At 29.6% G+C, this 249,509-nt stretch overlaps 16 protein-coding genes across 17 annotated transcripts; 7 read left to right on the top strand and 9 right to left on the bottom strand.

Annotated features, from left to right (window-relative positions):
- Positions 1–7,945: 7,945 nt before the first annotated feature.
- Nuak1 (Nuak family kinase 1) lies at positions 7,946–54,009 on the bottom strand. 2 transcript variants are annotated; one of them, XM_065498201.1, is made up of 15 exons: positions 53,675–54,009; positions 39,106–39,282; positions 37,414–37,613; positions 37,118–37,335; positions 36,228–36,816; positions 34,701–35,924; positions 32,853–33,201; positions 32,511–32,771; positions 32,122–32,235; positions 31,403–31,526; positions 31,203–31,330; positions 30,669–30,716; positions 26,385–26,515; positions 9,443–13,454; positions 7,946–9,317 (listed from the first exon to the last, which is right to left on the bottom strand). In XM_065498201.1, the coding sequence occupies exons 2-15, from the start codon at positions 39,252–39,254 to the stop codon at positions 9,263–9,265; spliced, it is 7,602 nt and encodes a 2,533-aa protein (XP_065354273.1). In that variant the 5' UTR covers positions 39,255–39,282; positions 53,675–54,009; the 3' UTR covers positions 7,946–9,262. The 2 variants fall into 2 exon arrangements, with proteins under 2 accessions (XP_065354273.1, XP_065354272.1); XM_065498200.1 differs by lacking the exons at positions 7,946–9,317; positions 9,443–13,454; positions 30,669–30,716 and adding an exon at positions 19,018–21,469 and having other exon boundaries at positions 53,675–54,006.
- A 2,190-nt stretch (positions 54,010–56,199) lies between these two features.
- On the bottom strand, positions 56,200–57,758 carry pont (pontin). Its single transcript, XM_065498202.1, has 2 exons — positions 56,666–57,758; positions 56,200–56,603 (listed from the first exon to the last, which is right to left on the bottom strand). Exons 1-2 carry the CDS (start codon positions 57,679–57,681, stop codon positions 56,249–56,251), a joined length of 1,371 nt encoding a protein of 456 aa, XP_065354274.1. The 5' UTR covers positions 57,682–57,758; the 3' UTR covers positions 56,200–56,248.
- A 4,071-nt stretch (positions 57,759–61,829) lies between these two features.
- On the bottom strand, positions 61,830–66,549 carry LOC135948765 (glycine dehydrogenase (decarboxylating), mitochondrial). Its single transcript, XM_065498203.1, has 6 exons — positions 66,228–66,549; positions 66,072–66,150; positions 64,453–64,753; positions 64,153–64,378; positions 62,013–64,073; positions 61,830–61,942 (listed from the first exon to the last, which is right to left on the bottom strand). Exons 1-6 carry the CDS (start codon positions 66,444–66,446, stop codon positions 61,832–61,834), a joined length of 2,997 nt encoding a protein of 998 aa, XP_065354275.1. The 5' UTR covers positions 66,447–66,549; the 3' UTR covers positions 61,830–61,831.
- A 10,209-nt stretch (positions 66,550–76,758) lies between these two features.
- Positions 76,759–173,314, top strand: LOC135948770 (uncharacterized). The gene is made up of 2 exons (XM_065498209.1): positions 76,759–76,792; positions 168,908–173,314. The coding sequence occupies exon 2, from the start codon at positions 168,996–168,998 to the stop codon at positions 169,689–169,691; it is 696 nt and encodes a 231-aa protein (XP_065354281.1). The 5' UTR covers positions 76,759–76,792; positions 168,908–168,995; the 3' UTR covers positions 169,692–173,314.
- LOC135954251 (extracellular matrix-binding protein ebh) lies at positions 84,287–95,583 on the bottom strand. The gene is made up of 8 exons (XM_065504335.1): positions 95,281–95,583; positions 93,653–93,778; positions 92,822–92,941; positions 92,343–92,734; positions 92,072–92,272; positions 85,591–92,002; positions 85,432–85,527; positions 84,287–85,360 (listed from the first exon to the last, which is right to left on the bottom strand). Exons 1-8 carry the CDS (start codon positions 95,581–95,583, stop codon positions 84,287–84,289), a joined length of 8,724 nt encoding a protein of 2,907 aa, XP_065360407.1.
- LOC135960944 (piercer of microtubule wall 1 protein) lies at positions 102,588–103,107 on the bottom strand. Its single transcript, XM_065512374.1, has 2 exons — positions 102,923–103,107; positions 102,588–102,853 (listed from the first exon to the last, which is right to left on the bottom strand). Exons 1-2 carry the CDS (start codon positions 103,059–103,061, stop codon positions 102,648–102,650), a joined length of 345 nt encoding a protein of 114 aa, XP_065368446.1. The 5' UTR covers positions 103,062–103,107; the 3' UTR covers positions 102,588–102,647.
- Positions 107,774–110,158, top strand: LOC135960975 (multiple coagulation factor deficiency protein 2 homolog). Its single transcript, XM_065512411.1, has 4 exons — positions 107,774–107,942; positions 108,047–108,134; positions 109,609–109,747; positions 109,995–110,158. The coding sequence occupies exons 1-4, from the start codon at positions 107,782–107,784 to the stop codon at positions 110,114–110,116; spliced, it is 510 nt and encodes a 169-aa protein (XP_065368483.1). The 5' UTR covers positions 107,774–107,781; the 3' UTR covers positions 110,117–110,158.
- On the bottom strand, positions 112,095–114,508 carry LOC135960987 (uncharacterized). Its single transcript, XM_065512421.1, has 4 exons — positions 114,290–114,508; positions 114,057–114,180; positions 112,497–112,668; positions 112,095–112,228 (listed from the first exon to the last, which is right to left on the bottom strand). Exons 1-4 carry the CDS (start codon positions 114,506–114,508, stop codon positions 112,111–112,113), a joined length of 633 nt encoding a protein of 210 aa, XP_065368493.1. The 3' UTR covers positions 112,095–112,110.
- On the top strand, positions 116,310–121,522 carry LOC135948766 (solute carrier family 25 member 44). Its single transcript, XM_065498205.1, has 4 exons — positions 116,310–116,444; positions 116,976–117,833; positions 117,917–118,044; positions 120,411–121,522. The coding sequence occupies exons 2-4, from the start codon at positions 117,146–117,148 to the stop codon at positions 120,600–120,602; spliced, it is 1,008 nt and encodes a 335-aa protein (XP_065354277.1). The 5' UTR covers positions 116,310–116,444; positions 116,976–117,145; the 3' UTR covers positions 120,603–121,522.
- On the bottom strand, positions 127,976–137,254 carry LOC135948767 (cytoplasmic aconitate hydratase-like). The gene is made up of 11 exons (XM_065498206.1): positions 137,102–137,254; positions 136,930–137,022; positions 133,186–133,355; positions 132,912–133,127; positions 132,638–132,845; positions 132,280–132,582; positions 131,991–132,208; positions 129,139–129,793; positions 128,645–129,077; positions 128,287–128,572; positions 127,976–128,223 (listed from the first exon to the last, which is right to left on the bottom strand). The coding sequence occupies exons 1-11, from the start codon at positions 137,106–137,108 to the stop codon at positions 128,113–128,115; spliced, it is 2,700 nt and encodes an 899-aa protein (XP_065354278.1). The 5' UTR covers positions 137,109–137,254; the 3' UTR covers positions 127,976–128,112.
- On the top strand, positions 139,874–166,309 carry LOC135948768 (broad-complex core protein isoforms 1/2/3/4/5-like). Its single transcript, XM_065498207.1, has 3 exons — positions 139,874–140,684; positions 162,035–162,970; positions 164,988–166,309. Exons 1-3 carry the CDS (start codon positions 140,480–140,482, stop codon positions 165,977–165,979), a joined length of 2,133 nt encoding a protein of 710 aa, XP_065354279.1. The 5' UTR covers positions 139,874–140,479; the 3' UTR covers positions 165,980–166,309.
- Positions 173,300–174,667, bottom strand: Rpn7 (regulatory particle non-ATPase 7). The gene has a single exon (XM_065498208.1). The coding sequence runs from the start codon at positions 174,592–174,594 to the stop codon at positions 173,425–173,427; it is 1,170 nt and encodes a 389-aa protein (XP_065354280.1). The 5' UTR covers positions 174,595–174,667; the 3' UTR covers positions 173,300–173,424.
- A 1,183-nt stretch (positions 174,668–175,850) lies between these two features.
- Positions 175,851–178,930, top strand: AP-2mu (adaptor protein complex 2, mu subunit). The gene is made up of 4 exons (XM_065498210.1): positions 175,851–176,175; positions 176,268–176,546; positions 177,060–177,219; positions 177,296–178,930. The coding sequence occupies exons 1-4, from the start codon at positions 175,999–176,001 to the stop codon at positions 177,991–177,993; spliced, it is 1,314 nt and encodes a 437-aa protein (XP_065354282.1). The 5' UTR covers positions 175,851–175,998; the 3' UTR covers positions 177,994–178,930.
- A 3,799-nt stretch (positions 178,931–182,729) lies between these two features.
- Positions 182,730–183,413, top strand: LOC135948774 (protein D2-like). Its single transcript, XM_065498212.1, has 2 exons — positions 182,730–183,136; positions 183,202–183,413. Exons 1-2 carry the CDS (start codon positions 182,745–182,747, stop codon positions 183,338–183,340), a joined length of 531 nt encoding a protein of 176 aa, XP_065354284.1. The 5' UTR covers positions 182,730–182,744; the 3' UTR covers positions 183,341–183,413.
- On the bottom strand, positions 183,363–185,183 carry LOC135948772 (valacyclovir hydrolase). Its single transcript, XM_065498211.1, has 2 exons — positions 184,364–185,183; positions 183,363–183,656 (listed from the first exon to the last, which is right to left on the bottom strand). Exons 1-2 carry the CDS (start codon positions 185,116–185,118, stop codon positions 183,560–183,562), a joined length of 852 nt encoding a protein of 283 aa, XP_065354283.1. The 5' UTR covers positions 185,119–185,183; the 3' UTR covers positions 183,363–183,559.
- Positions 185,184–194,442: 9,259 nt separating this feature from the next.
- Nrx-1 (Neurexin 1) lies at positions 194,443–230,315 on the top strand. The gene is made up of 15 exons (XM_065504346.1): positions 194,443–194,922; positions 197,540–198,161; positions 198,225–198,412; positions 198,483–198,641; positions 198,717–198,869; positions 198,932–199,048; positions 199,138–199,522; positions 199,582–199,952; positions 200,023–200,143; positions 209,010–209,157; positions 209,232–209,989; positions 213,094–213,444; positions 213,519–213,754; positions 216,742–217,039; positions 229,296–230,315. Exons 1-15 carry the CDS (start codon positions 194,443–194,445, stop codon positions 230,228–230,230), a joined length of 5,322 nt encoding a protein of 1,773 aa, XP_065360418.1. The 3' UTR covers positions 230,231–230,315.
- Positions 230,316–249,509: the final 19,194 nt, after the last annotated feature.

A 249,509-nucleotide genomic window follows, 5' to 3' on the forward strand; every position in this document is an offset into this window, starting at 1 on the left:
AAACTAAAATAACTCGCATGTACTCAATTTTGCACCCCACAATAACTTTAGGGAAGAATTGCATTTTTTAAAAAAATTTTCAAAATCCTTTATTACTTAAATAAAATTTTACACGCATTGGCATATTTTCTATAAATTTTTCATTAACTTTTTTTGGAATACTCTCTCTCTCTCGTGCTCAATCCGCTGTTAAAGCTCGTACACATTGGTAGGAGTTAATCGGTATTGTTTCAACCGCCAATTCACGATTCACTAAAAAATCTCAATAGGATTGAACTCAGGACATTTAGCTAATAACAGCATTAATAAGACATTTTTCTAGGAACACCATTCTTTACGATTTTTGACGTGTGCATTGGGTCACCATCCTATTGAAAAATTTATAGACTTGCCATTCCGCTTTAACAGCGGATTGAGCACGAGAGAGAGAGAGTATTCCAAAAAAAGTTAATGAAAAATGTATAGAAAATATGCCAATGCGTGTAAAATTTTATTTACGTAATAAAGGATTTTGAAAATTTTTTTAAAAAATGCAATTCTTCCCTAAAGTTATTGTGGGGTGCAAAATTGAGTACATGCGAGTTATTTTAGTTTTGTCTGTTTTTTTATTTAGAACTGTATGTTTTTTGTTTTGAATTGTAATTCATTTTGTTACATATTAAACATAAAATAAATGACAGAAAAAATTTTTGGATTTGCTTTATTAGTTTTATTTTTATTCCATAAGAAGTGCACTAAATAGAAACATGTACTCATTTGAGCTCCCCACTGTATGTCCCATAAAGTATACAAAGCTTTAAAATTTTTAGTTGTCAGGACACTGGGTTTTTCAATTTGCCGGTTAATACATATAGCAAATTTAAATAAATACACATATGTAGACCGGAAACTCTTCTGTCAAAGACCTAACTCAGTTTTCAAAAGCCTAAGCGATCAGAATGTATTAGTAAAAAATCTATGTGAAAACAAAAACAACACTCGTATGTATGTGCAGCGGAAACTAGAAAAAACTCAAACAACTTGCCCTACATATGAATTAACGTTAAGACAATTGTTAAAAATATCCAATATTCGCAACTAAAAAAACATTTTGATTTGATTTAAATTATAAAGAACAAATATCGTTCAATTTTTTATTCCAAAAAAGATTAATTAGTTTTTAGAAAGCAGTGAAAAGTAGCAGTTGTGTTTTTTTAAATCCAAACTCATGCAGACTTGCAAACTTTAATAAACTACTCACCTGCATTTAGAGAAATAATCAAAAATTATTTTAAAATTTTTTCTAGAGTTTTATTATTTTTTTTATTATGTATTTATTGTTTATTTATGTATGTATTACATATTTTTTAATTTGTTTTACTGAAAAATGCATTTGATGATAAAAACTTTTTAAAATATGTAGTATAAATACATAAGTAGGTAGGTAGGTATTAAATAAATACCAATTATGTATATGAAATCGTATATGTTTTAGTAAATATGTATGTGCGTACCTAAATAAACTTGTAAGATAACCCCAAAGATTAGGAAAATATCTATAAATCAAAAATGAATTAATATGGATTTTTCATTATATGTATGTATGTATTTACATAAGTATGTTTGTATGTTTTTGTATGAACTATGTATGTACATTAGGGTATAACTATTTTTTAAACTCAAAATAGCAAATTATTTGGGTAATATTGTCTTTACAACAATAACCGATTTTTTATGTCAACTTGGTGAAAAAGTTTCATGTACTGAAGTATTTGGATTTAAAAGTTATAACTAAGTAATAATTTTCAATTAAAACAGACTGAAGATATCGAATCGCGATATCGTAAAATATTGGCAAGAATATTTATAAGAGTATGTTCAAAAATTATTTATATGATAAAATCGAATTTCGGCAAAAAATGTGTGTGAAATTCGTGGTAAATGATCTTACTTGAGAGAATATAAATTGATTATTCATATACATACATTAGCGAGCATAAAAAATGCAACGATATGCTATGTGATTTTCAACAGCACTGATTTTGCTCAAAAAGGTATCCAATTGTCCACATCTGCTGTTTTTATATTCTTATTGATCATAGGCAATTATTGTCAATAATGACATTTTGTCCAATATTTTTTTACGTAAGGATAATTATAAAATTTTTAGTAAAAACTGTGGTAAAATTGTGCGAGCAAAAAAAATGCAACTCTAAGAAAATTGACTTGATTTTTAAAATTTTGAAAAAAATAATTATAAAAAACTCCTAAAAACTATAACAAAACTATGTATGTCGGTAAGGTTGTCTGTATTCGGACACACCCTTGCTTGTCTAGTAATTTTCATAAACGAGCTGCAAAGCTGCATTTAATATTTTCAAAATATTGTACTTTTTTGCACTTTTTACCAATTCTTAATTTTTCAGAAAAACTAAGCATGCCGTCACTAATAGCAAAAACTAAAACGTTACCAAACCTTACACTTACATATTTAAGTACAATCAAAGTTATAAACCTAATTTTCTTTCGAAATATTTTTTAATTTAACTAATTTATCCAAAATATGTAATATCTAATAATAATAATATAATTTGAAAGTAAATTTTTAATTTGGCTCAAGTTCATTTATTATAATTACTCTGTTATTGAATAATACATAAATATAAAATAAAAAGTTCAAATAATAAGCAAAAATCTCTAAAAATTATATAATAATATCATGTTCTGAAAGGCCTTGTTATGGTATTTTGAGCATAGAGAAACATAGAGCGGAAACTAGAAAAAAACTCAAACAAAAATTTTACTGAAAATAATCACACATACGAGTGTTGTTTTTTTTGTTTTCACATGTTTTTTTTACTAATACATTCTCACCACTTAGGTTTTTGACAACTAAGTTAGGTCTTTGACAGGAGAGTTTCCGCTCAATGTCTATTCTCTATGATTTTGAGTAACTTATCGATTTGCTATTATAAATGATAAACATTTATTGAATATCGAATAACTGTATTTTTATTTTTCAAAACGAATGAAAAAAAAAAACAATTTTCAATCCGTTGTCCACCATACACCATCAAGCATTAAAAATTCTTAAATTTGAATTGTGCCGATGACGTAAAGCTTTTTATTAGCTTCAGCAACTCTAAGCTACATACATATATGACTTACGTACTTCAATAGGATCTGAATAATTGTAATCGATGGAGAAACATTAATTAATTGTGAATTATTAAAAACTCGAAAACGGCATAAACAATTGGAAAATGTTGCCTAAAAAATTTATATTTCTAAAACTACTGCGCTGATTAAGTAAAATTACTGTAAATTTTATTGCGGAATTTCGGGTTTTTTTATAGTTTATTCAATAAGCTAAACCTAAACCACATTTTTATTATTACATATTTTGCATAATTAGAAAACTACCCAGCGAAAACGTTCATTGCAAAGTAATGAGTTAAAATACTGAATTTTACACAATAGCATAATATAACTCGTTATTTTAATATCACTAAAACTAGTTTCAATTAATGACTTAAATAACACATTTATAGGTTGGTCTCACCAGAAGACGTTATCGGTAGCAGTTTTTGAACAAATCATAAATATGTATGTACATATCGCACTTGATCAACAAGAGGGTATTAACTCAAAATTTTAAAATTTTCAGTAGAGGTTAAAAACTGTTTGTTGTTACATTTTAAGAGAATTTGAAAATCTGAATACATAATAGTATATAAATTCCATTTAAAAATATAATTACATTGTTTTTCTTTTAAATTTTTCCAATTATTGCAAAAAAAATCTGTTTTTTGAGTTAATACCTTTTTTCTGAAAAAATGTGAACAATTTTATTATAAAAAGAGTCACATTTCGAATTAAAATCATAAAGTAAAACAAATTTTATCAACAAAACAGTATCAACTCAAAATACAACCAAATATAAATAAAACAATTTGATTATTTTTAACTGGAATAAAGGCTCAACTCAAAATAATACCTTTTTTATGAAAATATACGATGCATTTCTATTTCAACTTTTGTATTAACTCAAAATAATACCTTTTTGTTGTATAAAAGTAGTCACTACATTATCATGAAAATGGTCTCAAATGTTGTTTTCGAGATGAAAGAGTAATCGGAATACGTTGAAATGTTTACAGTAGATAGATATTGATGTTGTTAGTTGATTTCTTGAAAAAAGTGAAATTTTCAAAATTTTGAGTTAATACCCTCTTGTTGATCAAGTGCGATATGTAAGTCATTGTACGACTACATACTACAATTTTTTTTAGCACAAATTTGTTTGACATTTTTACTCTTACAAGTGTTTTGTAAGATCAAACAGCATCAAATAAAAAAAAATATTTGTTCTGAATTGTCTTAAGTAAAAGGAGTTTTTGACAATAAATTAAAGAATTAAAATATACATATATGTATACATATATATTTTATTTAGCGGTTATGTCATTTTCGTCAAATATTTGCCATGTGTGACCCTACCTTAAGTAATGTAGACGATATGTAGTAGTCATTGAACCAAGTTTTTGCAGAGCAATTATACCTACTAACGAAATAAATTTTTGTCCCATATTACAATAAATGAAAGTCTGCAACGAAATGCGGTTTTGAAAATGAAATCATAAAAATGCACAATATACATCATCTGTATGTAAGTATATACTAACATACATGTTTTTATTTTTGTATACATATGTATTTTAATTAATTTACGATTGCTAAAAATTGCTATTAATTTGTTACGGGCTAGTGAAATTTTATTTATTTGGTATCTGACAAAAATCAACTTTCAACTTTCGTACGTACTTTGCTGCCATTTGGCTCATGCTAGTAATATAATAACGGAGTTCATTCACCATTAAGTCTTGCATCATTGGAAATGCAAAATTGTATAGGTTTTTGTGTGTATTTTGTTATTGGATTAATGTAAAATTTTGCATTTGCAATGCTGCTAGACCATTCGCACTTCATAGTGAACTACGCTAATATATTCCAATGCTGAATTACATACATACATATATGTATTACCACAATGTGTATCAATGTCAATATACATACATACAATATATCATGAACTTTGGTCTTCCGATTTTAATCATATTCGGTAAACAGATAAGCGGAGTTCACAATCTTGTGCAAATGGCCTTGCATCATTGTACATATATGCATTGAATTTTTACTTTAGACCAGTGATGTTCAAAAATAAAAATGAAGATGTATTGGTGAGAGAGCTACCCAGCAAACATAATGTCAAACACTTAAAATAAGAACAAAATAAAGAATGTTTAGATTTAGAATTTTTGCTAGATATAACCAATTTATTAAATGAATGTAATTTAAATTTTAAGGAAATAATACACATTATACGAAATTCTCTAAAAATTTTTATTTATTTCTGACTTTGTTGTTTTGTGTTTAATTGTAATTGAAACGCGTGTGTTTGCTATGCTTCGTCCAAAAATCAACCAACAACAATGCTTAATGAATTTCTGAAAAAATGAGACATTTGTTACGCTCTTTTAAAGAGAATAAAAATATGTGTGTTTTTACTCAGCGCGAAAGCACAATGAAATGAACATCATTGCTTTAGACTAACAAAATATACAGAAAACGCAAAATGCACAAGAATGTGAATATCGCTATAGTCTTTGCGATATTCAGCCCAATTATGAATTCAATGGGAAAAAACTCCCGGGGAATATTTTATTCATAATTGGGCTGATTGTGTTTTTTTTTAATTATTTGCTTCTTATGGAGCTGATGTTGGATTTACTTGATTTAAGATGCAATTATGCCTTTTTAGACTGGATAATTTATTATACATACATATACATACACTGAGAGAAAAACGACGTTGCAAAATCGACAACGGTTGGTGTCATTTTGACGGTGACACTTTTTTTGACACCGTACGTTTACAATTTGTAAACAAACGGGTACGAATCGAAAACGCAATGTTATTAAATTAAACACCGACGCATTTCAACGTGAGTTGCTCTGCTTTGTTTTCATAAGTGAGTTTTAATTTTATTTATATTAAAAAATTTTAATAAATATAATGATAAAAGTGAAGCAAATAAATGGTTTAAAAACCAAAATATAAAAGAAAAAGTAATTGTGTTTAATAGCGAATTTGTGTTGATGCAGATGAAGATTGATGCAGTGAGAATATCATCAAATCCAGTGACGACATACAACTTCAAAAAATCCTGGAAACAATAAATAATCCTTCAGTTTTTCTACATTAAAAAGGTACGTAGAGCTATATACACATCTGCTCAAAATAATAGATACACCTAATTGGAAAAAATTTAAATGGCGGTAACATTGAAAATTTCCTCGCAAGCGTTAAGAATACATCATATTATTAAAATTTCTATCTGGCAATGTCATGTCAGTCAAAAATCTGGCAACTATTTGCTTTCAGTTTGATTTTTAAAAACGAATTTATTTGAATTACAAAAAATTATTTGCTCATAAAAATAGATACACATCAGTAATTTGTAATTTGTTTATATACAATTTTTTTTTTGTGCAATTTTTTGTTCCTATTTACGTGAAACAGTAAGTATAATTTAAATTTTAGCAACAATTTTATAAAAAATAGGACTCTTGAAGAAAATGGGACGAAATCATCATTGTACCGAAGATGAGAAAAAATTGTTCAAACGATGAGAAATCAAGGAAAATCATTACGGGAAATAGCAAAGAGCATAGGAAGATCTTTACATTTTGTCCAAAATGCTTTATCTAAAAAACAAAAAAGAGAAACTCGCGGTAGACCAAAGAAAACCAGTCCAGAAACAGATAGGCGGATCGTCCTTAAAAAAGACCCTTTCATATCATCGAAAGCTATTTCTGCGGAGCTATGTAACGAAATCAGTCCACAAACAGTTCGTCGTCGTCTTTTACAAGCTAAATTGCCAGGAAGAATTGCCAGAAAAGTGCCACTAATGCGCCAAAAAAATATCAAGACAAGATTAGAATTTGCTAAAGAGCACTTACAATGGTCCGGGTGTGAAGGCGAAAAAAAATGGAGAAATATTTTATGGAGCGACGAAACAAAAATAAATTTGTCTGGAAACGACTGCCAAAGAAATGTACGCCGACCAAAAGGAAAAGAATTCCACGTTAAATTTACAAAAAAGACGGTAAAACATGGCGGGGGAAACATAATGGTTTGGGGTTGCTTTTCATGGAATGGTGTTGGTCCGATATTCCGAATAGAAGATACCATGAATGCTAGTGGGTATAGAGACATATTGGAAAACGTAATGCTTCCATATGCATCGGAAAATATGCCATTAATATGGACATTCCAGCAGGACAACGACCCAAAACATAGTTCAAGATTAGTTAAAAACTGGTTCTTGGAGAATAACGTACCTGTTTTAAGCTGGCCCAGCCAATCCCCTGATTTAAACCCAATAGAAAACTTGTGGAGTGAATTAAAGATAAGGCTTTCGAAGGAAGTTTTCAAAAATAAAGACGATTTATGGGAGAAAACGCAAAAAATATGGTACGAGATTCCATTGGAGAAGTGTCAGAACTTGATATCCAGTATGCCCAGAAGAGTGGAGAAAGTTTTACAAAACAAAGGTGGATATACTGGATACTAGCTTTACTTTAATAATAAACTAATTTGTTTAAGATAAAATTTATTAGCTTTTGTTTAATAAGAATTTTTAAAAATGTATCTATTATTATGAGCACCAAATTTTTCGAAATTTAAGAAATTTAATTTACTTTATAATATTTATTATTAATTATGAAATATTTTGTTTTTGTTTTTTACTCTCCTTTTAACTATAAATAAAAATCGACTGAATTTTTTTTATAATTTTACAATATACCATTATTTTTTTTCGTTTTTAAAAAATAAATTTTGGTGTATCTATTATTTTGAGCAGATGTGTATATAATTAACAGCGATGTAGAACATAATAAGTATTTGTTTTATTTTTTAAAAAGGGGACATAAGGAAGCAGTGCCACCTTAGGGATGCTATTTGAAATTTCACACACAGGAATTCCGACAATGAACACCAATGTTTTGCCACATTTAAACATAGAATTTTTTATAAGTATGTATGTAGTATGTACATATTTTATATTTAATTATTTATTCTTATTGTATTTAAAAATACGTGTAAAAAATAAATAAATTATTATTTATTTTAATTACCGAATAGTACACGAGCGGTATCAAATCGACAACGTATGGTGTCAAATTGACAACAGTGCGGTATTAAATTGACAACGGTCTGGTGTCAAATCGTACACGAACGGTGCCAAATTGTCAACGGTCTGTTATAAAATCGTACACGGATGGTGTCAATTCTGCAACGGAATGGTGTAATTTGTTCGTTGTCAAATTGATACCGTTCGTGTACAATTTGTACACCCCAGCAAAAAATTCGCTTACAAAGCTGCAAGTAATGTCTTTTTTAATAACTTACTTTTTAAGTAGCGACTTATTTTTTTTTTTATTTTTTGATTACAAATACAAAATTCTATAAATAACTCTACTAACAAAGGATTACTTTTGGGACGTCGCGAACAAAAATCGTCAAATTCCCCTTATTTTTCGGCTCATTTGTAAGTAAAGTTTTTGCTGGGACATACCGAATGGTGCCAAATCGTACACGGATGTGTTCATTTTTTCGCTATGTGTATGTACATATGTATATGTTTTTTAAATAAATCGCTTTTGGTATGAAGAAAAGTGTTGGTGTTAAATATATAAAAAAAATAGTAGAACTTCCCGTCACATAACGATTTTATGATTATTTAAATTTTTCGTGGATAACATTTCATAAAGTGCATGTAAAAATTGCATTTGCATCAGGAATGCATTTTTTGAAAACAAATATTTTGTTTATTTATGTATGTATGTAGTCTAAAGAGGACACAATTATCTTTCAAATGCATATTAAATCAATAAAATGTGACGGATGTACATACATACATATGTATTCAGTATCAGCCAAATAACAATATACAAATGTATCTACTATGTAAAATGTACATATTTTTTGGGGTATATGCATGTAAATTAATAATATTTATGTATGTAAGTAAGTTCTTAAATATATATAAACTTAGAATCTACGAGTACGTTGTCTGATTTCATTTGAGCATAAAGCTTGATTGCGTTTTTTACCTATACTACTTTTGGATGAAGTCGATGATGAGCCAGGATACATGCGTCGCTTTTCTTGGGCGTAGTAGCAGAATATACAAAATCCATTTTGTGGTGTCGTGCATCAAATGTTTGTAGGGCTGCGCGGTGTGGATGATTTACGGTAACGGGAATTTGATCTACAAAAGATTTTAAGGTTAGATTGAGTATTGTGAAATTTAAGGAGTAGCAGCAGTAATGCTTATAAATACATATGTATGTAAGAAAGGACATACTTATGCATGTAGATAGGATTATTTATTACCTGGATAAGCTTGATGTATAGTCACGTACAGACGACGATGTGTTGGTATCATGTCGGTATGTTGAATTCGTGTTGGGTGGATCTAAAAGTGACAATGTTCGATGTTCATAGGCACGAATTGGTCTCCTTCCCATAGTTGCATATCCATCTACTTGAGGACTGGCATGGGAACCAATTCCACTTGATGATATACCGGTATGGGTGGTAAATGAGAAACGACGTTTTGGATTATAGGTGTTGTAGTAAGTATTGGAAGCACCACCTCCCGATCTGGAGGCTTCATCATAGGTGCTTCCTTTATATCGCGATGGGAAGACGGAGGAAGTGTTAGTAAGTAATTCGTTGGCTTCTGGATTGGCGTAGGAAGCGTATCGTCGTTCAGATAGGCAAGAAGGAGAAGTGGGCGTTCGTATATCATTTAGACTTTTTCGTGGTCGTCCAGTGGTTGAGGAGTAGTCATGAGTGCCACTAAATGATGATCTGTAGACAGGTGGCTTAAGTTCGGTTCCGATTGGACTTAGTTTAAGGGGGCGGAAAAATTCCTGTGTTATATCCGGAGAGTGTTCGCGTTCTCCAGTACTTGTTGCAATTTTAGTTGATGATCGCGTTTTGGACGCTGAACTTTGTTCTCGGTAGTATTCACGTACAGCATTGGGGCCCACGATACTGCTAGTTCGTTTAGGTTTTTTCTCATTGAATCTGCAGTAGAAGCTACGTCGCTTAATGCGATCTACAACACTTTCACCAGCCTCGGAACTATCTCCTCCTCTTCGAGTCGGAGATGAGGCTTGCGAAGCTCTTGACAGATGGGATACAGTAGGAGATGGTGTTGCCCTTTGTCCCCGATAATTGTCTTCGGAGCATACAGACCAGGTGTCAAAGCATAATTCTGCCTCCTCAGTGGGAGACAGAAAGGTCGATGTAGAGGCGCAGTCCTCTTGATAGCTGCGAGAGTCAGATGAACAGTTTCCAATATTTTCAAAAGAGGGCGACAGTAAATTATTGTTTTGATTCATTTCGTGCGTCGACGACGTTCGATATCCGGAGGTTTGAGACGTATGCAGTGAAGAACAGTGATTGTTATTGTTGTTGTTGTTGTTACTATTGCTTTTTTTAATTATAGAGGAAATATTGTTATTGGAGGAATTTTCTGCAGACAGAATATTAGAACCATTGCCAGATGAACTGTGAACAGACTTAGTGTATGGTGAAATGTTGGAATAGACTTCGCTATCATTGAAATAGGAGTATTTTTTTGATGAACGGTTGTTGTTGTTGTGTATTGTATTAATTTGAAGTGGTTTTTCGGGTTTTATCAGTTCAAGCATTAAACCCTTCCGTTTCTCCTGATTACCTTCTGCAGATGCTAAGTTGCGTCTTGTTTCACACGATTTTTTACAACAGTCTGGACATGCTGGATTTGCAGATGCAGAAATGTCCACAGGTGCTGAAGGCATCATTATGTGACAATTGCATGCACCTCCACCCTTACAACTTTTAATAATATTATTTGAATCACTGTTAATACCGCCACTGCTGCTGGTGGATTTTTTAATATTTTCGTTTAGTTTAAGAATTGCATCGGCATTTTGATAAATAGGTGATGAATCACAAATATCGCTTTTGATATTGCTACTAGAACGCACACTACGTACCCGGTTTTCTGGAGCGGCATCTTTTTCATAACGTTTAAATAGGCCCAATACTTTATTAACGGACTTTTTGTTAAAAGTACCCGGCATCTCTTCGACACTGACTGCACGCTGAATATAATTCGACTCTGATGAGGCTGATGGTTGAAATCGCGGAACTGAACGTTCTCGTAAATTACGAATCATTGCATCGATACGTGAACGCTTTTCATTCTTAACAGGTTTGGGCGCACTCTCGGATTCCGCACTACAATTATCTGGACACGTTCCAGTATTAACTACGCCTTTACTGCCTGATTGTGTTACTTTAATGCTAGAATCTCCACCCAACGACTTTGTTTTCTTCACTTCTGACATTTTATTTGTGAGTTTTTCTGGCGATGATTTTTTATCAGTTGGTATGTTGGCACAGGAATTACTTGTTGCGGAAGCCCGAAGCTTTTCGAATTTTTGGCCAATGGCGTAAAGCAAACCTTTATTGGTTTTTTTCTCCCCCGTTTTTCCTTTTAGCTGAACGGTAGAGACAGGACTAGACTCTTTCGACTCCTCTCCAGTACTTGAAGTCGCATTTGGAGTTGTTGTAGTCGTCGTGCTTATACTACTAGATTGAGAAAATTTATTTTTTTTTGTAACTTTTACAACCTTTTTTCCAACTAAAGATGTTGTATCGACAACCGGAGAAGTATTGGGTTGGTTCTTTTCAATTTTGGTACCCAGAGAAAGGGGTTCGGGTTTTTGGCATGCTGTGGGCGTTGAGTTTTCTTCTATTGTGTTAATTTTTTTACGTATAGTAGTTTTAGTTTCTTTCGGTGCTATCAGTTTGGAAGTGGGATAACTTTTGGGTCGCAATAATCGACTTTCACGTGCTGCAATACAGGCCGCACTGTTTATTTCCGTCACGCTTGAATTTCCAGTTGTGAGCGAATGTTCCGTTGTCGCAGGACTATTGGTGTCCAATGCTGCACTGGTGGCGGTTATTTCTGAGGTATTACCATTAGAAATGGACTCCTTCATTGGATATGACTTTGGTCTTTTAAGTTTTGACACCTTCTTAGGAGACGGAATATCAGAGATTATTGCGGACTTGTCGTGATTGTTTTCGACAAATACGCTATTCGATATTTCTTTAGACACTGGAGTAGTTAATGCTTCTGATTTCTTGACAATTTTTTTCACCTTTTTTATGACGACGCTTGTGTTTTTGGAATCGACATCAGTAGATGATTCTGTAGACTTTTCTTTGGTCTTAACCTTTTTAATTTTCTTAATGGTAGATATTGGTTTTTCGTTGATAACATCATCATTAGTACTAGTATCATGAATCTCATCCTCCTCATGAGATCGTATTGTTGATAGTATTTGAAGTTCTTGCAATATTTTATCGGCCAACTGGTTTTTATCAACTTTGTTCTTTTCATCCAAGTCTCTTGATCGCGATAGACTTCTACGGTTATATTTTAAAGCTTCCTGATTTGAAGTATTACTATTAGTATATTCTGAAAGTAGTTCAACGCTCTTATTGCGGACGTGCCGGGATATCTTTAATTTCAACGGAGCGTCGGTAACAACTGTTTCACTCTCTCCGGAGTTTGGTATTTGATTAAGGTCCACCGGTAGCTCCTCAAGTGGAATCTCAAAGAAATCTGGACGTACTAAGCGTGATATACGGCGTTGTGTTGGTCGTCTAATGGTAGAATCTGTGGATGGTGGTGGCGAGAGTCTGCCGCTAGGAGGACGTCCAAGAGTAGCACAACCAGATGCTATTTCACTAGGACATATTTTCGTACCGCTTTTTTGAGATGTATCCTTAGATATTTTATTTACATATGGAGAATAGTATCTGTACTTATCATTTATATCACTATTGTACAATGATGAGAAGTCTTTGGAGGTTTCGTCGTTGCTTTTACTCTTGCTGTGAATTTTTTGCGTGGAAGAGGAAGCGGCGATTTTATCTTTTGTAATGTCAGTACATTTATCAGTATTTGTTGTTTTGGTATAATCAATTTCTTTCAATTCTTCTAGCTCAACCGGTTCATTAGCTGGCTCGATATTCCGGCCACTGCTTTGACTGCGTTTGTATACTTTAACCGATGAATAATTTTGATTTGTTTGTACACTTAGTGTTCGTGACAATTTGCGGGCCTGAGTAGGCGGAAGCTTTGCTAATAATTGCTCTTGAAAGCATTTTGGAAGTCCAGGTGCAATATTTGATAAGGTTTCAAGATCTTTCTTACTTAACCGTAGTCGCGATAAATCCAAATCAGCCAAGTCGAGAGGTTCTTCCATATCATCGCCAGCACTTCCAGTGGAGGAAGCATTGGATTTTTTGTTTATCTTTATTTCTGAAGATTTATTGCCTGAAAATAAGAGTGTCAACTTTGAATTAGCGTACAATCAAACTGAATGGCTAAATGCACACCTGTAAATAGCTATAATCCTATTAAATTTTGCCGCATATTTTATTCTTTTTATTTTAGTAGTTTTAAAGAATACTATTGAAAGACTTTGCAGATTGCTGATTAAATTTCGATTCTTGAAAAATATTACAATTTCGAAATTATCCATTAACCACGCATATTTATTACAATCTTAATCGTAGTATTAGGTTGTTTAAAAGATGAGGATACTTTAATCAAAAATTAATAATCTGAAGGCAAGTTTGAATTAAAGAAAAAATTTTGGCATTTATTCTCAAATTAAACTTAAAAGCAAGGTCGGCTATGGTTAGCGGTTAACGTTACAGTTTCCTTTTTACTGTTTTAAATCGGTGGGCTACAAATATTTGGTCCATTTAATTATAAGATTAATTATATACACATGTTGGCCAGAAACTTTTAGAGTTATAGTGCTTCACAACTCAAACTATCGTTTGATAAGATGCGATATGGTGTAGGTACAACAGGTATATGGTCAAAAACCGATCGAATTCAAAAGGTGTGATCAATTTCGATCGATTCAAAAATAAACAATTGCTTAACCAAAGAAAGCCTGAAATTGTAGCACATTTATACATCATATCAAAATGGATTCCATCACATACCTGTAGGCAAAGTTTCAAATTCGTTCATTATAATCATTTCTACACATAAATATATGTACATCGAAGATATTTGAATTTGAAAATAATTAAATCTAAGAAAAAAATGTTATGTGCAATTTATGTTCCACACTAAGAATAAGTTTTAAGAATATAGGCATTTCAGAAATAGAGAAAAAATTCACATAATTGTGGAGAAAGATTTATTTCCTAGATCTATAGATTATAAACGGAGCAGAGATAACTGAGCGTAGAACTATATGTATGTATGTATTTCTCAAATTGTACCTAAAATGTAAATTTATCATGTTTATGTTGATCATATACGACGGTAAACAAATCATGATGCCATCTTGAAGTCCTACTAACACCTTTTTTTAGATCCAATTCACATTCTAACTTTCCTTATTTGGAAAGCCTCTGCTCTCCCTTCTAAAAGGTCGTTCACAATGACAACGAAAAGACCCTGAAAACATTTTGTTATAGCTAGTGAGAGCAAAGGGCGCGCCCTAATGTTAAAATTAATCAATCTTTTTTAAATGAGTGGATTTGTTGGGTTGTTTTTTGCGATAGAAATATTTAAGTACAATGTGCATTTAATCCAAACAGAGATTTTATTTTATTGATTTGTTTATAATTCGGTTATGGTTTTGAAAAACTGTATATTCTATAAGATAAATTAAAACAAAACAATTATGGGTATGTATATCGTTTTTAGAATTCTAAAAATATATGTATGTATTTATGTATAATTATTTTAACTACTTACCTTCTACATTTAAAATTTCATTGAACAACTAAAAGAATTGTGAATGAGTTTGAAAGAGACACTTGATCATCTCTCCGAGTGATATAAAGCCAATCGTCGATGAATGATATTAAAACATAGCAAACATTATTAGCAAAACAGAAAGGAACATTTTAAAAAATAATTCATGCAAACAACAATACAAAATTCTATTGGAATTAGATATAATTTTCTTTATTTATTAAATTTTTTTTTTTATTCTGGAAGACAACATAACAATAAATAAATATGTATGTAGTTTTTTAAAATATTTGTTTTTTTGTAATTCGTTAAGATATTAGTGAAATTGACATAAGTATTTACTAATAATTATATAACATATATAAAAAGAAAACATTTTAATGTGTTTTATATAAAAATAGTTAATGAATGTTATGAATATTTAATAAAAATGTAATATGTAATAATTAAATTGAACAATTTTCTATAATATTTAAAATACAAACGTACATACATACATACATACATACATACATACACACATGTACTTATGTATATACAGAAGACCTGATCTTCAGAAATAGATTAGCTTTGAATGGATTTTATTTTGTTCGTTTGAAGCTAAAACTAAATTTATTAAATGTTGTGAAATCGGGTATACTTGGTGGTTGGTTCTCGTTTTACGATTGGCCTCAAATTTTGCATCAGTTAGTTTTAGCTACTAAAGAAGAAAATAAGATCCATACAAAACAAATCTATTTTTACGTACATACATACATATGTAAAGAAATTGTTGTCCGTCGAATTATAAATACATACATACATATGTATGTACATAAAACAATGTATATGTAGTATGTACATACTTATGTATATGAATTTCTACATACGTATGTACATAATTTGTAATAGAGCAAACACAAACTCTAATGTGTGAAAAAATTAAAATTTTTCTTAATATGTTTGCAAATTTATTGCCAAATTTTATATAACATGCATCTTTGAATCCCAAGTTCGGTTCACTTTACAAATTGATAAAACGAATAATTTTAATATACAAATATGTTTGATAAATTTTGAACTAAAAAAATATGTTTGTCTGTATAAAATTTGTTAATATCGCTAAATGTTAAAAGCTTATATAATTTTCTTAGTACCTACGAAGAAACAGGTTCCAAAGAAATCTTTAATTTCGAAATATGTATGTATAAAAGTAAACCAATTTATTCTAATTTGACATGTTCAATTAATGTTTTTTTGGTATTTTTTTTTTAATTTTACGTCAACGAAATCTAATGATATCATATGGTTGGAATACATATCAGAAATCTGTTTTTATTGAAAATTGTTTTTCTTTTGAATCTAATTACGCAGTCAGTAGTTTTTGTTTTGAAGAAATAAAGACTTGAATGAATAATTTGCTGTATAAAAATGTCTTTATACCACTCTCTCAAGGAACTTAGTATATATTAATTGTATGAAATTGTAATGTGGATTTTAAAATACGTGTGTATGTATTCTTGAGTGGCATTTTTAGAATATTGTATTGTGGAATATATATTTTTTTACCACCACATAGATTTCTGAGAACCGATTAAGGATATGCCTAACACTTATGCGGTGCAAGTTTTAACTCTTTCAGCACGGTTTTTTGTGTATAAGTTTAAAATCAAAACAATTTCATTTTTACTTTAATCAAGGTTAGTTTATTATAAAAAGTAAGAAAAAATTAATCAAAACATGAAAAAACCATCCCATTCCAAGGTTTTTTTGTGGATTGAAGTGGTTAGTTACCAACCACCGTGGCGGTTGGCATTAAAAATAACTATGATCAAAATTTTTGTTTCGTATAAATTTTTTTGGAAATTGAATATTTTTGACAAAACAACCGAAATATCAAAGTAACACTGAATTCGATGATCAATAAACACTGTGCTTTTCTTTATTGAATGCGTGAAAGTCTCTTAAAAACACTGATTTTTACAATATTTTCAAACGGCAAAGTTTTGCAAAAAAAACATAAACGATGACTTCAAACAATATAATTGTTAAGTTAAATGGCAATAGATGCCAATAAACTATGTTTTAAAGACTATAGAAAATGTGGTTAGTATACTAACCACCAAACCGCAAAGAATTGACCCAAATTAAAAAAAAAAATCTCGGTTTCAAAAGGTTTTATTGTTTAAAACTACACCATTTCCAATTGTATTTCAGAAATATCTAATTGAATTTCAGAAATTTCTAATTATATTTCAGAATATTCCAATTAAATATAATTATACTTTCCATTTTATTTCAGAATTTTGCAATTGTCTTTCAGAAATTTCCATTTGTATTTCAGAAAATTCCATTGGTATTTCTATAAGAATATTCTGAAATACAAATGGAAATTTCTGAAATACAATTGGAAAATTCTGAAATACAATAATTGTATTTCTAATTATTAGAAAGTTGTTAAATTTATTAAATGGAAAATTCTGAAATTCAATAAGAAATTTCTTAAATATAATTGGAAATTTCTGAAATTCAATGGGAATTTTCGGAAATATAATTAGAAATGTCTGAAATACAATTGGAAATGCTGTAGTACAATCTGAACGTACCTTTAGAGTTTTTTAATATGGCTTAAACTTGCACTACATCTATTGAAATAATAATTCGAATTGGAAACCGCCAGACAAAAGTTATTCTATCTACATAACGTCCCTAAATAACAAAGAAATCAAAATTGATTTTTTGTTCTGATACAGTATATCAAATTACAAGAAGCAAAAAAGCAGGAAGACCAAACTAATCGGTAGTATTAGAGTTTCCAAAAAACCGAAATAAAAAGATGACACGGTTTCAGTTTAAAAAAAATTAATTCCTCCTCGTAAAGGAGGGATTTTGTTAATTGACAGAAAATGGGATCAATATTTGTAAATGAATTGGTAATATTCTTTATTTCAAGGTTTAAAAATATGAATAGTTCTTTGCATCAAATTAATTTAATACAATTATTATGACAAATGAATCTTTTCAATGACATTTTTACTATTAATATTTCTTCTTGTACACCTAGCGTATTTTCACCATTTAAATTTAAAAAAAAGAAATAACTAAAACCGAAGAATAATTGTTGGTTTTCGATTTGAAGCCATTAAAAACTGCCAACACACGGATATCGTTATATGGACTTCTTCTCTACATAGGTTCGCAAATTAAAATTAAAATAATGGTTAATTTTTGATCATTCATGCAATGAATTGTCATTTTTTGAATACCATTCATTTTGCACAAAATATGTATGGAATTAAAATTTTAATGAATTAAAATTTATTGAATGCATTAATTTTACTAAAACAATGATTTGAAATCATCATGTATTGAATATTCTTGAATGCATTCATTCACTTTACTTAAAATATGAATGGAATTAAAATTTTAATGAATGATGAATTTATGATTGAAATAAAGAATTAATTAATTAATTCAAATTTCAATTCAATGCATATTTTGGCAAACTGAATGCATTATATGATTTTAATTCAATTCATTGTTTTGCATTTTTTAAACTTTTTAAATTTTTAAAATACATATGGGCAAATCCTGCGTGACGAACGTTTCATTCGTACACGTTTTCATATTTAAATATGAACATTTTTTGGTTTTTCAAATAAGATATCTCCAACATATACTATACGCTATATTGATATTTAAGTGCAATTCCAAATGGCATAAGATATTACCTTTTAATTGCCATTTCTTGCGAAATAATTGATCGCAGTTTTGTGACGCACGTTACAAAAAAAGTAACACTAAAAGTTGAAGTGTTTTTTTTTTTCGTAATTTTATCGAATTTTGCACAATAAAGCACACAAAATCTTATTCCTAAAAGAAAGATGAATGAAAGAGAATTCTAATATAACTTATTTGCAAAAAATTTTGTGACGCACGTTACGTGACGCTCGTTACAAATTATCCAGATGCTTGAAAATTATCTCGTTTTCCGTGAGAAGTTGTGAAAAATTCCATTCAAAGTGAAATTACTCAGAATTAATCTGTATTTAAATTGAATGGTCAAAAATATAGCTGTTAACACTTAAGAAATGATAAAAACACATTTTTTTGTATAAAATTAAGAAATCTGAGCTAGTGTTGGATTTGGTAATAATTTTTGTATGAATGACCATCGAAATACATTTTGTTTATATTTAAAATATAATATACATATCTAATCTAATATTACAATGAAAAAATTACAAGTTTGATTCATTTAAAAATTTTTTTGTTGGTAGACTGTTTCTGGGACTTGCCCATATGTATGTATCTTAAATTTGTTTTCAGATAAAAGTTAAATTCGTGATAAAAATTATTATATTTTTTTCATTTAAAACATTTCGAAAATGTTAGTTAAGATAGGTTGGTTTGTATTTTAGGTGTGTATATGTATGTATATAGGACGATATACATATATATATATAAAAAAACTTACATACATATGTGTATCGGGGGTTTATATTGAATAAGTGCTAGCAGTATGTATGGATAGACGTTTTTGAATATAAGCCCCCGATGTATTTACATACAGTGACAACATAAATAACAACAAAAACAAAAAAACTTCAATGATTCACACTTCATTAATATTCGGTTTTTTTTGCACATATATCATTATTGTTTAAATACAAATTTAAAAAAATAATTGAATATCTGGTTGTATAGCCCTTATTTATTATGACCTCAGAAGGACAATTTGGAATATTTTAAAAAACATTTTGCAATTAATCAACACAGATTTTATCCCATTCTTCCGCAGCCTTTTTTTTGAGTTAGTTTTTAAAAGAAACGGGATTTCCGCGGACTCGACGGTCTAAATAGTCCCATAAATTTCCTATGGGATTCATGTCTGGGGACTGAGCAGGCGTATTGTATTAATCACTTTTGGACAATTATAAAGCAACCATTCACGAACAACGTGGGTTTTATGCTTAGGGTCGTTGTCCTGATACAATTCAAAAGTTCTTGCAATTCCCATTTTTTTATGCCGATTGTAATTATCTCTCAAAATGTTCAAATAAACATCCTTGTTTATTTGAACATTTTGAGAGTTTCCCTACCCCTTTCGCTGAAATGCAGCCCCAACCATTACAACCATGCTTAACTATTGGAGTAATATTTTTTACCTTTTAACTCCTAATTCGGTTTCCCCCACACCATAGGTTTTCCATTACTTCAAAAATAAAAAGTACTTTTATCCCAAAAAACTAGCGAAAAATTACCTATTTTCTATTTTTCAAATTGAAATGCATATAACTTTGGACTCGGTAATGAGTTTTAAAAAATTCTTTTTTTGTTTGTCATATACATTTGTTGTTAATCCAATAAAAATGGAGAAAATCGGGAAATATTTGGTCCCGCTGTTATCAAAAAACAGGAGTAGGGTGGGTAAAAATTTTGAAAATTTAATTTTTAAATGCGAAGATCTCTTAAGCTATAAGAGTTAATTGATAGCTAAGACAAGGTTTTTTGTAGTGGTCGACGAGGAGATTCTATACATGTATTTTTCTTTTAAATCAGAGAGCAAACGAAAAAATAGTATTGTATTAAATATTTAACATACCAAGGTGTCCTACTTTGGGAACCCCTGCCCGCGCCCTTGGTGGGCTCATGAGGTCCTAGTTCAAAACTTCAATTCGTCAATATTTCCTCTTTTCGCATGTCAAATTTCAATAAAATCGGACCAACCGTTTAGAAGTTACAGATTTATTTCGCTCTTTATTTTTCTACACCACTGTGCAGCGCCCTCTAGCGTGAGTTTTATGTAAAAATAAATATCAAAAATTGATTCCCCGACCCCAAAAATAGTAAGATACCACAACTTTCCGGGATAATAAAAATAAATAAGCATTGTTTTATCAAATTTTTAATGATTTTTTCATGTTAGCCAGCGTTCCAAAATCACTAACTTCAAATGCGTGTAAACAAAATCTAGCGCTGAACTAGAAAAAAGCCTTGAGGGTTTTGTTATGGAAAACGTAAGCTTTCATTTGCTTTTGGTTTCATCCCATTCCGATTCGAAAAGTTCGATTTTGTGTCACAGTGATATTAATGAAGCATGCGTTTATTTCTGTAGTATTTTAGTAACTTATTATTTTAAAATAGATTCACTCAATATTAATTAAAACCAATTAGTGAAAAGTTAGCTCTAAATATATACCTTTAAGTAAAAAAATAAACATTAACAAGATGTCATTATATTCATTGAGAATTTTCGGATTTCAGAAACTGATATATAAAAACCGAATATTAATGAGAGTCACTGTACGTATGTATGTAATTTGATGTCTAAGTATATTTTAGTAGTAAAATAATATGTATGTATGTATGTATAAGTAGTAGTAGTAATACGTAGTATAAAATAATAATAATAATTTAAAAATTTGTATTTAACGATTTAATCGAATTTGTTGTTTGAAGACTTGTTATTATTTTGGGTTTAGTCGTTGTTGTTGTGGTAGTAGTAGTGGTAGTAGTACAACAAGAAGAGGAACTTCGTAAGCTATTAGGGACATGCGTTTTTGAAGGAACGATGAATAAATTGGCTGCAAAAAGCATAAACAATAAAATTATATTGAGCAAAATTAATAAAGAAAAGTAATAAAAACAAAATAGAAATAAAAATAAAAACAAAAACAAAATAACACAAACAATTGTAAGCATTTTGGGAGAGATACATGACTGATGTTTCGTTCGTTTTAATACGACATTGAGACATTTGATCATTTTTAATTTCATTTATTTTGTTAATAAGTAGCGTTTTTAATATTATTATTATTATTAATTAATTATTAATAATTTTTGAGTTTTCTTGCATCGTATTCAAAGTTTTGGACATTTTTTATTCACTTCCATAATTTTCATAGTTTGTAAGTACATACATAAAAATATGTATGCTTGTAAGTATGTTTGTATGTATGTATGTAGTATGTATAAAATATTATAAACAACTTAATGCATACATTTTATAATATTAATAGAAATGTGTAATAACAAACATTGCAAAATTGCAATAGCAATCAAAATTCACAAATAAACTTTTGTAAACAATATAATATAATTATCAATTCATATACATATACATATTTATATGTATGTATATATTTATTTATTTATGTAAAACTATACATTTAAAAAAAAGCCCAGAACTCAGAAATTTGTTTTTGTTTCCAGTGTTAGTTTAATGAACATATTCAAATATTGATTAGATCTGCCGCCTGTTGCATTCTAAATTGCAAATTACAAACATCTAAAGTGAATATTGAATACGTTAATGATCCTGCAGATCTAATCAATAATATTTTTTTATTTAATTTTAAGTGGGCTGCAACAATTAGTAGTAATTTTAATCTCAAATATTTTTGTTATAATTTTTCATTAAAAAATATATAAAATAAACAATAAATAAAAAGGTTTTAGTTTAAAATAAAGTGGTACGAGATAACGCCAACAAAAACAACAAATATATTGTTTATTAAACTAAAGTAGTATGTAGTAGTAAGTAGTAGGAGTAGTATAAAAAGGTATACAATTTGAATAAGTTAATAAAAAAAATATACATTGTGTTAGATTTAAAAAAAAAAATTAAAATATTTTTTAATAAAAACAAATTTAAGATAGCAGGGCCGTTATTGCAATGTACGGAGCACGATTCGCGTGAAATGGTTGTGGATGATTGATTGCCATATACAAATTTCAATATATTTACATTTCCTTTATTCAATAAATAATACAAAATAAAACATAAAACTTTTGATTTAAAAAATATTACAATTTCATATTTATTATTTCATTAATGTTTCAAAATATGTTTATACACACACATATCTAGGTATATTAATATTCTAGAAATTATTTTTAAATTCTTAAATATTCAAAAATAAGAAAATCAACCATTATCATTAAAATTACATAATTATATATTTTAGCCATACACATCCATACAAACACACCCACACATATGTATATACATATATGTTTACATATGTATGTGTGACCGTTAAAATAAAAATCCGATAGATTTACGGCTGTGTATATGGTATGAACAGTAGAGTGCTCAAAAAAATTAAATTGTAAAAACCCGTTCTGTAAAATATTAGGATAACGTCGCACAACGGCTCTGAATTTTTCACATGCAATTACAATTTTTGTAATTTACATCTCATTAGACCACATTTTGATTATCTTACATTAAAAACAAAATAATTATTTAATGGAAAAATTTTTGCAAAAACTGAAAAAACAAATATATATTTTACGCCTTGTAATTGCATCTCCAAACTTCAGAGACGTTGCGCCACCAGTTAACGTGGTACGGAACGTGTTTCTACAATCCATAGAACAATTCTAGATGGCGGGTGGCCTGTACCTTGATATTTCATCGGCCATACAATCTTGAAGCACTCGAATGTACAATACAATATACATTAGGGTGGGCCGATTTGTAAGGACAAAAATTTGCCGATATTGTGTCATCGATTTTTCGATAGCTTTGACATGAAGAAAAAAAAATTTATTGATTTATTTTTTTAAAAATATTTACGGTAATATTTAAAAAAAAACCTAAAAATAAAAGTTGAGGAAAAGTAATTTTTTTAACATTTCTGAAATTTGATTTTTTTGATATGTCGTTGTGGAATTTTTTTCCTCATGCCAAATGCTATCGAAAAATCGATGGCACAGTATCGACCCACCCTCATATACATAAAAGTTATAATTTTAATTAATTATTGCTGTCATTCAGGTAAAATTAAGTTTTATATTTAAAATACATACGCACATATTGTTTGCATACTGGTCTCAAATGTGTAGAATTAATGTCCTTGCAATAATGCTTATACTTATAATTTTGTTATTTTAACTCTAATTTACTAGAGCCTCTTTACACGATCCATACGTATCTTATATCAACATTTTACTGCGACTACTGTTGCATAAATCTTATCGTGTAAACAGAACGTTAGTAGTAGTGTTGAAGGATTCGGCAATTGAAATGTTACAAAATGATATCTTTATAAATTGAAAATTTAAGTCAAAATTGGCAAAAAAAAAGCTAAGCATTATGGTTATTTTATTCTAGAGAAAATAACGTACAAGTTCCTTTGCCCTTTTAAACTCTAGTATTTTCAAATAATTGGCATTGTTGCAATCGATATTATCAGATAAAATGGTGTAACACTTCAATTGGTGCGCCCTATACATATGTTGATATACATACAGTGGTGGCCAGCTAATTAGGGACAAAATTGTTTGTTAATTCCATGTGGTTCTTAATTAATTTTTAAAATATATATGCAAAATACACAAGTGTGTTTTATTTAGCTGTGTCAATTCATACACATACGATTTTTCTACAACTTGACCAAATTAATTTTTTTAAATGAACTTGTTTATTAACTTTTATATGATTACATTTTGATTATTAGAAAATATTCAGACCAAATATCGTATATTTAGTTATGTACATTTGTTTCGGCCATATCATGTTATTAAAAGCGAATGTTCGTTGAGGATGGTCTACATACATATTTCCACATATCGTTGTCCATATATGTTGTACTGATTTTTACAAACATTTTTTAGAAACTCGATATATTAACACCAATTTTCATAACCAAGGTCCTTTTGTTTTGGCACTATCGCATTTAAAATTCAAGTATTTGTCCCTAAATAGCTGGCCGCCACTGTATATCGATGTATTTGTGTCCACAACACAAAAATGATTTCTTTAATAAATCAATTAAACGTGTGTTCAAAAAATAAATTGGATCATTGAAATAAATTGAAATTTAATTATTAACTTGTTTCACACGCTTGTATAATTTTTAATTCTATTTGTCACATAATTTAATATTTTCTTAAGGATTCTTAAGATTGAGTTGATACGTTTTGATATTGAGAACGTAATACTGAAAAACTCAATATTTTTACAAATCTATAACAATAATAGAAAATAATAATAAAACAACGAATTAAAACTATATTTCGTTTACAGAAATGTTCACACAATAGAATAGCAGTTTGATCATTTTAAATTAATAATACGAATATTTGATTAGTTAAACAGATCCAAACAGGATTGGCCTTTTGTCTTTGCATTAAATGTATATAAAGAAATTAGTATGCCAACAATAGCTTTGTTCCAATACTTGTCAGATTTGCAGCTTTTACTGGAAACCGTACTAAAATTTTCAATATATTTTCATGTTTTTTTATACTAATTCTGACTAAAACCTGTAATTCTGTGTAGTGCTGGAACATACCAAATGTAATTTAGAAATAAATTGCTATTGAAATTAAATTATAACTTTAAGAAAGTGTATGAAAAATAAACTTTGAATACGAACGTTTTTAGCAAGTATGTACTCGTCGTATTAAACCGATTATTGTATTGCACTTATCTTATATGATTAGCTGATAACAAAAATATGGATGTTAGATTCAATTAAAAAGCTGATTTTATTCTTTTATGTGATATCAAGAATCACTTTGTAATACAATACTACGATTCTGTAAGTCAAAATAATAGAACTCATAATGAATAATTGTATATTGATTTCTATTCAATTAACCAGGCTCAACATTTTGAAAAGAAAAAAAAATAAAACATTAGACATACATATAGTTCATTAACTACATGTTTCTGTAATACGAACGAATGAAATGTATATTAAAATTACTCCAAATTTTTTTTTAAAACTGAAAATGTTTTGAAATATGCATGTATACATAATAAGGTAATTCAATTCAAAAAAGGGAAAATTACACTCTGATTCTTTTCCACTTTTAAACAACAATATAACATGAACAAAATTCCACAAAAAAAATATAACTTTTTTTTTTAATTTTTTTTCTTGTGTTTGGTTTTTAAAATGTAAAAAAATCAGAGTGTAATTTTCCATTTATTTGAAATGAATACCCTCAATTATATTGAAACTATTTGCGAAACAATTTTTAAAACCGCCTACGTGAATTATTAAACGATTAGTTTGTATATATGTATATGTTCATATCAACAACAACAACAACAAAAATATACAATAAGAAAAATATATGTTTGTAAATTTAGGAATTGATTTTGCAGCTGAGCCGGTAATAGGAGGATCTATTAATTTGTCTTGTGTTTCTGTGTTCTTTTTTAAATTCTTTTGTTTGTTTTAACCATTACAAAAGAGAATAAAAAATAATAAAATTTTAACGAACAGCATTTAAAAATTACAAGTACTTTTGTATGTGTAAATAACATTGGTTGTTATTTATAATTAATAGATCCTCCGGTAATAGGAGGATCTATTAATTTGTCTTGTGTTTCTGTGTTCTTTTTTAAATTCTTTTGTTTGTTTTAACCATTACAAAAGAGAATAAAAAATAATAAAATTTTAACGAACAGCATTTAAAAATTACAAGTACTTTTGTATGTGTAAATAACATTGGTTGTGTTTTAGTGATCTAGAAATTTACTCTTTAATCTGTGATATTCACCTCTTGGCAGTGTTGCGCCAGTACGTGAAAACATGGAATCCATGTCACTGCCTAAATCACGAGACATACTGTGGCGCCATGGTGCATTCATTGCAGTGCTGTTAAGTCTGCTGAAATCAAAAGTAAAATAACAGATGTATTAATTAAATTGTGGTTATTAACTAAATAATAGACAATAATAACAATAATTAGATTTAAGCAGCCAAGTGGATATACATACATATACAAATTAAATTAGTCAAATGTTATGTAATTAAATCTAACAAAAGACCTGCAATTCATCGAAAGTTAGTTACAAAACGATTAGGCAAAGTGTTATATGTATGTTAAAAAACCAAACGTTAAACATTGTTACGTGTTATTTTACATCAAATTCTACTTGCGATTTACAATAAACACAGCTACATATATCTTAAATTTTATCAATTTTGTCCCTGAGAATGTTTCGCGTAAAACGCTTTGAATTTTGGTACAATTTTTTTTGTGCCAATTTTTACAAAAATAAAACAAAATCCGGTCAATATTACTTTTGGAAATAATAGGGCAAGGAAGTTAAACTCACAAAAACTATATAAACAATTTTGATAGTTTTAAAAAATGGCAGGAATGTTTTGTTTCAAAATTAACTGAATAAACTATTTTCGTTACATCAATACTGGCTACCTACACACATGCATAAATATGTAGCTAATGTCTAATACCTGCCCTTTAAAATTTAGATTGGCTTTTGATGGTTCTTATTTTGTTCTTTAGTAGCTAAAACCCGTGCTGGAAATCGATTGAATGTTGTAAAATCGGTTAAAAATATTGGTATTTACATAACACTTGCTCTCAAAAGTCAAAATTTTTGGTATCAGTAGTCGAGATTTTCTTGCTCTCAAAAGGCATCGGAGCTAGTTCAGTGGCTAAATTTTAAAATACATACATACATATACCTCCATATTCATAATCAATTTGTTTTTTATAAAACAAAATTTCCATACAAAATTTGTTTTATAAACCTTTGATAAATTTATAAACTGTTTATGCATATGGGGATAGCCTATAATATTAAAAATCCTAATTGTCGTTTTTTATTTTATAAAAAAAACGTGCAAATGTATAGTACATGTATTATATTAATTAATTTAAATGCAAAATTCAAAATTATTTTCAAATTAAAAAAATTAAATACAATCATGTTTGCAAACACTTTTGGTGTGAAAACCTTGTATTATATTCTTTTACAAGAAACAGATAGGTTACAGATAAGACTTATCGATAATTGTTCACTTACTAGCAGCAACACTGTGTAATAATACCAATTATATTGCTACTTAATCGATAGAAGAACCGAATAAAATACTTATCCCATAAATTCTGCCTCAAACTAAAAAACGTACAAGCATAATAAGGTTATGTTTAAATATTTCTGCATACTATACATATGTTTCAGTGTGATTAATGATTAACAAATAGTTGCTGTATTAAATAATACCTACATACGGTAAGCCTCCATTTACGCGGTACTTTATTTACGCGAATTCGATATAACGTGAACTCAAATTAGCAACCTTTTTTTTTGAAATACGCGACTTTTTTTTTACAAGATTTTTATATAACGCGGCAACAAACAAGAAACGAAAAAACACAACCGAATATAAGATTTTTTTTGAAAACTTCGTTAATTTTTATGAATTTTTTGTTATGTTTTGATCTCTTTTATGTATTAGAATATTTTGTTTTTTTAATTGACATTTTTTCCTTAATTTTCAATAAGAAATAATTTTTTTAGTTGAGTTTTTTTACATAACTTTTGTTTTAAGTAAGTTTTTAAAAGTACAAATAAAATAAGTTTACTTAAAGTATATATCGTCGCCTTAAATGCAAACGGACGTAACCAAGGTGTATTCAATAAGGTGAAGTTACTAGCACAGCTGATTTATTGTTCGTTTATTTATATTGAGTTTGAAAGTGTCAAATAGTTGTTTACTCTTTGTGGTTGACATTTATAATATTTAAATTGAAAAAATAAAAAACGAAAAATTATTCAAATAAATTTATGAAAATCAATTAAATTAAATAAGTATTTTGGATTTGCGAGTATTTTACATATACAGCTTAATGCTTAGAACTCCTTTCGCGAATTAGGTTGTGTATTTTGGACTTGTGAGTATTTTAAACAGACAAAGCTAAATGCTGATTTTCATTACAAACTCCTTACAAGAATTAGTTTGTGTATTTTGGACTTGCTACAGTTTTACACAAACAGATGGACACTGTTAAATGGATAGTTTAAAAGTTATATTGTAATCACTAAGCTTTTTATTCACGTTCGACGCATTTATAAATTTTACCAGTAATTTATTTATTTATTTCTTAATTTTTCTGTTTTGACATTCTCAATCTCTTGACAAATAAAAAATATTGTCTTTGTTGTGTTTGTTGCCGAGACGCTCTCACCTGATTAATACGCCTTGGACGTAACCACATTTTTATTGTTTTTTACAGGATACGTTATAAAATTAATAATAATAGAGTATTCTTGACAATTGTTCAATCAATCAAAAACTCGATTTTGAATTTTTGTGTAGTTACGTCCGCTTTCATTTAAGGTGACGATATGTATGTATGTACATTAGGGTGGCCCCAAAATTTAAGTTGCGGATGTTCCCACCTAAAATGAAAATTTGATTCATTCTAAGACTACGTTTTGAATTTTTTTCGTCCTGGGGTCAATATTTGGCGAGCTGGATCGAAGGATAAAAAGGTCCTTTTTTGAAGTTTTTTACATTTTTTCCATATTTCTTCCAAAGGAAGTATATGTAAATTTGGTATCATATGAAAGGTCTTTGAGAGACGCATTCAATTGGTTAAAAGAAATTTAAAAAAAAAAAATTTTAATTAAAAAATTTTAAAAAATTTCGACAAAATTTTAGTTTTTTTTAATTTTTTCATAGAATTTATTCAAATACATAGATGAAATTTCTTGATCATAAACATCATGTAATTTCACCGAAATGGTTTTTCTCGTTTTTTAAAATTCGGTCCAGTTCAATGTTTATTCAAATTTGTTTAAACCCAATTTCATCCCTATCTGTTAAGCAGTTTTTCACATGTTACTTAAAATTAACAACAACATTCCAAAGGAATAACATTAAAATAATCATTATAGCGCTATGTATAGCAAATATTTTAGCTTAAATTTAAATATTCGCAGTGTAACAAAAGAAAAGTATAAGAATTTATACATCGATGGAAAGCTTATAAAATTTGAGTTATTTTGATGCCCATACATATACTATGAAATGAGTACAGAGATTGTCAGATAGGGATGAAATTAGGTTTAAACAAATTTGAATAAACATTGAACTGGATTGAATTTTAAGAAAACGAGAAAAACCATTTCGGTGAAATTACATGATTTTTATGATCAAGAAATTTCATCTATGTATTTGAATAAATTCTATGAAAAAATTAAAAAAAAACTAAAATTTTGTCGAAAATTTTTAAAATTTTTTAATTAAAATTTTTTTTTTTTAAATTTCTTTTAACCAATTGAATGCGTCTCTCAAAGACCTTTCATATGATACCAAATTTACATATACTTCCTTTGGAAGAAATATGGAAAAAATGTAAAAAACCTCAAAAAAGGACCTTTTTATCCTTTGATCCAGCTCGCCAAATATTGACCCCAGGACGAAAAAATTTCAAAACGTAGTCTTAGAATGAATCAAATTTTCATTTTAGGCGGGAACATCGATACCTTATTTTTTCTCCATACAAACGGGGCCACCCTAATGTACATATGTGTTTTCTATTTAACGCGATTTTTAGCTCCCAATTTCTTTTCTATTATGTGACTGAAATAAAACCGCGTAAATGGATGCCTACCTGTACATACATATGTATGTATGTAAGTACATATATGACTTAAAAATAAAATTAATATGTACAACAAAAAATTATAGTAGTAACAAATATAAACATCGCCAATTTGCGACAATAGCGTCATAACCCAAAATTTACAATTCTGGACATGAGCATGATAAAATGTTTAGGTCTCAATAAATATAATTAATTATTTAGAGTGTAATTGAAAACAAAAAAAAAAAGACTTTAAATCCATATGACGATATTATTGCAAATGAGCGACGCATTTAAAGAAAGGAAAACAAAATAGTGATTTAGATAAAATATGTAGGGAATGTACGCGTGCTATTAGGGTACTTAGAAATAGGTCCACGAAGGGAGGAGACAATGAAAATGCATCATTATACTTACACTTGTCTTTTCTCAATTGTTTCACTGTACGTGTAACTCACTTTAGATCTATTTTGTTTTAATGTTTGTATTAAAATTGTTATGTTTTTTTTTTGATATTATTGGAGCAATTTGTATTTGTTCCAGTGTCGTATAAGTATTATAGAGAAATGTAGTCGACACATACACCACAATGTTTACAATGGCGTTACAATAGCAACAATGACAACAAAAATTTATCCATGATTTAAGTATGTGTCATGTCATTAGAACGTGTGCAAATTGGATATGATTCATTTGGTTTTTGGTTTATCGTAATTATTTTTCATTTTGAACAGTTTTAACAATTATTATTTATTGTTTGTATTTGTATTTGTTAAAAAGCGCAGCATGTAAATAAAATGTAAAAAATATATTAGCATTTAACGTTAATGCAGTTAGTAGCATTAAAAATGAATTCAAAAAATATGCAGAAATACATATATGTATAGGAAAATATAACAAAACAATGAGCAAAGAAAGCAACAACATTAAATACAAATAAAATCTGCTTACCTGCCAAATGGCTCTTGATTCCAAAAAGGACTTTGTGTCTGCCTCATATTGCTTAGAAGACGACTTGAACTGGGAAAAGCAGTAGTAATATCATTGTTTACGTTCATGCGATTGGTGAGGGCCCGGACCTGTTTTTTTTTTTTAGAACAATTATATTTTGGGAACAATTATTAATTAATGAATTAAGACAGGCTACTTACACGCTGCAAAAGTGTTGAGAAAAGATTTTCCGCAGTTAAAATTTCAAAACCATCATCGTCATCTTCCTCTCCGGAACTTTGAGAATCATTTTCTTGGCTTATTTTCTTTACTGGCCTTGAGCTCCTGCAAATAAGTAAATAAACAATTATATATAGTGAAAGCTTACATTCTAAATAGTTTATAGATTTATTCTACTATTGATTCTCTTATTGAAATTAGTACGAAATGTATTGCCAACTGATCTCGAATCAGAAAAAACATTAAAATTACATAAGAGTGTTGTTTTTGTTTTCATGTTATTTTATAAATACATTTGCACACTTAAAATCTTCTATATATTACTTAAAATTCTACCGAAACCGAAACCAAAATCGAATATTCGCCCTTATCCTAAACTTGTGTATGTTTCCTCACATTTTTCAGTCCGCTTAGTTTGGCGCACTTTTTTTCGATGCCATTGTTGTATCAATAACATATTGCATAGACTTTTTATTAACTACAAGTTTCTGTTTTCAACCGATATTAAGTTGATTTCGAGATTCGAATCTTGTAAAATTAAAACTTGAACTAAAACACATAAGTCGCGAACTAAAATATATACTTATACTTATAATTTAGTAACTGCAGTTTTTGCTGGTTTATTTCAAGATTGGAAAACAAATGTTTTCTTTGTTGCTTTGTCATTGGGGCTTGAAATTGTAGAGGTGATAAAACTTACCTAAGTTTGTGTAGAGTAAAACGTGTATCATCATCACCATCGCGAATAGAAGACGACGTGCGCAATTTTTGGAATGGCGAAACATCATCGACTCCACTTTCGCTAAGCAGTGATCTGAATGAAAAAGAAATAAAATTTTAAAACGTTTCATTCTTAGCACAATAATTCTAAAACAACTTAAGAAGAAAATCATAGATTTAAAATATTAATGCTATTTTTTAAGTAAATTAAGTAAAAAGTAAATGCAATTAGTTTATATCAAATTCAAACAAAACAAATTTAAACATCTTTGTCAGTTTTGTTGAAATCTGTATTTGATATACAGAAATAATTAATTTTGCCTATGAAGACTTATGGTGTTTTGCGATATTGGGAAATTATTTTCTTACCCTATACGACGAGTTGGGCGCAAGCGTGCAAATGTTGACCGACTTGATGTGGTAGCTGTTGTATGGCTGGATTCTGATGGTTCTATGCTACCTTCACGGGGCGTAATAAATCCGCCGCCCTCTACAGCAATGGGTATTATGAACTCTCGGGGACTCTTTTTAATGGGCTGTGAGGAACCAGTTATTGTCGCCTGAGACATATTTGTGGTAGTTGTGTCTGACTCAGAATCATTGGTAGACTGGCGAGACAAAGAGCCAGATCTATGTGAAAATAATTTTAAGTTTGAATTACATATTTTATTGTTACATTATAGTTAATTAATTCGTTTTTTACGATCTTACCTATTTGTGGTATTTGAAATTGTCCGGGCGTAGGTTGAAGGTGGTCTCTGAATAGGTATAACATGTTCTTTGGGTTCTAAGCTTGAAGCTCTTTGACTTGTCATTGTCTTAATGGGACTATAAGGAACTGGACCTTCTCGTGGAGGAGCGCTGCGTAGATCAGCAACAGGGTGCTGCATCTCTGTTGTAAAACGCATTGATGGCTGTTCGGCTATAGGTGGTTTAATATCCAACTGAATTTCCGTTTTAGCGGTTTTCCGACGCGGCAAAGTTGCCGACTTGAGTGTTATAGATGCTGTTGATGTTTTCATTGTACCCGCCGATGGAGAATCGCCTGGCCCTTGAGAAACTGATGACAAATTTTTATTTAAATGAAATTTAAATTTCGTTAAAAGAATAACATTTTATAAGATACATTATTGATTGATTTATAATTCCATGTGGTTGTTTGTATCTACATACATACATACATACATTAAAAGCATATTTTAGGATTTGTTAATACATGAAGTTTTTGATGTTTGAAAGAGGGATAAATAATTAGAAAGACAAGCATGAGATTTTACAACAATTTCTTATGTGGAAAAACATTGTTTTTTTTTAAAAAACTCTACTCAAATTCGATTTTCGCATTTTTTTTTTGTACCAAATAGTCATTTAAATGTTAGGAGAATACAAAATAACTTAATTTATTCTTTGTTTTTAATTGTTGGCCACCTCTTGAACTTGAAAGCTAAAGAAAAGTATTCGATTTTCGAAGCTTTAGAACTTGTTTACGATGGTTTAACCAAAACTTATTATGTACTTATAATTTTAACCTGAGAACAAACTTTGGAAACAAGTAAAAGTATGGAAAAGTATATTGAGCAAGTGTGCGGTATGTGTATCTACAATAAGTAATAAGTCTACAGTCAAACAACAGTTGTTATTTGTAATGAACGAACGAAAGAACGAAAGAACTAACGACAGCTAAACTTACATTTCCACAATGGCGATTGAGATGCATTATAGAACGGTTTTGGCGTACTGTTAATGTTTATGACATTGCAAGAGTTGGTGAGTTTGGTAGCGCCTAGTGCTTTTGCATTGGCGTTGGTGGCGGTGTTGGTAGCTGTGGAACCAAATGGCTGTGTCGGCAGTGGGTGTTGTGGCTGTGTGAAGGACGACGAAAATGATGTTGATGGCATAGGTGAACTCGATGACGACGATACAGAGGATGGAAAGTACATATTATGGGGTGATTTGAATTGTTCTTTTCCTGTGCGTTTGGATGGCGAATTTGGTTGGACAGAACTACCAATACCACCAGCAGCTAAACGTCCCATTAATGTGTGCCGAGCAGCGGCGAGGGCAACGTTTGCATTTGGTGGCTGTGTTGAAGTGTTAGACATTGACGGATATTTTCGACAGCCCATAGGCATATCGTGACTGTAGTTTATGGCATGACTACCAGTAGTTGAGGCACTACTTGTTCCCAAAAAACTCCCACTAACCGCACGCATTTGAGCATAGCCCCCGGAACCGCCCCCGCCGCCGTTGCCGAAAAACGGTGAAGATGTTAATGGTGGTAGTGGTTGTGGCCTGTGTAAAACTAAAATATATAGATGATGAGCCAATGATGAGATGAATCTACAATACGTTATACTTATATTGTATGAATATACTTAATACATACATACATATATATGTTTGTATATATGTATATACATATATACTATATACATATATGTATATACATATACCTACATACAATTTACTAACACACTCAGTTAGTCAACCCATAATTCCCTAATGGAAATGGAATTATACATACATACAAGAAGATACATTTGAGGATTACAGACATACCTGGTTGAATTGCATTTCCAATAATCGCACGAGCATTCATCAGCTTTCGCTCCCGATCGGTTGCTGTTTTGGGAGTCTGAGAGTCACTGACATGTATATTTTCCGTTTTGGCACATAGTTGGTTGACATCTTTGGAGGACTCGGTTTGAGCTTGACGCAACAATGCAATTGAGTTTTCCATCGAACGTCGGGCTTCCTCCAACGAAAAGGATGTTACAGATGCTTTTGAGTCACTGGGTTCTACAGCAACTGCATCAGAGCTTTCATATGGAGTGCTTTCATCATCCTCAGTGGTAGTTGCGACAGCAGCTGCAGCAGCAACTTGTTCAAGAGCACGGCGTTCTCCAGCCGTGAGCTGTTGTCCAAGATTTGCAGTACCAGAAGAAGCTTTACGTTCGTACTCCTTTTTAAAATTACCAACGCTAACACCCGGAATAATTAATTTCTTACCCTTTTCTCCTGTATTCGCGTTAGAGGCATTCATTTGTTGAAATTTTTCAGCTGTCTCGAGAATACGAGATTTTCTGCGTTCAGCGTTGAATTTATTCAGTGGAGATTCATCTTGTAAACTACACTTACGAACGAATTGGTGACCTCCAGTTGCCACTTTAGAAACAATACTTTCGGGAGTAATTTGATTTTTCAATGATTTCGGCTCGTCTGGATCAATTTGTCCAATGACGTTGACTAGATCCGCCGTTTTATGTTTATTCACAAATTTCTTTATCACTTTTGTTGCACCCTTTGTCTTTTCGGGAGAATCATCCATAGAATCAATATTATTATCTGCTACCTTTTCCATAACATTAACCTTTTCTTTGCCAATATTGGTATCTGCCCTCGATTTATCTTTTATTAACTGTTCGCACAAGACATCAACCAATTCCATGTCCTTCGTTGAAAAATTTTGCGATGTATTCGACTTAATACTTGAAATAGCTGCTCCTCCTTCCCTTACCGACATCTCATCCGTTTCCATAGGTATTGTTTCTTCAACTAAAGAAGTCGTTGCTCTTGACCCGGAGTTTGCAGTTGCTCCCGATACTGATTCATCCGCCAACAAGTTCGAAGCACTCTCTTCGGTCTTATCTTTCTTTTTTAAAGCTACGCCTATTGCATTGTCTGTTGATATGGTGTTTTCGAGTTTTCGTTTGGTCTGAAGTGGACTTTGTGCAGGAGTGATGGTGCGTGTGGGAGAAGGCATAAGAGCTGCTTCGCCGCCAGCTTTAAAATATGAAAGAAAAAGGGGGACAGATGAGTTTATGTTAAAATAGATACTGTTCAAGTTTAGTTCACTATGCGTGCGTTTCAATAATTTTCATATTAAATTGTTATAATATTAAACGGAAAGGGGAACATGTGGGAAAAGGATATTTGGAAAGGAGACAATGGTGTGATACAAATGTAAAATATTAAATATCAAGACAACAACTGATATTTTGAATTTTTCTATTTCTTGATTAGTTAGTTTTTATTGGGAGCTATTTATGTGTGTGTGCGTGTGAGTGTGTCTGTTTGATAACTTACCTGCAACCATATCCAATATTCTACGTTCAGCTTCCGTATTAGGAACTACATCGCGTATTGAACCGACCGAATGGCTACGTGGAATGACAGCAGTTTTTCCCACTGAATTTCCACCATCAGCTGAAGGTACCACCAACTGTTCCGCTGTTATAGCCACGGGCGTCAACGACAAGAGAACATCTAGACGCACTGGTGTTTGATTAGCTAGATCCTCAGCTAATTCCAAGCAAGATACATTATCATTCTCATTGACCCACCAATGAGAACATATCTGTTCAATTGTAGCACGTTTTCGGGGACATACCGTAAGCATCTCACGGATTAAGGAAGATGCTCGGGAGGGTTTCTTTGGTTCATAATAGTCCCCTTGGCTAATTTGTTTAACAAGTCTTTTAAAGTTCGATCCATCAAATGGCATTGATCCATAGACTAGAGTATAAAGAAGGACACCTAGAGACCAACAATCGACTTCAGGTCCATGGTATGGAGTGCCTTCAACAATTTCAGGTGAAGCGTAGAGTGGAGAACCACAAAATGTCGCCAGCAAACATTGCTCATCGAATACATTCGATAGACCAAAATCAGCAATCTACATATATAATAAATTCCGAATCATTAACGATTATAAACATAACAAAATAACAGAATAACAGAATATCACAAAAACATAAGTTACACGAGGCAAATTTTTACTTGACCAACAAGTGCTAACACAATTTGAAAACGTTTTGTAAGAGTAAAAAGCGTCAAATAAATTTATTCTAAATTAATAATAATAGCGTAACTTTTTTAAAATAAATTTTCGTACAAAAGGAATTACATAATATATAATTTAAGCTTTTTTGGTAAAATATTTGCCTAGTGTAGACAAAGCGTTAGAATCATCTCACCTTCGCATTACCATGCTCGTCTAACAGAATATTTTCCAGTTTCAAATCTCGATGACAGATTTTATGTTTATGACAATAATAAACAGCTGTAGCTACTTGCCGAAATATTCGACGGGCCTCCTCTTCATTCAAAACTTTGCGCTCGGAAAGATAATCATACAGTTCACCGCCAGCAGCGAACTCCATAACTAGAACCATTTTTTCACGATTTTCAAATACTATATTCAAATTAGATATTTAAACAGTTAAGATACAATTGTCCAATGCATGCAGCAAATGCCACTATTTATACATACCTTCATAGATGTGTATAATGTTTGGATGCTGTACAGAACTCATAATCTGTACTTCTCTTCGTATACGTACTAGATCGGACTCTGCTTCAATTTTACATTTCTTTATGGTTTTTATAGCAACCTCTTGTCCAGTCTCTTTATTAATACCTAACTGTACTTTACCATACGTTCCTTGTCCTAGTTTCTTTATTATATCGAATCTAAAATCATACATCACAGACAATTCGATCATTATTCAAATTACACACATTATGCTGTTTTTTCTTCAACGCTGAAAATTTTTATCAAAGTCGAATTTTTTAAAGCTAAACATTTCCCAAAACAAGTACAAAATTACATATCGTGTTCGATACATATGTAGATATACAATTCAGAATAATAAAATGTGATGGTTGAGTTTATAATTAATTCAGAGTTCGTGAAAACTTTAAAATTTAAAGATATACCCCTCAATTAATTTCAACGACAAAATTAATTGAGGGGTATAGACGCAATGGTTGCAATATCCATTTGTTTCGTGAACTTATCTAATAATACCATTTAATTATACATATTTAATGAATGCTTGTTGTTAGTCAATATGCTAATATCTAAGCCGCTTTTAACTTTTTCGACCACGCTTTTTTGTGTATCAACAATTACATTTTTACTTTAATCAAGGTTAGTTTATTATAAAAAGTAAAAAAACCACCCCATTCCAAAGGTTTTTTTGGAGTGAGGTGGTTAGTTCACTAACCACCGTGGCGGTTGGCATTAAAAATAATTACGATAAAAATTTTCGTTTTGTATACATTTTTGGTAAATTGAATATTTTTGACTATATTTTCTGACCAAACAAACGAAATAGCAAAGTAACAGTGAATTCGATGAACAATAAGCACTTTGTGCTTTTTTTTATTAAATGTGTCAAAGTCTCTTAAAAAAAGCAGTTTTTTTACAATACTTTCAAATTAATTGGTCAATTCACAAGGTCTCTTATCATGTCAGCCTGTATATAAAATCTGGTAGTGAATTTAGCCAAAGTGAAACATGTTTAACTATTTATGAAAAAATTAAATGATTAATATTTGTTTTTATATTTTGTCCAAGTTAGAATTAAATGTCGTTAAGTAAACTTAAAGTAAAACTAAAATTTTGTTTGTATTATTACTTTTTAAGATAGCCAAACTATCTCAAACGGAGCAATGTCTATTTGGTTAAATCAAACTCTATATGAACATGATTCAAACAAAACATATAATATAATAAATATTAGAATCTATAGAGATGCAAGTTTTTCTCATTTATTACAGAAACTAAACAAGTCAATATGTAACATTAAAAGGGGTTGATAAGATGGTAGAAATTAGATTCATATAAATCTTAATTATTATAAGAACATTTTTTTGATGGTAGGTATCAAAATTGTAGATTTCAGACACTGCTTATATACGTCTCAATTGTGATAATTAGATATAAAAATAAGTTTTCAGATCTCAATTTGAATCAAATTGTCCGCGATATTTGAAAAATAAAATTCATACCAAAAATGCCATGACACATATCTATGACACATACAAGTTTTCTTTTTAAAAAAAATCACGCTAAAAATTCAGTTTAAGCTATATATGTCTAAGTACTTCGCTTTAGGAAAATGTTTTCTTGGTGAAATGCTATACATATTCATATGTATGTATGTTTAAATATATTTACCTTTGTCTTAACTTTTTTCTGTGATTGTTCATCTTTACATCTCCTGTATTGGCAATACCACTCATTATATTATCGATTTGGTCCTGTGGAATACCTGATGGATGGGACCCATTGTTAGTCCCACCAGTATCTTGATTTCCTATTACCATTGTGTGTCGTTTATTTTAAATGCTGAAACTGTAAATAACCAAAAAAAAAAAATAATAAATATTAAGAGAAACTCACTTTTTGTAGTATATTTTAAGAGTAGGTTATGTGCCATGTTCATTGCGGAGTTCAGTCTTAAATGCTAAAGGAATTGCAACATTGCAAATCCAAATCGCATAGTTTTTTCTGTGTATGTTGATATTGTATTGTTATGAAATTTTACACCAGATTAGGAAAAGTCAGTTGTTGTCAGCACGTGCATACAGATTTCAAAGAGAAGCTTATTTTTTGTGTGATTTTGGTTTATGATTTAATTGTCATACTTTTTAATTATTATAAAGCTTTATTGCAGGGAAATGTATATATACAATTGTAAGTATGTATTAAAAATTGCAAAAAATTTAATATTTAATTTTTTCAAGTAGAGTTAAAGCTGTTTATTCCGGATAGTTTCGATGTAAAACTATATTTCGGTTAATCTTTCAACTGTTTACTTTATGGTAAATCAAAAACATCTTGCGCATTTTTGCGGCCGCCATAGTTTTTTTTCAGTTCTTCAGCGAAAGAAAATTTTTGAAGAATGGATAAAAACTCCCAAAATACATCGCAAAAAATTTTGATTTTTTATAATCATTTACATATATATTTGAACTCATTTTTTATTTAATTCATAATTTTGTTTGATTTGCGATCACACTGTGCACTGGCAAAGAATTCCATTCAGATCGATAGTGGAGTTAATATATTTTGTTTCTTAACACTTTCAGTTTATTGCTATTTCTTTTTCTCAAATTTTTAAACAATTTCCTTTTGAAATACTAAATATTTAATATTTTTAATTAGTAAAGTTTTCGGAATTGACCAAATTAAACGTAATCTGAATGTTGTAAATGAAGTAAATACTACCCAAAATGCTGTTATAAACAAGTTTGGCAAATTTATCGTAAATATCTCTTAAAATAATTATTCGACCACAAAAGGATTGATCATTTAATTTATAATCTGAAATACTATTGATGGTAAAAATCGCTGATGTTATGGACAATATCAAAGCATAAAGGCAGAGAATGACATAATTTAACCTAAAAATTAAACAAAAGTATGAGGAAATTTATCTCAATTTAAACTGTTTCATATATAAGATTTAAGCAAAATTACAAGTTTTCAAAAATTATTTTTGAACTTTTAAAATACATTATTTATTATTATAAGAATAATCTTATTTTGAATATCAAACTAAAATCAGTAACACGATGCTATGATGGAAAAAAAAACTTGGAAAACGACCTAGCGTGGATTATAGGGCTTGCTTAGTACATTATAAATACAGCCAAATAATGAATAAAAAATGCCCATGTTTTTAACAAAACATGGTTTTAATTATTTAAATCAGATAAAAATTGTAAAAGTTATTCAACTTTTCATTTACACCAACAGAAACAGAACAGAAAACGAAAAAAAAAATAGTTGTACAATATTTTCGAACTTTTTTCTAAAAAGTTCAATAACTTTTGCAAATATAAACCGATTTTAACAATTAATGTTTCATTTTTGTCTATATAAAATAGTCTTTAAAACACTGTGCAAAAAAAAAATAGATTTCATAGAAAAAAATTAAAATAACTATTGTTGAATTTGAAAAATTACTAAAAAAAAATTAAAATTAAAGCGAAACTTTTTATAAAAACTTTGACAATTTGTTGGAATACATTTTGTGAAAGCTCAATTCTTTGCCTATCCATAAGTGTTTAAAATTTTGAAATTGATATAAAAATGTGTTAGTTAGGGGTCTAAAGAACTACGACCTACCCTAAAACAGTTTTTTTTTAAATAACTCAAACTTATTATTATTACCGATTCCAGGCAAGTTGAAAATTCAAGGAAATCACTTTAATCACTTATTTAATTAACTTTGATGTTTGTATGTTTTTCGATTGATTTCATACTAATAAAATGTTATCAATAAAATAACCGTTTAGTATTGACGTTTATGACAACAATTCTCTCTTACTCCGAAAATAATGGACATTTAATAAAAGAGGCGATAAATAAATAAATATGTGCCCCTATTTTGTTGGTCGTTAATTCAAAGATGTATCATAATATTATTTTATAGACAACTTATTAAGATTACGATATTTTTTTTACTTGTTAATATATTATAGTCATTAACACTTTTTTTTAGTATCTTATCCTGTGAAATAATTTTAACGACAAATTGTAAATAAATTCACAATACAAGTTCACAGTATGCATACATATGTACACATATGCATGTACATACGTAGTATATATTATATACATACATACATATAATTATATATATATATATTACATATTTATATGTACGTGTGCAGTCACTTAAAAGTTCAATTACTTTATACATATGTATGTATGTATGTAGGTATGTACATATATGTATATAGAGATCAGTCTGTTCTAGCATGAATGTACATAAGTAGATACATACAGATGTAAATAAACTTAAATATTCAAATATAATTTTTTGTTTTTATTTTATTTTATTAATTTGATTTGTTTTAGTGCAACACTTGGTATTTTTTTCTTTCTTGTTTATTTCATTTAGTTTTTATTGGACATTTCTTATTCTCTTATTTAATATTTTTCTTTTTATTTTATTTTTGATTTAAAAATAGCTTTTAGCTGAACACGCAACAAGAATTTTTATAAAAATCTTCTTCTTTTTTGGGCGAATGGACCAACAAGAAAAAAAATCAATGAGAACAAATAAAAAAAAAATATAATAAAAGTTAAAAAGATCTAATGAAAGAAGCTATAAGCGAAAAATCTATTATAGATACACAATTTTTCACAAAATTATTGTGAATTGATTAATAAAATTATTTAATTTTTTAAGATCGTTATACTTATGTACTACATAAATAAATATTTACTTTAAGTATATTGATTTTTTGCGTTATTGTTTTTTTTCACTTTTCACTTTTTATTTTTTAATTTATCAGATATTTAAATGTAAAACAAAATTTTCGCCGTTTTGTAAAAACATTATTGTTTCTTATTTGATTTTGTATTACGAATTTAAAACCGAAATATAAAATATACATATAAAAATATGTATTTCAACGCGAAGGTATGTGTGTATATTGTATATATTTCAATGGGATTTCAGTTGGTTCAGTCTGCTTCAAATGAATAGTGTCGAGTTGTGCCGCAATTCTACTTGTGCGTGAACGAACGAACGAAAGAAAATGTGAAAATCGACTAAAGTTTTGAATAGCATCTGCAGACAAATATCCTAAAAATAAATTAGAATGGGAGAAAGAGATTCGACATTTTTGAAATGAAAATGAAATAATGTATTTGAAAAATGGGGAAAGATGCACGGCACCCTGAAAGAAAATTGTGTTTTTAATTCTGATCAACTTTGTATTGCCTAGGACTAAATATTTTATTTATATTATTACATACATACATATGTACATATGTACTATGTATATACCAAACTTAACATGAAAATATTAAGATATTATAATAATATTAATTATTATTTTGAATATGAAAATCGATTGCATTAAATATTAAATCTTTTTTTGCCATGTTTTTAATTTGAAAAAATATACATACTTATACTATGTATTTATGTTAGTACGTACTCTCACAATATTATAATATGTCTCAGCTGTTATATTTATTTTCTTCTCTTAAATGTTTGATGCTAATATATCATCGATCAATGTGTTTCTTATTTCAAATTTTTTTAAATACATATTGATATATGGGTGGTGAGATCAATACAAAATTTCATATTCAACACATACTACGTCCATATGTATGTACATTAAAGTGTTCCAAACATTTTTTTTTGGAATTTTGGAACGCATACCATCTATTTTTTTACTATAGTTAAATATGAAATTTTCTCTTTCTATCATGGTTGCAAACCCAAAAGACAAAAATTGGTTAAAAAATATTAAAGTTATTAAAAAATCGCTAGGCCATTAACGTGCCTCAGGCCACTAGAACAAGAAATGTAGGAACAAAATTAACATATTTTGAGAAATGTTAAAATAAAAGCTTATTTTTACTTAAAATATACCCATATTTACTTGTATATGAGTTTTTGTCTTCGTAGGATACCGTTAACCTAATCTACGTTTCCGATACTGTAAAATTTCTACACGATTGAATGTCCGATAAAAATTTGGTAGAAAATACAAATATTTTTAAAGAACTCACGAACGGTTATTACTAGAACCAACATTTTTCTTGGGAGATATACCAAGGTTTATTTTGAGATGGTAACCAAATCACCATTTTTTGCGAGTCGGTTTTGTAATTATATATTCAAACATCCTGATTAATAAATTCTTCTATTGATGATTGTGATTGCATATTCCAAAAAATTAGTTAAGTTTTTATAAACAGTTTCGCATTTTTTTTCGTAATTTTTCAAATTCAACAATAGTTATTTTAATTTTTTTCTATAAAAAGTATCTTGTAAATTAAAAACTGTACAAATATTTTTTTTGTTTGTATATAAAATTGTTAAAAGTTGAATAACTTTTACAATTTTCATTCGATTTGAAAAATTAAAACCATTTTTTTATCATTTGAATTGTGTTATGTTTCAAATGGATTTTGGAGCAATTTTGATAGAATTATCAAAAGGCCTTACAATAGTGAAATAATTTGTTCTATTAAGGACTGCGGCAATAAAAAAGGACCTTTTTGTGTCAGTTTTATAATTGGGACTCAAAATTTGCGACTGATCGAGAACTATCGATTTTTGTCGCTTACGTCTTTTTGGCTGTTATGGCTCGATATTTATGAAAAACTTTGATACCATTTTTAAAAATATTGATTTATTTTATAGAAAATTATAGCATTTGACAATATTTCGTAAAAGATATAAATTGTTTTATATCTTAAATAAATAAATTTCCGAAGATTTAGTACACAATTTTTAATACATTTCCTATTAGCGTCCTCAAATAAAAATAAATTTAAGGAGACTTTTTTCATATTAAATAAAAATTTAATACAATAATCGATCGATCGATAAATATTTTGATGTTCAAATACAGTGTTTGGCCAGAAAAGCATGTAAGTGACTGAAATTTAGTCCAAAAATAAAGAATAAAATATGTGATCGAAAAAAAAAATTGGTCATTCAAATTTCGGATTACATATACAGGGTTTGGTCAAACAATCATGGACGTTTTAAAAGTTTCGAAAAAAATTATGTTATTCATGTAAATGCCTGAAATTTAGTCCAAAAATGAAGAATAGCAAGTGATTGAAAAAAATGGTCGTACAAATTTCGGAATACATATACAGGGTATGACCAAACAATCATGGACGTTTTGAAATTATCGGAAAATTAGGTTATTACATGAATAACCTAAATTTGCCTGAAATTTGGTGTACATTTAAGAAAAACACACTTGATCCATCGCAAAAAATATTAGAAATTGCATACAGCGGTTGGCCATATAAACATTTACGTTATATAAGGTACACTCATTAGTCTGCAAAACTGGGTCTTCCTACTAGATAACGACCCCAAACATATAGTGGCCATTGTAAACGAATGACTGATGTACAATGTACCAAAACAGCTGCATTGTCCACCTGAGTGGACTGACTTGAACCCAATTTAAAATTCGTTGGATGAATTCGACTGTAGAGTAAGAAAAACAACGATTAAGAGCAAACAGGACCTAAAAAAATATTCTAATCAGAGAATGGTCGAAAATTTCTTCTTGGTTAAATGCTATGTTAGAGAGAAAAGAGGCTCAACAAAATATTCAGCCCAATTATGAATAAAAAATTCCCCGGGAGTTTTGAATTTGAATAGGAAAAATGGGAAAAGGGAAAAAGGAAAAAAACTCCTGGGGAATTTTTATTCATAATTGGGCTGTTTAATAAATCTTTTTTTATGAAATATGATTTTAATGTATAGAGTATGTATTAGAGTGATCGATTCTTCGACATTTTTTAGAAACCTGTTTTCGGTATCTTCGAAAAATTGCAATTTAATATAAACCGGTTTCGGTTTCGGTTTTTTATAATAACCGGGTTTGAAATTAAAATTGAATTTTTTCTAAAAGTTAGTGGTCGATATTTTATAAATTTTATTTTATTTCAAATGACAACAACTAAGTTAGGTATTTAAAAAAAATTGGCAAACAAATATGCATTTTCTAATTGTGTTAAATTTAACCCGAAGATCGTTAACGTCAGTGAAGACCATATGAATGTTAAAATAATCTCTTAGGAATAAAACAGATTTTAAATGGTTTGGTGTATATCTTTTTTTGAGAAGTCAAAAAATTATTAAGCAGTTGAATTAGGATTTAGCCACTACCCTGTTGATTTAGATTTCAACCAGAGACCGAAAATAACGGGTTCACTTTCATTTCAATGGTAAATTCTCATTCGCAGCAATTTAAAAATAATTGTTTGTGATATATCACTGAGAGAGTGATTTATTTGAGAACATTTTAAGTTTAGGGTTGAGAGAAACAGAAAAAAAACAAACACAAATAATCTGGATGAGTGATTTATAATTTATTTTTTTCGTAAAGGTCAGCCTGTGACTTTTATTTGAGAACATGAAAAATAAATCGCAAAAACGCATTTGATGCAAATCAACGCTTAAATATATACAATTTATATAAAAAATTAATACAAATTAAAAAAAATTCTCATTTCTGTTACTCAGACTTCATTACTTCATACTTATCATATTATTTCCATTATTTGTTAAAAATTACTAATAATATGTCAAATAATATGCCAAACCTCCTAGGTTATGCAGAACTTTTCTTTTTACGCGATCTACTGGAAATTCCCAAATATATTTACCAAGAATCTTTTCTTGAAAAATCTTTTATTTCAAGACTCTGGAACTTTTTGCCTATTACGATACGTATTTTTTTTGTTCTAACAACTTCTTTCGTTTACAAATTTTAGACGTTTTAAATACTCACGAATAAATATAATTATGATATTTATTAATACATATTTTTTTAATGTGATAATTTCTTTTTGTTTTTATTGAATTTATTAATTGAAAATAGTTATAAGAATCTCAGGTATTATTTACTTGTAATATTGTTATTTTGGCCTATAAGGCTTGATATTACATAAATGAATAAATAAATAAATAAAATAAATAAATATGTTATTGTATGTAAATAAAGGAAAAAGTAACAGTTAATAAAAACAAAAACAAATGAAATTGCTCATCTCACACCAAACCATTAAAAAAACAACAAAAACGAATAAAGGTCATACCAAACCATTTAAATAAAAATCATTTTATAACTGTTGTTGTTGTTGTTGTTGTAGCAGCATGATCAATTTACAATAATCAATCTGGATGTTCTGGTGGTTCTGCATGTTGTTCAAGTCCAAGAAATTGAGCTACTTCAACAGGATGAGTCCATAAATCCATTGGACTGAGTGAAGTAGGGTTGGCTGAACAGTTAAATATGTGGAGGGTGTCATGAGGACCCTGACCACATGCTGGGCATAAGTTAAGGACGGCACGGTCTATGCGAGACCAAAAGGCATTAAGCCTGTTGCTCCATCCTGATCTAAGTTGTGCCAGAACGACTCTTGTTCCACGCGGCAGAACCTTCTCGGCGTCTGCTATCGGTGGTGGGCGACCTCCAAGTACGACATTCATACGGTATCCTGCTACCGCGGAATTGATGGCGTCTCTGTGAATGTCGTTCAAAGCTGTCATATACGAGCGGCGATCAAATGGATCCTGCACATACCTCTGTATGTTCTCCTCGTATTTCCGAAGGTCCTGTCTGACATGCCTCGGGGGAGATTCCAACTGTGTGATGTTGAAGTTTGGATGACTCCTCCGATGACATCCCAGAAGGAACTGTTGCGTCAACATGACGTTGTGTTCCTTGACCGGTAGAACCTTGGTTTCCTCGTGAAGGTGGTGTTCGGAGGTTATTTGAAGGCAGCCTGTGACGGTCCTTAAGGCTGCGTTTTGACAGCTTTGAATATTTCTCCACTGGGTATCACTCAACGAAGGTGACCACACTGGAGCAGCATAGTTGACCACTGACCGGCCAATCGTTTTGTAGGTAGCAAGCAAGGTTTCTTTGTCCATACCCCAAGTACTGCCGGCTAGTGCTTTGAGGACCTTGTTCCTATTTCGCAGTTTATGCGTGATTGCAGTGGCGTGTGCTGAGGAGGTAAAAAGGCTATCAAAAGTGACACCCAAGATTTTCGGGTGGTTCACTGTCGGAATTTGTACGCCGTCGACCATGATGCCTAAATTCAGTTTTACCTCCTTCGTCCAGGTGGTGAAGAGTGTTGCTGATGACTTCGTTGGTGATAACTGCAGGTTACGTGCAGTGAAGAAATTGTGGATTTCATTGAGATAACCATTTACCATACCGCAAAGCTCATCAACGTTGTGACCTGTTGCCAATATAGTACAGTCGTCCGCATACGAGATTATCTCTACGCCCTGTGGGGGCACTGGGAGTTTAGAGAGGTAGAAGTTAAACAGGAGCGGCGACAGGACCCCGCCCTGAGGGACTCCTTGTTTAACTCTACGGGGTTTTGAGCATTTGTCTCTAAACTCCACGAACGACTGCCTGCCACTCAGATAGTTCACTATCCATCTCTTCGTGTTGTTGGGCATTGTGGACTGCAGGATGTCCTGGAAGAGTGTGGCGTGACTGACAGTGTCGAAGGCTTTCGACAGGTCAAGTGCCACTAGGATAGTTCGTTCACAAGGCCTCTGCTGGTTTAAGCCCTGTGAGATCTGAGTGACTATGGCGGATAATGCTGTGGTGGTACTGTGCATTTTACGGAATCCATGCTGGTGACGAGCAGCTGGTAGTTGACGGGTTAGCTGGGGGAGGAGAAGAGACCGAACTGTGGACCACAACTTGCCAACTCCAGAACTTAAGTTGCAGTTCTTCAAATGATCCAACCATTTGTTTCGCTTGTCCTCATTTACCAACCTGCTGATATCGCGGTTCAGCTGGGCGATCCTAGGGTCGTCAGGGTTGGTACTTCGGATGTCATCACGCTCATCTGCGAGTCCCGCTGCTTCTGCTGGGAAGTGCGGTCGCACTACGGATATTCTACCAGCGGGAATGAAGCGAGCGGCTGCTGCTGTGATGGTTTCGCGAAACTTCCTCTCTGCTTTGTGTACGTTGGAGGGAATCGGTAGACCATTGAAGATGCGGTCGGTAAATTCTCTGAAGCCGTGCCAGTCTGCTTTCTTTTGGTTGATGTAAGTTCGGCATTCAGAGACGATGAAATCGTTGGGTCTATCCAGACAAACGATTATGGGTAAATGGTCTGATCCTAGAGAAATAACTGCACGCCAGGTTGTGCAGTTAATCAGACCAGGACTCGCTATGGTGATGTCTGGCGAACTTGCGCAATTACCCATAATCCGTGTGGGGCATCATCATTTAGTGTGCAGAAGGTGGATTCGTCAATCTGTTCCGCCAGTGACGCTCCTCTCTGGTCTTCCCCAAGACTTGAGTGCCAGAGCTGATGGTGAGCGTTAAAATCCCCTAGGACCAAACGAGTATCACCATCTAGTAAGGTCCTAATGTCGGGATGGTAGCCTGTTGGACAACTGGCTACTGGCGGAATGTAGACATTATAGAGCTCCAACTCCGTATCTCCCGATCTGACCGCAATACCCTGAACTTCAAGATATTGGTCTCTAGAATTCAGATCGAGAGAAAGAGCCCTATACTGCACGGTATTGTGTATAATAAACGCGATGCCTCCACCGTTGCCTCTGGTGCGGTCTTTTCGGAGAACGTTGTATCCGTTGCAACTTTGCAGACTGGAATTACTCGTAAGTTTTGTCTCCTGGACCGCAGCGACCACGATGTTGTGTTGGCGCATAAATCTGGTTATCTCAGTTATTTTCCCTTGGAGGCCATTGCAGTTGAACTGCAATATGGATATCACCCCAGGTCTACGGACTGCAATCGATGGTGTGAGCGGCGATGGTTGTTGCTGCTGCTGTTGTTGTATTTGCTGCTGTTGTTGTGATTGCGGTGGGGAGGGTGGAGTTGTGGCGTAGGATGACGACGATGATGCCGAAGACGCCGATGAACTACGTCCCTGGCAGCATGGGGCAACGTAATTCTCCGACCACTCCCTTTCATGATTTAGTCCGGAACAATTCCTAAGGTGACACCAGCCCAAACAAGAGTTGCACCTTAATTGTGTTGACATGTGGTGCAGTCGGTTCTGGCAAACCGTGCAGAACCATGGTCCGGGATTTACTTCAATTCCGGCACGGACCAGTAGGATGCGGAGCAGCAATGCCGGAAGGTGCAGCTCCGTGATTAAAAATTGTAAAGTTGTTGTTGCTGGGTTGACAGCCCTTGGCCGATTGAGCTCGGGTCATTCCGGTGCGTAGAACCGGCTGTCGTGGGAATGATTTTATAACTGTTATTTTCACTGATTTATTTTTATCACAAAAATATAAATTACAATTTGGGTTTTTTGGTATATGGACGAGTTATTTTCGATCTCTGATTTCAACTCTGTGTAGATAGATAAAATATGTAAAAAAAAACAAATATAAGCTGTTCATATTTTAAAAAGCTTTAAAACATTGGCAGGCAAAAAGAGGCATTTAATTTGTGTGCTCTGTTGGGTAAAAAATAAAATATCCACAACAACATCAAGAAACTGAATGAATTGTGTGTATTTTTACGCTCTTTTGTTCACATTCGGGTTGTTTGACGAAAATCATCGTAACCTGAACAATATGAACGCCTACCATGGCTTTAAAATATGAACAGCTTAGTTCACTATGTTTATATTTTAGAGTACCCTAAGGAAGTAAAAAGTTTTCATATTTTCGGGTGTTCATATTATCGCGAGTGCACTGTATATTATTATTTATTTATTTTCAACAACCTAGCATATTGGCCATAATCGGTTATAAATTTCTACTTAAAAAAATAGTTTACATTAAAAAATTTAAATATAAAATAAATTAAATAATTATGATATAAATTAAATAAATATTATAAATAAAATTGAACAAAGTCAAAACTTAAACTCAAACATATTACATTATAAAACATCATTGTTAGATAATGATTCTTTAATTGATGTCAGTAAATTAGCAACTTGATAAGAAAAACTAGTTTCCACTAGGAAAAAAGAATTTGATAAGTATATGTGTAACAGAAATAATCAACCATATAAAAGAGAAAGCATGGTACTCAGTACAACCTAGAAACTATAAGGGCCAAATATATGTATATATAAATATTAGTCACTGAATGTCTGTTAGTTGATACCACCTTCAGAGATATAAACAGTAGAGGAACCAACCTATATGACAAACAATGTCATCAAAAGGGTGTATATCTAATAATCAATTACAATACTCAAATCCTAATATCATAAGTGATTCAAACAATAATCAAAACAAGTTCGAATAAGTTCATGAGAGAATGATAAATTCACCGGAAAGGTACCTATCACAGTCCACAAATCAATGTCTACACACTATCCGCAAATTAAACTTCAAACATATATTTTTTTTAATAAAATTTAAATCAGTGAAGTCATTACGTCATTACTCATAACTCAATATTTTGGGGGTATATGCATAATTTTAATGGTATTATGCCAGTAATTTCAATAAAAAGATTTCTTTCAGAAATATTTGATAATTTTTACCCATCGATATTGATTTGAAATTTTGTCATGTTACCTTATAGGCAAATTTAACTCATTCAATTTAAGTTGCTTTTATTAAAAAAATAATTATGTTCGTTTGGCGCCAACGTCTTTGTTAGGATGTCAGCTATTTACATTGAGTCTACGTTTGTGAGGTTTAACCCCTTTATTCGAGTTATTAAGTCAACAAAATTAATACAAAATAATAAAAAAACAGTGATATTATTTTTTTATTCATAAGACATATTAAGAGATCAAAAAAAATCTAATTTCAAAATTCTGAATATTGAATAAACAACATAAATAAAATCAACAAAAAAAAATTAATAATTCACACTTCATTAATATTCGGGTTTTTTTGTTGGTTGGTTGGATAGCTCTTATTTTTTTCGATAGCTTTGGCATCACTACCTTAAGTAACAAAGTGTACTGATGAGGTCCATATGTAGTCGGTTGGGTTTTCATAGCTTTTGGAATGAGGAAAAAAAATTCCACTAAGAACATACATACATTTAAAAAAATCATTTTCCAGGCGTCTAAATTTCAGAAAAAGTCAAACAAGTAAGTTTTTACGGTTATGGTTACATTCCATCAACGGTCAGCTAACCCAGCCTTAAGACATAATTCAACATCATGGAATTGGTAAAATTTATTACATATTTACATTATTAACACTTCAAAAAATAGTTTTTTTTAATAAATGAAAAGCGAATGTTAATATTCCAACATATATGTATATATGTACATACGCATATGGGCAATTCGATATCATCGTACGTGACATTTGTACGCCTATAGAGTGGAATAGATTTTGCAAAAATAAAAGTATCTGAAAAATAATTTGGTCTTTATGTTCCATTCAGAGGGTACTATACTTGTAAATAATAAAAAGTTCTTTCGAAATATTGTTGTCCAAAATATTGAGCGAAATAAGGGTATATCGTACGTGACATAAAACGGAACTCATTTTGAGGAACATGTAGAAATATGCGAAAATATTCGAATCGTGAGAGGCGTTATGTTTTCTTTTAATTTCTTACACTAAACGAAATATTTTTCCTTTACAATCCGTCATAGTTAAATAAAAACAATCATTGGATCCTAAAACATTAACAGCCGTATTTATAACCAAAATTTAGCATGGATTTAACATACAAGTTATTTATAATGTATTCCTTATCCACTCGCTAAACGCATGTTAACGAACGATCAAAGACTTGCTAAGTCTTTAATCAACATCTGTTTTGTGTCAAAGTAAATTTGTATATAAACATATTATAAAAGTTTTGTGTGGGAAAAAAATAAATTATTTATTATATTATTATTATTTATTAAATTATATTTATTTATACTTCTTGAAACATTTCAAAATTTGAGGGAAACAAGTTAAATATAAATGTCAAGAAATACATCAGAGTTGATTTTTTTCATTTTTTTTTAAATAGTTGGCAATACATCACACTTTTCAGAGTTGATTTTCATATAAATTATTGACAGAAAAAAGTGCATTATAAATAAACTCTTTGCTAACTTTCTGCTAAGCTTAATCGGTCTGCTAGTTAGCAGATCGTTGTGTGCGATGTATACACAGTGGCTAATTTTTCGTTATAGATACGGCCGTAAAAAATTAAATATAATCAGTTTAAACCATTCTTTTTGTCTTTAAAATGTTGTAATATGATCTAAATACTTTCACATAGTTGGTAACATTTTATTATTTTCTTCTATTCAAATCATTTTGAAAAAAAGTTTCAAGGGTTTTTGTTTTTTCAGTGTGGTAGCGATTCTCGTGGAATTGCCCATATGTAAGAACCCAGCTGATCACATCTAATGGTTTTTTATATACTGAATCAAGGCGAATTTATTCAAGGTGGAGTCAGTCAAACAGCTGATAATTTTTTTTTCGCTTTTTGGTTCTAACAACTGTCAAAGCTTGTTTTTATATTTAAATATCTACATATTCTAAGCTTATTAACAAAATATTTATTGTTTACATAAATTAGTAAAGCCCTCACTATTCAATTATCTATACTATATTAAGTTTAAATACTTATTTGTTTAATTTTTCATTTTGGTTTTTTGACATTTGTAAAGACCAATCGTTGTTTTTGTAGAACTGACACCACCTTGTATGAATTTTGTGTATGGATGCAATCAAATACAAACTTCTTTGGAATGCAACAACCTTGTTTATTGTTCCCTGCAACCTACACACTTGATGAGTTAATTAATTTTATTTGTATCAACATTTTTATTATAGTAGATATTTACGAGTCGATTTTACCTTATTTCTTTTTTTTCGACACTTATCATAAGACTGATTTAAAATGTTCCTTTTTCTTTATCTTGCAAAGATTTCTTTAGCTTTTTTTACAAATCCTTGACCCCTATACTCTTTTACTGAAGAAATAAACCACAATTTAGCGTTTTTCTTTTTTTTTAATTGTGATGGATGGCATCTCTTCTCGTTTGGTTGCAATGTCATTCTCTCAAACATAACAAAAAACACATAAACACAAACGTCGCTGCCGTGTCGCTGCCATGACAGTTGCAGCTGCTGCAAATGTTGTCTCCCTTGACAAGAATACAACGTGTGGGTGGGTATCAGCGCCGCCGGCAGCCGCAAAAGAAAGAAATGAACACACATTTATAAGTTTGCTTTTTTCTTAATTCATTCATTAGGTCGGAGGCGGGTGCGGCGCTTTTTAGGAAATTAATACTCACTCACTTCGAATATTTTCGGCGTAGTTGTCGTCACCGTTGCCTTTGTCTCTGCTGTGGCCTCTACTCAACACAAAAAAAAGACCAAAAATTCTTTGTGAAATTACACAATCCTGTTTTGTCTGCACACTTGCATCTTAATTCACATAAATTTCAACACACCTATTTATGTAGTCAATTTATTTACAATTTGTGTGCATATATTATTAATCTTTGCCACATTTATTGAATTATTTTTTGGAAATATTCTGAAATTTTTTGTCAATATAGTAGTTTAAAAGTAAGTTAGCGCACCATACACCGTCTTCGACACTTAAACCAATCCGTACGAAGCGAGCATAAAAAATCAACTAAAAACTCAATTTCCAAGAAGAAAATGAGTAGCCAACAAACAATGCCACCTTCAATTGAATAAACTTTATTAGCGATTTTTCAAATCACTTACATTTATTAAAAATTTTAGAATATGGTAATACTTTTTTTAGTTGCTTTTCTCTCAACAAATAATTCAAAAAGCTCTGTCCCAGTGTTGGCAATTCATGTGTTATTGCACATATTGTGTGTAATTTGTAATCAAGGTTGGCTACTGTTACCGCAAAGCTACCGTTATCCCTAAAATAACCATTTAGCTCATTTATCATTACCGTTATCAAATTAACTGCAATTACCTTTACCGATATAATCGTAAATACCGTTACTATATATAATTTGAATTGTAAAAATACTACGAAATGCAGTAAATTTGTGCATCACTGATGCCACTACAGATAACTAAATGATGCATTGGTTGCAACAGATAACTAAATGATGGATTGGTTACACAAATTTGAGGCATCAATGACAACAATTTGAGTTCAAAAACGTCTGACGTAAAGGCTTTAATCTTTTAATTTGCTGCAGTGATGCAATATTACTGCTGTTACGAACGCATTCTTATTTTTAAAGTTTGTAAATTTTATTATTGTTTATAATTAATTATAATAATTTCATTCGTGGTAAAATTACTGAAATAATCCAATTTAGCGATACTGTTGCCTTTAAACCGTTTTAAATCGGTATCAACCTTGGTAATTTAAACTTATATGTGCAATTTATAGGTACTTAACCAAAAATTGTTAACTTTCTCGTCAACTATGTTTAGCGGAGGACGAAATGATATTTTATATGCAAATTGATTGTCTTGATGCAATAACCTATGCTGTATTCCATAGCATGTTAGCCATCATATGAATCGTTAAATAGAAACTAGAATATCTAATAATCTTCGACACAAATTGAGAGTCGGACTACTTGGTATACTTTGGTTTGAAACATGAAAAATATGGCTTGAATTTATGCATAATTTTTACTGGATAATGGACTCAAGGCTGGAATTAAACTTGTTTTCAACTTGAATTCCAACAAAAATTATTATTATAATTTGAAAGTAAATTTTTTTAATTAGGCTTAAGTTCATTTTTATTATAATTTATTTGTAATAATTCAAAGAATATCACTGAATACTAAAATTTTTAGACAATTGGCAAATTGGAATGCATTTTCTACCCTGCCAAGGGCGTCATCAACAATCTTCATTGTCAAGGTCTATTTGTAAATATCATCTATTTAACTTACTATTATTAGGAATTAGAATATGGGAAGCCTAATTCATAGCTAAATTGTTAACCAAAGGTTGACTACAGCAACACTAATATAATGATAAATTTGTAATAATAAGAATACACATATATAATAAAAATATTTGAAAATTCGTCTAATTTACAAATAATATAAATATGAATTAGGCTTCCCATATTCTAATTCCTAATAATAGTAAGTTAAATAGATGATATTTACAAATAGACCTTGACAATGAAGATTGTTGATGACGCCCTTGGCAGGGTAGAAAATGCATTCCAATTTGCCAATTGTCTAAAAATTTTAGTATTCAGTTCTTTGAATTATTACAAATAAATTATAATAAAAATGAACTTAAGCCTAATTAAAAAAATTTACTAACAAATTATATATATAAAAAGTTCGAATAATTACCAAAAATCTATAAAATAAAAATTATTATTGGTATGTTAAAAAATTATAAACAATATCTGGAATTTTTCTTATGATGTTATTTTTGGAATCAGTCATGTGTAATTTAATATTATTTTGTTGCATGAAATACAGCCTTTAAGGAATTTCTCAGAAGCCCCCAAAAGCTATTAAACCATGTTATTTATAAAAACACATCAAAAGCAGTTTCAAATGAGTTATTTTTGAACAAATGTATGCTTCAGAAATGAATTTAGGAAAGCATTTAGAATGAATCGAAATGCTCAACACTTTTTAGAATTTAGAATTCGTGAACATTATTCTCTTACTTTTTGCCATTAGTTATTTTAGATGTAAATTTTTTTTTACTGCTCTCTAATATTTTAGAAGATATAGGCTTTTAGAAATATATTTTTCATATCAAACCCATATTGTCTGTAAACAACTTCGAACGAAAGCCTAAGGCTATTAATTATAAAATAGTTAATTAATTATACAACAATATTTCAAATCTTGGGTTTTGTATTTTATTTGAAATTATGAAGAAACTAATTTACATCATAAATTTATTATTTTTTTCTGATAGATGTTTTGATGAACGCTTGGCATCTAAAAATAGTGCGTGTACATCATCAATATCTTCTTTCGTAATCTGTGTGCGACCATTAACCTTACACATTTGATGAGCGGGTGTTAATAGTTGTACTGCATAACGCAGAGTTGAAGCACTGCCTATTTCACTTAGCCGCCCAAATGCAGTATCTTCTAATTGGAGTCCTTCAGTCTGGGCACGCAACTTTATAATTTGTTCAATTTCACTAGAATGATAGGGTAGTGTCCTAATGATTAGGAGACGGTCCAAGAGATCTAGTGGTATGCCATGTGGAGAAACAATGTCTGTGGTGCCTCTGGAAGTAAAGATGGAAAGTTAATGGCAGTAAACAATTAAATATGTTTTCTTATAAATTACCTTATTACGCAGCGTCCTCGATTTGTAGCGAATATAACAATTGGTGCAATGGGAGATTCTAAAGACTTGTGTAAATAAGTAAACGTCTCCAGGTCAAGCATATGTATTTCATCTATGAACAGAACTCCAGGAACTAATTCGGCAATACCTTGATCTATGTACTTATTGACCACTTTGTTGATTTCCATTCGCAACTTGTCGGTAATCTCAGTTTTTTTTGGCTTCATGAGTTGACCCATCATGGACAAAACGTCTTGCCCTCCCTGAGGTCTAGCATTAGCCACGTCGAGATCGTGTAGAGTCACGTCCTGTATAACTTCTTTCTTTTTGTGGACATCGCCTTTAGGCAACGGAACATATTCCTCAGTTTCTAAATCAAATTCCGTAGCAAAAGTGTCACTTCGCCCTTGCCGTTTTACAGCACCACTATTGGCTTCTATATAAATAACATCTCCAACTTCCACTTTTTCCTTTTGCAAAGCTTCGAAAATGCTGGGGTCAAGTTTTAGTTGTTTGGTCCCCTTAGCAGTTTTCAAGCCAATGACAACGTTGCTAATAGTCTTTCCGTAACCACCCATTGGATTTTCAGTTTCGACCGGCGTTAATTCCGTAACTTCACCCTCATATACTTCTTTTGTTTCTCTTATTCGAAGTCCGATTGAACGCCGAAAATTTTCCATAAGCACTTCTGTCTTTTTAATTTCACTGCTGAAAACCTCAGAACCGACCATTGGACAAAAAGGCACTTTATTGCCCAACTCCTGTGCAATAGCTAAGGCAATTGCTGTTTTTCCAGTGCCAGGAGGACCAGCCAGCAACAAAGCACGACCTGCCATTTTTTTCGACTTGATTAAATCGACTACTATTCCGGCTGCTTCACGTGCAGTCTTCTGTCCCACGAGACCTGCGGCCATCGGTAATGGCACGCCGTCCGAATTGAGTCCTAAACCCTTCACATGACTGTGGGCAGCAATGCGCTGTGTGCGTACTGTACTTTTAACTTCTTCAATTTTCATTTTCTTTCTATTTTTGACTTATCGCTCTTTATTTGTTTAAATAAACCAAATGTTTTTTCCTCCTTTGAATTGAAATTGTTTTAAATATTTATTGCTACAGCAACCACAATCACCACACTTCTATAATCAAATTACCTTGTTTTCATATGTCACTATAGAGATGCCAATGCTTCTAACTTATTTTAATCCCGAATTATGTGTAAAATATCTAATTTATCAAAATGTATTACTGTAGAATATAGTGAACTTTTGCACATATCTATAAGGTTCCAGTCCCAAAAAAAGAAAACATCAAAACCATAATATCACAGGCCATGTATTAAATAAAACTGCAAATAATTGAGTTTTTCACCACGGTGTTTAAAAAACTTTGTATTCTTAAAATGAAAATTTTACAGCATTGGCATCCCTAGGAATCGAGCTGCCACACTAACAAAAAAAATGTAGCATTGTCAACTAAGTGCTTTTAGTACTGTTTTAGTGCTTCATATGTACTAACCCCCATATTCATAAAAAATCAATTTTAAAGGTAGGATCACATGATTGCCGCAATGCACCAATTATTGGTCTATTTTATACGTCAATCGTGTGATTTCACAACTCATTGGCTCATATGTCAAACCACAACAATATTGTGCTTATTTGGCCCAATCAAATGCAACACTGGTGCGGCAATCATGTGAATGCTTGATAGGCAACATGCACCAATAAAAAAGTTAAAAATACAACAATATTTATTGTGTTCTAGTGCGGCAATCAAAGAAGACAATTAGCGCCAATATTCATTTTTGTAAAAGAAATATTCTTTTTGTGAGCCACTCTTTGACCCATACATCTTTTAACATTTCTTTATTAATTTTTTTATACGATAATTAAGGCCGACGCAATTTTCTTTTTTTATTTAACAAATAATTTTTTCACAATTAGATTTTTTTACATTTATGTAAACAAAACAAAATTTAACATCTAGACAACAGCTGTTTCTCTGAGTTGCCGCAAACTAGAACAATCGTGTGACTGGAATGCGACAATTATTGCCACTATATCGCTTTGCCCCAATTAACGACAATCAAATTTATATAAAATGAGGCAATCATGTGACTGCAGAGAATTTGATTGGGACAATTTCTTTATTGGGCCCCAATTCAGCACAATAAAAATTGTATTAAATTGGTGCATTGCGGCAATCGTGTGATCCTACCTTAAGGTTTAAAATACAATTTAGTTAAAACACATTTTAAGCCTAAAATAGCTTTGTTAAAAATTCGTATTTATAATCAGCATTTTAAGTAAACAGTGTTTTAATATAGGTTGCTATTTACATCCGACAAAAACGGCCTACGGCTGAGATATACATACATACATATATTAACCGCTTTTTTTTCACAAAACTTTTTTTCTCTAAAATTTTTTTCCACCAAATTTGTTTTTCGTTTTTTTCACAAAATCAACCAATTTTTTCCACCAAAAATTGTTTTTAATATCGATGGCTTAATATAAAAAGGCGTAACTAATTTTTTATTCTCAAAAATTTCAATGAAAAACGAATTATATTAAATATAACTTCATTAAAATAAAAAAAATAAATTTTAAATAGGAAATAAAATGTGAGTCTCTTCTTATTAAAAATAGCATTTAAACTTTTTTGTGTCTAAAATTTGATGGATTTTATTAATTTTTTTCCTTCTCCTGTAAAGTAACAAAAAATCGAGTTACGCCTTTTTTATATTAAGCCATCGATATGTATCTTAATGTATACTTTGGTGAAGGGTATATAAGATTCGGAACAACCGAACACGCTGTTATCAACATTGTATCCAGAAATCTCCTCTAATAGTTTGATAGGTTGATAAACAACTAACCCCAGTATCCATAATGAAATTTATCATGAATACGGAGGTTAGTGATAATAGGTGTGTTCGCGTACTTTCCAGTAAGAAATATCCAGTAACCAGTGCTGCCAACTTTATTTTGGAAAAATCGTCAATTTTAAAAAAAAATCGTCAAAATCCTCAAGTTAAAAAGAAAAATATCGTCAAGAAATCGTCAAGACAAAAATACGTTAAAAATAACAAAAACATTTTTTTATTAACTTTTTAAATATTTTTATTATATTTACATGTAAATAAAGTTATTATTTAATAAAATTTAATTTTGGTAGTCATTTTTAATTGCTATATTAAAACACTGAGAATTATGTAACTTAAGATAATCTTTTGAAAACAATATTCCTTGTAATCTTGAAGAATCCAAAGCATTTCTGATTTTTGTTTTATTTAAATTTACAATATTAAAAATTCTTTCAACGTTGGCCCACGAATGTGGTAGTGCCATTAAACTCGAAATAAATTGTGTTAAAATTGGGAAGGCCTTTGCATTATTGACTCTCTTTAAAATAGAAATATTTTTCCAATCTTTGCAGTTCCGTGAATTTCATATTACGTAATTCTCGAACTTCATTATCATGTTCTTTTCCATTTAATAAATTTGGAATAAGTTTGGGCACTTGGAAAATTGAATAATTTTTTGTTCAATGGAGTTAAATCCTTCTAAAAGTTTATCGCCAAAATGAAAACGTTTTAAAATGTGAAACCAATTCAGTATAAAATTGGACGCTGTCTGCCTTTCAATTTCTACATTGCAAGAGGGGACTTACAATATTTTAATTTTAGGAAAAAAGGTTACCATATGTTTTGCTTTTAAAAAATCGTAATTTTTGTTCCCAGAAAAAAAAAAATCGTCAATCGTCATTTCTATAAATTTTACTTAAAAATCGTCAAAATGACGATAAATCGTCCCGGGAACAAACGCCTAGAACAAATTAAATTATTCAATTTTAAGAATGTAGACTTCGTTAAAAACCTAAAAAATGCTCTTTAAAACGTAATTGGATACAAATAAAAAAATCCAACATAAATTTAATATAAAGAGATAAACAGACTCGATATCTAATTTTGGTTATATACAAACATGTCACCAATTGTATCAAAATGGTTTTTCTAGCTGCAATCCGTTAAATTTAAATTGATGAATGTTATTAAATTTTATTAAATAGTATCGGTCACCCAAGGTGACTAATTTTATTTAAATATTTTTTATTTAAAAATATCTAATGCTAAGATGCTGTCGAATTATTTCCAATATAAATAAAACGTTTCTAAAGCACCGTGTATTGTTGAAATGCTACGTAAATGTGCATATTTTAATACCAGTATTTATTTACTATTTTAATATATAACAAGTTACAGTGCTATAAATAAAAATCTTTCACGTTACTATACTTTTAAAGAAAAATTAAAAATGTGTTTTTTTTTTGATAATCGTGTTTTTAGTGAAAAACCTTTATTTACTACACTTTAAAAGAAAAATTAAAAATCAGTAGTTTTTTATACCCTTCACCTTCGTGAGAAGAGTATACATAAGTTTATCATTCCGTTTGTAATTTCTACATTTTTCATTTTGGATCATTATAGATAGCGGAGTCGATTAAGTCATGTCCGTCTGTCTGTAGAAATCAATTTTCTGAAGACCCCAGACAAGCTTTCGAGATGTTTCCTATTTAAAAATCGGTCGACAAATGGCTCGATTTTTTACCTATATCTGGATTACTAAGTCATTAATATAGACAATATGGATATCTAATGATAGATATTTCAAAGACCTTTGCAACGACGTATATAAGACCAAAAATAAAATTTAAAAAACAAAATTTTAAATAACAATTCGTTTAAAAATTTTCTAAAAAATTAAAAAACAACTTTGGAAAAAAAAAAAAATTTTGTTTACATAAAAATATTTAAAATTTGTATTTTGAAGTATAATTTGGTGAAGGGCATGATACAATAATTGTAGAAGGTAGAATCACTAGGGAGAGTTTTCAATTTTGATTTTTTTCATATTTTCTTTTGTTTGACGTTACAAGAAATGTATAATTGAGAATTTATGTTTTACTGAGTGTACCTGATGTTGTATCATGGTGAAGGGTATATAAGATTCGGCTCAGCCGAAAACTTGTTTTTAGCTAATCCGGTTTTTGGTGAAAAACTGTTTTGTTCTTTAATTCAGCTCACCAAAGACTATGTAGAAATAATAAAACAATAAAAACAATTTTTTTGTTTTGCATACATACGCATGCATTTGTATTTAAATTTTAAAGATCAGGTAAAATTGGTGGGCATGTACAGACGAGATGTTTGTCACCATATGCATCATCAATGCGTCCAACTGTAGGCCAAATTTTTGATTCAGGTTTAACAAACAACTGAAAGGGAAATTTTTATGTTATTAATGAATGGTTAAGAAATATTTTGATAAAATGTATGTATACTTACAGCTGGAAATGCTGCCAACTCTCGGCTGTATGGTCTATTCCATTTCTCCGAAATGACCTGGGATTGTGTGTGCGGCGCCATTTTTAACGGATTAATATTTTTATCCATTCTACCAGCTTCAATTTCAGCGATTTCGCCACGTATTGAAATCATTGCCTCGCAAAAGCGATCCAGTTCTTCCTTATCTTCCGATTCTGTAGGTTCGATCATGAGAGTACCTGCGACGGGCCACGACATTGTGGGAGCATGGAATCCATAGTCCATTAAACGTTTCGCCACATCTACGGCTTCGATATTTGCGCTCTTTTTAAGATCTCTTATATCTAATATGAACTCATGAGCTACAAGATCATTTTTGGTATCTTTGTAAAGTGTTTTGTAATGTTGCTCCAGCCTTTTGGACATATAGTTAGCGTTCAAGATGGCAACTTGAGTGGCCCTTTTTAGACCTCGACTTCCCATAAGTTTAATGTAAGACCATGAAATTGGCAAAATGGCAGAGCTGCCAAAAGGTGCAGCAGACACAACGCCAAAACTGTCGTCATCACTTTCGAGAGGGCTAATTACAGGGTGGCCGGGTAAATAGGGCGCCAGATGTGACTTAACGCCAATTGGACCCATACCGGGACCGCCACCACCATGAGGAATACAGAAAGTTTTGTGCAGATTTAAATGGGACACATCACTGCCATAGTCACCTGGACGACACAGACCGACCTGAGCATTCATATTGGCGCCATCTAGATACACTTGACCACCATGCCTATGAATCAGATCGCAAATTTCGGCCACAGTTTCTTCGAATACACCCATGGTAGAGGGATATGTGATCATTAAGCACGACAAATTACGAGCGTGTTCTGATGCCTTATCACGTAAGTGGGCCATATCAATGCTTCCATCGGGAAGTATGCGAATTGGTTCAACTTTCATACCTGCCATCTGAGCTGATGCAGGATTGGTTCCATGGGCAGAAATAGGAATTAGACAAATGTTGCGGTGACCTTCATTGCGGTGTTCATGGTAGCTGCGAATAGCTCTCAGACCTGCGTACTCTCCCTGAGCACCAGAATTCGGTTGGAATGAAATTTTATCATATCCTGTGATCTCACACAAGTCCCGCTCCAACTCTTCAAACAAACGGTGGTAGCCTTGAGCTTGTTCTACCGGAGCGAAAGGATGAATATCGGTAAAATGACGGAAAGAACATGGCATCATTTCCGTAGTCGCATTTAACTTCATTGTGCACGATCCCAATGGTATCATCGAATGAACCAAAGATATATCTTTGTTTTCAAGCTTCTTCATGTAACGTACCATTCGAGACTCACTGTGGTACGAACTAAATATTGGGTGGGTCAAAAACGGAGACGTTCTGTAGTACTTAGACTTTTCAATTGAATTCTTAAGAATGTCACTTTGCGATAAAACCTCATCAAGGCTTTTGCAGTTGAAGATCCAAAGTATATCGTCTATATCGTTCGGTCCAACGGTTTCATCAAGAGCCACACCGATTGAGCCATCTGCAAAGTACCGGAAATTTATTTGTTTTGTTTCGGCTCGAGATTTCACATCTTCAAGTGTAAGTCCATTGCAGGGCTGTATGTGTAAAGTATCGAAGAAATGTTTGTTGTTAATCACATGTCCTGCGTCAGACAACCCCGATTGCAGGGCTAATGCAAAGTGATGAATTCGGTTAGCAATAGCTTTAAGACCTTCTGGGCCATGGTAAATTGCGTACATCGCAGACATATTAGCGAGTAAAGCTTGTGCAGTACAAATATTACTTGTGGCCTTATCTCTACGAATATGTTGTTCACGAGTTTGCAATGCGAGACGATATGCATCATTGCCGTCCATATCTCTCGTTACACCTATCATTCGACCAGGCATCAGACGCACTAAACTTTGCTTGCAGGCGAAAAAGCCAGCGTGAGGTCCTCCATAACCAAGAGGAACACCGAGACGTTGTGAAGTGCCTACTGCCATATCAGCACCGAACTCTGCAGGTGGCCTCAACAGTGTGAGTGCTAATAAATCGGTAGCAACAACAACTAAAGTCTGAAAAGATATTCCAATGATTTACGTATGTATGTTTGTATATCAATCTTATGACAAATGTACGTATAATGATACTTACGCCATTTTTACGAGCCAGAGTAGCAGTATCTTCAAAATCATTGACATCGCCATATGTGTCAGGATACTGTATAAGAATGCCCGAATATTCCCTGCTTGCAAGATTTATTTCGCTAATAGACCCAACTTCAATTTCTAGTTCCAGAGCATCGGCTCTTGTTTTTACCACAGACACTGTTTGTGGATGAATTTTATTCGATAGGAAAAGCTTTTTGCGCTTATTATGCCTATCAAACATATGTATGTCCAAACCATAAATATTAGATGGATACAAATTAATTTTAATGGATAATTAACCTACCGGGTACATAAGCACATGGCTTCAGCAGCAGCAGTTCCCTCATCCAAGAGCGAAGCATTTGCTACATCGAGACCAGTCATCTCAGATACCAGTGTTTGATAATTTAACAACGATTCTAGACGACCCTGTGCTATTTCCGGTTGATATGGTGTATACTGGGTTGTCCAGCCGGGATTCTCAAAAATATTTCTTAATATTGTGTGCGGCACATGACAATTATGGTAACCCATTCCAATATATGAACGCCAAATCTTATTCATTTTTGCTATATTCCGGATGCGAACAATCAGCTCATGTTCATCTAAAATTTAATAGAATAGAATATTTCCAATTGTATTTCAGAAAATTTATATTTGTATTTCAGAACTTTCTAATTATATTTCATAAAATTCCAATTGAATTTTAGAAATTTCCAAGTACATACATACATACATATCTAATAGAATTTCAGAAATTTCCAATTATAATTTTGGCGAAACTTTTGGCATACCACCACGTGATGGCCAATGTTGTATAAGTAATGAAAATCATTTTTTTAGATCATTTGGAATCAAAAACATCACGCACCAACACCAATTTCTAAAATAAACCAAACTTATTTTTCTCTGAAAAATTATATAAATTATTTCATATTTTTTTTGCAAGTGTGAGGGATACTTCCCTTATTTAAAAATTATCTTTTGAAGTATGTCCGCAGTTATTATTGAAGTAAAATACATATATTGTTTTTCAAAATAATTGAAAATCTTGAATAAAAACTTTATTGCGTTTGGTGCGTGAACTTTTTAACAACTGCGAAGAAATAATACCGGGTTTTTTCATATTTTTTAATGCTCTATTCGACTATGCTATGCCAATTTGCATATTTGCAAAAAATGTCAAAAGTTATGTCCCTAATGTACATACATAGATATGCACACAAGTTTCTACACAAATATGTAAGTGTAGGAAATCACATTTAAAAGTTTTTTGCGGATCAATCCAATATAAGGCCCACTTCCGAAAATCACTTTAACAATCATACATCTCACAGGCAAGAGTTGCAATAAGGGTAGAAACAATACTCGATGTAAAGAATGTTCTTTTATTATGAAATTTTGTAAGAATCATTAAACGCCCATCATATTATCTAAAAAGAATACTTCAATACTTCAATCATGTTACAAACACAGTCGATATGGGTATCAGAATGTTTGTTTTGACATTTAAATAGCCGTTGAAACTTTTAACGTCTTGAGTTGATAGATTAAAAAGGAGAAATAATAATAATATGTAATATATGTATATGTACATAAATATTATCCAGCAACACTTTTGCAACAAATCGTAACTTTCCATGCCTGTTTTAGAACAACACAGAGTTATTTTAATCACATGTTTTTTCGTAGCGCCTCGATTGGCGATAACATAATAATGGTCCATTGGTATGACATTCGACCCTGAATATTATACATGTGCATGTGTGTATTATCACATCCACTTCGTAATAACAAAAATATGATAATAATAACCAGGGGGTCTTGATAACACAAGTGCCTTCTGTACGTATATATCAATATATTATTATTATATATATAGTATGTATGTATATATATATGTATTTTGTACTTTATACTCACTTAAAGGTTTGTCTAAATTCAAATCTCGATTTAATTGTATTGCTTTTGGTACGGCCCGTTCGGTGAGCTCTCCCAGTGACTAAAAAAGAAAAATACATTATTAAAATGTGTTACAGGTACTTGCACAATATACACTAGGCTGTCTCAACTACTCACCTTATATCCTAAAGTATCCAGCATCGATACAACATCAGTCTTTCGTGGACCAATATGGCGGCTTGGAAAATCTGATTTAGTTGGAAATAGCACATCTCCAACAGATGTTGTAGCCAAACAACGTGTTAGTTGATTGAAATCACTATTTTTAAATAAACGATTCGAATCTTTGGCAATGGACACAATGCCTTGTGAGATATTTTTCGGTATTCGATACATTTTTTATTCGATCTTTTGTCACTATATATATGTATGTACAATATGTAAAACACTGTATAAGATGAATAGACGAATAAAAACAAAAGTGACTTAATCAGACGAAAGTCTAAATCTGACTAAATTCGTTTATACTTAGACTTACCAGAAAATCGATCGATGCCTTTATTATCACGACGATTGACTTTCTTATCATTGTCTGACTTTATTACACACACAATACGAGTACATATTCATACTATAAGTATAATAGAAATGTATATACATACATATGTACATAAATACACGTATGTATGTATAAACAATATTGATGAGGAGTTTACTCAGAGATGAGGGAAAAAGAATTAATTTGTGTACCAGCTCAATTGAAAATGTACCTTTTGAATCTTAATTGTTTCAACAACATCTATCGAACATACATAAGTTTAACCCCTTGTGGACCAAAGCTTTAAATCGTTGAAAAAGTTGAATTTTTTTTATTAAATACATATTGAATATAAGGACTTCAGGAAATTATTTATAAAATTTTTACTTTGTGGAGGACCTGCAAGGAACCTGGTACCGTTAGGTCAGCATCAGTCAAAAGATAAAAAACTAATCGATTTTTTTTTAAATTTTTATAACATTTTCTATTTTACAAGTCGATTTTACGGTATTTTACGAAACAGTATTTTTTCCCATTACAACATAAATGAACACCACAATGAGAACATGAAATAATTCACCGTTATTCTGGGTAAACGAGTTTGCCAATAGGCAAAAAATAATATATTATTCCAAAGATGATAATAGTGTACTTCAAAGTACTTTTGGGTAAAAATGGTCAATATATGTATGTTTTGTTTCCATTTTGTAAGCTTATTTATTATTGTTATGTTAACATAAACTACCAATTAGTATTTCGGGCATACATACATACTACTCTTGATTCAATTTAGCAACACATTTGTATCCTACATTTTCATACTTTACATACTTATAAGCTAGTCCTTAAATATAGTATAACTTTTAACGACTTTTAATATAACTGCATATTGATCTAACAAGGCAGCATTATATTTATAGTGATTAAAATGGCATATCCCTATATTGGAATGAAAATAAAACATTAAAAACAAACATTTTTTATATTGTGCCATCGATTTATCGATTCAAGACCCAAACACATACAATACTTTAGCTTCGACTCAGACTACGCAATGCTGAAACAAATATGTATGTATGTACAACTCAATCAGTCCGTTAGCAACACATGTTTATCAAACCCCTCTTTTGTACTTTGCGCTGAAGTTTATTGATGGGACTACTCTGAAAATACATACGTCTATAAGTCGCAGTTGAAGGGAAAATATTAGGCCTTCAAGATTCACAGTGAATGTTCTTGCAACAACTATTTATACACCAGCGACATCTTCTAGCTAATTATCTAGCGGAAACACTACAATGTTTTATTTCCACAATTATAACCCAGTGTTTTTAATGCTGATTCATAGTTAATGTTCTTATTTCCGGTAGGAAACTAAAAGATCTTTTCATTCCCGAGAATTCCCGGGAATTTTTTGATACTAAATTAAACTAAAATCCCGTAAATTTGTTCGAATAAATTATCTTAGGGCCATTATTACAACTTGCCGTTATAGTTAAAGTTACATTTAAGGGTACATTTTTCTATTGCTTAAAGTTAAGAACATAAAACTTAAATTACATTCGTTCTGAATAACCGAATTTTTCTACTTGGCTTGAGATGAGTGAAAAAATTCGTTCAACCGTAATGCTTCTTTGTCAACTGACTATCTGTTGATAGAACCGAAAAAATATATGGATAAAATAGAATAATTCAATTAGAACTAGTTTGGCCATCGCAGCGATTCTGAATATTGCAACTTTAAGAAGAAAAAAATTTAAATTTAAAAAAAAAAATTTTTTTAAAAAATTTTGTTTTTCACTAATAATTTTAAAAAACTTGAAAAAAAACAATTTAGAAAATTTTTTTTTTAAATTTTAAAAAACAATTTTGATTTTTTTTTTTTAATTTTGTATACCTAAAAATATTTAAAATTTGTATTTTAAAGTACAATTTGGTGAAAGGTATATAAGATTCGGCACGGTGTATGTTTGAAACGCCCAAAAATAATAGTCTAACACCAAGGACGAAGTCTATTGAAAGTAGCTGAAATCGGTAGGGTATATCGGTAGGTGTAGGGTATTAAATGGTTGGGCTTGACCGACCATTTTTTCCTACTTGTTTTAATACATGTCATTGAACAATTTGACAGAAATGGTTAAACTGTACATTTTATAAGGACTCAGAGCTTTTTCTTGTGATAAATTGGACTAAGCGCTTTTGCTCATCACTACAAAACAACAACAAAAAGTGAGGTAACTCCAATTTTTTTCTGTGTAATCAATGTATTTTTACACAGAAAATTTATGGTACATTACTGCATTAAAATCTCAATTTCTAAAAAAAGTGGACTTAGATTTATTCAGTTAATTTAAAATTATTCGATTAACCGAATAATATTTATTTTATTTTAAATTGAAATACAACCACGAATTTTGTGTACAAAAACATAAAAAAACAAACAAAAAGGTATGTTCTGCAAATCACATTTTATAAAAGTGGTTTGAAATCACATAAATGGTGTTCTGAGCACATAATTTTGTGATTTTAAAACGTTCAACAAAGTCACTAATGTTTTCAAATCACTTGGTTATTTCTGCGGCTATTGAATGGAAAATATTAAAATAAATTATTTAAATAAATTAAACAATATGTCCTTTATTAATTTTCTTATAGAATTACTTGTTTTATTAAAAAAACACCTACAATTTAATAAAAATCTAGAGACACCTTTTCTGCTGTAATAAGTTTATTTGCTTTTGTGGTTTCAGGTTTGTTTTCAGTTGTCAGCTGTTTATGATTTTCGAAAATACATGGAAGCTTGCCGGACTAAAATTTGTTAATGTTTGTCTAAAATATGTTCAATATCTTTAAATTAATTATAGAATTCGTCATAAAATTTATAATATTTGTTAGATTATATTATAAGTTATCAATATGCGTTAAGTTTTTTGCGCAAATTGGAAAAAAAATGCAACAAAGTTGAAGCAAGTGGTAACCAAGTTTTTGCAAAATTTTTATAAAATGTAGTTCCATTCTTTTTAATTCCATTAAAGATATAACAGAAGCTCCAGGCATTTTTTTATTTTCACTTTAATATTTCTACAAAATTATTAGCAAAACAAAACATTTAAAATAAACGAATCAGCTGTTTTCTTGTGCTTTCGAAAATTTAAAATCACACCGAAAAATATAATAACAGTGTGATTTACAGAACAGGCACAAATCACATGTGTGATTTTAAAACGGTATGTGATTTGAAATCACGTGGATTACAGAACATACCTGAAAGTATAACAATTCAACCAAAAAATAATAGCAAATATTGTATTTGAAATCCTTTTTGTATACACTTTTGAGTTTTTTTAGGATTTTAGTGAGATCTTCTGAAATAATCTTTTATAAAAAGAATATAATTTAATTTTTTTCCTTTTAAACGATTTTTTCTTTAGATTTCATAAAACTCTTTCGCTGGTTGTAGATGTTGGAGAAATAGAAAACATGATGAAGAATATTCAATATCTCAATTTTTTCAGTTTTTTCTAAGCATATCATTGGTGTCCTTTTTGGATTGTTTTAGATATTGAAGTACTGTACATTTAAATGCAAACAAAGTTTTAAATAAATTAAATTTAATTAAATATGGTGCCTATTATGAACTAAATTCGATTTTCGTAGTAGTCGAAATAGCTGATCAAACGAATTGTCATTTGGTATTATGTAGGGATGCCAATCCAAATCCCGAAAATTCCGGGATTTTTCGGGATCGGGATTTCCCGAATCCCGGGATTTGTGAAAAACAATCCCGCGATTTTTCGGGATTAACAAATCCCGAAAATTACGAGATTTTTTAATATTTTAGGATGAAACCTAGAAAGCTACTTTTATACCCACCATCAATATGTAGTTTTGGTCTTCTATGGGGACTTGAATTACCTCAGTAAAAAAATTATATGTGCAAAATTTCTTTTTGTCCTCAGAACTGAAAACTAGTGATAATTTAATTTTGACTGTGATCAATTTTTTTGTTTTTTTGTACACTCTCTTTGTTATGTACTTACATGATCTTTGGACTTTATTTGTGATACCGTTATCTGAGATTACCACTTTAAGTTAAAATTTTAATAGAAAATAATTATATGTGCATAGTCAATCATTCTCGTTCTTTAGCTTAAAGAGTAAATATATCAATTCTTAATTTGTGTTTGATATATATAATTTTATATCGACGGTGAGTATTATTTTTTTATTAAAATCTGAAGTTATCTGTTATCTACAATTTTTTTACGTTCAAAATGCCACGTGGTTGTGAACTTTCCGATGAGGAGCGTGGAAAAATTGAAGGCATGAGACATGCAGGTATGCGAATATGTGACATTGCAGCTGCAACAAATCGTCATCGCAATACGATCTCAAATTTTTTAAAAGACCCAAGAAACTACGGCTTCATAAAGCGCAGTGGACGAATCCCTACCGTGAACCAAAGGACAAAGAGACGTATTCGACATTTAGCTGCCGAAGAAAATATGAGCTGCCGTCAAATAAAAGTGGAATTAGATTTAAATGTCACGAGACAGCGTATCCAGCAACTAATAAAGGCAGATTTAGGTCTTCGGTATGAAAATAAGATTCCAAAACCAAGACTTACCCAACGTTATAAAAATGCCCGGATTGCATTTGTTGAAAAATATAAATTTTGGGAGGAGGAATTTGAAAATGTAATATTTAGCGACGAGAAAAAGTTTAATTTGGACGGACCTGATGGTCTCCATAAGTATTGGAGAGATCTGCGTCATCCTCGAAAAATGTGCTACAATCGAAACCACGGTGGTGGGAGTCTAATGGTTTGGGCTGCATTCGGAGCTCTTGGAAAGTCCCAAATATGCTTTGTACCAACAAGAATGAACTCAGAGAAATACGTTGAATTGTTGGAAACAATTTAATTGATTTTGCAGCTGAATTATACGGTGATAATTGGACTTTTCAACAGGACAACGCTCCAATACATGTCGCTCGACACACAAAAAGTTTTTTTGAAAGCCATAATATACCATTATTGGATTGGCCAGCACTAAGTCCAGACTTAAACCCAATAGAGGATCTATGGGGGATACTTTCCGCTAAAATATTTTCAAAATCAAAACAGTACATGACACTAAAGGAGTTAAAAGAATCAATAATGACAGAGTGGGAAAAAATTGATGTATCAACGTTAAAAAATCTGGCCAATTCCATGCCACGCAGGTTACAGCAGGTCATCATAAATAAAGGAAACACAATATGTTATTAATATCATAATTTAAATTTTTTAGAATAATAATTAATAATAGATTTTGTTTTTGCACATATAATTATTTACTATGGAGTAATAAGAAAAAAGTATTTTTTGTTCATGAATTATGAAGTTGAAAGATTTTTTTTTTTAGTTTTTTTAAGTGTATATATATACAAAATAAAATTTAAAATAAACATTAAAAAAAAGTTTGTTTTCTTAGCAGTAGCGCAGAATAATACCATGCACATATAATTTTTTTACTGAGGTAGTATTTATGAATGAATGATATTTATGTTAATATCATTATATATAAATTATTTATTGACAATAAAATATTTTCTGATATAGAGGTTATATTATTATGGACTGGTCTTCACAAGATTTGGTAGAAAGATTAATTTTCATATACAACTTGTCCCGAAAAATCCCGGGATCCCGGGATGTAACGTGCATAAATCGCTTAAAAATGTTGCTCTATACACAATATTCAACATAGTTAACTTTAATATAGACATAAAGCACATGACCTAATTTCATGGTGATCATATCCCCCATATAAGGCCCACTTCCGAAAATCACTCAAAAATATAAATTATTGAAATTTTAAAAGAAAAATGTTTTTGCTCTTTTACTTAGTGTAGGGTATTATATGGCCGATCATACTTTCTTACTTGTTTTAATTTTATTTGCAGTGTCGAAAACAAAATTGTGTTCGTTGAAAAATTCGATGCACAACGAAATTTTCGACAGCGATGCCAACTTATAATACGAATTTTACATTCGATAGTCGATATTCGATAGCCAACGAATATCGTTTGTCGAATGCAACTCATAATAAGGGCCTATGTCAGTTGTTATTCTCATTAAACATTTTTCTTGGATGTTCGAAAAATATATAATTTTAATTTGAAATTTATAATTGAATTGAATTGGAAAAATAAATACAAAAAAATATGTTAAAGTGCAAAAAAAAAGGAATTTCGGTTAATCGAAACAAATTAATCGGTTTATTTGTTATTTAAAAATCGCCAACCGATTAACGATTCCCTATTATGTTGTAAATAAATCCCCATGTGATGATCAAAAAATTCTGAAATTTGTTTAACAAAATTTTCAAAAAATTGAAATTGGAGTTTTGAAACTGCCGTTAAAAAATATTTTTTTTTTGGTTGTACCTGCGAATAGGTTAACTGTATCCTATGAAGATAAAAACTCATATACAAGTAAATATGGATATATTTTAAGTAAGAATAAACTTTTGTTTAATATTTCTCAAAATATGTTAATTTTGTTCCTACATTTCTTGTTCTGGTGGCCTGAGACACGTTAATGGCCTGGCGATTTTTTAATAACTTTAAAATTTTTTAACCAATTTGTGTCTTTTATATCTCATTAGAACGATAATTACGTACAAATTTCGATTATTTTAAATTATATTGCAAAAGTAATTACTTAATAGCTAAATTTTTTAAAAAAACTGAAAAAAATGCATTTTTCCCCTTGTAAATGCACCTTACCCTTTTTACGAAAGGTCATTACGAAAGTTTTCAGGGGGTACCGTGTCAACATTTCAAAAAATTTAATTCTAAGGGACACTCTAGTGTTCATATATTGGGGTGTTCATATTATCGCGAGAGTACTGTACTATCCAATCGGTCTAATTGGTGTCTAGTTGGTTCACTTGACATGAAATCCCCCATATGTATAAACAGTGTTGCCATTTTAGAAATGAAGAAAAGCGTCAAGTGTATAGTGTATAGTAAAAACGGGTAAAAAGGGTATAAAAATTACGAAAAAGGGGGTAAGAGCATTATAAGAAGAAAACTAAAATTTGAAAACGTATCTTTTCGCTTTGCAAATAACACATTCAAAACGGGTAAAAAGTGTAAAATTGAATGCCAAAACAGGGATAAAAAGCAAAAAACTTCAAATATATAAAGCAGGTTAAAATTATTATTAATTTTATTATTAATTAGTTTAACTTAAAATAAAATAACAATACAAACAAATCAAAATATGGATAACTTTTTATAGAAAAACAATTCCATTTTTAAATACATCGGTGTTGGCAGATTTTTGCACTCGTAATCGAAATAAATAGATGAAATCATGGGCCGATATTTCCCATTTGCAATATCAAACAAACCTTATCAACAGAGAGTATTTGTGAACTATTTCAGGCAGCTAGCTCTTTTCGTTTGGGCCATATGTTATGTTATATCAATGTTAATTGCCGATCTAATCTCTTTTAAATGACAAAATACACTTGTGGTCTATGAATTACTTTACAAAGTGATCTGTGTACTTACTGATTGGGCCTCGAATATATTGCCTACAGACTCAACTTCCAAATAAAACAATTTTAGAAAAATCAGTTTCCAAAATATTGCGCCATTTGCTTGCAGACCAGTCGGCATCTGACGAACTGCAAACCAGTACCAACCACTATGTATTTTTGTTAATAGTGGCATTTTCCTTCGACTTCGGGCAGCCAACTAAAACAGGAATTATCGAAAAACACAACAGAACTTAATTTAATATTAAATATACATACATACATATGTACAATAAATATTAAATATTCGACTTCATTAATTAAATTTTAAAAAATTAATTGAATAATCTGCTCAATGTTGTTTCATGTCAGTTTTTTCTTCCAAAAAATATTACCTCAACATTCGTTCAAACGTTTTCCGTTTCATTTTATAAAATGAGCCAAGCCACTAAAACAATTTTAATTATGATTTTCCAGTAATATTTAAATGTAAAAACTTTGTAATAAAAGCAAGTTTATAGTTTTTTTTTTTTATTTATTTATTTTAATAATTATAACCGTTTTCCAAACAATCCTTTTCTCAATGTGTATTTTTGTTTATTATTTAAACCTAAAAACGTAAAGCACTCTTTCAGCAAATGCATGTATTTTTAAACATTGTTAAAACTAAAATCGATTTTCATATTTGGATTTTGTGGCTTATCAAGTTATTGCACTAATCGCTTCATTTATTAATTCATATATGCAAAAATATGCCATTGTTAATTTTTAAATTTCAGAATTTTATTTTTGATTATAAATATCTAATAAATACAATATAGCACAAAATTATAATTTTATTTATTTATTTATTAATTTTTTTAATTTTCCATTATAAGTATAATACATAATAAATACAATAATTCATACATAGCAAGTACATACATATATACATATGTAGTTAATATAATTAATTAATTAATAATTTAACAAATACATTAGAATCAAACTTAAAAGACAACAAATTGGGAATAATTGTATACATATGTATGTAGGTACATTTGTACATACATATACTATGTATATGTATGTGTGTACTTATGTACGCGTACATGCATATATAGTACATATCTAAAACTAATTGCAAATATATATGTATATATTTTTAAGTTTATCAAAGTAACTGTAATTAGAGATATTTCAATTTTAAAATTTGAAACTGTAACAATTTAACACCAAAATAAACAATGTTGTTTCTTGTCTTATTAATTTACATATTTGATTTGATTTAATTTAATTTAGTTTTTATTTAACTATTTATTTTAAAATAATATTCGTTTCTATTAATTATTCTAGTTTTAATTTCATATTGGCATTTATTAATTTTAATTAATTTAAGAAGCAAACAATCGATCGATCAGTTCAGTCATTATTTTTTTTTTTTATTTTTTTACAATACCATTAATGTTTTTATGGGACTAAAGGCAAATTTAACTATTTATTTCTTCATATACATGTTTATGTGCTAGATTTTCATTGGATGAGTATTATTTTGTCATTTGGTATCTAAAACAAACTCAGTTGTAAAATCTTTCAAACTATGGCAGTTTTTCCCAATTAAAATAATATTTTTTAAATGTTTAAATTAATTTGTATGTGTATTTTCTGCAAATTTAACTTTCAACATACATACATGTCTCATTTGCTCTAAAGTTTTCTTCGTATAATATTTTTAGCTTTGCTAAAGCTTTTGGGCAGAATCCCTTTCATAATAAATTTTTTGGGGAAATCAGAATATTTCAGACAGAAATGAAATGTTTGAATAAATGACATAGCAAAGCTATATACATACATATCGCTCATTTGCTGCAACAACATCATAACTCAAAATCCGGGTGTTTTGAACTGAGTAATACAAAATATGCGCCGTTCTTTAGTCTTTCATATACACAGAAAAAAGTTTCAACTTAAATATTATGATTTGATTTCATTGATTTCAATTCATAACATATGCGCGAAATTGACACATTTTTTTAACAGGATGCTATGCTTTAATGTTTATGAATGTTTTATCATGTTTAATGATATTTTTAAAATTTTAGATATTGTTGATTCATCTTGAAATATTGGCCAATATATGGCTATTATGCAAACATTTTTGAAGTAATTCAAAGTTTGGGAACAAAAAAGTCATGTTCGATTAATAACATCATGTTCGATTTATTACAAAATTCATTCCAATTATGAATTTATTTTTTCTGTGTAGTTTTAACAGTTTAAAAAAAAGTCAATTATTTTGTGTATGAGAGTGTTATTTTGTTGTAAACGAAATGAAATGAAAATTCATGTTTTCTCGTATATTTGACAAGTAAAAATTTGGGTTAAATACAGATTAGAAAGATAATAGTATCTACTATTTAAATCAGGTTTTATTTCAGAAATCGCATGATTTGTTGAAAATTTATTTAAGAAAAAGTAAAATGTCATAAAACATTCAAAGTAATTTTTCTCGAAACGACTTTTTTTTAATTATGACGTTGTTGCAGGAAATAAGCGATTGATAGTACCTTTATCTCCATTAACACGAAGCCTGGTTATGGGCTAACTAATAGTTATACTGTCGGTTAAAAATATTAACTGTCAGTTTAACTATTAGTTAATACATAACCAGACTTCCTGTTACTGGGGGTTAGTATGTAAGGAATAATAACACTCTGCTACAAAATTACACAGAACTTGAAAAGTCACCTAGTGGAGGTTGTAGGCCTAGGTGAGGACATACTAAAACCGTTTTCAAAGATTTTGAAACACCCTCAAAATTTTTAGTTATTTTGAAAAAACTGTTTTAGGGTAGGTCGTAGTACTTTAGTACCTCTAACTCACACATTTTTAGACCGATTTCAATATTTTAAACAATTATAGTTAGGTAAAGAATTAAGCTTTCATAAAATGTATGTATAACATCTATATTCCTAGAAAGTTTTTAAGTTTTTAAAAATAGTTTGGCTTTCTTTTTTATTTTTTCCTAATTTTTCAAATTCAACAATAGTTATTTTAATTTTTGTCTATGAAACCCTATTTTTTTATATAGACAAAAACGAAATATTATTTGTTAAAATCGGTTTATACTTGCAAAAGTTATTAAACTTTTTCAAAAAAGTTCCACAAAATTTACCTTGTAAATTGAAAATTGTAGAACAATTTTTTTGATAGTTTTTTGTTTTTTTTATTCATATGGGCTGGGGGCGAAAATACTAAAAAAAGGTGTTAATGAAAAGTTGAATAACTTTTACAATTTTCATCCGATTTGAATTATTAAAATAATGGTTTGTTAAGAACTAAATTTCCTTAATACATTGGTATAAATTTGTATAAGCTTCCGTATCAAAATAAGCAATGAAAAGCGATTAAAATCAAAACTGTTGATAAATTTTGTTTTTCTTTTAGATATTCTCAACAAAAACAAACTAACAAATGTATCAAAAGATGCACGTCATTTTAAAGCGTAATCAGTTTTCTTTTTAACCCCGTTAAAAAATTTAAAGTCGGACAGAGACAGAGTTACAAATCGATAAATCGACACAATTTCTAATGTACTCAGCAAGACCTATAACCTACGCTAGGTCGTTTTCCAAGTTTTTTCCATCGTATGATGAACTAAAGAATATGTAAAAAGGCTTCCGATGATTTGTACTAAGCTACCAGTGAAATGCAAACTATCTTATCAACCAACAATAAATGTCAGTGAATTCATCTAATAAAATGTAAAACAGGGAAGAAAAATCACGTTGTTGAATAACAAAAATTTAATAAGAGATATTTTGTTAAGTTTTTACCTTCACAACCCGTTTGGGTATCTTGCTACACTATTTATACTAAATTTACGCATTTTTAGCTACATTTTTGTGTAGAAAATATTAAATTGTTTACATAATGTTTGTATGTAAACAACTAGGTAAACACTGAACAATTTTAGTTTTTGCAGTAAGAAAATGCTAATAACAAGAATAACAAAAATTCGATAAAATTGTTTATCGATTTCCGGCAAGAATTCTTCTCTTTATCCTCTTCCATTTTAGTTTTACATAGATACAAAAGCTCAAAATAAGACCCATCCAAAGCAAATCATAACTATTAAATTTTAAAGTGTAAGGACAGAATATTCTAGCACAGTATCTAAAACTTTTGTCATGATAATTTTAGCCAATTTAGTCAAACTTTGAATTTTAAAGTACTAGTTGTGAAAAGAACCAAGATACATGCTAATCTTTTTTGTATGTTTAAAATATTTTCATTACGATTCATCAATATGTTTCTATACTAGTTTGAGTTTTTCCAACATTTTTATTTTTTAATTTTTATTCAAAAATTTATATGAAATTCTTTTTAAACTAAAAAACCGTAAACTGCTATTATAAAGATTTATAGCTGACATTGTCCAAATCTAATGGCAGAATATTCCGATCCGCACTTCTCATGCTCACTCTCTAATATTTATATTATGAGTTTTAAATTAAATGTAAGTAAGACGTTTTAAAAACGTTGTAGACAAACAATCTAATATATATATAGTTCGTATGTATGTGGATAATTTCAAAGAACATGGACATCTTGCAACTCTAAGCAAATTGATTAAAATGGAAGGGAAGTTTTGTGTTGACTAAAATATGTTGGCCTCTAACATTAAAGAAAATAGAGACAACATTTTAAAATGATTCTAAATCAGCGAAATGCAAACTCACACCACTACAGTTTTTAGATATTGTAGTTGTATGAGTTGAGAATTATTCTCTGGCAAAAACAAAAACAAATAGCTGAAATAATGAAATAAACAAGCATAAAAGCGTAACACAACCTGCTTCTATCAATGCTCATGCGAGACTGACTGTTTTTATACAATGTGTGTGCTTGCGTACATGTGAAAATAAAAACAAGAGAGCTCATTTGAGAGCTCATTGCATTTCGCTGTTCTAAATACACGATTTATATGTATTCAAATCTATTTATTTAAACACATAGGGAAGAAAAGAACTAGGCTTGAGTTATGGTTTTTGCCAGTTTTTTCGTAAACATCAAATACAAGGCGAATTTATACAAAGTGGAGTCAGTCAAACAGCTTATTACTTATTTTTTCACTTTTTGGTTCTAGTAGCTGTCAAAGCTGGTTTTTATATATAAATAGGTGGTTCTGGACAAAAAATGTCGAGTAAAAAATATCTACGAACTGTCACTTTTAACACTCTCTTGCTCTCTCGTTACAAGTTTTTAAAAGTAAACGAACGGAATCCCGTAACTTCCAGTGACAATTTGTACAAATTATCAAGTACGCGAACACTACTAATATCTAGTATATATTCTAAAGGCCTTATTATACCCTTCACCTTCGTGAGAAGGGTATATATAAGTTTGTCATTCCGTTTGTAATTTCTATATTTTTCATTTCCGACCCTATAAAGTATATATATTCTGGATCCTTATAGATAGCGGAGTCGATTAAGCCATGTCCGTCTGTCTGTCTGTCCGTCTGTCTGTCTGTCTGTTGAAATCAGTTTTCTGAAGACCCCAGATATCTTCGGGATCCAAATCTTCAATAATTCTGTCAGACATGCTTTCGAGAATTTTGCTATTTAAAATCAGCAAAATCGGTCCACAAATGGCTGAGATATGAGGAAAAAACCAAGACAACCTCGATTTTTGACCTATTGTTTTACCTATATCTGGATTACTAAGACATTAATATAGACAATATGGATATCTAATGATAGATATTTCAAAGACATTTGCAACGACGTATATAAGACCATAGAAAGTTGGACCTACAATGGGTCAAAATCGGGAAACAAATTTTGAACCAGATTTTTTTTTTTTTTTAAAAAATTAAAAAACAAGAAAAAAATTTTTTAAAAATTTAAAAAAAAAAAATTTTAAAATTTAAAAAAAAAAAAAATTTTAATTTAAAAAAAAAAAAAATTTAAATAACAAACAAAAAAAATTTTTTTTTTCCAAAAAATTCAAAAAACAACTGTAAAAAAAATTAAATTTTGTTTACCTAAAAATATTTAAAATTTTGAAGTATAATTTGGTGAAGGGTATTTAAGATTCGGCACAGCCGAATATAGCACTATTACTTGTTCATAATCAATTTTTAAATTTATTACAGGTTAATAAAACAAATTTTGTTTTATAAACCTTTTATAAAATTAAAAATTGATTATGAATAAGGGGGTAAGATTTTTAACAAAATATTTATTTTTTTACATAAATAAGTAAAGCCAATTATGTATGTTTTAATACATATTTGTTTAATTTTTCATTTTTGTTTTTTGACATTTGTTAAGACCACCTTGTATGAATTCGCCTTGATCAACGCGTTTCATTCAGATCACATTCACAAAATTGCAATTATTTCAAATAAAGCGTTCAAAAATGTAGAATTTAATATCGTTCCCTTAATAAAACAATAGTGTATAATTTGTTTGCCATTTCGAAATAATTGAGTTTAAAATTTTTGTGTTAGTAGACATCTGGAACAAAAGTAATATTTCAATTGATCTTTTGACCCACTTTGTGGAAGTAGAATTTAACCAAATTTTGACCACATATAGAATCAGTTATGTAGATTCTTATTATGCTGGTGTATATGCTCATACACTATTGTTTTATTGAGGGCACGATATGACGGTCGTCTCTACGATATGTCCTCAAGCCATTTATAATAAATAGCAAACATTTCTGACACTCGCACTATGGTCGCATTCATGCATTTACACGGTAAAAGTACTTTGTAATCAAGCCTATCGTCCAACCAATTTGATCGTCTAATGGTCCTTTTAATATACATACATACATAGTACATACTTTTATTTATATAAAAATTCATACTTTTCTGTTCGTATATGAACTGTAATATTAAAAATAATAATGTAATTATCTGCCGTCTTGACGTTTAATTTTAACTATCCCAATTGTACACAAAATTTTTGTCAGATCTTCATACAGTTTTAACATCAACCAACCAACCAACCATTCATACGTAGTATCCATTTAATAAACAGGCGAGGTTTTAAAGCAATTACAATTATATTCTTCCATGGAGCTTTTTTTAGTTTTAAACTTGAGTTTTTAATTACATGATTTATAATTAAGAAAGATACATATGTACATATGTGACACGCAATACTGTTTTTTATTATTTTTTAATATTACACATACATTCGTTTTTCGCCATTACAATCACCATCATGATCCTTGCCACCGTCAATAAAAGGAGACAAAATGCATTATTATTGTATTAAAAAAAAAACTGTGGTTTTATTAGGTATTAATTATATATTTTGAAAACATAAATTAATTAATACATACTTATTTATGTACGTACTACCAATTGTTTGTGAGTTTTGCAGAATATTAAAACAAATGTGTATTAATGATTTGACCACTGAATAGATGTCGTTTAAAAATCAGAATTAGTTCAAACGTAATTATTTATATATGTATGTTACATAAAAGTCTAATCGAAATAGAAACATATTTATTGGGGTTGTATAGAATCCAATCATTGTCAGAATCGGTTTTGAAAACGACAGAAAAAGTACTTTGGCCTTGTGAAATCGAGAGTTATTGGTTTTATATGCGATCTAGAATTAAATTCTTTATCGATTAAACAAAAAAATACATAGAAATTTATAAGATAAATGTGCCATTTTTGTCGTTTTCAAAACCGATTCCGACAATGATTGGATTCTATGACAACCAAGTATATTTATGCTTTGTTGAACAAAAAATAGATAGTTTCCGTGCCTAAAAACCGTAATTTTGAGCGACTTTCGATTCTACACTTTGTGAATTCACCAAGAATCCATTAGGGTGAGCGATTTTAAAAAATAGTTTATATGAATATTTGAAAAATCCCAAACCATTAATTAATATTGATAAATACAGATGTAGGTCATTGGAAATTTCATTAGAAATTAACATCTACATTTAGGATCACAACAAACTGATGGGTAAATTCAGATTTGAACAAACGTACATACATACATACATATGTCTTTAGCTGTTTTAGTTTTATATAAAATATTGCTCAAAATCACAGTTTTTATAAAACTGGGGAAGGAGTTTGAATTTTAAATAAATAATAGTTTTTATGTATATGTAATTTAATATTCAATTCTGATCAAATATTCAACTCATTAACGGCTAATAATTTTAAGTACATTTTTCTCGTATTCTTTATTTTTTTGATCACGGGTGGCACGTACTAATTAGGCCTTAATATTTCACTGCAGTTACTTAACGCTTTGCAATTTTTAATTATTAAATTATTAATGATTATTATAAAACTGAATTATCTTTCATGTCAGGTAGTAAAATAATAATGTATGTAAAATGCTTTGAAGGTGATAAAAATAATGGGAACAAAGTATGTACTTTCTTTAACAAATTAGATAAATGGTGGCATTTTTGATAAGGTGAACACAGTTAAAGCATACACGAATTACACTGTGTTACAAAAGTGAATGAAAATAATATGCAGGTGTTACCATATAGCAATTATGTTTTGTTGGAGTCCTATGGTACGGAAATACTTATAGCTTTTCTTTACAAAAATTAAAGGTTTGTTGTTTTACTTTCTCATGAATTAGATTTTTGACAATAGACTTAGGTTTTTGGCTCTCAGTTACCTATCTAGTGGTCATCTATGCTATGTAGTATTCGAGAGTGAAAATATCAAAAAAAAAAACTGGTTTCATTACTTTGATGTTTAAATAACAACTGAATTTTTATTTTTTCCAAAATGGAAGCTATTTTGTACATAGTTTAAGAAAAATTACCCAAGCCTAGGTTAGGTCATGGCACACTGTGGTAAATCACAAATCTAGCTGGACAAAATTAAAAAAAAAGAAATGTCGGAAAACATTCCATCTGATCGTTTAATGAGCCGGATAGTTCCGGTGTAAAACTATATTTGAGTTAATCTTCCAAGTATTCACTTTAAGTTAAATCAAAAACATCTTGCACATTCTTGCGACCGCCATACATTTTTTCACTTCTTCAGTATGACCTCCACTCTTTCACGATTTTGAAGAATGGGTAAAAACTCCCAAAAAAAGTGGTTTTTTATAATCGTTTATATATTTGAAAGAGTAATCAGAATACGTTGAAATTTTTACAGTAGATAGATATTGATGTTGTTAGTTGATTTCTTGCAAAAAGTGAATGTTTAAAAATTTTGAGTTAATACAGTATTGTTGAACGAGTGCGATATAATTCATAAATGAGAAGTGAACCCAACGTGATTTATTAATTTTGTCCAGTTAGATTTGCGATGTACCACAAAATAATATTTTATAGGGACAACCAGAATAAATCGTCAACAACTTTGCCCAGTTGGCCACGTTTTCAAGATATCCTCAATGATAGGTGCAAGACAATGTACATATATATGTAGACGACATATGAGGGTCAGCAAGGACAAATCGCCAAAGGCTTTTTCAAACAAATGTAGCGAAAATCGTGGACGACTAAAAGAATGACAATGTCGCTCAGTTTGTCGTTTACACAATAACAATGAAAAGTTCTGCTAAAATTTGACAGAAGACCATATTCAAGACAATGTCGCTCATCTTGTCGAGTAACAGTGTTAGATATATGACAACATTCAAGACTTTTGTCGCTCATCAATTGTGTTTGATATAAAACATGCATTGCATAAATAAGCCAATTGGGACTGGCGCGATATTTATAAAAACATACAAAAAACTTATGATTTTGCGAAGTTGTAACCTAATAATTGAATTACTATATGAGAAACCCTGCATAATTTGTGTGTAGCACATTTAAAAACAATATCCCGGATTACTCCATGTAAGTAAATGTTAAATTAATGCATATGTAATTAAAAACTGTTGAATATTTTTTGAATGTAATGAATAAAATATAAAATGAAACAAATTACCTTGAAAGCTCGAAAATAAAGAATTCTAAGTGAAGTTTGAAATACATTTAAGCTAATGCTATTTTTGGAAAATCATTCATTCCTGTTGCATGTTTTTTTTATGTTACATTTACATGTAAACATGTAGTATGGATCGATATCATGGTAAATCATGGCCTTTAAATACATGATTTAGCGAAGAGACATACAATTTGAGTTGTTTGAATGTAAAATTAATGAATTGATTGAACGTTTAGCCGAGATTATTGGCCTGAATGTGCGTTTGATAGGTTCGATGATAATTACCTGTTGTAGCATCAGTATGTAAGAGTTTTGGTGGTGATTTGTTTGGTTGTTGTTGGAATGATGGTTTTACGTGCTTCTCAAACAATGGGGATATCATTGGGGATTGACTGTTAGTCGAAACAGAGTGGTGATGTTGTTTTTCCAACTGTTTTTCGGTAAGAACACGATCGTAGAAGGTCGATGTTACAGTTGTATGTCGAATTTCTAATTTGGCTGGTGTGTAGACAGGTGTGTTTGTGGTTGGGAGAATAGTTTGTCGGAATGGTGATATAGGCCTGTCCAAATGATGACTCTTAAATGGTTCGGGAGTTGTTGCATCTGCGGTAAGAGTGCGTTGTGGTGTTGTGTTGACGTTGTTTGAGGTATTTGAGTTGTCATGAGATATTAAGTTGTCGATTGAGCTGAATGTCGGATGTCGTAAGGTTTCTTCTAATTCGTGTTCAACATCGTTTGGAATTAGTTGGCTATCTACTTTATGAAACTTAGTTAAACTACTATGACTAGTGTGGCTTAATATGCTATGACTATAATTATTATTATTTGGCAATAGATTATCACGTCTTACCCTACTTTCATGCTCTTCTCGATCTTCGTCGCGTCGACGTCTAGGAGAAGGCTCACGCCGGAGGTCCCTGTTGGAACGGTACTGGAGTGGGCTTGACGACCGCAAGGGGCTTGATGATCGTATTGAATCTGCTGATCCCATTGAACGTGAGAAGGCCGGGCTATGATCTGAGATTCGTATGGATGGTCCAATCTCACGTGATCGCGATGTTGATCGGCCCAGATTGCGCGATGTGAGATCTTCGAGGGAAGATTTTTTGTGAGCAAAATATGTGGAATCCGAGAAAAGAGCATCAATATACTGCTGACACCTTTCTTTTCGATAAGGCTTTTCCTCACACAGGCTGTCGATAGACTTGATAGTGTTTTGAATAGATGTTAGTTGATCATTTATATTTTCTCCAGTACGCAGTGGTACTCCAGTGTGTGTTCCCTTTCGTCGAAGAGGCGATGTTTCCTAAAACAATGCAATATTAATATTATTTTTTTTAATTATGAAGTTTGGTTAACTAAGTAAGAGTGTGTTACCCTCATTAAACGAATTCCCATGACACCTAGGCCCTCTTGAACTGTTGCCGTCTGCTGATATCCTTTACTAGTGCTTTGGGAATCTGCAATAGTCTTCTTAAGAATATGATAAATTATTTTAGAATTTTCTTCCAATATTTGTGCTACATCATTGCTAACCATGGATTCATTATCCTTTTTAGCCAAAGATTGCGATTGTTCTTCCTTACGAAAGCGGATAGTTTTGGGAGCAACTGAATTAACACTAGAGATTTGTTTGGTGGCTAAACTTTGTACTTTAGTATGTTCAGATTCACAGGATTTCGTTGACGATTTAAATTCGTCAAAAGACAGTGATGGAGAGACAACATCTTTAAGTTTCTGATTGAATTGCTGAAAGTTTTTCTGCATTTTGAAATTAAAACACTGTTCTTTTTCCAATGCTTCTAAACGTGCCTCCAGTTCTTCAGCCGTTGGAAGTTCTCGTTCTGTAGGACTTGCTGTCATTGCTTCCAGAATATGTGTGTTTGGTTTGGACTTATTTTGTTGACTTTTAGCTGGAGGAGATTGTGAACGCGATTTGCGTGATGGTGGCGAGGGTGAGTATCGATTTTCTTCCATCATACGGATACGGTGTTCCAACTCACCAGTTGTAGGTATGTCACTGTCATCTGGGCTTGGATCAAGAAGCATTTCCAAAGGATGTATTGGTTGCTTTTTGTTAAGATTTTGTTTTGACTTTGATCGCTTTAAATCAAGAGAACGATAACGGTATTCAAGATTACCTGTAGAAGGTATTGGTTCTGTAAGCCTATTCGGAGAAGTGTGCTTAATCACACATTTCTGATCGACATGTACTTCGTTGGAGCACTCCCTTCGGTCTTGAAGTTTTTCGAATGGCATTTCATCTACATCTTTTCCTTCGCACAACTCTAGAAACCTGTTCAAATCTTTTTCATGGGATAACGAGTATTGTAATTTTATTTTGCGCTCAATTTCTATTAGGCGCTGCTCTACATCGATCTTTTCAACGTCTTCAAGAAGCTTTATTTGACGCTCTAATGACCGAAACCTTGCTTCAAGTTCCTTAGTCGATGGCAAATAAACTGTTCTTTTCTTTAAGTGGTATTTTATGGGATCGTTTCCCCAATCGAATTCCTCCTCCTTCTTGCTGCTTTGTGTTGTTGTTTGTGTGAGCTTATCATTTTGTCCAATTTGATTTGGTTCACATTTCGAAAATGCCTCTATTTCTTTTGCTAAATCTGACATTGCTTTTGTTGTCTCTATTACCTGATGGCTTGCTTCGTCTAATTTGGCCTTTGCTTTTTTTTCATCAGTTTTCTCTTGGCCTCGATCGTTAAGCTGCTTTTCAAGAGCTTGGAAAAGGTCCTCTAGTTCTTCAGTATTTGCCCGAGTAAGCCGACGCACTTTTACTGCTTTCGGCTCATTGTCTAATAATAAAACTAACGTCTTTTTGTTCACTTCTACCGGTACAAATTGTGTGGAAATGTTAACATTTGATGAATCAGTTAAACAATTAATTTTTCCACTTTCAGACGTCTTTGTGTTTTTTGAATTATCATAATTTTCAATGCTTTCACTCTTATTTAGCTCGCATGGCTTAGTTTCAGTATCTTTGTTCGATTGCGCCTCAGAGGGCGAATTGTATTGAACTGGATCATCGCTATCATTTCTTTCATTATCTTGAGATTTAGTTTCTAGAGCCTTTTCTTTTAAATTATTTTGTGTTACATCTGTTACATTGCCTATTTTGACAGATTGATCTTCGGATTCAGTTACATGTTTATTTTCTTTATTATTTTGATTTTCAACGGTGTCTTTTTCTGTAAGCACGTCTCCTTGTGGCAACGGAGACTGATTTTGAGAAATTGTATCTTCATCATCATCAGATATTTTTGATGTTACAGACTTAATTTGTTCTTTATGTTCATTTGTAGTATTGACTTGGCACAAATGATTCTCTTTATCTCTACGTTCGACGGTTTGGATATCGGATTCCACCCATTTTGATCCTTCTATGTTATTTTCTTTCTGAATATTCTCAGTAGTATTCGTGATAAGTCTAGATTGACCATCAGTTAAAGGTACTACACTATTTATATTGGATTGAGAAATTTCTTGTACAACTTTTTGTGGAGTTTCATCTTGATCAGTAATTTCATGTTTCTCTTCAAGATGATCACCCTTTTTTACAATTACATCGGTCTTGTCAGTCACACTGAATCCTGTGTGATCTTTTTCTTTAACATTTTCCTTAACATCAACTGCAACGTTCTCAAAGGATTCGGGCTCTTGCGACGATTTCAGTTGTTGTTCTAAGTATTGCAGTCGTCTGTCTAGATCATCAGTCTTGATAATATCTGAACTTTTTTTATTGCCAATATCATCTTTATTGAGAGTCATTTGAATATTTATGCTAATATTGATTGGATTTTGGTGATCAATATCTCCAACTTCGCCATAAGAAGAATATCGAACCAATTCCTTTCCCGTTACAGCAACCGTATCCGTGGCCATCTCTATTTGCGAAACATCAACGTTAGGTTCACTTGTGTTTTTCTCTTTGACATTTGTACACTCGATATCCATCGAGAGTGTTCTATTGTCGTTTAAACGTTTTTCTAATTCTTGCACACGGTACTCGAGGCTGTCACTTAATGGTACATGAATGAGTGGTGTTTTATGCTTATTATTATTACCTTTCGATGCTACTTCGGAATCACTTGAACGACGTTGCATGCACACCGTTTTGCTTAGTTGTTCTTCCAAGAACTGCAAACGATTCTCAAGGTCGGCTCTTGAGGGTAAATCGGAAAAACGACGAACCATTTTTCGATTAGCTGTGTTCATAGGTTCGTATTTTCCCGACCTGCGATAAGCGGAGGTCGCATGTGATTCCAAGGTTTCATCGTTGAAACTTTGACTTGGTAAAAGGGAGCTTTGAGCAGGCGGACGCCGACTAGAAGAAATTTGAGTTGGCTTCACAATCTCATCTGGCATGGGTTTAATTTTAATTTTAAGCTCTTCAATAACAGCCATCTTTTTTTGAACACTGCTATCTATATCAGTGCTTGCAGAATGCTCTTTTATTTTGGCTTGTAATTCCTCAATAAGTCGAACTTTTATTTGATTCGCATTCTTGGCTAAACTACTATTCGTTTCTTTTTCCCCTGAAATTTCCTCTACTTTTTTAGAAGTTGTCGGATGTTTTACATCTGTCTCATTTTCATCAGATGTTTGAGTTTCATTTTCGATGGTGTTAGCATTGTTTGTAGTTGTATCAATCACAGCTTCTTTAACCAATGACTTTTCATTTTCATTTTCTATTTCGTAATTTGTATCTGAGTGTACTTCAGTGTTATTTTCATTATTTTCCTCAGATTCATGTTGTTCTTTTTCCGGTGATGAAGTTGGTTTTGTTGCTTCATTGGTTGACTTGTTTAAGTCCAACTGATCGTTTTTATTTTGAAGTTTTTCAAATCGTTTTTCTAAGGTTTCCGTTGATGGAGGAGAGTGTTTAATAAATGAGCTTTTTGTTTCATTTTGATTTTGTAGTTTTTCAAAACGTTCTTCTAGATTTTCTATTGATGGTGGCGAGTGCTTGCTTGGTGACTGTAAAGAAGTATCTTTTTTATTTAAATTAGTAGGAGATTCTGTTACTGGTACGATTTTTTGCGACTGTGGTTCCTCGGAATGCCCATCCTTATGTAATGTTCTAGTCTCAAAATGTCTAGAGCTCATCCGTCGTTTCAAAACTTCATATCTTTTCTCCAGGTCTTCAGTAGAAGGAGGCTCGGATAATCGTCGTTTTATATTCTTCTCAGATAATAGTTTGAATTTAGTTAAATCCGTCTTAAGATCTGTGTTACTAGGAGCAATTACACTTTCACTTAATGTTTCATTAGCTACTTGTTTATTAGTCTCTTCACCTTGAGCATTAGTTCGTGCTTCACATGATTCATTCTTTGCTGAGCTCATTTGTTCTTCCAAAGCAGAAAATCGTTTTTCTAATTCCTCCGTAGTGGGGGGAGATGTCCGATTTGGTTTACTTTTAAGACCTTCGTGCGTATCTTTAATTGGTTCTGGATCCTTTTCTGAATTAGGTATTCGAATATTTTCCTTAGCTTCATCTTCGATTTCTTCAGAAACATTTGCAGTTTTGTTTGTGTTTGTTTCAATTTCATCAATAGACTTTTTAGGAGACGTTTCTACTGGTGTGTTGGTAGCATCTTTAATGATAATATCATTCGTATCTAAATCTACATTGTCGTCAGGTGGTTCTTTTTTACTTTGTAATGAGTTTTTCTTTGTGGTTGTACCATTGGAACTATGCTCGATAGTAGTTTGTTTGGCATTAATGTCGCAGCCTGTATCAACCCCTTCAATATCAATTGATGCTGGAGATTTTTTTTCAAAATCTGAATTTTCGTCCAATATATTTTCTGCTTCTGTTTTGTCGCTGTCATCATTGTGATCATTCTGTTTTCTTTTATGCCCAGCTGTTTTATCATTGGGGGAAGTCCGTTTAATATTATCATTATCAGAGGAAGTTTTCATATTTGATTGTTTGTCTGTATTTTCAGAGTCACATGGCGACTTCATAGTTTCATTTCGATCTCTAAGTAACTGTTGATGTATGTTTTTAAAACGTTCTTCCAAATCAGCAGTTGACGGTATTTTTCTGTCTGTACAAGTTTCGTTTTCCTGCGGTAGTGTTTCATTATTAACAAAGTAATTAAATGGATCATTGCTGGGTTTTATAATATAACTTTGATTAGATTGTTTATAACTATCTACATGCAACTCATTACCGGTTGACAACCGTTTGTATTTTGAACAGACTTCCATGCTGAGTCGTTTTTCAAGCGCCTGATATCTCTTTTCAATATCCATTGTTGATGATCGCGTTAAAGTAAGTCGCCTGGGATCTCTTCTTTTCTCAGCGCTTCCTTTTGGTTTTTTAAATAAATGTTCATTTGTGATATCGATATATTCCTTTTTTAATGGAATGGAATCCCTGATGTCACATGAGTGAAACGTTGTTGATATTTCACTTTTTGCTTCTTCAATACAAGCGGCGGACGATTTTTCTGAATAGTCAACAAGAAGATCCATACACCTGATATTTTTGGAGCTGTTTAAACTTTTGTCATTTGCATAAAGATGTGATCCTGATTCTTCATTTGATTCATTATCCTCAATTTTAAAAGCTTCTCGTACGTTTTCGTCCTCATTGAGTGAATATAAGAGATCAAGTTTTGTTGGTCGCTCTGATGAGCTATTGACTCTTTCAAAATATTCGTTAGTAACACCTTCATTACTAATGTCGAAAGTTTTAATTTGATCTTCTTTGTCGACATTACTACCCAGCAAATTTGTTGACTCCATAAATGTATTTTTTTCTTCAGAACTTGTGGTCTTCGGCTTTACGAACGAGTTTGCATCATTTATGTTTGGTATTGTTTTAGAAACGGGTTGAGCAGAATGTTCTATGTTCGCCACAACTAAGTCACCAACAATGGGTGAATAGATCTCAGATTTCCAATTTAAATGTATGATTTGGTTTGGATTTGTTTGTTTTCTTTCTGTTGAACTGTCATTCTCCGTCTTCAATATAGTGTCGTCTGTTCCTTTTTGATAGTCTTGTTCAGGATTTTCATCTGCACTATTATTTGGAGAGTCTATGGTCATTAATACAAATGGAATCTCGCTATTAGAAGGTGCCCACGATTTAGGTCTTGCCTTTTGGGAGCTCTCTTTAAGATGTGCCGACTGGTTTCGTGCATTCTTAAGTGCATTCTTTTTTGGTTTTAATAGGGATTTGCTAGAAGATTTTTGATTAATTTCAATATGTAATTGCTGTTTTATACCATTTGCTACTGGTTGCAATTCTTCATCACAAAGGCTCGTGTCTGTACTAGAAGCATCTCCCCCTACTTCGGCTTCGTTTTCATCACTCTCCTCGCTGTAAGATGATGAATCGCTTTTTCCTAATTTACCTGTGCGAATTTTTTGTGATTTTAAGCCATCTATGCTTCCAGAAGTAATCATTGCTGCTCGTTCAGCCTTAATTTCTTTCCAACTTAAGCTATCTCGCCTGTGTTTTGTATCTTTTGTATCCCGCCAATGTAATGTTTCTCCTCTTCGAAGCTGTTTTTCTAGCGGTTTTTCATTAAGAACTGCAGGCAGTGAAGGTTTTCTTGCCGGTGGTATTGCACCTGTAGGCGGTCCACTACGTCGTCCCTTATTTGTAAGTATGGCTGGGCGACCAGACAGAAGTTGATTAACTGGCAACGGTACAGTCGGTGCAGCACTCTGTCGGGCAGCTGTCGAACAAGCTGTGGTTAATATAATATGTGCTTGTTTCTGTCTTTCGCGTAGTCTATCGTACTGCTTCTTTAAAAGTGAAATATCAAGCGCAATTCTATCCTTATTTTCGATGGTTTGTTTTGCAACAATATTATTTGTTTGGCCTTGTGAACCTCTACGACCCCAAGGAATTCCCCAAACAGTAGCAACCGCCAAACGTGAATCTTCATCTATATCGGGCTCGTCATCGTCATAGTATAGTCTAGAATAAAGCACCAATTTCATTTGAAAATTAAATACATACTTACATACATGATTGGTCTATACTCACTGCAATCCTTGTTGATTTTGGATAGGGGCAATGTTATACAGATGCTTATCACGCAACTTCTGTATATCTGCGATAGGTCCCAACTGAACAACCTTCTCGATCAGACCGTTTGAGTCAATCAAATGTCCGTTCAAAAGTTCACTTGAAAACGAACCCATTTTCCCATAGAAGTCGTCTGCACTGCGAGCGCTAAGAACTCTCCTAAAATTTTATAAAAAAATATTTCATGTATAACCATGAGTAGTACACTCATCCCGTTTTATACTCTTACTCTTCGAGTAAACTCCAAAGTGCAAGGGCAGTCCGTAGAAGCACGTCACTTCCTTCAATTAGAACCAAGTCCCAAACCCGAAGAACGCAACTCATTGGCAAGCATGTACAGAACATTGTCAAAAACCATTGCATCGTGAAGACATTCGTTAATGGCGGTTCGTAGGCATTTTCGATAGGACCCTGTAATTTCTGGAGATGCTTGGCCAAACGGGGAAGTTTGGTTTGCATAAGCTCCCGAAATACAGCCATGTCTGCCTGTAGGCCACCCATGGACCCACAAAAATAACCAGCAGGTAATATACCCTCGACTAGATAGATCATAACCTTGATTGATTCTGATTCGTCTTTGTCCATAACTTGTAGAATAAGAGCACCCAACATGTTAAAACCCTGCATTAAACAAAAAACAAATTGATATTCAATAATAATGATTGGGCAGTTAAACGTATAATGAATTAAATCCAATTAATATTCAACCTGACAATATCCAACTTCAGGATTGTATCGTGCATAACCCAAAAGTATTTTCTTAAGTTTGGCTTGATTTAAATCTCCAGCTGGTCCAGTGCACAAAGTAGATCCGGTGCGATGTAGATCCTAAAATCATTTAAATAAGATGTCGTAACATTTGTGAAGAAATTCCGCATACATATTTCAATACAATATACATATTTCAGTACATTTAATAAAACTGTGTTACAAAATTGCACATTTTCTATACACTTGAAAATCGACTTTATGTAGTAGTGCTGGCAAACATATTTTTGGATATTCGACAAAATTTCTCTTTTAACCAATAAATAAAACAATATAATCCAGGTAATATACACACATACATAAATTATCATAGGTATGTGAAAATAATTTTTCAATTTAAGTTGAAAGTATTTATTTCGTTGCATCGCGATTCTTGTCCTGTGGTTCATTCCAAGAAACTTTGAAGAATGAAACTATAGCTCAGGAATTTAGTACCCAAATGAAAATTATTGAATAGTATCGATTAATCAAAAATCGTAACAGCACTTTTATATACATACATATGTAGGTTGTAGGCCTTGTTGAGGACCATGAGAGTTTTTAAAAGTTCTAAGGTTAGTTCGTGCACGACAGATTTATAGACGATTTATAATTTTCAAACTGGTTTATAAAGAAGAACAGTTATAAAAAAAAAATAATTCATTGAAAATTAATATTTTTGGTTTGTTTTAATAACTTTTTTGAATAGTCGACTTTGAAGTGTATATATTTTCGCTGTGACACAGTGATTCCATTGGATAATTATTTCAATGAAGATATTGTAATACATACCTTAACAATTTGAATTCCCAATTCTTCGTCATCCTCCCGCCATTTTTCGCAAAAACATTTTTCTTCCTCTTTAGTCCAATCGACATTTTTAGATTTCAAATATTTATCCGCCAGTGAGAGCCACAACTTTAGAATATTATCATGGTTAATTCTATATACATACAATGTATTATGTACATTAGGATGGCCCAAACAAATGTTGTGAATGTTCCCAACTAAAATAAAAGTTAAATTCATTCTAAGATTTGAGCTGAGTTCAGGATTTGGTGAACTGGATCAAAGGATAAAAAAGTCCTTTTTAAGGTTTTTATGATTTTTTTTCACATTTCTCGCAAATGAAATATTAAATATTGGTATCATGTGAAAGGCCTTTGAAATGCGCTTTCAATGTCGTATCTGATGTTATCGTATAAGCCCAAAAATATTTTAACTTTTGTAATTTGTTGCAAAAATTTTAAGTTTGTAAAATTTTTAAATATACATATTTAAAATAGTTAATTAGTTTAACCCTCGCTTTACCAAATGTTCTTTATGTACATGGTTTACCAATACCCACCCGGGTGGTACTGCACTTCTACATATGTAAAATCGAAAAAACCTTATAAAAAGTTTCAAATGTTTTTATTAAATTATATAGAACTCTAAACTTTGTTCAGTGAGTCTAAATTTTATTTAAATCGAAACAAAATGAAAAAATTATTAAACTAATAAAAACCAAAAGGTCACCGGGTGGGTATTGGTAAAGCGAAGGTTAAATTACTTTATTTGAATTTTAATTACGCAATGACATCGCAACAACATAAATAAATAAATGACAACATTTAACTAACATCAGATTGGGGAGAAAATAAGTTTTGAAAATTTCAATTAAAATTTCAACTATATACGAGGAGCAGCAGAACGAAAGGTACTTTTTCGCATCTTATCAAAAATTGTTTTTTTGGTATTTTTATAATATTTGGAATGAAATCTTCTAGAAATTTCAATGTGTAATTTGTTTATATATTAGATCAAGATTAAAAACATTCATTTAAAATATTGTCGTTAAAAAAACGCATAAAAAACATACTTTTTAATTTTGTTTTGATCAAAATGTACAAAAGGTTATTTTTCCAATATTAAATTGGTTTTATATCAAACATCCTTAACATTTAATGTGATGACTTATGGCAGTTAAATGTATCTATTGAAAAGCAAGAAACTTGTTACCATTTCCAGGTTCATGCAGTTTTTTAAGGGGGCGAAATAAATAAAACTCAATTTCCCAAAAATTTTAAATGTGCGAAAAAGTACCTTTTGTTCTGCGGCTCCTCATACGATTTATAAGGTTTCTATAAGTTTATAAGGTATTAAACTAATTCTAATTACTTTATAAAAAATTACAATACTTTGAATATTTTTAGATTTGGACGAGAATTCAGATATGGCATTGAAAACGGCTATCAAAGATTTGAATATGAAAAAATAACATAAAAACCTTAAACAAAGAACCCTTTTCTTCTTAGATCCAGCTCAAACAAATTAATTTTGAGTAATGGTCTCCTTCTCTGGTAACATCGTCACTTTATTTATCATCCATACAAACGGGGCCACCCTAATGTACATATGTATGTAAGTATGTATATTACCTTACGACGAAATTCAGGTGGAATCCCACCTGGTAACCTCGCCACTAATTTCATAGCATGCAGCCATTGTTTGTAATCAGATGATGTTTCTTCGTCAGTTTGGGAGTCGTTGACATTTTTGATATCTTCTTGTCGTTGCATATTGTCCTGTTCTCTATAAACGATATTGTTGTTGTAATTTTGACAATGGTACTCGGTATTGAGGACGCAGGGTTGGTTACTACTACATTCGTAACCCAAAGTTAAGTTAGATGAAAATATGGCTTTTGGTGGTGGTGGCGGTGGTGAAAGACTAAAACACATTTTTGGACGAGCATCATCTGAATTCGAGCAAATAATTGAGATCAATGACAAGAAGACCAAAAATAAATCGATTATAGAAACAACGATACACAATCGAACATATGTATGTATGATATTTCAGATGTACTGATTACAAATGCCTAAATTCTCTCAGAGACGATATGTTAAAAATTGACATTGCCGTCAATGATTCATTTTAAGAAGCCATTTCGGAAATGTTTGTTTAATTACAAATCATTAATTGGCTAAGCCAGGAGGCGAGTAGGCCATTTCTTTCATATTAGCTCCGAAAAACGCGAAATAAACGAAATAATAATAACACTGTGCATGAAATTGACACTTTTTTTGTCAATTGGGTCGCCCAGCGGCTTAAACTAATTCGGGTACGCTGAATTCAGTGGTGCTAACTGTTTTTTAGGTTAGCTCGTATTTTCGAGATATATACATTTTTTTTGGCTGTATTTTACAATTTGTTATGCCGTTTTAAAAACAAAAAATTCGAAATTATTCTAAAAAATTATTTTTGTTTGTCAATTTATATTTCTAAAACCACTGCGCAGATTAAAACAAGTTTAAGACTTACCTTAAGGTAATTCTCTTGCGGAATTTCGGTTTTTTTAGTTTATTCAATAAGCTAAACCATTTTTGAGTTACTCGAATATATATTGTGAAACCTCCTCCATTTTCGAAATAACTGTACATATGTATATCTCGAAAATACGAGCTAACTTAAAAAAACGGTTGGCACCACTGAATTCAGCATACCCGAATTAGTTTCACTCACCGGCTGCCCCGCTTGACAGTTTTTTCAACTACATTTTGATACCCAACAAAAGGAATAATTTTAGTGACATTTGATTAGGGCCAATTAATATTTCGATCATAGTAAAAAATACCCCAACTCTAAGATCAGATTTCAGATTTTCTTTCTAGGATTAATTAATGATTTGTTAATGACTATTTCAAACATGCAATAACCCGATTTGAAGCATCGTAAAGTATCGCATATCGCTGATAATGGCTTGACAATAGTTCACATACACACAGCCTCAAAAGTGAGTAAAACCATCGATAAATATTGAAAAGTTTCAGTTTAAATCGGACCATAATGATTTTCATGATCTCACTTTTGAGGCTGTGTGTATGCACATATTATTGTCATTTAGTATTCAAAATCGAATTTAATTTATTTCGATGATCATATCGTCTCTGACAATAAAGAGATTTTTGTAATGAAATCAACGTCTTTAAGTAAAATTAATTATTAAATTAAAAAAAAACTTACAGTATCCGTGCAGTATGCAAACTTCATATGTATATAAAATGTTTATTTGTATAATAGAAATTTAAATTTAAAATAGAGAAGAGAAATAATAGAGAACATAAAAAGTAACATATTCAGACGCAATTATAATTAATCCTTTAAAAATCATTTAATTATGTATTAATTATTTACAATAACATACAATATTTACATGAAACCTGACATTAACAAATAGATTTGCTTTGGATGGATCTTATTTGTACCATATTAGCTAAAACTAAATAATTAATTAAAAAAATTAAATTCAATTAAGGCCAATTGGATAACTATAATCCGTGCCGGAAATCGAATAAATGTTGTGAAACTGTGTAAACAATTTAGTTGTAGATACTAAAGAACAAACAAAGATTCATCCAAACCAAATCTACTATTATACAAAATAAAATGTTTGTGAAGGGCTCCTCGTACACCTTTTCTATATAATTTTGACACGCTGATTTTTAACTAAAATCTCCGTTTTCAGCAGATTGGGTAAGGAATTGCAAAATTCATATTTTTCAATTTAATATTTTGTTGTATAATGTTGGTAAAAAATTAATTAGTTCTTAAAAATACATTAACCAACATGAATTTTATGACTGACCCACATCCGATAATAATTTTATAACGGCGGGGCCTAGAGTGACGGACTTATAAAATATTATTTGTTGATCAGAAAAGTTTGGTGTTAAAAATGGGCAAAATCAGTACAACCACAAAAAAATTTCAAAACAAAAAGTCCGTCCGACGTTTGAAATACGAAGAGACCTAGAAAACAGATATTTGTCATAAATACATAGTTATTGCTAATAGCTAACTTATGTATCCAAAAAAGTTTTGGATCAAAATATGTATGTATATGAAAAACTATACATACATATTTCATGAATCTTAGAAGTTGAAATTTATCACTAATATTTTCTAGCAATAGAAAATATAAAACTAATAAAATCTGGTTAACCAGATAAATATTTTATAAAAAATCCACAACAGTCGGTGCCCGAATTATGTAATTATGTTATGGGTAGGTAATACCTACTACATATTTGTATACTATTCGCCACAATTAAAAAACACATTATTTATTACAAAAATATTGAAATATTAACAAAATTTATTCACAATCAATCAAGGTTGGCTATCGTTACCGCTAATCTAGCATTACCGAAATAACTGCAATTATCGTTACCGATATAATCGTGAATATCGTTACCGAATTAATCCAAATTAACCAATTCGATTTTTGTTTAAAACACAACAACAACTATTATAATAGATTAGGACATTATGACAATATTATGACTAATAGCAGACCATGTGAATACCCCAATTGACTTACGATAAAATCGGACATTATGACAATATGACTAATAGCAGACCATGTGAATACCCCAATTGACTTACGATAAAATCGCAAACCCTAGATTTTTAAAGTTAGTAGCAAAAGTAGCCAAAAATAACGATAGGATTGCTAATTTAATTTATTATTCGGTTATATTTGGGACTTGTGTATGTTTTCGTAAGTAACGAATTATTTGAAATGAGTCATAAATTTGTCAAACTTAAACAAAAATCAATCGCAAATTTGGCAATCTAATGGACTTGTCATTTTCGAAAATCATAATCAATATTAAGCAATCGAAAGATATTTGTGTAAGTTAATGTTCAATTAAATCTTATACGAGTATATTTTGTTGTATTTTATTTTATGGATATGTAGTATTTTAAAATAGGTAATAAAATACACAGGTATAAATAAATCTTTGTATAGTTTATAAAAAATCTTAATGAAAACTCTTAAACTTATATCTAAGTAGGTACATGGATTATTATTTATTTATTTATTTATGTATTGTATATTTACCCATATTCCATCTGCTAAACTTTCAAGTGTTAGATCGTGTGAACACTGTTTTATTAGTTTTAATTAGTAATGTGAAATTTGTTTGAAAGTTGACATTTTATTGAATTATATGAACATTTCTTTTATCTTTTTTAAATGAATAACGAATTGTATAGATTTGTAAACAAATTAGTGAGAATAATAAAATCCTTACTTACTATGTACCTATATGTACATATGTATGTATGTATACATACATATGTATGTACGTATGAATTGTATGTATGTACAATGTAATGCAATGTACTATGTATGTTTATAATTGCATGTGTACAAAAAGTATGTCTTTTTATAAAAGCAACCTTGACCCTATTTACATACATACATACGCAATTAAATACATATATATACATATGTATGTATATAGCATATGCATGTATGTATGTATATATTTATTTATTTATATACTGTCATTGATTTATATATGAACAGGTATATATTACTTGTGTACTATATATGTATGTATGTATGTACATACGTATGTATGAATGGTATTTTAATGAACATAAATAATTCATTTTATATAACTCATTTATAAAATAACTTTATTTACGTATGTACGTACATATGTATGTATGTATTTATGTATTTCTTTTATTATTTGTTAACAATTATTTAAGAATTTACAATAAATTCACTTAAAGCGATTTTAATGCCATCGATTTTTACCGTTTACCACAAGCAATTTTTCTGTAAAACTTTATATTTTGATGATTATTTGACTTTTTTTTTTTTTTGCTTCTTAAATAAATAATTTTACATACAAATGTATTTATTTACACATGTATGTATGTATGCATGCATGGTATATCTTTGTATCTGTAGTTATTTTTCACTTGTTCTTATCACTTTACAACAATTTCAAAGGTATTTTAAGTTTTATCGTTTTTGATTTGCATAAAATATCAAGGTTAAACTTGAAAATAAAGTATGACTTGCGATTAATGCAAAAGTTCACTACTATATATTATGTACATATGTATACTATGCATATTTAGTTATATATTATGTAGAATGAACATAATAAATAATATTTATTGTGCGAATATGTATATAATGATTATTGTATGTATGCAAAGAAAAAGGACCTTTAACTATATGTAGTATTTGGTATTTAATATTATTTTACAACGAATTTTATGTTAGCTACCCAAAGAATTAAACTCAACTGAGGAATTTTCACAATTCCACCACACGACCAAGTTTTGACACATTTGACATTTGCGCATTACATCTTGTATATGTTTTTTTAGTAGTCTTGTAATAGACAAAGTCAGCTGTTTAAAGGTGCCATGAAATGTAACAGGAGTGGACAGCTGTATGTAACAATTTGACGGTGAAATTTTAATTAAAAGCTTTTTATTATCAAAAGTGTCTCATCTCTATGTGTCCAAAGAGGTAATATAGAGACGAAACCTAATTGTCAAAAACTTAAGTGGTGAGAATGTATAGTTGCGTCATAAAAATATGGGTGCCCTCAATTAAGTACCAGCTAATAAATTTGTAACTATAAGGGCCATTATTACAACTTGCCTTTATAGTTAAAGTTGCTTAAGCATACCCAAGGCACTCATCGCAAAAATGACAATAAATGCAAATATAACTGATTTTTCATTGCAAAAACTCATATAACATTTGCTAAAAAACTCACATAAATTATTTTAAAAAGCTTTCAAAGTTTTCGTAATGAAATCTCAGTTATATTTGCATTTATTGGCATTTTGCGATGAGTGCCTTGAGGCATGCTTAGTCATTTGAGGGTTAAGGGTACCTTTTTCTATTGCTTAAAGTTACCTTTTACTATAAAGACAAGTTGTAATAATGGCCCTAAATATGATAAATTCCATTTTTTTGTAACATAATTTTATAACGTACTGGAAAAGCATTAGTGCGTCATGATATATTAGCGCAGTTCACTATCAAGTGCGAATGGTCTAGCATCATTGCAAATTCAAAATTTTACAGTAATCCCATAACAAAATACATACACATAAAAACCTATACAATTTTGCATTTGCAATGATGAAAGAACATTCGCACTTAATAGTGAATTCCGCTATTGTTTTTTGAGTTGGAAATATATAAGCAGTTACTGACCATCTGTGGAAATCCAAGGTATATTTTGAAAGCCGTAAGAATGTTTTCAAAAATCAGGTAATACGAGTACCAAAGACTTTCATAACAAGTTACCTATATAGATGATTTGTAGAATTTAAATAGTCTTAGATAATAATTGTAAAAGTAAAGCCATACCATACGAATACGGTTTTTATTGATTGATCCGTCCCACTTAACAGTATTACCCCCATTTTCTCAATATCTGGTTATAGTTTTTCGTAACGATAAACCTCCAATTAACATTTTTTGTATGAGAACTGTCAGTTTATCGTCACGATAAAAAATAACCAGAGATTGAGAAAATGGGGGTAACTCTTATTTTTATTCCTCTTATTTTGAACAAACCTGTACTAAACATATTTCTGTATTTTGTTTTTGTAACTCCCCTATGTGTAAATAAAAGCTTTTTTTAATAAAAAGTTTCTAGTATCTGTGTTTACTCGTATCTACCAAATTGTATGCAAGTCAATGATAAATTTTTACATCAGGATAAAAACTACACACACAAAGCTTTACCAACCATTATTAGACAAAATTGCAGATACATATGTTGCTTTTGAACAATATGCAACCAGTTTCGCAAATCGATCTAATTGAAGTGGTGTAATGAAATTCTATAAATGTTAAGAATGTACATACAATTGTTTATCTATGCCTCTTTTATGTCCTGCCTGAATCGTTATTTCGATACTAGTAGTGTTCGCGTACTTGATAATTTCTAATAATTTGTACAAATTATCATTGGAAGTTACGGGATGCCGTTCGTTTATTTTTAAAAATTTGTAACGAGAAAGCAAGAGAGTGTTAAAAGTGACAGTTCGTAGATAAATATCAACAGTAAAAAATATCAACATAAAAATATGCTTAAAACAAATTGTTGCAAATGTAAACAAAACAAAAAAGTTTAAAATTAACACAATTTACAAGCTTGCAAAGAAAATATGTAAAATAACACAAAACTAACGTTTTGAATTGATTTATAATAAAATACAACTTATTTTTACAAATTGTCGTTCGCGTATTTTTTTTTGTAATTTTTCAAATTGAGAGTAATTTATTTTTACTCTCTAAACTAAAGTTACTGGTTTTTTTTAATGGAAAGTACGCGAACACACCTACTATTTCATTGCAAATCATATGTTTTCATATACATATCGCTCATTTGCTGCAACAACGTCATGAACAACGGGTGTTTTGGACTGAATAATACAAAATATGCGCTGTTCTTTAGTCTTTCATATAGTTTTATCAGTTTTAAAAAAAGTAAATTATTTTTAGTAAGATAGTGTTTTTTCGTTGTAAATGTCAAAATTTAAATTCATGTTTTCTCGTATATTTGACAAGTAAAAATATGGGTTAAATGCATATTAGAAAGATATTAATACCTATTTTTTGAATTATGACGTTGTTGCAGCAATTGAGCGATATGTACATTAGGAATATAACTATTGACATTTTTTGCAAATATTCAAATTGGCATAGCATAGTCGAATAGAGCATTAAAAAATATGAAAAAACACGGTATTATTATTATTATTATTACATATGTATGTATGTATTTCCATAATAGTTTTACAATTTTTCAGGATATCCAAAATCCATAGACATTTCCAAACATAGATTCTGAATCAATAGATATTGCAAATTTTAGTTACAAAACAAAAAAAACTTTTAAATGAATCTGTGTTTTGATTTTTAATTTTATTGTTCATTGTATTGACAAATTAAAACTGAAGAAATCTAATAGTATGTTCGATCTATATGAGTATTTAGAGAAAAATTCCGATACATGCCACAACGATGAAGTTCATTTGAAAACGTCTGCGAAAGAGGATAATAACGTGAGGGTATTGTCAAGGCGTTTGGAGCGTAGTATCCATATTCCGAATTATATGTTCTGTACATTGTATTGTCAACTTTCTCCACCCCATAACCTTTGAAATTATCTGCAAATAATGAAGTTCGAACATTTATTTTATTTTGTTTTTATTTAATTTAATTTTTTTCATACTTACATGGACAATTGATTTTCTCTCGCGCTTTCAAATGATCATACAATTGCTTCGTTTGAATAATTGGCTTGCGCTTTAAAAACTTTTGAAATTCAACTTCGGGATTAAAGGTTTCCAGGGAATTACAAATATGTTCGCACATGTTCCTTATCTAATTGATAACAAGAAGAGTAAGAATATTTGTGTAATTAGATTTCTTCATGTGATTCATATGATTGATAAAACAATATTGTTAGAAATTGTCGTTTTGGTAACAATATTGTGCAGTAGCAACCTGAATACACTTGAGTTCGTTTATAACGAACTTTTAAGATAAACGTAAGCTAAAGTAATACGTAGATACAAGCAGAATTCGTTTTTAAGTACCGTAATATGATTTGTTTATCTATAAATTATTTTTGTTTCTCCAGACACAAATTTTAAAAAATTAATAAAATAGAAAAAAAGTAACTGAAACATAAAACAAGTCCAAGGCGAATTAACAAGGTGAGTGCGTCCCGGCAACAAATACAACAAGGCAAAAACAACAGGCATTTTGTTTTTGTTCAAATGTAGACAATATGTCAAAATCAAGGCGAATTAAAATATAAACAAAATAAAAGCGAATTAAAATTTTAGTTTGAAGTCGTTTGTTTTGATTCGGTACAATTGGTTCTGCATTGGGCAGAAGATAACGATTGCGGCCCGACGTTATAATTTGCTTGGATGAAAAATGGTCAATGCAAATCCGTGCATTTGGTGTGAATTGCATTTTACAAATTTCACCCCATTTTGACCGCCTCTTCTCATCCTTTGGAACATTAAAAAATGTCCCATTTCCCCGTTCCACTTTTTTTTTACATAGCCAGCAGCTGCGCATTTTTTATTTAAATTGTTAAATTGCACTTTTAAATATTAAATTTATTTATTTTCACAAAATTTCACAAATTATTTTTTTATTTTTAATTTTCACAGCAATTTTTTAAATGTTAAATATCAGAAAATATTTGTTTATTTTTTTAAATTACAATACTCGCTTGCTTTTTTTAAAATAAAAAATGTAAACATAAACAAAGTTTGACATATAGTCTACATTAAATTACGGCGAATTTAGAATCAGCTGATTTTATGCACTCACCTTGTTAATACGCCTTGAACAAGTCATTGTGCTATATTCGACTATGCCGAATCTTATATTCCCTTCACCTCAGTACAAAGACGATATTGTTTTTAGGCAACCCCTATTATATGATCTACATATGTATGTATATTAGTTGGCCAGTCTCAACCCGAGTGCACTGTATATGAGTTTTTGGCTTCGTAGGATACCGTTAACCTATTCGCAGGTATGACCATTTTTTAACGTCAGTTTCCAAACTCCATTTTCAAACTTTTAAAAATTTTGTTAAACAAATTTAAGAATTTTTTGATCTTCTCATTTGGGATTTATTGAGAATATTGTTACGTTTTAACTTTTTCAAAACGTTGGTTTATTTCTTTTAAATAAACCGGATACTTTTGATTGCAAATAAAAGCCGTTTAGTAGTTTAAAAATTGTAACAACTATTTATTCAATTAAAATGTACAACAACCACAGAATTAAATAGTCACTCAATGTTTTTTATACACGTTTATAAATTCGCAGAAATACAGACACACTTTATAATGTACACGAATTCACTTGAAAATACAGCCCACTTTAAAGCACTCAGTTTATGTTTATTCGAATAGCCTCTCTGATAAACTCACTAACGACTGCAACCTCTGCCACTATTTATATCACTGCCATCTGCACTCTAGATTGTTCTTAAAGCTCGTATATTCGAAGCCTAGAGTTTTCGAATACACACGCCATCTTTGGTGAACTTTCTACAATGTTCTCCAACTGTCAAAACTCGAATATTCGAGTTCGAATATACGAGACGCAGCAAACATTCAGCGTTGCCATACTTACGATCAATGATCAACTCAAAGCTTTTATTTAATGTTAATATTGCCCACAAAAGGCACTGCTTTCAAATAGCATTATGCAACTTTTAATCAGCCGTTAAAATCGTTATATTTGGAATAAAATAAGGAATAAAAATATGAAAAAATTTAAATTTTGCAATTTTCGAGAAAACCAAATTATTTGGCATTATTTTGGCGAATGAACTCAATTCCCTTACTGTTATGAATTTCATGTAGAATCTATTCAGAATATTATAGTCCAGATAATTTTAAATATACTCTGAAAGTTTTATTAAAATTGAAAAACGTTAAACCAAAAGGTCAAATTTTTCAATATTTGGAATTTCCAATGGAAAGATTGCGAAATGTTATATATTTTTGGGCCCATATTGATGAAACAAAACTCAATATTAATATTTGTCAAAAACTCAAGTATCATAATACAATTTCATCGTCTAAACAAAATTTGTATTAGATTTTCCAAAAATACAAATGTTTAAAACAATTCAAAAACTTTTTATTTTCATACATATGCATCGGGTATGTATTTATACAAAAATGGAAATTAACCCTTAATGGCACTTGGGGTTAAAATGACCCCAAACTTTTTTATGTATATAGATTCTATATACATTTCGACATTCTATATTATTATACATACATATGTATGTACTTAAAATGGTAAATTTTAACTACTTTAGGGGATTTCGTATGTGTGGATTTATTGCTACTTTTTCGTATACAAGCAAGGTTGGCTACCGATTCGAAACGTTTAAAAATTAACGGTAACGCTAAATTAGATTATTTTAATGATAATGGTAATTTCATCCTGAATTAAATTAAATATTAATACAATTTACCAAATATAAAACTAAGTTTTATTACATTTTTACATTCAATGTGTTAGTAAAATACACCTACATATGTTGTACATTAGACATGCCCTTAAAAAATAGATTTGCTTTGGATGGGTCTTATTTTGTTCATTAGCAGCTAAAACTAACTATGTACCAAGATGTATTAACAAGGTGGCAGCGTAACTACAACAATTACAACAATACAAGAACAATAATCATTTTTGTTTGTGCAAAACCGTGCAAAGTGTCAAAAAAAAAAAATTCACAAAAACGCACTTTTATAAATGAAATAGTTTTTTTTAACACTTTTAAATATTTTATACACATAAAGCGGTGACAAATACTCACTTTTTTAAATATAAAATAATCTTTTTAATCTTATAACAAATTTAAAAATTTTTGTAAACAAGCTTTTGACATTTCACAAGGCAAAACAAGAGTAGAGCAAAAAATAGTCAGCTGGCGTTACGCTGCCACCTGGTTAAATATGCCTTGCTATGTACTGCAAAATTTAAGTGCAATCGGATAACTAGAACACGTGCCGGAAATCGATTGAAAGTTGTAAAATTTGGTAAATAATGGTACTTATTACGTTACGTTATTTGATTTCACTTAAATTTTGCAGTAGTTAGTTTTAGCTACTAACGAACAAAATAAGACCCATCCAAAGCAAATCTATTTTTTAAGGGCATGTACATATGTATATGTATGTGTTAAGTAAAAATTACTTTTGCGTATAAACAAAAATATTGAAGTAAATAAAATTAAACAAAAATCTAATTAAATTTATAACAAAAACGCATTTAAAATTAAAAAAAACAAGTAAGAGTGCTATATTCGGCTGTGCCGAATCTTATATACCCTTCACCAAATTATACTTCAAAATTTTAAATATTTTTAGGTAAACAAAATTTATTTTTTTTTCCAGTTTTTTGAATTTTTTGAAAAAAAAATTTTTTCGATTGTTATTTTAAATTTAATTATTTTTTTTTTTTAAATTTAAAATTTTTTTTTTTTAAATTTTAAAATTTTTTTTTTTTTTAAATTTAAAAATTTTTTTTTTTTAAATTTTAAAATTTTTTTTTTTGTTTTTTCAATTTTTTTTTTTTTTTTAATAAAATTCGGGTTCAAAATTTTTTTTCCCGATTTTGACCCATTGTAGGTCCAACTTACTATAGTCTTATATACGTCGTTGCAAATGTCTTTGAAATATCCATCATTAGATATCCATATTGTCTATATTAATGTCTTAGTAATCCAGATATAGGTAAAAAATAGGTAAAAAATAGAGGTTGTCTTGGTTTTTTCCTCATATCTCAGCCATTTGTGGACCGATTTTGCTGATTTTAAATAGCAAAATTCTCGAAAGCATGTCTGACCGATTTATTGAAGATTTGGATCCCGAAGATATCTGGGGTCTTCAGAAAACTGATTTCAACAGACAGACAGACAGACAGACAGACGGACAGACAGACAGACAGACAGACGGACATGGCTTAATCGACTCCGCTATCTATAAGGATCCAGAATATATATACTTTATAGGGTCGGAAATGAAAAATGTAGAAATTACAAACGGAATGACAAACTTATATATACCCTTCTCACGAAGCTGAAGGGTATAAAAATGAAAAACTGTTTAGTGATGCATTGAACAAATATAACAGTATTTGATTTGCTGGCAATTCAGTTTTCAAAGCATATCTTTAAAAATTATAAAAACGGTAAGATTTTGTTCTACACGAAATCTCATTCAAGCGTTATTTCAAGTTGGGTTTAAATGTTATAAAATGTTATTTTTTAAATTTAAAATTTTAAATAACAGTAGTTGAGCTGAAAGGGTATTTTAATGGTAACGGTAGCATAACGGTAACGGCATTCAACCTTGTATACAAGTACATAATTTAACTTACATGCGCACTGTGACATTAAAGATATTTCCACCACTATACTTAAATAATGCACCACCACTGTGCAAAACAAACATACCAAATGTATGTTTGCAGTTGAAATATTAGAAATAAGAAAATAAAAGGAACTAAAATAAAAAAAAAATAATTACAATTAAATTAAGTTATGATGTGTAAAATGTTAAATGTAGTTAATTTTATAATATGTGTTGCAACTTTTAGTCAAACAATTGCTTCGAGTCTAGCTATAAAACGGGGTCCACATCATCCGCGAAGTGAACAATCAAAGACTCGAAAAGTTGACCAGCATTTAACTCATGAAGAACAGTAAGTGTTGCAATATTATATGTATGTCAATGTATTATGTACATACATATGTACATATGTATGCAAACAAACACAGTCAATAATAATTTGAAATAATGTTTTAGTCACATCGAGGATGATTTAAAAGAAATGGGAATCAGTGCAAATTTGGATGAGATGTCGGAAGAGGAAAAAAACTTTTATTATTTCAAGGTAAATAAATATGTTTATACAAACAGTAAAAAATTAACAAAATTACACATGTGTTGGTACCTTACGTTTTAATAATATTTTTCTCAAATAAAAAAAAATATATGTATTAATTATTCATTTTTGAAATACAATTTTAAGACAATTTTATAACATTCTGTAGGTCTACATTTTTGTTACTAACACATACATATATATTTAGAGTTAGGCCCCGGCATTTAAGAAAGTAGTCAATGTATCCCTTAAAGACAGTAATTGTCGCAAATGTCTTATCACTTGGCTGACTCCAATTTATATATTTTGGTCATTTGACACGTATATGCTCTCTGTAGTGCAGAGAGAAGTCAATTGGTTACTTTATACATCTTAACTAATCTAGAGTGTAGACACTTTAAACGTTTTGTGAGTAATTCGTACAAACTGGTTTTATAACAAATTGTGTTGATATAATTCTCATACAGTTTATTTTTATTTTTGCTTAAGTATCTGGTATCCCATCCCAGCAGTTCGAGGAGACAGTACCGAACTAGTGATTTTACCCATCCTTTAGTGTGGGAGCTAGTTACTTCGATAGCCACGTGACTAGTCGTTTTAACACGGGCATGTCCTAGGCAGGGGGTCAATTGTCTCTTTTTGATTACAATGGGACTGTCTAATAGTATGTATAAAGTAACCAATTGTCTTCTCTCTACACTACAAAGTGCACACACGTGTCAAATGACCAAAATATATAAATTGGAGTTAGGCAAGTGATAAGACATTTGTGACAATTACTGTCTTTAAGGGATACATTGACTACTTGCTTAACTGCTGGGATGTAACATAGCATGAAATCAATAGTCACTTTAGTGTCTCTTAGTAACCTATGGTGAAGCCACTTCAAACTTTTTTTTGTACTGCACTTTATTTTACCCACCAGAAGCGTTGACAACTTTCGATCAGCTGTCAGACAGTCTCATTGTAATCAAAAAGGGTCAATTGAACCTCTGCTTAGGACATGCACGTGTTGAAATAACTAGTCACGTAGCTGATCAAGTAACCAGTTACAAAGCTGGTAAGGTAACTGACGCTATGTAACTAGTATGTGAATCCAATGCGTTGCCTACTTTGGACCTGCTATTAGACAGTCCCATTGTAATCAAAAATTGTCAATTGACCCCCTGCTTAGGGCATACACGTGTTAAAATAACTAGTCACGTAGCTATGAAAGTAACTAGTTCCCACCCTAAAATAATGGGTAAAATCACTAGGTCGGTACTGTCTCCTAGAACTACTGGGGTACTTTTCCACTAACACATGTTTAGAGTTAGGTACTGTTGTCAAAAAGTCTATTAAAATATATTTTTGATAATTTTTGTCATACGTGCATACATATGTATGTATGTACATCATGCCCGGTATGCAAAAGCTAATTTTTCAGGAAGGTTCTACCTTAAAATTAATGAATTAATCCAAAGCTGTCTTAAATATACCTTAGGTACACGACAGTGACAATAACAATGCATTAGATGGCTTAGAAATGCTACAAGCTGCAATACATCAAGATGAAAATTTTAAAAAACTCGATCGTGACAATTACATTCAAAACGCCAATGAAGAACTTGATCATATCATAGGTAAGATAGAACCTACACATGTATATATCGTTACCTTAATATAGAAAGGCCCTAACTCGTGTTTTTTTTTGTGTAAGCCCACATTTTCGTTTATTTCGATAAATGGTCCGCTCATTATCATATTTAGCCAATAAATCTCGACTTAAAAAAACACGAGTTAGGGCCTTTCTATATTAAGGTGACGCTATGTAATTAGTATTAAACTCTAGTATTACTTCATACTTACGCACTTATTTTTTCGTTGCAGCGGTTATAGATGAATTTCTTCAACTTGCTGACGCTAACAAGGACGGACTGCTACATTATCCAGAATATGTGAAAGCTGTGACTGGTGTCGCGGAAGAAGAAACACCATTAAATAACGTGTAATTTTAAATGTTAAGACGCCATATTTGGAAAGTTAAAGATCAAAATGTTGGTCATTATATGTATCATAAGTTTTATAAGCTCTTTTACGCACAATATTGTGCGTAAATATATTCATTAAAAACGAATGCGGTGATGAGAAATGTTAATTCATAAATAAAAATGTGTCTCATTTGTAATTAAACTTTAATTTTTACCAGAGACATAACAGTTATAAGAAATATTTAAAAAAAAAACATTGACTCATAATAGTTATATTGTAGAAATAAAATTTGATTTCCTTAAATAATAGTTATTTTCAATGAAAATAAGTTTTGATTTTTTATAAGTGTAAAATATTTTTTTTCCGTAGCTCGTAACTTTTATTTTCGATTTATATGTTTTTACGTTGCCTAATAACAGTTATTCATAAGTCCCCTTTTACAATGCAGAAATTGAAAGGCAGACATTTTTCTCATTCTCTTTTGAACTAACCTAAACCTGTGTAATACACACTCTACCTCCTCAACTCCTCGCCCACAAACTTCGTCTGTCTGCCTTTCAATTTCTGCATTGTAAAAGGGGACTAATATATATTTTTTTTACGTTGCTCATAACTAGGGGGCGGATTTATATGCAAATGCATGTTTTTTCTCGAACGTCTAAATACAATGTAAACGTATCACATATTTTGTTGTAAAATGGCATCGATTTGTTAGAGCATATTTTTGCATATTTTATTGATAATGAATGTTTCATATTTTATTGATAATGAATGTTTCGTTATATTTAACTTCAAAATACATAGTTATATGCATATTATCCAAGTTTTTAATAAAAACATAATTTGTTGTCGTCAATGGGAAACATATTGTACGGAGTAACTTTTTTTCCAGTTTCTCTTTCGACATCGAGAAACTGGCATTAAGTCTTCTTCATTTCTCTATCAGCAATTGAAATTCATCATTTCAAAACATATTGCTTCAAACTATTTTCGTTTTTTTAAGTATCAAAAATTCATTAAATCGATACATTTAATGAATTTCATATTAGTTTTCATTGCAATTTCGATTTATAAGAGATCGAAAGATTCATTTACCAGCAGTTTTAGGAGACTATCCTGAACTAGTAATTTTACCTATCATTTAGGGTGACAACTAGTTACACAACTAGGCACGTGATTATTTTTTACACGTCCTAATCAGAGGGTCAATTAACCCTTTTGGATTACTGATGAATTTAAAAGGCAAGCCGCAAGATAGAAGCTCTAAAGATAATGGCTTTAAACAAAACTTTAACTATTTAATTCCTGGTATAAATTAAAGATTTCTAACTGTTGTGAATACTGTTGTGTATTTTTTGCACAAAAATATAAGTGCATATTTTTTAAACTTTTAGGTCATATTTTGATTTTTTTGAAGCATATTTTAGGCGCATATTTTCCAATAATAAATGCATGAAAATCCGACCCCTACTCATAACTTTTATTTTCGATTTATATGTTTGTACATTGATAAATAAGAGTTGTTCTAAAGAATATTTTTCATCGATTTATTTTATAATTTATTTTGTTTTGATTTGTTCCTATTATCTTAACCTTACAGGACATAGAATAGGCGCATAGAACGGAAGGAGACAGAAATATCAGTGGAAAAAATGTCTCTCTTTTCACACGTACGGATGATACAATAACAAAATGCATGGCAATACATTATCATGAATTAGGTTTTTGACAACAGACTTAGGTTTTTGGCTCTCAGTTTCCTATCTATATAGTTGTCATCTATCAAATTCATAATTGCGAACGTACTATACCTATTGTTTGTTCTGAAATGTGTATACATATATGTATGTACATATAAACAATTTTTTATTAAGTACAACATAAATATTAAATTTTCAGTCATATTTTTTATTTATGTATATTATAACCAATTTAATCCAATACATTTTAAAATAAAAAAAAGGAACAATTTCGATCACATATTATGTAGATATTTATTAAAGTATGTAGTAAATTAAAATAAACCATCGCATGTTATCGTTGTGTTACAGGGAATTCCGCGATATCCATTGTGAGCTGCTTCTTCAACCAGAATGATTAACTCTATATATCGTGTGTTTGTAAATTCAACTCTGAAAATATTTAAAAATAAAGAATAACAAACACAAAGTCAAATGTTTAAACAATTATATCATTTGCATTTATGAATTACATGCATTGAATAAATATATGTACATGTAATTCGCAAAAGTTTAGGTTTTCAATTCTCTTTGTTCAATGAAGTTCATTATTTTGGACGATAATAAATTATAGAACATGGCGTTTTCCTGAATAGGGCTGTTGTACTTTTCGTTCTTGAATTAATTACCCAATTATGTTTGATTTGACATATAAACTCACCCATCATATTTTGATATACTGTCCATTAAAGCTTTAGCGGCTTTTGCATATTCATAAGCCACATTAGGCGCTGCACATGCTGCTGCATACAAACAATCATCAAAACCACTTTGCGCCGCTAAGAATCCGGTAATTAAGTAGGCTTCGCCATCATTAAGGAAAAATGAAAATCCTTAATAAAATAAAGTTACAATTAGTTATGTGTGTAATTTATATGTCACTACTTCATACAAATTAAACAATGAAAAAACCTTCACATATGTTTATTTTAAGATATACTTTGTTAGCGATACTTTTTTATGGAAAACTATTTTACGATCCTTAAAATGCTTAAATAGGTTTCGAAAAATTCAAATACATTTTGAAAAACATTATCAGTGATATTATATGAGGTTAATTTAAACAAATTATTTTAAAAAATACTAAAAAAAAGTTCGAATATTAATTAAAGCTCCTTTAATTTCATTCGTTTGGGAGAAATAAGAAAAAAAGAAAAAAAATAAAACCCTTAAAAAGGTCCTTTTTAACCGTTGATCCTGCTCACTAAGTATTGAAATGGTATCTGAGAATGAATTAAACTTTTATTTTAGTTGAAAACAACCAACCATTTTTGTTTGTTCTTAGTACCTAAACCGGAATATTATGGAAAGTTAGAATATTGGATTGAATCGATGTGTTTGGGTTAATCCCTGAATTTAATGAAACGTAAGAAAATTCGGTTTTTTGGAGTTTAAAATTTAGAAACCAATTAAACGAGAAGCTAATAATTGCTTTTATAGCCGGCAATACTGTGTATTTTTAAAAATGATTTCTTCACAAACTGAACGATTTTAATAATACATATTATAAATTTTAAAAGTATTAATGCTCAGTATTGCCGTCTATAAAAGCCTTAAATATTGCACAAATTATAAATGGAACGACCATTTTTTTTAATACCATAAATAATATTTTATATTATGAAATGTGTAGAACAAATATCGTCACCTAAAATGCAAAACAACGTACATATCATCAAAAAATTCGAAATTGATTTTATTATTGTTTACTATTTATTCACTACATCATATTGCACTGTATGTGTACAAAATTTTAAACTTTTACTATCAAAAATAACCAAGTGCACAATTTTCTTAAACAAAATAACTTACGTTTTGAGTAATTAATAATAATTCTTTTACAGTCTTTATGTAAATTTAATGAAGTACCTTTTTCAGTTTAAAAAAGTAGTTGTTAGTAATTAAAATATAAAAAAACACATGCAAAATATAAAAATATCTATAACTGCTAAAAAAAAAACATATTTATATGTATGTTTTAGAAAACAACAAATTCAAAATAACGTAGAACATAGAACAAAGTGTACCTACTTTGAAAAAAAAAAAAAATTTTCTCACTTCAATATCTCAAGTAGTTTTCATTCTATATAGTTTGTTGCTTCTCCTATCTCCTGTCGATATACAATTTCGAGTTTTTTGTCGAATTTTGTAAAGCTTAACGAAATACTTCTTTGAAGATTTCCGTATATCGATAAACGAAAATAAAAATAAAATAACTTACCATTATCTCTTGAACGAGCATAGCCATAATTGCTCCAATGACCAGCTCCCAGCAAACCGGCAGAAAATATTAGAACTTTAAGAAGTAGTATAATCAACAAATTCGTCAAATTAAGACTTAAAACCTTAAAAGAAAACGAGAGCACAAAAAATTTCAAGTATTTTACATATGAACCAAGCAACAATGTTGTCCAAATCATAAAAGGAAACGATATGAACATCTTGTTTTTTTACCTGGCTATTTCCGGCCGATCGATTTATTAGTTCTTTTGCGACTTGGACAACAACATGACCCGTGGGGCTAGTAAACACATCCTGGGCTCCTTTTAGCCACTTCAGAGGCCTAGACTCCTCAAGTTCGTTTGAATCTGGACTACGGTCCTCAATAACTGCACAACTAGCAATGTGTAGAGTACAGCATAGAAGTATACAAATCAAAAAAGACTGAGACATAACGTTGTTTAATCTATATTTAAATTAAATATTACTTTTACTGCACTTATAAATTGTTAACAAATGCAACTGAATCATCTCATAGAGCAACATGCGTTTTTATCGCAAATCTTTCTTAAATCTAGGAAGAAACAGCAGTACCTGTATCTATGTAAGAAAATTACAACGTTTACCTGAGTTCACATGCACATGTGTTTCTGCGAATTTTTTACATTCGTACATAAGAAGTAATTGCATTTTTACAAGCATCGTTAGTTAAAACTTAAAGTACATACATACATAAGTATGCATTTACTTCGGAAGCGTCGTCACACCATTGAACTTGTCATAAATGTCATTAGCCTACAATTGTTTTTGCAAATACATACATATGTATGTATGTACCTGCGGATATAAATATATGTAGATATGTATATATCAGTGTATAATATCCAAAAATAGCAACGCACTGTGGGCAAGATACCATTAAAGTTGTCAACAGATTTTGACAACTTCTTTTATACTATTACTGTCTACTGTTCGATAAAAAAAGATCTAGAATATATGGATATTTTTACATTAGGATCATTGCCTCACTTTTATCAATAAATACTGTATGCTACACCAAAAATATACAGGAGTTCTCATATAGCAATTTTGTGTTATCCATTGAGTTCGTTTAGTACTTATTTTTTATTATCAAATGAAGTTGTTTTGGGATTGATTTTAAAATTGTTTATTTTATTTAAAACATCTACCTATAACTATAAGTTTAACCTTTCGAACAGAAGAGTCAAGTCGGTTGGAAAGTGGCTGTGTTACGGTCGTTTAATAATTATTCTGCAAACTTCCATTTCCTTCACTAAACAAAGTTGTTGGTGGCAGTAACATATTTTTTTATTTTAATGAAAAACCATACGCTTCCAAAACAATTAAATAAATAAAAATCAATTAAAAATTTAATGAGTTTTACAAAAAAAAAACATAGCTGACAGTATTTTGCTTTAGTTGGAGAGTATCCTGACTTTTAACTACCGTAACACAATCATTTTCCAACCGATATTTTGCTGTTTAAAAGGTTATGCTCATATATTTCATACATTTATTCCACTGAAACTAACTGATCGAGAAAAACTAAAAGTACATTCGTACTCTATGGAATCCAACAAATCATAATTGCTACATGATAACCCCTGCATATTTTCTTCGTTCACTGTGTTATTAATTGCTTAACAAGGTTATTAATTGATTATAATTGATATTAAATAATTATAATTTAAATAATTTTTCGTATTTGTTCATAAGAAGAAAAAAAGGAAAACTAAGGAACATATCAATATCCAAGTAACAGTTTATATTTTTATAATTTCTTTCTGTTAATATTCATATTTTATGTATTATCATATTATACATATATCATATTAAAGGTATTTTCAAGCACTATCAATGATAGAGCTGGAAAACATTCTAACGTTTTTTTTGCTTATAATTATGAGAGCTATCAACACCAAAAAAAAAATTATTAAAATTCAAGCTGTTTCTATGATCTTGATTTATGCCAAAACTAATATTTTTACTTAAAAATATAAAGGTCGAAAATTCAACATATCAAACATTTTAAAAAGTCAACCTTCCGCATCCTTTGAATGGTATTCGTATAAAATGTTGTCCTACGGGACACTCTAATATACGTCCATATTTCATGCTCGCATGAATGAATTGCAAATTAATTTTGTTTGTGTATCCAGTGCTGTATTTCGATTAATCACGTAACTATATCGCTCTGGCAACTTCGATTGTGTCGTAAAGCATATGATAGATGTCAGAAAATTAGCAATTTTGTTCTTGTGTTTTCTTCTTATTTTTCACTCGAGTAATACATTTTATATTGTTGTGGAATATTTTTAATAGCGATTTCTTGTAAGATCATATACATATATTTAATATAAATAACGATGTAAGTATGAATGTCTGTTTTATGTTGAGTGTGAGAATATGATTTTGAAAAGGGAAATAAATGCGAATTACGTATGTAGATTGTAAAATCTATTCAGTCAGCTAATGTTTAGAATAACAGGCGACAGAAAAACAATTCCGTGAGTATATGTATGTGAGGTGTTAGATAGGGCTGATGCAAAAATCAGCAAAAGATACTTAACTATTTTTTTTGACAATAAATGTCTTCATTGATTGAAATGAAAGAGACAAAAAAAAATTATATAATGAGTATAAACATTGTAAACATTATTTCTAATTTTCTATAAATTTTATGAAAAATATGCAAACTGCGTAAAGGACATAAAAAATGGTGTAATAAATATATGCTTATTATAAAAAACTGAGGGCAAAGTCCGAGGTCTTCTATTTATCTTGACGAGACTCAGGGCCTTTATTTCACTTTTCAATGTTGAAGTTCAATTTGCATTTTTTTAATATCAACATGTATGTATTTAATATATACATGTATGTACGTTTGTGTTTATTTTAGATTTTTCCGACGGATAAAGATACATACAGATATTTTGATAAATAATTGGTTTTCACATATGAACTCATGACCTAAGTTATTGCTACCACTGTGTGTGAGGGAGTGTTTTTGTTACTTAAAAAAGAAAAAGTTTTGAAAACACTTGGAAAAGGTCGAAAAGAAAATAAGAAATGAACCGCACAGCTATTACTGTTGCATCCGGTGTTACCAGCGGTTCCAGCAACACCTTAGATGCACCATACATACGAACAATCGAATGGGACATGATGGACAAAACAAAATTCTTTCCATTGTCGATGTTAAGTTCGTTTTCAGTACGTTGTTGTCTGTTTCCCTTAACAGTGATAAAAACCCAACTGCAAGTCCAGCACAGAAGTGATGTATACAAAGGAATGTTTGACTGTGCCTACAAGATTTATCGCTCCGAAGGAATTCCAGGTTTATATAGAGGGTTTTGGATATCGTCGGTGCAAATAGTGTCTGGAGTATTTTATATAAGCACATATGAAGGAGTACGCCATCTACTAACCGATATGGGTGCTGGTCACCAAGTAAAAGCTCTTATAGGTGGAGGCTGTGCTTCGCTAGTTGGTCAGACAATTATAGTTCCTTTCGATGTTATATCACAACATGCAATGGTACTAGGGATGGCTCATCATGCTGGCGCCAAAGGTGATATAAATCCTCTCGGAATTCAAACAGGACCAGGCAGAAGCCGTCTAAACATTTCGCTTGACATAGCAAAGGAGATTTTGCGAAGAGATGGCTTTCGAGGTTTTTATCGCGGCTACACCGCCAGTCTTATGGCCTATGTTCCAAATTCTGCAATGTGGTGGGCATTTTATCATCTATACCAAGGTACATTTATTTTGATAAAAAATTTGCTAAATACATAAATATATATTCAATATTTACATGTATTTTTTTATCATTCTTGACAGATGAACTTTGTCGAGTTTGTCCACCATGGTTTTCTCATTTGCTTATACAATGCATTGCTGGAAGTTTGGGAGGATTTACAACTACGATACTTACCAATCCTTTGGACATTGTTAGAGCCAGACTACAGGTAACTACAAATTATATTTTATTTTTTTCAGAATTTCCTTTGTAATTTAGTCTAACACTAAAAAACTAGCCAACATTTTTATATATTTAATGCAAAGTAAATAACTATCTAATAGATATTTTTATCCTGATCTGTTCTGCTTAAAAAATGTTTGAATTGTTTTATAAATGGACGAAAATAAATACTATATTTGATCTCCGGAAAAGTTTACAAAATAAACACATGCAGTCGTATCATGAATAAAAAATCCGAGGGAGTTTTTTTTCCCTTTTTACATGTTTACCTATTCAAGTTCAGTGTTAACAAGTAAGAGTGCTATATTCGGCTATACCGAATCTTATATACCCTTCACCTTTGTTGTGGATGCATTATTATTTTTTATAATTAGTATATAGGTATGTATGTACATTGCCCACTTTCAGCGTACAGCATCCTAAATTTATCAAGAACACAAAAAACAACAACAACGCCAAACGAAACAAAACACCAAAAGAAAAAACAAAATACGCAAGGCAATGAAACCAACACACATCCAAACATACGTTTAATTGTATAAAAAACAACAACAACGCCAAAAGAAACAAAATACGCAAAGCATGCACATTCAAACATACGATTTGTTGATTTTTTGTAAAAAAAACCAACACACAACCAAACAAAAGTTTAGTTGTATAAAAAACAACAACAACGCCAAAAGAAACAAAACACAAAAAAAAACAAAATACGCAAAGCATGCTCATTCAAACAGACGATTTGTTGATTTTTTGTCAAAAAAACCAACACACAACCAAACAAAAGTTTAGTTGTATAAAAAACAACAACAACGCCAAAAGAAACAAAACACAAAAAAACAAAATACGCAAAGCTTGCCTATCCAACCATACGTTTTGTTGTTTTTTTGTCAAAGCATGCAATACATTGTGTTTTTTGATGAAATTTTCAGAGGTTGTCGCGGATTTTTGCTCATATCTCCGTTATTTATGGACGGATTTTGCTGATTTTAAATAGCAAAATTCTCGAAAGTATGTCTGACAGAATTGTTGAAGATTTGGATCCCGGAGATATCTGGGGCCTTCAGAAAATTGATTTCAACAGACAGACAGACAGACGGACAGACAGACAGACAGACGGACATGGCTTAATCGACTCCGCTATCTATAAGGATCCAGAATATATATACTTTATAGGGTCGGAAATGAAAAATGTAGAAATTACAAACGGAATGACAAACTTATATATACCCTTCTCACGAAGCTGAAGGGTATAAAAATGGGAAAAGGAGAAAAACTCCCGCGGATTTTTTATTCATGATTGGTCTGATAGTTGCTCTTTTTGTATGCGCGGCAACGATATATATTTCTGTAATCCAAAATTATACTTTCGACATTTACAGCCAATGAATTAATAATAATAAATAAACTTAAGCCTAATTAAAAATTTACTTTCAAATTATAAACAAAAATCAAATTGATAGCGTAATGTGCAAACGGTTTATTTGTTGCCAAGTGATTAATGGGTTTGCTAACTAAACATGGGATGTAGTTCATTATAAAACAATTCTCTGAAGCAACTCTTGAGAAAGTTAGGAAGGGTAATGTACAGCACTCTGGGGCACTTAGAGTCCATTGTGATTATCTTCAAAAAAATATATTAAAAATATGAAGAGAAGTATATAAGAAAATAAATTAGCCTATCGTAGAATCATCAGACACCTATGCTTATATCATTGACTTGGTCAATATTATATTATAAAACATCATTATTATAAAACATAATGATGTCAGTTAATTAGCAATTTGATAAGAAAAACTAGTTTCCACTATAAGAACAAAATTTGGTAAAGTATATGTGTAACAGGAATAATCAACCAAGTAAAAGAGAAAGCAAGGTACTCAGTACAACCTAGAAACTATAAGGGTCAAATATATGTAATAGTCACTGAGTGTCTTTTAGTTGATAACACCTTCAGAGATATAAACAATAGATGTACCAACCTATATGACAAACAATTCCATCAAAATGGTGAATATCTAATAATCAATTTCAATACTCAAACACTAATATCAATGATTCCAACAATAATCAAAACAAGTACGAATAAGTTTATGAGAGAATGATAAATTCACCGGTAGGTTACTTATCTCAGTCAACAAATCAATGTCTACACACTATCCGCAATTTAAGCTTCAACGTATTTATTATTTTGGTGCCCAACCAAATGCACTAGTGCAACATGTAACTCAAAACACAACGACAGCTTACTAAACAAAACTTTATGAATTCACAAACATGACTGTCACACAACATTGATTTTTTTTTTTATTTTTTGATATTTGTTATTTAAATACAATCTTTTTTTCTTTTAGGTCCATCGACTTGAGAGTATGAAAATAGCTTTTCAACAACTGTGGCGGGAGGAGAAACTTAACTGTTTCTTTAAAGGATTATCGGCGCGTTTGGTACAATCGGCTGCCTTCTCATTTAGTATAATTTTAGGTTATGAAACTATTAAGCGTATAGCAGTGGATGAACAATATAAACATCAAATACGCTGGTAATTAAACATCAATAATAAAGAGCCCACCGTACGTCAGAGGCGGGAATGCACAAATTCAATTGAATTGAAAGTCCTGAAATACAAATGCATTTACATAAAATTTATTCAAACAAAAATGCTTCAAACACTGAACGCCACAAAAGAGTAATTAATTTAATAAACACTCATTTCAATAGTTAAAATACATTAAACATGTAAGAGTTATCGATGCATATGTAAGTATGTATAAATATATGCGTATGTATATCAAGGAAATGCGTAGCAAGATTTCACCAAAGATATCTTATTTATGACCGAATAGAGTCCGTTGTTGTTTTTTGTGAAATTATTTATATAACTTACTATAGATTTAAGAGTATGTACACACAATTAAACTCCTCATGGATTTGTAAATAAGTGTTGTCGGTTACTAAACACCTTCACTCACCAATTGCGGTAAAGATAATATACAATATATAAATTCATTTCGTTTTTTTTTTTTTATTTTGTACAAACAAATCTTTAGTTTTGTTTTTTAGCAAATTATATAGTTAATAGATTTCAATATAATATAAATATTTATTTAAAATGAAAATAAACACAGTTTGTAGTGTGTTTATTTATTACTACTATTATTTGTTATAATTGTTAAGTTTTAAACTATTCTTTCTCTTTTTTTTTACCAAATAGAGATGCTTTCATTGTTTTTCCTACTCTATTACATTCTTTATTTACACTAATTTAAACGCACTAGAACTAAAAATACAATTGTGTTAGGCAGTTGCAACAAAAGATCATTTTGTAAATGTTTGTTACATGTATTTTTAATCTTAAGCCATTGTACAATTAAAAGTTACAAATAAACATGTATGTAAGTTTAGAAAAATGTAAAAGATTTTAAAGAAAATAATAAACATTTTGAAATCAAGAAGTACAAATAAACATTTTTCGAAAAATTATATGTGTAGTATCTGATAAGTACAAGAACAGATCAAAATCGGCGATTAATAGGTTGAGAAGTGAGTAAAAGACCCAGGTGTCTAATTAATATACATATATAAAATTATTCCAATTTTCTGTTGGCGCCCAATCTGACAGATTGTACTATATTTGGAATCCTATTGATTATCTATTATATTTTACGAGATAATTACATTTTAATATTAAAATTTAATGTTTTTACCTAACTAGAGCTTTCTAATAGCATATACAAATCTTTCAAGATTTTTTTTGTGAATTAACAAATTTATAAGTTTTTGTACCCGTCGTCATGAGTGGTGAAGGGTATATGTATGTATATAAGTTTGGCATTCTGTTTATAAATTCTACATTTCATTTTCGGCCCCATAAAGTATAGATAGCGGTGTCGATATAGACATGTCCGTCTGTATGTTGAAATCAATTTTCGAAGCCGCCAAATAGCTTACATCAATATATCCGATGTAGTCCCAGTTCGGTTTCTATTAAAATTCGGGATTATTTTAATAAAGTTGAATTTTCCCCATATTTTGACGAAAAAATTGCTCAATTTCTTTAGTTATCTAAGATATTTTTTTTAAAAAAAAGTATAACATTTTTACATTTCTCTGAAAAAAAATTTTGTTTAGTTAGTCAGATTTAATATAAACCGGTTAACCGGTTTTTTTTGAAGACAAAAACTGAAACCGTTTAATCGGGTTTTTTAAAAGACAATAATCAAAACCGGTTTTTTCAAAAAAACACTTTTCGGTTAAACCGGAAACCGGTTTATTAAATTTGCCGGTTTTTTGGACAATCTATTCCCAACTCTGGTTTTTAAAAAATAAAAAAAAATTGATTACCACAGTTAACAATCTTGACTCCATTAGCTTAGTCACATTTAAAGGATACATCCTCCGAATTACCATTATAAACGGCGATCTTATCCAAGAGCCTGCCTTCAATCAGTAGCGGTTGATTAGTACTGATCTTCCCATCCGGATCATTCCGATCGATGACAGCTGCCTGACACAAGTACTTCTTCACCTTCATTGTTGACTCTCCCAAAATTACACTTACGGCCGTTGATGATTTCGAATATTGCGACGTCATGTCTTTTTTTTTGGGGAAAATACTTCTCCTTTGCGGTAAATGACTCGTCAGTCAACGTAATTTCAGCCTCTAAGGTGCTGTACTCCCCTCCCCCCATCCTATTTACCATCTACCCTACTGATAATGGTTCAATTTCGTTCCCACGAGTACTCTTGTAAATAACGGACCATCTCACCTTCACCAAATTATACTTCAAAATTTTAAATATTTTTAGGTAAACAAAATTTAATTTGTTTTCCAGCATGGCAGAACAAGCAAGGTACAATTATTAGAAAGTACGCTCTCAATTATAATTTCCCTAAAATGTCATTTACATACAGAAAGAAAGAAAATAAAAAACAATTAAAACAAAAGTCAAAAATAAAATAATATACATATTTTAAATTTACACAATATTAAACAATTTTCATTTTCATATTTAATTACAAAAATGTTCATAAAATGTGTTGTTTGTAAATGTTCATTTGAACAAAAATATGTTAAATTTGTAAAATGTCCAGTAGATAAAATAAAAGTTTGGAGTGACGCATGTGGAGTAAATCTGAAGAAACACTCCAAAATTTGTATGCATCATTTTAAAAACTCAGATTTTATTGAATTGCATCAACAATCAAAACGAGCTCGTTTAATGCCTAGCGCTGTACCTTCTCAGATACCAGTTAAGGGACTAGCAGATTTTTTTATGTATGCAAATAATTTATCTGGTAAGAAAAATGTGTTTCATAATGGTTACAAAACCAAATCCATTTTATATATAATTGTGCCCCAAGTAATTGTTTGTGTTTAAATCGAACTTAAGGTCAAAATAATAATATAAATAACGAATTAATTTATGAAGATGATTTTGAAACTCCATCAAAAATCCCACCCTCTTTAACGGTCTCAAGTAAGAAGATCTTTGATTTTTTAAAGTAATTTGTTTTAATTTATTTTTAACATAAGATCTTAATGAATTTCCAATTGAACTTGGTTGCAAAGACGATGTTATTTTATCAAAAAGTCATGAAAAACAATCTCTATGTTCGGATGCATGTAAGAAATCAGGGTATGAGTTTAAATATATAATTAATTTCTTTTTATAACTTAAGTTCAAGCTGAAGTTACGACATATAATAATGTCAAGTCGTTAAATACACATAATTCAGTCACAGCTTTGTTTGCAGATGAAAGTAAGTAGCTAACTTTTATCACTCTTAGTTAAATATTCAGAATTAATTTAATTTTATAACATAAGATGAAAATGAAATTCCAACAAGTAGTTCTTTTATCAGAAGATTAAAACGAACAACGACTGAAATCTGTAATGATGATACATTTTTCTCACCAAGTGTATATCTGGATGACAAAAACATTGTAAATACAGTTTCAGTTTCCAAACTTAATTCTCGACCTTCATTACTACAGGATGCTAGTGTACAAACTGAGTAATAGTAATCATCCGTAGTTTTTGATTTTATTTATTGCCAACTCTTACGATTTCAGCAACGAATTCATAAAATGTTCCCTTCGTGAAGAAAATCTCCAATTAAAAAAACAAATTGCGATGCTTTCTAAAGAAAATGCGAAACTTAAGGAACAAAGTAATGAAATCGAAAAAACCATGTCGTCTATCGATACCATTTTTACAACAGGACAGAAACGTAAACTTTTAAATCCAAATAAGAGGATACGTTGGAACTGGGAAGATATTTCATATGGAATTTCGCTATATTCCAATGGTGCTAGAGCCTATCGTAAGCTTTATAAGGATAATTTCCCATTGCCTTCGGTGGACACCCTAAATCGATGGGCAAGAAAACTGCAATTTCGTGAAGGATTGCAGACAAACTTAATAGCCCTAATGAAAGATGAAGATCTTCCTCCTATAGCAAAAGTGTGTGTAATTTGTTTCGATGAAATGAAGGTGGCATATACATATGAACACGATCCTTCTATCGATTGCATTCGATCACCTGTGAACTATGTTCAAGTTCTTACTGTGAGGGGTTTAATAAAATCTTGGAAACAAGAAATTTTCTTTGATTTTGACAGAAAAATTGACAAAACCCTGCTTTATGAAGTTTTAAGCACTTTGGATGATGCCGGATTTGATGTAGTCGCTATAGTTTCTGATATGGGACCCTCCAATCAGTCCCTATGGAAAGAACTCAATATAAGCACAAGTAAGATTTGTTTTTTTAAATTATACAAATAAATAGTATGGTTCATGATGAATTGGGTTCACTCTATTATTTTTTAATATTTATATACATATTTTGCCCACACATTATAATCATATATTATTATATTGTCTTGAAATGTTCATTTTTGAAAAAGATATACTTTTAAAAAGTACTCCTCATATTGTTGATATTAATTTTTGTTTAGATAAAACCTGGTTTCAAAATCCCAAACGTCCGGCAGACCCTATTTTTGTTTTTGCTGACCAGCCACACCTTCTTAAACTGATAAGAAATCATTTTTTAGAGACTGGAATCATATTTAATAGCTCTGTGGTTACTGCACAAACTATTATGCAAGTTTTAAAATGTTCAAAGTCAGATTTGTCAATAACACATGCCGTGAATGAAGAACATCTTAATCTTAAGCAATACAGTAAGCAAAAAGTCAAATATGCAGCTAAATTATTTTCCCACTCTATGGCCAGTGCTATTCGGCGGTGTTTTTCTCTTGGTGTAGAAATTTACAATCCTATTAACACCGCAGATCTTTTTGATACAATAAATGATTGGTTTGACGTTCAAAATTCAAAATCCAAAATATATAATAATATCCCAACAAAAGAACCATATGGGAAAAATCTTAGTATACAGGATGAAGTTCTAAACAAAATGACCAAATTAATGAGTGAAGTGATAATACCGGGCAAAAAAACTTTAGTTCAATTTCAAAAAGGAATTATAGTTTCAAATAAATCTTTGCAAGATTTGTATCAACATCTCAAAAAGAAGTATTCAATAGAATACTTAATAACAAGTCGTTTAAATCAAGACATTGTAGAAAATTTTTTTAGTGCCATGAGAGGCAAAGGCGGTTTTAACGATCACCCAAGTCCAATGCAATTTATGTACAGATTTCGAAAATATTTACTAGGTAATATACGTGTTTATTTAAGTATTTATTTATAATTTTAGAAATTATTTAATATAGCAAAGAACAACGAACTTATAAATACTGGAAATACTGAACATGATGAGACCAAAAAATTTGAATTTAAAAAGGCCTGTTTGCAAATTAGCGAAACCGATGTCAACAACGAAATTGACCAAGGACATGAAATGCAAATTCTTAATGAAGCTAATGAACTGACTTGTGTCTTAGACACCCAACTTGATTCTTTTGAAGAAGATGCTTTGGAATATGTAGCTGGATACTTAATACAGAAACTTCATCTTTCAAATTATGAATCAAAAAGTAACGAAGAAGGCTTCACATGGGTTGATCAAGTATCTAAAGGCGGTCTTAAAAAACCAAGTGCTTCATTTTTATCCAACTTAAGAGAACTCGAAATTATATTTAATACCGTTAATGGTAATTCCATAACAAACGTTAGTGGTTTTACAAAATATTTTTTGGACAAAAGTTCGGAAAATATTCTTCCAGAAAATGTTAAATCATTTTTCTTTAAAATTAGAATGCATTTCCGTATAAAATATTTAAACAAAAATTTAAAAAATAAGAAAATTAAAGATAGAATTGTTGCTAATAAGAAGATGCTTAAAACACTAATTTAATTTGTATGTAATTAAATGGCTCACTTATTATTTTTTAAAAGAACTTTGAAATAATTACATTATTATTTTTTTTTAATTACATTATTTAAGCAGAGATCACAAATTACTTTTTGTTACCTGTTACATACATAATAATGTGAATATTGTTTTTGTTATAATAAATTACACAATTTGAATTAATCTGTTTATTTTTTCTAACGATATGTAGTTAATCAACTAAAATTTGGGTTTGTACTTTAATATATTGAATACTAGACAGTAAGGATCTATTTACGTTCCAAATTTCAATAAAATCGGTTCAGCCGTTTAGGCGTGATGCTCAAACAAACAAACCAACAAACAAACTTACAAAGACATTTATATATTTATATAGATTTAAAGGGATGAATTAATAGTTAGCAAAATATTTATAAAGTCAATTTGCATTTATAACAACTTATGTATAAATAAAACATATCATATCTGAGAAACAAATATTCTTTAAATGACAAAACCAAGAGCAATGATTTTAGTAATACTTTTTTCGACATTGTATGTAAAATTCGCTCTGAAATTAAACCTTTTTAAGTTAATATTAAAATATGTAAACCGCATATAATCACGTTCTACTGTATAGGGGTGAGTTTTGTGCAGGTTCTACTGTGTTTAAAATGTAAACAAAATATTTTTAAACTAAAGTCATTCTGTATTTTATTTTGCTTTGTTTCTCACATTTCTGTAGTTTGACATAACAAGGTAAAAAAATTGACAACTCTCCCTAATAATTGTACCTGGTTGATTCTGCCATGTTTTCCAGTTGTTTTTTTAATTTTTTGAAAAAAAATTTTTTCGATTATTTTAAATTTTTTTTTAAATTTAAAATTTTTTTTTTTTAAATTTTAAATTTTTTTTTTTTTTTTTTAAATTTAAAAAATTTTATTTTTTGGAAAAAAAAAATCGGGTTAAAATTTTTTTCCCGATTTTGACCCGTTGTAGGTCCAACTTACTATGGTCTTATATACGTCGTTGCAAATGTCTTTGAAATATCTATCATTAGATATCCATATTGTCTATATTAATGTCTTAGTAATCCAGATATAGGTAAAAAATAGGTCAAAAATCGAGGTTGTCTTGGTTTTTTCCTCATATCTCAGCCATTTGTGGACCGATTTTGCCGATTTTAAATAGCAAAATTTTCGAAAGCATGTCTGACAGAATTATTGAAGATTTGGATCCCGAAGATATCTGGGGTCTTCAGAAAACTGATTTCAACAGACAGACAGACGGACAGACAGACAGACGGACATGGCTTAATCGACTCCGCTATCTATAAGGATCCAGAATATATATACTTTATAGGGTCGGAAATGAAAAATGTAGAAATTACAAACGGAATGACAAACTTATATATACCCTTCTCACGAAGGTGAAGGGTATAAAAACGGAACACACATCCCAATTGTCGCTGGACGTTCTTTTACACTATTCCATGATTCGAAATCTTTTCACAAATGCTTGCAATAACTGACAATAAAAAAAATAATTTCGTAATAGTAGAGGTTTTTGTATATATATATGTAGTCCCCTGATATACGAATTGAAAATTCAACAATAACAAAATTAAATAAATTTTTATTTAGATTAAACGGTTATAAACACAATATCACCAAACTTTAAAGATTTATATGTATATTATATAATATAAAATGCGTACAAAATTGTATAAATTTATTAAATAATTGATTTTAATTAGTTCAACATTTTGCGAATCATGTAGTTCAAAATACCACCATTTTTGAAATAGGTGATATCGACTTCAGTGTCAAAACGTAAAATGGTCTCAAAAACGTTGCCATCGGCCTGAAATGAAGAAAATAATAGCAATGTAGGGTAATGCAAGGGTAAACAATTTACAATTCATACCTCTACTTGAACCTTTTGACCGGGTTTAAGTCCTTGCTCTGGGATGCTAATGCTATATTGCTCTCGTCCATTCAAGTTGAGTGTTTCAGCATTTTGGCCAGGCAAAAATTGCAAGGGTATTATGCCCATACCTACCAAATTAGAACGATGAATACGTTCATAGGATTCGGCGATCACAGCTTTGATGCCTAATAGGAAAGGACCCTTTGCAGCCCAATCACGACTGGAACCACTGCCATAATCTTTGCCGACAACTAGCACCAGAGGTGTACCCTCTTCGCGATATCTATAGTAAAGCAAGTATGTTTAAGTTAATTTGTTGTTAAGTTGTGTATAACTAAATGTTGCCGTATTTTACCTCTCAGCACAGTCGAAAATGTCCATTTCTTCTTGACTTGGAATGTGGATGGTGCGCGGTCCGGTTTTGGTGATCAATTTGTTGACTAAACGGATGTTGGCAAATGTACCGCGAGCCATAATGGCATCGTTGCCACGTCGAGAACCATACGAGTTGAAATCTTTTGGAGTTAGACCGCGTTCTGAAAGATATCGGGCAGCAGGAGAGTTGCGAGCAATCGAGCCAGCTGGAGATATATGATCTGTTGTAACTGAGTCACCCAAAAACAATAAGCAACGAGCCTTCTGGATGCTGCTAATGTTATTCAATTCATGTGTCATTCCCTCAAAGAATGGTGGACGTTTGATGTAAGTAGATTCCTTGTTCCATGGATATAATTTGCCATCAGAAACTTGCAAAGTTTGCCAATCTTCTGAACCCAATTCAATTTTACCTAAAATGCATTTATCTTTTTATAGAGATCTATTAAATAAACGCTTAGTTTTCAAACTTACTGTATACTTCTTGGAACATGGCAGGTATGACATGTTTGTTTTCAACCTCTTGAATTTCTGTACGTGATGGCCAAATATCGCGCAAAAATACCTTTTGTCCATTTCCATCGACACCTAAAGGTTCTGTTTCGAAGTCAATATCAACGCGGCCAGCAATTGCATAAGCAATAACCAACAAAGGACTTGCCAAGTAATTGGCACGAGTATTGGGGTGAATACGTCCTTCGAAGTTTCTATTGCCCGACAAGACACCGCAGCATACTAAGCCATTCTTTTCAATAGTGTTAACGACATTGTCATCTAGTGGGCCCGAATTTCCAATACATGTCATACAACCGTAGCCAACAATATTGAAACCCAACTGCTCCAAGTATGGAATTACACCAGACTCCTTTAGATAGTATGTCACAACACCAGAACCAGGTGACAACGATGTCTTTATATAGGGCATAATACTCAAACCTTTCTCAACAGCCTTCTTAGCCAACATGCCTGCTCCCAACATCACTGATGGATTTGATGTATTGGTGCAGCTAGTGATAGCAGCTATAACCACTGAGCCATGTCTAATGTTGTAATTCTTGCCATCATCCCACTGAAATTGTCCAGAAGCTTGCATAGCATCGTTTGGAATTGCGAAACCCTTGAAGCCAACCTATAATACAATTGAAATAAAAACTCGTTAAATTGTATTTCTTGTAAAATAAGCAAAATAAAATTTATGCATATACATTTTTTACAAAGGTTATTCACATTTTTGTTTTTTTCTTTGTTGTAACTTACATGTACTTTGCAGAAATATATGTACGTATGAGATACATTTTGACAAATGTATGAGTATGCAAGCAACAACACTCTATACTACAACTAAGTAGGTCATTTTAAATATACATACATAATTGCGGAAGTTTTATGTTCTGTTTTTTTTTTATAATTACTTCAATATTTTTTTTTTAATTATTTGCTAACTTTTCTACTTTATGTATTTATTGGTTTCATTACTACACCAAAATGTACCTTTTTAAAAACCAAATATATATGGGCTAAAACACAATTTTGTTGATATTTCAGTAAATTTGTTTCACGATTTTTATTTCTTAGCACACCAGTAGCGTTTTATAACCACACTATTTTTAGAAGAGATGAAATTTTTTTAGGAGATTTTAATTAAGCTCAACAATTACAAGCTAAAATATGAAGGATATGCTTTTTTATACTATATATCTGCAAACCCCAGAATTTATGATGATGTGCCGTAGCAAAGTGTGTTGGGATAAAAGTATCTCGTTTTCCGCTTACAAACATTTATTTAAATAATTTTTTAAACTCGATCACTTTAGTAAGCTGAAACAACTCTACCAAAGTGTTTTATATCTATATTAGACCTTTTTTGCTAATTGGTGGTAAATTTTCAAGTGGTCTTTTTTTCATTTCGATATTTAAATGGGGAAAAATATACAAAAAAAAGTCAATTCCCGCCTATTCAATTTAGCCCTGTGGATGTGCCTCGAGAAAAATTTGATTTTTCGAAGAAAAAAAATTAACGATTATTTTTTCAACTTTTAAAGCAATCGTACTCTGGTGCTATTGAGGGCACATACGTATTAATCGAAGCTTAATTATATCAAGGTTTAACCACCATGGGCTTTGTGTATAAATTTGTACAATGGTCAAAAAAAACTAAACAAATTTAAAATCACAAAAATGTTGTGTTAAAAATTTAGCACCTTATAACTTCGTTATACAGTTCGTTTATACAACTCTAAATCCAAAAGCTGAAATTTGTAGTAAATAATAAAAAAAAAATACTCTTGTTTGTTTCAATAATTTTTTTTACATTTATCAACGTTAGGAAACTATAACATGGATTCTGAAATTTTGCAATTTTGTTGCTAGTAGTATCACTGACACAAAATTGTTTGCAGTTTTGTCAAAAGCATAAACACATAGCCCTAGTAATTTTAAATATTATATTATTATTTATTACTTTGTATACAGGATAACTGCTTTGTAATATATAGAGGTTGGATAAGAGTGACTTAAAAAATTAAATTATTGCTAATCTAGAAAATAAATAAATATACTTGAAATTAACACCTAAAATCACTTTTCGAATTCGTGTGGATTATCAATTCTAAGAATGAAATTTTCTAAATTCGATCGATTAAATAAACTTTATGAGAAGTGTAAATTCAAATTCGTCTTAATATTATTATTTTATTAATTTGCTTGTTTAGGCAAATTGAAAAATTTATATTGCAGGTCTTAGCAAAATGCAAGTGTTGCTATTTTTTTTTTTTTATCAAAAACTAAATTGCCAACGAGAAATATGAGGAGACTAATGAGTAAGTTGATGGCATTGAACGCTGAGTTTATAAGAAGGCTTTCAAAGTGCACATTCCGAACGTTTAGTTGTCAACTTAGTTCCATAATAAACTTCATCGTGGGTAGTACATAATTTCCTAAAAAAAATATTAACTACAACTTATTTGTACATGGAAGTGAAAAGAAAAATAAAAATGTTTTCAATTATTATATCGAGTTATCTAAGGAAATAGTAGCCGTGATTTTATTGAAAATATTTGGCATATCACAGTTGCTGTTTCTTTTAGATAGCTCTTTTGTAAGCCGCAAATACTTGAAAATAAATCTCTCAAAGTTGTGTGTTTGTGTATGTGCTAGTGTTACGTGAGCATTTTGTGAAATTTCAATTTGTGGGATACACCAAGTTCAGTTGTGTAAAATTTAAAATTTTAAATAAATTTCCATACATGGCATCACTGGGCTTTGTTTATCTCATAATAAGAAAATAAAAACAGCGTTATTTGTTCTCTATATCTACATAAACTTACTGGATTCACTAAACAGGATTGGAAATCCTGTTTCATATCGGAAACGGATACACGATCATGTGGACGTTTGGGTCCAGACACCGAAGTAACAACAGTAGCCAAATCCAATGTAATTGTTTGTGTAAACTTAGGATCCTGAGATTCATCGATGTAATTGCGTAACTGGCCTGTGGCTTGCAAATATTGTCTTATAATTTCAATTTTCTTTTCAGAACGATCTAAAGGAAATGTGTAGTAATAAATATTTAAAATTTAAAAAAATCAATCGGAAATTTAAAATTTTACTAACTTGTTTGTTTCATGTAGTTCAAAGTATTTTCGTCTATTGGGAAATAACCAACAGTGGCGCCATATTCCGGACACATGTTACTTATGGTAGCACGATCAGCAATGCTGAGCTCAGCTACGCCAGCACCATAGAACTCAACAAATTTTCCAACTACACCCAGTTGACGCAAATGTTTTGTTATGGTCAGAACCAAGTCGGTGGACGTTACAAGAGGTCCCAACTTTCCAACCAATTTGTATCCAATTACTTCAGGTAAAAGCATAGAAATTGACTGGCCCAACATAACAGCTTCCGCTTCAATACCTATAAAAAACGTCAGACTAAAATACATCATATTTTTTATTTCATTTAAAATTACCTCCAACACCCCAACCAAGTACTCCCAAACCATTAATCATTGTAGTATGGGAATCGGTTCCAACAACACTGTCAGGGTACAGCATTTTAGAGCCATCTTCAGTATCAGCTTCGAAAACAACACGAGCCAAATATTCCAAATTAACTTGATGGACAATACCAGAACCAGGTGGCACGATCAACATGTTGTTAAAGGCACGGGCTCCCCACTATATAATGTGCATGTTTGCAATTCAATAAGCTGGTTAACTTTTAACTAACAACTCTCTACTAACCTTCAAAAACGTAAAACGTTCCTTATTGCGTTCAAATTCTAAATTTTGGTTCTTTGACAAAGCATCTGATGTTCTAGCAAAATCGACTTGAACAGAGTGGTCTATGACCAGATCGGCGGGACAGATTGGATTAATTTTTTCAGGGTTTCCTTTTAATTCCAACACAGCATCACGCATAGCTGCAAAATCAACAACAGCGGGAACACCAGTAAAATCCTAATTAAATAATTCATGCATTAAGAATAGGTTGAAACAAAAGTATTCAAAAATATACCTGAAGAATTACACGAGCTGGTTTGAATGATACTTCAACATCGTTTTGTCCCTGTTTCAAATCTGGAGTCCAAGCCAAAATACTCTGCACGTCTTTTTCTAGCACATGGAAGTTGTCGCAATTACGCACGGCTGATTCCAATAGAACTCTTATGGAATATGGTAATTGATCTAAAAGTACAAACAGCTTTGTATTTAGTGAAGAAAAGGAAAACAAAAAATATAGGTACATATTCAAAATGTAAAGTTTTCATTTCGTAAAACACTTCATTCTCCTCACTTTGAGAATGTTTAATATACATATATTTTTTTTTTCAAGAATTAAACATCTTCATTGAAAAATATTGTTTATCTAATAGAAACGAATATTTTGTGTTTCATAACGCATTCCCTTTTTCATTATATTTTGTCATTTATTTGATAACAAGTGAAATATCGAAAGTAATATCCTAAAATTAAAAACATTTTCAATATAGTTGGGAACTGGATAATTTCATACAAACAGAGCCACCTTAATGTGTATACAAATATCTATAAATATTTAAACATATATGTATGTATTGTTGGGAAGATAAGATAAACTATTTTCAAATTGACATACGATACATACTTATTATTACATACATACATATAAACAAACGTATGTATACAATTTAAAAGATTTTCCATATCAAATAACAAAATAGAGGTGGTCGAATAAGGTTCGAACGAATATATAGATTTGTGTGTGTATGTTCTGGGTAAATGCTACATTATAAGCCAGAATTCTGTCTGACTGTTGAAAGAATGCTGTGCGACGGACGGTACGCATTATTCGCGGTTTCATGAAGATGAAATTTGAAGTGACTAGTTTCCATTGATTGAAATACAATACAACACATGCAGCCATGAAAACTTGTGTGCTACATTCCGTCTTTGCATATACATACATATTAATATTTTGTTTAAATATTAAAATTTAATTTGTCACTAATATACCAAAAAATAGAATATTCCATCAGATATTGTAGAATACTTCGTATATATACAATTTAGCAATTTGGATCACTTACTCCTGTGACAACAACGTTTTAAATTCATTGATGTTTCATCCAAAATACAACTACTTCAAGTTGTGTTTCAGCAATGATTTTACCAATGATTGGTATCTTTTTTTTTTTGTTATTTTTTATACCAAAAGTGCAGTTTTTATTTTTTTGAATATTTGTGAACTTTATTTAAATGTATTGAATTGACAATTAAGACATACAAAAATATTCTTTGGAAAAAATTATCCATATCAACATTTGTTCAATATACATATACATCTACCATATCATATTATTTTAAAAAATCAGAATAAAAATGTTTTTTCTTAGCTGACAGATTTTGAACGGCTGGAAGGGTGTCTACCTTCGGAATTTGCCGAATCTTCTTCTGATAATTAATTTTATGCCAAACATGCACTTTTTATTTTATTACTATATGAACTTTATGATATTCCTATTCCTATCCAAATTAAAGCAACATGAAATTGTTGCACTTTTGTATATAAAAACTATAACAATATTTTATTCATTAAAAGTTGGGAAGAATCTTTAGAAATTAATTGACCCAAAGTTATGTATGTTATAGCACTTACAGTTGCGAACACGAAAATAGCAGTACCACTAGGGAATTCTTTTTAAACTTAAAATTTTCTTTATTTCAATAATCTGTCAAGTCTGTTCATTTTTTGTGAGGTAATCTTTATGTAAAAATAATGATAACTTCGGAAATAAAGGATCTGGACAAGAAACAGTCGTAGGCGTATGACGTTTACGCCAACCACGATAAGGGTGAATATATTGCACCTTTGCTTTAAGTCTATATCAAACGCTATAAAATTTCTGTAATTTCGAAGTTGCATCGTTTTTGTTTTATTTTCCGTTTAATGGTTTCGAAGTTGCGTAGTTAGTTCTTCGATTTGCGTGGTTAATATGAATATTTTTGTACAAAGCTAAAACAAAAAAATCAACTTTTTAAGCTGAAATTATAAATCTTGGAACCACTTAAATAAAAATCAATACAAATGTATGGAAAATGGTGCACCGGTTTGCGTCCTTTCGTTTTGTGTCGCGTTTTCCACGTCCCAATTAGCGACGCAACCGGGGTATTAGTGTGTAAAAAAAAAATAGAAAAAATATACAGCCCAATTATGAAAAAAATTCCCCGGGAGTTTTTCCATTTTCTCATTTTTATACCCTTCACCTTCGTGAGAAGGGTATATATAAGTTTGTCATTCCGTTTGTAATTTCTTTATTTTTCATTTCCGACCCCATAAAGTATATATATTTTGGATCCTTATAGATAGCGGAGTCGATTAAGCCATGTCCGTCTGTCTGTCTGTCCGTCTGTTGAAATCAATTTTCTGAAGACCCCAGATATCTTCGGGATCCAATTCTGTCAGACATGCTTTCGAGAAGTTTGCTATTTAAAATCAGCAAAATCGGTCCATAAATAACGGAGATATGAGCAAAAAACCGGGACAACCTCGATTTTTGATCTACATATATCTGGATTACTAAGTCATTAATATAGACAATATGGATATCTAATGATAGATATTTCAAAGTCCATTGCAACGATGTATGAGTCAAAATCGGGAAAAATATTTTTTAACCCGAATTTTTTTTTCATCAAAAAATGGATTTGTCCAAAAAAAAAAATTTTTAAAAAATTTGGAAAATACTTTTTTTAAAATAAATTAAAAAAATTTTTGAAAAACAATTAAAAAATAATTTAATTTTGTTTACCTAAAAATATTTAAAAAAATTTATTTTAAAGTATAATTTGTTCCTATTCAAATTCTATGTTAAAAAAGAAAAGGAAAAAAACTCCCGGGGAATTTTTTTTCATAATTGGGCTGATAGTCAGTATCATCAACTGTTATAATCCATTTAATCTAAACTTGTTTTATTTGGAAGTTCAGGCTGTAGGCAATATGTATGTATATACGACGTCCACTCTCTTCTGCTTGTCAAACACATTGATACGTAGGAAAGTTAAAATTTTAATGGTACTGCTATTACTTTGTTCGCAACTGTATATATGTCCCTTTTATCATTGTTGTTAATAGTGAGATTTTTTTCTAAATTAGTGAGTTCAATTTATGCCAAAAATAGAATTGAAATATTGTACATAAAAATTCCATCATGACATGGCGAATCATAATAAACAAAAAGAAACACATTTCAATGAGGAATTCTTAATCAAGTGATAACATAAAAGAACATCACCTCATACGAATTTGTAGTTGTTTCTTACTGCTATTGATAAAGTTGTACTTCTCATCGTCAAATATATAAAATACATATAAATCCACTCTTTCTCACTTACTCACTCTTAATTAATATTAATATTCATAGATACATATACTACTTATATGTAGATAGTTCTAAAAGACCGATGTCGCGGAATTGGGGGAAGCAACCAGTTGAATGAAACTTTCACCCATACGAGCGAAAACTGGAACGTACATAATATGCACATAAATAATAATACTTAATTAATTAAGCTAAATTAAGGTGAACATAGTATATTATGCAAACGCAAAACAATGAACCCTTCTTTTCTTACTAGCCGGTTATAAAAATTGGAAAGTTTAAAGTTCATAATAAATTTAAGCAGCACGTATATGAAGATATAACTAACTTGTATTCATTAACATAACATTTGTTTAATGCAATTATATGGAAATGCAATTTAATAAAATTTTTCAACTTACCATATTTAGAGTTAATTGATCCCAAATCAAAATACTTATACTCAGCTCCATCCTTGCTGAAAGACTTTTGGAACTGCGCAAAAGGATTTAAACCTGCAAATTGCGAACATTTCAATTATGTAATTGGCTTTTCAGAAAGAATATTACTTCATAGTTGTAAATCAAGGCTTACCAGACATTGTGGTACTTGTTTTTAATTTATGATAAAAAAAATTACTCTATCCAAGAACGATAACTCTACAACACAAACCAACTCCCGATGGAATCTAAAAAACGACTAAAAAATCCGTACTGCCAAAGCGAGTTTATAGAAGGGGACGACAGAACTACAACAAGTACAACATGTACAAAAACAACATGTACTTTTTTTAGTTAAAAGATATTTGAATTGTCTAAGTTGCCTGTAGTGGTTTTTGCGTTTGGGTTTCTTTTATTTTTCTCCACAACAAACACAAAAGAATTGACAGTTCACACATCTAAACATGTGAAGAAAATAATAATCAGCTGTTCTTCTGATGTCACTTTCTATAAATTCGTCCAAGGTATATTTAATAGGGTGTACTCGTTAGCCCAGCTGATCATCAGCTGTTTATACTCCAACTGTCAAAATTTATGTATATGATTGATACATTGGAAAGTGACAAAATTAAAAAGAGTGTAAGAGATTAAAAAATAAAAATATTGCAAAATTTTAAACATGCGTGTAAAAATTTGAAGAAATATAAATTTTTTTGTGTATTCTAGCACGAGTATTTGTAATTTTTGAATTCTTACTTCATAATTTATTGACAGTTGGGGTTTTTAGCAAAAACAAAATGCCTGTTGTTTTTGTATAGTTGTATTTGTTGTAGGGATGAGTACGCATTATATACGCCTTGAATACTGCACCGGTGATGGGATTTGTGGTACAATTGTGATATTTATGGTACTATTTCGTTTTTAATGGATACTATTTTGGCACTTTTAATTCTTTTCAAAATATTACGCATGAAAATTTTGTGTTGTCACATTTCTTCCTCAAATTTTGCAAAAACGTGATACATATTTTAATACAAATTTTGAAAATGTCATTTACTTCCGAGTAAAATTTACTTTATTGAAAACAATAAGTATTGTTACGTTTTTACCTTTTAAAAACGGTGGATTATTTCCTTTAAAACCCAGTATTCTTTATGTATACAAGTATACATAATATTAATCAGTTCAAAAAGTGACCATTAGTTAATCCCAGGCAAATTCAAGTCATCAAGGTAGTAAATATCCAAACATCCGATACTCAAACACTAATATTAGAAGCTATCTTAACAATAACTATATGAAGTACAACAAGTATCAATGAAAAACATTTACAAAGAAGCAACCTCCTTATTCAAATCAAGGCCCACACACCATCCGCAAATTCATTTCCACACGATTATATTAAATGGTGCATCACCAAATGTCTTCATCGATCATAATATAGCCAATATCCAAAAATATCCTAAAATCTTTAGAATTAAAAGGAAAATTAATTACATCTAACGAACAAAACTTTAACAGTTAATGTTGTTATACTAACAAACAATTTTAGAACTTTCGAGCACTGAAAATTTTTATAAACATGATGAATGTTGCAAGAATTCGTTACAGACCGTTAAATTCAAATTGATAGCGCAATTTCGTAACAATATAATAAACCCAATTTGATACAATTAGGATACAAAACTAAATTCGAACAAAATCGCTATTTCAATATTGATGACATCGATAATCATTTTAATTGCAACTTTGATTTAAGAAAATGTACAATATATTATTGCAACAGTATTTGGAATCACAATATATATTTTTTTAATTTTTTTTTCGTGAAATTATAAGTTTTCTTCTTAAATTTTTAGTATTATCATTGCACATATAAAATAGATTCTTTGTGATTTGTTATATTCATACATTTTTTCGATAGTAGCAACAGAAAATAAGTTGGCAAAGAGAACTACAATGCTAATAACTGAATTTGGATGTGCCTCATTCAGTTACTTAACGTAACGGACAAACTTCGGTTTTCAAAAGATTCATTCGTTACAGAATATAACGTTACAGAAAAACTAATGTCATATACAACTTCCCATATGAATCATATTTGGCCCTAAGTCTGCTTTTACACACAGCAAGTTTACTTGAAGCAAGTCTCTTCGATTCCCTTTTAAACTTGCTCGACTGTTTACACACAGCAAGTTTGTGTTCAATTTTGTATGTCAAAACCTAATAGACGCCATAGTGAAAATGAGAAAACAAAAGAGAATTGAAGAGACTTGCCAGTACAAGCAAGTGTGTACCCCTCTTCTTTCTTCTTGCCTCTCTCTCCTATAAACTCTAGACTTGCGCAAGAAAACTTGCCCTGTGTAAAAGCATACTAAGGCACAAAGTATACAGAGGTGTCAAATTTGACAGTTCAAAAACACTAAAATCAGCTTTTTTGAAATTGTTTCGATAGAAAGAGAAAACAAATTTGCGGTTTAATACAGATAGTGCGTTAAAACAAACAACTATATAAATAAGCACAAAACCAAACCAGTTGAAATTGTTTCGAGCGAAAGAGACAAATATATTTTTTTTGCCGTGTCGCCTCTGTATACTTTGTGCCTAAGGGCTTGATTCTAAATAAATCAAATAAATAAATAAAACGGAACGTACACAATAATTAGGCCTTTACTCAATTTTGTTTTCCAACTTATCGAATATATATATTTGTACATAGTTATTTATGTACAAATAAAAATATATATGTTACAATTTAAATTTTACGTAATGAACGTAATTTTTACGATACGTATGGTTAATCCTATGACTATGAAAATAAAATCTTAATATTTTTTTATTCGGTGTAATACAACTCTGAACTTTTAATCATTTATAGAACTTAGCAACTCTACTTTATTGTTTTTCTATTTATGCTTTAATGTTGACTTTCTTTCATTTATAGAAATACGTTAACAGTCTGTGGATGTGCTTAGAACAGAAAAGAATAATAATAATTTTGAAGGCGCAAAAACTATTTGCCATTTAAATAAAAAATATACTCTTAAATTATGTTATTGCTATAATAGTTTTAAAGAAACAACAACAATAAAAAAAGAAATATGCAACTACACACGTGTTATCTAATTAAAATAATAAATAATGTGTTGTAAAATCGTTTTAAAAGTAAAAAAAATATATACATAAATAAATATTTCGAGTGTAAAAATATTTGGATTAATATGCCAAAGAAAAAATGCAAACTATAAACAATCAAATTTAATTACCGTTATACTCACAAAAGTTGTTAATGCTTCTATACCTCGTTTCTCTATTTTGTTTGTTTCTGTTTTGTGCTATCTTTGTATTTTTATCCAACAACCCCGGTATTTAGATACAATTCATACTTTTCTTTAGTGTCGTATTCGCCAAATGTCAAAATAAAACGTAGAAGTTAATAAACAAAACATTAAAATAGCAATAAAGGCAAAATATCTGGATACTTTAAAAATAAATAATATTTCAAACTTGTTATTTGCATAATTTTTTCATCATGGATGATGAATTTAAATTATGCTGGAAAAATTTCCAGGACAATATTGCTAGTGGTTTTCAAAGTCTTTATGATCGTGGAGATTTAGTAGACGTAACACTGGCATGTGATGGAAAGTTACTACAAGCTCACAAAATCGTCTTGGCAATTTGTAGTCCATATTTTCAAGAGATTTTTATTTCGAATCCCTGTAAACATCCCATAAGTAAGTACATATATACAATTTTGATCTGTATACATACATAGCTGTACATCATTAATTTAATTTATTATTGAATAGGCCGATTTACAATTATTACTATATGTTAATGTATTACATATTACGTACATACATACATACATATTATTGTAGGTATTATAATTAAATAAGTAATAGCTGAGTTATTTTGCTCCCCAAGTTGGTATTAATAATATCAATTGTAGATACAAATCTATAATTTTTTGTTTTTTATAAAATTATAAATTGAAATTAATTTTGTTTACATGTTTTTAAATCTTGTTTTTATTTTTCTCATTCATAATGGATTTTTTATAGCTGGTAGAACTTCCATCGGAGTTAATGTATAAAATGTTGCACTCTACAATTTTAAGCTGTACCGATATTATTGGTTAATAGAAAGGTTCATAAGAGAATTCTTAGTAAAGAAAAATATTTATATTAAAAAAAATACACAACGATCTAGATGAATAAACTAAGCTAATGATTTATAATAAAATTCGCTATTAAAAAATTGGCTAAGGAAAAAAATATATGCATTGATAATCATATCGTTTTCTGGTTTATTGGGATGTAAGGATTGATTTAATTAATGTATTTTATATAGTTTTTACAAAGTTAAGGTGATAACTTCTAAGAACTTCCGAAAATAATATCCATATTAATTTTAATATTTTTTAATGTAATGATTAATATCTTTTAAACAGGATCATCAGACTCACATTGTAGAATAATTAAAACATTGATCGTAATGCTTTATAGCATCTAATCCAAACATGTTACAAGGGTATGCGAAGAGTAGAATTTGATGATAATGTTAGGTTACCAATTAATTTAATAACTCTTATAGATGGAAAATACAACTACAAGAAATTGGAATATTTTTCCACAATTAAGAAATGGTTGATACTTATTTGGATAACACAAAACTTTAATTCGGAAAAAATTTATTAAAATAATGATTTCAAATTTTTGATAGATAAATAATGAAGACGCGTGAGATTACGCAAGTTGTTTTTAATGAATAGAAAAGCTTGTTTTTAAAAAATAAATATTAGTATACTTTCTAACCTATTGATTAAAATGCCACTGAAAATCTGTTCCGCTGTCTATATTCCAATAAATATATATATTTAATTTGGGAAGAAATTATAAAAACTCGATGTGATATATTTTTTATTTAATGATAAACTTAGAATTTTGCTAAAAAAAATCAATAGTAATAATATTGGTAACTTAAACTCCAAATAATGGTTTCCAAACTAATATAAATTTGTCGTTTGGGTAATGTCTGATATCTATTAAGCATTTTTCATTGAATATTACAAAAATAATAAATAATTCAAAAACAAAAATTTTGTTTAAATACAAATAAATTCAAATGTATAAACAATATATTAATTAGCATTTCCATATCGAACGGTGTTCTAGATATAAGTGAACACGGCTATCTGTACATATGCATTTATGTACATTAGACATGCCCTTAAAAAAAGATTTGCTTTGGAAGGGTCTTATTTTGTTCATTAGTAGCAATCGAAAAAAGTACCATTATTTACCCAATTTTACAACTTTCAATCGATTTCCGGCACGTGTTCTAGTTATCCGATTGCACTTAAATTTTGCAGTAGTTAGTTTTAGCAACTAATGAACAAAATAAGACCCATCCAAAGCAAATCCATTTTTTAAGGGCGTGTCTAATGTACATACATATGTACTTAGGGTGAAACTTTTTTGCACTATATTATAGATCAGAGGTTCTAAAAGATATTGCTCACGACCGACCTTAGGTATTTTATACTCAGCGCAAACCATGCTATATTTTTATTTATACATACAAAAAAACAAAATACTAACTATGTACTGTGTATAATAGGATGGCAACCATTTGTTTGAAAAGTTTCTGGAAGTTCAAAATTACTTTTTGTACGTTTTACCTATTATGAATTTTTAGAATGATAAAGGGACACGAATTTAAAGAGTTTATTTGAGATTTATGGTGGCATTAAATATAAATATTTTGCTTAAGTTAAATGAGAATGATGCCAAGTCTTAGATCACTCTAGCAACTATTAACGTACATACTAAAACAACATACATACTATACATGATAATTCTCCTTTATATTAAACACAAAATACGCACCTAAGTTTATCAAAAAATAATGTTTCGCCGATTTTAAATTTGCAAATTTTATCATCACGTCACAAAGATTTCGTACAGATATTTTTATTTAATCTATTAAATAGAAACTGTTACTACTGAGAACATTGAACGTCTAATTGACATTGTCCAAATAACCTACAGTTTTCAGACATAGCGGCACAACATTTCGACCTGGGGCCGAATTACTGCAATCGTAATGGATTGACCAATCGTATCGAACAATAATGCTCGAACATCATATAATCTTATATGAGTGCTTTACAACCTTTTTTATGTATATTTGATTTATATATTTATTTGATTTCAAAATCGTCTGCCCAAAAAATTCGATTTTTTTAAATAAAAATTATCTTTTAGAATAATGGAGCAAATGTCAATTATTTTAAAGTCATATAGAACCTATTATTTAGCCTTTGAATCTGTTATTTAAATTACAAACTATAATTTAAATAACATATCAAGGGACATCGATAACCTCTATCTTAGAATTTCATTAAAATGTGTTTTTGAAGTGTTTCAGCATCTGTAGTATATATTTTTAAGAATAAGTAATCACCCTTATCGTGGTTGGCGTAAACGTCAGTTTCGTACTAGATTAATGATAAAATGCAAACTGTCGTAGGCGTAAGACGTTTACGTTAAGACGTTTTTTTAAATTTATTGACTTTTTTTAATTTCTCTGTCTTAGAAAAATTATATTTCTGAATGCAAAACCTTGTATATTTTTCAATAATAACCTTTTAATTCAATTATTATATTTGGAAATACTGATTACGAATCTGACTAAATATTAGAAATTGACTAAAACGTTTTCGAGATATCGTCCTACTAAATACTGTATAAACCTTTAAATTAAAAATAAGATCAAATTTACACCTTCCAAGTTGTTGCGTAAAGTATAAAATCATGTTTAATAAAGATTACGCTGATCTTCCCGTTCGAATTAAACAAGTCATATTGAACGTACAATTAAATGGAAGAGTTTTGATTATAGTCCTTGGATATACATTCCCCGAAATACATACATATTTATTTGTTTTTCTCATAACTCGGGAAATTAAATCGGTGTGTATATTCTCTTAATTGGTAAAAACCTTTCTAATATGGAAACATTTATTTCCGTTATAATTTAGATTTCCGGCAATAGTCGATGTCATATGAGATGATTTTAAGAATTATTATGCTTAATATTATTTTTTTTTATTATTTTTCAGAATCATGTCTGTATTAGTTAATGGAAAAAGCATACAGCAGAACATTCCCTTTATTAAAAATAATAAAGAAAATCACCTAGAGTTTCCAAAAAGTCGAAGAAAACCGATCGGTTTCGGTTTGAGATGATTTGTTAAATTTAAATGTTATAGAAACAAAATCAGTTGATAATATTGGAAATGCTATACAAATTTAAAATTCAAACTTGACAGGTGTTCAAGAGGATAAACCAATTTTTTTAATGGTACTCTTTTAATATACATATTAAATTAGTTAGCGTATATATACATTAAAGTAGTCTAATATGCTTTTCAGTAAAGAAATAATCAAGAATAGGATACTCAATGGTATTATGATACCAAAAAAGGAGAACTAAACCAAACTAAGGAGTAACTTTCCGTTCTTCAAAAGGAGACTTTAGTGGTACCTAATTTTAGCATTTTCTATAGTAATGGAGCCGGAATCATGATGCTGATTACGAATACAAAATGTGTGTCTTTATGCTACTTTTTTTATTCTAGTAATATTCTAGAAACTAGAGACATGTTATCCTGAATTAGTATTAATTCACTAAGAGCTAGTTTCTGGGATAAAGACAATCTAAATTATTCGTTTAAACCTAAATTAAACTAAAAATTGTGTATCTCACTTATTGTTTATTTACTATACAATCTCGGTTTAACTGAGCATCATTGGTGCCAAAGCCAAAGCACAAACAGATGAAAAATAAAATAAACAATTCAGCACAGCAGCTCTTTGTTTTGATTTGCTTTATTAACATCAATGTAATTTTTAATATACATTTTATATACATTAATGTCACATTTTCTTTTACAAAGTTAAAATTTACAAAAAAAAGTTATGTACTCGGTTGCTTTTTCTTATAAAATTTTTTTTGCCATATTTATATGAACAATTTTGAGGAATGCTTACAAAATTAATCCATTAGTGAGAAGCACAATCATTGATTAAATCCCGGCAAAATATGTTTCAGGTTGAATATAACAACGTGTTATGCTGAGTTTAACTGACAAATAAGAAACTAGCTCTAAGGGAGACCTAATAGTACTATTTCTTTCTTCCAATTGGGGATATTATCAGATATTTGAAAACAACTAAGTCTTTGTTACAAAAATGTTGCATTTTTTAAATTGAATAAATAAACAGTAATTTGGTCTTATTATCAGGAAATACTTGTAGAACAATTTTTTTAAATGAGTTTGTGTCATTCTTTATTAACTTACCTTGCATAGGTAGCCTGCTTCATCATCTGAAGCAATTATAGTAATACAATTTAAAAAATTTTAAGAAATCTATATTTTTACCGATCTGTTTTTAGGGATATTGGATGAAAAAGTTTGTTTCTAATTTCAAAATTTTTAATTTTTCTACTGAAAAAGATTAAAAGTAAAAACCGAAGAATAATTGTCGGTTTCGGTTTTAAGACTTTACAAAACCGCGTTTTCGATTTCGGTTAAAACCGAAATGGAAACTCTAACATAACCCTATATTTTCATATAAAAAAAGTTTTAGTTTAACTAATATAAATATATGCCGAAATATTTATAGATCCCGACTTGTGACAAAACCAATGTTGGCCTTATAAATATTTCGGGGAGTGAAATATCGAGTTTTAATGTATTTATGCATTTACGATTAGTGTAGTTTTTAAAATTTAGTTATTTCTTTTATTTTATTGGGGTTAAAATATAAATTATTATTAAATGTAAATAATTTCACTTGTAATTCAACAAGCAAAACAAAAAAGTAATATTTCCAATGAACATGTACTTATGCGTATAAGAGTCCCCACTAGAGATGAGCAACATTTCCATACCTGTGATTAAATCACTGGTAACAACAGTTACTGAATATAGGTAGTAAGTAACAGGTACATTTAAATCGTTCTTTCATATTTTTCAACATACTGTTAAATGTCGTTCTTTTATATTATTCAACATTCACTGATAACGTTTTTAAAAATCACTGGTAACAAATGGAGAAAGTAACAGGTACTTTGTTAATGTCGTTCTTCTACGTATTTCAACAAACTGTTAAAGGTCGTTCTTTTATATTTTTCAACACTCACTGGTAACAACAGTTACTGCATATTTTTAGGCGCATAATTTTATATATCTTCAACTAGAGATGAGCGATATTTCCATACCTGTGATTTAATCACTGTGATTGAAAAATCACTGGTAACAACAGTTACTGAATATTGCAAGTAACAGGTAAATTTAAGTCTTTCTTTTTTATTTTTCAACATACTGTTAAATGTTGTTCTTTTATATTTTCCAACATTCACTGGTAACAACAGTTAATGCATATTTTAAGGTACATAATATTATACATACATATGTATATCGCCAACACAGTACATAGAATAAAATGTTAAGTAACATTTCAATTAGTTCTCTTAAAATTTTGTTGCATTTGCTTAATTATGTTTTTAACAGACGTTTTTAAATCAGAAAATTTTAGTTTTTGGTTAACATAAGAACAGATTTAAGAATGAAAATAATACATAATGTATTCTTCTTAACATAATTGTTATTTTGCTTAACATAGACAAAACGTGATCACAGTCAGGCTGACTTCCAAAATGTATCAATGCAAAGTTTGTATGCAGTTCTCCTACGGTATTTTAATTATGTACATATTTAAACTTCCTAAACAATGCAACTATATACTTTGTTTACATTTACGATATGAAATGAACATAATGCAAATTATCATTTTTTTCACTGAAAAATATATAAAAGTATTTATTTGGTTTAAGTTTTTTTTATCCAAAAAAAATAATATTTCCATTTGTGAGTCGGCATTTTTCTATATTCTTTTCTTTTTTATTTGTGTGCGTAAATAAAAAATTGTCAAAGAAAGCATCAACTATAAAACCGATGTGTGATTGCTTTTTTACTGCGTTCAAAATACTCATTTTCGGCATTTTGAAATAGTATACACAGTAAGCATGAAACAGTATACTTTGTTCAAATACAAAGCAACTAATATTTTGGAAGTCAGCCTCACTGTTTAAAAGAACGGTGATTTATAAATCACGTTCACTGAGAACGACGTTCTTCAAAAATCACGGGATCGCTCATCTCTAGTCCCCACAGAGTCTACATGAACTTTGACTTCTAATAAATAAACTACTACGCTCCATTGTTTACTCCGAAAGCGAATATATTTTTTTAGAATCATCGTTAATGTTTGTTTTATTCTCATTATGTTTGTACCTATAGAGATTTATTTACGTATGTACAGGGCATATTTAATTATGCAAAAAAATGCAAGTAAACAAGCAAAATATCTCAAAAAATGGGAAAAGATGCACACAAATATGCAGATAAAATCATGGATATGCATAGGAAAAGTAAACAATAAATTGTTTTCCCACTTTCCAAAGTGAAATTATCTTTATTTGTTATATAAAACTACAAAAATAAAATGTTATAAAAAATTGCATGACAACAATAATTTTTTCCTTTCAAGAGAGACAAACCTAGATCGTCTTTAAGTTTCATAAGGACACAAAATATATATGTACATACTTGTTGTTAGATCTACAACCTATGTCTGTGGGTAAAAAATTCAAAAGCTATATTTTCTTTAAAGAAATTATAGTCGAAATGCCTTTTTTCTAAAAAATTGTATAATATACAAAAGCTTATTTTTAAGCTTTTTGCTTGAAAATCTTTCCTGTAAATTTTTATGTAAAATTATGTTAACAACTCATATGTTAAAAATATATAATGCGTTATTGCCCCGGAGAGCACTTGTCATATAAATAATATAATATGTTTAATTTGATGTATTTCTTTATCCGATTATTAGGTAAACGAAATTATGTTTATTAAAACATTTATCAGCGATTTAACAACAGCAGAAGTCCGCCCGCCTTTATTAATTGTAGATCTACTAATGTACAAAACGAAAACAAATATTTGTGTATTTTTGTGATATTTTTCGGACTGTTCGATATAAATCAATTTCATTTGTATATAATTTTTAATAAAAAAACCCTTAAAAGTACAGTAATACCTAAATAAATATGACAAATTTAATTTCATGTACATTATCAATAAAATCAATATATATTTACAAGTTTAAATTTATTTTTGATAAGCATATGCTGATCTATATGCAAAAACAGAATTTTGTTTAAATTTAAGCACATATGTATTTGTATGTTTTTTTCGTACCATCAAATGCGTTTTGTATGAACAAAACTCAATTACAACAACGTATTACATTTTACGTTAGTTTTTAGAATTAAAATCAAATTATTTAGTCTTCTATATTAGTTGTATTCTTATAAATTAAATCGCGATATACAGGATTTTTTAAAGTGATGAACCATTTGAAGAGTATTTTTTAATTTAGATAAATAAATAAATATAGGGTAACAGATGTTGGTTGTCTAATCGCTTTCACCGATATCTTAATCGGTTCAAAATGACCTACGTGTTCATAGTATAAATATTAAACATCTTAACAAGGTCCACCTGTAAAAAAAACACTTTAATGATATTGTATTACTGGTGGTAGGTTACTGATAAAATGTTTGTTTTCTGTTGCATATGTATAATAAAAGATTTTATTTATTTATGTCCACATTTTTATAACCTCAATACAATACTTGCTACTTTATTTAATTTTAAAGAGATTTTCCATAATAAAAACTGATATCAATGTTAAGAATGGTATTTGTAATGATATAGAAATTACGAGTATAAATACTAAAAATATTGTCAATACCAGACTTTGCAAAAGAATATAAATCAGGTGTTAATTGTTTTAATATAAAATATATGTATGTAGGTATGTATATTGAACATAGTGTTTATAAAAAACCGACTTTTTAAAAAACCGATTTGGTTAACCGACATCGAAAAAAATCGGTTAACTGTCACATATGTGTAGAAAACATAAAATGTCCAATAAAGTATATACAGCATTAAAATTTTTAGTTTTTAGTAGTCAGGAATGGTTAATATTAAACAACTATGAATATTCAAAACTGCTAAGTCCATTTCATTTTGTAAAAATTTTAAAATTATTATCTCAGTCAAATGGAAATTATTATCTCAGTCAAATGGAATGGAAACCTAAGTTTTAAAATTCGGTTAACCGAGTGATAAAAACCGGATAAACCGGTTAACCGAAATCAACATTTTAAATTAACTGGTTCGCAAAAAACCGAGATTTCGAAGAAAAACCGATTTTTCGGTTAACCGGTTTATAAACACTACATGCACAGTACCTATAACGTGATCAAATTGTTTCTTTTTAATGAAGTGGGATTTTGAAAAAGCGCGATTCTGAAGATTATGTAATGGGATTTCTAACATTATATATATAATTAATTATATATGTATATAAGTAAAAGTATAATAAACACATTGAATTTTTCAAAATATTGTTATGCAAATTGTGTTGGCTGATTTGTAACCGATTTCTATATTTTTGTGGGTTTTTATGTTTAGTTTCAGCTCAAACACTTTACAAAACTTCAGATAGTTACATTTTTAAATAGGCTGATTGTGATATAAAATTAATTTATATTATTAATTTTGTTAATATATCGATTGTTTATATTCAAATAGTGCTGTACGACATTTTCTCGAAAATGAGTTTTTATAGCAACGTATTCCCTGACTAATTTGTCATCTGTCATTTAAATTTTAAAAAAAATAATATCTCCAATAGTTTTTTTCATAAAATGTGTATTGTGCTATCTAACACACAATTTATTTTGTTAGCAAAAAAGTGAAATATTGCATATGAAATATTTATGTATATAATAAAATATTAAAAGTGTTTTTTATAAAATGTAATATATATTACACCGTACCACATATTAGACACGTACCGGATGATATACGTCTAAAACTATAAATTAAATGGAGAAAGGACTTCAAATTTTCAGAGGAGTAAATTTTTGAAAACATGTTTTAAAATACTTCTGATCATCCTACTATGTCAAATTTGATGTCAAATGATCAAGAAGGGTTGTAAAATATTTCGTATTATTTTGATTTTATCCTGTCAATTCAAATTTTTATCCTTGAATATCCTTTTAGATTTCCAATAATTTTTTTTCAAAAAAATAGTGAGTTAAAGATCCAAATATTGAATACCACATGCCAAAATTTCACCCTTCTATCTTCACTACTTAAGTGTTAAATAATATTTTAAATTTGCATTATTTGATTTTAATATTTCATTCGAAAAAATATAACAAAAACCGTTGTGAAAAGTAACGAAGAATACTTTTTAATAAACAAGTAAAATGGTATAGTCGAACAAGCCCGATCAACCAACAAAATGAATTCTCTACAGCCTACATTTGAAAGGTTTTGGATTATGTCCTGAGAAAGTAAGCAAATTTTTTTTAAGACCCACGTAGCACAGCTTCCCACAAAAAGAAATTCTGTGGAAAATTCTAGAAAGCTGATTAGCTTTATGTATAAACTTTCTTACAACTACGAAGTTCTTCACGTATGTAAAACTATGTCCTATTCAACTAAGCAAATAATAAAAACTCGTGTTATAGGACCCATACACTACATCATCATGAATGTCCAATCAAGTGATTGTGCCTGCTGATTGGCCGTGTATGGGCTTTAGTGTGATTGTACCAGCTGCTGGTGCTTTATCAAAAATAGTTTGATATTTTTTTGATTGTGGCAGTATGATTGAATCGAGTGTTGTAAAATTAGCGCATAAAAGTTAAATAAAACCTAGCTTTCCTTTGTTTTCTTGCAATTTCTTCATCCAAACGCGTTTTATTACTCTTTTTTCGTTTTAGTATAATAGCAATAATACCCCTTTTCACACAATTTTTGGTAAAAAAAATTATTGTGTACCAGCATGCTGGTGTAGAGTGTGTCCATCTTAATTACACAATCACTTGATGGCACATCATTGATGGTGTTGTCTATCAGCCCTATTACTTACATAAAAACCTCAAAGTATACATTAAAGCTCATTTTTATTTTTGTTCAAATAGTGCTATCTGCTTATTTCACTGTTAGAATTGAAAAAAACTTCAACTTGTAAAAAGTGCTATCTAACATATAAGCGCGAATATCAGGAATTAATAAAAACTTAACATATGTATGATTTAGATGTCGTTTTTAAATAACATTCTAAAATAAACTTTAGTTATTACTCTTATAGTAAACAAAAAAAACTTTTCGGTTTTTTGACAAACCAGACGCTTAACCGGTTTTAATGACGCTTAACCGGTTTTAATGAAATATATTGTTACGTTTTAACCTTTTCAAAACGTTTGGTTTATTTCCTTTAAATAAACCGGATACTTTTGATTGCAAATAAAAGCCGTTTAGTAGTTTAAAAATTGTAACAACTCTTTATTTATTTAAAAATGTACAACAACAACAGAATTAAATAGCCACTCGATGTTTTTTATACAGATTTATAAATTCTCAGAATTACAGACACAATTTATAATGTACACGAATTTACTTGAAATACACAACACACTTTAAGGCACTCAGATGATGTTTATTCGATCAACTCTCTCTGATCAACTCACTGGCGACTGCAACCTCTGCCACTATTTATAACACTGCCATCTGCACTCTAGATTGCTCTTTAACCGTCTAGAGGTTTCTAATACATACGTCATCTGTGGTGTACTTTCTACAATGTCCTTTAACTGAATATTCGCAATCGAATACAGCGTTGCCAACTTACGATCAAATCAACTGAAAGCTTTTATTTAATAATGCTCACAGATATGTTACAGTTTTACAGCACTGCTATTTGAAAGCACTATGCCACTTTTAAATCAGCCGTTAAAATTGTTATATTTGAATTCAAGTACAATTTCGTAACAATATTTTCTAAAGCTCACTCAAATATATTTATGAAAAACTTATAGAAAATTATAGCATTTATTCTGTAAAAGATATAAAATAACTGCATAAGGATAGAGCCTTAAGAATTAAAAAATGCAAAATTTCCGAAGATTTAGTACGCAATTCTTAACACATTTCCTATTAGCGTCCACAAATAAAAATAAATTAAAGGAGCTGTTTTTCATATTAAATAAAAATTCAATATAAACCGATTAATCGTTTTTTTTTTGAAGACAAAAACCAAAACCGTTTAACCTGCTTTTTTAAAAGACAATTATCAAAACACTTTTTCGGTTAAACCGGAAACCGGTTTTTCAAATTTGCCGGTTTTTTGGACACTCTATTAATAAACTTTTGCAAATGTACTAGATCTGCCCATAAAGAGTGAATTTGCAGTTATAATTTTATACTTTCTATAACATGAACTGATGAAAAATTTGGAGCCAATTGGTAGCTTCAATTTGTTTATCTTTTTAAATTCAAATTGCAATGAACTAATGAAAAAAACTCGTAGAAAATTTCGTTTGGGGACTGGGGATTTTATTGGGGATATATTAAAATATTTCAGGGATTTTATGGTGATAAATTATTAAGGATAGGTTTGTTTTTATTATCGGTAATAACAATAAGTTACCAATAGGTGAAGTTTATTTCATGTTCTTTGAATACAAAATGGAGCTATTAAATGTACGTATCATAACATATAATATAATATGATACAACCTTTAAATCCAAATCAGTATCTCCAAAAAGTTTTCTAATTGTCGAATTTTATGTGCAGATCAAAACAAATTTTCAATTTACAATCTTTGGTTAAAACATATACCACTACTAATTTTATACAAGAATTGAAACGTGTTACGAGATGCAGTGGAATGAAATGTTCAACCAATTGTAATGAATATTTTCAAAAGAAACTTTGACTAATTCATAATATTATAACAACTAATTTGATCGGGTATTGGCCAATTAATTTAATATGAAATTTAGTTTTTTTGAAAATTTCAAGAAAAACAATATTTTGGGATATTTTAAAGTTTTGGTTGGGGACAGCGATAAATAGTTCCGGATTGTATCCCTGCTAAGGAATACAATTAGACTTATCCAACAGAAATTCATTTTATGTGGACAGCACTAATAGTTACGTTAACATTATAATATATGCATTTGTCTTTAAAAAAAATACAATTATTAATACGAATTTTCATTATGACCTTTTCGATATTCCCTTGTTACTCAAATAAATTAAAATATGTATAACTACAAATATCGACAATAAATTAATTACAATTAATTACGCTGTGTTCGTTGTAGCTAGTACGTTGAATTTAATGGTCTATTTTTAAAGTTTTAATAACCCTAAATACAAATAGTACAAATTTTTGAACAGTGGTCAACAAACTGTTATTAATTGTATTATAAATAATTTTACACAATTCCTAAAAAGCTAGCATAGTTCTATATTCGTCTGTTCCGAATCTTATCTACCCTTGACAATAAAATTAAATTTTTTAGTTGACAAATTAATTTTATGGTGAAATAAATATTTGGGGTTGTCATAGAATCCAATCATTGTCGGAATCGGTTTCAAAAACGACAGAAAAAGTACATTGCTCACGAGAAATCGTAAGTAATGGGTTTTATATTCGATCTAGAATTAAATTCTTTATGGATTAAACAAAAAATTATATTGGATTTCATAAGTCAAATGTATTTTTTGTGTCGTTTTCTACTTAGATTACCACAAGCAAGCCCACATTTGTGGTATAAATTTTAAAGAAAAATATATTTAATTGACAGTTTTTTAATTCCTCTATCTTAAAAATTTATATTTCTGAATGTAAAACCAATTATTTTGTCTAATTTCCACTTCCAAAATATGTTTTCTCACTAATTTATTTTCTAAAGGTAGAGTCATGACAATTAGACCACTTTCACACTAGGCAATTTAGTTGCGCAAGTCTCTTGCCCAACAACAAAACAGCATGCAAAATTTTCTTCTCCTTAACCCGACATTACCTCTGGCATCAAAAAAACAAGAGACTTGCGCAACTAAATTGCCTAGTGTGAAAGGGGTCTTATTTGCTCAAAAAGCGTAACCACTTATTATACCCTTCACCAAGAGTAGCAATGGTATATATAAGTTTGTCATTCCGTTTGTAATTTCAACATTTTTCATTTGCGACCCCATAAAGTATATATGTATATTCTGGATCGTTATAGATAGCGGAATCGATATAGCCATGTCCGTCTGTCCGTCTGTGTGTTGAAATTGTTTTTTAATTTTTTTTAAAAAAGTTTTTTCAAATTTTTTTTTTAAATTTCTTTAATTAATTTTTTTTGGAAAAAGAATTTATTTAACACGAATTTTTTTTCATCAACAATTTTTTTTTGTCATAAATTCTTTTTCCCAAAAAATTAATTATAGAAATTTAAAAAAAAAATTTTGAAAAAACTTTTTTAAAAAAAATTAAAAAACAATTTGGAAAAAAAATTTTTAAAACATTAAAAAAAAATTTTTGATTTTGTTTAAATAAAAATATTTTTAAGTATAATTTGGTGAAGGGTATATAAGATTCGGCACAGCCGAATATAGCTCTCTTACTTGTTTTAGCACAAATGTTTTTGATGTGTTTACTTTTACAAGTGTTTTGTAAGATCAAACAGCATCAAATATAATTCAACTAATTTTTTTTTAATCATCCTAAGTAAAATAAGTTTTTGAAATAAATAAAAGAATTCAAATGTATTTTATTTAGTGGTAACGTCTTTTTCGTCAAATATTTGTCATGTTTGACCCGAGATATCCCCCTTTTTTTGATTTTATGTTTATATATAAATATTAGGGTGGGTAAAATTTTTTGCGCTTCGTGATTCTTGTTCTATGGGTCAATCCAAGAAACTTTGGTTAAAAACCATATCTCAAAAATGAATTTCGAACCTTCTCGAAATAAGTTATAGGGTAACATTAAAAATCACATATTTACATGCCCTTAAAAATTGATTTGCTTTAGATGGGTCTTATTTTGTTCTTTAATAGCTAAAACTGTATGCTAAATTTAAGTCAAATCGAATAACGAGAATCAGTGCCGTTATTTTATTTATATGACACTTTTTTAAAAATGGTTGAACAATACAAAAAAAAATAAATAAATAGGAATAGGACGTGGGAAAATTTCAATAGAAAAGATTTATTTCAAAAATAATATTTTAAGAAATTAAAAAAGTACCATTGTTTAACCATTTCAAAACTTTCAATCAGTTAGTTTTAGCTACTAAAGAGGTAGTAAGGTGTAATTTTAACGAATGTGAATAAAAAATATTACATTTTTTTTGAATGCGAATAGCAAAAGTCAACGTCAGGAAGAAAAAGATAATTTATATTAAAAAAAAATTAATTTTTTTTTACTGTTTTGTGTGACCTTCAATATCTCGAGTAGCACACTTTAGTGTATTTTAGCACCGTATTAAGAACATAGAGACGAATTTTTATTTCATTATCATTCTATAATTTTTGTGTCTATTTCACGGAAAAATGGCCAAATTATCAACATACAAAATTATACTTCAGATTTATAGATCATACCATTACATAATGTTTTAAACTACTATTATTGCCGTTTTATATATTGGCATAGCTGATATACATACATACTAATAGTAATAATAATAGCTAGCTCAAGAAAAAACTATCGTATTTCATTATAAAGTTTTAAATTTGAAAATAATTTTGGAGTGGTATGATAAAATGTTGTTTTACCGTCAGATGTATTTGTGTGATAACTACTACAAATGTTTGATTCAATATTCTGACCTCATACAAACAATAAGAATCAAACTAACACGTACTAACTAACATGTACTTTTGTATAAAATCAATTGATATTATTTACTATGGACTATGGAATGGATATCATATCATATTTACTCAAATTCAACCACTTTATCTGATCGAAATGCAATAAAATAAAATGTTTTTATCTTTTCAAGTGTAGTAGCAAAGGTGTTTGTTGGAGCTACTAGCATTACCAATTTTTTTTTTTATTATTTAAAGATAAAGAATATTAATAAAGCTAATAAATAATAATATTTAGTGAAAAACACAATACAACTTACTATTAACAAACAAAAAAAACATTCAATCTATATTTAATATTTCGTAACAATATAAAATGTTTTTTTTTTTGTTGCTTAATTTTATCTTTCTATCGCTAATAAGAATTAAATTTATAGCTTCTTCATTATTTTTTTGTAACACTAGAAAAGCGATTTATAATATACAACCATGTATGTATGTACGTACATAACTTCCTTAAACTGGTGCTTCGGTGTGGTGGTAGGCAGTAAGTTGGGACCTTATAAGTGTTAAGTGATAACAAAAATCTCAAAATCTATAATAGTTTTAAACTTCTACAATTGTTTTATTTTTCTCTAATCGCGTAGATATGAACAATTTAAATGGCAATATTTTGAAATAAGTCCTAGGAATTTTTATGTTTTGCACAAAAAATGTGCTTTTTTTAAAAATATTATTAACATTTTTACTAGGGTATTCAATCGATTAACCGTTAATCGGTTAACCGATTAATTTTGGACGAATAATTTAAAATTGCCGATTTTCAAATAATAAATAAACCGATTAATTTGTTTCGATTAACCGAAATTCCTTTTTTTGCACTTTACATACTTTTTTGTATTATTTCAATTAAATTACAAATTTCAAATTAAAATTATATATTTTTTCGAACGTCCAAGAAAATTGTTTAGTGAGAATAACAACTGACACATTTAATTTACATGTATGTATTTAAAACTTTACATTTACATGTACAGAACTCAACGAAACTATCAAAAGTATTCAATATCTAAAACAATCCAAAAGGACACCAATGATATGCTTAGAAAAAACTAAAAAAAAAACTGAGATATTGAATATTCTTCATCATGATTTCGATTTCTCCAACATTAACAAGAGAGTTTTTTCCAAGTCAAATTTTATTAAATCTAAAGAAAAAAAATCGTTTAAAAAGAAAAAATTAAATTATATTCTTTTTATGAAAGATTATTTCAGATGATCTCACTAAAATACTAAAAAGACTCAAATGTGTATACAAAAAGGATCTCAAATACCATATTTGCTATTATTTTTGGGTTGAATTGTTATGTTTTTGTACATAAGATTCGTGGTTGTATTTTCAATTTAAAATTAAAATATATATTATTCGGTTAATCGAATAATTTTAAATTAACCGATTATTAACCGAATAAATCTAAACACCGATTAATTATTTGCTCGGTTAACCGATTAAACCAGAAACCCGATTAATTGAATACCCTAATTTTTACGTAAGAATGCGTACTATTTATTGCCTTCTAGTAATAATTTGTATGCAAATTTTCAATTAATAAAATTGTAGGTTAGATTATTTATTTCCTTAATTTCAACGACCAGATAAGTTCGCTGTAAATGATCGAATACGCATATTTTGTTTAAAATGCTATAGTTACGATAGTTGCTAACCAATTGAACTGATTATTTTAAAATGATGCGTTAATGCATTTTCGAAAATATATACTTTTAGTTATTTAACAAATATTCAATAAAGTTTAACTAATTAATGTGGAGATTTTTCTATTTTTCTGTAAAAATTCGACTCATATAACTTTCAAAATAAACATTATTGTTAAATCTAGTAACTAGTAAACATTCATTAATCTCTTGAACCTTTTCCGCTTTAATCCAATTGGAATAATTTCAATTTATATTTACGAACTTTTGTTTACAATTTTACCGAATGCTTTGGCACTTTGTAAAGAAAAACAAAGATTGTGGAATTTAACCACAAATAGAAGACCTAAAGTAGGTAAACTGTTGGTGAAAACCCAATGAATTATATATTAGAGTGTCATTGGAGGGATGTTGTTAATTTTTAATACAATCATTCTTCTAATACTGTAAAATTTCGATATTTAGATGATAATTTTATGTAGAAAAATATGCTACTTCTATTCAAGAAGTTATTAACTGTAACAACATATTAAGGCCCTAATTTTGTAAATCAGCAAAGACTAAATTTCAAACATTTTAAAAGTTTGTTTTTGTTTTTCATACAAAATTTTCAAATTATGAAATGCAAATCAATGCCTGAATCAATATCGTGATGAAATTGAACATAAACAAGTTTTATATGAACCTAAATCTTTCTACCAACTCTTGTGAGGATCGGTCCATAATTGACCCTATCCCCCACATCAGAAAAATATTTTATCAGCACTCGTACTTGCTAATAACATAATTTTAACAGCTGTCGCTACTACTTTTATCAGCTATGCGATGAAATCGGAAATGTTTTCGAACTAGCGCTTCAATGCGAATTGTGCACTGTATCTATTCTACTGATTTAATGTTTTGATACATACTTTGTAAATTTGATTTGGAGGATCAAATTTCTTTCGAATACAATCCTACAAGAACCATTGTAAGTAAATTATATTTAATCTAACTATTTAAAAAAAAATCTGGAACTGTAAATTTTTCGACATTTAATTGTTTTAATATTCCCTTCTATTCTTGAAATTTAGGAAAAAAAATATTTAACAAAAAAAAGCGGGATTGTGGTTTAATAGCGGGATAATACCGCCAAATGCGTTGACTATAATATAGGTTTTGGTTTGTTACTGATTAGGCCCAATATTTATTTTTTGGGCAAATATATTGTTTCGTTCGGAATCTAATACCCATGAACAACTTGGTTAAAATTTTTTTTTTTTTAGATTTGTTTGGGAAAATATTTTTTATTTATTCTCAATTGATTAATATCTGAGACACGCTTTTTTAGAGTTGACTGTAGATTTTCGATATTTTTATCAGGTGGGTTGTTATACATACTTTTGTTTTATAGATAACACTTACGATTGTCAAAAATCATTTTCGTTTATAAGTAAGAACTATTTCGATTCGATAAACATTTATCATAACCGTAATACAATATTTCTTAAGAATCAGAACTTGTTTCCAATTGGTCAATTATGAAGTATTAAGGCGTGTTTAAAATCAACAAATTTTATACATATGTATATATGCACATATGATAATAATAATAATAATAAGATCGCAAAAAACAGTTTTAAACGTTTTTATTTTTTAGTAATACCTACTGATACATATTTTGATTTAATTTGTATTTACATATTTACACTAATACGTGAATAGCTCAACAAAAAAAATGTAGCATACTGTATGCACATACATATGTATGTATGCACATAGTATGTATGTATTTATTTAATTTAATTTTATATTTTTAATTCTTAATAACAAATAAAAGTGTATAGCACAAATTTGCTCCAATTTTATTTTTGTGTATCATATTTATGTACTTTACTACACAGAACAATATGTATAAACATTCGAGACACTAACAGTGATAATCGAAGATGAGCTATGATGAGGATTTATCACGATTTCAATGAACTTTAGACAGAGTTTATCTTGAAATAACCAAGAAAATAAATGAAAAATATATAGAGTAGAAAAGTATATTTATTTTTCAGAAAAAAAAATGTTAATGGGTTCTATGAAAATACACACATCCATATGAATATGTATGCATAGACACATTTTTATGAATATCAAATATGTGATGATAATGTGAACAGAAATAGAAAGAAATTAATATAATTTTATGACAACAACAACAACTAAATATTGGTTGGTTACATTATCTTACAATTATCACAAAAAGTTATACATAAATCGAAATAAAACATAAACTTTATGCATATAAACTAATGATGGAAATTGTTTTTGAAAATGTTTACGAAGAGTTAATATGTACTGTTATTTTCGGTTGTGGGGTTGATTTACAAATCTATGACATCATCGGTTCATTCGTTTGGTCGATCGTTGATCGTTCGTTCGTTAGTCTATCTGATAATTTTTATTCCCTTCCGCCTGTTTGTCAATTCTGTTTAATAAGTTCGTGTTATAAATGTGATGTGATTGAGAACAAGAGATAATATTGTTTTTAAGTAGATGTTGATGCTGTTCAACTGCTACTACTTGGTTGCCATTAAATTGTTTTTAAGATTTCATTTTTGTGTTTTGTGTCTTATCGTAAATATTTTTATGTATTGATTTAGTATTTGTACTTGTTATTACTAAGCGATAACATCTTATAGGAATAAGGCTGACCTCTTTTTTTATTTTTAATAACGTCAGCCACATTATCATAATTATTAAAATATAAAAAAACACATACAATAAACAAATATATATCAGACTTAAATGAAATATTGTGAAGCAAAGTGTTAAGATAATAAATTGTAAAAACTTAGATTCTTCTCTGTTCAACAACACGTTTTGAATACCTCAATATCATTTCGATATAAATACTTGTATTGATTAATATTTATTAATTAACTATCATTATATTTTTAATTCTGAACTAGTTCTTTATACAATGCATCATAATTTAAATTATCACTCTTGGAACTACTACACAAGTGTTCTTCAATTGATACTTTCGTATCAACTGATTGTTTTTTGATTGTTTTATAAAATAAGTTCTGCAAGACTTATAAACTTTTTAGAAGCTTTTATTTAACATGCTATGTTTTTTTTTTTTTTTTGTTAGTTTAGGTCAACATTTTTAACTGAATTTTGAACCAGTAGACCGAAATTTGGCATTCAAATAATATCTAGATCATACATAAACCTGATGACAATGCAATATTATGTTCAAAAATTCCAACTTATGTTCGAACATTTTTTAAAGCTGTTGAAATAATTAACCATATAAGGCCCTTAAGGGATCGGTTATGTAAATGAAGAATTAATAACAAAAACAAAAAATAATCTCTAAATCATAAGGATTCTTATAAAAATAATTTTAATTTTATTTCGAACTTAAAAATTTAAAAATAAAATCAATTGGGGGATTCAAACGGTCTCATATTAGGTCGTATTGTCATAATGTCGTAAAATATTTTTTTAGTTTAAATAAATTATTGTTGTGCTGCAAACAAAAATAGTGTTATTTTATGACAAACCAATAAACATAGTTCTAAAAGTCTTATTAGTTTATAACTTTTTTGTTTGAAACACAACAAAAATTTATTTAAACTAAAAAAATATTTTACGACATTATGACAATACGACCTAATAGGAGACCGTTTGAATCCCCCAAATATGTTCATTTTCAATATAGAATATAATAAGCTTTTTAAAATATGTTTGAAAATTTTCAAATTCGAAATATTCAAGGAAAAAATTAAATATGTAATAATAAAAAAACATTTAAAAAAACTTTTATTTAAATGTTCTATGAAGAAGAACATACTATGTACATAAACGTTTATTTAAATCAAACTTCAAATTACAATTTAAATATTTACGGTCTAATTCATAATAACTTAAAACAGCTTTATAAGTCGTAAATAAGAATAAATTTAAAAATTCATAACCGTTTAATAGAAATTTGAAATATTTATTGTAGCTTCGACACTACTTTAAACCTACTTTAAGGTATACTTTTTATATTGTATCTTTAAAAAAAAGGGAATTTTAAAGGTAATTGTTTATAAATTTGCAATAATAGACGATAATATTGCAATTGCTAAACATAAATTTAACTACGCCGGGGAATAAATCCCTCTTTAATAATTTTTGATTTTGTTTCATATTCCTCCGGCAGTGAGCTACTTGAGGTTCGCAAAGTTTGATTGCTATTTGTGTCATTTTCTTTTAACATGTAACGTCATGTAGTAATAAAATGTGTAAACATTGTTATTCAGTTTACAGCTTTTTTTAAAAATGTTTTTTTATTATTATGTTTAGCTTTTTAGTTTGGTAAAATGATTACGAATGACAAGCATCTAATTCCCATCAGAAAATCAAAATCTGAATTGAATCATGTCCTGAAAGAACTCGTACTATTGTAGAAATAATAAACTGCATCTAAAATTTTGATTCTAAATGTTTAATAAAATTTTATTGAATTCATTTTCGTTTCTTGATAATTATACTAATTATACGCATTTAATGTTTCTGTTTTGTTTTGTTTGCAGTTATCTTAAAAGATGTGTCCTATAATATCATGTGCGAACTTTTAGAATTTATGTATCAAGGTGTTGTAAATGTTAAACACGCCGAGTTACAAGCGTTCATGAAAATTGGGCAACTATTACAAATTAAGGGTCTCGCTACAAATTCATCATCTTCAGCAGCTTCAACGAGTTCAGAGAAATCATCAAATAATAATCAAACTACTGTAATGAATGATGAATCTTCATTTACACCAAAACCATCAATTTCTTCCGCTACAGAATCAGCAAGCAATGAAGATAACTCTAATGTTGGTGGCGAAAAACCATCAGAGACCAATAGCAATCCGAATACACCGCACAGATCACAATCACCTGTGTTATCACCAGCAGCATCACCCATGAACAACAACTCTTTAAATTCTGGCACAATAAACCAAGTTAACAAATCAGATGATTCGCACCTATCACTGCAACAACCATCAAATCATGGAAGTAGTAGTGTTTCTGGTGTCAAACGTCACTCTGATTATAGTACTGATTCATTATCGATATATTCTCGCAATAAACATAGACGTTCTATAACTTCCACAGATCATAGTAGTGAAAATACTGATGGACCCGATGGTGGGAGCGTTTCTGGTGCAATGGAACAAATGAATACAGAAGATTTCTTTTTACCACATATTTCCATGGTGGAATCACGTTATGAATTAAATAATATAAAACGCGAAAACTCCGACCATCACCAAAACACAGGTGTGCCATCGGCAGCAGCTGTAGCGGCTGCCTCAGCTTCTCTACGTAATTCTTTTAATACCGCAGCATTTGGACTAGATTATACTTTTTATAAGAATAACAACAGTGCTTCTTCGCAATCCGGTCAAGAATATCCAAATGAGTTACATATGTCGAATGAGTATTCGAAGAGCTTCGCTAATCACATGGATATACCTCCAAGTAAGTCAGCCAAAACATTCCACATGTGTGTTTTCGAAATGTTATAATTCGCACTGCATTATTTCTTTTATTTTTCTCTAATAAACACATACATACATTTTGCTACTATACGTTTTTTAAAAAAAAATCCAATGCATGTAATCATTTATATTTTGTGTTTTATTTATCATATTCATTTTATTAACTCATTTCCATTTCCGTATTACTAAAATATATGGTTCTAATATGTTGGGTAGGATCTACTTACTAAATCTATGATTAAATAAAAAAAAATGTATCATTAAAGGTTGCATTTACATTGTCCCACAAAGTAAAATCTGAAATAAAATGAGAAAATATAATTACATCCATAGTTCAAAATGTATCAAAATTGTATGTAGAAATTTAAATACTACTCACGAATTGAATAAATATGTATTACATGTACATGAAACTTACAAAAATTTCGGATGGAAAATTGAAATTGTACGATATTTTTAAAAATGCTTAGATTTATCATTTAATTTAAACTCAAAAAATATTTATTTATTTCGTCACCTAAAATGCATAAGGGCATATCATCACTATTCAAAATTTTACAGGAGTCAAAAAAACTAAATAAAATTAAAAGTGTTGTGGTTACAAATATGATTTTCGTTATTCTTAACAATAGAAAGCTAAAAATTTGTGAAGACGTGCGTCTTGATGCGTTGTACCAATATCCATTAAAAACTCAATTCTGATTTTTTGGTTTTTACGACCTTTTGCATTTCAGGTGACGATTTTTATGTATTTTTCAAATCAAAATGTTTCAAGTATAACTATTTTCACTTTATGCTTTGACAAAATCGGTTAAAAATCTAACGACTTGTGGAATAATGTAAAATCACCTTAAGAAAACCTTTTGGAAAATGTGCTTTCATGACATCAGCTTTCATGGGTTCAATATTTTAAATTACATACATTTAATTACGTACATGTAATCAGTTTTTAAGTATTTTTTCCAAGAAAACACTTCGCACCAAAAGCTGTTCAAGAAACTTTGCCGAACAATTTCGTGGCTATGCATGTAAATTTCAAAATGTTATCTCCCTAATGTACATGTCGCTTTTTTGCCACTTTACAGTCATAACAGACAGTAATACTTTATTAGAGATTTATATACATTTATATATTTTTAAGTCCTTTACATGTCCAACTAAATTGTTGGTACATTTTCTAATCTAATCGAATGTAAGCCACACTTTTTTCAATCAATTGATGCAAATTCACTTCTTTGATATTAAATTTTATGTAATTTATCTACAATGAATACATACATATATTAAATGTTTTAAAAAATTAAATTGAATTGTTTCTTTACGTGATACTACCATCGAGTAGATTTGATAAGAATTTGTGGTAATAAAATCAATTAGATTTCTAGAAACGGACTAGTTTAAAGAGTACTAGAGTCCATATGAACCTCAACTCCATCTTGAATAGAAGATACAATGTTTGGGTTTGTGTTATGATTTTCTGTACGTTCATATCATCAATCGCAATCTATGTATTTCCTTTTTGATGGAAATTTAGCTTTTTTATACTCGACCAAAAAAATCTAATCTTTGGACTAATATCTGAATGATTGTAATAATAGTAAGTTGTGGCGGTACTGTCGCAAATGAGCGAAATGCATTTTTGAAGCCATGGTACATATACATATGTATCTACATATTTATGTAATCTTATTTATTTAGCAAAATCAATCTCAAAGCACATAATGTTTGTATACAATTTAAAGCACTTTATAGGTTTTTATTAGCTATTTATATTTTCCTTACTTTTATTGAGTTTAATTTTTACTTACTGACACAATTTTATTTTAATATTGAAAACACCACACAATAAAACAGCATTATCAAAAACTTTTCGTTTTGTAAATAACAACCAACAAAATTATGCAATAATAATTAAAACGATGTAAACAATTAAAATTTTCTAATGCTTATTCTTTGTGGATTTATCTTTACTATTAATAAATGATGTGACTGACCAGACTGTCCAAACGTAGTGATGCTCAGTTCTACATCCTTATTGCATGGAAACTGTGTATTTAATCGAAATAATACGGTGGCAACGCAGCAAGGTATGAAAACGTATTGGCTGTGCAAATCGTATCGCATAAGTATGTGTCGAGCACGTTGTATAACGCATCAAGGCAAAATAATATCGGCCACGGGGGTTCACAACCATCCGCCACATATGCGTGGAAATAGCATTAGTGGCAGCAGTTCTGGAACTAATGGAGGTGGGAGTTCGGGGAATACTGGCGCCAACAACATTATCAACGCAGCACCCACCACTTCTCCTCATACAGGAAATAGTGCTGGTGTTGGCCTGCCACCAACATCAAGTAGTTCGGGACCAATTGGTTTACGATTTCCCCAAAACAGTGGCCCAAGTGGGAATGTCAATCAACAGACTTATCATGAGCATCATCACTCAGCGACATCGCCGCCGCAAGCGCCACCTCCATCATCGTTTGTGTCTAATCCACATATACATTCCGGCAATACTAGTAATAGCAACGTGCCACCACCGCCACATTTATTTTTACAATCGATGCCGAATCTATTAGTACAGCATTATCCAACTAGCCAATCAACTCAAATAGTGCAGCAACCCACATTCCCGCCACAACATCATAGCGTTTTGCATAATTATGAAATGAATTCAGCAATGCAATCTTTACCCTCGAATGAACACCCAAGAAATGCAAATTCATCCTTCGATCCGAATGATAAACCTATGGATGCACTTAACAAAGATCACTTAAATGATGAGCATATGCATATGCACAATGTCGGAGCAATGTCTCCCACCGGAATGCACAACAGTAGTATTAAAGCAGGCCACGTTGAATCTCTTACACATAACAATGAAATTGGAAAGAAAATTTCCTCGTCAGATCACCATCAAGTACAAGTGATAGATTCTATTACAATATCTCCAGGCAGTGGGCATAATTTCAAAATGGAATCTATGTAAAATCAAATAGAAGATGCTATTCCTTACGGCAGGATAACGTAGATTTAAATACATGCACAGTTTTTATTTTAAGAAAAATTCTTTAATGCTGTTTTTAATAAATCTAACTATGTATGTACATAATAATTTAATACAGTGTATATGACATTAATGTTTAAATTAGATACGTATGTATCTCCAGCAGCTAAGTGTCCGCGAGCTGTGGATTTTACCTATCATTGGGCGAGCCACAACTGGTTACATAATTAAAAATTTGATCTCACATGCATTACAAAGGGTAAAATTTATATTTCTCGTGGGTAAACTAACTACAACCTACAGTGCATTACAAATAAAGTTGTAAGTGACTGCACCCTAGATTACTTTGAGACACTAAAGTGACGATTCATTTCACATTACAATGAGCACATACGTGTCTTTTAAAAAGCGTCAACTCAAAATTTTAAAATGTTCAGTAGAAGCAAAAAACTATTTTTTTTTCAATACATTACAATGAAACAACTGTACGGATACAACTGTATTTTTTGGCGAAAGAGTAGAGAAAATGATAGCAGATTTTTACAGTGGGTAGATATGACCACTGCACAACGATTTCTTGCAAAAAGTGAAAATTTAAAAATTTTGAGTTGACGCTCTTTAGAGGAACTAGTGCGATATATAAATAGTGAAATCAGGATATATTTAAATTGGTAGCTAACAAAATAAGTCCGAATTTAGATACTTTAATTTAGAACTCCACCAACGCAACAACAAACACAATTATGAGTTATGTTACCTTACCGTCCAAATATTTAATATTTTCAGAATTAAAAGCTTAATATTAGTTTTTCCACTATTTCAACAATCATGTCGGACATTTTATGATAAAACCTTTTAGATATTATAATATTTAATAAAATCAAAAATCTTTATAATTTTCTATAAAATTTTTATTTTTGGAAATTTTGGTTTTATAATTATTTGTTTTGTGTATAACTTTACTTTTAAATAATAATACAATGATATAAGAAGTAAAATATTGATATTTCTAGAAAAGTTGTTGCTAAAGAAATTATCGAGAATGAATCGAACATATTTTTTAAAGTATGACACAATTTTTCGAGAAACTTCATTTGTTTTCGAATCTAAGGTAATCAAATTTAGACCCATCCTAGACAAATGAAATTCCTTAGTGCAGTTCTGAAGTACATTGGCTAATAATAAGTTAAAATAAAAAACACATAAAAATAATTTCAATTTGTTTATGAAAAATCGTGTTATAATTTTTAATTATAATAACTAAATATTGAACTGAAACAAAAAATGTGTGATACAGTAACAATTTTATAACAAATTTGTAATATTCAATCGAAACATCAAGTCAGTTTAGTACAACCCATGTAAGAAACGAGTTACTGCTTTCACAACTATTCGGAAAGCAATTGAATTCCTATATGAAATAATAACTTCGAAAGTGTTAGAGATACATATATGAAATTAGTTCGTAAGTAATTTTTAATAAAAAATATATTAAATTTTTAGTAAATATCTTAAAAGTATATAAGTTGTTTATAATATCATAATAATAAAAGAATGGAATTTTTTTTTTTTTACAAGTAAAAAAATTAATAATAATACAAATTTAAAATTTCTATCACTCTCTCATAAATTTACACTCACTCACCTCTTTAGTTTGTGAGTGTTATGTTCTTATTTTTAGTAAGGGAAGGCGCTCACTTACTCAAAATTAGTTTACAAATAAATATCCCCACAAATATCAACAAATAGATAAATATCTATCAGCGCATAATAGCATCTAGTGTAAAAATATTTGAAGAATGTAATGATTAAAATCTAAAATTATGATTAATACGGGAAAATATTTACATTATATGTTCAAATCACATATAAATAAATGCCTTTATGACTTAAATAAAATAGTCAACTAACCATATCATGGGAGGTTTTGTTGTATTTAACAATTTTTTTATTGAATGGTAAACAACTAACATGGAAAAATAATATTTTTTTGCGAAATTGTTTATAAAGGTAACAATGGAATCAACACGTAAATAAAGTTCTCGAGATCGAGATCGAAATTCAAATGAAAAATTAAATTTAAAATACATAAAATGGTAAGTACTTAATTAATATTATGGTAATTTATTAATATATACTTTAACTGAAATTATTAATCCACTATACTTATTCATTATTCAAAATTTCTTATTGTTTTCATATTAAAAAAAAATAAAATACATACATACATATCGTCACCTAAAATGCAAAAGGACCTATCATGACTTGAAAATTTTACAGGAGAGACAAAAAACATAATTCAGCCCAATTATGAATAAAAAATTCCGCGGGAGTTTGTTCCCCGGGAGTTTCCCATTGAATTTGAATAGAAAAAATTAAAAAAGGGAAAAAACTCCCGGGGAATTTTTATTCTTAATTGGGCCGAATAAAATTAAAAGTGTTGTGGTTACAAATATGATTTTCTTTCTACAATAAAGTCGTTATTTTTAAAAATAGAAAAAAATAGGTGTGCATTGATTGATGCACTGTACCAATATCCATAAAAAACTCAATTTTGAATTTTTAGGTTGTTACGTCCTTTTGCATTTCAGGTGACGATATCTACATATTGTACGTATGTATGTAGGTTCATATACATACAGGTGAAAAAATAAACTAGCATGCGATACATTTAGCAGGTGCTATAAATAGTTGTAAGTACATACATATGAATAAGAAACATTTGTGATGTTATAAAATGAAAAATGGGGTACTATATAAATTAAATGTGCATGTTCATTACTACAATACTGTGGCCATCCAATGTCATAAATACATATCATCGCTGATACAAAAATCCATATACATAAAAGTACTTACTTCATCATCTATTTAAAATACATACATAAACATTAACTATGTAGTTAGTAGTATTTACAAAACTTAATTTTCAACTTGTGCTTTTCAACTTTCTGCAGTTGGGCCCGGAGAACATTGGTTTCAGGGCAAATTAGAATTTATGCTGAGTCAACGTGGTAAGCCTCTGCTTGTACATGACGGTCATACGTTTGGCATCCAGTATGTGCGCAAGGATAAGAAATATTGGCAATGTAATTTATCCCGCAAGTTCAATTGCAAAGCACGCGTAACCACCACCGATACTGGAGAGATTATTGTTACTAATAACGAACACTGTCACACAGAAATCCGACAACATTTGCGCAAAGATTATCAACGCAACAAGGTTATGATGAATGCCCTCATCAATTTAAGTACAAATCGTTTAGCAGTGGAAAATTTCCGGCGTCATAATAGCATTGCCAATAATTTAAGTAATTTGCAATCTATAGTAGCTGCAGCAGCTTCAACACCATTAGCCTTACAGTCGCATATCGAGGGTGTAAATCCTACCACAGGTAATCTTTTAGATTTGGGTAAACGATCAACCAGCTCTATGGATATTGACAACCACTTCAAACACACTCAAACCCCTCATTACGAACACCGCATACACAACCCCATGCATAAGGCTGAGGAAGATGACTCCCACGATGAACCACTAGATTGTGGTATTAGATCATCGGCATATCAGAACGAACGAGAAAGTGCAAACATTTTAAATGAAAATAATAGTAACAATCCCAATACTCCCCAATCGACTATACACACTGATACCAAAAATGATTGGCAATGCAAAAATGAAGAGTTTCAATAGGATAAAATCATAAAATAAATAAATTTGTCAAGAATTATGCATTTCCTGTTGAATATTGAAATGTTGTTTTGGGGATTTTCGTTATTCGTAACAAAATATGAACATCCATAATAAGAAAGTAAATTCAACCACATACAATCATTTTTTTTATTAAAATTTATTTTATTTTAAATATAGATTTAAGTGATATTCGTAATATCGAGCTTGATGATACCCAAAATTACGATGATGTTAATTTGCCAATAGTCTGATGCCGTTTTCTTTTCTGGGAAAAACTGTTGCTATTTATACCCTACACCACCATCATGGGGAGGGTATATTGGGTTAGTGCTGATGTTTGTAACATGCCTAAATAGTGTCCCAACACCCACCTTAAAGTATACCAATCTGCTCAGGATCACTTTCTGAGTTAGGGTAGCCAGATACTGAAATGGCAAAAAAAGTACATCAAAGAAAAAAAACAGTACAATTAATTAAAAAAAAGTACATTTGTGTTTTTATTGAAAACGCCTTTAATTTATGTTAATCCCCAATTTTATTGATAAATTCACAGAAATTTATTGTTGGGGGATAAGCTAGTTCCTATGCGCATTTCTGTCAGCGAAAAAGACGTAAGCGACATAAATACCCATTATCTTGGAAATATATAAAATAAATGCAATATATAGTTAAGAAGTAACTGTGCATACATACTCAATTTCACGGTAATACTTAGACTTCAACCAAGGATATTTAAAAAAACCTTCCCCTGTAAAATTTGGTTTTTGGTGCTTACGTCTTTTTTGCTGTTATGACTCGAAATGTTTAAAATTTAATTTATATACAAAATACTCTTAACAGTTACGGTCTCGGCTATAGCAATTCAAAGAATATGTCAACCACGACTGAAAAAATAAAAACCCTTGAACATTTTTTCAAGACGAGTTGAATAGGGATAAAATAAACTCCAATTTTACTATGTGAATGTATTTAGAGCTTATTAAGCGGATTTTCGCATATTTTTACATGTACCTCGTTCGTTGTATGTCACGTACGTATACCCTTATTTCGCTCGATATTTTTAACAACAATAGCGATATTCACAATGTAAAATACTTGGCATAGTAAAAAAGCAGAAGAGCTATTTATTGACAAACATTTCAATTTCTAATGTATTTTGTTTTACCAGCCCAAGTGCACTACATTGTGAATACCGCTAATGTTACAATTGTACTTTTTTTTAAATACCCTCTGAATGGAACAGTTAAACTTATTTTTACAAAAAAATTAATTCCAGAAAAGAAAACGGCATAAATCAAAACAATGTTGTGGACATTTTTGGCATTTCGCAAGGATTAAAAACGGTGAAAATACTATTATTTTTGAAGAAATTAATTATTAAAAATAAAAAAAAAATAAACAACAAATTCTTGAAATATTTAAGAAATTTATTTCAGCGCAGAAGAAATTTTTGTACACACTCACTCGATTACTATTTAAAATACTAGCAAATGATTTTAATTTTGCACATGGTAGGTTACCGATTCGAAAACGTAAAAAGATTTCGCTAATTTAAATTATTTCGGTAATGGTATTTAAGCGGTAACGATATCTTGGGTTATTTCGTAACGGTATTTGATGTTAGTGCGGTAATTTCAATCTGACTTAAATTACAAAAATTTTAAAAAAATCTTGATTAGTTCCATGATACAACAATATAAGGTACACTCAGTAGAAAATAAATTCTCAATTATACAATTCATGTAACGTCAAACAAAAGAAAATATAAAAAAATATGAAAATCAAAATTTGACGTTATAGGGCTAAATATTGAAAACTCTCCCTAGTGATTCTACCTTCTACAATTATTGTATCATGGATTAGTTCATAATTACAATAAACTTATCAATGAGAACTGAACATATTTACATATAATTTAAATTTGACATGATTCCAAACGATTTCTCTTCATATTGACAAAGTTTTACATCATGTGCCAACATGTTTTATTATCAAGATTTTAACGTCTATAAAAATTTACAATTAAAAAAACACATTTTAGGATGGACATAATTATCAATGAGGTAAATTAAAATAAGTAGTACATAACTATTAAAAAAAAAACGTTTTTAACAAGATATAAATAAGAAAATAAAATTTCATTCCAATTAATCAAAATTTATATTAATATACGATTGATAACTAATATACTCTTTCTTAGTTCATAGTAATTATTGTTAGTGTAATTAATACAAATTAATATTAATTAAACCAAAATAACCACAAACAAGTTAAAAAAAATTATTTAATTATAGTAGTAAAGTCGAGTAATTCTAATAACAAGTTTTTGATCTTTAGTTCATAAATTTCTACTAAAATTACATCAGTCAATACTCAATATAAAATTCTTATTGATAGACTATATTCAAAACATGCCACCTCGAATTTTAGTCAAACTGAGTTTTTAATTGCTCCACATTCGATATCAATTTAAAGGCGTATAAATAAGTTTTGTGATTTTTCTATATTTGTTTTTGTTATTTTGCTATCTCTAAATACAAATTGTTAATAAAATATTATTCAACATAATTTGTTATAAGAATTAATTTTAAATTTATTTTTAAATCTGAGATGCTGATATATCAGTGTTAAAAAATTAATATTCATACGTGTAAAATGTAACTAAACTGAATTGAAATTTTTCTTTGCTCTCTTGAAAACTAGGGTGTGTTCGTAAATGCAGTAAATTTGTGAATCACTGATGCCACGGCCTGCAAACTTTTGCAACATATAACTTAATGATGCATTGGTTGCACAAATTTGCGGCATCACTGCCAACAATTTGCATTAAAAAATGTTTGACGTAAAGCAATAATCGCAAATATGCTTTTTCGAACGCTTAAATTTTAATTTGCTGCAGTGATGCAATCATACTGAATTTACGAACACATCCATTGTTAATTTTGGCATTTTTTGAATACGTATAAACAAATATAATATAAAAAATATACATAGATATAAATATATTCAAATACTCTTAGTTATTTTTAATTTACCAAAGACATTTCCAAAGATAAAATAAGTAATTTTAACTAAAGCATAACGATTTATAATAAAAACACTGGCATTCAAAAGGAAAATTGTTAACAAGACTTTACGAAAATAATATATTAAAATATTGGTTAATAAATGTTGACTAGCTTTGGAAACTGTTTCTGAACACTGGTATAAGTTACCCCAAAAATGTATTCATTAAATAAACAATCAGTTATGTATACATATTACGAAATATTTTCCAAATGTCATGTTAAAAAATAAAATTGTTTAACTATGTAGATCTAATATACATAAGTAAATATTTTATAAAAAATAAAAAAACGGATATGTACCTATGTGTACATCAGAAAATAATAAATTAAACTTAATTATAGATAACATATGTATATTAAAAATGTTTTTTCTATGAAAATATCCTCTCTATATAGTGAGCAATTTATCAGATTTTTAATAATTATATTGTTTTTTATTATATACACAATACTTTTATATTTTATTTTTAACATATCTAGATAGTAAAATTGTTAGACAAATTACCATTGCTGTTTATGAAATAAAAATACAAAATCATATTATTTGGGACTAAATGATGTTTTATTTATTGGATAAAGTTATAAAATGATTGCCAGCCATATTTATAATGCAAATTTGTATGCTTACTACTGCACAATTTTATTATAAATACTGCTGTGGGTGATTAAATGTTTATAACACGACTTAATTTCTGAATACGATTTAATAGCAAATCGCCTTGCTTAATTGTGGCCTGATATTGCCAATTTTTATTGTCGGGACGATTAGTTTCAACAATACCACCAACACGATCTACTTTAGCATGCAACCGTCCGGCGGCTATAAAACGAGATAGTTCCTGATCAATATAGTCTACATTAACGCCAAAAGCTTCGGCCATATATTGCAAGGTTAAAGAACGATAAGACTCCAATAGTTGTGTATAGGCCAAAATACGCATTTCACGGACATAGAAACGATAATGAGGATGTGCTAAATAATCATTCCGTAAAATGATTTCAACTTCGGCCAAGTGTTTGAAAAAGTCAGCATATTGACAATTGTATAATGAAAACAAATAACGTTTTACGTCGGGCAGACCATGTAATACTTCTTGGATTTCCGCTCCTTTTATAACTTTATCGCGTAGTTCATTGCGAGGTAAAGCAATAAGGGCAACATAGACCGTATAACGCACAAAGGTGGGATAATCCATTAGTTCGTAAGAGGTAAATGTACTAACCGTATCCAAGAAGAATGTTGCTGCAGCTTTAAAATCGCGTACAGCTACTGAGTAAACACCCTGGTAGACCTTTAACCGATTGCGTCTATCCCAATCTCCGCCTTCTTCTATTAAATACTTTGCCTTTTCAATATTACGTGTTATCAAATCATGGTCCAAATAGAAAAGGCCCAAGCGTATTAAATGAAAGACTATGTCCAAACGATGGCCTAATGATACAGTTTTTTCATAAGTTTTACGAAATGCCAACTCTGCTGCTACTTTATCGCCAATGCGACATAAGTATTCCGATTTTTTTAAATTGGCCTCTCTTACTTCCATCTCACCCAAGTTCTTTTCAGCATCTTCAATAGCCTCATCCAATTTCTCTAGATCCTTTCGATTTTGTTCCTTCATCCGATCAAGCAAATCATTTTCAACGGTCCACTGTAATTCGTTGCATAGATACTCATAGTATGGAGCCATATTATCCAGTTTCACTGCATCCAACAACTTATTTTTCAATTCAACTTCGTGTTTATGTTCAGATAGTGTTAGCAGAAACTTGTACTGAGCTAACTCCAAATTAGGATTTTTCTCCAATCCTTGTTCTTCCAAGTTTTCGGCAGGCATTGTATTTTTTAACAATAGATTTATGAATCAAACAAATTACTTTTTTTATTTATTCTATAAACAAGATAATTTTCGCGACAATAGATTCAAGACAGCAAAGTCATTTATACAATGAAGTTGGCCGCATGCGAATTGCAAGTAAAAGAGATGCCACATTTTTCTCGAAAAGAAATTAATTCGGTGGGTCATATTGTTTTTTAAAACAAAAATATATGTTAGTCATAAATAAATAGTGTCTAAAGATATATCTAGAGCATTTGGTTGAGCATATAACAAAATCATTACAACAGTTTGTAATTTAACAAAGCTAAAAACTATATATAAGTTTAGGACTTTATATAAAGATAGTAAATACATATTTTTTGGTAATTATTCGAACTTTTTTTTTATGTAATAAAAATGAACTTAAACCTAATTAAAAATTTACTTTCAAATGATAGTAAATACATATCTCCTATAATTTATAAATTATCTGAACAAAATAGGTATGATTGAATAGTGATTCAAAATAACTTTCATCTGATATACAATTCTTATTAGAATTGTAGTGTATTATTAATAGTATTATAAACCGATAATTTAGATATTCAGAAAAAGTATTTTGAGCGAAATCAGCGAACGAAGGTCGACAATACAGAAAATATTAATATTGACAGTGAACACAAAATGAAAATATGAAGAGTTAAAATGTTAATTTGCATTCTTTATTATACTAATAATGCAACAACTAGCGACTTAAAACACAATTTGGATTATTTGGAAAAATTTTAAAAATATCAAAAATATATGGTTGCAACTTTTACAATAAAATTATTTTTTGTAGTGAGAATGAGTGCCAAACGGTAGCATATATGAGGTGAATACAATTTCACTAATCTATAGAGCTAAATATTTGATAATTAGGTAAAAAATGTACGGCCATAACATATGTATGTATGTTGAATTAAATCCAAAAAAATTAATTAATAAAATAAAAATATGAATAACGACCGGATTTATGAGATTGCTAGACAATTGTCAAAATTTATCAGAGTAAAAAAATATTTAATATAAAATTTTCTCACCATAGGAAGGTCGTATGCCAACCAAATCGAACAAATAATGATTTAACGTCTTTCTGCAACTTTCCATAGTAATGGTTTGCGGAAAGCCTAATGCAATACCCTTAAATCATCCCTGATTTTATTAAAGAAATCAATACCAGAAAAAGCAACTATGTGCGCTGTCATCATACGTAAAAAAGGGGAGTTAATCGATAAAGTCAGCGAATGAAAAATTATAAATTGTAGAGAAATTTGTGTGGCTACTTATTAATTGTAAATTCATGTAAAAATTGAAATTTAATAAAATTACAAAAAAGAAATACATCGTCTATATTGGGAACTATAACAAATTAATAGAAAAATGATTGGTGGTTTGTTTGTATACAACCACAAAGGCGAAGTTCTAATTAGTCGGGTCTATCGAGATGATATCGGTCGTAATGCAGTGGATGCGTTCCGAGTCAACGTCATCCATGCTCGACAGCAAGTACGATCACCGGTTACCAATATAGCTAGGACAAGCTTTTTCCATATTAAGGTAATATTTATTTCTATCTTAAAATAAGAAGAAAAAAATTCAATTAATTTTGTACTCATTGTCAACATGAACTGATTTTTGATGCCATTTAGCGTGCCAACATTTGGTTGGCTGCTGTGACCAAACAAAATGTAAATGCTGCCATGGTTTTTGAGTTTTTGCTCAAGATCATTGAGGTCATGCAATCGTATTTTGGTAAAATTTCCGAGGAAAATATAAAGAACAACTTTGTTCTCATCTATGAGCTTCTGGATGAAATTCTTGATTTCGGTTACCCTCAAAATACCGATTCCGGTACTTTGAAGACGTTTATAACTCAACAAGGCATCAAGTCAGCAACGAAAGAAGAGCAGATGCAAATTACTTCTCAAGTAAGTTTAAAGAATTTATAATAACAAATAGGGGCTATGAATTAAGAGTAATGAATATGATAAAATAAAAAAACGTTTTTTTTTCTACTTGTGATAAGAAAATTTTATGTACATTTAACAGGGATGGAAAATTTATGTTTTTTGGTACTACATATTTGATTAAATTAAAATGACCGTTTAATAAATTGTTATACATTATACATGTATGTACATATACATGTAAGTTCAAAAAATTCAGTATCAACAACATTATATTTTAATCATAGGTAATTGTACATAATGAAATGTTTTTATAAGATAATTCGTTTCCCAAATTTTGCATCCGATCGTAATATTTATTCGCTATGTATTATTTAATTGTTAGTATTAAAAAAAATAGTTTATTTTGTTTTCGTTAATTTTTAATTTTTTGAGATATAAATTAAGTATTTTTCAAAAAAAAAGTTTTTTTGTTTTAAGTTGAAAGGTCTTAGCCACGAAAACTTGTTTAAATATTTAATTAATCTCATATAGGTTACTGGTCAAATTGGTTGGCGTCGTGAAGGCATTAAATACCGACGTAATGAACTATTCTTAGATGTTTTGGAGTATGTTAACTTACTAATGAGCCCACAAGGTCAAGTGTTGTCCGCTCATGTTGCTGGTCGGGTGGTAATGAAATCCTACTTGTCAGGTTGGTATTTATAAAATTATGAACAAAATGTATTGATAATGAATTTAAAATTATGAAAAAAATGTTTATGCTCCAGGTATGCCGGAATGCAAATTTGGCATAAATGACAAAATTGTAATGGAATCTAGAGGCCGTGGACTTTCGGGAAACACTGAAGCCGATACTTCTCGTTCTGGCAAACCAGTTGTCGTAATTGATGATTGTCAATTTCATCAGTGTGTTAAATTGAGTAAATTCGAGACAGAGCACTCAATAAGTTTTATACCGCCGGACGGTGAATTTGAGTTGATGCGTTATCGAACAACAAAAGATATATCCTTACCATTCCGTGTTATACCGCTTGTTCGGGAGGTGGGACGCACTAAAATGGAAGTTAAAGTGGTATTGAAATCGAACTTTAAACCCTCGCTATTAGGACAAAAAATTGAAGTAAAAATTCCAACGCCACTTAATACATCTGGTGTTCAATTGATTTGTCTAAAAGGAAAAGCTAAATATAAAGCTTCTGAAAATGCCATTGTATGGAAGATAAAACGCATGGCTGGCATGAAAGAAACCCAATTGTCTGCTGAAATTGAACTTCTTGAAACAGATACTAAAAAGAAATGGACACGACCACCAATTTCCATGAACTTCGAGGTGCCATTTGCTCCGTCTGGATTCAAAGTACGTTATCTTAAAGTATTTGAGCCCAAATTGAATTACTCTGATCACGACGTTGTAAAATGGGTACGTTATATCGGACGCAGTGGTCTCTATGAAACTCGTTGTTAAATGTAGCCTCCTTCTAGTTACATACATACGTACATCCAAGTTATTATATGTTGAAAAATTCCTTTAGCAATACTTACATTTGCATTATCAACAAATTGGCAAGTTTAAAGTGTTAAACAATTAAGATAAAGAATTTTGACCAATTTAAAAAATTGGAACACAAAATGTTATAATATGTAATTCCAATAATATATTCAATATACAACCTATTATTTAACTGTATTAGTTTATATGTATTTCTATTTTTTTATTTTTTTTTAAATTTTCCCACTCCATTTCTTATGTTTGTTTTTTTTTCTACAACATTTAACGTATTGTGTGTTGTTATGAAATATTTTTCTTATTTTGTATAATAATATGTTTAAATCAATATTTTAATTATAATTAAAACACAAATTCCACATGAAAGTAAAAATATGTACACTTCGGAATCTTTTTAATTTGTTTTATAAACCCATTTAAAGAATCCAATCAAGTACTCTTTCCATCGTATTGGAATTTTGCGACATGTCTGCATACTAGTTTATGCTGAACATGACATCAAATGTATTGTCTGGCTCATTAAACTTTCATAAACTATTAAGCAAAAACAAGACAATTTCATAATTGCTATTTATTCTAAGTAATGTTTAATTTTATTCAAATTAATATTCGCTTAAAATGAAGGGAAATACATATACCTAAATGTGACCGTACCTTTAGATAATTGGTGAAAATATTGATCAGTGTAAAAGCCAGAGTTTTAAATCGTCACTAATCAAATATAAAATGATGATAGAATGCCAGCAACACATAAACATTAAAATAATATAACATTAATAAAATAATCGTTAATTAGATAAAATATAATCATTATTACAATATACTATATACATAAACATATATATTACTGAACAAATATATACATACATACTCGAATAGTATTAAAATAATAAAATGTGCTACTATTATTTATTATGTGCAGTTCATTGATAGAATCTCAAATATATAAAATTGTTTTCATTTCTTTCGTTTGATAAAAAGTGTTAAATATGCAAACAGTTCAATTCTGCTTGGAATTTCTTAACCTTTGCAAGTCTTACGCTGCTGAATTTCAAAATGTTTAACTGTCCTTTATGGAAGCTGATAAACGACTTTAATATAAGCATGTTTTCATTATAACTATTATATGATTATAGAAAATATTTTTATATTTTTCTTTTCACTTCTGTTATAACCAGGGAAGCCGCTCTAAAAATAAGCTATAAAAACAAAATAAATTAAACCCCATATTGTAATTTTTACATAACATTGCAATTTTTCAAGTAATAAAGTTGTTTTTTAATATTTTTTAGCTTTGATGTACATTAAAAAAACCGGTACATTATCCAAACTAATACAAAGTTATTGCTAAAATTGATATAAAATATTTTTAATATTTAATTTTTATTGTCTAGAAATTATCAAATGATTAGTTTTTTTCCAAGATTTCTGGATTTCAAATTCAAACAATAACATTTATCATATTATTATTGGCAGTAGCTACTGTCATCCATATTTGTATTTTCCGACTATTAATTTCCATAGCGATTTTTTACATATTAAGACAATATGAAAAATATTCAGCTCTTTCTAACCGTACATAATAGGTTGGGTAAATTTTTTTGCGACAAAGACGCATCGTGTTTCATATTCTATAGGTCATTCCAAGAAACCATAGATCAAAAATTAATTTCGAGACCCCCGAATTTTTCAAGGTTTTTTTGAAAATATTAAAGAATCGAGTCAAAAGAAAATGTTTTTTCTCTTGCCAAATGTACAGTTGGGAAAAAACTAATAGCACCACTGTGACACTATTTTTTTCCAAAAACAAATAACACGGTGCTACGATGAAAAAAAAACTTGGAAAACGATCTAGCGTGGATTATAGGGCTTGCCGAGTAATTAGAAATTGTGTCAAAAAATTTGAGAATCACCCTCAAATTCAGAAGTTATTCAGAAAAAACCGTTTTCAGTAATGTTCGTCAACTTATCGATCTCAGTCAGTCTCTGTTCGACTTTAAACTTTTAAACGGGGTTGGAAAGAAAACTGAATGCGCTTTAAAACGACGTGTATTTTTTTTTATACATTTGTTATAAGTAGGGGGCGGATTTTCATGCATTTATTATTGGAAAATATGCGCCTAAAATATGCTTCAAAAAAATCAAAATATGACCTAAAAATTTAAAAAATATGCACTTATATTTTTGTGCAGAAACATAAAATAATTAAATATGGATTTCGAAATGTCCAAAAAATACACAATACTGTTGCCATCAGTTAGAACTCTTTAAATTATACCAGGAATTAAAGTTCTAAAACTATTTTTAAATAATTTCTCTTCTAAAAAACGATAGATATATTAATTGTAATATCTTGGTATGAATACTTGTTTAAAGCCATAATCTTTAGAGCTTCTATATTGTGACTTTCCTTTTAAAATCATCAATATTTTGATCGTGCTGTAGAGTAGCATCCAACCTTAATTTTTATCTCGTAATAACCCAACAATTAAGCAATTAATAAATGTATCCCTTATAGACGGAAATTGTTAATAATCCAATTTATATATTTTGGGTCATTTGACTTCTCTCTGCATTACAAATAGAAGAGAGAAGTCAATTGGTTACTTTATACATCCCATGTAATCTAGCATAAAGAAAATTGTCATTTAAGTGTCTCTATGTAATCTATAGTGTAGGGACTTTAAACGTTAATTGTGTAGTGCATTTGTCTCTAAGTTATCCAAAATCATTAGTTTACGACAGTCTCGTAGAACTGCTTGGAAATGACTGCCAGGAGCGGTAACTGTTTATGTGTTACAAAATCTTTCGATAACGAAATCTCTTATAAATCGAATTTGCAATGAAAACAAATATGAATGTTTTTCGATACATTTAATGAATTTTTGATACTAAAAAAACTAAACTTTTTTGAAGAAAAGTATTGTGAAATGATAATTTTCAATTACTGATAGAGAAATGAAGAACTTAATGCCAGTTTCTCGATGTCGAAAGAAGTTAGTCGATAACATTTACTGCTATTTCTATAACAAATTCGACACAAATTTTTTTGTCGAAACAATGTATTGCCCATTAACGACAAAAAATTATATTTTTATTAAAAATTGGCATAATATGCATATAAATATGCATTTTGAAGTAAAATATAACAAAATATGCATTATCAATAAAATATGCACTAACAAATCGATGCCATTTTGCAGCAAAATGTGCGATTCGGATAGATAATTAGTCTACATTGTATTTGGACGTTCGAGAAAAAACATGCATTTGCATATAAATCCGCCCCCTAGTTATAAGTATTGTTTTTGTTAAGAATATTTAAAAGAAAAACACAATTTATCAACTTTTTTGATTATAATCGCTTTTCATTGCTTATTTTGATATGGAAGCTTAAAAAAATTTATACCAATGTATTAAGGATATTTAGTTCATAACAAACAATCGTTTTAAAAATATTTTAAATAAAATGGATCGTGGAAAAGAATCCAGTGCGGAGAAACGCGAAATAATCAAAAAACTAATATTGGATGGAAAATATTATGAGAAGTTGGTTGATTGGTTGGGTTTTCTAACAAAATTTCACAAGTGTAAAAAAAATCAGAATGTAATTTTTCCTTTTTTTGAAATGAATAACCTTATCAAGATTTTAGGTATCGAAATAATTGGTCATAGCTGGACTAATTCAACATGTGTGAATGTAGTATTGCTACACCAGCCGTACTTTATTATCTAGAATTGTTATCTTTTTTATGAAATTTTTACTGAAATACATTAATACAGAATTTATCATTACGTATGTTTGATTGTTCGTTATGAAGAATAACGTTCGTTATAAGACTTTTTGTATGTATAGTAGGGTGGCCCCTAATTGTAGTCGATGTTCCCAATTAAAATAAGTATTTACTTCACTTTAAAATAACATTGCTACAAACATTTAAAGACATTCGATTTTTGACAACAAATAAGTAATAAATAACTATGAATTTCTAAAAGCCTTAGTTAACATTTCATATTTTTAAATAATTTTAGTTTAAAGCTCTGAAAATTAAGTGTTTGTCCTCAAATTCATTTTAAAAAAATAACGAAATATGTATATGTATACCAAAATGTATTTTTCAGAATTTAAGGTAACAGAAATTATTACCATAAACAAAAATTTCATGAAATCAATCGATAAAACCATGAATAAATATACATAGATCGGAAACTCTCCTGTCAATGACCTAACTCAGTTGCCAAAAACCTAAGTTTGTTTGAGTTTTTTTTCGAGCTTCCGCTCCATGTGTATTTCTCTATGAAAAAAAACTGTGAATACAAAAACAACATCGTATGTGTGATTATTTTGAGTAATTTTTTTGTTTGAGTTTCCGCTTTATGTAACAATCTCTATGGATAAAATAAGCAAGCAAAAAATTTCAAAATAACTAGAACAAAAATTCTTTTTTTATAAAATAAAGGAAATAAATGTTTCATCTAAAAATGTGGAACTTATTAGCGTTGCTCAAATATTCATAACATACCTTGGATATATGAAAATCGTGTTTAAAAAAGTGCGTCTTAAGGACCACCCTAATATATGTATATGTTCTAGTATACTATTCGTGTGGAATTGAATAAAATATTTTAGCACAAAAATAAAACTAACAAATATATTTTGCAAGTGAAACAGAAAACATCGTGTGAACTATATAAAATTCAAAGACAAAATGGATTCCGATGGAATTATTCCAGATATTATTGATAGTAAGCCGGAAGCTATTGCTCATATGACTTATGGTAGTGTCGATGTTTGCTTGGGTAACGAATTAAAACCGAAACAAGTCAAGGATCAACCTAAAGTGACATGGAACGCTGATGAGAAATCATTATACACTCTATTAATGGTAGACCCTGATGCGCCATCACGAGATACTCCTACATATAGAGAAATCTTACATTGGTTAGTTATCAATGTACCCGGAAGTAACGTTTCTGAAGGTCAAGTCGTTGCCGAATACATTGGATCCGGTCCACCAGAAGGAAGCGGCTTACATCGTTATGTATTCCTCGTTTTCAAACAAGCAGACAAAATTTTAACAGATAAATTTATTTCAAATAAGTAAGTAAATCAAAATATTCTTTATATCATAACTTATCTATCCATTTTGTATCTGTCTCTCTCAGATCCCGTGAAGGTCGTTTAAGCGTAAAGACCCGTGATTATATTACCAAGTATAATTTGGGAAATCCTGTTGCAGGTAATTATTATCAGGCCCAATATGATGACTATGTGCCAATCTTAAAAGCTCAACTGGAGCAATAAATAAATAAATAAATACACACAGTTTTGGATTAAATAATAAACTTTTTCATAAACATCATCACCCACTGTAAAATATTTTGTTTATATTTTTACTATTATGTTTTTAAATGAAATTTTATTTGCATAATATGTATCTACAAAAATGGTAAAATCGATTGCAAAAATAAAGTGTTGTTGTGGCATTGCAATCTGTAGGATTTTATAAAATTTCTAAATGGTTTATAAATTCCCTAATATAAAATCAGCAACCTTTTTATTAAATTCTTCAGCATATTTCAAATGAATATTGTGTTTGCCATCTGCAAATTCATAGTATCTGCAAGAAAATTAAAATTATTAGTTTAAGCAGTTGTAAAAAAATATAAAAATTAATTTGAATGGCTCCTACTTTGTTCTTTAGTATATAAAACTTACTGATGCAAAATCTGATAACCAGAACCCGTTCCGAAAATCGATTTAGTGTTGTAAAATTGTGTAAATGTTATCTTTTCTGATTTTTTCCAAAATGTTTCTATTTAAATATTTTTAAACTTTTGAAATTAACTTCTAACATAATTAGGTATAAAATACACGAAAGATAGAAAAGTTATACGTATATTATACATACATATGTATATTAAAAAATAGTTGTTTCACGACCTTTGCATGCCAAAAAATGTTAAAAAATATATAAAAATAGGATTTCTTGAATATATGGTGCGGAAACGTACAACTTATTTTACATTCGGTATCAATATTTGATTATTATGAAAATAAAATGTATTAAAAGTTAAAAAAATTTATTTAAATACCAATATTTTTGAAAAAAAAAAAAATACTATTATGTAACTTCTTTGTCGATTTAGATATAGTTGAACAAAGGTAGACTCATCCAATATAAAACTATCTAGTAACCGTATTACTGCATTCGATATCGAGTAATACTTATCGTTATTTTCTTATTACACTTTGTTATAATTTCGATATCAAAATCATTTTTCGATCACGAATGCAGTAATTCGGCTACAGGTCTAGTGAACTCACTTGGCTCCTTGTATATGTTCTCTTAAATATGGAATATGTTCTGCTGCAATCATTGGATCTTTTTTACCATGTAAAATAAAGGTAGGTGCATTTAACAATGTTACTTCTTTTTTACAAAAATCTCCGTCGCGTTTAGTGTGAAACAGTACAACAGCATCTACCCATTCGGACCAAAGTTCCGCAAATCTTTCGGCCCCGTAGACTTCTTCCATTGGTTGGCGCATTCGTGGTGACCACTTATTTACGTCTCGTATATTTTCCAAGGCCTTAACTTCGTCAGCATTCAAGTATGCACCTGCTCCCCAAATAACTAATTTCTCTATATTTTCTCTATAACGACCGGCTGCAATTAAACCAGTTATTCCACCATCACTCCAACCAACAATTGAGAATTTTGGTCTATTTAAAGTCTTCATAAGATTTACTGCGCATAGTGCGTCGTTTTGGAAAAAGTCCAACCCCCATTGTCTTTTTGGTGGAATAGATTTTCCATATCCTGGTGGATCCCAGGCGATTATAGTATGGTTTGGTAATAATCTTGGCAACTGCTCTATTTGAGGCTTAAAATCAGTCCAACTGGATCCCAGAGCACCTGGTAGAAGTAAAACATTTTTGTCTCCCTTCCCGCTCTCCACAATGTTAATATCAATATCATTTACTTTTACCTTCCGTTCGCAATGCGAATATCGTTTCGTTATATTTCTGCACAACACCTGTCTGGCAGATGTTACAATTTTGGAACCTTGAAGAAGCATGTTACAAAATTTTGAGGACAATAAAAAAAAAAAAAACTGATCCAAAGCCCTGCTGATCAATAACATCATCCGTCAAAAACGCAAATTTTTACAAGGTGGTGTTAGTCAAACAGTTGACTATTATTATTTCATTTCGATTGTTTGGTATTAGTTGCTGTCATAGTTTGATTTTGAATTTTAATATCATCATATTTATTCTATGTTAGTCTATAATATACTTATTTTTTACATACATGTGTATGTAAATAATAAAATGTCCAAACTATTTAACGGTTTCTTTATATTAATTTGATTGTATTTCTTCATACACAGTAATCAGTTGTTTCTGACATTTGCAAGGTTTTCTTGTTGTAGTAGAACGTCACCACCTTGTATAAATTTGCCATGTCCGTCTAAATATCCACAAAATCGCATGAAAAATATTTAGTTTTTGGAAACATAATGGCAACACGCATAGTTCGACCGAATATTAAGAGACGAATACATAAACTGAATCTTTTGAAATGAAGAAAACTTGTTTATTAGTATGTGCCAAATCTTTTATGTACCAGAGCAAACGGATAGTCCGATTTTAAATAATAGTCCGGATAGTCCGATTTTAAATAAAAAAAAAATTAGTATTTTTCCGATTTTTTACTCTATTGACAGTACAAAAGTCCGGGCTATAAATTGCATTTGCAAAATATTTAAGATCACATTGGTGCATACAAACATGGTTGCCAATTTAACCATTTTCCGACTATATCTAGCGATTTTGTTTTCATTTAGCCATAAAAAAATGGCTAGATTTAATCTAGCCGGAAGATTTAGCCATTTTATTTTGTCCTAGCCTTTTTTATACCCTTCACCTTCGTGAGAAGGGTATATATAAGTTTGTCATTCCGTTTGTAATTTCTACATTTTTCATTTCCGACCCTATAAAGTATATATATTCTGGATCCTTATAGATAGCGGAGTCGATTAAGCCATGTCCGTCTGTCTGACCGTCTGTCTGTTGAAATCAATTTTCTGAAGACCCCAGATATCTTCGGGATCCAAATCTTCAATAATTCTGTCAGACATGCTATCGAGAATTTTGCTATTTAAAATCAGCAAAATCGGTCCACAAATGGCCGAGATATGAGGAAAAAACCAAGACAACCTCGATTTTTGACATATTTTTGACCTATATCTGGATTACTAAGGCATTAATATAGACAATATGGATATCTAATGATAGATATTTCAAAGACATTTGCAACGTATATAAGACCATAGTAAGTTGGACCTACAATGGGTCAAAATCGAAAAAACAAAATTTTTTAACCTGAATTTTTTTTTTTCAAAAAAAATTTAAAAGACAAAAAAAAAATTTTTTAAAATTTAAAAAAAAAATTTTAAAATTTAAAAAAAAAAATTTTAAAATTTAAAATAACAATCGAAAAAATATTTTTTCCAAAAAATTAAAAAATTAAATTTTGTTTACCTAAAAATATTTAAAATGTTAATGTATAATTTGGTGAAGGGTATATAAGATTCGGCACAGCCGAATATAGCACTCTTACTTGTTTATTTTAAACTTTTCTTGAAATTTTTTAAAAAATATACCAATATTTTTAATCAAGTAGTGGATTTGATGGGAACAGGCTGCGTAATTGTTTCCAAAGCAAACACAGCAGTCATATTCAAAAATCAATTTTGCATTTATTTAATGGATCCGATTTGGTTTATAAGTGCCCAGAAATTTGTTTAATTTATCAAAAAGGAACCTATTTATATTGATATTACAATTTTTTAATCTGCTAAGAAATGTAATATTTTATATACATACTAGTAAAGTCGATCTCACTAAATAAAAAGACAATATTTATGAATTTTTATTCAGTCATTTCTAGCCATTTTTAATTCTAAATCTAGCCATTTTCTGAGTTGAAGAGTTGGCAACCTTGCATACAAAACAGGTTTTAGTTTCTGAAAGCAGATATGCTATTAGATAAAATAGTTGGTCCTAAATAATTACACTTTGTAATTATTCTACCAAAAATATCTAACCCATTAACACGAAGTCTGGATATGCGTTAACTAATAGTTATACTGTCGGTTAAAATAATTTTTGTATGAAAACTGTCAGTATAACTATTAGTTAACACATAACCAGACTTCATGTTACTGGAGGTAATAAGTTGATATTTTGTAAAACTAACTGACTATTATTTAATTCACAGTAAAATCAGGGTTGTATTTGGACTTCTGTTATTTGTTTCTAACGAACACTAACAGTCAATGAAAATTATGACATGCGTATTTCGAATCATTAAAAGCAATACTTTAACAATACAATAAATAAATCTAAAAAACGGTAAAGAAAAATAACAAAATACTAAAACTTGAGACAAAATGTTGAAACTTCGTCAAGTACTTAATAAATTTATAAAATTTTAATTTTTGGTGAATGTGCGGTAAAAGCTATATTGAATATTTTGCACTGGTTTACAGATTGTTGAAGCATTAACAAATCAAAAATACATGGGATTTATAAAGCAATTGAATCGTATAAAATACTTAATCATACTATTATGCCAAGCCTTGACGAAAATGTGTTTTCTTTTCTTAATATACGCTTTGACATACACATTGTAATAAAAAGTTATGTGTAAAAACGAAAATGTCAAGGAATTTACACGCAACCAGACCAGATGAGAGAGAGTACGGGTATTTTGATATGTGTAAATAAAATACATTTATACATGCATATACACATGTGTATGTACATATATGTATGTATGCATAAGCATGTATACAATGTAAATAAAAAACATAATTTGTTTTAGAGATGTCATATGGATGTATTTGATTTATTTTTTAATAAAACTATTCCCAATCTAAAAAAAATATACATATGTATATAAAACTGACTGTTCCGAGAAGCTCTCCATGTAATTGTTGGGGCCATAGGGAAATATACATAGAGCGGAAACTCTGCTGTCAAAGACCTAACTCAGTTGTCAAAAACATAAGTGGTGAAAATGTATTAGTAATAAAAACTATGTGAAAACAAACACAACACTCGTATGTGTGATTATTTGGAGTAATTTTTTGTTTGAGTTTTTTTCTAGTTTCCGCTCTATGTTTCTCTATAGCTACAACCATAGATAAACATAGAGCGAAGACTAGATAAACTACTAATACATTTCCACCACTTTGGTTTCTGACAACTGAGTTAGGTCTTTGACAGAAGAGTTTCCGCTCTATGTCTATTCTCTATGGCTACAACCAAAGTATACCAAGTAGTCCGACTATTTGACAGCAGTACCTAACTCTAAACATGTGTTAGTAACAAAAATCTACATGTGTTGATGCCTTTTTAATTTTCACCAGACACACAGAGTTCTATAAAAATGTTTAAATTTTAATTTATTTAAATTTTCAATGCCAACAATTTAAACTCTGTTCTATAAATTAAATTCTACCACAAATAAAATATTGTGCCAAAAATTAAAAAAAATATTTTTTTTCATTTAAGCAAAATTAGCGTGTTTCGGAAATAAAAGTGTACTGCAAAGTATTTAAAAAATTCGCCAAATATTGTGTAGAATTGTAATAAAGTGGTTCGGTCTGTATTTATTCGGAAAATCAAAGTTAAAATTTCCAGTATTTTGAAGTGTTTAATTCTCTCACATTGTACTTATATGTCAATTCAAATGTATAAAGCATCACACTAATAATAGTAATTAAGGCGAGTTAGAGTAATGTATTCGGCTTTAACGAAACTTATGTACATTTTTAAATCCGATCGGTTTTTGGCAAAATCCGAATATTCCAGGGACCGTAAATAACGGTTATCCAGAAAATTTAAAATCAAAAAATATCTATGTATGTGAGAGTCTCAACTCCACAGTTAACAGTTATATTTCAACGTAAAAATAAAAGTTCGCATGAAACACTTACAAAAGGAGTTTTAAATAGCCGTCACAAAAAAAAACATTTGAGGACTTCTATTTTTTTCCGTCTTTTCGTTTATTTTCTACTTTTATCAGTATCTTTATTGAGTCATTTCACGAGTTTTATTTTTCCCGTCAGAAAATAAAAGTCTTTTCGTTTATTTTCTACTTTTTTCAGTATCATTATTGAGTCTATCGTATATAATGTTTGTAGTAATTTATTTGTTTAAGAAAAAACCAACAACAATTTGATAATAGGAATCAAACAATAACAAATTAAAATCCCACTTGATTTTATTTTAATGAAAAATTATTCAAATTTACAAATTATAATGATCTGACCAGCGGCAAGCTTTAGGTGTCAATTTACATACATAAAATGAGTTTTATTTTCTGACGGGAAAAATAAAACTTACGTTGAAAAATAACTGTTATAAAATAACTTTTTTGATATCACTTATAACCGTTACCTGAAACATTTTTTTTAAATTTTCTAGAAACATCCTCGATTGTATATTTTACACATAATAAATGTAGATGTAATGGCACAAGATATAGTTTTTCTGGAAACTGAAAAACAGTGAATTTTTGTGTTTATATCAAGGTTGGCTAACGTTACTGCTAAAGCACCGTTACCGATATAATCGTGAATATGTATTACCAATACATATTATATAAATTATAAAAATATAAAACTAAATTATTACAAAATTTATACATTTATTTTTAATACATACATATTTATAAATTTTATTAATAATTTTATTCAGTATATAATTACCGTTATCATTAAAAAACCGTTTCCGCTAAGCTACCGTTACAGAAGTAACTGCAATTAATATTACCGAAATAAACCAAAATTGCGTTATCGTTACCTTTTAACCGTTTCGAAACAGTTAAAAGGTAACGTTAATTTGGATTGTTTCGGTAACTGTAGTTTAACAATAAAGGTATTTTGGTTTATTTCGGTAACGGTACTTTATGTCGGATTAATAAAATTTACAAAAATTAAAAATTACATGAATTATGGGAAACAAAAATTTGTGTTGTTGATATATCACGCACGAATTCCATATGGGTAAAAAAATTAAATTGTAAAGAGAGAGGTAAATTTTGAAGCGCGTTCGTACGATACATTTTGTTTTATACCAACCAAACTAGAAAACCAATTAATAAATCCTTTACACATTTTGGAAAAAGTATAAAATTTAACAATAAAAATGGCAAATCTGCTTTAAAAAAAATTATTTTCTTAACAAAATAAGTTGCAATTATTCGTATGCTGCAACAGTGCGTGACATGGAATTCATGATATGATAAATGCCACTATTTTGTTAAAGGAATTTTAAAGGTAACTGGAAGAGTATTTTAGGGGTAATGGTAGCATAATTAACAAAACAAAATTTACGTAAAACAAAACTACATTTCTCGATACATTTTTTTTCATTCATTATTTTAAAAGTAAAATAGTAAATGTATAATTAACAAACAATAAAAAAAAAGTATAAATATGTAAAATTACATTGCAAAAACTTTTTTTATAAAAAACTATCGATTTTTTGATAAAAAATTGTTTTTTATAAAAAATCTTTCAAATTGGTTGTTGGGATTAAAAAAAAAGTACCTTCCTCACTATTGATCAAATGCATGAATATTAAAGTTAATGATGGAATTAAATACAATTATAATTAGATCAAGGGGATATTCTAACAAGTAAGAGAGCTATATTCGGCTGTGCCGAATCTTATATACCTTTCACCAAATTATACTTCAAAACACAAATTTTAAATATTTTTAGGTAAACAAATTTTTTTTTCCAAAATTGTTTTTTTAATTTTTTGAAAAAAAAATTTCCAATTGTTATTTTAATTTTTTTTTAATTTTTAAAATTTAAAAATTTTTATTTTTTAAATTTTAAAGACAGACAGAAGGACATGGCTTAATCGACTCCGCTATCTATAAGGATCCAGAATATATGTATATACTTTATAGAATCGGAAAATTATATTGTGGAAATTACAAAAGGAATGAATTACAGAAGGAATGACCCTTCTCGCAAAGGTGAAGGGTATAAAAAACAGCTGAGGACATTTTGGACCAAAAACTTTTTTGAACGAGTCCAGTTTATTATTAATCATTATTGAATAAATTACAGTCCCTTATTGAATACTTGTTAAATAGTTCAACTATTTCATGGATGTATTTTTAGGATTCTAGGATGATACGTTTGAAAATGTTTGACACCAAAATAGGAAACTGAACGGTTTGAAAGAATACAAATTATGTTTGTTGGGACGATATGTGTAAACTAAATATAATTCATTTCTGTGTATACATACGTATGTATGTATTAACATACTAAAACTCATACATACATATTTATATGTATGTATATGTATGGATATAAAACGTATAGAAAAGTGTTCAAATTTGTTTTAAGTGGTGCAGGTTATGAACCTGTTTACTCCGCTAAGGATGGTTTATACTACGAGTAGGCGGTAATTTCAATATGAATCAACTCCCCCTTTTAAAGGTTCACACAAATAAAAGCTCTCGCAGAGCTTTTCGCATATTATCCGTTCAAAAGGAACATTGTACGTTTTATATAGAAATTTTGGAAATTGCAATTTAGTATCGTCGCGATTGCAGTGTGAATCAATACTCATAAATAATAGCTTCATACACAAATATGTGTTAGAAAATTAAATAAAAAGATAAAAAAAAAATAATTGGGATAGACATGATTGTCCTTCACAAGATATTTCATTTTAAAATATCTGTGAAATTTAAATGTTTTAATGTGTAACAAATAACAACGTAAATAAAATTAATCGTGTTTTAACAACAAACCACAAAAAAATTGAATTTATGTATAACATAACTACTCTTTTGGTTTTTTCAAGTGCTGTAAAATGTGAAAAGTGAAATGTATTATATAAAAAATAAAGTTTTCAAACTGATATTCGTTTGTTTTAATAATCAAATAATCAAATTGTGTTAGAACTTTAGTGCTGAAAATTACAAAATTTTTCATTCAGATAAAATTCGATTTTTTTTTCTTATGATTTTTAGTATGTACACATGACAATACAAAGTTGTAGGTACATTGGCATTGGGAAACACAAGGGGGAACACAAAAGCTTTGTACACACATTTCGACACTGTATTTATTATTCTGTGTAAAAAATAATATGTACATTATAGAAAAAATAGAAAAAAGGATAATCTTACTAATATATCGTATATTCAGTGTTTTTTTTTTACTCGAAATCAGATAAAATTAAATTTTATGGTTTTATTAAATACACACATAACAGTCTTATAGAAAAAAATCAAGGTTCTTAGCTTTTAAAGCGCTTTTATTGAATCGCAGCTAACTTCACTCACTTAACAGTCAAAAAAGCTTTCAATCTATTAACCATTAACTTGGGGTGTTCAAAAAATGCACACGAACGAAGAACTACCACTAAAAGTTAAATGAAAGTTCGAAATCATATGGATTTAAAATGAGAACTTGTACGAATGCCAACGAATACCAATGGATAAACTCATCTGATTCTCTCTGTCTGACTTAAATTCTACAATACATACACATACATACATACATACATACATAATTATAGTATAGTGTGGATTAATGTCGCTCTCTTTAATTTTCTTTCATTCCAATACTAAGAGGTGCAAAATAGTAATACAAAAACAAAAACATGAATTAATATCAAAAAAAAAAATAATATAAAATCGCGCAAACTACTACATACATATTTAGTGCGTGTTTACATTACAATCTAACGGTGGTGATTCAGTTAAACAGAAAACATTACATTTTGGGCTTGAATAGTGGGATGGTTGTGGTTTCACTGTATACACACACACATACATACACACGTCCATAAATACTTATTTTGTTTGTCCTTACCAGTGTTCATGTTTATTTTCAAAGTGCATAAATTCAATTTCAATCAGAAGCAATGAAATGCAATTACGTATATAAACATCCATGTAGTTGTGTATGTTTATTAGAGTGCTCCGATATTTTATAATATGAACTGAAAAAAAATCTGCTAGAATTGTCGTATGGGCTGTATAAATACGTTCTGAAAAATATTAGGATGATATGATGACGTTAACTGGTGGCGCAACGGCTCTAAAGTTTTGAAAAGCAAAAGGGGAACAAAATTAATTTTTCTTCAGTTTTTTGTAAAAATTTCGCCATTAAATAATTATTGTTGCATTTAGGGTAAAATAATCGAAATGTGTACGTAATTCAATGAGGCCATATTAACATGTCTCAAGCCACTTGAATAAGATACATATGGGCAATTCCATATCATCGTACGTGACATTTGTAAGCCTATAGAGTGGAATAGATTTTGCAAAAATAAGAGTATCTGAAAAATAATATGGTCTTTATGTTCCATTCAGAGGGTACTACTATATTTTAAAATAATAAAAAGTTCTTTCGAAATATTTTTGTCCAAAATATTGAGCGAAATAAGGGTATATCGTACGTGACATAAAACGGAACTCTTATTTTGAGGTACATGTAGAAATATGAGAAAATATTCGAATCGTGAGATGCGTTATGTTTTCTTTTAATTTCTTACACTAAACTAAATATTTTTCCTTCACAATCCGTCGTATTTAAATAAAAACAATCTTTGGATTATTTTACATATAATAAATTAAATTTAATATCGTACGTGAATTTTTAGAACATCTCTTGAGTTTATGGATGATATCTGAGAAATAATAATATAAACAAATTATGTTAATACCTCCCATAGTTTAGCTGTACCTATGATTTGAATTTTAAATAAGAATTTTCAGAATATTGTAGTTCAGATAATGTTAATTTCATATTTTTATTTCCTCTCAGATATATTCTCTATAAATCATAAATTCTAAAATTTGTTTAAATTCATTTTTAAGAAATTTTATTTAATTTAAGACAAAATTCGCAATTTAATTTTTTGGAGCACTCTAATAGTTATGTACAACACAATATGTAAATACATAGATTCATATGCGTATAGATATATAATATACATAAATCCATACATAGATACATGAGTAGTAGTGCATTAAAATTAAAAATCTTTTATTTACAACAAACGCAAGGTTTGGTGTCAAATAAACATTAAAAAACTAATAATCGAACGTATTAAATAAATACATTACGAGTAGTAAATAAACATATCGCAAGAATTGTTAAATTGAAATATGTACATTGGATTAATGAAACAACAGATTCAAAATGGTGTACTTAGAATTTAAAGAAAAACTTAAAAAAATAAACAAAACAGGTGACAGAAACCAATCAAGAGGAAAATCGTTATTAAGGTCAACACTACCACCACTGCATTTAGATAAAGGGGCCGGCATTTACAGTCCATCAGCAAAAATGCCGATAACGTCTTCTTCGCTATGCAGTCTATATAAAATATATACAGTATTAACTAGTAGCAGTAGCGGCAGCAACACCGCCAGCACAACAATTACTGCTACTACTACTAATACTACCATTACTACTAGAAAAAGCAGCAGAATTAGCAGTAATCGGCTGCCAATGATGTTCTTACTTTTATTAGCCTTAATAATGTCTTGTTTAACAACAATTAATGCCTTTCAATTGGATGGTTCCCAGAGTTCATTCGCACAATTTCGCAAGTGGTATGTGGGGTTAAATGGATCGCTGGAACTGGAATTTAAGACTGAACAACCAAATGGTTTAGTCTTATATACGGATGATGGTGGAACATATGACTTTTTTGAACTGAAACTAGTAGAAGGTGCTTTGCGTTTACGTTATAACTTGGGTGGAGGTGCCCAGATTATAACGGTGGGCCGTGAACTTCACGACGGACATTGGCATAAAGTTCAAGTAAGTACTTACTAAACACAAATACAAAATCTATTAAATCAGTCAATTATTACAACTTCAATTTGTAATATACTATGTATTTAGTGTATTCGCAATTTATCCTATCATGATATTGTCATAATGTTCTAATATTTCACAATTCACGGCTCGGCTTAGGCGTTCGGTCTCTGCTGGTTGGTTATGACAGCACGATAGCATACACAGTAGTATTTAGGACATTTTTATCTTGAAAGGCAATAACAAACCATTTTGAAATATTAGAACATTATGACAATATAATATAATGGGATGGATACCTTGTGAATCCACTAATTTTATATATAAATCTTGTCACATGTTTTAATCGAAACCGCAATATTTCTACAAATATTCAGTAAGTTAGAAAATAATCAGTTTTTATACAAATTAATGTACATACACACAGCCTCAAAAGTGATTATATATCAGTTAATTTTTTTGATTTTTTTAAGATCATATAATCATTATAGTCCGACTTAAATATTTTTTTTAGAACCGAATCTATTATTCAGCAAAATCTCCAACAAAACGAGACTTTTAAATTTTAATCAAATAATTTGTGGTGTTTACTAGAGTATTCAATTAATCGGGTTTCTGGTTTAATCGGTTAATAGAGCAAATAATTAATCGGGGTTTAGATTTAATCGGTTAATTTTAAATTATTCGATTAACCGAATAATTTCTATTTAAATGTTAAACTGAAACTAAATAACGAATTTTGTATACTTATTGAAGTATTCTACATAAAAAATAAACAAAACATAACATAACAATTCAACCAAAAAGTAAATAATTTTCTATAGTTTTAATAAAACTCGATTTGGAAAAACTCCCACGCTGATTGTAGATGTTGGAGAAATCGAAAGTAAGACAAGATAAAGAATATCCAATTTGTCAGTTATTTTTTTAGTTTTTTCTAAGCATATAAAGCATATAAATCCACCATTATACCATTGGAGTCCTATTTGGACTTTTTAGATTTTAAATACTTTTAATAATTTCGATAAGTTCTGATAAAAACTCGTTTCAGTAGTGTCTCCAGTTTCGTCTATTATCATGTTCTCACCCGACAATTACATGTAAATTAAATATATCAATTATTAAACTCACTAAACATATTTGTTGAATGTTTGAAAAAATATGTAATTTTACTTTGACATTTGTATTTGAATTAAAATGGAAAATTAAAAACAAACAAAAATATGTTAAAGTGCAAAAAAAAAGAAATTTCGGTTAATCGGTTAACCGACACAAATTAATCGGTTTATTCGTTATTTGAAAATCGGCAATTTTGAATTATTCGAACAGTTAACCGACCAAAATTAATCGGTTAACCGATTAACGGTTTATCGATTGAATACCTTAGTGTTTACTCACTTTTGAGGCTGTGTGTATATGCAATTTTGATTTTAGATAAATTGTTTGCATACACATTATTTTGTATGTCCAATCTATCGGAACCTGCCGGTGGAGCGAAAAATAATTGCTTATTTAAAATCCAATATCACGGTCCCGTTCTATGTCCATATTTCGATCTGAGGTGATATTTCAATGTTGATAAAAAATATTCACAAACTTGGCGGATTAATGAAATAAACTAAATTCAAATTTAAAAGATTTTAGAAATAAATATGATAATCCAGATTTAACAGTGAATAAAATAATTTTTAATCTTTGTAATTTTTCTTGTAAAAGTAATGCTAGTAAATTATAAAAACGTTCTGTTCATACCTATACAAAAACTTCTTATTCAAAAGGGAATTCAAATGCGACATTATTTAGTTTGTGTAATTTACATTATTCAAATAATGAAATGTAATATCTGTGTGTTAATATGAAATAAACAAATATTTAATGCTGGCTTTATTAATTTGATTTCATGATCAAGTTGAAATTAAATTCAATGAATTGGTCATATTTTCTCATGAAGTTAATCAATTCATCAATTTCAATTAAAATATCATAGACATACCCTTAAATCATAGATTTGCTTTGGACGGGCCTATTTTGTTTTTTATGCATTAAAAACATTGAAGACAGCAGGCTTCCGACTTCAATCTGTCAAAAATAAAATACACACGTTTATATCAAGACGATTCTTTTGACGTCAGCACAACTTCACGGCGACACGACTGTTTTTGTCAACTGCAAAACAGAAATAGTGTTGCTAATATAATAAAAAATGTAAATCAAATTAGTGCTTAAAAAATATATTTGTTTTTTACTTAAATAAGAGAAGTTTCTGATAACCATATTGAAATAAATTAATAACAGGTACATAAATTATTACCACATACATATTTTTACTCAAAATAATTGTTTAAATCTTAATCCAATCGTATAATGAGAACCTGTGCCGTAGGTATAACAAATTAATTTCGAATGAATAATAAGAAATTTATACGCATTTTTTCTAACTACGACTTTTGCGTGCAATAAAGTGGGTAAACAAATTTTATATCAGTTAGTTTTAGATTTTCTCTAAGTGCAGGTATATATAAAATGTATTTTATTGGCAACTAAAAATATATTAATCAATGATATCTATCAATCAATGAAATATGTTTAGACTCCCTATATAAATATAAAATCATTTTAGGTTATTCGCAATGATGAACAAACTTCATTAATTGTGGATGGTGTCTCGCAGAGTCGAGCTACGAAGGGCAAGGAATTCCAATTTGGGAAGTTTGCAACCAACTCGGATGTTTATGTTGGAGGAATGCCAAATTGGTACAGTACAAAATTGGCTTTGTTAGCACTTCCGAGCGTGATATTTGAGCCAAGATTCCGTGGTTCAATTAGAAATCTCGTATATGCCGATCAGCCTGGTGGACAAACCCGAAGACAGGAAATGAAACAACCACGAGATATCAAGTGCGGCGATGGTCCGTGTGATCATGGCGAAATGCCAAAGGAGAAAGTAATACGTAACTCGCGTGGCAGTAATACGACCGATGCATGCGAACGACATGATCCTTGTCAACATGGTGGCATTTGTATATCGACGGATTCCGGTCCCATCTGTGAATGTAGAAATCTGGAATTTGATGGACAATATTGTGAAAAAGAAAAGGCTCCGTCAGAAGCTACTTTCCGTGGTACACAGTTCCTTTCATATGATCTTGGACAAACAGGTGCTGAGCCAATTGTTAGTGCCCAAGATGCGATTACATTATATTTTCGAACCCGTCAACCAAATGGATTATTATTTTACACAGGTAATGAATGACTGACATTTAGGCAGAACGAATTAAATTGACAAAATTGTGATTTAATTAAAGGTCATGGTACGGACTACCTCAATCTGGCGTTGCGTGACGGTGGTGTCTCATTAACCATGGGTTTGGCGAACGGCAAACAAGAGATGCATATAAAACCGTCTAGAGTCCGTTTCGATGATCATCAGTGGCATAAAGTTACAGTACATCGTAGGATACAAGAGATATCATCAATTACGAGTTTTTGTCGGGTAATTATTTTTAGTTCTAGATCGTGCATACTCATGTAAAATAATCATTCTGTTGTATGCTTTCTTTCAGCTTGTTACAGTGGTCGATGACGTATACACCGACCATTCGCATATTGCGGGTAAATTTACAATGTTATCATCTTCGCGAGTGTACGTTGGTGGCGCTGTAAATCCTCGAGCATTACTCGGAGCCAGGGTTCACAACAATTTTGTTGGGTGTTTGAGAAAGGTATGGTTGCTGTTTGATTTTAGTTATACTGAACATTAAATGATTCTTCTAAACTGTATTTCTTAAAATGTTAAGGTTGAATTTTCGGCAGATACGTTATTATTAAATCTAATTGATTTAGCTAAAAGCGGATCAAAACTTATACAAGTTGCTGGTAATGTTGAATATCAATGTCCTATTGGCGATCCACAAGATCCTGTTACGTTTACGACACGCGAATCCCATTTGGTATGCGAAACATGTTTAATTTTATAAACATTCGTTTGAATTTAATTATAAATGACTTTCAGGTTTTGCCACCATGGGAAACTGGCAAACAAAGTTCCATTTCATTCAAGTTTCGGACTAAAGAACCTAATGGGCTCATTATATTGGCAACGGGTTCGAAACAGCCTAGATCAAAAAATGTGAGTTGTTGTGTGAAGTAAGAATTCAAAGACATTTCCGATTTCAATGTTTTTTGTTTTTTTTTTTTGTGTTTATTACTGTATTTTAGGCCGTACTTTTCGCTATCGAACTTCTAAACGGTCACATATACATTCATTTGGATTTGGGATCTGGAGCCGCTAAAGTGAGGGGTTCCCGGAGGAGAGTGGACGACGGTGACTGGCATGATTTTATATTGCGACGCAATGGCAGAGATGCAAAGGTTAGTGTGGATGGAGTTTGGAATGACTTTCGTACACCTGGAGAGGGTACTATTTTGGAATTGGATGGCCACATGTACATTGGCGGAACAGGTCCTGCATACAGTAATGCTAATTGGCCTCCAGCCATATGGACTGCAACGTTGCGTCAAGGTTTCGTAGGCTGTTTAAGGGATTTGGTATTAAGTGGCAAGGCGATAGACATTGCAGCCTTTGCCAGATTGCAAGACTCCGGTAACGTAAAATATATATTGGTTATATGTCTTTGGTTTTGTAATTTTCTTTCGTCACAGCTTCGGTAAAACCTTCCTGTCATGTGCAAGCTAATGTTTGTGCGGGAAATCCGTGCTTGAATGGAGGAAGCTGCATGGAGGGTTGGAATCGACCGATCTGCGATTGTACTGCCACTCTTTATTACGGACCGACTTGTGGTAGGGAGTCAGGTACTTTGGCTTTTAATGGAACACAACATATGACAGTTTGGTTAGGTAATGGCCAAGGTACAAAGACTCAAACCGAGGAACTTTTGCTTCGCTTCAAAACTGCGAGGCCTACGGGCTTATTGTTGATGACCAGTGCTGAATCCAATTCCCCCGATAGACTTGAAATCGCCTTAGTAGCTGGACGTATTCGTGCCAGCGTAAGGTTAAGCGATCGGGAAAAGGTACAATACATAATAATATTAATACGTTCCTGATAATTGTTAAAATGCTTAATTACCTTCTTTATTCTAGAATCTACTGGCTGGGCAGTCTGTTCTTAACGATAACAACTGGCACACTATACGTTTCTCGAGACGAGCATCAAATTTACGTTTACAAGTTGACGGGGCTCCCCCTGTCAGGGGTATGTTATGTATGTATCAACAGCACCTTAATTGCCCTACTACGTGTCGTGCCGTGTCGTTTTTTACATCTTTTTTTCATTTCAAAAAGATACAATTCAAAAAGATCTTAATTTAGGGCCTCCGCTTGCGCATTTTTCGTACATCATTCTTGTAAATAGGTTCTTTTTTAAATGTGCAGTTTTTTTTTTCTTAAATGCCTTCAAATATGAACGAGTTTCACAATTTCATTATAAATATTTCAATTAGGTTGTAAATATTTTTAAAGTTGTAAACAGAAATTTACAAATTATTGAGATTTAATATGTCAAAAGGTCAAATTTTTGTTCATCAATAGTTTAATAGTTTAAAATGCAGTTATAAAGAAATACTTTACATTATCCGACATTTCATATTGTACATAGTATGTACTTGTTATACATGAATATGGTAAATATCAGAAACAAATTTTTAATAAGTTTTTATGTTTTCTATCGGCAGTTTATTTTTTCAAAAACTTTAAGTGCAGGCGACTTTTTCGAAATTTGATTCCCATAACAAAGACAGCGATACGAATTTATAAATACGCGACGAAATTTGTGTGAGGCTTTTCGACAATCTGATTAATCCCTGGTAGAGAACTAAAGACCTCATTAAGAATTTGTACTTCTATACACTTGTCCTAAAATATGTATGTATGTTAGTATATAAAAACATATACATATGTATGAATATGTATGTACTTAGGCATGTAATTTTATCTCATGAACAACAAGCATCCAATGATAATGCATTTATGTACGTTAGAGGTGCCCTTAAAAAAAAGATTTGCTTTGGATGGGTCTTATTTTGTTTATTAGTAGCTAAAACTAACTACTGCAAAATTTAAGTGCAATCGGATAACTGGAACACATGCCGGAAATCGATTGAATGTTGTAAAATTGGGTAAATAATGGTACTTTTTTTGAAATCTTAAAAAAATTCCCCATTTAAATAATATTTTTTAAACATTTGCATTAACCCTAAGCTTCTAGACAAAATTATCTTTCTAACAAGATATAAAACATGAACATCGACTTAAAAATAACCAAGTTATTAGCATTTCCCTACGTCATATATTCAAGAAAAACGACATTTTTGTATTATTTACTCACTGTTTTGCATGTAAAAGTTATGCAAACAACTATGTCAACTATAGAAATGCGAGTAAAATATGAGTAAACTACCACTTTTTGCTCAACATTTGGTCAGATAAAACTCGTATAACTTTGTTATTTTTCATTCGAAATAATTGTTTTATAACTTGTTAGAAAGATAATTTTCTCTAGAAGCTTAGGTTTATTGCAAATGTTTAAAAAACAGTATTCTAAAAGGGAATTTTTTTAAGATATCGGAAAAAGTACAATTATTTAATCAATTTTACAACTTTCAATAGATTTCCGGAACGTGTTCTAAATAGTTATACGATTGTACGTAAATTTTGCATTAGTTAGTTTTAGCTGCTAATGAACAAAGTAAGAACCATCCAAAGGAAATCTATTTTTTACGGGCACCTCTAATGTCCATATAACTTCCTACCGATACATGTTGAAAAATCATTTACATGTTTGCTAAACAAATGTGAATATTAAAGTAAAGAAAGATTGTTTTATAATTGAATTGTCGGACAATGTAAAGAGTGATAAAAACATGTTTATTATTTCATGACTTCTGTTCTTATCGATGCTTTTAAGTTTATAATTTTTGGTTTTATTGTTTTTCATTTTTTTTTTTTTGATTACTTCTTGTTAAACAATTATGTAAAAAGTTTTACAAACCTTCTCCCTTCCTCACTCATTGTTAGTGGTGTCCATCAGTTTATAACTAAACTAATAAAACCATAAACCATTTCGCAATGAAAACTCCATCATACAATATCTGTGAATGTTAATGCAAGTTGCATTACATGTGAAACGATCGATAAACATACTCGTACATCATGACAACAGTAACAAAAACAACAGCAAAACAACATGAATGATTTCGTTTTTTCTCTGTCTTTTTTTTTGTTTTTTTTTTTTTATTATTTGTAACAAATCTTAACATTTTCATGTATTATCCCATAAAAGAGAACTAAAGAAAAGCTATCGAAATACTTGTAACAACTTGTAATAAATAGAAAACTGTTTGCTACAATCACTCGATAAAAACATCAAAACTTCACATGACTAATTAATTCATCCACAAACAAAAAAAAATAACTGAAATATTTTTGTAAATTTAAACAAAAAAAAAAAAATCTTTTTTATTTTTACTTTGTACTTTGTTCGTTTGTTTTGAACATTTTTGTATGGTTTTTTAAGTACCTACCTATTTTCGAACCAAAAAATCTTGATGTTGTGTTCTTTAAGTTTGCGCAAAATACAAATAATATCTATATTATGTTGATTATAAAACCGTTATTGTAACGATAATCTTTTGTATTGATTTAAAATCCCATTTAGAATTCGTTTAAAATACAAGCAAGTCCATTGATTGTACAACTTAAAAACAGCAGCTTATTTTGTTAAAAAAACATATGTTACTTTTTACTTTTGCATAAAATAGCTTGAAAGTAGGCTGTAGGTTTTTGGATAACACTCAGCATACACAATAAGACAAGGAAAGGACGACTACTGGCCAGTATTAAAATACACACAAATATTTAGGAAAAGGAAATAACAATTTATTATTTGTGCAATTGCATCTAAAAAGATGCAGGCATTACTCAAAAGAAGTGTAAACATTAAAATCATTGATTTAACCAGCTAATACGATATCTCTCCCAATTGCTGCAAAATAAAGAAAATTACATATTCGTCAACTTCTATAAATAATTACTATAAATAGTACTACTGACAATGTCACTAGTAAATCACGACAAATTGTGTTTAGACAAATTGGATGTACGGGAATTTGTATAATTGACCTTCATTGGTAATGTATGTAGAAGATTTGATGTAAAATTTACTATGTATGTATATAAATTTGGCATACTCCTCATAACTAGTATTATAATTTTATGATCGAAACTCATTTCTTCCTTCTTGTTTCAACTATTTCATAACCGAATCAAATTACAATTTTTTCTTTTAAGTTATTTCAAATAATTCCAATGCCTCTGATATTATAGTACATATTGATATATTAGGGACCATTTACATTTGCTAGATGATATTTTTTATACCCTTCACCTTCGTGATAAGGGTATATATAAGTTTGCCATTCCGTTTGTATATATATTCTTAATCCTTATAGATAGCGGAGTCGATTAAGCCATGTCCGTCTGTCCGTCTGTCTGTTCAAATAAATTTTCTGAAGACCTCAGATATCTTCGGGATCAAAATCTTCAATAATTCTGTCAGACATGCTTTCGAGAAGTCTCCTATTTAAAATCAGCAAAATCGGTCCACAAATGGCTGAGATATGAGGAAAAAACATCAGATATCTTCGGGATTCACAAAAAAAAAAAAATTAAAAACATTTTTTCAAATTTAAAAAAAAATTTTAAATAACAGTTCGAAAACAATTTTTTTCTAAATAATTAAAAAAACAACTTTGGAAACAAATAAATTTTGTTTACCTAAAAATATTTAAAATTTGTATTTTGAAGTATAATTTGGTTTAAAGGGTATATAAAGGGGCCCATAGACACATACTGCAGACAGCTACTGCCAATGAACCCTTCGTATACGTGTGTGATTGATATTTTACTACACACTTATCAATCATCATTGAATTTTTTTCTTGTTTTCAAAAAATATTTATATTTTCTTTTATTTTATTTTCTTAAATAACTAAAACGTCAAATTTAAAACAAAATTTTTCAGAAAAATTAATAAACTCATATTATTGTTCATTTGAACAACTGTCAGCAGTGAATTCATTTCAAAATCAAAGCTATTTTTATTTTTCATACTTCATTGTCTGTGTTTCGCATACATAAACAAAAATTTCAAATTTACCAACACATGCTTATTGCATGAGCATGAGCAGTATGTGTCTATGCCATAGACTCTATGAGCCCCTTAAGATTCGGCACAGCCGAATATAGCTCTCTTACTTGTTTTTTTTAATTTTTGATATTTTGAGAAACAAATAGAATAGAAACATATGTATTGTGAATGTTGACATTTTAATTAATTCACTTTGAAAGAAAATTTGTCTAAGGATTAAAAAGAGAGTTACAAAAATAATTCAAAATACTGTTGAATCAGTTATAGAGTAGAAGCACAAGCTTGCGGACCAGCGTGAAGTTGTTTTCTATATGAAGTTTTGACAACTAAAAAAGCAGACAGAATCATATGTATACACTTTTTGTTAAATGAAAAATTAGTCCGAAATAACATTTTAAATGTATGTATGTATATTATTCGTATGAATATTTTTAAGCTGATCTACCATCATTAAAATTTAATGGACATATGAGGGCGGCGGCGATAGCGTATAATTCTTGAAAATGTACGATCTCCGATCGAAAACTCAAATTGCGTTTAATTAATTAATTTAATTAGAGTTCCTCACTAATTAAGGAACAAAATTAATAATACATATGTATGTACCTACATAGATACATGTATGTTGAGTATGCTTGCATCTTTTAAACATTTATAAACTGAATATGATATTCCTTTTATAACCTTTTGACATTACAGTACAGAAGCTAATGTTTAAGAATATTAATAACAATAATAATAGTTTGTTAGAACAAACATATGTACAGGATCTTTTAAAATAAGCTTAACTGTTTAGTGAGATAATTAATGCTTCAATGTGTGATTTTAATTTTAGTCACATTTTCTAATCGAAAGCTAATTAATATTAAACATGTATGTATGTTTTGTGCTCTAATTTAATAAACATGAAAGTTTCAATTCAATATTTTCAGCTTTAAAACGAACCAAAAATTACACATGCAGAGAAAAAAATGAAAATAAAAAATCGACACGCAAGATCGGTGATATAAAACAAAAACATTTTTTTGCTTAAAGGTCAAAATAAAACTTTCCTTTGATTTTGATTTATTGAAAGTAGCAAAAAAATGTTTTGTAAAACGCCAGGGCCGTAATATTGCACAAAATTATTATGTATTTAGTTTAATGTAGAATATGTGTAAGTGTATGTATTTACATATAAAATTCAGCAAAAAAAAAAACCTAAAAAAATACTACTACTACTTACTTAACCACTTAAAATACAAATTTAAATATATTTTTTTTTTACCTCTACTACTTACTAATACTACTATGTACTACTACTACAACTACTAATACTTAAATGCTCTTGTTAGCTTGTAGAAAGAAGCACTTATGATACTATTATTACTACATTTTTAATAATAATAATATATACTACATACTACATTTTTTGTTTCGTTTACATTAAAAAAAAAAATAAATGTCCAAATGTGGCTTTGAGTGAATGTTAAGAGAAGTTTCCATAGATTTGGCAACATCCATCCTTACGTACGAGTAGCCGGTTGGTTCGTGTTGTGCAATGTATATTGCTGGTGGTCGTAAATTTATTTTGAAATACGTGGCCCACTTGGACATTTGCATTCTTCAGTATAACACGCATATTGAATACTTTAAAAAAATTAAAAAAAAAAACAAAATATTTAAATGGAAAATAACATTTTCCCCACGTATGACGTTTGCATGACAGCACCCTTTTTTGCAAATTGCATGCATGATTCAATAAGAAATTTATGGAACATGGAAAATAGCGTATAAAATGGTTTTAATTTGAAAAAAAAGTGCAGATTATAAATTTAATTACATTTAATTTAATGCAATGTAAGAGGACAGTTTTGCACCCTATCATATCAACTTAAATAGTTAACAAAGGTATAATAAGTTCATTAAATCATTTAAACTTGTACTTGCAATCAAAATTCTACTCAATCTTAAATATCCATTTCGAATCTATATCTAAACAAAATCTGTCAGCTGTTGTTTTAGGTTGTATTATGATTGTGTTACTGAACTATTTATTTTTATTTTCCTTTAAATTATTGAAATGCGCAGACATAATTGTTTTCACCTCAAATCTCCATTGCAATAGATCACATCACCTTACGAGTAGACACTATCTATCATTCATTGCACCCTGAATATCGTACAAATATCGCACCATACATTTACACCAACCGTCCACACATAAAATTATTTATTTTATTTTCGAACTTTTATTTATATTCTGATTTATGTTTTTTTTTTTAATTTGTGGAACACATATTCAGAATTGGCTAAAACAAATTAAATTCATAATTACATTTTCTAAATAAAACCATAGGTTTACATTTAATTAAATTTTTAAAGTTTTGGCCAATAATGTTTTAATTTATTCAGTTATTTTTTTTCTTTCTTTTAATTAAATTTCAAGATCTTTTTTTTTAAACTATACTGCACTTCCCTAGTTTTTCAAACTGCAAGTACCAAGGTACAAACTTTTTTGTTAATATCTGCTTGAGACATACATATCTTTTTTTGTCAACTTTAAATAGATTTTATTAAAAATGTGTCATATTATTCAGCGTGTCAAACATATTTTCGTCTCATTCCAAGATATGTAATTGTTATCGAGTTGGTACATAATCTTAATCTTTGTAGGAAAGCTCCTCAAATGATCAGCTGATTATGGGAAAAATCTGAAAAGCTTTTAACAAAGTCTTCAGTTTGCTGCCAGCGATCGAAATTCAACATCTGAGTACTATTTGTAGATTCGTAATTTTGAGAATTATTAAGAGAGAAAATAATAGGATAATTTCCTAAGAGGAAGGAAAACTAAATATTTGCTTTGAATTGTCCTAAGTAAAAGGAGTTAAAGTTAAGAGGCAGGAAATTCAAAAAGTCATGACTTATTGACACGTCCTCATACATACGACCATTATTTTCGTAACTTGCGGACTTTTAGACCATAATAAGTAAAAGTAATGATGCAGTTTTATTTCAAATGCATTTTTAGTAATATAACAAAAAAAAATATCGCTAAATTTATAATTAATTTAATTTTTATTCACAAAAAATTCAAAAAATATGTTAACAAAAGTCTACATACGATAAACTAAATAAAATTTTTCAGTGAATACAAAATTTCATTAAATTCAATATTTCGTTGGGCCACCACGGACATCTACAAGCGTCTGGGCATCGAAGCAACTAAATTTTCCAGTTCTACGGACGTTATATTTTGCCATTCTTCTGGAAGGTTCTCCTTTAACATTGGTGCACAAGTAATAAGAAGTTTTCGGATCTTCCATTGTAGAATTTCCCACACGTGCTCAATAACATTTAAGTCCGGGCTTTGAGGTGGTGTGTACAATTGTCATGGAGCATGGTAGAGTAGCCAATCTTTGACAATTTGAGACCAATGTTTCGGATCGTTATCTTGCTGAAAAATCCAACTTTAACCAAGAGTTAAAATATCAACGGATGCTCTCAAATTTTGTTCCAAAATGGATTTGTACTGATAACGATCCATATTATCCTCAATAAACACTAACTTTCCCACTCCAGAAGCAGCGACAGTGCCCCAAACCATCACACTGCCAACACCATGCTTAACTGTAGCGAGTAAGTTTTTCGGATCCATTGCTGTATTTGTTTTGCGCCATACTTTATCTCTCCCATCACTTCCATGTCCTTGTCAAAGTGCCTTTGGGCGAATTCTGCTTTAATTACCATTATTATTTAAGGTTCTTTGAATTGTTCGTGGATGAACAATAACTTCTGATTCATACAATTCATAGTATCTAATATTAATAATATTGTTACGATTTTACCTTTTAAAAACGGTGGTTTATTTCCTTTAAATGAACCGGATACTTTTGATTGCAAATAAAAGCAGTTTAGTAGTTTAAAATTGTAACAACTTTATTCAAATGTACAACAACAACAGTTTAAATAGCAACTATGTGTTTTTAATACACACACACGTTTACAATTCACAAATTTATACAGCACAATTTAATGCAGTACGCTGCATTACCATCTAGATGCTTCTTGAAAGCTCTATTTCTACAATGATCTTAACGGACAAAACTAGTATATTCGAATTCAAGAGTTTTCAATGTTAATGTTAGTAGCTTAAACATTTTGTGTTGCCATACTTACAAACGACGCTAATCTAATAACTGCGTACTTATCAACATTGTTGATAAGTAATTCTTAATGTCTCCATAAAAGACTCAATTGCTCAATATTGCAAATTATAGAAAAAAATAAATTCCTGTAGAATCATAATTTTAGAGATATTTTAAAAACGGAAATTAGAATTTCTTGAAATTTTTAAAAATTCTAAATAAATGTGAACTAGATAGAATGCACTATTTTGACGATTATTTTAGACGAGTTCCCATTTGCATAGTTTTCCAAACCTAAGTTTCATTTTTTTTTGTCTGACTAGAACTTATTTGAAAATTATTGAAAAAAAAAAATTAAAAAATAAAATATATTTGACACCCTGATGTTTTTGTATCGTTTAGATTTGCTTTTTATATGTATGTGTAGGTTGATCTAATACATATAAAAATATTTTTATGTAATTTTTAACCGTGCTTCTTGTACCCACTACTACTACCAAAAAAAAAAAAAAAAAAAACATTTTCACCCAAAAAATATATTTATTTTAAACTATTTTTCTTTATATACCATATAGTAAATACATATATACATAAATAAATAGATAATGTAATTGATGTAATGTTTTTAGTTACATACATTACAATCACACTAAGAGAATGAATATTTTGAAATAAAACATAAAAAATAATAAAATAGTCTGTCTATATGATGTAAAGACGTTAGGTGTTAATAAGTGATAAGTGTACTTATATAGACAAATTCTTAGTTTATCGAGATATATAAATATATTTAACAGCTGAGACAATATTGGGAAGACACAGTACCATAGAGATACGGTCAATACATTTGGGCGGACTGTTCCATGCCGAAGAAGAGATACAAATGACGTCTACGATGCCAAACTTTGTTGGCCAAATGCAAGGATTTATATTCAATGGTCAGAGGTAAGTAAGAGATGCGATGGATTAATTAAAAACTGTAACAGATTATTTAATTTGCACATTCACTGACTTTTAAGATACATTGATGTTGTCAAGTCATTGGGCCCTGAGTTGTCAGCTCTACCAAGCGCAACGTTTAAGTTAACAGCTCGATTTGTGAACTCACCGCCAGGAAATCCGTATCATGCAGCCACGTTCCGATCCAAACACTCATATGTTGGTCTGCCTATGCTGAAAGCCTACTCAACGATTTCTGTTGATTTTCGATTTAAAACAGTTGAACCGAATGGGTTGTTGATTTATAATGGCGGAAGGCGTAATGATTTTGTGGCTGTGGAATTGGTAAACGGCCATATCCACTACACATTCGATTTGGGAGATGGTCCAATAACTATGCGGGATAAAACACGTATTCATATGAATGACAATCGGTGGCATCAAGTCAGCATTAGGAGGCCTGGACCGAAGACACATACTCTGGCTGTAGATGAATCGTTTGAGATCATTACGTTGTCGGGCAATAGCATGCACTTGGAATTATCCGGTATCTTGTATATTGGCGGTGTTTTCAAGGACATGTATGCCAAGCTGCCAGCATCGATATCATCACGTTCTGGCTTTGAGGGTTGTATTTCTTCACTCGATTTGGGCGACACATCACCATCACTGACAAATGACGCTGTAGTACCGAGCTCGCTTGTTGTGTCCGGCTGTGAGGGCCCAACAAAATGTAGCCAAAATGCTTGTGCAAACAGAGGCGTTTGTGTGCAGCAGTGGAATGCGTACGCCTGCGAGTGTGATATGACTTCATATACGGGTCCAACATGTTATGATGGTAAGTGGCACGATTCATCTCAATACTCATTTACATAAAAAGTCTATATTTCCCAACATTCACTTACATATTTACATATAATACATATATATACATATGTATGTATATCCATACATATTCTAATTTTCAAAATAATGAAATTTCATGAAATTAGCAAGGTTGGGTGGTTGCCTTTTTACCGTTTTGAATCGACAAAGTTTAAGTTAAAACATTTAATAATATTGAATGCTAGAAAATCGTCCCAATAAGCTACCCTTGAGTCCAGTGTCAAGTAATTGAACTATAGTTATATTACACTAAAGTAAAAAGCAACAAAAAATCAAGCCACATGTTTTTCAACAATTTTTCAAGTTTAAAACATAATTATACATACATATGTATGTACTTGCATTGAAGTAATATTTTAACTATAAATTCAAGGGCTTGGATTTTTAGGAAGATTCATTTCAAATTGAAGATGATTTCTAATCAAATTTTATTTCAATATATTTTTGAGATAACATCAAAAAAAATTAATGAATTCTCGAACGAATCGAGAATGCGTTACAACTTTGTTTTTTATAAATCACAGAATTTGTTTATTTGTTCATATCTTTATTATGGCACAATTTCAAAAGGCCGACATTTGTTTAATAAAGTAGAAATCTAATTTGCTTTCGTTAATGAAATAACTAAAATTTATATGTATGTATGTACTGTAAAACACATGTTTTTCCAAACTTGAGAATTTTTTATTTGAATATTTTCGTTAACAGAAACAAAATACTACATTCTATGAGCACAATCTTTTTATGAGAAAATGCCAATTGTTACATTTGTCAATCGTTTTTTCTCAAATAACATTTCTCAAATTTAATTAAAATGTTTAAATCAATTAATAACACTATGCAACAAATTTCGGGTCATCGCCGCCAGCCTCAACAACTCTAATGGAAAATGAAAGTTTGAAACCATTAACTTGACAAAACTGCCAAAGGGTTTTGAAAAGTTAGCTCGAATTTCATTTTTATGGCCTCTTGAAGTTGGTCCCTTTTAATTAATTTTTAAGATTTTTGTTTATAAAGTTTTATTGCAAAAGTTGCCATTTTGTTCACTGGAACCAATATAAATATTTAAACTATATGGTTCGAAGTCTTTTTGATGTTGATGGAAGCTGTAAATTCTGGGTATCGTCACTCTCATCTTCCGAGGCCTAAATTAGCTACATTATCATCTTCATTTATTTCTTCTTGGTCTATATCAGGGGTGCCCACAAGTTCCTTATGGAAGAGCAAACACCAATACATTTAAAGAAAAACTACTTTTTATTCAATATTTATACCCTACACCACCATAGTGGGGAGGATATAATGCGTTTGTGCAGATGTTTGTGACGCTCACCTTAAAGTCGATTAAACGATGTCCGTCCGTCTGGTCGGCTGGTTGGCTGTCCATGTAAACCTTGTGCGCAGAGTACAGGTCGCAATTTTGAAGATATTTGGTACATATTGAAACTGGCTGAAATCGGTCCATTATTTCTCCTAGCCCCCATACAAATGTCCTTCCGAAATTTAATATAGACATAAATCACACGACCTAATTTCATGGTGATCGGTCCATAATTGGTCATAGCTCCCATATAAGGCCCACTTCCGGAAATCACTCAAAAATATAAATTATTGTAATTTTAAAAGAAAAATGTTTTTGCTCTTTTACATAGTGTAGGGTATTATAAGGTCGGGCTTGGCCAACAATACTTTCTTACTTGTTTTTTGTTGTTAAAACCAATTCATACTAAGAAAAAAAAAAACTCACTTTCAAAAGACACATTTTTAAATATCATACAATAAACAAAATCTACATTGTTGATCGCTGTCGTCAATGTCAGAGTTGGGGGTAGTGCACTAAATTTGCAGTTTCCACTAAAAGTTAGTGATAAAAATTTTTCCTTATCACTAATAGCTTTTTAGTGGTTAGTTGAAATATAACAGCCTCACTAAGCAATAGTGGTACAAGAAATCTTTTCACTAAAATTAATTTAGTGAAAGTGAAAAACCTTTTTTTACAGCTTAGTGCAAATTTTTTTTCTCCACTAACAGGATAGTGGAAAAATATAATCATTCACTAATGTTAATGGAACTCAAATACATATCATTATATTTTTTATTTTTTTTTAACTTAATATTTTATTCTTTAAGTTTATTTCTTAAAACATTAGGTTATATTGCGATATACGTTGTTAAATTATATTAATATAAATTAAAATTGCTAAGATTTTAATTCCTGAAATTTACTTTAAATAGTGTATATAATATCATTAAAGTATTCCTGTATTGACTGTTAAAAATTTGCACTATTTTATTGTAGTGCAAAATTTTCACTACCACTAATTTTTTAGTGGTAGTTAAAATATTTTTCACTACCACTATAGTGATGAAAAATAGTGGAAAATCAAATGTTGTCACTATAGTGGGATTTAGTGGAAACCTAAATATTTAATGCACTACCCCAAATCTGGCCAGTGTTTACCAGCAAAGCATATATTTCACTATTAGCTTTTCCATTCAAAACAATTTCAGATTCATTTAATCTAGAATAGTTTTAAATTTTTCTGAAAAAGACAATGAATGTCATGTAGTGCATTTCAATCTAAAATTAATAATTTCTTTATATTTGACTAGGCGTGGTCAATACCGCCCACCATTTGTTGAAATAAAGGAAAAAATATATTTTTCTACATTGGATTCAATGCAACAATAAGTTCACACAATTACATTCCATTAAATATTAATTTTTTTTTAAATTTTCAATCGTAGTGTAAAAAATGTTAAAAAAAAGACCCAACTTCAAGAGGCCATAAAAATTAAATTCGAGCTAACTTTTCAAAACCCCTTTGGCAGTTCTGTTTACTTAATGGTCTGCTTTCATTTCCCATTGGAATTGTTGAGACTGGTTTTTCTTGTTGCACAGTGTAATCGTCCCTTATTTCCCGAATCGGTTTCTATATTAACCTGTTATCAGTACACAAATGGTACACATTTTAATTTTAACACCTTGAATAAAAATAGTACATTAATTAAATATAATAATATACATACATATATTTTTTTTTGTATTTTCATTAGAATCCATTGCTTATGAGTTTGGCAATAATAAGGGAATTATTCAGTATACATTTCCGGAAAATGCTCAGGCTGATACCGAGGAGGATAATGTAGCATTGGGATTCATAACAACCAAATCGGATGCTGTATTACTGCGCATAGAAAGTTCGACGACACAAGATTACATGGAATTGGAAATTGTTGAGGGCAACATATTTATGGTTTATAACATCGGAACAAGGGACCTACCGTTGGGAGAGATTGGAACAAAGGTTAATGACAATACATATCATGTTGTGCGATTTAGCCGACGAGGTGGAAACGCCACATTGCAATTGGACGATTACAATGTGCAAACTTTAACACCACAAGGTACGAACTCAATTCTATATATTTTAGTTGTCGTTGTGTAATTATTGTTGCTTTTTAATTTTTCCCGAATTTAGGTCATCAGTCCACCATGTTTAATACCATGGCTAACATACAAGTCGGAGGGAAATTTAGTCGTACTGGTCGCACGCGTATCGAAAGACCTTTTGCTGGTGTAATTACCGGTTTGTCGGTGAATAAGTTACGTGTGCTGGATTTGGCTGTGGAACGTGATCCCCATATAACCATACGAGGAGATGTTCAATTGGTAACTGGAGTATTAGATAGAAATGATCTGCAAAGAATGCAGCAGGTTAGGGATTTTATTTTTAAATAATTTGAAATCTCTTCAAACTTTTTCAAGTATTTTTCTCATCGTATCAAATTTTTGCTCTGTCGTATTTAACATTAAAACAAAAATTTCTCTAAAAACTCAAATCTATTTGTCGCTCAATTCAATTGAGTTTCTGAACCATGTTTAAGTTTATTCATAAACCAAAATTCTAACAAAGATATTGGGAAAACGCTGAACATGATTCTTTAACTTTAAATGTTTCTGTCATAACAAATATTTAGAAATCAATTAATTGTGTATTTTGTGCTACAAAAGAATCGTTTTATTGTTTCTTTATTACAAATATTTTAACGAATTTTAACAATTATTCAAGATTAATGGCTTCATACAAAACTTTTTTCCTATATATTATAACATGGTACATAAAAATGTACATTTATTTATAATTATTGATAAATGTACATTTATTATATATGTATGTACATATTTATATCGTATACTTAATACAGCACTGTGCACTTCAAATTATTTTATAGATTTGTTTTTATTTTTTATTTTCTTTTTTGTTAATTTTATAAAAATATTTTTTCTAATACTTACATAAATAATGTAATCCCGTATGCCTCCTCTTATTTGGATTAATATTAATGTTTTCCATTTTCTTTTCTTTTTTTAAAAAAATATGCACTCTTAATATTTTCAAAACTATGCACATTACTTACTAATTACAAAACAAAACTTTGCATGCACTTACATACATTTACCTTCACCTACTCGAATACATAAACTACACATATGTATGTATGTATAATCATTAGGGTGGGACCTTTTTGCAGCAAATGAGCGTTGTTGCAGCATGTGAGCGATATACATACATATATATCTTATCTTTTCCACTAGTCAAATTTATGGATTCAAAATCAACAACAAACAGAAAAGTTACAGAATCTTGCAGTTTTGTATAAACGGCACTGCATTGCCGACTATTGCAATACTAAACAAATAAAACAGTGCACGATGTAGCTAATTACTACGAGTTATGTATCTTATCTTTTGTGAATAAAATCAAAAGTTGTTGACAGATTTTAATCACTTAGGGCTTGTTTTATTTGGAACTTCGTTTTCAATATGTGTGAAAGAGCGTAGTACATGAATTTTCCAATTTTTAATGCCGTTTTAAAAACCAAAAATTGCGAAATTTTTCTAAAAAATTATTTTTTTTGGCCAAAAAAAATTATATTTCTAAAATGACTGCAAAGATTAAAAATGTGTTAAGCCTTACTTAAAGGTAATTTTATTGCGGAATTTCGGTTTTTTTCAGTTTATTCAAGAAACTAAACCGTTTTTGAATTACGCGAATATATGTTGTGCAACCTCCTCCATTTTCGAAATAACGGTATATCTCGAAAATACGCACCATTGAATTCAGCGTACCCGAATTAGTTTTACCCACTGGGTGCCCTTCTGGACAGAAAGAAAGTGTCAATTTCGATCACATACATACATTTTGAGAAAACTTCAAGTAAATCTTCTTTGTGATTTTTCTCATAATGGAATTTTTGGGTGCTAGCCAAAACAATAATAAGCTGACGATATGCACAAAATATGAGATTTATTCTTTAGTGCAACATAATTTGAGACCAATCGTGTAACTAGAACTCGTATCGGAAATCGATTGAAAGTTGTAAAATTGGTTAAAAAATGGACTTTTTTTATTTTTTTTACATTGTGCAGCAATTAGTTTTAACTGCAAAAGAAAAAAATTAATAGTCATCTAAAGCAGATGTATTTATAAGCAGAAGGAATATGAGTCCAAATTTTACATTTTCGAATTAGTTTTTAAACGACATTTCAAAAAACGATTCTAATAAGGACTAGATTTAGTTTTAATGTTCAAAATTTCCAATTTAATTATTGCTAAATTGACTGAAATTTATTGTTGCGGGATAAACAGTTCCTATTCTCATTTCCCAAAGACTTTAGGAAAGCTACAGATTAAAATGTCGAGCGTATGGGAATTACGGACACTCAAGCTTTATTTGTAAAAATATCAAAGCTTAGACAAAATACCAACAATATGAATTTAGTTTAAGCAAAATATCTGTTTTATATTTTTCATTTGGACATCATTAATCCATGCTAACCTGAAGTGAAAAATAATGTTTTTATAGATACATAAATAGAATTTCAGAATTCAAAATTGTTTCTATTCTTAAGTGATTGAATTATATTCAATAGCACTGAAAATCATCCCACTTTGACAACGCTAACTATTAAATAGCCGTGTGTTCAAACGTATTGATAAGTTATGTATAACTTTGGTCCAAAATTAGATTATGAAGCGTGGAATAGTAGAATCGACTACAAAACTTTTTTGTTGTTGTAGCAAGTACTAATATATAAATATTCAAACATACATACCCTGAAGGAAACCTGGGGACAAGTGTCTCCAAGTCACCAGTTTTGTCGACTATTTTGGTGACTTTTTAGCGACATTGTCAACGAAGCGTCAACGAAGACGACTCATCCATCTGTTATGAATTCATACCATATCGTTTTTTAATTTGTTTAATACAACGTCAAATGTTAACAAAATATGCAGTTTCATTATTTACATCTACTTCAGAAAAGTAGCAAAAGTGTAGATTAGAATTACTAAAATGTACTAGTGAATAGTAATATCGTCAGTAGTAGACTTCCAATGACACGCACATGTTAAATGTCTATAGTAAATAGCATTGTCTGGGGTAAAATAAGTCACTAGTACTGGTGACTTTGTCAATATTAAGTCAGTATAGTTTCACTATTGACACTTCCTGCAGGGTACCTACATACATACATATGCACATAACTGTATAAATACATACATGCAAACATACATACATATACACAACACTATCTTTTGATATTTAAGAGTCGAAGACCGCAGTTCTAAAATTGAATGAAATTCCATTTTCTATATTTTTTATTATTTTTTTCTTATTTTGTTTTTCATAACTAAGCAGACGCCTGCTAGTGGTTATCCGGGAGCAATAGATGACTTGATATTTTCCGGTGCCGGTTCTGGTTGTCGTGGTGACGACGAAGACGAATGTACTCCTCCATTTGAATCTAGCGGTGATGATCTAATTACACCAGTGTATGTACCCCCCACTAAGCAAACAACTATGACTCAAAATGTCAGTACTGATAAAACAAATGGCACTGAACGAGCTTGTGACGATGAAGACTGCATTCATGGATCCGGTGACTATGGCGAAACAACAGAACAATTTACATCTACAAGTACCGCCAAAGGTTCTGGTAAGTATTCGATTTATTTATTTATTAATCACATCTAATCGAACTTCGTCGCCATTTCATTATGTGCCATCTATTTCACACTCACCAACAATTTATTTTTAATGACCTATCCCCCCATAGGTTGTGCAGTATTATAGTCAGTCTATGCATATCAATAGGATCTAGTATTCACACATACATACAGTTGTGTTCATAAAAATAGAAACATTTTTATCCGTAATTTCAATAAATAGAAAATAATTATCAGTGCTTAATTACTTATGGAACAAAAATGTGTCAAATTACCTTTTAGGAAAATTTACAAATTCCAATTAAAACTTATAGGCCAGTTGATGTGTTCTTGTGCCGATTTTAATCGAATGGCTGCTCGATTCTTCGTCAGAACTGCCTTTGTTATATGTATGTACTTCTAACACCCATTAACACGAAGCCTGGCCATGGCCTAACTAATAGTTATACTGTCGGTAAAAAATATTTTTGTATGATAACTGTCAGTTTAATACATACATAAAAAGACTTCGTGTTAACGGATGTAAAAGTTTTAAATCAAACTCCTCGTTATTTTGTTTCTAACTGATGAAAATAATAATAAGAAAACGTGCTAAGTCCAGCAAAAAAACATTTAATATATATAATACTATTTGCTATAATACTTTGAATATTAACATTTTTCGATGTAATCACTATAATGTGGTTACACAATTCACTGTAAAATAAAAAAAATCAATTTTGAAGAATGGAAAAAAATGCCGCAGAAGATTAATAAAAATATAGAAGCAATTGAGTTTCCTAATTTGCAGCAACTTTACTAGGAAAGAAGAAATAGAACAGCCAAAAAAATACGAAGACTTGCAATCTTTAAAAACCACTCTACCAATAGATTATCATAAATTTGATGACGATTTACCACACGAATAATTTATTTTTTATGTTTAATATTACAAAAGTATAAGATTTTGAGTTATTTTCCTATACAGCAATGAAATAAGACTGTTTTTTGTTATTTATTTAATTAAATAATATAAAATAATAAAACCAATTTGTCCCTAAAAATGGCTTCAGTTTCTAAAGTCATTTCAATTATTTTATTTTTTTAACTGATACTTAAAGCCAACATATCATAGGAGAGAACTGCGTTTACAGATCTAAAAAATATTGAAAGCAAAAAAAGACAGAACGTTTTTTGTCTCTCCTGTAAAATTAAAAAAAATGGGACTTGGCACGTTTGCGTACTAAGCTAACCATATAATTTTTAATTTAATATAGGATTTTTAGAGTCCTATATGTTCTAATCCGAAGCCGAATATTCGGTCGGACTCTAAAGATTTTTAATCTTATGAATTTGTAGTAAATCAATAACACATCTATTTTTGGATTAATATACATACATACATATGTACTCCGTAGAAAAATAACGAAATTATCCCTGTAGCCAGCCTAGGACCATATGTCTCTATGCCAACACTATTTCTCTACAGACAATTGCACTAGTTAAAATGTCGACAAGCTTTTCCTTTTCAGTAGAGATACATTAGAGACAACAGTTCTAGTGCAGTTTTGGTGACATTGTCGACGATCGCGTCAATAGTTTGGTTTTTTTTATTATGCTGTGTAGTCAATAGGTATAGAAAGTAACTAGCTAGTCAATAGTGATACAGTCTACTGGTGGATTTTCAATGACAAGCTAATGTGAAATGTCAATAGAAGATTTAATTGGCTGGGGTACATATGGTAGTAGTGCTATTGACAATGTCACTAGTAAATCACTACAAATTTACTATTGGCATTCCCTGCAGGGATTAAATAGAATCTCAAACATAATACTATATATATATGTAATGTATGTATATTATGATCATTTCGTATGTGTTTTAATTTTTTACTTTACATTGTATGTATCATTAGAATATCGTTTGGATTTAATGTTGCTAAATTATCAAAATTTATATACATACATACTTACATATGTATTTACAATAATTTCGACACTGCTTTAATAGAAATAGCAATTTAAATGTATGTACATTAGAGTTCGTTTGTGACTTTGTCACTTCATTTGATTTTCGGGTATCATCATTTTTCTGAAGGTTTTTGTGCAAATAAAAATAATGGCGTCCTCTTTTTTGGAAAATTTTCACTCCTTGTGGTGGTTCAACGTACCTAAAGACGGGCATTTTGAGCACATTTTTCTGTAGAGCAAAAACGGTTGAATATATTGCAAATCTGATTTCACCAGTCGATTGTGCATCAAAAATTAATACAGTTGATGTTTTTTGAATCCTTAAAAATAGTTCCAAAAACACACATCAGGGGGCGCAAATTTCATAAACAAAATAAAAAAAAGATATTTTAGATTTTTTAAATATACACGATGAAAGTGCATTTTAAGCTTATCAAAATGTTACCAATATTTCCTTTCTATCACAATCCGTTAAAAAGTTATGTGGCTTTAAAAATGTATTGTTAAGGCAAGCTAATAAAAAAATTTCTAAACTTTTTTTTACCAAATATTATTTTCTTGTTAAATAAATAACTTTGAAGCCACATAACTTTGTAATGGTTAGTGATATGAAGGAAATATTGGTGTCGTAAGCTTAAAATGGCTTTTAATCGTGCATGTTTAAAAAAACTAAAATTCTTTTTCTTATTTTTTTACGAGATTTGCGCCCCCTGTTGTGGGTTATTGGAACTATCTTTAAGGATTCAAAAAACATCAATTATATTAATTTTTGATTCAGAATCGACTGGTGAAATCAGATTTGCAATATATTCAACCGTTTTTGCTCTACAGAAAAATGTGCTCAAAATGAGTAGAAATTTTCCAAAAAAAAAGGACACCATTATTTTTATTTGCGCAAAAACCTTCAGAAAAATTATGATACCCGCAAATCAAATTTTTGAAATTAACTCTAATGTACATACATATGTATATAATTTTACTTGATACACCTGTATAATTATTTTTTATACTTAATATTCACAAAAATGTTTGTAAGGGTCTAATCTATTTGTTAATTAAAAATTCGGTTTAAAATCATTATTGTATTTTTTGGCAGAAATTCCGAAACCAATTTTAGAGCATTTAGAACAAAATCATTTCATCAACAATCAACAATGGAAGTCATATTGTACAAATGACAACTTAATTATATCCAAACTGGCTTTTATGAAATAACATTATTAGAGTCCGACCGAATATTCATTTTCGGATTAGGCCAAAAATCGTCCTGTATTCGTTCAAATTATTGTATTATAAAATGTTTAAGCATCCTGTAAAAGCTGTTCTCTCAAAAAAACTGTTCTGTTCTAGATGATACAACAAGACTAATGCAGTTTACAATGTAAAGTGGATGTTGCAGGATAAAGAAACGTTTCGGTTTGTTTCGTATTGAGTAGAATACTGATTTTTTGGCCGAATATCATCACTTTTTAAAATTTTACAGAAGAGACAAAAAACTTAAAATAATTAAAAGTGATGTGTAGGGGGTGGATTTATATGCAAATGCATGTTTTTTCTCGAACGTCTAAATACAATGTAGACTAATTATCTATCCGAATCGTAAATGTTGCTGTAAAATGGCATCGATTAGTTAGTGCATATTTTATTGCATATTTTATAAGCATATTTTGTTATATTTTACTTCAAAATTTTGATAAAAATATATTTTTCGGTCGTCAATGGGCAACATATTGTCTGGACAAATAAAGGTTTATCGACTAACTTCTTTCGACATCGAGAAACTGGCATTAAGTTCTTCATTTCTCTATCAGTAATTGAAAATTATTATTTCAAAACATTTTGTTTCAAAACAGTTTAGTTTTTTAAGTATCAAAAATTCATTAAATGTATTGTTTTCATTGCAATTTCGATTTATAAGAGATATCGTTGTCGAAAGATATTGTAACTTCACATACACAGTTATCGCTCCTGACAGTCATTTCCCAGCAGTTCTAGTAGACTGTCCAGAACTAATGATTTTACCTATCATTTAGGGTGACAACTAGTTGCAAAACTAGCTACGTGATTAGTTATTTTAAGACGTTCATGTCCAAAGCTGACCCTGATGGTTACAGTAAACAAATATATGTTTGTGACAATCATTCATATGATGAAGGACTTATCATATTATGGTGCTCTCGGCTTAAGGCTTATCATAATCTGAGAACAACATGTTATGATAAAATTATTGTTTTACTTCAGTATACATTTTTTTAAATGAGATTTATTATTATACGCTTTTGCTTTTAATTCGAGTTTTCGGTGTTTTTTTTATTGATGTATGGATTCACTTGTATTGTATTCCTACCATTTGTTTGCCAAACCCAAGAAGTTTTGACAGGATTATAAGCAAAGAAAATGACAATTGCCCTGCAGTTCTAGGAGACTGTCCCGAACTAGTGACTTAACCTATAATTTAGGGTGACAACTTATTAATTATTAGTTATTATTTTAACACATGCATGTTCTAAGCAGGGAGTCAATTAACCCTTTTAGATTTCAATTAGACTGTCTGATAGTTGGTTTCAACTAGGGTTTGGGGTCAGGGAATTCCCGGGAAATTTAAATTTGTTTCTATGGAAAAACGGGAAATTTTAAATTAATTAAAGATACTTTAATATATTTAAATATAACATCTTTGTTTGATGAATGACTTGTTGAAAATATTAGTGGAGGTTTTAAACCCCATAAAGGATACAGTAGAAGCATTAAGCCGAAATGAAACCATTTTTCTGATAGGTGATGCTATAATGAACACTCCTTATGAGCAGCTGTTATCTAAAAATATTACGGTTTCTCAAATAATGGTTTATGCAATTAATTTTAAACCTAAAAACTTCAACATTATAAGATAAATTATAATATAAAAACACAATATTAAAAATTTATGGATAGCAAATTTATGAACCGGCGTTCACAATATTCTCTCATCTGTTCAAAGCGAAGATGGAGCAAACAAATGGAGCAAACTTTTAAAAACCAATTAGAATATTCAACCAATATTGAAAAGGAAAACCTTAAACATTTAAAATCAAATGCTAAAAGTTGTAAGTGGGAATTAGATGTATTTGAAGCAAGTAGCAATCGGAGAAAAAAATTTTGATTGTCTTTATAATGCTTTACTAACGATAAAGCCAACACCTGTTTAAAGCGAAAATGCATTAGTTATTTTGATAAATCCATTTTTTAAAAAAAATAGTTCTATGACGGACATATAACATTATTTCTGTATTCCCAATGTAGAGTACTTTCTATAGCAAAGTAGCAAAAGAGCAGTTTAGCCGAAACCAAAAACAAAATACATTAGAACTACTTTTTTACTTCTTTACTCTTTTTAAACTATATGATGTAATTTTGAATTTGATATTTATAAAATTTTGTGACACTTAATTGCTCTTTTACTCTATTACATCATGAATACCGCTAATATTTAATTTTATAGTAACAAGTGATCTCCAAATATTTTAAAAAACTTTTTTTTTGCTTTTATATGAATACAATCGAATTGTAATGTATTGCTTTTCTTTTTTTAATAAAATGACACAATTTTATAAGATAATTTAATTTTTTAGATATATTTCTATTTGAAAAAACATTCCCGGGAAATTAAATTTTTCATTCCCGTTTCCAGGGAAATAAAATTATCCGGGAAACCCCAAACCCTAGTTTCAACGCATTGGATTTACATATAAATTAAACGTTTAAAGTGACCGATTGCTTGTAAACAAAATGTAGTACAAAATAAACGTTTAAAGTGACTTCTCTCCAGGTCACTAAGAGACACTAAAGTGCTTAGTTACATAAGCAAATATAAAATAAACTGTATGGGAATTAAATCACAATTTGTATAAAACCAGTGTTTACGAATTACTCACAAATACATAAGTGCAGTACAAATTAAATGTTTTAATTGAGTAGATAGATTACCTGGGATATAGTATAAAGTAATCTCTTCACTACAAATAGCCTATAAGGAATACATTGTCTACTTGCTTAACTGCAGGTAATTGAATGTGAATTGTTACTTATAAAAGATACTCTCACTCTCACAAACACATTCACTTTTACAACTTTTTTGGTCCATGATTTCACCTAGTCCCCATACAAATGTCCCACCGGAATACTGTTTGAGCAGTCATAAATATGTTGATTATGCGCCAAACCTGATAACATTTTGCATAAATTAATTCTAAATATTCTGAAATTATACTGTAAAGTATGGTGAAACTCGGGAAACAATTGTCTCTAGTACCCAGACAAAATTTCCCTCAGAAAATTACTTGAATATTCATAATTGTCTTATAATTAATATCGGGATGAAATTGGACATAAACAAGTTTTATATGAAACTAAATCTTTCTACCAACTTTTGTGAGGATCTGTCCATAATTGACTCTACCCCACATACATATAACTCCTGTATAATAAATATATTTTTTGTCTAGATTCGGCACAGCCGAATATAACACCCTTAATTGTCTTACTTGAAGTGTTCCGTTAATAAAATACATATACTTTTTACAAGATTTTGTATCTTTTATATTTTAATGTTGTTGTTCTTGTTCTTTCGAAAAAAATATGTTTTCTCTATTATTATTGTAATAATTATTCTACTTTTAGATATACTCGGCTGTGCCGAATCTAGACAAAAAAAATATATTTATTATACAGGAGTTATATGTATGTGGGGTAGAGTCAATTATGGACAGATCCTCACAAAAGTTGGTAGAAAGATTTAGTTTCATATAAAACTTGTTTATGTCCAATTTCATCCCGATATTAATTATAAGACAATTATGTTAGTTGAAAGTTTAGACTCTGTCAGAAACCTGTGCCCGAAAATTATAATTTTCTTTTTTTTGTATTTTAAGAAACATTTATTATTTAAACTAGAAATATGCGTTTAATAGATTAATCAAGCTTTATAATCAATCAATACCCAGAACTACATTAATCAATTAATTTTAATTTTGATTGTTTAAATTTTATATTCCAAACTTGAATAGTTTAATTCAAAAATTTTAAAAGGAAAAAATTTAAAAAAGGAAAGGTCTAAAAAATCAATCAATTAATTCTAATTTCTGAACAGAGCTTCGAATTAATTAAATTATTAAATTTGAGCTTAATTCACTTCATTTCATAACTCCATTTCCAATATCTAATTATTTAGCTTTATTCAAAGGCTTTTTTTAAATAGAATTCATTGATCGTTGAATTTTTTAATTCATAAGAACTCATTCAACCTGTGGATGATTAAATTTTTGTTAATTTTTTCATCATTCAGTTTTGTTTTTATTTAGCTTTTTAATCATTTACAAATTAATGGAAAAAAATTGTCTAATCCTTTTTGTAATAGATTTGAATATATGTACATAAGAATAATTTTATAAAAAATGAATTTGAATTAAAGAAAACTTGAATGATTTTCTGTTTTCAATACATATAGAGCAATCCAATTTCAGTATAATTTTATAAACATTTGGTCAATTCACAAGATCATGTCATATTGTCCTAATATTTCACGAATCGGCGGCTCGGGTTAACCGACTCTTAGGCATTCGGCGCAGGTATAACACAATAAACATAGCATACAGAATAGTATTATTTTAGGACATTTTTTGCTTGAAAGGCAATAAAAACATGTTTAAACCATTGTCAAATATTAGGACATTATGACAATATGACATGATAGGAGAGGAGACCTTGTGAATTGATCAATTGTGTCTAAATATGTTAAATTGAATGTAATTGTTTTATTAGTTCTTTGAATCAAAATATTTTTTATATGAAACTTTTTTAAACCATTTTTTTTAATATCGATAGTCTTTTTGAGATATGAATTTCCTTAGATTTTGTATAATTACTTACATATTTCTCTTGATATAGTACTTAAATAATATAACAAAGTAATGTAGCAAGAGTGATGTAAGTTGAATATACCACTAAATAAATAGTTTTTAGCACTTTTGCATTAATAGTCTCAATTACATTTATTAGGGATCCTTATATGCAGGGACGTCAATTTAACATGTATTAAACCATTATTATAAACTTCGATAAAAACTTAAAACAATTGCTTAAAATTCACGGAAAATACTGAGTTATCAGATATACATATATTCAGGCATATGTATAGACAATATTGAGGAAGAAAGACGAACAATTTTATTTAAAATTGAGATATGCATTAGATATTTTTTATACGAATTCCAAATTATTATGGCAGAAATTTCAAGAAATAAATATCTAATTAGTATCTATTAGATATCTATCAGTGATTAGTTACTAATGGAGTAAAAATATTTGGTAAAGTTTACCCGTGCACAGAGAAAACAGATTCGTTATGGCAACCGAATTTGTCGCCAATCGAATTTAATCGGTTACATCTACTATCAAATAAATCAGTTGCAATTACCGAATTTTTAAGGTCCTAATGACACTTTATTGGTATACAGAGCAAATAAATTTGTTATGACAGCCGAATTTTTTCAAATTCAATCGGTTACCATACCAATCCATAAATCGATTACAAGTACCGACTTTATGTTTCCTATAAAAATTATGTTATACACACAGTCTCAAAAGTGAGTAAACACCCGAGAATTTTTTGATTTTTTGGGATCATGAAATTCATTACAGTCCGACTTAAAACTTTTTTTTTTCACAACCGAATTTATTATTCAACTCAATCTCCAACAAACCGAAACAATAAAATTTCAATTGATGATTAAATTTTAGGATTTTCATTGTCTTAAAAAAAATAAAATAATTTTGGTGTATACTCACATTTGAGGCTCACTGTATGTGGTTACTCGTCTTTTTTTTTTAATGTGTACATTTAAAAGTTGAAGGGCTTAAGTGCAATATTGAAGTGAGAATCGAAAAACAAATCTTTCACATTCCCCTTTTTGCCTTGAAATTTCAAGTAATTTTTGAGTTATTTTCTTTTTTCAGACACTTCCTTGTTTTGACATTTTCATATTTTGAATTTACATTAAGACCACGAAAATATCAAATTCAAAGGAAATTAAATTAATAAAATATTGTACTTATACATACATACATATACATATGTATGTATTTCAAAGGAATACATATAGGAGTCGCACAAATTCAGTTAAATTTCTATATTAAAGAACTCCAACAATTTTGTAATTTCATTTTTAAAGAAATTCAAATGGTTGTTCTAGAAAATATATCTCAATATTTTGCGGGATTCTTAAAAATGTTTAATACCTATACACTTACTTTTCTTCAAATGCAGTGTAACTATATTTAAATGGATGTTAAATTTGTTTGCTTTAATGCATTAATTGTCTTTTAAGATTATAATTTTCTTATTTATTATTATTATTAAATTAAACATGCCTTTATGCCTAAACATCCCCAAAATGCTTTTTCATCCATCATGGCATTATTACTCGTTACTCATTCATGTCAGCCATGGACACAACCACAAAATGCGAAATAAAAAAAGAAATGTAGCATTACAGTTGGAATTGTTTCTTTCAGAAATTAAATCCTGCTTCATAGTACTGACTGTGATTATGCACCGGCTGCTCAGTAAACCGTACTGAATTACAAACTAACCCAAAAGCACTTGTAATATAATATATTTATACACATTAAACACCACAAAAATTAAAAAAAAAAAACCAAACCAAACCCCAACATCTATTTGTATGTAAAATGTACTAACTACATAGTTAAAAGCAGAGCTGGACAAATAACTGCATCATTACATATTTCGGTTTTCTTTAGGATATAAGATCATTATTTAGACGGATATGATTATTGTATTAAACAACGAATAAAACAATGAACAGCACCACCAAATGTATCTACAACTATTCATGTATACATAAGCACACCTATATACATACATACATATACATATACGAATACAAATGCATTTGTATAGTGTTATATACATATTTAAAGATTAGGCCTCCAGTTGGTCAAATCGTCATAGACGATTTATGTAACATGGCATGTCTTATATCAAACACAATAGATGTCAAGATGAATGACAATATTTTGAATGTTGGCTTATATTTAACACTGTTGACGATTAGATGAGCGACATTGTCTTCAATTGTGGTCGTGTGTCAACTTGTAGCTGAACTTTTCATAGTTATTGTGTGAACGACAAACTGAGCGACATTGTCTACTTTTTGGTCGTCTACGATTTTCGCGACATTTGTTCGAGGAATAAACATTGTCATTAATGATGTCTTTCTTGAAGACGTGGCCAACTGGGACGTTATGAAATCTAAATGTTAATGTGTGTATGTATGTATGTATGTCTATTGAAGCATTAAGTAAAAGTTCCTGGATTTATTTGAAACGGCTTAGATAGAGAATAACAAAGTATTCGACTTATAAACTAAATTAAAAGTATGTACTTATATTTACAACTACATACATATTAAACAACAACAATAATTACAACAAATATTTTATCAATGCGCGTAAATACAGACGTACCTTAAAATATGTAGTATCTGCTATATGTGTATGTATATGTACATAAGTTATAAGATGGATTTGTGTTCTTAGTTTTTAATTACAAAAATTAATAATAAAAAAAAAAAAAAAAATTATTATATAAAAGTTGAATATTTCCAATGCCATCATATTATTGTTTCTATTTATATTTTTATATTATTTTTTTTGTTTTTTAATTTTTAAACAAATTGTTATTAATAAGAGCTGTGTTAAATATTTACATACATATATGTATATCTTTAAATTTAAACTATTCTATATTCAATATCATCTACATACACACACGTACATATCGTTAATATTTATTATGAAATTATTAAATAAAAAGAAAAAATAACAAACAGAAATAAACAAAAAATTACTTATTACTTGTGACCATTTTTAGTTTAAAAATTTTGATTTTATGATATCATACCTTTTCAAAAGCTTTTCGCATCAGTGTTTCTACATATCTGAATATACATACATATGTACAGCTGATTATATTTTGAAATGCATAAGAAACGAATTAGATCAAATGATAAAATACACAATGAAAATATCCAGTCCGTTAAGAAAAATAGTGTTACAATTTTTGATTTACTGGGATCCGTTTAAGTTAATTTGAGGATTGTAATTTTACAACTAATTCTCCCTAACGCATCAGTCCTAGTGCTTTCTAAAAGCGTGAAATAAATTTTATCACAATATGTAAGTACACCATTGTGATCACAGATGCAAAAACCTTCTAAAAAGTTATGATATCCCAATATCAGAAAATATACAAAATATATCTTTTTGTTGTTGAAAATATTATTAATGAATAATATTATTAATTATTATTTATGTCTTTAATAATTAAGAACAAGTGAGCAATTCTGTCTGGTTAGGATGTTGAGGAGATTTTCTTAAACTCTTGCTTTATGACAAAACTAAATTCCTTTCCACCATTTTGGAATATTCTTTGACTAATTTTGTTAGATTTGTAATGAGCATTTTTATTTCTAATTATAATGTTATATTTAATGTATGAAATACCGAAATTTAAATTGTATTAAAGTAGGTGGTTGAAAACGATTCGGATTGTCGTTTATATGTTAACATTGCAATATGAGAACTAACCTGATTATAACATTGCAAATGATAAATTCATAGCAATACAATAGACAAAAAATACGGACTCCTTTATTTCTATACAGTTTTGCAATATTGTTAAACCATTCGCATTTAATACTGAATACTTACTTGTTTATTTAAATATTTTAAAGGACACGCTTAATTCACCAATTATTTAAGCAAACTAAAAGAATTATTTTTTTTTAATTTTATACTCTTAGATATCGGGCATAAAAGCTAACCCCGTGTCTATACTTGACAACTATTTACCACAACATTTTATCACGTTTGTTATCAAGACAAAGTTGTCTAAGCAGAAGCGCACTGACAACAATTATTTTGTCAAATTTAGAGCAAATTTTAAATTGAAAATGATAACAGTATTCGACGTTATCCTAAATAATTATGGATCTAATACAAGTCATAAAAACATGCTTAGTGTGGGTTTTGTTAGTTACCTTGCAAGGCGGTACTATTTTTATTTTAATAATTTAATAAGTTTCGCTTAATGATACATAGTATAATGGCTGATTTATGTCAAAAATATGATGTGAATCTCGATGTTAGTGAATTCATTACATTGGTGCACACATTGGTGTTTATAATATTATATGTTTTTATTTTATATTGTAAAACTATTTTGTTGATTTTCAGAATCCCATAATGAGGTAACCACGGACAGCAATACGCGTAGACAGGATGTCACAACTGAGCAGCAGCATTCAACGTCCACAATGACTCATACTACGACACCGCAGCAAACTACAGCTTTAAGTACGACCATAACAACCAGTCAAACGTCTGCACCCACAACAACTCTAACAACATCAACACAACGCACAACGACAACATCTACAACAACATCAACCTCAACAACGACTACCACGGTCGCAACACCATTGCCCGAAATACGAACGGCAACAACTGAACGGGATACAACTACCTTCGATGTCGTCCAAGTATTTAAGCATGATGAAGATGAGGAGAAATCAAACATTATTTATCCGCCACAAATGCCAGAGGAGCGGCCACCACCTCCTCCACCTATCCACGAACCTGAGCCGGGCCTACCATACTATCCACTACCACAGCCCCCTCCTCCATATAGTAATAACAACTATCGGCCAAAGGGAAAGGGAGGTCGCATAAACTCAATCGAGGAAGAAAGGACTGCCATGATCATTGGCATTGTTGCTGGCATATTGATCGCAGTTATTCTTGTCATATTGTTGGTCTTGTGGCTGAAATCGAACGGAGATCGTAATTACAAGACATCTGGTGAGAAAACCATCTACGGCACTCACAACCCGAACGCCTCATTACTGGGCAATACCAGCACAAATGGTTCATATCACCAACAAAGGCAACAATCAAATAATCATCATCAAACACAAGATACACGTTCGCGTTCCCACTCCGGCGCCGCAATGCGAAATAACGGCAATACCGACATGTGCAGCAGATCGGCGCCGATGAGAGTTGAACGCGTCTACCATGACTCTACCGACCATAGTGAAGGTGAGGATCGTCCGGGTTTAGTGAAAACGAAAAAACGTGATTCGAAAGATGTTAAAGAGTGGTACGTCTAAATGGCCGAATATTGAGATAAATATTTCGCGAATGAACCAAACGTCAAATTAGCAATATCTAATAACTGTGCATAACAAAATTAAACTAAAAACAAAAAAAAACTATTGTTAATCACTATCGTTATACTGGGCGGGTAATATTTAGTGCAATACATAATACAATACTTATTCTAGTTTATTAAAAAAAAAGAAAAATGAAACAGAAACCAGATACATACATTATAGTAAATCAATATAAAACAAATTCAAATACTTAGAAAAGATTATAAGAAAACAGAAAATAAAAATAACATCAGTTAATGTACAAATAATTCATTAAGATGCAATGAAAATGATAATAAGTATAAAATATTTCATCAACCAAATTGTTGTATGTATGTTAGTTACTCAATAGTCTGAGATCATATTTTGATATCTAAAAGATCCCTGAATGCAAATCGATTTGGCTGCTGAGATGTCTTATAAAACCAAATATTTTTCAGTTTTCAGTAATTTTATTAAACATAATATTTAACAAATTACTAACTAACTAACTCTACACTTTAAATTTAACACAATTTTAACACAATGATAATATGCTGGGAAAAGGTTGAAAATGTGACAGCGTCAGAAAAAAAATATTTTATTTGAATTTGAAAAAATTCGAATGTAATTGAAAGTATGTAGTCTTATTTGTTCATAAGTCCCGGTCCACATTGTGAAACTTTTGCTGCAAAACATTTTTAAATTCTCTTTTGAAACTGCATTCGTGTCCACACAGTGAAGTTTTTGCTTTTCAGTTTTTGACATTTCTGTACAGTACGAATACGAACGAATAAATGTGGATGACATACTCAACAAAAACTTCATGTACATGAAACAAAGTTCCCTTTTTCATTCCTCTTTCCCCTTTCATCAACAAACTCAAATGTTTTGCAGCAAATGTTTCACAGTGTGGACCGGGACTAAATATTTTAAATTATTGGTTACATATCTGTGTCGAATTGTAATAGTTTTATTTTTTTTGCAGATTTTATACAAACAATTTGAAATTTACCATCCAAACTACTTTCAAATATTTGTTCATTGGTTCCAAACTTATTAAAAAGATTAATACTTACATACGCAGAAAAAAGTTTCAACTTAAATAGAATCCTGTGAATTGAACTCATACTACATATTTATAAATTATTTCTTACCCCCATTAAAACGAAAACTGGTTATGTGTTAACTAATAGTTATAATGTCGGTTAAAATTGTTTTTGTATGAAAACTGTCAGTATAACTATTAGTTAATACATAACCCGACTTCGTGTTAACTCTAAATCTAGGGTGGGTTGATTTTTTTCACGAAAAATCGTATAGCAGAAACGCATTCTACGGAAAATTCTAATAAACTTTCCCCAAGAATCCATAGGTCTAAAATCAAATCCTATCTTGCGCATTTCGTCATTTATCCAATGATATTTCAATATATATGTATATTTTTTTAATAGTTTTTTTTTTTATTGGATAAAATACGAAATGCGCAAGATAGGATTTGATTTTAGACCTATGGTTTCTTGGGGAAAGTTTATTAGAATTTTCCGTAGAATGCGTTTTTAATTTTTGATCGTCCATACAAATCGACCTATTGATAAAAAACAGTACCTCAGTAAAAAAAAAATAGTGTTTATTTTAAATAGCTTCTTAAGAAAATACTATTGCATCTGTGGTTTCATCTGCCCCTCTGGAACGAATTTTGTTTCCGACATATGCTGCTGCCGAAAAACATCTTTCACATTGGCAAACTTATAACAAATCTGCAAGTATATTCCTCTTGTTCCTTCAGAAATAAAATGATCTATTTCTTTTGCAAGTTGCAAATCTACATTATAATTTGTTTTCGATTTAGTTATCTGGGTTTTTTACATTTATTAATAATATCTTTTAGCCTTTTAGCAATCGAAATATTTTCATTTTGTTCGAGCTCCTCATCTGAGATAAAATCAATTTCATTTGAAGAAGATTTAAATTGAGTTTTGTTAGATAACTTACATTTATTTACTATATTGTAGCAAGAGTAGATATGAGTCTCGACAACATTGTAATAAATATGAATGCGTATGAGTACAAGAAATTTTGAGTCATGAATCAACTCTACTCACTTTTTCACTATTCATTGATGATCTCTGCTGGTCTGTACATACATATGTAATAAATTAAACAAAATGAAAGATCCCAAATATTGCAAGAATTCATAATATTTGATAGCAAATAATTTGAAAGAAAGAGCTAAATCTAGAAAATCGGTTAGTGCTACTGGATTCAAAATATAATTTTCCACTTTTATGACATTAGCACAAAGTTGTTATACAAATGTCAACGAATATACATATGTATGTACATTAGACATGAATTTAAAAATAATATTGACTTTGGATGGGTCTTATTTTGTTCATTAGCAGCTAAAACTAACTACTGCAAAATATAAGTGAAAACGGATAACTAGAACACGTGCCGAAAATCGATTGAAAGTTGTAAAATTGGGTAAATAATGGTACTTTTTTCGATATCTTAACAAAATTCCCTATTATAATACTATCTTTTAAACATTACATTGCACTAAACGTAAGCTTCTAGAGCTTCTAAATTATCTTTCTAACAAGGTATGAAACAATAATTTCGAATGAAAAATAACAAAGTTATACGAGTTTTATCTGAGCAAATATTGAGGAAAAAGTACTATGTAGTTTACGCATATTTTACTTGCATTTCTGTTGTTGACATAGTTGTTTACTAGAGTATCCAAAACCGAAAACCGGTCAGCCGGTTTATTCATCTTTGTAAACTCGACCGGTTTCGGTTTTCTTTAACATTTCGGTTTTTTTAAAACCCGGTTTTTGTAGCATTTGACAATATTTCGTAAAATATATAAAATAATTGCATTAAGAATTCAAAAATTTTAAATTAGCGTTTTTTTCATATTGAATAAAAATTTAATATAAACCGGTAACCGGTTTTTTTGAAGACAAAAACCGAAACCGAATAATCGGTTTTTTTAAAAGCTAAAAATCAAAACCGGTTTTTTCAATAAGACACCTTTTCGGTTAAACCGGAAACCGGTTTTTTAAATTTGCCGGTTTTTTGGACACTCTATTGTTTACATAACTTTTGCATGCAAAACAGTGAGTAAATAATACAAAAATGTAGTTTTTCTTGAATAACTTGGTTATTTTTAACTCGATGTTCATGTTTTATACCTTGTTAGAAAGATAATTTTCTCTAGAAGCTTAAGTTTGTTTAAAAAACATTATCTAAATAGGGAATTTTTTAAGATATCGTAAAAAGTTCCATTATTTACCTAATTTTACAACTTTCAATCGATTTCAGGCACGTGTTCTAAATAGTTATACGATTGTATGTAAATTTTGCAGTAGTTAGTTTTAGCTACTAATGAACAAAATAAGACCTATCCAAAGCTAATCTATTTTTTAAGGGCACATCTAATGTACATATATCGGTGTATAGTTATTTAGGGTGCACAAATATATATGTAGTTAATGTCAAATTACATACATTATAGGAAAATATGTATGTATGTGTATTTACATGGTGTTTTACGATGTATTTTTTTTTTTGTTGTTGAAATTACTCAAATACTTGAGAGTTCTACAAAATATTTATTTATGTATGTACGATTGTCACATTAGCTTAGAATTAAATTTAATTTTACTTTTCCACAGTGTATAAATTTTCACTCATTACACTCAAACAAACATGTACGGATGTATGTATGTGAACAGTTAGCCAGACATACATACATATATATATAGTAGGGATGCCAATCCCGAAATCCCGATCCCGAAAATCCCGGGATTTTTCGGGATCGGGATTTCCCGAATCCCGGGATTTGTGAAAAAGAATCCCGGGATTTTTCGGGATTAACAAATCCCGAAATATTATGAGATTTTTGAAGCACCCAAAATACTTAAGGTAGGGTCACACATGACAAATATTTGACGAAAAAGACGTAACCACTAAATAAAATACATTTGAATTCTTTTATTTATATGAAAAACTTCTTTTACTTAGGATGATTCAAAACAAAAAATTTAGTTTTATTTTATTTGATGCTGTTTGATCTTACAAAACACTTGTAAGAGTAAACACGTCAAACAATTTTTTGCTAAAAAAAAGTGGTTATGCTTTTTTGAGCAAATATTTGCCATGTGTGACCCTACCTTTAGAAAGCTAAATTTCAGCATATTTATAATACTAATCTCGCTTCAAATCCAAACGCAGCCAGATTTTTTCATTTGAATCAGGGAGCAGCACGTCTCCCTTGCATTGACAGGCTTTTACACAATTTACACTTTTACGAATTTTATGTTCAAATTATTTTCTGAAGGGGACTAGGGGCAAATGTAGCCCGATTTCCGCAGTACTCTACAGTATAATTTCAGAGTACTTACAACTTATTTTGAGCAAAATTTTCTAAGGATTTATGACTGCTCAAACAGTACTCCGGGGGACAATTGTATGGAGCTAGGGGAAATCATGGACCATTTTATTTTAATTTAATGCATTAGTTTTTGATTTGTTATATTTTTACTTAAATATATTAATGAAATTAATATTTTTATTGTTGAATTTGATGTTTTTGACGTTTAACTAAAATCCCGAAGTCCCGAAAAATCCCGAAATCCCGAAAAATCCCGGGATCCCGAAAAATCCCGGGGTCCCGGGATTTACATTTCTAAAATCCCGAATCCCGGGATTTGTAAAACCCAGTCCCGTTTGGCATCCCTAATATATAGTATATATATAGTATATATACGTAGACACAAATACAGACATAGTTTACCAGATAATAATAACAAAAAAACAATACTTAAAATACTTTAGCTAGCTTCTAGGCACTATTATTAACGACTAAAAAAAACTAAATCTCCTCTTTCCCCAAGATCCCACATACACCTATAGAATACTTGTTAGCCTAAATATGTAATAATGAAAAATAAGACAAAAAAAAAAGAAAAAAAAAGAGAAATACAAATGAATGTATGAATATAAAATGTACACTTCCTCACTCTCCATGTATTATGATGGTGCGTAGTGCTGTTGTGTGACTGGATAGAAATGGATGGAATGAACGAAATAGAAAAACCACTTCAATGTTATGTAATGATAAAACCTATAACTTAAGATATTGTGCCATAGTAATTTAAGCATACCTATTAACTAAGAATCGGTATATATTGTATGTATGTATATTATTAAATTTATAATTATTATTACAATTATTATTATTATTATTACTATTATATAATTATTATTATTATTATTAATATAATCGAGTGTAGATAATGATTGACTAGTTAGATGTACCATGTATATGAGAAAAACTAAAAAAAAACAAGAATAATTAACAAAATGCTTTAAGAATAGACAAAAATAATAATAATAATAATAAAAAATACCAAATAAATGAAAATTTAAATAGAACAGTATAAACCTCTGAATAATGTATAAGACAATAGGAATAAATAATCGAGAAGTGTTGTAAATTATATAAAAATGTTATTTAAACAATTTTGAAAAAAGAAAATCAATAATTAATTAATTAAGACTTTAATTATTTCTGTAACATGAACGTCCAAGCCGAGTGAAAAACTCAACTCATTCCAAGTATTCACTCAAGTTGTAGGTTCGTGATGCAGAAACTGATAGTAAGTCTCAAAACATTTCAATACATGCATACAAATACAACAAATTAGTTAGACTTGAAAATGTATTACAAACATACATTCATATGTACATACATACATAACCAGCGTGAAAAAATACTAGGTCTTCATTTCGTAGGCTTTCTAAAAGAACTTCTAATATTCTAAAACATGCGATACTCATTCTACTCTGCCTTCTAGCAGAATTTGTTCAAAGTAGAAGGCTTTGCTTCTCCTTCTAAAATATTTCATACAACCAACAATCCTTTATTTAAAATTCAAACATGATTGGTTTATTCCTGTATGTCTCACTATTATAACATTTATTTCGCTCTCTTTATTATAAACCGTTACATAACAATGGATGAAGCTACAACATCTTCAAACAAATTTAACATGTGTTTTGTTATTGTAACAAACACAAAATACATGTAAAACGTCCACTCAAAGCACTCGTTCGCTATAGAAAAACAGCACATTAGTCTTTTATAACATTTGATGTTAAGAAGTTCGCGTGAAATAGTTTTTTTTTATATAAAACTACACACGGGATACTTTAAATTCCTTCAATTGGGCTTTAATTTTCTGGTTTTCTAATTGAAGGCTTCTTAAGTAGGGCTTCTATAAACGATTTTGGGCTGGGTGTCCTAATGCCTTCAGGAGCAATGTTGTGTTGATGTACCATCCCTATGCATTTCGAAATTGCACCACTAAGTTCAGCCACTACGGTTTCAAATTGCTTCCTTCCCATTGTTGAATTTCATTTTCTTAATTTCTCTAATCGCAACTGTTTTTAATTTTTGTATGCAAATATGGGATAGTCCCTTTCAAAATGTCATACGTTTTTTTTTTTGAGACCGTCTAATAAAAATACCTACATATGTTATATGTGTGTATGTATGGATGTATGAATGTTAAAATACATAGACATTAAATGAAATCTTGAGAAATGTTTGCTAATTGTTAATTGTTTTTTTGTTAGCGAAGGAAGTGGTTTTCAAAAAAGAAAAGATGAAATCTTAAAAATATCTCTAAGTAAATAGATGTACGAGTATGTATGTTAGAAACAAGAGTTAAACTTATACACGGACACCTACACACAAACCTTTACATAAATACACATATACACAGCAACAAAATTAAATTTTTTTTTCATAAATAAATTAATTTAATTTACTAACCATAAGGTGCTGTAATTGATTATACATATTTACATAGATAAGTATGTGTATGATGTAGATGTATAATAATTATAATTATAATTAAAAACACAATTCAATTTTCAAATTATAAAATAATGAGTCAAAAACTAGTAAGATCTATTACAAATATCCTAAAACTATTTAAAAGTTATAATCCTTTTTTTTTATCTGAATAAAACATATAACAAATGAAATATTACGAAATAAAAACCTTGAGAGATATTAAATTAATTAATTAATTAATAGAACAAAAACAACAAATTATTTCCAAGCTTCATTTACTATATGTATATTAAAAAAGTTTAGAAATGAAAACAAAAATTATAAATTAAAAGAAAAAACTAAAATATTAAAATCGTGCAGCTCAAAGTGCTTTTGCTTCTAAAATTTTTTATAAAGTTGCTAAGTTTCTTTTTCTTTGGAATTTACAAAACATATTAAAAAAGAAAAGAAAACAAGATGTAAAAAATCTGCACAGTGTCAAGTTTATAATTTATTCATTTTGTTTTTATATTACATATGTATGTATGTCATTTCGCAAATAACAATCCTTCAAAGAATAAGTATTTTTCTAAATTCATTGTCCACATACATACATACATTCTTAATTTTTACCTCTGCTAGATGGTTTTAGATATCGTCATCTAAAATTCAAAATAACGTAACAACAAAAATACCAAAATCTAATTTTTAATAAATAATAATCAAATGGGAGTTATTTTGCATTTTAGGTGACGATATGCACTTATACGCATATCCGGGGGTGTGACAAAGACATACTCAAATCAGAATTTCAAAATTATTCATCTTTATTTTTATTTTATTATCTTATTACACACACATATATATATACATACATATGTATGTATGTACATCAAAAGTAATATTATTTATGATCACTTAACATCAATAATAACATTATGCTACAATAATAAATAAAAAATTACCGCAAATTTGAAAAATTTAAAAATTTATTATGAATAAGGACTTTACTTGTGTAGTGTTAGTTGTACATATGATTGAGTATTTTATCAGACAGTTTTTGTTAGTTTGAAAAACGTCATTGTGAAATTTTTAAAGTTGTTGTATTATCGAAGATTCTTTTTAATTTAATTTTCACTTCATGTTTTACAAAAACTTGTAAATCATAACTCAAATCACATGAGTATTAAAAAAAAACATATTTTAAATATTCACTAGGGTTTATAGATTAATTTTTAAGAAATGTTCGATCGATTATTCGAATGAAGCAAGTACACAATATTATTCTATTAATTTCAATGGTGTATCTTAATTTTTGTATTTATGGAAGAAGTAGGGCGAATATATAGTTGGGTAATTCATTCATAACTTTGGCTTTAGCTTGGGAACGATGAGTTAAAATAGTGTCTGCCTTTGTCAACAAATTTCTAAACTGAGCACGTATTTCGAATGATATCTTAAAAAATACTGTTAAACAACAAAAATAATGGTTATGTAATTAAATAATGAGTTTTAAAAAATCAAACAAAATTTTTACTTTTATGAGCGATCAAAAACTGGTGGCGGATATTTATTGGTGAGCTAATCCAAAGTCCATTGAAAATTAAATTTCAAAAGTAACTAACTTATAATAAAATTATAAAGTGTTGACCAAGTCCAACATTAGGATAGTTTTTTTTATGTTAAATATTTTTTTTAAAATTTAACTTGAAAATAAATTTATTCGATTAATCGACAATTCTTGATGGAATAATATTTTATTCAAAATTTAAAAAATTTATTCATCCGAAAAAAATACATCGATTATTCGAATAATTTTTATATAATTTTCATTTCAATTTGTAGAATTTTAAAAAATTGTATAAAAAAAAAGAAAAATTGGACTTATGTGTGTGACAAAAAAAAACACCTTTAACAGGGTGACAGGGTACCCGGGTACCACATACAGAACCTATGAAGTTAGCAGAGACCGAAAATAACGGGTTCACTTTCATTTCAATGGTAAATTCTCATTCGCAGCCATTTAAAAATAATTTTTTGTGATATATCACTGAGAGAGTGATTATTCGAGAACATTTTAGGTTTGGAGTTGAGAGAAACTGAAAAGAAACAAACACAAATAATCTGGATGAGTGATTTATAATTTATTTTTTTCGTAAATATCAACTTTTGACTTTTATTTGCGAACATGAAAATAAACTTCATACTTATCATATTATTTCCATAATTTGTTAAAAATTACTAATAATATGTTATTGTATGTAAATAAAAGGCAAAGTAACAGTTATTAAGAACAAGAAAAAATGAATTGTTTATCTCACATCAAACCATTCAAAAGCAACAAAAACGAATAAAGGTCATATCAAACCATTTAAATAGAAATCATTTTATAACTGTTATTTTCAGTGATTTATTTTTATCACGAAAATATTAATCACAATTTGGATTTTTTGGTATATGGACGAGTTATTTTCGATCTCTGGAAGTTACATATTATTGCGCAATATATACAAATGCTCCATATTATGAAATTCTTATGTTTAAGTTTAGCCTAATGTCACTTCAATAAATGGGGATTCACATTTACATACATATATGTATGTACTATACACAGTACTCAAATAAATTTAGCAAGTAGAAAGACTACTCAATATTGTGTCGTGAGCGTATGAGTAATATTTTCCATATAATTTGAATGTGGTAACCGGGTGCCCTGTCACCCTGTTAAGGGTGTAAACTATAAAATGATTTACCACTCCCTCCCAAGGCGAGACACAAAAGTGTCCATTATAAAAAATAAATATAACAAAAAGTTGTGAGTTCTCAGAAAGTTTCAAGCGCCTAGGAATTATGCATACAGATAAAATTGCAATAAAATTACAAAAAGTTACCCGGTTACCCTGTCAGCTTGTTCTAAAATTGGTCATATGTATGTCGAGATTTGTTTCCTTTTTGTATTATTTAAAAGCACTATGTGTTTGTAGTACTCAAACATACCTACCACCTGCACCTAACCCAAGTAAGTCATTTAACGAGTAATTGTTCGATGTAGCACAGTGTAATCATTTTTATTTTTTGTTTATTTATTTTTTTTAAACGACATGTGAAAATGTTTTGCATACATTTATGTATGTCTTGAATAGACTTAATGGAATAAACAAAAACTTGAACATATCAATCAACATTTATTTAAAGAAAACTACAACAAAAAAAAAGAAAACAATGAAAAAGATAAACAGTTAAATTATTAACGAAAATAAATAACACAATCGAAATTTTGTTTATAAAATAAAAAAAATAATATTTCCTTTCTAATGTTTTATTTTCTAATGCACATTTGATAAAAATTTGTTGAACTAAAAATATTAAAAACTATTGTATTATAGTTATACATATAAATATACTTATAATATGATAGTACATATGTATGTACAAACATATGTACATTAGAGTGCTCCAAGATTGTATGGACGAAAAAAACTTTCTAGGTACAGGCCGTCCCCCCCTCTAGAATTGTTCTATGTATTGTAGAAACACGTTGTGTAAAATATTAGGATGATAGGATAACGTTAACTGGTGGCGCAACGACGCTGAAGTTTTGAGGTGCATTTACAAGGGGAAAATATGGAATTTTTTCAGTTTTTGTAAAAATTTTGCCATTAAATAATGACTTTTACAATTTAATTTAAAAGAATCGAAATGTGTACGTAATTGTCATTATAATAAGATATAAAAGACAAAAATTGGTCAAAAAATGTTAAAGTTATTAAAAAATCGCCAGGACATTAACGTGTTTAAGGCGACTAGAACAAGAAATTTATGAACAAAATTAACATATTTTGAGAAATATTAAAATAAAAGCTAATTTTTACTTAAAATATATCCATATTTACTTGTATATGAGTTTTTGTCCTCGTAGGATACCGTTAACCTATTCGCAGGTATGACCAAAAAAATAAAATTTTTTTAACGGCAGTTTCAAAACTCCAATTTAAAATTTTTAAAAATTTTGTTAAACAAATTTCAGAATTTTTTGATCATCACATGGGGATTTATTGACAACATAATAGGGAATAAAAATGTGAAAAAAGTATGTCAATACCTCCTATAGTTTTTCCGTACCTGCGATATACATTTTGCGATTTTCGAGAAAAACTAATTTTTTGGCCATATTTTGGGGAATGACCAGAATTTCCTTACTGTAATGATTTTTAAGTAAAAGCTATTCAGAATAATATAGTCCAGGTAATTTTAAATATAGTCTGAAAGTTTTACTAAAATCGGAAAACTTTAACCCTTAAATCGTGAAGGTCAAAGTTCAATTTTTTCAATATTTGAAATTTCTCATGGAAAGATAGCGAAATATTATATATTTTTGGGCCGATTTTGATGAAACTTAAGAAAAATATAAAATGAAGTCTAGTATTCACAATAACAGTACAAAAATGGAAATTAACCCTTAATAGCACTTGGGGTCCAAATGACCCTCAACTTTTAAAATCACAAAAAACACATTCATTTTGACCCCAAGTACTCTTAAGGGTTAATTTACATTTTTGTACTGTTATTGTGAATACTAGACTTCATTTTATATTTGTCTTAAGTTTCATCAAAATCGGCGTAAAAATATATAATATTTCGCTATCTTTCCATGAGAAATTCCAAATATTGAAAAAATTGACCTTTGACCTTCACGATTTAAGGGTTAAAGTTTTCCGATTTTAGTAAAACTTTCAGACTATATTTAAAATTACCTGGACTATATTATTCTGAATAGCTTTTACTTAAAAATCATTACAGTAAGGAAATTCTGGTCATTCCCCAAAATATGGCCAAAAAATTAGTTTTTCTCGAAAATCGCAAAATGTATATCGCAGGTACGGAAAAACTATAGGAGGTATTGACATACTTTTTTCACATTTTTATTCCCTATTATGTTGTCAATAAATCCACATGTGATGATCAAAAAATTCTGAAATTTGTTTAACAAAATTTTTAAAAATTTTAAATTGGAGTTTTGAAACTGCCGTTAAAAAAATTTAATTTTTTTTGTCATACCTGCGAATAGGTTAACGGTATCCTACGAGGACAAAAACTCATATACAAGTAAATATGGATATATTTTAAGTAAAAATAAGCTTTTATTTTAATATTTCTCAAAATATGTTAATTTTGTTCATAAATTTCTTGTTCTAGTGGCCTGAGACACGTTAATGGCCTGGCGATTTTTTAATAACTTTAAAATTTTTTCACCAATTTTTGTCTTTTATATCTTATTATAATGACAATTACGTACACATTTCGATTCTTTTAAATTAAATTGTAAAAGTCATTATTTAATGGCAAAATTTTTACAAAAACTGAAAAAATTCCATATTTTCCCCTTGTAAATGCACCTCAAAACTTCAGCGTCGTTGCGCCACCAGTTAACGTTATCCTATCATCCTAATATTTTACACAATGTGTTTCTACAATACATAGAACAATTCTAGAGGGGGGGACGGTCAAAATTCGCAATTTTATTTTTTTGGAGCACTCTAATGTACATACATACGAAATACATTTCGGTTGCTTTAATTTTTGCCGTACTAGATAATTTTAAATTAACAACAATGTTAAAGCTGCACAAGGAACTTTTTGCATTTAAATATAAATTGTTTAATGTATTTCTTTTTTGGTTATTCAAAATAAAAATGCATTGTTACAAATAAAAACCAAACCGATCCGTTTTTTAATAACATCAACAAACAAATAAATAAATACAACAAATTCGTTATCGACAGACTATATTCTTAATCCCTTTATATAAAAAAAACAACAACAAAAGATTTAAGAATAAAACCCACCATTTATTTTTGCAAAATTTAAATATTAATAATAACAAATAAATAGAAAAAAAACATGCTAAGCTGTACTATGTAAAGAAATAAGAATTTAGATTAATAAATATATTCAGAAAAGATCTCGTACTTTAATAAAAATTATATACACAAACTAAGTAAATATGTACTAATAAATCTTTAATGTTTTTAAGGCTTACAACAAGGCTTACACACATATGTATTTAAACACAACGCAAACATATGTACATATATACATACAACGTACACAAACATACATACATACATACATACATACGTGCATACATACATATGTGTATATGGATATGTATTTACAATGTACATATGTATGTACATTAGACATACCCTCAAAGAAATATACTTCCTTTGGATTAGCTTTATTTCATTATTTAGTAGCTAAAACTAACCACTACAAAATTTCAAGCCAATCGGATATCGAAAACACGTGCCGGAATCGATTATGAGTTGCAAAATTGGGTAAAAAATTTAGCCAAAGTATATATACATACATACATATGTATATATTCGATAGTATATGTACTAGGGTATTCGATTTATTCGATTTTTCTCTTGTTCGAATAAAACGAATAATTCGAATAAGAGGTTTTAACTTGTTCGAATAATTCGATCACACGTTTAAAAATAATCGAATTATTCGAATAATTTTAATTTTTTTAAAAAAGTAAAGAATGAAGTTTTGATGTCGGTTTTTTAATATTTTATTGTTAAAGAAAAACAAAAAATAACGTTAAAGTTAACAATTCAAGTATTGATAAAGTTAAAAAACATTCGAAAACAAAGTCCATCATTAAATTTTCAACAAAAATATTCTGATCAGATTAACATCCGAACAATCTACAAAACAATTGACTAGCAAACCCTTTATTTCCGTTTTGGAGTTATGCTTTAAAAAAATTTGAGCTAGTTGGACATGATCCTGAATTCAAATACAATATAAACGTATTAAGAACTATGTTATGTCTTTCATTAATTCGGGTTTTAAATTGAGTAACTAATTCTTTAGTAAATTAATTATTCACTATTTCTAAACTATTTATAACAAATTGTATTATACATCAAGCACTATCAACGTTGCCGAATCTTTGCTTAATAAAGTGGTCTTGGGGAATTACACAATAAAGGGAATCTGTCCAAAGTTTGATATCATTGTTAGTGAACGTGGCTAATTTGAAGTCAGGCAGTGCATTATTGACGCATTTACAAATACGGAAAAAGCTTATTACCATGTTAGACAAGGATGTTCAACGATGTTCAAAATCATGTATAAGACGAACTCAATGCTTTTCTTGCACCAAAACGTTAGTTTGCAATATTTGTGTTTATCATTCGATTTATTAAATATTTCGCAACACGCGGTTAATAACATCACTTATATACATATATTTTAAGATCATTAAGATATTCTTCTAATTATAAATGTCATCCTCAATATCACTTTCGACGACCGTTTCAAAATCACATTCAACTCCACTTTAATCTAAGTTAATATTTTGATTATTAATTGCGATTCTTCTAATATTTCGACAGCTAAATAACAAATATTTTGTTCCGTACCTTTTATTTTCATTGGTTCAAGTCCTAAGTTAAAAATTTTGAAAGATTTGTTTTTAGAATTGTAACTTTTTTATAGAAGGAGCTATCGGAACACTCATCGACAGTGATCGAAAAACCCTTTGTCTTTAGTTATTTGTCGAATTTCAGAAACAATACAATTTTTGTAAGTCATTATTACTTATTTAAAATTGGAATTATGAAAAATTTTAAGTAATTTAATAAATTTAAATATATATGAACATTTATTCGTTTTATTCGATTATTCTACATCAAATTGTTCGATTTATTCGTTATTCGAAAATGGCCATTTTTAAATTGTTCGAATAATTATTCGTAAGAAATTATTCGATTAATCGAACGATCATTAGTCGAATGAATACCCTAATATGTACATTAGGCATATAACTATTGACAATTTTTGCAAATATGCAAATTGGCATATCGTATAGAGCATTAAAAAATATAAAAAACCACGGTATTATTTTTTCACGCACCAAACGCAATAAAGTTTTTCATGAAATATTTTTAATTATTTTGTAATACAATATATTTTAATTTAATAATAACTGCGGACATACTTCAAAAGATAATTTTTAAATAAGGGAAGTATCCCTCACACTTGCAAAAAAAATTATGAAATTATTTATATAATTTTTCAGAGAAAAAAAGTTTGGTTCATTTTAGAAAAAGGTGTTGGTGCGTGATATTTTTGATTCCAAATGACCTAAAAAACAATTTTCATTACTTGTACAACATTGGCCATCACGTGATGATATGACATAAATTTCGCCAAAATTAGTTATATGTCTAATGTTCATACATACATACATACATATATCGTTGGTCTCATTTAGAAAGTCAAATATTTTCCTTCCAATAAAATAAATAAATTACAAACATTTGAAAAAAACTTCAAATTGAAAAATACAGTGATGGACTTAATTATAGGCACAATCCGCATTTTAAAAGAAACAGGTGTTTTATTTGTATAAGAAAACCCGAAAAATTTATTTTATGATTGAAATATGGTACCGTGAAATAGCTCCCAAATGAAATAACTCCCTATGAAATAATTCCCATCAAAAATGAAATAATTCCCAAACTTGAAAAATTAAATAACTACCAAAAGGTAAAATGAAATTACTCCCAATAATCGGCGGTTTCATAATTTTAAAAATACTACTCCCAAAAAAGCGAAATAACTCCCAATGAAATAAATCCCAATAGAAATGAAATAATTCCCAATCCGAAGCAATTTATTTATGTAATCTAAAAAAAGGAACTACAAAAATTAAATTATTCATCGCTTACCAAACATTATTTGCATTGCGGGCCTATGAGCGAAGCCGGTTTTTGATACACCCCAGAGGAGAAAACCTTTGCGCAAAAACCTTTTCTGAGCGAAGCCAGTTTTTGATACACCCCAGAGGAGAAAACCTTAGCGCCCGGCCGAAGTCCGCAAATGCAAAAAACTTTTCTGAGTGAAGCCAGTTTTTGATATTTATGGGTTCTGCTTTTGCAAAGTAGAACCTAACAAAAATGAAATAACTCCCAATACAGTGAAATAACTCCTAATTCCCAAAATAAAATGAAATAAAACCCAACAAAAATTTTATTGGGAGTTGTTTCATTGGGAGTTATTGCATTATGAAATAACTCCCAACAAAAAATTATGAAATAACTCCCTATGCGTCGGGAGTTGTTTCATAATGAAATAAGTCCTAAGTTGTATGAAAAATTCGTTGGGTGTTATTTCATCTTTTCGTGGGGAGTTATTTCACGGTACCTTAAATTATAGGAGTATAGGTTGTAAATAAATACATCTTCTTTGCAAAAAAAGTTACTAAAAAAAAATGTTAAAAAATTCATTATTTTACTGGACAAAAGTATAGGCACAACTATTTGTACAACAGTAAAAACGTCTATTAACATTAATTTTATATTTAGTTGGTAGTCTTTTTTACTGAATAAGTCTATTTGGCATGAAGTGGACTAACTTTTTGGTTCTATTTTCGCCTATACAATGTCATTCTTCCATGAAAACAGCTTTAAGCTCAGTCTTATTTGAAATTGGGCGTTTTTGGATTCTTCGCTCCAACACCTCCCACAAATGATTTCATAACAATTTTAAGAGTTATAAAGCCTTATTTACATAATTTATGGAAAAATTACGAAAAATTGTAATGTAGGGCACCTTAGTAAGCCAATTCATTGCTAAAACTAAAAATGTTTGCACAGAGAAATAAAGCATCTCCTCAAAAGTAATGAAAATCGTGGGTTTTGACAAAGTTATGAAGAAAACTCAACAAAAGTTCGACAAACCCGAATCAGAAAAATCTAAAAAAAATCTCAAAAATACTTTACCCTATAAGCTTTTGTGACACGCGAAATTTGCCAAAATCTTGTTTAATCTTTGCGCCAACCTGGAAGATGTTATTTTTAGATCAAGTCTTACTTTTCGTACGATTTGAGCACGTTCTTTCTGAGTTAATTTTCGAGGACGACTACATTTTCAACGTTTGTTTGCCTTTGGACCTATTTACAATAGTTTGTATGGTAAAAAAAACTGCGATTCATTAATTCCCCGATCTCATCAAACGATTTTCCTTGGTTATGCAAATGTAAAGTTACTCTGCGCTGATATTCAAAAGTTAGGGATAATTTTAAAAAGATAACAAACAAATTAAGTATTTTCCAAACTTTTTGAAACTATAGAGCATGTGCCGGATGTAAACTTGTTGCTTGATTATTAAAATCTTAAAATAAATAGATGATGCCTAAAAAAATGTGCCTATACTTTTGTCCATCGTATTTTAGATTTTTTTGTACTTTTTATCTGCCATCGGACTAACTCATCTTTCTACATGAATAAAAATGCTAGTATTTTAAAATTAATAGATTAATAGTAGTTTCAATACAAAAAATATTATTTCTGCTTATACCTATACTTAAGTCCATCACTGTAATTTAAATTAAAAATTTTCAAACAACACATGCAAGGCGGAAACATAATAAATATTAAATCATTTAAAACGTTATTATTTGAATTAAACAGTGGACAGGTAATAAAAACGCGATAATTTTCTTTAATTTTATAGTGATTTGATCTGTGTGCAATATTTGAAACGGTCAAATATTTGCATAAATATGCACATGCGATATGAATGATGAAAATATGTATGATATGTTATTTTTCCTTTCCAGGTTTTTGTATTACATATTTCAGCGAATTATTTTTAGAATTAAATAGCGTTCAGAATCAAATCTGTAACATGGCGATTTTACTATCGTTTTTATTGAAAATTATGATAGCGAAAACGATATTATAATTGCCTGGAAAAACGATATTATAAGGAACGGTACAATTTAGTCCGCAAAAACTATCGTTTATGACACGCAAACGATATCATATATTATAGTTTATATCATCTAGATGATATCGTTTTAATATCGTTTGGTTTATTGGGAAAAGTTGTTTGTTTTATTATAAACCAAAAAATATGCATTCAACTTTAAATGAGTTAGGGGTTTTTCTTTCAAACGATTTTTTAAATGAATTAGGGCTTTTTTATAATTACTGTAAATCTGTTATTCGTCAACATATGAAACTGAATTTTTTAAGGGAGATCTATTTGAGTTTTGTTTACCAGAATATGTAAAAAACCCGATTTTGAAAAAAACGAGATTCGACCTTTCTATATTAAGCCATCGAAATATAAATACAGTTTGACGTTGCTTAACATCCATAGTTATGTTTGGATAAAAAATTATATCATTCATGGACTGCACAATTATCAGGCCTGTCACACATTTTGTTCGGAATGGTTTCAATTCCGTAGTTTTTATTCCGATCGATTTCCTTTTAGGTTCTTCAGATTCCGTGTAATTTATTAATTCCAAAAATATTTAATAATTCTGTATTTCTGATTTTAATTTGACAGCGTTTTTCATATTAAAACAAATGTGAAGGATTTGGTACAGAAATTGATTAAACATTTTATTGATGTTGTTATTATTGTGTCCCTCCTCAGTACATATCAACAATAAGAAATTAAAAAAGGGATTTACTCGTATTAAGCTAGAACTACTATGTATATTTCTGTGTAGAAAGTAAATGTTAACACAACTTTTGCATGCAAAAATTATATGGCATAAAAAAAGAGGGAAATAAATCTGTAACTTCTAAACCCTTAGAAGTCTAGTGTAGTGTAAATGATCGTATTTCTTCGTTTGTGTTCCGATTTCAAAAAAAGTACACATATAGAATCTTCTTGCCGAGCACTACATAAAACTTCGTCGCTATTAATTATCGCTTATAGCTTAGGAGATATTCGCATTTGAAAATTAAATTTTCAACATTTTTAACAGATGTATATATCAAATAAAGAAAGAATTGTTTAAAAATAATGACTGAATAAAAACAAATTTTGAAATTTGTTATCAAGTATTCCGCAATTTCCAAAAAAGTCTTGAAAAATCCCAAAAATGGGATTTTTTCGTTTTTTGCCTATAATATCCATACCAGGGGCGGGGTTATCGGAACCTTTTTATGTAGTGCTCGGCAAGAAGATTCTATATGTGTAATTTTTTTGAAATCGGAACACAAACGAAGAAATAGGATAATTTTTAATATTGAACATACCCGAGATGTCCTACTTTGGGGACCCCTGGCCCAGCTCCTGGTGGGCTCATGAGGACCAAGTTCAAAACTTCATCTTTGCGAATGTGAAATTTCATTCAAATCGGACTAAGGGTTTAGAAGTTACGGATTTATTTCCATCTTTTTTTTTTCTCATACCACTGTGTGGCGTTAGAAAATGCTAATAACTTGATAATTTTTTCATTGATATTAATGTTTTATAGCTTCTTATAACTTATCAAGAAGATACAATTTATTTCAAACGCTTAAAAAATAATGTTTAATTAGCTAAATTCTTTAAGAAATCAAAAAAAAAATACCGGCATGGGTTCT

Source organism: Calliphora vicina, chromosome 1 (assembly GCF_958450345.1).
Source record: "Calliphora vicina chromosome 1, idCalVici1.1, whole genome shotgun sequence".
In the NCBI taxonomy this organism is placed as follows: domain Eukaryota; kingdom Metazoa; phylum Arthropoda; class Insecta; order Diptera; family Calliphoridae; genus Calliphora; species Calliphora vicina.

Excerpts from the sequence above, each read along its gene's own strand:
- Nuak1 (XM_065498201.1), bottom strand. The coding sequence starts at position 39,254 with ATGGTAATAGGAAATCAAGATACTGGTGGGACTAACAATGGGTCCCAT. Across the intron at positions 32,772-32,852 it reads ATTTCAAATACCACAAATAG|ATCTGGCTCTTTGTCTCGCC; the intron begins GTAAGATCGTAA and ends ATTTTCACATAG. Across the intron at positions 13,455-26,384 it reads TGAATATCACAGATTAAAGA|GCAATAAATCTTCAGAAATA; the intron begins GTAAATTTCTAG and ends TCTTATTTTCAG.
- pont (XM_065498202.1), bottom strand. The coding sequence starts at position 57,681 with ATGAAAATTGAAGAAGTTAAAAGTACAGTACGCACACAGCGCATTGCT. Across the intron at positions 56,604-56,665 it reads CGAGGACGCTGCGTAATAAG|AGGCACCACAGACATTGTTT; the intron begins GTAATTTATAAG and ends CTTTACTTCCAG.
- LOC135948765 (XM_065498203.1), bottom strand. The coding sequence starts at position 66,446 with ATGTATCGAATACCGAAAAATATCTCACAAGGCATTGTGTCCATTGCC. Across the intron at positions 64,379-64,452 it reads GCCATGTGCTTATGTACCCG|GCATAATAAGCGCAAAAAGC; the intron begins GTAGGTTAATTA and ends TATGTTTGATAG. Across the intron at positions 61,943-62,012 it reads AGTTGGCAGCATTTCCAGCT|TTGTTTGTTAAACCTGAATC; the intron begins GTAAGTATACAT and ends TTTCCCTTTCAG.
- LOC135954251 (XM_065504335.1), bottom strand. The coding sequence starts at position 95,583 with ATGTGTTTTAGTCTTTCACCACCGCCACCACCACCAAAAGCCATATTT. Across the intron at positions 93,779-95,280 it reads CACCTGAATTTCGTCGTAAG|TTGTGGCTCTCACTGGCGGA; the intron begins GTAATATACATA and ends AATATTCTAAAG. Across the intron at positions 92,942-93,652 it reads TGGGAATTCAAATTGTTAAG|GATCTACATCGCACCGGATC; the intron begins GTATGTATTACA and ends AAATGATTTTAG.
- LOC135960944 (XM_065512374.1), bottom strand. The coding sequence starts at position 103,061 with ATGTGCGAACATATTTGTAATTCCCTGGAAACCTTTAATCCCGAAGTT. Across the intron at positions 102,854-102,922 it reads AGAGAAAATCAATTGTCCAT|ATAATTTCAAAGGTTATGGG; the intron begins GTAAGTATGAAA and ends CATTATTTGCAG.
- LOC135960975 (XM_065512411.1), top strand. The coding sequence starts at position 107,782 with ATGATGTGTAAAATGTTAAATGTAGTTAATTTTATAATATGTGTTGCA. Across the intron at positions 107,943-108,046 it reads CATTTAACTCATGAAGAACA|TCACATCGAGGATGATTTAA; the intron begins GTAAGTGTTGCA and ends ATAATGTTTTAG. Across the intron at positions 109,748-109,994 it reads AGAACTTGATCATATCATAG|CGGTTATAGATGAATTTCTT; the intron begins GTAAGATAGAAC and ends TTTTCGTTGCAG.
- LOC135960987 (XM_065512421.1), bottom strand. The coding sequence starts at position 114,508 with ATGTCTCAGTCTTTTTTGATTTGTATACTTCTATGCTGTACTCTACAC. Across the intron at positions 114,181-114,289 it reads GATCGGCCGGAAATAGCCAG|GTTTTAAGTCTTAATTTGAC; the intron begins GTAAAAAAACAA and ends TTTTCTTTTAAG. Across the intron at positions 112,229-112,496 it reads AGTATATCAAAATATGATGG|AGTTGAATTTACAAACACAC; the intron begins GTGAGTTTATAT and ends AAATATTTTCAG.
- LOC135948766 (XM_065498205.1), top strand. The coding sequence starts at position 117,146 with ATGAACCGCACAGCTATTACTGTTGCATCCGGTGTTACCAGCGGTTCC. Across the intron at positions 117,834-117,916 it reads ATTTTATCATCTATACCAAG|ATGAACTTTGTCGAGTTTGT; the intron begins GTACATTTATTT and ends CATTCTTGACAG. Across the intron at positions 118,045-120,410 it reads TTGTTAGAGCCAGACTACAG|GTCCATCGACTTGAGAGTAT; the intron begins GTAACTACAAAT and ends TTTTTCTTTTAG.
- LOC135948767 (XM_065498206.1), bottom strand. Across the intron at positions 132,846-132,911 it reads AACGTTTTACGTTTTTGAAG|TGGGGAGCCCGTGCCTTTAA; the intron begins GTTAGTAGAGAG and ends CACATTATATAG. Across the intron at positions 128,573-128,644 it reads ATTTTCGACTGTGCTGAGAG|ATATCGCGAAGAGGGTACAC; the intron begins GTAAAATACGGC and ends GCTTTACTATAG.
- LOC135948768 (XM_065498207.1), top strand. The coding sequence starts at position 140,480 with ATGGATGATGAATTTAAATTATGCTGGAAAAATTTCCAGGACAATATT. Across the intron at positions 140,685-162,034 it reads TCCCTGTAAACATCCCATAA|TTATCTTAAAAGATGTGTCC; the intron begins GTAAGTACATAT and ends TTTTGTTTGCAG. Across the intron at positions 162,971-164,987 it reads TCACATGGATATACCTCCAA|ACTGTCCAAACGTAGTGATG; the intron begins GTAAGTCAGCCA and ends GTGACTGACCAG.
- LOC135948770 (XM_065498209.1), top strand. The coding sequence starts at position 168,996 with ATGCTGAGTCAACGTGGTAAGCCTCTGCTTGTACATGACGGTCATACG.
- Rpn7 (XM_065498208.1), bottom strand. The coding sequence starts at position 174,594 with ATGCCTGCCGAAAACTTGGAAGAACAAGGATTGGAGAAAAATCCTAAT.
- AP-2mu (XM_065498210.1), top strand. The coding sequence starts at position 175,999 with ATGATTGGTGGTTTGTTTGTATACAACCACAAAGGCGAAGTTCTAATT. Across the intron at positions 176,176-176,267 it reads CAAGCTTTTTCCATATTAAG|CGTGCCAACATTTGGTTGGC; the intron begins GTAATATTTATT and ends GATGCCATTTAG. Across the intron at positions 177,220-177,295 it reads AATGAAATCCTACTTGTCAG|GTATGCCGGAATGCAAATTT; the intron begins GTTGGTATTTAT and ends TTTATGCTCCAG.
- LOC135948774 (XM_065498212.1), top strand. The coding sequence starts at position 182,745 with ATGGATTCCGATGGAATTATTCCAGATATTATTGATAGTAAGCCGGAA. Across the intron at positions 183,137-183,201 it reads GATAAATTTATTTCAAATAA|ATCCCGTGAAGGTCGTTTAA; the intron begins GTAAGTAAATCA and ends TGTCTCTCTCAG.
- LOC135948772 (XM_065498211.1), bottom strand. The coding sequence starts at position 185,118 with ATGCTTCTTCAAGGTTCCAAAATTGTAACATCTGCCAGACAGGTGTTG. Across the intron at positions 183,657-184,363 it reads GAACATATACAAGGAGCCAA|ATACTATGAATTTGCAGATG; the intron begins GTGAGTTCACTA and ends ATTTTCTTGCAG.
- Nrx-1 (XM_065504346.1), top strand. The coding sequence starts at position 194,443 with ATGCCGATAACGTCTTCTTCGCTATGCAGTCTATATAAAATATATACA. Across the intron at positions 199,953-200,022 it reads GGTTAAGCGATCGGGAAAAG|AATCTACTGGCTGGGCAGTC; the intron begins GTACAATACATA and ends TCTTTATTCTAG. Across the intron at positions 213,755-216,741 it reads ATCTGCAAAGAATGCAGCAG|ACGCCTGCTAGTGGTTATCC; the intron begins GTTAGGGATTTT and ends ATAACTAAGCAG.